Genomic DNA, 288,358 nt, shown 5'->3' on the forward strand with positions numbered 1-288,358 from the left:
GCGATTTAGTTTGTATTTCCAAATAGAAGATCAGGCTTCAAGATGCAGCAAAGAAATACTAGACATTATATCGCACAGGATATCAATGGCAGTGAAGTAGCCTTCAGTTTTCGTTCTGATGAACTGGATGGCTTTTCCAAAGAACATGTTGTAAGGCGACTGGGGAAAAGGTTATTGTTGATGGCTTGGCTTTCCACGATCGCAAAAGATTTATGGGGATGCCAACGTCTAATATATGTAAAATCACGTGACACTCAAACAACATTATAACTCTACATGCATAACAGGAAGCACATCAACAAAAGTAATATGGTATCCTAGGCAAGTTATCTGTTCAGCTTCACATCCACAGCTACGACAGTTACAGACGAGGAACCAAGCTTGTGAAACGACTTGTGTATGGTGATGAAGGAAGCAATCTGTTAGGTGAGGCCATCAGACAAACAATACCACATAAACAGCAAATAAAGTTCTCCTAGGAAATAATGCTGTAAATAGAATTTTGGTTGATAATGCTAAGGAAATATGGGCCAGAATTGATATAATTATTGGCCAGTATGGTGCCGCAGTTGTCACTGATAAAAAAATTCGTACAAAACTAAATTGGTTACGAGGTTAAATTTCAGCTAAGTTATGATTGCAGCTCCTCACACATTAAAGATAAAGAACAACAAGAAGACCATATCAGAGCATTAAAAACATTCATTGCATTATGGTTTGCAGGAGCTACAAGCGCGTCAATAGGATAACTCACTAAAATGCCTAGAGTCCTACCACTGCCTACAACACTGAGTGTGGCTCTCCCACATAACACCACATGTAGATGTACATGCAGAAGGCAATCGATACTTATGGCCCATGGGTTTCTACCTAAAGTTCACAAATTTGAGGTTGGGTATACGAACTGCTACTCTCTGAAATGCTTAGCTTCCTCTTTATGGTTCACCACCAGTAGCACTTCCCCTCCATTCCTGTCATTCAGTGCATTCAGTGGTCAGAAAGTTTCATTTTGCCTGTATGTGCTGAGGAGTCACACACGATTTATGCTCCAGTTGAGTGACCCAGTTATGCACCAGTCGTACTGTGCAGTAGTTGATTGTTGTCGCACTCGAAAATGATGGTGGCAGACAAAAGCAGTAACTCAATGCATAAAAATTTTCAACCTTCTGCAAAAAGTATGTTGTAGTGGTCTTCAGTCCTGAGAATGGTTTGATGCAGCTCTCCATGCTACTCTATCCTGTGCAGGCTTCTTCATCTCCCAGTACTTACAGCAACCTACATCCTTCTGAATCTGCTTAGTGTCTTCATCTCTTGGTCTCCCTCTACTATTTTTACCCTCCACGCTGTCCTCCAATACTAAATTGGTGATCCCTTGATGCCTCAAGACATGTCCTACCAACCGATCCCTTCTTCTAGTCAAGTTGTTCCACAAACTTCTCTTCTCCCCAATCCTATTCAATACTTCCTCATTAGTTATGTGATCTACCCATCTAATCTTGAGCATTCTTCTGTAGCACCACATTTCAAAAGCTTCTATTATCTTCTTGTCCAAACCGTTTGTAGCCATGTCAAAAAGAAACCTACATACTTTTTGCCATGGCTACAAAGAATAAACAAAGAGAAACAAGTAAAAACCGTGAATTTAAGTAGACTGACACTTTTGCGTTTATTGAAAACTAAATTGTCTTCTGAGCTGTCCTATTAGACATCAAACGTTGTATGATGAAAAGAGATCAAATTTGGAGAGAAACTTAATGACTAAACACATGTCGCTCTGTCAGTGATGCAAGGAAGAAAGCGGTTGTGAAACTTAGAAGAGTCCAGAAAAATTATTTTCTCTTCTTAATTACTGAATGTAGTACATAATGTTATTATTACAATGTTTTGTGGTCACTCCAGAGATTTAGAAGAGAAGAAAAACAGTCACAGTCAGGGAATACACAAAAAATGCATAGATTGATCTATTTGGAGATTTTAAGAGCAAAGCTTTTAAAAAATTAAGGACATACTATTGTCTTTTAAAGCACTGGCTGATGGAACAGTCAATATAACCATTATGTAAGTCGATGGTACTAGTCAACAGCAGTTGATGAGTCTTGAGACATAAATGAAGGCACAGCACAAACGTCATTTCTTAATGGTTTATTCCATCTCTTGTCCTGAAGAAGGGCCTTAAGTATTAGATTTGAAGAGGGTTTAACGAATGCTATGAGTGAGGACATCGAAAACAGTCATGTTCTACTCGATAAAATTGTTTCTTTCAATAGTCAGGGCGAAATCGATCACCTATGTATGAGACGGATTTGCTGCTATTTTGAAAGAAAATATTAGCACGAAATACTTACTTATTGCTGTGTAATTAGTGAAGAAGCACTTTATCCACTCCAATTTCCAGAAGAAATAAGCAGAAGTTAAGGATTTGATGACTAATGTTATTAGTTCTGTTATTGGCTACATTTGTTAATCATTGCCAGTAAAATATGTATTTTGCGGAGACAGGGAAAAAGTACACGGATCCTCTGATGCATAACAAGTTACATTAGTTATTAACAGCGATTGTCTTTAAACGTGTAGCCTCTTTATTACCAGAAACGAAAGCATTGCTCCTCGAGAAGAGTTCAGTATGCTGAACTATAGTATGATAAGTGGATATAAACATTTTGTTTCATCGTATCTTTATTCGAAAACAAATTATCTCTTTATGCTAAAAGTTTTGTAAGAGAAACATTCATTCACTGTGCAAGCCTGTCGAAGCACTGACAAGAAAATAAGTCTGATTTTCGTGTTATCTATCTTAAAACGAGAGTTTTAAATGTTGAAATGTGAGGAAAGATTTTCTCAATAAGTTTCAGATATTTAACAATGGCAAAACGATGTTAGTCTGTGTCAAAAAAAAAAAATAAAAAACTCTTGACGCCTCTGTAATAGAAATAAATTTTGCTACTTGTAATATTGACAATGACTACTTTGAAATGGAACTGATGGATTAAAGAAGAAAGTTAGGTCCAAGTTTGAACGTATTTGTGTTTAGAGATACTGTAGAAAAGCAAATTGGAATTAGTTAACAGCACATGTTTTGAGCTTTGAAAGACCTGGAGAAGAAAGATGTGCTGATTTTTAACACCTGGAATACTATTTCTGACTCATACAATCAACTGAAAAAACTAGCGATTGCTGTTGTTTCCTTTATGGATCTACACAACCATAGAAATCATTATTATCAAGAATGAACCTCATCAAGCATAAACTATGAAGTCATTTTGTTGATGTGAACGTGAAATAGCAATAAAATTTTTAAAAAAGGCGATAAAAACTTTACATAATCTTGTAATAAATATTGCGGACCAAAAAGAACATCTCATTGACTTTCATGGTGAAGTTATTGTGTAATGGTTACGTATGTACCACAGTAGATGTGTGGTAGACACCATGTGCAACCAGAAGTTCACCATTTTATAAAAGAAACACAGCATGTTGACACTAAGGAACCGTCAATTCCTAAATCTCTAGGCTTCAAACTGTTTTAGAGCAATTTCATCGCTCACCACAACTGTCCCAGTCGAAAGTGAAGAGCGAATCATTCATCAGGAATACTCCTTCCCAAACCTTTTCCATTAGTGGCTAAATACGGTTGAAAATGCCAGCACTCTGAATGTAGGTATCACATCAACATCAGTAACATGTATTTCAGAATCCAAATTGGACCTGAATGGTTTAGAAAATGCAGAGTGGTTTATGAAGAAATTGGCATCATCAGACGAGTACAAACTACTCAATGCGTGCATACCACTCAAGATAATGCTTGCATCCATTGATGACAAGATGTGAATTCTAGTTGATTTACAACAGGAACTTACTTTAATACTTATAGGAATGGATGATAATGCATATTTCCCTGAAGCTGCCAATCCTGAATAGAAGAAAAGATTGCTTTACAAATTAATAAGGAAATGCCCCCACCTCGGTAGCTGATAAGGGATTCTTGTAACGTTTGTAAATACTTGAGGCTGTAATTTAGTTACGTTAATAATATCAAATGATGGGAGCTCTTCGAATCTCATCTCCTTCTGAAAGCACCTCGAAGCACAAACTCAATTAGAAACACATCAATTTATGAGACTTTATGTTCAATCTGATAGAAAAGCGAACCTCAAACATGATTAAAGGCAATTCGACAATTGTAGTTTAACCAATGCTAAAGTTCACCTTAATTAAGAGTATTACTCTTTTAGAATACAGAGCAAAGTTGGACTGATATCAAATCCACCTGGCTTCTTCATATGCATGCTACGTTTCTTCCAGCATAGTATGAGGTTGGACACATTGACTGGTGTCTCCTCAATCCAAGAGAATTTAAGACATTAGCTTCCATAGTCATTACAGATTGCTCAAAACAGATTGAGAGTGTGAACCATGCGTTCTGAGCACTTATTAGCAAACACAGCAGCACAGATATTATTATCTCATGGTCATGTTATTAACTATACCTCACTTACCAGAATTGGGATGACACTTGAATAAATTACTAGGTACAGTATCAATCTAAGCCATTTCGTCACGATACCTCCGACTGTAAACATTACTGGTGTTGTCCAACAATTGCTTGATGATTATGGACAGTTCATGTTTTAAGATGTTGCATTTATTGTCTGCACTTACGACTGACAAGCTACCGGAACGATCTCTAAAATCGACGCTTTGGAAACCCTTTCAGAGATGTGGGATCCATCAAGTACAATATAGTTATGTCGAAATTATCATGGAGTCACTGGGACAAAAATGGAATAATTTTTGCAGGTGTGGGGTGAGATCAGTTCGAAGCTGTCATCATATTAAATCCTTTGCATAGATGAAAGATAGCGATAAATTATTCTGGGTGACCGATGTCTACAACAACAGTGCTGTTAATAGCTTGGAAACAAATGACCATCCTCTGCTTGACCTTAGGCTGGAGAAGAGGATTACTTTTGTCTGTGCACTGGATAATGTAAAACAGTTGTTACATAGGGTGGCAAATAAATAATTTTTGTCTTTAAATCTCTCATTTCCTGTTTTTGCTCACTCTGATCACTCAAGTCCACTCTCACACCCTTCCCCTCCCACTTTAGGAGCTGAATCTTACCCCCGCCATCATTCCCCTGCCCAGGACTACATTAAAGTACCAGTATTCTTATATACAGCATCAGTGTGTTCATAGCAGCTCCTACAGCTATGAAGCATCATGAAATTCTTTAGTAGCAGTGCTACCACTGGCAGCAAGTGCCCTCATCTTGGTGATATGGATCACAGCATGCCATCCCGCCTGAAAGGCAATGGCTATGTTGTAGTTTTATTGCCACAAATAAGCGTTTTTAAAGAAGTGGGATAGCGTGTAATAGCAAAGATGTTAGATGTAAGTCCAGGTGTGTGTGTGTGTGTGTGTGTGTGTGTGTGTGTGTGTGTATTTTTTCATTTCCTCTCAAATAATTTTAGATTTACAACTGCTGAATGATGATGGAGATAGTATACAAAGCTACTTATTGGCCTCTGTAGCATCAGGGAGCTAGCACCTTGACACAAGTTGTAGAACTGCCAGCACAGTGCCACTATGAGTGCCACACTTCTTCTGCATATCATGCACCAAGATACCTTACACTTGTGAGACCATATGGTACATGTCACATCACGATAATAAGTGGGTCACTTGTGCTGACGTGATAGGAACCTCATTGTATGCTATTTACTTAAGTGATGATGTACATATGTGTTGTACATTTAGCAAAAATGTGTGTATCTATGTGGAAAAGCGTGACCCACATCTGATTGCATTTGTATAGAAGTGCAGGTGTGTGTGTGTGTGTGTGTGTGTGTGTGTGTGTGTGTGTGTGAAGGATCATATTATTTTAGCAAGGTAATGGGCAAACTACTTGTGTTACTGCATACTGTGTGTGCACAATAGATTACAATTTGTCCACTCACATATGTGTGACCACGTCCTATGTTATCTGCCAATGTGTAATAACCACTCTCAGGCAGTGGGTGGCAGCACTAGCAGTGCTGAATATATAAAACATACCAGGGGCTGCAGAAAACAGTGAAGAAGTTGTCATAATGTGGAAATGGAATGACTTGTCTAATGTCAAAAAGGACACAGTCATTGGTTTTCAGGCCAAGGGTGGAAGTATTTGTAAACGTCAAGGTCTGTAAGCTATACATGTGTTGCCATGGATAAAGTGCGCAATGCATGACAAAATGGCACTATCCAAAACCGGCGCTGAAACAACTGTGTTGCAACATGGGCCATTGATGGCAGGGGGTGTGGGGGGTGGTGGCGGGGGGGGGGGGGGGGGGGGAGTGACGGCTGCAGAGATATGTGTGGGTGAACAGACGTGCAAGTGTTGAGTAAGTGACCGCTCACAATACCAGGATAAAGTTACTATACTCCCATTGCCACCAAACTTTCCGGATTTAACCCCGATCGAGAATCTGTATGGCCACCACGATCGGGCTGTTCGCGCCATGAATTGAACAGAGAAATGTAGCACCACTGTCCATGGCACTGTAATCGGTGTGGCTCCACACCTCTGTCAGTAACTTCCAGAACCTCAGTGACTCTCTTCCTTCATGTCTTACAGCAGGTAAGCATTGCAAGAGGTAATTATTCAGGCATTTGACAGACTGTCATATTTATGTGACTGAACAGAGTATACTATTTACACAATATATGTGTGAGTGACTAGATTTCACTGTTGCTCGCCATACGAAACAAGGTCATATCTGTTTTCTTGTGTATATCTCAACGGCGAACGGAAAGTATATAAATCATGTGTTATAACGTCAGTCGTTTGACAATGCTATATGTCGTTTAAGTGTATGTTAGGCTTTAAAAGGTCGTTGAAACCATTTAAGCGTGTCAATGTTAACCATTTGACTCGGTAAACTGTGCTATGATGCTGTTAAAAATATGGAGGCATTTCAATGCATATGAAATTGTTCCAACCTGCGAGGCATATTACATACTTATGGATTTCTTGTATACAGTTAATCTAGTTTTGTAAATATTGTACAAAGTTCATTACTTCGTTTACTATGAATAAATATTATTATCTGAAATGCCTGAGCTGTTCCAATTTGTGGGACACATTTATTCAGAAGCATACTCTCTGAAATATACAGTGTATGAACACTTCCAACTATTATAGCCAAACTAAAATGTGTTATCTACTTTGAAAAATATAGTGGAACTAGTAATTCCACTTTATTAAAATGGAGCTACGCATTTTCCTTTTCATATGTACCCTGTCAAACAATTGGTTGAAACATGAGATTGCTATACCACACAATGATTAGACAGATGTGCATAGCGCATGTCGTTGAAAGAACTGTTGTACCACAAACAATGGGCAGACACAACTCCAATGGACGCAGCTGCAATGGACGCAGCTTTTCTATAAGAACACGTGCATTTGCACTTCATTATAAGTGGTGTTTGCTTCAAGTATAAATGCCAAGCATTTCCTACACTTACGGCCAGAGAGTTCAGCAGAATTACTTATCCCCGACCCACCATCGTGAGGTGGCTGTTGGCTGGTTGCCATTACCTGCCCTGCGGTACCTTGTCTCGTTGGTGAATCCACATGGCATAGGTGTCTGGATTTGGTGCACACATGTTTCGATGTATGACCCCTGAGGCGGCAGTGCTAAAGAGAACTTCGCAACACGAGATTTCTTTACATAAATATGCAATTGTTCCCATCCAACCTTACAATAAATATTTGAATAGTATGCAGCTTTAAACTATGGGCAAATAAGCTTTCACTATTAGTATTTGCAAGGGCAAATATTATATAATCATGCTAGTTGCATAAGTGAACTGTGACATTGAGGGGATCGGGAAATCGTCTATAATTAGGAGAAATAGGCTACCACAATTTTAAATATAGCACAAGTGGCCTGTGATATCAGGGAATACTGAATAGCAATCTTGGATTTAGTACTTATAAAGGGCTATCCGGCGATCATACAGCCTATCCTCAGGCTACTGTATCGTGGATGCCTGACGTAGCAACCAAGCTCGTGTCGCTGACACATACAGTCTCAAAACTATGTCCACATCCTCAGGTAAGCCATCTTGGATTTCGACCTGCCTATCCAGGACCGCCATTTCAGGTTCTCACGCCATAGGGCTGTTCCTGAACTCCCTGTTCCACAATCTTGGATCGGTATGAGGGTTTATGACGTCATTCGGCAACACTCTTATTCCCAAGTCGGTCATCTTGGGGTTTGACGTTATATATGCTGTCCTCCACCTTGGATTTCTTACTTAGCGCAATGTAACTAGTTCAACCGTCTTAGATTTTTTTAACTTATGATTTTCTGCCATATTTGACTTTCCCACCATTATTTTATTTTTATGAGAAGAAAATTTTTTTAGCCAAGATCACAACCGCTGTTGGTGAATGACGCTTAGTCGGTAAATAGAACGCGTGCAAAAATTCTGTCGTCGTCCCGTAATTTCTCTTGTGCCCAGTGGAAGAATTGTACACGACGTTCAAAGTCGTCGCCATGCAATTCCTGGGGCATAGAAATATGGTACGGGTGCAATCTATGTGCATCTAGCATTCTCACTACCGACGTTTTTGAGATTCCCGATTCTCGCGCAATTTGTCTGCTACTGATGTGCGGATTAGCCGCACCAGCAGCTAAAACACCTACTTGGGCATCATCATTTGTTGCAGGTCGTGGTTGACGTTTCACATGTGGCTGAACAGTTCCTGTTTCCTTAAATAACGTAACTACCTGGCGAACGATCCGGAAACTTGGATGATGTCATCCAGGATACCGAGCAGCGTACATAGCACACGCCCGTTGGGCATTTTGATCACAATAGCCATGCATCAACGCGATATCGACCTTTTTCCGCAATTGGTAAACGGTCCATTTTAACACGGGTAATGTATCACAAAGCAAATACCGTTCGCACTCGCGGATTGTTACGTGATACCACGCACTTGTACGTCTGTGACTATTACAGCGAAATCTATCACAAAGCGAAAAAAGTGGTCCTACTAAATTATTCATATTTCTTTACGTACTACACGAATATGTAATAAAACTGGGGGTTCCTTTTTTAAAAAAACGCAGTTGATATCCGTTTGACCTATGGCAGCGCTATCTAGCGGGGCAACCATAGCGCCATCTGGTTTCCCCCTTCAAGCTAGACACGTTTCGTGCTTTATAGTTTTTTCTTTTGACGCTTATTTCGTAAGATATTTGGCCCGGTCACGATCAATGGACCACCTTGTATACGTCCTAAAATGATGGGACCAACTGCCACATCGATGAAATGGAACTGATTCGGTTCATGGCCTCTGAATTATTGGTTGGTGACCTGTATATTCCTGTCGCACAGATGGCACTGCAAGAGAAGCGGTCTCTCGTGCAGTTCGGCCTGAACCGCCGGCTGCTGCGCTGCGTGGGCCTGTGGCCCGAGGAACGGGGCAGCCCGTGGCGGCCGTCCCTGTGGCCGAACGCGCTGCTGCAGCAGGGCAGCCTCGCCGCCATGGTTACCAGCGAGCTGGCGGCGCTGCGCCAGTACTGGGGTGGCGAGCTCAGCCACACCACCATCAACGCCTGCATCATCCTGCTGGTGGCCGTCGCCCTCTGCAAGGCCTCCTCCTTGGTCTCCCTGCGTCGGCCCATCATACAGCTCATGCACACACTTCAGAACACTTCCGTGCCTCAGGTACAGCACCCACATAAAATATGAGGTTACATTTTCTCTCCCGTTGGTAGAGTGCTGCCTCTCAACATATTGCAACAGTAAGTTTTAAAAACAGTGTACGTATTCGTATAAGAGGTAGTATTAGTCAACACTAGGAGAAAGTTCCTGTAATTACGTGTCGGGAAAACATTGGCTATTCAGATAGTTTTACTTCTGTCGAGTAATGTGCATTCAACCCTTCCTGTTCCCAGAATTTTTTTTTTTGTTTCACTGAATACGACTGGGGTGATATAAATCCCAAGTAATTTTCTCGGTATATAATGCCAGTATTTTAATCAGCTAACATAAAAACATATTCGTTGAAAGTAATAGCCATCAGTCTATTTTAACAAATATTGTATATACAAGAAACAAAAAGAAATTTAGATTGGGATTACACTGACTCCAGTGGTACTCAGTGCAACAAGCCAGAAATATATGTTGATGTGTTGTACATACGAAACTGAACGAAACACTATTGGATAAATTGGAGTCAGAGAGATGAGGGCACACACAATATATATATATATATATATATATATATATATATATATATATATATATATATATATATATAGGGTGAGTCACCTAACATTACCGCTGGATATATTTCGTAAACCACATCAAATACTGACGAATCGATTCCACAGACCGAACGTGAGAAGAGGGGCTAGTGTAATTGGTTAATACAAACCATAAAAAAATGCACGGAAGTATGTTTCTTAACACAAACATACGTTTTTTTAAATGGAACCCCGTTAGTTTTGTTAGCACATCTGAACATATAAACAAATACGTAATCAGTGCCGTTTGTTGCATTGTAAAATGTTAATTACATCCGGAGATATTGTAACCTAAAGTTGACGTTTGACTACCACTCCTCCGCTGTTCGATCGTGTGTATCGGAGAGCACCGAATTACGTAGGGACCCAAAGGGAACGGTGATGGACCTTAGGTACAGAAGAGACTGAAACAGCACATTACGTCTACATGCTAACACCTTTTTATTGGTCCTCTTCACTGACGCACATGTACATTACCATGAGGGGTGAGGTACACGTACACACGTGGTTTCCGTTTTCAATTACGGAGTGGAATAGAGTGTGTCCCGACATGTCAGGCCAACAGATGTTCAATGTGGTGTCCATCATTTGCTGCACACAATTGCAATCTCTGGCGTAATGAATGTCGTACACGCCGCAGTACATCTGGTGTAATGTCGCCGCAGGCTGCCACAATACGTTGTTTCATATCTTCTGGGGTTGTAAGCACATCACGGTACACATTCTCCTTTAACGTACCCCACAGAAAGAAGTCCAGAGGTGTAAGATCAGGAGAACGGGCTGGCTAATTTATGCGTCCTCCACGTCCTATGAAACGCCCATCAAACATCCTGTCAAGGGTCAGCCTAGTGTTAATTGCGGAATGTGCAGGTGCACCATCAAGCTGATACCACATACGTCGACGTGTTTCCAGTGAGACATTTTCGAGCAACGTTGGCAAATCATTCTGTAGAAACGTGATGTATGTTTCAGCTGTTTGGGCCCCTGCAATGAAGTGAGGACCAATGAGGTGGTCGCCAATGATTCCGCACCATACATTAACAGTCCACGGTCGCTGTCGCTCTAGCTTTCTGAGCCAGTGAGGATTGTCCACGGACCAGTAATGCATGTTCCGTAGATTCACTGCCCCGTGGTTTGTGAAACCCGCTTCGTCGGTAACCAGGTAGAACTGCAACGCATTCTCTGTTAATGCCCATTGACAGAATTGCACTCGATGAGTAAGGTCATCACCATGTAATTGCTGAAGTAGCGACACATCAAATGGGTGAAAGCGGTGACGAAGCAGTATGCGCATGACACTTCTTTGACTCAGTCCACCGGCTCTCGCAATGTCCCGTGTACTCATGTGTGGGTTCATGGCAACAGCAGCTAACACCCCAACTGCACCCGCTTCTCCTGTGGCGGGCCTGTTACGGACCCGTTTGCGTACTACGACCATAGCTATTGCATACAGTTGGCGGTAGATGTTTTCCAATGTGCGGCACGTTCGATGCTCTCTGTCCGGGTACCGTTCTGCATACACCCTGCAGGCTTCAGCTGCATTTCGTCGACACTCGCCATATATGAGTATCATCTCCGCCTTTTTCCGAGTTCGAATACACCATGGTCATAGTTCCTACAACACTACAATATCACAGACGTCTGGTAACACGGTGTACTACAGTTGGTCTGCGTGCGAAGACGAATGCAGAGTAACAATAGCAGCAAGTGTTACATGCGGACACTGCGACAGCTCGACCAAACCACAACAGTGCACTACAGCCACACTCGTAAACACGGTCATCATCGTAAACATGTCCCTGCAGATGCTGCTCGCCGACCGTGGCCCGTGTTTGTTACAACACGCAACTGAACGTTGGAGGTTTCAAGCGTCGGCTTTAGGTTACAATATCTCCGGATGTAGTTAACATCTCACAATGCAACAAACGGCACTGATTACGTATTTGTTTATATGTTCAGATATGCTAACAAAACTAACGAGATTCCATTTATAAAAACGTAGGTTTGTTTTAAAAAACATACTTCCGTGCATTTTTGTACGGTTTGTATTAAACAATTACACTAGCCCCTCTCCTCACGCTCGGTCAGGTGGAATCGGTTCGTCAGTATTTGATGTGGTTTACGAAATATATCCAGCGGTAACGTTAGGTGACTCACCATATATATATATATATATATATATATATATATATGTATATATATATATATATATATATGGCTCCGAGCACTATGGGACTCAACATCTTAGGTCATAAGTCCCCTAGAACTTAGAACTACTTAAACCTAACTAACCTAAGGACATCACACACACCCATGCCTGAGGCAGGATTCGAAACTGCGACCGTAGCAGTCCCGCGGTTCCGGACTGCAGCGCCAGAACCGCTAGACCACCGCGTCCGGCATGTATATATATATATATATATATATATATATATATATATATATATATATATATATATAGCTTTGAAGAGAAAGGAAATACAATTTTCCAGTACGGTTATGGGATCATATTGTCTCCTTTGGTACTAGGAAGGGTAAAACAACAGCTGAGGCAAGAAACCCGAACAACAGATTCAAAAATAAGCGAGAAACAGTATTGTTCATTGTCGCTTTCTTTCGGGTAACATCTGTCCGACGTTGCACAAATGTTTCACCAGTGTGTCTAGGGAATTTCGCCCTGCAGTTTCATTTCGCGCAGCTCAATGTTTATGACGCCGTATTTCCTGATCTATTTGCTGCGCAGTGTTTTAAGTTTGTACGTCCATCCAGTGTCCCACTCACATGAAGGAAATCGGAGAGGGCACTCGGTAAGTTTCCTTTCATAGACGTTAAAACGTTTCCTCCATTAAGTCTTCGCACCAAGGCCGAAACGGTAAATAATTGGACAAGCAAACATAGAACAGAAACGCAACGAAAACACTCCCACAATGGAAAGGCAGCTGAATCGGAAGCGATAGCTGTGAGGATCCTCAGAGAATGCGCGAAACAACTCACTCCACATCCAGCAGTAGTTATCGTAGGTCGCTAGAGCAACGAAAAATCAAGTGATGGTAAAAGCATGGAATATCAAGCCCGTTTTCTGGCACAGTTGTTAGATACATGCACATATTTAGGAGCCTATATCGCTGATGACCAAATGTCGTAGAATTCCGGCCATCATTAACGCTCACGCATTTGGTCGTTTTTGGAGAACGAAAATTAATCTTTATAAAAGTCAGAGATCTGGCGAAAATCAGCTTGCATTTTCCGTCCATGAGTGCCGCAGACAAAGCCGCTCCTACCGTGTCCTTTGGGTATCAGACAACATGGGATGCAATTCCTCACTGTCCGCCCCTGGTAGCTTAGTGGTCAGCGCGACGGACTGTCATATCTAACGGCCCGCGTTCGATTCCCGGCTGAGTCAGCGATTTTCTCCGCTCAGGGACTGTGTGTTGTGTTGTCCTTATCATCATCATTTCATCCCCATCTGGAGGGACCCTAGGTGGAATGGTAAAACGAATAGCAGAAATTGCAGATGGTAGAGTGAGACTCATTGAGGGAGAGTTGTAGCTTATGCACGAAAAATGTGGTTTACGAAAGACAATTTGGCGACTGTCTTAATTATTGTTCACTGGTCTGTGTTCCTTACCAAGCAGGATTGATAGGCAGTAGAAGAACGGCGTTATTCCGTACGGGATCCTATACGTGCGGTAGCTTTAAGATTATGCTCAAAAAATTCCGGTGGAAGACGCTGCAAGTGAGACATTAAGGGTCATGTGGTTGTTAACTGCAGAAATTTCGAGGACGGACGGCCTAAGAAGAGTCAGGCTACGCGTTACTGCGTTACACATACTTCTAGCCAAATGAGCACTATCAGGATATGAAAGACGTTCTAGAATACGGAGCTTTACCGAGGTATTCTTCGTATGGGCAATTTGCTAATGAAACAGGGGAGAGCGGAAAGTCAGCTGTACCAGAATTACTGAACGCCACAAAAGTTCCAGAGTATAGACGCAAATGCAGACCTCCTGGTGGGGCTACGTCTTCCCAAAACAGCAAATATCCCATATCACGCTATTTAACAAGAGTACTTGTTTTAAAAAGGAGACTGTTCAGCAAGCTTGTCTGATAAAACAGTGTAGGCAACAGCAGAGGTGACATACTGTGCTGGAATTATCTCCTGTCCCGTTACATATTGCCGTTGTTTTATCTTTACCTATGTAGTTACAAACGGCCCTATACTGTATGAAAAATTGTCCGTGTCAACGCTGCTGGAAACGTTTGCATACAACTAAAGATATAACGAAGGAACGGGAAACCAAAGAGAGGATACTCTGAAATATAAATTCAAGTTTTCTTGAATAAATATCCAGTTTGTATCCGTTTGAAAGCTTGGTTTACCAATTATCTTTTACTGGGAGATATTAAATGAAAATATACACTGAATCTTCTGAAATAGGACTTCGTTGATTCAGTGTATTCTACCATCCGACGACAGGTAGAATACGTGTTCATTACAGCAAAATTGAAACTAGGTGTTCCACATGAAATAAAAGCCAGTGACGAGCGACTTATGTCGAATTTTCCAATATTATTTAGTTTTGCGGTGGGAGTACAGACGATGGCTATAGACGACCAACGTCAAATAATCGAAATTAGTCATGGAGCGAATAAAAGAAGCGTAATTTGCCACTTCGGCTGGTTTTTAGTTGTACTGAGAAACAATCAGTTGCGCAATGACGGCGATGGCAGCAGCGTATAACCTCGACGGAGAACCAAAACGTTTGTGGACTCTCTGGTAGGTTAGAACAGTGCTAACGTAAAATGCCGCAGCAGATGTTAAAGAGCTCATCTGAATAAGGGAACTCATTGTACGAATAAGTTGCATAGTTCTAAATAATAGTACGGAGCTCAAGTATTAGGATTAAGTATAGCCGTAAAATTCTTTGTATTCATGAGTAATGTGTGAAGCGGTTGGGGATTTCTTTGATTCGAAGTGGACTTTGTCGTATGTGTGATGGTCAGATGAGTAAGACTCTTTGTATGGGAAGAACCATTAGCGATAAGATCCATATATGTTAGAGACAAGCATTTTTCGTTTAATAATTAGTGTGTGTTTCGTCAATCCTTTCTGGAGAGAGACACTGTAGTTTTGCAAGTCTGCTCTTAATATGCATTTTGTTTTTTTATCTGTATGGGCGTTTAGCTGCACTGCTTCCATTATAAAAGTGACTTAGTGGTCACTGCCAGAAGTTAGTTAGTTATGTGAGACGTTCCCGGACGTTAGCAGTATTACTTTTATTAGTCTGCGGAGAGCATGTCTTTTCGTCATAAAGTAAGATTGACCAGCGCCGCAAATCTATCTTCCCAGTGAAAGCGTCTCGATGTTTCACGAGTAACTGCAAATGCGATATTAGACAGCAATCATACAAATTGTTTTAATTTTTTCGATAATGTGCAGTGTTAACTGTCGATCAGGCCTCTGGAAATGGAAACGAGCGTATGGCATTCTTGGTCGGGAGGCTCCGTCCGGGGAAGTTCGGCCGCCGAGTGCAAGTCTTATTTCAGTTGATGCCACATCGGGTTACTTGCGTGTAGTTGATGAGGATGAAGTTATAATGATGACAACGCAACACCCAGTCCACGAGCGGAGAAAATCCCCAACACGGCAAGGAATCTTACCAGGGCTGGCTGCATGGGAGGAAAGCACGTAACCACCCAACTACGCAGGCAGACGATCGGACCTCTTACTTGCATCTCTTACGAAAAATACGGGTTTGCATCCACAGTGCCTCGTGCTGTTAGCCACGGATTACGAGATGCCGTGTGGCTAGGGCCTCCCTTCGGGTAGACCGTTCGCCTGGTGCATGTCTTTCAAGTTGAAGCCACTTCGATGACTAGCGTGTCGATGGGGATGAAATGATTATGATACGGACAACACAACACCCAGTCGCTGAACTGAGAAAATCTCCGACCCAGCGGGGAATCGAACCCGGGCCGTTAGGTATGCCGCTACGGTCGCAGGTTCGACTCCTGCCTCGGGCATGGATGTTTGTGATGTCCTTAGGTTAGTTAGGTTTAGCTAGTTCTAAGTTCTAGGGGACTAATGACCTCAGCAATTGAGTCCCATAGTGCTCAGAGCCATTTTGAACCGTTAGGTACGGCATTCCGTCGCGCTGATCACTCAGCTACCAGGGGCGGACGGAATACGAGATGTATGAAACTGAGTTTCGAGGTTCTAGGCGCAATTCTTTCAATCATCCATTCACACATCCATTCACTCAGATACCTTGTTCTATAAACCCCGTCTTGAAGTACAGCTTCCAGGTATGTGGAAAGACTAAAGCTTAAATCAAGAGGCAGGACGCTGCAGGCTACTTCTGCGAAGTACTGTGCTTAACCAATGCACTTATTTAGTTTTACTTTCTAACACTTTCCATTTTAAGCACTGGACGTAGCTATTGCAATCGTAAAATTTTCTGTACAATAAGCAGTCTAGTGCGAAATTCAGGCGGATGCTTTCTTCTTCAAACAGATGTCAACTTCAGCGTGCTCCTATCCATCATATGAACACTAGTCACACTGTCATAGATATATTTGTAACAAATCCCCAAACAGAGTAATTCGTATCTCTCTAGTATCTGCACCCGGCCTTTGCGTCCATGAAATAATTTTCGTGACGTAATCTCTAGAATGACCCACAAATGAATCACAAAAGACTTCATACCAAGACAGCAAACATAGCAGTTTATCTGGTCTTGCAACTGAGACGGAAAAAATAGTTTGGAGAATATCTTCTATTCCAGTTTCGGACACAAACGAAACTGTACATAGATTTCCTAACAAACCTACTCAACCATATGTTGGACTGTTTCTTTAAGGAAACTGCGACTGTTTTAACAATAAAAATTCAAATAAAATAATTTATCTATGCCAGGCAGTGCCATCTTACTCAACGTCAAAGGAAACGTGCACCTCGACTAAATGAAGATCTAAAACAGCTCATGAATCTCAGACACTACACATTGGGCATACAAATTACTCCCCGCACGTGAAAATCATATAAGTACAAGGAGAAGCGGAACAGAATTGATAAATCTGTGTAAAATGTAAGACACAGGAAGGCCCAAACATTAACCGACAAGCAGTCCTACGGAAAACCTGCGTGGTCTTGGTATAGGTAAAGTAAAAGCTGCAGCAGGTCCCATTGTCCCAGCTGTACAACTGAAACGATACTTCAAATTCCCTACAATTACAGTTTAATCACATATGGGACAGATACTCTGATTACTTCATGGGGGTAAATATCTGTAGCCACAAAAATTTCCATCTTATGTGTATGACTTTTAACACCGTCAAAAAGCTGTCATGTATATCAGATCAGCATCCAAATGATGAAGCGTATTACTGACCCACCACTGACTTCTATAACAAACGTCTTCGTCTACTTCTTAACGAGAAGTGTTTTTCTGAGGCCTGGAAAAAAGAAATAGCTAAGCTACTACCTAATTAGGACGCAGCCACAGCGCCCTCCGATTACCGACCTATTGGCATTCTCCCTGCGCTGTCTAAGGCTTTGAACATATTCCATGACCAGCTAACAAACTGCCTGACTGCAAACAACCTACTGGACGAATATCAGTCATGCAGTCATGATTCCGTAAACATCAGAGCAAAACATCTGCCTTAATGAGGCTAACAGATAACTCAAAGTTTGCTATGGATGAACAAGAGGCAACTATCATGTCCTTCATAGACTACAGCAAAGCGTTCGACACTGCCGTCGACTTAGACACATGATTGCGAAACTTAGCTTCCTAAATTTCCCGCCAAGTGCAATACAATGGCTTCGCTCACATCTGACACATCGCCAGCACTCCGGCATAAAGTCTCAATGGACCCAGGAGGTATCAGGTGTCCCCCAGGGTTAGCTGCTAGGACCTATACTTTTTTCATTGTACATAAAAGATGTGTCACCCGTATCAACAGGTTTGCTGATGACCTCCAGTTGTACCTAAGTGCAAAACCAGTAAACCCGAGGACAGTAATGAAGAACATCAGTGCCGAGCTGTGTGCATTATCAAAATGGGCGCATGACAGAGGGCTCAAACTAAACGTATTCAAAAACTTTGAGTTAGTGGCTGGTGATTCTACGTTCAATAACCCCAAATATCTGGAATCTCTACCGTACTTAACTCTAAAATGGAAACACACACCCACTTCTCCCTTTCAGGAAAGAGCTGAGAGTCATAATAGATGAAATTATAAATTGGACTGAGCACGAAACTGCAATGTTCAAGAAGCCATTAGCATCCCTCCACGACCTACACAAGTATAAAAAGCTCTATCCTCTTGAAGTGAAAAGGAGACCAGTACAAACACTTAACCTTCCAGTTACTGATTACAGCAGTGATATCGTACAAGGCCTTTCGCAGGGAATCTGACGGAGGTTGGAACTGGTTATGAATGCCTGTGATCCTTCTGACTGTGATGTTCGATTATTTGATCATATTTCACCATCACAAGCACTGCAATCCTAGCTGTGTGCATACAAGCGCAGAGATTTCCATACCCTCTGCTTTCTCTACTTTCTTATCGATGAATACGCTCCATCATATCTGTTCTTGTCTTTGACGCTCTAGTCTGAATGAAATGGCAGAAACACCCTATCCCATCAGATCAAAATCCTTTCTGTCCCATTCCATCGTCCATCGTCTTTCTAGAAGTCATTCTCAGTTGAAGGAACGCGACTCAGGAACAATCTTCGATATTATATTAGAGAATTGAATATCACCTCCAGCTTCAGAAGATAGTTAATGACATATCTACGAAAGCAATAATAACGGTTACCATTGTACGAACTCATTACTCTTGTACATCCCTTTTTCCAACCCGATCATCCTCATTTCCTATCATTTTTAGCCCTTGCCGTTTTCTTAACCTTACTAGTTCATAGTCAGTATTATATACTGATACTGCCACTTCAGACATTCAAATCATTTAATAATATTTGTAATAGCAAAATTGTCATTTTTTTAGAGAACTACGATGAAAAATAGGTACTGTACATGTGAAACCCTGATCCGATGTAAGAGATGGCCTGACGGCCCTAATCATATAAGGTTACGTAAGTAAATAAATATAAATAATCAAATATTTTAGACTACAACCACTGATAACGGGAAGATAATCCACAGTAACGAGTTTCAGGGGTCAAGGTCACATCATTCGTCTGTCAAAGTCAATGCTACATGTACCGCACTTCAAAAACTCTCAAGGTCAAAATATGAAAATGGCAATATCAGGTACTGTGCTCCGCTTATCCATGTGTCCAGAAAATCGTTTCATCCGTAAGGCGGTAGACACCAGCCGCAGCAGCCCGGAGTGGCCGCGTGGTCTAGGGCGTCAAATCACGGAATGCGCGGCCCCTCCCGCCGGAGGTTCGGGTCCTCCCTCGGGCATGGGTGTGTGTGTGTTGTTCTTAGAATAAGTTAGTTTAGGTAGAGTATAAGTCTAGGGACCGATAACCTCAGTAGTTTGGTGCCTTAGAAATTCACATACATTTGAACATTTGAACACCAGGCGCATCAGCTGTCTCTCCATGCACCACTGTTTCGTAAACATGTGTGCAGAGCCGTACAGACAGCACTGAACCGTCAGCAGTTCCACAACATTCCAAATCTCCTACCATATCAATGGTGTTCCATGCCAAATCGTTCACTTCATCGTAGTGACAACCTTAAAAAAGATCTAAAAAGCCATTGAAGAAGGCAGTACAGTTTTCGTCGGTTTGCATACTAAATACATTATCAAACTTAGCCCGGTGGATGCTGTTTCAAGTTCCTCAAGCAGGTCGAGTTTCTTTCCTTTCTTATCTACGTATGCCGCCCCTAAGTCCTCTTCTATGCCTTCAGGGAGTGACTAGTACCGTACACAGGGTGGTAATAATTATCGTGCGACTACTGGCGGGTAACCAGTGTGTATGTAATTATTGTGTGGCAGCGAAATACCGTAGATATTCTTGTGCGTTAGTACGGAAACCATTTACGCAGGGACTGCTACGGTCGCGGGTTCGGATCCTGCCTCGGGCATGGATGTGTGTGATGTCCTTAGGTTAGTTAGGTTTAAGTAGTTCTAAGTTCTAGGGGACTGATGACCTAAGATGTAAGTCCCATAGTACTCAGAGCCATTTGAACCATTTGAACCATTTACGCTGAAAAAAAATTTGTTCCAATTTTGCCAACTAGGTGCTAAAATATCGCTTTGAATTGAAGAAAAATGTACGTAACTGTTTTCATATGACAAAAACAACTCTTTGTGTTGACAGAACGAATGGGAGGAGCGCATCTACTCCGGAGCTGCGAGGCACGCACGCCTGCTCACTCTGGTGCTCTGCGTCGACTACGCTATTGTGGCCTTCATCTGGGACTCTCTGCCGCTCCTCAACTTCATGCAGCAGTCGCCGGAACGACGGTACAATAATAGCGACGCCATATTCTCACAGGCAAGGAAACGAATATTTAATACATCAGAAAAATCTACTTTTACAGGTGCCTTCTCCGATGTACTTTTCCAATGGATTTTCGTCGGGCTCGGGAGGGTCATTTCCGAATTCCACCAAATGCGCATGTGAAGTATGCATGTAGGTTGATATCATGTCTCCACAGCTACGTAGCATTAGCCATATCACTTATTAATAGATGTATAAAGCCGGTGACAGCTCTCTACTGAATCATTGTAAATTGGCTGACTTTTAGAATGAGATTTTCACTATGCAGCGGAGTGTGCGCTAATATGAAACTTCCAGCAGATTAAAAGTGTGTGCCGGACCGAGAGTTGCTAGATCACTCGCCCGCGAAAGGCAAAACCCCCGAGTTCGAGTCTCGCTCCGGCACACAGTTTTAATATGCCAGGAAGCTCCAGGCTGACTTTTCTTTCTCCTTATTTAGAATGTACACAGGGATCTTTTTATTCTTTCTTACTCCTAGGATTGGTTGACAGCAGAACTTCTCTCTTCGCGTCTTTCTGCACAATGTTTCGTTTCCGTGTAGGAGCTGTAGCTTACATACAATGAAGAGCCAAAGAAACTGGTACAGCTGCCCAATATCGTGGACGGTCCCCGCGGGCAAGCAGAGGTACTGCAACACGACGTGGCATGGACTCGCATAATGTCTCAAGTAGTGCTGAGTGGAACTGTCACGATGAATCCTGCAGAGCTTTCCAAAAATCCGTAAGAGGAGGAGGAGATGTCTTCTAAACATCACGTTGCAAGGCATCGCAGAAATGATCAATAATGTTAATGTCTGGGGCCTCTGGTGAGCAGCGGAATGTTTAAACTCAGAATAGTGTTTATGGAACCACTGTGTAGCAGTTCAGGAGGTATGGGGCGTCGCATCGTCTTGCTGGAATTGCCCACGTCCGTCGGGACGCACGTTGGACATGAATGGATGCAGGTGATCAGACAGGATGCTAACGTACGTGTCACCTGTCAGAGTCGTATCTAGACATGTCAGGGGTTCCATATCACTCCAACTGTGACGCCCCACGCCATTACAGGGCCTCCACCAGCTTCAACAGTCACCAGCTGACACGCATGGTCCATGGACTCATGAGGTTGTCCCCAGACCCGTACACGTCCATCCACTCGATATAATTTGAAATGAGACTCGTCCGACTAGACAACATGTTTCCAGTCATCAACAGTCCAATGTCGGTGTCGACGGGGCCAGGCGAGGCCGAAAGCCTTGTGTCATCCTGCCATCAAGGGTACACGAGTGGGCCCTCGACTTCGACAGCACGTATCGATGGAAAAATGGACATGAGCGCTTGGCGTCATTGGCCGGAAGTCTCCTTACGGGCAGCTCCGGCCGCCTTGGTGCAAGTCTTATTACAATCGACACCACATTGGGCAACCTGCGCGCTGGATAGGGATGAAAAGATGATGAAGACAACATAGCACCCAGTCCCTGAGCAGAGAAGATCCCCGACCCACCCGGGAATCGAAATCGGGCCCGTAGGATGTCAATCCGTCACGATGACCACTCAGCTATCGGGCGGACAGTCCACATCAATGATGTTTCGTTAAATGGTTCGCACGCGAACACTTGTTGATGGCCAAGCACTGATATCTGCAGCAAGTTGCGGAAGGGTTGCTCTTCTGTCACGTTCAACTATTCTCTTCAGTCGTCGTTGGTCCCGTTCTTGTAGGATCTTTTTCCCGCCGCAGTAATTTCAGAGATTTTTGGTTTTACAGGATTCCTGATATTCACGGTACACTCGTGAAACGATCGTCCGGGAAAATCACCACTTCATCGATACCTCGTAGATGCTGTGTCCCATCGTTCGCGCGCCGACTATAACACAACGTTAAAACTCACTTAAATCTTAATAAACTGCAGTAACCGACCTAACGACAGCGCCAGACACTTGTTGTCTTATATAGGCATTACCGACAGCAGCAGCGCATTCTGCCTGTTTACATATCTCTGTATTGGAATACACATGCCTTTACAAGTTTCTTTGGCGCTTCAGTGTATGTTACAGTTTGATTTATGGTTTTCAGTAAAGGTGTTCCTGCACTTATATTCCCACTATCGAACTCCGTAATCCTTCAAAATTGCTAAATATGTACGTCCATATCTCCTTCTCTCTCCCTGTGTCCACTGTCCCTCTATGTCCACCTCATCCTGCTCCGTGTCTCTTTACATGTTTTCCTACCCACCCTCTCTGTCGATCTCCTCCTTCCATCCTCTCTCTTCATATCCGCCAGCCGATTCTCTATGTCCAGTTTCTCCCCCCCCCTTTCCAACTACTGCCCCTCTCTGACCTTGAGCCTTGTTTGCTCTTGTTGAAAATTCAGATTCTGTGGCAGTATTCTAATAATATACCAATAAGGCATAAATACAGCTTCCCTCTTTTCTCCGAAAAGCGTTTCGTGTAAACGATTAAAAGTATGTAATGAGAAAGAATATGTATGGAACAAACAATTTGTTTAGTGGTTTAAATGCTCTGCTATTTTAGTTCAAACTGGCTGCGAGAAATGAAACGAACCCGCACATTTTCATATCACAGTAACTTTCCGCAGTAGGTTTTAATAGAAAACTTGAATATTGTTGTTTTGAAAATATATTGCCTAAATCTTTATCAATTATAATAGAGCACCCTGCAAAAACTTGAAGTAAATCGCTCAAGACCTTTTGAAGATTGTGGCAGCAACGTTTCCCTATTATAAATTATTTGTACATTTATATTACATATTAAAAAATTATAGCCTATGTTTATTCAAATGTAGGTACATGGCAGTATCGTGTAATATAGGAGGTCAATCGGTCAAGTACTTTTCGTTATTTTTGATAACAACGTTAAACAACGAGTTGTCTTTATAATAGTATAGATGGTCATATGTCTCTCCTGAGAATTTTAGGAGCCCCTTATGTCTCAATACATGTCAAAACTACGAAACTCTTGCTTTTACAATGGTCTTTTGACGACTTAGTTATTTGCAATCTTATCAGTCAATTTCCTTTTCAGGAAATAAAAAGTGTGAAGTCATCCACTTGAGCACTAAAAGGAATCAGCTAAATTTCAGTTGCACGATAAATCATATAAATCTAAAGTCTCTAAATTCATTTGAGTACTTAGGGATTACAGTTACGAATAACTTAAATTGAAGCGATCACATAGATAGTGTTGTGGAAAAAGCAAAGCATAGACTGCGTTTTATTGGCATAACAGAAAATGTAACAAGTCTACTAAAGAGACTACTTACACTACGCTTGGTCTCCCTCTTCTGGAGTATTGCTGTGTGGTATAGGATCCGAAGCAGATGTGATAGGCAGATGTCATCGAAAAACTTCAACGAAAGACAGCTTCTTTTGCAGTTTCACGAAACAAGGGAGAGAGTGTAAAGGATATGATGCATGAATTGAGGCCGCAGTCATTTAAACAAACGCGTTTTCTGCTGCGGCAGGATATTCTCATGAAATTCAGATCACCAACTTTCTCCTCACAGCGTGAAAATATTTTGTTGGCACCCACCTACATAGGGAGATATGGTTATCATGATGAAATAAGAGAAATCGAAGCTCGCATGGAAAGATTTAAGTGTTGGTTTTCTCCCCTCGCGCAGTTCGTGAGCGGAACAGTAGAGAAGTAGCTTAAAATTGCTGCGTAGAACCGTCAGGCACTTAATTGTGAATTGTTATGAAGTAGACGTACATCTATATTCCACAACTGAATGTAGTGAGGAGCATGCTTTGAAGCACAGATTTAGGCAGAGCTTGTTCAGTACCAGCCCTACACAACATAGGGGAAACTGACCTCTTTCTCCCTCCCACGACAGAGTGATGTCAGAAGGTCACCAACCATGGCAACTGTGACATAAATGTGACATCCATTACACAATGACCACTAGTCGCTTTGTGACAGTAGAAACTGATGTTAAGAACCGAGACATGGGTGGTAGTAACACTTCATGCCCAACACAGCCATGAAATAGGGCTTTATGCTCAGATAAAACGAGGCTCCACTGCTAACGGGCTATGAATTACCTGCGCAGACATAAACGCACCCTCCTCGCCGTGGCATGCTATAACAACTGACGTAAGGGGACAAATTACAAATGCCATCATAAACGAATCAAACCTACGCAGTATTAAGCAAAGAGTCTCATCCTCCCTCATATTACTGAACGGAGTAGGCCACAGAAGGAGCACAACAGTGGTCAATTACAGTGAGTCGAGATCGATAGAAAATTGTACAATATTGGAAGGGCTTACTCAGGGTGCCTACAACACCATGCATACAGAGACTGCAGTTAACAGACAGAATAACAGACTGTATCTGATGATGACCGACTGGGCACGACTAAAGAGGCCGATAGAAGACGCCCCGTTTCAGACCACACAAGGAAGCACTGACTGAAATCAGCCAGACCATAGAGCTAATTCAAAAAGCACAGGCCGATGCGGTAGCGATGTCCCACATAACATCAACCATGAGCTAACAAAATTACGAAAAGTGACTAGAAGGATCGAAAGCAATACCAAAAGGCAAAGGTAGGATGGGACAGAGAGGCAATACTGAAACATACACTATGTGATCAAAAGTATCCGGACACCTGGCTGAAAATGATTTACAATTTCGTTGCGCCCTCCATCGGTAATGCTGGAATTCAATATGGTGTTGACCGTGATGACAGCTTCCGCTCCCGCAGGCAAACGTTCAGTCAGGTGCTGGAAGTTTTCTTGGGGAATGGCAGCCCATTCTTCACGGAGTGCTGCACTGAGGAGAGGTATCGATGTCGGTCGGTGAGGCCTGGCACGAAGTCGGCTTTCCAAAACATGTCCATGGGGTTCTATAGGATACAGGTCTGAACTTGCTGTTTGGTAAAATACCTGCGATGTGGAAAACTGATAACACGGAAACAGACAGGTAAGGACCCTTCACACCAAATGTCATATAGAAAATTATATATACTGAATGTACTAGCCAATGTCCAAGAGGCTCTCCTGTGCAGTTGTCTATAGGCACCCAAGAGACACAGGGACGTTGTTAAACATAAGTTTAGCTTTTAGTAAAACAAAAAAAAATTAAAATAATGAGGTCGGTAGATGATACAATCATGCGTTCTCTTCATTTAGTTCAAAACTGGGTACATAAATACTTTGTCGCAAACCAAATTAATATCGCATTTGAAGCTGACAATCAAAGCTAGCCTGCGGTTTCCGCACGCCCAACTGAATTCGAGGCAACTTCGGCGTTTCTATGTCTCCTTCACTATTGTAAAGAGAGAATGGCACAGCGTTATGTGGGGAATGGCAAAGTTGTAAAGAAAATTAAGGGATGCCCACAGAGCTTTATATGTGTGGTAATTTTTGGGGTTTTTGCTTTCAGACTTCTACTACAATTGATAGACTCGAACATAGCAATGGAATCGTTGCTTATACCGACTATTTACAGACGATAGCAGCGGGTGACTCGAGGGAACACCCAGAAAGTAAATGAAACAAAGTGATAAAACAGATGAACAGTTGGTGTAAAACCAATGAATTGGACATAGCTGCCAATAAAAGAGTCTACACAATGAAAAAAAGGAAAAAATTCCAAGGAGCCCCATGATTAACGCAGACACTATTTTCGTAACATACAATACAACAACACGATACCTTGGCGCATACACTGAGAAACGACTAATCTTACGTAACCATAAACAAATAGTTTCGAAAAACGCCTAACGACTATTAGACAAACAACCGTCGCAAATGATGAACACTTTACATTATCACACGTCACACTACGTCTGTATCACTGCTTTCCGGCCAGCGCATGTTCGCACTGCCTGAATTTTGCTACTAATAGAGCAGCAGTCAAGGCAAGGAAGAATGCCACTCAGGCTCTCGAGGAATTTTATGACCACACCTGTGAATAGTTTTGGGTATCTATCCGATAGACTGCACCATCAGATATGGCGTCGCAGAGTATTCGCTTAGGATGGGAATATTGAGCACCATAACTACAACAGGGGAAGATATGTTGAGACAAACGCCACTTACGGAGCTGGCGGTTGGCTAGCTAGCAATAGGAATGGGGTAGCAGCGATAAAGGCCAGAGAGTTTATACCTCACCGACCGAAGCAGAAGCATGGACCACTTTCTGTCTGGACACAATCCTGAACCAACGCAATTATACCACAAGATTGTACTTGTGGGGAGAGAAGTTCGACAGAGCACGTCGTAATTCACTGCACGCTTCTCACATTGGCCGGCCTACTAGAAGACACATTCGATGGCTTTACAACATGATAAGGGACGAAAGAGCGTGGAAAGAAATGGACCACAAAGGCACTGCACACAAATACATAAAAGAAAGCCAAAATATTCCTGACATGAGACGCAAGAAACATACAAACAAATATCACAACTGCCACATCAGAGCAAGAAGGTTAAAGTCACCGAAGCTACAATACAGGCGATTATGACAACTCCGTTGACCAAATCACCTAGTACATGAGCAATGAAGGTTATTGTACCTAATTAGATAAGTAGGCACATAGCTTAGTAATGACAAGAACCAACGGTGGGCGCACTGTTATATATCGTGCCACATGTGTGTGTGTGTGTGTGTGTGTGTGTGTGTATGTGTGTCTGTGTCTGTGTGTGTGTGTGTGTGTGTGTGTGAGAGAGAGAGAGAGAGAGAGAGAGAGAGAGAGAGTGTCTCCGGCCCTCAGTGGATGATACACAGGATCGAGCGGAGACACCTCTGTGTGAATTAAGGATAGTTGTTGGGGACCTGTGAAGGATCAACGCAAGTAAAATGTTACTAGAACTTAGTTATTTATTCACAACGTTCAGAACTCGTCCTTCTTCAGTAGCAGCCTGAGCTGTTCGTAATTCAGCTGTGTGTTGGATTCTAGCTGACGTCCGTAGAGGAAGCTCAGCATTTGCTCGTCCCGGAGATGACCCTAGCGGCGCGACGGCTATCGACGATTGGGGAAGCGGCTGTTGGGGCGCAGTGGTTCTCGCGCGGGCTGTGAGATATACTTGGTCTCTTGCCAGATTCTATGGTGACTCTTGATGACCAATCCGCCATATAACTGGTATCGGTAGTCGTGTGTCCGGTTGATCTCCTCCCTACCGCCTGCAGGTTTCAGCATCCGAAGGCGCCTGAGTGTTGAAGAGAAATGCGTATCCCACGAGGACCTGTTGCTGGCTGTATTCTGTGATGTGGTGGTGTCGGTAGACAGTAAGATTATCCATCAGTGGGCGGTAGCCAGTGTCCAACAATCGGTGAAGGCCAGCATGTGGAGTACATCGGTTTATTCAGAGGCTGTGGTGGAGCATCTAGCATATAGACTCACTACAGTATCCTAATCATGGAATCGAATGCTATTACTGTGAATGCCATCGATGTCAACTCAAGACAAAGATGGAGAGCTGGCGTATTTAAATGGAGCTAGCGTGAAGCCATGACGCAAAGGTCTGTTCGTGATGACCAAATGCGTCTACCTTATTCCACTGTTTTCCCTTAATAAGATGTTAACTGTTCTGTTGGTACCTCGCTAAGTCCTGTAATGAAACAGATACAGTTTCTCGCAATGTGTCTGACTAGGTAACGAATATGCTGGTTCGTTTCCTTTGGTTTTCCGTCCTTTACTGAATGTTTATTCCTTACTCAGCAGATATGGTTCAAATGGCTCTGAGCACTATGGGACTTAACAGCTATGGTCATCAGTCCCCTAGAACGTAGAACTACCTAAACCTAACTAACCTAAGGACATCACACAACACCCAGTCATCACGAGGCAGAGAAAATCCCTGACCCCGCCGGGAATCGAACCCGGGAACTCGGCCGTGGGAAGCGAGAACGCTACCGCACGACCACGAGCTGCGGACTTACTCAGCAGATAGTGTCGTCTACCTGATCCACTTGGCACGTAATGGCCTTCCTCTGTCTCAAGCATTATTACAATTTGTCTTACGCGATGTCAATGACTTAACAAATTTTTTTTCTAATTACCATCTCTTAATATTCTGTGCCGAAACACTAACGTTCTTACTTAACCTCCAGCATTTCCTCAACAAGTCTCTAAATATGTGGTTTATGCAGTGATTAAAAAATGCTTCGTCTGCCGCAGTACCCGATCATAGCACTGTACCCGTGGGAGGTGCAGTCTGGTCCCGCCTACGCGTTCACGTTCACCCTTCAAGTGCTGTGCGGTGCCATCTTCACCATGACGCACCTGGCGTGCGACACGTTCCTGATGTCGCTCGTCATCCACATCTGCAGCCAGATAGACGTGCTACGCGCCTCGCTGCAACAGCTGGGCCGGCGGGCCGAGCGCGTGGGGACGGCGGCGGCCGTCGCGGAGGCGCAGGCAGATGCGGAGCTGTGCGTGGGCCGCCTTGGAGGAGGCGGTGACCGGGACAAAGCCCTCTGTGGCCAGGGCTCCGAGCAGGAGCTGTACCATGAGCTCGTGGCCTGCATAAAGCACCACAAGAACATCATAGGGTAGGGCTTCTTTTGTTGTTTCCCTTCCCATACAATACCTGTTTCCAGTTCCTGTAAACACTGTGCTCTGGAACTGTGTATCCCGATTGTCAAAATAATTAAATTCCATATTTTAATGTCGGTAATTTATTATTTATTATTTAAGGTATCCCTGGCCTCCAGCCGCTTCAAGTGATTTAAAATCTGTTACAGCTGAGTGTGTCCCAATTCAGTCTGCAGTTTTCCCCCTCTCCCCCTCCCTCCCCGCTCCCCCTCCTTCTCCCCCTCCCTCTCCCTCCCCCCTCCCCTTCTCTCCCTCTCCCTGTCGCCCTCACACACACACACACACACACACACACACACACACAAACACACACGCACACACACACAATGGCCACAGTTTCAATTAGATCGTTCAAGACCACATATCATAATTTTTTGCGAGAGTCATTTATAGTTTATTTGGTTTTCGTAGAAGTTGTTAGTGATACGAGTTTGATTCCATTGCACTATTCGGCTAATCTGAATCCCCAGACATCCGTTACTTTAATTTAGATTTTTCATGAATTATTTAACTTAACTGCTGCTTCTGAATGTCTGCACTACCTTCATACCAGTTTTATTTGTCTACTTCAATATTATGTTTTATTTTGTTCTGTTTCGGTATTGTTCACTCTTAAATATTAATCTAACATTCTTGTATTCTTACAGAAACAATAATTTACCTTTATCCAATTTAATATACACTACCCACTTTCTTCCCACTGTAAGAAATAGAGTAATAGTTCAGGTACAATCAGAATGCTATATTAGCAGTTAAGCTCATGCAGTATTTTTACATATACGTGCTAACTTCTTACAATGCAAATTATTTTCTCTCAGCACGTTACCGTATGCAGTTCTACCATACTAAGTCGCTGATTTTCCTAATAAATCTGTTAAGTAACACAAGCTATAAGCAATCGATTCGAAAAACTCTCCCATGACAATTAAATGTGAACGACCTCCCTTCCTAGCTGAAACAGGTAGCTGAACTGACACTGTTTGCTGATGATACAAGCATCATTATTAATCCAGTAAAAAAAAATCCAACTCAAAATGATACAAATAACGTCTTTGGAAAAGTCATTACTAGGTTTTCCCGCAAATGGGCTTGCTCTAAACTTTGTAGAAACACAGTACATCCAGTTTTCTGCTGCACAATGTGCAGTTCCTTCTATAAACATGACACATAAACAGAAGTCAGAAGACTGGGTGGTGCATACTAAGTTTCTGGGTGTACATATAAATGAGAATCTTAATTTGAAAATTCTTATTTTGGATCTTCTAAAGCTACTAGGTTCATAACTTTTTCAATCAGAATAATTGCCAAATTTGAGGATATAGAAACTACTAAGCTAAAGTACTTTGCACACTTTCACTCTTTGATGTCATACGGTACAACATTTTGGGGTAACTCAACATATAGACAAAAATTATTCACTGTTCAAAAGAAAGTGGTTAGAATAATGTGAGGGGTTCATAGTCGCACATTTTGTAGGCATCTTTTTCAAAGATTAGGAATTCTTACAACAGCCTCACAGTTCATTTGCCCACTAATGAAATTTGTTCTCTACAACATGGACCACTTTAAAAACAACAGTAACATTCATGATCATAATACCAGAAAAAAGAAAGAGTTACACTATCCTTTACTCAACCCATCTTTGGCACAGAAAGGGGTAAAACATGCTGGTATAAAAATTTTCGACGAATTACCATATGAAATAATATGTCTGATAGACAGCAGTAATAGCTTCAAAAATAAATTGAAGTCATATCTCATTGACAACTCCTTCTATAACATAGATGAATTCTTGAATAGGAATAAATAAATCTATAAATATAGTATAAGCATTTTGTGCCATTTAAGTGAATGGGGTAAATAATACGAATATTAATCTTTAACTCTATATTATAAAAATCTTGTTTCACACGTGCATTTCTTGTGCACTTGACACGTTCCGCATCATAATGGCTACCGTACCGTGCGATAGATCAATGGAACATGCAACCAACTTTAAGTAACTAACTAACCGTCTAATATCTGGTTTATCACACTAGTGTGTTGCAAACGCTTACTTGTCATTGCACGTAAACAGAAAAGGACTTCGTAATAAAGAAACATTGTTACAGCATTTTACCAAATCTTCAAACACAGCTGCTGCAAGAGCAGCAAAACCAAATGACGAATAAAGAAATATTAGACGTAAATTCACCCTTAAGTAAGAAGACATTTAGTGCTAAGTAGTCATCACAAATTACGAAATAAATATTTTATGACTATGTGCCATTACTGGTGTATTCTACAGGTACGTCGACGTGTTGCAGCAGGTGTTGAGTCCCGTGGCGCTGGCACAGTTCATGTGCAGCATGGTCATCATCTGCCTATCAGGCTTTGGCATAGCGGTAAGTCTTCACCCTGTACACTCAACAATGGGAAAAATATCTTCAGTAGGTGTACGTTAACTCAACTAACTTGTACAGCCATAAAGTAGTATCCATTAACTAGTATTGTTAATTGCGTCTGCGACATATAATCAACTCTTCATCTTTCCTCCGCTAACGAGTTGAAACACAACCACCATCAGATCCAGAACTTTGAAGGATCGTGTTTTTTATCCATTCGTTGCCGTAGTGTGAGAAAGGATGCTAATGATCATAGATAAGAGCTCATTAGCAATTGGGATCGTTTTCCGCTGCTGTTCTGACCGATGGCTTTGACATTTGCCTTTGGCTCAGCTTTGAAGAAGCAGAAGAACGACCAAAGAACTGTTTTCATGAAACAGATTCGTGACATCATGACAATGGCGCGCTGTTCGTAATAATAAAGGTAGATACAGTTCAGTGAGGCGTGTATGTTAGAGTAGATTGCATGTACTGTGATGGTGTGGGTGTGTGTGTGAGTGAGGGTGAGTGAGAGAGAGAGAGAGAGAGAGAGAGAGACGTGACATATGACCAGTGGCATAAGGTAAACAAGTGTGAAGTGATGGTCTACGTCGGATTACTGACATGTGGTCACGACTCAATACATGTTGTTCGCACTCGGTTCAGGTGCGTATAATATACTCCTTGACAAATACTGAGGAACAACTGGCACTTGCTGAGGAACACCTGACAATTGCTACGAAACGACCGGCGATTCCCACAGAACAACCGATCAATTAGAGTTAAAGTAGCTGTAGTGAGCTGGACGTGTCACTGCAGTGAAGCCTGCGCACGAATGCTGTTTGTGGATTCGACAGTTTATGCAGTACTTGTTTGACGAAGGTTTGCATGAACCCGATTAATGCGAAATTTCATGTTACACGGCAAGTCATCATTAGAGCGCTTAGGATCGTAGACATGCTGTTGAAAGGCTCGAAGCCGGTCGAAGTGTCAGTACCGTGACCATATAAAAGGGTGTGTTCTAAAGTGTCTCCTCGGCGTTGAAGAAGGTCACTGGAGGTGGAAATGCTTTGCGAAAACACACCGGTGGTCTCAGACTGACCACCACACCGTAAGAGGATAAAAACGCAGTTAGCTCTAGTGGAGAGATGTAACCTCTACTGGACAGATCAATGCAGACCTTGCAATTGCTACCGGGACACGTTTCTCTGCCAGAAACATTTTACAGTGTTTAAATTAAGGTGGTTTGTTTGCTCGGAAGCCTTTTAAATTCGTCAACCATGCATCGTTGGTGTAGGGAGCATGAAGGTTGGGGTCAGCAACAGTGGTCCACAGTGATATTCTCTAACGAACTCCGTTCCACGGAGGCAAGTGATTCTGGCCACTCACTGCGCGGAGAGAAGGGGACAGAACGTTCCTGAATGTCACTGATATGGCCTAGGCGCAGTGGCCGAAGTATCGTCACAGCACACCGGTACTGTTGAGAGAGTATGCTGGATCATGTCCGTCCTTTCAGGGGAGCAATAGGTTCCGACTCTCCGTTTACGGACGACAATACCCGCTACCACATGACCACTGACGTTTCGGTCGCAATGGAAAGCAAATATATTCTACTTGTGGAATGGCCTGTCTTCTCCCCGGACCTAAGCCCAACAGAGCATACCTGGGATGCTTTTCGCAGACGTGCCTCTCAGTCAGCACCTCCTCTCCGAACCATGCAAGAACTGAGAACCACCTTCACAGTGGAGTCAGAAAATATCCCCCAAGGCCTCCGCAACAGTCTGGTAGTTGGCATGAATAACAGATGAAAAGTTCGCATTTGTGCACGAGGAGGGCATATTCCTTACGAAAAAGTTCGTTTCGACCTTTATGTCGCACGTCTGACCTGTGACAAACACACATTATTTGTTTGTTTGTTTTCCTCCATTCCCATGTGGTGCAATCTGTACAATGTTTCGCTACAAATATACCACTCCAACTCTGTTACGTATTTATTGTGTCCCATGTCGTCTGCCATTGCCTGTGATTATTCCCGTCCAGCAAAGCATCTGTTTCTTTTCAGCTGTCAAGGAGTGCATGTTACCCGTTTTCTCCAGTAATTTAAAAAATGGCTCTAAACACTAAGGGAATTAACATCTGAGGTCATCAGTTCTCTAAACTTAGAACTTCTTAAACCTAACTGCCCGAGGCGGGGTTCGAACCTGCGACCGCAGCAGCAGCGCGGTTCCGGACTCAAGCGCCTATAACCGGTCGGCCACAGCGGCCGGCTCCATTAATTTATATTCATATTTAATGAAGGTGTCGTGATATGTCTATAGCCTGTTTCATTGTGCTTTTGTCATCTTTTTCGTCTTCATGGTTTAGGCCTTTTGACCTGTTCCGCCTAAGAATTGTTCACACCATCTCCTCAGTGGTCATCCAACGTTTCTCTTGCCGCTTCTGTTACGTTGCATTACAGCTTTAGTTATCCCATCATAATACATACGTTGGAAATGGTCTTTTCAGTTCAGATGGTATTTTTCTATTATATTTGAAATACCTTTAAAATTTAGTTTTTGTCTCAAATTGGTATTTCTTTTATGGTCACACCATGAGTATCATGCGACAAAGTAGAGGGACTTCGCCACTGATGATTACATTCGTCGTAAATGATCAGATATTATGGTTGAACATTCCCTGCAATACAGCAGCAAAGGCAACGCTGTTACTTTGCAGAGATTAATTATTGTTTCTTTCTGTATGTTATGTTTTAATACACGTTATATAGGTCCGAAAAACTGCCTGAATCTGGCCAACTATAGCTCTGCATTATCTAATTTAATGAAACTACATCCTAAATATACAAACTCCCTTACTTGTACAGTAATTAATCCATCTATAAGAATTTTGGCTTCTGTAGGTTTGAGTCCTTGAAATGACATAGATTTTGTTTTACCTGCCCTCATTCTCATTCCATATTTAGCGACAGTTTTATTCTATTTATGTACTGAAATTTGAACCTATTCTCCTATTATAATCTGATAAACCGTGGACCTTGCCGCTGGTGGGGAGGCTTTCGTGCCTCAGCGATAGAGATAGCCGTACCGCAGGTGCAACCACAACGGAGGAGTATCTGTTTGGATGCCAGACAAACGTATGGTTCCTGAAGAGAGCAGCAGCCTTTTCAGTAGTTGCAGGGCAACAGTCTGGATGATTGACTGATCTGGCCTTGTAACACAAATGAAAACGGCCTTGCTGTGCTGGTACTGCGAATGTCTGAAAGCAAGGGGAAACTACAGCCGTAATTCATCCCAAGGGCATGGAGCCCTACTTATGGGTAAATGATGATGGCGTCCTCTTGGGTAAAATATTCCGGAGGTAAAATAGTCCCCCATTAGGATCTCCATGCCGGGACTACTCAGGAGGACGTTGTTATCAGGAGAAATAAAACTGATGTTCTACGGATCGGAGCGTGGAATGTCAGATCCCTTAATCCGGCAGGTAGGTTAGAAAATTTAAAAAGAGAAATAAATAGGTTAAAGTTAGATATAGTAGGACATAGTGAAGTTGGGTGGCAGGAGGAACAAGACTTCTGGTCAGGTGAATACAGGATTACAAATACAAAATCAAATTGGGGTAATGCAGGAGTAGGTTTAATAATGATTAGAAAAATAGGAATGCGGGTAAGCTACTACAAACAGCATAGTGAACGCATTATTGCGGCCAAGATAGATACGAAGCCCACGCCTACCACAGTAGTACAAGTTTATATGCCAACTAACTACGCAGATGAAGAGATTGATGAAGTGTATGATGAGATAAAAGAAATTATTCAGATAGTGAAGGGAGACGAAAATTTTATAGCCATGGGTGACTGGAATTCGATAGTAGGAAAAGGGAGAGAAGGAAACGTGGTAGGTGAATATGGATTGGGAGGAAGAAATGAAAGAGGTTGCTGCCTGGTTGAATTTTGCACAGAGAATAACTTAATCATAGCTAACACTTGGTTCACGAATGATGAAAGAAGGTTGTATACATGGACGAAGCCGGGAATTACTAGAGGATATCAGATAGATTATATATTGGTAAGACAGAGATTCAGGAACCAGGTTTTAAGTTGTAAGACATTTCAAGGTGCAGGTGTGGACTCTGACCACAATCTATTGGTTATGAAATGTAGATTAAAACTGAAGAAACTGCAAAAAGGTGGGAATTTGAGGAGATGGGACCGGGATGAACTGAAAGAACCAGAGGTTGTAGAGAGCTTAATTGAGAGCATTAGAGAACGATTGGCAAGAATGGGGGAAAGAAATACAGTAGAAGAAGAATAGGTAGCTTTGAGAGACGAAATAGTGAAGGTAGTAGATAATCAAGTAGGTAAATAGACGAGGAATAATAGAAATCCTTGGGGGAACAGAAGAGACATTGAATTTAAGTGATGAAAGGGAAAAATATAAAAATGCAGTAAATGAAGCAGGTAAAATGGAATACAAACGTCTCAAAAATGAGATCAACAGGAAGTGCAAAATGGCTAAGCAGGGACGGCTAGAGGACAAATGTAGGGATGTAGAGGCACATATCACTAGGGGTAAGATAGATACCGCCTACAGGAAAATTAATGAGACCTTTGGAGAAAAGAGAACCACTTGTATGAATATCAAGAGCTCAGATGGAAAAACCTGTTCTAAGCAAAGAAGGGAAAGCAGAAAGGTGGAAGGAGTATATAGAGGGTGTATCCAAGGGCGATGTTCTTGAGGACAATATTACTGAATTGGAAGAGAATGTAGATGAAGATGAAGTAGGAGATATGATACTACGTGTAAAGTTTGACAGAGCACTGAAAGACCTAAGTTGAATAAAGGCACCGTGAGTAGACAACATTCCATTAGAACTACTGACAGCCTTGGGAGAGCCAGGATTATCAAAACTCTACCATCTGGTGAGCAAGATGTTTGAGAAAGGCGAAATACCCTCAGACTTCAAGAAGAATATAATGATTCCAATCCTATACAAAGCAGTTGTTGACAGATGTGAAAATTACCGAACTATCAGTTTAAGAAGCCACTGCTCCAAAATACTAACACGAATTCTTTACAGACGAATGAAGAAACTGGTAGATGCCGACCTTGGGGAGGATCAGTTTGGATTCCGTAGAAATGTTGGAACACATGAGGCAATATTGCCCTTAAGACTTATTTTGGAAAATAGATTAAGGAAAGAAAAACCTACTTTTCTAGCATTTGTAGACTTAGAGATTGTCAAAAACTATGTTGACTGGAATCCTCTCTTTCAGATTCTGATGCTGGAAGGGGTAAAATACATGGAGTGAAACGCTGTTTACAATTTGCACAGAAATCAGATGCAGTTATAAGAGTTGAGGGGCATGAAAGGAGAGCAGTGGTCGGGAAGGGAGTGAGACAGGGAAGTAGCCTCTCCCCGATGTTATTCAATCTGTATATTGAGCAAGCAGTAAAGGAAACAAATGAAAAATTCGAAGTAGGAATTAAACTCCATGGAGAAGAGATGAGGTTTGCCCATGACATTGTAATTCTGTCAGACAGCAAAGGACCTGGACGAGCAGTTGAATGGAATGGACAGTGTCTTGAAAGGAGGATATAAGATTAACATCAACAAAAGCAAACTGAGGATAATGAAATGTTGTCAAATTAGATCGGATGATGCTGCGGGAATTAGATTAGGAAATGAGACGCTTAAAGTAGTAAAAGTGTTTTGCTATTTGGGGAGAAAAATAACTGATGATGGTCAAAGTAGAGAGGATATAAAATGTAGACTGGCAAGGGGAAGGAAAGCATTTCTGAAGAAGAGAAATTTGTTAACATCGAGTGTAGATTTAAATGTCAGGAAGTTGTTTCTGAAAGAATTTGTATGGAGTGTAGCCATGTATTTAAGTGAAACGTGGACGATAAATAGTTTGGAAAAGAACAGAATATAAGCTTTCGAAATGTGGTGCTACAGCAGAATGCGTAGATCACATAACTGAAGAGGAGGTATTGAATAGAATTGGAGACAAGAGAAATTTAGGGCACAACTTGATTAGAAGAAGGGATCGTTTCGTAGGGCATATTTTGAGGCAGCAAGGGATCACTAGTTTAATATTGGAGGGCAGCGTGGAGGGTAAAAATGGTAGAGGGTGACCAAGAGATGAATATACTAAACAGATTCAGAAAGATGTAGGTTGCAGTAGATACTTGGAGATGAAGTACCTTGCACAGGATAGAGTAGCATGGAGAGCTGCATGAAACCAGTATCTGGACTGAAGACCACAACAACACAATCTGATGATCAGTAAATGGCTTCGTAATTATTTTAAAATCATTAGTTTTTTATGTGTCTTTCAGCAAAATAAACCAAACACTTTGATATCGTCAATATAAACATTTTAAAAATGCGAGGTTCTTATAATAGTTACAACAACGAAACTCTGTCTCTAAATCTCGCAGAAAATGCGAAGATATTCTGGCCGTATGTAAAGTATGTTAGTAGCAAGACAGAATCAATGCTGTCTCTGTGTGACAGAAATGGACAGACTATCGATGACAGTCCCGTTAAAGCAGCGTTACTAAATCAAGCCTTCCGAAATCCCTTCACCGACGAAGACAATGTTTCAGAATTCGAATCAAGAACAACTGCCAAGATAAGTAACTTAGAAATAGACATTCTTGGAATGTTGAAACAAATTAAATCACTTAACAGAAGCAAGTATTCCGGTCCAGAATGCATACCATTTAAGAGTATGCTGATGCAGTAGCTCCATACTTAACTATATACAACAGCTCGCTCTAAGAAGCATCCATACCTAAGGACTGAAAAGTTCCACACCTCACACCAACACTGAAGAAAGTCAGTCAGTGTAGTCCACTAAAACAGAGGCCCACTTCACTAACGTCGATACGCAGCAAGAGTCTGGAACAAATATTGTGTTCGAACTGTATATTGACAAATACTCAACAAGGATTGAGAAAACATCGCTCTTGTGAAAAATAACTAGCTCTTTACTCGTGCAAAATGTTGAGTGTTATCGGCAAAAGCTTCCCAATTGGTTCCATGTTTCTAGATTTCCAGAAGGCATTTGACACCGTACTTCATAAGCGGCTTGTACTCAGATTACGTGTTTAAGGAGAATTGTGTCAGTTATGCGACTGGTTTCGCAATTTCCTGTCAGAGAGGTCACAATTCGCAGTAACTGACGGAAAGTCATCGAGTAAAAATAGAAATGATATCTGTCGTTCCCGAAGGTAATTTTATATACCCTCTGTTTCTCCTCGTTTATATAAACGATTTAGGGGACAGTCTGAGCAGCCACTTACGTTGTTTCCAGAGGATACTGTCGTTTATCGTCTACTAAAGACATCAAAAGATCTAAACCTTGGAAAAGAATTTAGGTAAGATATCTGTACGGTACGAAAATTGGGAACGGATCTAAGTAATGGAAAATATGAGTTCATCCACAAGAGTGAAAATAGAAATCCGTTAAATTTCGGTTACACGAAAAATCGGTTAAATCTAAAGACCGTAAATTCAACTAAATATCTTGGAATTACAATTACCAACAATTTAAATTGGAAAACTACATACAAAATGCTGTGGTGAAGGTGAACCAAAGATGGTAGTTTATTGGCAGATCACTTAGAAGATGCAACAGATCTACTACGCTTGGCCGTCCTGTTTTGGAGTGCCACTGCGCGATGTGGGATCATAAACAGATAGGGTTAATGGGGTACATTGAGAAAGTTCAAAGAAGAGCACCACCTTTCGTACAATCGAGAAATATTGGAGAGACTGTCACGGATATGATAAAGTATTTGGTGTGGATACCATAAAAATAATTTCTCCCTACGTCGGTATCTCCTCACGAAATTTCAGTCACCAACTTTCTCCTTCGAATGCAAAGATATTTTGTTGACGCCAACTTATATAGGGAAGAACGCCATCATAATATAATAAGAGAAATCTGAGCTCACATGGATAGATATAGGTGCTCCTTTCTTCTGCACGCTGTTAGAGAGTGGACTTACAGAATTATTGGTGGTTCGACGAATCCTCCGCCAGGTACCTAAAGGTGATTTGCAAAGCAGCCATGTAAATGTAGTTGTAGATGTAGAGGTAGGGTGGGGTACAATTGGCAACCTTGTCTCGACTCCTTGAGTAATATCAGCATATTCTGTCCCATTTCTTACAGTACGTATCCTTCTTTAACTATTTTTGTGTAGTGAAGTTATTGCCATAATCAGGTTTGGTGAAACTCACTTTCCTGCCTTTATGTTCGGGAAGACCAAATAATTAGTCATCTAACATTTCCTCAGTTGCGTTTCCCTTTCTTCTGTATATTAATCTTGCCAGAAATATAGATGCACGAGCTGCAAAGCTAATAGGGCAGTAGTTCCCCAATTCACCTGCCGTTGGTACCTTTCGGGTAGTGTGGGTTCCGTTGCTCCACAAGAGCTGGTGGCGGAGTCGGCCGACCCGGTGTCAGAGTCAGCCAGGCCAGAGTCTGAGCCGATTGGACAGGCATCGGAGGTAGCCAGGGTGGGGTAGCAGATGGAAACCAATATCGTTATAGTCAATTCAATTTGTATTTTAGCATACGTCGAATGTACTTGATTGCACGTAGTTACTGGCTCTTTCGCCGTATGTTACAGATTTCTAATGACTTTGGCGCCCTCTGTCGGTACTGTGTATACTTCACTGGAGCAGCCATTCAGCTCCTAATATTTTGCTGGTATGGAGAAGTACTGATCACAAAGGTAAGGTATAGTTCAGTATCATATATTCGAAGATATAACTAATCTCTAAAGCTTTGACAAATGCTATTTCGAACAGTTTTCGTTAAACCTGGAGCTTTTGTCCGTCGCTAACTGAGCTCCACAAGCTTTAAAATTGGAAGGTACATCTACGTCTACATTTACACTCCGCAAGCCACCCAACGGTGTGTGGCGGAGGGCACTTTACGTGCCACTGTCATTACTTCCCTTTCCTGTTCCAGTCGCGTGTGGTTCGCGGGAAGAACGACTGTCTGAAAGCCTCCGTGCGCGCTCTAATCTCTCTAATTTTACGTTCGTGATGTCCTCGGGAGTTATACGTAGGGAGAAGCAATATATTCGATACCTCATCCAGAACGCACCCTCTCGAAACCTGGCGAGCAAGCTACACCGCGATGCCGAGCGCCTCTCTTGCAGAGTCTGCCACTTGAGTTCGTTAAACATCTCCGTAACGCTATCACGCTTACCAAATAACCCTGTGACGAAACGCGCGGCTCTTCTTTGGATCTTCTCTATCTCCTCCGTCAACCCGATCTGGAATGGATCCCACACTGATGAGCAATACTCAAGTATAGGTCGAACGAGTGTTTTGTAAGCCACCTCCTTTGTTGATGGACTACATTTTCTAAGCACTCTCCCAATGAATCTCAACCTGGTACCCGCCTTACCAACAATTAATTTTATATGATCATTCCACTTCAAATCGTTCCACATGCAAACTCCTAGATATTTTACAGAAGTAACTGGTACCAGTGTTCGTTCCGCTATCATATAATCATACAATAAAGGATCCTTCTTTCTATGTATTCGCAATACATTACATCTGTCTATGTTAAGGGTCAGTTGCCACTCCCTGTTCATAATCAAATATTCGAAGGTACAACTAATTTTTAAAGTTACGACAAATGTTATTTAGAATAATTTTCGCGAAACCCATAGCTTTTGTCCTGTCCCTATCTGAGCTCCATAAAATTTATACTAAATAACTTCTACACAAAACTTGCAAAACTGCCTCGTTCCCTGAGATTTTTGGGAAAGTGTTAAAAAGGGAGAGGTGATATCAACTATTTTTGTTGCTTCATTTAGTACACGTGAGCATCAATTAATTTCTTGAGATGACTAATTTATCAGAAACTCAACGGAGTTTCTTCTGCAACTGAATTTAGCGAACCAGTCTAGTCTAAGATTATCATTCTGGTTTTAAGATGTGCTATGTAATTTCCAACTCTTCTCTCACTACTACAATGTTGTAGTTGTTATTTTTACAGAGGTCTATGTAGTGACGAACAATGTGTGTTTCTGCTGCGTACGTGGTCAGCAGTACTTTTGTAAAAATATTTATTTCCTTTTATGGCCTAACCATTAGCATAAAACAGCTATGCATAAAGACGTAAGTCAGTATTACAGCCATTCTTATCCATAGCTATTTTATGATATTGGTGAGGCAGTACACGGAACACTGCGATGGAATATCGATCTGTGCACTGATTGATGGAAAATCGATACATGTACATGCGACAAATGCTACAATAGAGTATTTGATGCCAACGAACCTTCTATTTACCAGGTTACTACTAAACCAGGAGATGAGCGCATGTCTGAAACCAGTGATTCTGAATAAATACAGATTACAGCACTTGCGCAATGTCGTTCTTCATATATTTCGAAGCTCTGTAGCATAGCTATTGGGAGAACAGCTGTTTGGTCACGAAAGATTAGTTTAATTATTTATTCCATAGACCCATAAAAGAGAGAATCCTCTTGAGTGAGGAACATGTCAGGTAAATGCATTACAAAAATATAATTAGAAAAACTTGAGATTCATTCATTTTAATGATCGTCTGTCAATAAACAGTAAAATTATGTACATGAATTAAATTTAAACTTCTGCTGTTTACAGGTTTAATACTTACATCTGCTTTCATTAAATCCATCATTTGCTGGTTTCTTGGCTATTACAACCAAGTATTGTCAAAAATTAAAGTAAATTATTCATTTCAGTGATCCTCAGTTAAGAACAGTCAGATTAAGTACAAGATTTAAAATCAAACTTCCACTGTTTACAGACTTAAGACTTATATCTGCTTTCCAACTTCTGGTATTTACAGGTTTAATACTTACATCTGCTTTCATTAAATCCATCATTTGCTGGTTTCTTGGCTATTACAACCAAGTATTGTCAAAAATTAAAGTAAATTATTCATTTCAGTGATCCTCAGTTAAGAACAGTCAGATTAAGTACAAGATTTAAAATCAAACTTCCACTGTTTACAGACTTAAGACTTATATCTGCTTTCCAACTTCTGGTATTTACAGGTTTAATACTTTCATCTGCTTTCATTAAATCCATCATTTGCTGGTTTCTTGGCTATTACAACCATGTATTGTCAAAAATTAAAGTAAATTATTCATTTCAGTGATCCTCAGTTAAGAACAGTCAGATTAAGTACAAGATTTAAAATCAAACTTCCACTACTTACAGACTTAAGTCTTATATCTTCTTTCCATATATCCATCATTCACATAGTAGGTAGTTACTTGGCTGTTACAGCCAAGTACTGTCAACAATTCAAGTATAATAAATTTCCATTAGAATGGTTTACTGCACTTGTTGAGAAACTCATGGGTGGAATAGAAGGAATTGGCCACCAAAAATTCTTTTAAATTATGTTTAAATTGTGGCTTGTCTGAAACTAAACTCTTAATGGTTGCTGGTAACTTATTGAAAATATGCGTTGCTGAATACTGGACTTCTTTCTGGATAAGAGTAAATGATTTTAAATCTTTATGTATATTGTTCTTATTCCTAGTATTGATACTGTGTACTAAGCAGTTAGTTGGAAAAAGAAATGTATTATTTACAACAAACTTCATTAACAAGTAAATATACTGAGAAGCTGTGGTTAATATGCCCAATTCTTTGAATAGGTATCGACATGATGTTGTTGGATTTACACTATTCATTACTCTTATTATACGCTTCTGTACTCTAAACATTTTTTCACTGTTTGTGGAGTTACCCCAAAAATATGATACCATATGACATAATGGAGTGAAAATAAGCAAAATATGCCAGTTCTTTTATATTTATATTTCCTATGTCTGACATCATTCGCATTGCGAACACAGACTTGTTCAGGCGCTTTAGCAGTTCGTTAGTATGTTGCTCCTAGCTGAATTTATTATCAAGGTGTAATCCCAAGAATTTTACACTCTCAAATTCTCCTATTTCCGTGTCATCGTATTTAATACAAATACCAGAAGGAAATCTCTTAGAAGTTCTGAACTACATATAGTGGGTCTTTTCAATGTTTAGTGACAGTGCGTTGGCTATGAACCACTTATCAATGTCAGTAAAAATTTGATTAGCTGCCCTTTCTAAATTTATGTTTGATTTACTATTTATTGCAATGTTTGTACCATCTGCAAATAAGACAAACTTGGCATCTGGTAATGTAACAGATGACAGGTCATTAATATACACAAGTAACAGTAGTGGACGTAGTATGGAACCTTGGGGAACACCACATATCACTTCTTCCCAGTCAGATGATGTCTGATTGCCTACTGCTGAAGTTTTATGTAATAACACCCTTTGTTTTCTATTAGTAAGATATGACTGAAACCACTTTGCAGCACTACCAGTGACACCATAATATTTTAATTTACTTAAAAGATTGCTGTGATTCAAACAGTCAAACGCCTTTGACAGGTCAGAGAATATGACAGTTGCCTCTAATTTGTTGTCCAATGAATTAAGGACATTTTCGCTATAAGTGTAAATAGCTTTCTCAATATCAGAACCCTTAAGAAACCCACATTGTGACTCTGACAGTATGTTATTTTCAGTAAGATGTTTAAGTAGACGCTTGAACATAACCTTTTCAAAGATTTTTGAAAAATCTGGCAAAAGTGAGATCGGTCTGCAATTTGATGGCATTTCTTTGTCCCCTTTCTTGAGGAGAGGTGTAACTTCAGCATATTTAAGCCAATCTGGGAATGTTCCTGTGTCAAGTGATTCATTTCAGAAATAACTTAAGATATGACTAAGCTCACATGAACACACTTTTAGTAACTTTGTTTGTATGTTATCATAACCACTAGAATGCTTTGATATCAAGGACTTTGTGATGGATTCTATTTCTTTGGGTGAAGTTAAGTGTCAATTCCATTTTACTGAGATTTCTTGTGTGCACTGATCTCAGATATTCCATTGCATTATTTTCTGAACCTGACAACCCCATACTATCAGTAACAGAGACAAAATACTTGTTTAAATGGTTTGCAACACAACATGCGTTTGTTAGCAGGGTTTCATCTATTTTTAGAGCTATTTGTTCCTCCTCATTTCTGGTCCTACCTCTCTCTGACTTAACTATATCCCATATTGTTTTTATTTTATTGCTGGATGTATTTATCTTTTTCTCATAATGCAGGTGTTTAGATATCTGGATAACCTTCTTCAATATTTTGCAGTGATCAGTATGAACTCCTTACGCTCGTCAGGTGGTCTTGTCCGAGACTTCGAGGCTCTCGCAATAGCCACTGGCTGCAGATTGCTGCAATTCGTGGTTTATGTTAAGCTGTTATCATGGCTTGCAAGGGACAAGGGATAAGCGGGCAGAGGAGGCGCGAATGCACAGCTTGGCATTTGTGACATCGTCTCCTAGCTCTCTCGTTTGGATATCCTTCGACTGTCCGAGGATTCCGGATGTATATTTAAAACTTTTTGTGTAGAGTGGAGGTCTGATTTAACACACAAAGTGTGTATTATTGTCAGGAAGCGGAATACATGAGTACATGCACGTAGGAGTATATAATGGGTTGATGCATAAGTTCGTAGCGTTTTCCCTCGAGTTTAATAAACGCAACAGATACACCTAACAGAGACATTAGTCATCAGTAATATACTCTCCGTCACTATTTACAAAAGAATGCCTGCGCTGGGGTAAGTTTTCGATTCACAGACAGTTGAAATCATGTGCTCTTGAGGCGAAAAACTCGTCGAGTCATATTCGGAGCGAATTTTTGTCTTGGAAAGGACTTCCTTCAACGTTGTTCGACAGAGAGTAGAGAAGGTTAAATCCTGAGGGCATAAGATAAGTGAATCGGGTGGGTGTGAAATGGTTTCCCAACCCAAGTCTTGTATAGCGTTTTTCGTTAGTTTAGCTGAATGTGGGAGGCGACGTTATTGTGGAGTAGCATCAATTCACGTAGTATTCATGGTCGTTGTTCTTGGATTGCGTTTGCAAGACGTTTCAGTTGTTGATAATAAATGTCAGCAGTGATGATTACACTTTGGAGAGGCAATTCGCAGTATTCTGTTCCACCAGATGTGTAGCATTAACTTTTGTGGATGCGCGTTGGTCTTCATACAGGGAGTCGCTGTTTTGTTTGGCCTCAACCACGTCTGTCTTTTCGTTGTGTTAGTTAACTAGTAGCGATACAGGATAGTAAAGATCAGTGTGATTTAAGATCCAGTTTATGCCGAGAGACCAGAGGTGCACATATGACCAAACATGACCATATATTTTTTGTGATTTTGGCTTAGAGCATGCGGTAACCTTACATCCGATTTTTGAGCCTTCTCCATTGTTTGCAAATACCGCACGATGGTGGAACGACCACAGTTAAGTACATCTGCTAGTTGATGAGTACAGTGGCGTGGGTCATTGTGGATTAATGGTTTAAACGGTATTTTAAAAATCTGAAATGTCTTCTTGGACGAGGAGTGTTACTAAAGGATCTTCCTTAAATCGAAAAAACCATTTTTTTGTCGTGCTTTCTCCAGCAGCATTATCCCTACTGACGGTGCAAACATTGCTGGCTGTCTCCGCTGCTGTCACCCCTCTACAGCACTCAAACAGAAGAAAACATCGGAAATATTCCGATTTTTCCATTTGGCACTCCATTTTATTGCATCCACTGCTCCACCCACTATCTCCGAATGACAAAGTGACCATATGAAAACGCAAACAGCAACAATGATCAACAAATTTAAAAAATAATTCAATAAATAAGTAAACCCATAGCAACCGGAATATCAATATGCGAAACATAAACGCTACAAACTTATGCACCAGCCTAGTACTTTAAAGGAGACTCTCAGTCTACCATATGAGTCAGGTACATGAAAGTTTTGGTAATCGAAGTTGCTATAGAGGAGATGCACTTCCGCCAGATAAGGATATAAACCCAATATTACTTCATTGTTGAAGTGCAGTAGGCTTCTAAAATTTATTTCTATCATTATCGATAACAACGAGCAAGTCATACTTGGTTCAGAAAGTTTACTTAAGACAGCAATAAATAGTTACGAAAAATTAAGTTCTGTAACACTTCGGCCACTAAATGTAACTGGGTTTTCTCTTTTGATGCTAGTCAATTGTCAGGATGAGAATCACTGCAATGACCATTTAATTCTAAAGCATAATGCCAGGGTGAAAATACTAAATAAATTAATTTTTCTCTCCTAACAACATGTGGGCAGGGTGGGTTCTTCCTTGGCTCAGGTATGAGGTAGAATGAAACAGCATTTTTACATAAGATAACTTTTATTGAAGATTTGTACAACTGTTTCCTTACTCGATGTCCTGGCTCTGAGAGCGGCAGCTGTGTCGTTTGCGAAGCCTTCTGCTGTGGCATCGGCGGCGTCTGATTACGCGTGGCAGTGTGTATCTCCTGTCGCCGTCTCGCCCAGCTGACTGGAGACGCGCAGGGCGAGGTGGCCCGTTTAATTATTGCGAGCGAAGTCGTGCATCGGATGGTGATACCTTGGATGTGGCATCCCAGTGTTTCTCTTCTCTAAGTGGCCGCATGTGTTGTGCGTCGGCCAGCGGAGCGGCGCAGCGGGGGAATGCCAGTGTCCCGGACTCGAACAACGGACTCCCGCTTGCCAGTCTTCGGCTGTCAGATCTTCATCCCGGCTCACAGGTGACTGCTGATGTGAGGCCGTCTCCTTCCCATCCACACGAGTCACTCGCGTATGTAATAATCAGACTTAAAATACCTTTTAACTTCTGTCTTCTGGCACCGAGGCTGCTGCTTGCTATTCCATTACAGTGGCTGACTTGGTGCGTCTGTGTATGATGTAGTCTCTTCTTGCATGACGGTCTGAAGACAACTGCTACTCTTCTCTTCTTCCTTCGTCTGTCAGGCTCACTGCGTCCGGCGTATTTATGCACTTCAGTTTACTGGAGGTGAACGACTTCACAGTCATTGCCTCTTCTGTCACGTTGAAATGCTTCTCGAAGAATCTTCTTAACGTCGGTCATTGGCTCTTGGAATGTAGGCGAGGGCCTTTGATCACATGTGACGACTCAGAAACACGTGAGCCGGTCATTGCCTCTTCTGTCACGTTGAAATGCTTCTCGAAGAATCTTCTTTAATGTCGGTCATTGGCTTGTGGAATGTAGGCGAGGGCAACTGAGAAACACGTGAGCCGGTCGGGCGATGCCCTCACGGCTGAATCGACAGCGTCCGCTTATGTGGAACTTGCTGACTTCATGGTCATTGTCTCTTCTGCTCTGCTGTTCTGCCCGCTGTTTGCCAGTGTGTAATTCTTCTAAACTAAACTAAGTTCTTCATTTATATTCTAATTTCTACTTCACTTTGATTTCACTAATTTATTTACTTAAGTACCACTCAACAGTTCTAAAGGGAGTGGGCAACAATGGATAGGCTCTCAGTTAAAGAAAATTGTTTAATGTCCAGGTAAGACAGAAATCAGTGACGTGTCCAGATGAGAAATGAATATATAAAACATTACTGAAGGAATTTTTTATAATGCCAAAGAGGTCGCAGATGATTTACATCAGCCATCCACCATTACCCAATAGACATTTCCTAAAAATAGCAACCTTATCAGATGAAAAAATATGCATCTGCCGAGGAAAGTATTTGATGTAACTGCAAAAATAGCTCCTTCTCCCCCCCCTCCCCCACTCATCTCTTCCTTCCTCTCTCTGCCTGTCTGCTTTTCACCACACATTTTGTCTGTTTCCTCCCCCACCCCCCCCCCCCCACCTCCCTTGTTGTCTGTCCTCTTATGCCTCACTCTGACCTTGAGCCTGCAAACGAAACTGATTCGAACCTGAAGACGCTTAAAATGAATGAGTACATCTGTTTGGAACACTGCTATACGGGGCATGAAAGACACCTATCCTAATGCTGAATCTGGTAGTAACTTCAATGACAGTATTTCACATAGTTTTATTTCGTGAAAGGGTAGGATTACAAAGCTTCGGACGCATCAACTTTCCGAAGCAGTTTTCTGATTTCTGTGAAACCGACGTCTAGGAACAAAACAGAACAGCACATAGCTGTGTACACTATTTTTGTTTGAAAACATGCAAAGTGATTGAAAATAGATGGGACAACCAATTTTTCTAATGCTTTACATGCAATCGTATCGCTGATGAAAGTGGCTGCGAAAAATACAGGGTGATTCAAACAGAATACCACAACTTTAAAACTGTGTATTTAATGAAAGAAACATAATATAACCTTCTGTTATACATCATTACATAGAGTATTTAAAAAGGTTTTTTTTCACTCAAAAACAAGTTCAGAGATGTTCAATATGGCTCCCTCCAGACACTCGAGTAATATCAACCCAATACTCCAACTCGTTCCACACTCTCTGTAGCATATCACGCGTAACAGTTTGGATAGCTGCTGTTATTTCTCGTTTGAAATCATCAATGGTGGCTGGGAGAGGTGGCCGAAACACCATATCCTTAACATACCCCCATAAGAAAATGTCGCAGGGGGTAAGATCAGGGCTTCTTGGAGGCCAGTGATGAAATGCTCTGTCTGGCGGCCGATGCATCGCCTCGGGTAGTTACGGACAGATAAGTGCCAATGTGGTGGCGCTCCATCCTGCTGAAATATGAATTGTTGTGATTCTTGTTCGAGCTCTCTGCTAGCTCTGCGAGTCGATTTTCCTGGGCTGCGAACAAATGCTTGCTGGATGCGTGCTACATTTTCATCACTCGTTCTCGGCTGTCCAGAACTTTTCCCTTTGCACAAACACCCATTCTCTGTAAACTGTTTATACCAACGTTTAATACACCACCTATCAGGAGGTTTAACACCATACTTCGTTCGAAATGCACACTGAACAACTGTCGTCGATTCACTTCTGCCGTACTCAATAACACAAAAAGCTTTCTGTTGAGCGGTCGCCATCTTAGCATCAACTGACGCTGACGCCTAGACAACAGCGCCTCAAGCGAACAAATGTACATCTAAATGAAACTTTATAGCTCCCTTAATTCGCCGACAGATAGTGCTTAGCTCTGCCTTTTGTCGTTGCAGAGTTTTAAATTCCTAAAGTTGTGGTATTCTTTTTGTATCACCCTGTGTATCAAAATTGCATACTTTCACAGCACAGCATTTTTCTGGCTCACAATCGTTAACAGAAAGCCTGTGCATTGTTTAAAAAAATCATAGCCTACGTTCGTCTAAATTTTGTTAGAGTATCGAGTCAAGCTATGACGCATTACATACGTCTATAAATGACATATATAAAAAAAATGTATAGCTATATCCATACGAAGGTTAATTACAGTATGTTGTAAAACTTTTCAGAAAGTCAGTTAAGACCTCTTCGAAATTTTTGCTAACAGATCTTCTCTTTTATATATTTGATATATTCTTATATACCAAGTTATTTTAAAATATGTAAAATATGTCTGTCAGAATGTTTATTAGAGTATCATGTGAGAATAGGAAGTGAAAAGGTTAAGTACTTATAATGCTATTTGCTAAGAACGCTAAACGACGTTCCTTTGTATAGTAGTATCAGTGAACAACTACAATAAGTGAACACTGAGACTGAAGGCCAAGGTCGAGGTACTAGGACTGAAAAACGTGCAGGACGGGAATGCTATCTTTCACCCCTACCGTTCAATCTAAAATCGAGGTAGCACCGACAGAGGTAAAAGAAAAGTTCGAGGGTGTAAATAAAATGCAGTGTGGAAGTATACCAGCGATAACATTCGCTCATGACATCGCTATGCTCAGTGAATGTCATGGATGTGGGATCCTGCCCACTAGTCTCTTATAGGGTTTCTGGGAAGCTGTTTTCTCAGATAACTGGAAAACACACAAGCAGTTAATATTGATTTAGTTTATTGCAGTAATCAAAATGACAGTATTTAACTTTCGTTTCTACATTATGGGTCGCAAGCTATTGGCGACATGCAAATAATCAACGTCCTTTGATAGATACAAATTCCATGCAAGCCAATCCCACAAGTTCATAAGCCACTCCTATCCATACTGTCTCTGCAGCTCTTCTAGTGCTCTCTTCTAGTCCAGATCTACTAGTGCGTCGAGGCTAGTTTATTTATTTATTTATTTATTTACTTTTCAATTCCCCATTAGGGAAGGGCTGGCAGCAGTATAGCGCCGGTTTTCAGGCGAGACAGCAAGCGCATAACAGGGAGGCATTTAAAACAACATAAAGGAGAAAATATGGCGAAACAGAGACATAAAAAAGGGGTAACATAATGGGAGGTAGCATACAAAAGGGGGTGACTGTAAAAATGAAGATACAAATCCAAAATAGTAGTGTACACAAAAAACCACACACGATCAAAAGAACACAAGGTGAAGTATGGCCGGAGCATAAAAGTCGCAAGGGGCAGAGTATCACAGAATTACCATGGACAGAAACACTATGTACAAGTCCTGCAGCCGATTAAAATGACAGCAGTTCACTTCACGGTAAAACAGCACCGAACACGAGGCTGACGTAGCACACATGACGAAGAACATACTGGATCTGCCAGGGATACGTATACGAGGGAGAAGGGAAGAGAGGGGGAGAATGGGTGGTGCTAGTGTAGGGGGAGGGATAGTGCGGGTACGCGTGGAAGGGGGCTGGGGAGGGAAGGACAGGAAAGGGAAACAGCCGAGTAGTGGGTCACAGACTCAGGAGGGGGTGGGGGGGGGGGGTAGGAGGGAAAGAGGAGAAACCGCTCTGGGGTATGGAGGCGAGAAGAAAAGATGTGTGGCACTTGGAGGAGGGGGTGCGCCGACGCTAGGCGGCGCGTCGCTTTTCGCTTTTATTCTTACCGTGTAGATGCCGCTCCTGTCGTGGTGACGTCGTGGTCAGTGTGCTACTGGCTGACGTCGTCTCTCAGCCCTCTCTGCTGTATCGTTCTTGATCTTCGTGGCGGCGCTTGTCGTTACGCTGAAACAATGGACGTTAATAGGATTTGTTGAATGGAATGAACAGTCTATTGAGCAAAGAATATGAATTGAGAATAAACCAAAGACGAAAATAACGAGAAGCAGCAGAAAGAAGAATATCGAGAACTTCTACATCCAAATTTTTGACAACAAAGTAGACACGGTAAAGGAATTCTGCTACTTTGGAAGTCAAATAAACTATGACAGACGAAGCAAAAAGGACCTAAAACGCAAACTATCACTGGAAATGAAGTTAGTTCTGGTCAAATGAAGTATGGTATATTCATTTCAAATATAGGCCTTAATTTGGGAACGAAATGTCTGGGAATTTTATGATGGTGACTCATGGACTGTGGAAAACAGCATTAGAAGACAATTGATACGTTTGAAATGTGGTGATTCGGAATGACGATGAAAATTGCGTCGATTTATAAGGCAAAGAAGGGGAGGTTCTCTACAGAAGCCCTGAAGAAAAATAACATACAGAATACACTAACAAGAAGTAACAGATTGATGGGACATGTTTTAAGAAACCACAGCATAACTTCCACGTTACTAGAGGAATCTGAGGTCCGACAAATAAGTGAGAGCATGGGGTGCAAGTGTTACTTTGAGGTGAAAAGTTCGGCACGGGAAAGGAATTAAAGGCGGACCGCATCAAACCAGTCAGAAGGCCACTAAAAAAGTTAGAAGGCGGTTTTAAGGTTAATACCACCTTTATCGACTTAGAAATAGCAGTATGCGCAGGTACATACACATAAAATAGACAACTGTTGCATGCGAAATATTCAAATCGATCTGTGGCATGACTAAAAATTTCTTGTCTTAACCGGAAGACAGACTTGAAGCCAAAGTAATCTTCAACGTATCTCGAGGTAAGTGTAGCAGGACCGCAACTCTTCAAGGTATTCATGAAAGAATAGTCTGGCAAATCACACACATTGCTTCCGAGAATGTGTGCAGACACCTCAGTTGTATAGAGGAAAGTGACTTCAGTGGAAATTTACTATGTAATCAGACATAAGTATTATCAACACCATGTGAATATATTAGCAGCTGAATGTAATCATAAATTCCTTTTAAACATATACTACACGTTCAGTCACTGGAATCAGTCCTTTCAGTGAAGTGTCTAGTAGTCAAAAATGGGTCAAATGGCTCTGAGCACTATGGGACATAACATCTGAGGTCATCAGTTCCCTAGAACTTAGAACTACTTAAACCCAGCTAACATAAGGACATCACACACATCCATGACCGAGGCAGGATTCGAACCTGCGACCGTAGCGGTCGCGCGGTTCCAGACTGAAGCGCTGTCTAGTAGTACCTGTCCGGAGTGATCTAGTGTGAAATAATTACACCTGAAATTATCTGTGAGAACGGTACAGGACAGAGCGTTTTTTATTGAAATAATTAGAAGAAAGCAACAAAAAGGTCTATTACAAGACAGTCGTTCGATGAATTTGTGATGTTCCACGATCGGGAACAGTAAGCCCATTGCATTAGCATCAAAAGTAGGGATAGTCACTGAAATTATAGTTGGGATTGTAAACCGTAGATACTGTGAATTGCGGAGACATATACTCTCCAAATTTCAATAGTCAACTTCCGAAACAAGTCAATAATAATCGAGATTGTTATGAGACACTCAACGCCATCAGGAAAACAATCGTCAAAAGGTACTGGACTGCGCTAACGCACCCAAATGAAAAGTTGCCTTCCAGATTTCCGTATGTGACAACTCAGTGAAACACTAAACCTAAAAAAGGTGCCTTGAGATTAGCAATAATAGGTCTCTTACTAGGTTTATAAGTCTTTAATTTGTGATGAAGAATGGAAATTGCTTTGGTTTGAACCTACAGTGTGATGACTTTAACGTTGTAGAGGTGACTAACTTAAATTTAGCCGTCACCAAAGGTAATTTTTGTAGATATAAATCCAGATGTCAATTTCTATCAATATATACCAGCAGCTGAGACACGTAATCGTTGGTCATTCGTTATTGCAAGTGTTGCGCTCAAGGGAATTAATTTGCTATAGAGAGTTTGGTAGTAGATTCCTAGACTTACGTATATTATTTATGGAATGAAAATCAGTAACAAGAAACAAAAATATCGGCAACAGGAGAAAACAAAAGGGTTAAAATAATGCTGAATGGAGATATATCAGAGCATGTAGAAACATTTAATCTGCACCAGAACAGGCCTTAAAAAGCGCAAAGGTTCATCCTCAGCCGACAGGCATCACTCGATTCAGATATGGAGGTGCATGTTGTCAGCACACCCCTCTCCTGCCCGTTGTCTGTTTTCGTGACTGCTGTTAGAACATGTGCAGGTGTTTAAACACCTCGTCAACAAGATAGAAACCAACTGGAGAGCAGCACAAAAAATAAAACGAGGATTGCTACAGCAAAAGAGACATTTTATAATACAAGGAGGATTCTCTTCATCAATATCGACAAAGATTTGACAGATAGATGGATGAAAAGTTTCTTATGGTGTGTGCCCATGTACGGTGCTGAAAAGTGGACTCTGAAGAAGACAGACAGAGCAAGGCTAGATGCTTCTCAGATGTGGATATGGCGAAGGATCGAGAGAATTAGTTGAATGGCTATAGCGAAAAATGAAGAGCCACTGAGAAGGGTGGGACAGCAAAGACAATTGCCGAATGCAATTGATAAAAATTGAATGAATCAGTATTGGACATATATTAAGAAAGAGGGAGGCGCTTACATAAAAGTTGTTAGAGGGCTATGTGAAAGGGGGAAGCAGGCGTGGAAGGAAGAGATTTCAGACTAAGGATGCTGTGATGAATGGCAGCACATTCATCAAAATTATAAAGAAAGCAATGGATCGCAGGAAATGGAGATGCATAACAACTGCTACGATAAAATTTTTGGATGTAAGGCCCGCCAGTTACGCAAAACACCGTTTTTCCAAGGTTCCCAAACATGTATCAGCACCTCTGTGCAATCATCAGTGGGTTTCTGTTTTATTTAATTTGTAATGTGAACATTTTTACTAAATGATTACAAAATTACAATAATATTTAGCTGAAACAACAATTCGTTCCTTTTTGTTAATACCTTCACACTCAGTTTGCATGATTTTTCAGGACCACTTATGTATTGTTTATTGCAGGTAGCTTGTCATCTGCAGCCAAACGACGTTAAGATAAAAGCTAACTGATGATAAAGATTGTAACAAGTAAATTACTATTCACGTAACATTGCCAAAGTCGGCTTCATATGAAGGGCACCACATGATAAAGCAGTAACTGGAAAATACAGTCCAAGTTTCCTGGATCAATTTGGTAAAGATATTGGTGAGAAGCGAGCTACTTTGGAAATAAAAAATTACTTTCGTTGGGACAACGCGTCTAGTTCTCAGATTTGTTTATCAATTGGACAATTAAGATATTTTAAATACGAATTGTTGATTCTTCAGCACTACTCACAGATCTGGCATCTTAAAACATCGACCCAATGCATCACGCAAGGAAATATTAAATAGGAGAAGAGAGTCCAACGCAGCAGTAGTGGTTAATGGATTTCCTTAATACTTATGCAGTATCATCTGAGGGATATAATGTATTCTCTGTGAATATGCTAAAACTCATTAAATAGCTTCCTACGTCAGAAACGATGGTTGTTTAGTAAAACAGGTGAACATTCATTTTAAAAATCAAGTTGTTTTCTCCGTATACTCACAATATGGATCTAAGGCTGACCGTCTACGGCTGCATCAGATAACAGTATATTTAAATCCCAACAAACGAATTCATTATAAAAATATAATAACTAATTACTAAAATCTCTGGTACTTGTTATGATTACTCCAATACGTGCCGCTTAGCTGTTCTGCAGATATAACAACCTCAACTTGCTCTGAAAATCGGCATCTGAAATACCTCAATGATGCAGAAGGAAGCTGTGAATGAGTGTGGCACCTATATATTGCCAAGGGTATTATTTGCTACTTTCACGTAATAATCGCCAATATATTTACCGGTGCTATCAGAGAATGTTATTCGGAAGCATTTATATCCCTGGATCATCAGTCATCTGACTGGTTGTGTATGACCGCTACTACTCCTTTGCTGTGTCAACATTTTCAGCTCAGTGTGCACTTACACACGGCGCCTTCAAGTATTATATTTCTTGGACGTTTTTCCAGTCTCTGCCTTCCTCAGTTTTCATCATCTGCCAGTCAGGCCAGTACCATGATAGTTATTCCCTGGCGTATTAACATACGTACTATTACCCTGTACTATCCTCTTGTCAGTGTTTTCCACATATTCCTATATTCGCTGATTGTGAAGAGAACGACCTCATTTCGTGTTTTACCGTCACTTGGTCTTCACCGTCATTATTTTCCCGCAGATGACGATTCTCTTCCATACAATTCTGCCCTCAAGGTATAAATTGTCAGAAGTTTATTCCTCAAATTTAGGTCAATTTTAGAAAATAGCAGACTTCTTTTGTCCAAGAATTCCATCGTTTCCGTGCTAGTCAAGTTTTTATGTCTTCGTTGCTCCGTCCATCATGCGTTATTTTGGTCCTACAGTAGCACAGTTCCTTCACGACTTGTATTTCGTGGTCCCCAATTCTGATATCAAGTTTATACTAATCTCTCTCCTGTTGTTTCTCATACTTTCATATTTCTCCGGTTTACTCTTAATCTGTGGTGCGTGCTCGGTAGACTGCTCATTTCATTCAGTATGGCGTGTAATTTTTCTTGCTTTGACTAGGGCTAACAATGTCAGTCAGTTTGAGCATGGGAAATATTGCACATTGAACTTTAATTCCACTTCTGATTTCTGCTTTACGTCATTGGTTCCCCTGTGTACAGATTGGACCCCAAGGGGGAAATGCTGTTTTTCGTCTTACACTATTTTTAATCCGAGAACCTTTTTTATAGACCTTCCGGTCTTATTGCTCCTTCTAGACTGTTGTAAATACTGTACATAAATCGCCTTACCCTAGAGCTATGCACCTGCTTTCTGAGAATTTCCAATATCTTGCACCATTTTACACTTTTTCTAGGTCGACAAGTCCATTGAAACTTTCTTGCTGTTTCTTAAGACCTGCTTCCAGTATCAAGCGAAACTTAAGAACTGCTTCTTTTTCTCCCCTCAGTTTTCTTTTCCTTTCTTCTGCATATTGTTTCTGTCAGCAACTGCGAATTGACAAGCTGACTGTACGATAACTAACTCCTACCTGCTCTTGGTATCCTGCTAACTGTAATGATGTTATTATTCCGAAAGTGTAATGGTAAGACTCCAGCATCATAGATTCTGCACACCTAGTTTCAAAAGTCTTCCTGTCGTCGTTTCTGTCACTTCACTCAATGCCTTTAGAAATCTGGGAATGAAGTTCTCTCTGCCTTCTGCGGAGTCATAACACTGCAGAAGTCTTATGAAGGGGACGTCGATGAAAATTTCCTGTTTTATCTCTGTGTGTCCACCTTTCCAGAGATGGTTGCGGGACTTGGCTGTTCGCTACAGCATGTCGAATCAAACCCCTTTCAGCCATGTAATTTCCAAACAGTTAATTTATTTGGCTACCACTTTCTGGGATTTGCCATGCCATCTTCACGCCCCTTACCGACGTGTAGGAAAATACCAACCTCGGTTCCGGTCAAAATAGCGCCAGCATTGAGATATTGGTATCCGTAGATTTGTGGTTGCTACAGCGCTGGAGCAACAAAAATCTGTAGATACCATTGTTTGAATGCTGGCCGCTATTTAGACCGAAACTGAGGTTGGAATTATCCTACACGTCGGTCAGGGGCGTGAAGATTGGCATATTAAATTGCCGAAAGTGGTGGCCAAATAAAGTAACTGTTTGTAAATTAGACGGACGAAAGGTGTTTGACATCCTTCTTTTATAGTCCGCTGCGGCACAGGGAAATATAATACAATCTTTTATGAAGTGTGAGATGTTTTTCGGCGCGTATTACATGTAAACTGTTCATCAGCTAGCAAATGAGAACACTTGACAAAATTATTTAAGGGAATATTACCTGAGAAGATTTATTGGCGGCAGCACGAAGTAACTAGAAATTACGTTCTGCCATTACGGAACTCAGTACGATATTTCATAACAGGAGCATAAATTAAACATGTTAGTCCACATCTGAGCAGATGTCTGAATTATGAAAATGAATGAGGACAGCGTGTCACAGCCGGTACGCATAATCCTGCTGAAACTACCCCCCCCCCCCCCCCCCCCCCTGTCGCTAACGTCCTCCTCTCTACGTCGAGGCGATGTCCATTTCCTGCCCCGCTGCACAGTGGATGCTGATGCGAGCCGACACTAGCAGCGGCGGAGAGAAAGAGGGAGAGAGAGAGAGAAAGGGAGGGTCGGGGAGAAATGTGGGAAGTATAAATGGAGGAAATGAAACCAAGACATCGAGACTTCAGTAGTGGACTCATATGAAACTGCAGCCACTCACGTACGACAAAATCCAGCACTAGCTTCGGTAACGACAAGCCAAGAAATGTAGCTGTACGTTAGTCGAGGAATCTATCACAGTACCATGCCGTAGCGATTCTGATGGCATTATTTTAAGAGCGTTTTCTAGAGTGATAACATACTATACGCTGCTCGTTTTATCTGCGAATGGTCTTTAGTAACGACATGTCTATTTGTGGATTTGTTGGTAATTCACTACGGACAATAACTTCGTTGGATGTTCGCGACCGCTATACAGCATCATCGATGCTCCCTTGTCATGATCAACTGAATTGTTAGTCAATTACTTTACGTTATCACTTACGTAACAATTCGATCCCCATTTTTATGCTAAAATAACGGCGATGAATAAAGACATTGAAAGAAATGGTTCAAATGGTTCTGAGCACTTTGGGACTTAACATCTGAGGTCATCAGTCCCCTAGAACTTAGAACTACTTAAACCTAACTAACCAAAGGACATCACACAATATCCATGCCCGAGTCAGGATTCGAACCTGCGACACTAGTGGTCACGCGGTTCCAGACGGAAGCGCCTAGAACCGCTCGGCCTCACCGGACGGCTTAAAACATCCCCTTTGAAAATTAAGAATGAATGTGCTGGTAAACTTCTAGGTTATTTGATTTTCAAACAGCTGAGCAAATCTCAATTTTCTCAAACAGTTGTCTCTTTTACTTATTCTGATCATTCCTAAACTGGCACAGAATATTATTTAGCGCAACGCAATCTGACCTTCAATAATCCCTACGAAAGAATGGCCCTGACTAACAATAACCGATACCTTTCATGAACCACTTACAAAAATCTTTGTTACTCGAACTACCGTAATACAGCGAGCGCCAATACTGCCAGCTAAATAAATGATTCTAACTACTAAAGCCACTAACTACTTATAGGCGTAGTTAGCAAATGAAAGATTTTGATAGCGAACAGACAATGTATTTACCTCAATAATGTTTAAAAATCATTGTATATATATGTATCAATTCATGACAACCATCTTTACAAATTTCGTTTCTCTGACGGACACATGTCCACATCGTCTGCTTGTAGTACCCTCTCTAAACTCTGGCATCTCTCTCTCCACCTCCACCACTGCTGGCGGCTCACCTACAACTGCCCAAAGCTACGCGCTGTTCACATCCAACAGCCCAACACTACACTGTACACAGCGCAGTCGGTGAATTTCATTCAGAGCGCTACGTGACATTACCAACATAAAAATCTAAACAGCTTACTTACAACATATGAGATTGCAAGGTGGTACTGAACAGAAATAATATATGGAGATACATACTGTAAGGGTGTGGTCAGGGGTAAGCAGTATAGATATCGTTGAAGGATGAGAGAATGTGTGTCAGGCTCGTCAGACTGTCGGTGTACTGAGTCTGGAAGGGGTGAAGCAGTGGTGAGACAGCTCCTTATTGTAAGCTGTGTTGGTTTTGTGGCCATCAGAGCTGGCTAGCGGCAATTACAATATCAAAACACACCGACACACAGTGCAACGTCATACTGGTTGCCATGGTGAATCAGAAACATTACAGTAACAAATACACACAGCTTCAGAAAAAACAGAAGACTCTGAACGCTAGAGGTTGTACGTTCATATTCACAAGCCATGTGCAATAGTATTTTATGCAGAAATTATTAGCATTTCAGTCACCTCTGTCAGCATCTGTCTACTTGCCTAGTAGGCACAGGATCCGTCATGGGCCCTGATAGCTTGTTCCATGTGTGATGCATCGACGCCAGTGGCGTCCTGTAGTATAGCCGTCTATGCTGCATTCAGCTGATTCCATAGTTCATCTGTGGTGAATGACTTTGGGTCACAGGGCTGCGCCTGTCGTTTCACCATATCCCACATATTTTTGTCTAACAATAATACTGGTGATCCGGCGAGCCAGGATAAAAGGCGGACATCGTATGACACGTGTTTGTGCAGAAACATGTGATCGAGCATTGTCTTGCTGAAAAATGGCGTCTGGTGTTGTGTAGAATGGGTATGGCTTCGGGTCACAGGATGTCATTAACGTAGGTCACTGATCAAAGTGCGCTAGACACCTACCAAAGGAACCGCGCGCGCGCGCGCTCGCGCGCGCGCGCTTGTGTGTGTGTGTGTGTGTGTGTGTGTGTGTGTGTGTGTGTGTGTGTGTGTGTGTGTGTGTGTGCGTGTGTGTGTGTGAATTTCTAAGGGATCAAACTGTTGAGGTCCTAGGTCCTTAGACTTACACACTACTTATAACTTACTTAAACTAGTCAAAAAGATTTCGGGTTTGCAGCCGGTCGTCGTAAACTTCACTGCACGATATTTCGGCTGGGCAACTGCCAGCCATCTTCAATTCCGCCAGCGACATTGGTTACCAATTGAATAACGCGTGGAATCCCGTCATCTCCGAAATTTGCCCAAGGCGAAGACGCTAGAGGACTTCGATACCTGTGGGCAGCGACAATACCGACGGCGGCTGATTACTGTAGTTCCACCAGCGAGGGCGCTGCCGCTGGTCGGTGTGGCCCTTCTGTGTCTGCAATTGCAACGCATGCGCAGCAGTACTATCAGCGCACTATATAAGCTAGAGCGGACAACGTCTTCATCAGTCCATGTTCGGCTCACCTGAAGATGGCTGGCAGTTGCCCAGCCGAAATATCGTGCAATGGAGTTTACGACGACCGGCTGCTGCAAACCCGAAATCTTTTTGACCACTTGATTCGCCGGAAAAATTTCAAATTTTACATCAAACGCCCTTATGGGGAGGAGATGGTCTCAAATGTAAGAAGGTTCGACAAGCTACGTGGTAAGAGAGCAAAGCTTTTAAGTTCTTTAAGTTTTTAATGAGATGTCGGGACCATGGCATAATACCTAAATTTGCCAGAGTGACACATTTTATTAAGACGACCACTGCACGGAAAATAATGGATAAGGCGAGTCACGCTATCGTGAAGGAGAGAATTTGTTATACGAGGCGAAGGTTGGATGCCATCTCAGAAGAATTGTTCCATCTACACTTGAAAATTGCAGCACTTCTTTCTCCTATGTCATGGGAGTGGGTGGATGGTCTGACGTCAGCCAAGTTCGACTGGGTACATAGTTCCCGGCAGATGTCGAAATTTGATTGCTTGGTGCCACAACAGCCGACGCCACAGGAAATTACTGGACGACGTTCCGTCGTTAATTTCACGGAGAAGATTTTAGACGATGCGACGCTGTCGGTTTTGGGCAAAGGTCTTAACTTTGCACCTACACCAAGTGCATTACCTCTTATAAGTTTCGTAAGTGGTGTTGAACAAGCTGTACGTCGCCTTCCTACGGACGCTGCTGAAGAAATAAGAAGGGAAACTGGTCGGGTCCTTCTGAAAGCTCCTCCTCAAAGCAGCAATATAACCGCTGATGAAAGGGCTGCACTAAGGAACCTTCGACAAGATCCGGGAATAGTGGTGCTTAAGGCTGATAAAGGTAACTCTACCGTTTTGCTACCTCATCGGTTGTATTTGGAGAAGATGTATAGTCTACTTAGTGATACTATGTATCGGAGAATTGATCAAGATCCGACAGCACGTGTGCAAAGGAAGACGTGTGCACTTTTGAACTCTTCCTCGCTAGCTCCAGAGAATATCAAGCGGTTAAGATCACATGGCAGCGTACCACCGAGAATGTATGGTCTTCCTAAAGTGCATAAAGAAGGTCTGCCTTTACGGCCTATAGTGAGTAATATTGACGCACCGACATATGAATTAGCCAAACATCTAGCTTCTTTGTTGAGACCATTTGTTGGCAAATGTTCACACCATATACGGAACTCTGCTGATTTTATTAACAGACTGGGGGCTCTCCACTTAAGTAGTTCAGATCTTCTAGTGAGTTTTGATGTAGTTTCCTTTTTCACAAAAGTACCTCTTGCGGATTCCTTGATTCTAATTGGCCCACAGTTTGAATCGGACATTACTGCTTTGTTCCGACATACTGTTTCCTCAACTTACTTTATGTTTAACCAGGAATATTTTGAACAGTCTGACGGTGTCGCCATGGGCAGCCTTCTGTCTCCTCTTGTGGCTAACCTCTTTATGGAGGATTTTGAGGAGAGAGCACTTGAATCTGCGGTCTGTAAACCAAGATTTTTGGAGATACGTCGATGACACTTTCATAGTGTGGCCTAACGGAGAAGAAAAGTTAATGGAGTTTTTTCATCATCTTAATTCCCTCCATGAGAATATTCGATTTACTATGGAACTAGAGAAAGATGGCTGCCTTCCATTCCTGGATGTTTTGGTTAAACGGAAGAATGACGGCACTGTGGGACATTCTGTCTATGGCAAGCCCACTCGCACTGATTTGTATTTACATTCTTCAAGTTGCCATCACCCACCCCAGACCATGAGTGTACTTAAAACCCTTGTACACAGGGCACACACAATGTCGGATGCAGAGAATTGGCCTATGGAACTGACACATTTGAGGACGGTGTTCAGAGACAATGGGTACTCGACCCGTCAAATTAACAGGACCTTCTCAACTAGAGCCAGGAACCGGCAAGTGGATAAGGAGGAGGACGCGACAGCCAAGTCCCTAGCTTTTCTTCCCTTTGTCGGAAATATCTCCTTCAAGATAGCAAGGATTCTTAATCGTTTTAATGTGAAAGTGGTTTTTCGTCCGCCTTCTAAGATTTCGGGTTTGCTGGGATTGGTGAAGGATGATTTATTACTGCGGACGGCGGGAATTTACAAAATTCCGTGTCAGTGTGGCATATACAGGACAGACGACGCGTACAGTGGAAGAGCGTTTTACGGAACAACATTTCACTCGCCTACTGCAACCCAGCAAGTCTGCACTTGCGGAATATTGTATTTATAACGGACATTCTATGGAGTACGACAAAACTTCGAATTTGGCCACTGCAAAAACTTCTTAGGACTCCATTATCAAAGAATCATTTGAAATGCGCATTGCGGTGGATGTAATGAACCGTGACAGTGGTTACCAATTGAATAACTCGTGGAATCCCGTTATCTCCGAAATTTGCTCGAGACGAAGACGCCGGAAGACTTCGATAGCTGCGGCCAGCGACAATACCGACGGCAGTTGATTGCTGCAGTTCCACCAGCGAGGGCGCTGCCGCTGGTCGGTGTGGCCCTTCAGTCTCCCCGATTGCAACGCATGCGCTGCAGTACTATCAGCGCACTATATAAGCTACAGCGGACAACGTCATCGTCTCCAAGCCAAGGCACGCTCCCGACTCAGTCTCCTTAAGCTCCTCTCTGGCCGTACGTGGGGTCTGGACCCCTCCACCATCCTCCACACCTATAAATCTCTCATCCGCCCTAGCCTTTGTTACGCCCATCTGGCTTGGATCTCCGTCCCCCCTACATTTTATAAATCCCTCCAAATCCTTGAACGCCATGCTCTCCGCCTCGCCTATCGCATCCGTCTCCCCTCCCCCACGTGGATCCTGTACGATCTAATCCCCTTCCCCACCTCCTCCTTTTCCTTGAAAGTATACGGATCCTGTACACCTCCCGCAAACTCGATCCTCCTCACCCGCTAGTCTCCCCCATCCTCTCCCACCCCCCCCCCACCCCCTGCCGCACCTGTATTCCCACGTCCCACCCGGTCTCCATCTCTCCACCCTCCTTACGCTCTCCCAAGGTGGCTTCCGCCAGCTCCCTCTCCCTGATGATGCCCTCCTCCCCTCCATCTAGCCCTCCTACCAACTTTGATCCTCCCACACTCCTCCTGTGTTTGATACTTTGGGCACCCTCCTTCCCTTCTCTCCCCTTCCCTCCCTCCTCCCTTTCTCCCCACTCCTCCCCTGGGCTTCCCCTCCCCTGTCCCTCTCCTCCTCCCCCCATCTCCTCAGCCATTGGCATCCTTGTTCTCCCCTCTCCCCCACCTCACCCTTATTCCCCTCTTGGCAGGTCCCCGGAATCGCACACGCTAAGTGGACATTCGCGCGCCGGAGATCATCGCCATCAGTGTCTCGTGTGTGCCGTCGTGTTTAGTGTTCAGTTCACCGTCACACGCCATTGTTCACCAGTGCCATCTTAATCTTCAGTGTTTGTGCTTTGTGTCAACAGTTTGTAGTGTGGATTGTCATCAAGTGTGAGCGGCTTCATGTTTTTTTATGTTCATGTGTCTACTGTTTTTTTCCCACCGTTTTTCCAAGTGATGTATCTTCTCTGTTTATATCATTGTACTATCTTCGGCTGAAGAGCGGCGTATTGTGCTGCTGCCAGCGTACCTGTTCTACAGGTTTTAAAATCACAATAAAGAAAAAAAAAGTCTTCGTCAGTCCTTGTTCGGCTCACCTGAAGATGGCTGGCAGTTGCCCAGCCGAAATATCTTGCAATGAAGTATACGACGACTGGCTGCAAACCCGAAACCTTTTTGACCAAAATCTTTTTAACCACTGGATTCGCCGGGAAAATTTCAAATTTTACTTAAAATAGGTTACGCTAAGAACAACACACACACCAATGCACGAGGGACGACTCGAACCTCCGGCGGGAGAGGCCACGTAATCCGTTACTTGGAGCCTCAAACCACGCGGTCACTCTGCGCGGCACCAAACGTGATTTGTGGATATCCAGTAGCATAAGGCCTTGAATTAACGCTGTATGTCTTGTGCGAGTGCAGTCACTGTAATGCTGCTCCCCCTATCAGCGGTGAACCAAAATGCGGCCATCATTTTCTGACAAATAGAACCTAAAACGCTATCTGATGCCATTCCTGTAAACAGTGACGTCCTTGCATACACCATTGCCGTCCTGCGTTTCTGCACATTCGTCGAATGGAGGCGGACAAGTGGATGACGAGCACGTAACCCACGCCATAATAAATGACGGCGGACTGTCGCCTCTGATTGTGTACCGTGTGTTCCACCGTTCCACTGTTGCGCCACAGCCGAGAAGGACGCGGATCTGTCCTGCAATGCCTTTTGGATGAGGTGTCGATCTTCTCGGGGTGTGGTCTGTGTGGTACGACCTGAGACATCTTGTTGTGTTCTACCGCCTTTTTTCAACCGTTCTCCACACACCTGTTGCACTGCCGAAACAGACACGAGCAGCAATTTCCCGGATCGATGCATCACATTCTCTAATGCCAGAAATGAGCTCTGTTCCAAACCTATTGATTTGACGGTACGGTTCGTGCGAACATCTGTAAGGCATCTTGCACGTTTGCTCAGGTCACACCGATCCGTTACCTTCGGTTTATAGCAACAACGAGAGCCCTGGGCACATTTAACCGGTAGGTTGCGTTGCGCCACCATATCGATGATGTCCGTGACCCGGCGGGCCGACATGGTTCAAATGCTAATCATTTCTGCAGAGCATACTAACGTACATGTTCTGTGAATATGAATGTCTTACCTCTAGTCGTTCAAGATTTTCTGTTTTCTTTTCTGAACATGAGTGCAAATTCATATTTATCACATACTTCTGAAGTAAGAAGGTGTGCAGAATCTATAAAACACTCCCTCTTATGCGACTGTTTTATTTTCGCATTAACTTCTGAAAAAGTATTTACATGGGAACTATGTCCAACGACTTTGTGTGTGAGATGTATACACTCTTGCCAATTAAACACATATCCACACCGACGTTCTTTTAGAGACCGACAGTTAATATGCCTTATAGTTCCTCTGCATGATGACTTACGAATAGCAAATGATATTTCTGTGTTCGTAGTTTTCTTCTAGACGTATGTGAAAAAAATATGTCAGGACAAAAATGGTTCAAATGCCTCTGAGCACTATGAGGCTCAACATCTGAGGTCATCATTCCCCTAGAACTTAGAACTACTTAAATCTAACTAACCTAAGGACATCACACACATCTAAGGCCGAGGCGGGATTAGAACTTGCGACCGTAGCGGTCGTGCAGTTCCAAACTGAAGCGCCTAGAACCGCTCGGCCATAAAATACGTCAGTTTGCATGAGTAATTTCTGTATAAAATAGGTCCAAGTTGTTTACTCTTCCATGATATATCACGCTGCTGTTGAGAAAGTAAATTTCATCTTTTCTGAGAGCAAAGAATCTTGACAGCTGATATACCTCACACTCCTTACGACAGACCATCACTGCCTCTTCAGACCTGGTATTCACGTGTGTTACTCTCAAGACAAGGCGCCGCTGCCCCCTCTGCAGTGCCGAAGGTATTTTGATGCCTATTGCCCTTCCACCAAAAATCAGAACTTTAAGTTCTGTAATTTGAGAGCACAAGAACCCATGATATTTCAAAATTACAACCAGAAATTGTCAAGCAAAATACAATTACTATTATTAATAGTTTTTATTATTATTATTATTAACAGGAACAGTGCATAACAGACTTCCTGATTTTCTAGGTCAATGATGCACCATTCCTCTGCGAGTAACTTAATAGTGAATAGCAGAGTAGACATGTGGATGTTGATGTCCTAGCTGCAAGTTCTGTGGCTTACCTACGGTACACGTCTGCAAGAGTGGTGGCTGTGTCGCGAGGAAGCAGTCTGGCGTACGCAGTGGATTTTATCTCCTTGTTACGTGCATTACTGCATTTCATTTTCTAAGCTTAGAAGAGAAATAATCTACCTAGTGACTCATTAATCAACTTTGAAATCGACATGTTCTGGGTTCATTGGAGAATCACCTTCACTCAGAAGTATCAAGTTCATTTTCATTCTCTCCCATACCAACATGTACGAATATGCCATCATTTCGCAATAATGTTCCATCAATTTTATTTAGTAAAGGCTTACGATATGTAAGAATTTGGTGGTCGGTAACAGAGATAGCTCTGTCTACGAGCATTGACTGCCCCTAGAATTATACCACAAATTTCAGATCTCATGTTGTGTAACACATGTACGGGAAGTAATTTGAAACAACACCGTATATAATCATCCTGTTCCTTGATATCTTACATTGCGTATTATTAAATCACCTCTTTAGACAGTTTAGTGGGAATTAGCAGTCATCCATACTCTTCCTGTCTTTTTGAATCTCATGCCGGATACAGTGTCAGACTTTTTGTCTGGTGGTTTACAAAAATAATGTTAGCCCGGTCTATGCTGTGTATTACTTTCATGACATTTACTCAACATCATCATCGTCTTTCTCCTCGTATTGTTGATATGTACTACTCTGCCTTTTGATTTCATAAATATTTTATTTGGTTTCAGTTTCATTCCCTTGGTCCGCCTCCTCCTATTCCTTTCATATTCGCTATCCCAAACCGTGCAGCGGCTCAGAGTCGAGCTCAAACTCATTTTCCAGTAAAAATCCAGCTTCAGATTGCCTTTTTCGTCAACAATTCCAGTTTCCTGCGTAATGTCTCGTACAGATTTCGACACCCAACTTTTAAGCCTAAGCATTCGTCCTATGGAACTGAGAGAACGGTTAAAACTACATTGTTCATTCAACATCTGATTAAGGAAACATCTCAGCCTATACCATTGCCCACGTGTATCAGATGAAGCTAAATGCAAGTAAAGCTAACACAGTTAGGCCAATAACACTTGTTATTTAAATCATCATCTTTGCTTATAGCCCCATACCTGTCTCCACAGTTCGAGGAACACATTAAGTCATACCTGGGTTGACATGAAACTTGAAAACACTCCTCAGGTTATGATCACCTTATCCAAAACGAGTAACTGCATTAAAACTACCTTCTGTTAACTTTTTCGGTGTAGCCTCCCCACAAAAATAAAATAAATATTATGGATAATGAATCTGGTTTAGTGTAACCTCAAAACAAAATTCTTTCACAGTGTAACCTCCACACAAAATTCGTTTACATTTAATCTACCCACAAAACTCTGATTTAATCTAAGCTCAAAATTCATTCACATTTAGCGTAACCTCACAACAGAAAAATTCCTAAACTTGTGAACAGTAAAAATTATAATTATGTCGTTCACATTCAGTGTAACGTCCCAATAAAAAAATAAATTCAGTAACCTGGTAATAAAACAATGTAACTAACCTCTCAATTAAATTGTCGCTCACTTATGATTTTTCAATAATTCACTGTGAATTTAACCTGGTAAATTTTGGACGACAGCAGTTCTGCGTCATGGCCCTGAAAGATCATTCTGAATAAAAAAAGGAAAAATTCTTACCTCAATGAGGTCGCCGGATATATCTGCTCTTAGAATAAATTTTTCCGGCACACCTCTGTGCAATGCTGGCCGACCTATCTGTCATTTATGAAAGGAAGCAACTGATTTTTCTTTTGCAACAATCGGGATGATCATGGATGGGAGAAATTAGTAAATTCTTTAAATTGAAATGAATGGTTGTTAAAAGTTACTTTTTATGAGGAAGATTATTATTACGGGAGTTTTAAAAGATTTACATGCGACTTGAGATAACATTAATACATATGCGGGAGGCTGCTTTTTACCTTACACAATAATACTCCGGCTCCGGCATCGCTGCACCGCGACCGGGCCAGCCAACACGATACACCAGGCCAGACCAGAGCAGACTCCAGACTAGCAACAACTTACTGCTACAGCTACACAGTTCCTACTGCAGTCAACACTGCTCTCTGGTCAGAGACCTTGCATATCGTAGGCAGCGCATGAGCAATACATCGAAATTACATCTGCTCGGACCTCTTACATCGGATTTTTTTTTCTTTTTGTATGAAGTACACTGACGGAAAAATATCGCAACACCAAAAAGTAATTAATGTGGAGTAATGAAATTTCCGGAATACATTTGTCTAGGTAACATACGTGAGTGATTAACATTCAAGATCACAGGTTATTTGTAAGCGCCAAATAAGCCATTGCAAATTAGTAATTCTGGTACATTAAAGACAGATAAAATCACAGAATGCTGAGTGAGATCACGTAGATGTCCATGCATTTTGGTATACAGGTGTCTGATGTTAGTTTGTGCGATGGAGTTGCATGCCTGTTCGGTTAATATAGGGATGGTTAAGGCTGATTATGAACGATGCTTTAGTTATCGTTGGATGTGCCCCGTATCAGCTCGATTGGAGACAGATCTGGTGATATAGCAGATCGACGCAACATGTCGACACAGTAGAACTGTTGGGTTACGACAGTTATATGTGTGCGAGCGTTACCCGGTTGGAGAACACCCCCTGGAATGCTCTCAGAACAGGTCGAATTACCAGCCTGACACAGAAATTTTCAGTCAGCTTGCGTAGAATCACCACTGCTCCCATTGTCATATGAAATCGTACGGCAGACCACTACACCAGTCCTAGTTCTACTGTGTCTGGCAATCAGACAGGTTAGTTGCAGGCCCTCAAGTGGACACCTCCTAACCAACAGACGGCCATCACTTGCACCGAGGCAGAATCAGCTTTCATCAGGAAACACAACATATCTACACCCTGTCCTCCAATAAGATCTCGCTTGACACCACTGAAGTCGCAAATGGAGTCAGTAGAATGCATGCTACAGGGCGTCTGGCTCAGAGCTGTGCCTGAAGTAACTGATTTGTAATAGTTCGTTGTGTGACTGTGGTACCAACCGCTGCTCAAATCGCTGCTAAAAATGCAGTAGATGCACCAGGTCGTGTGCCGAACACCATGGTCTTCCCTCTCGGTAGTGTCGCGTTGTCATCCGGAGCCACACCGAGCGAGGTGGCGCAGTGGTTAGACACTGGACTCGCATTCGGGAGGACGACGGTTCAGTCCTGCGTCCGGCCATCCTGATTTAGGTTTTCCGTGATTTCCCTAAATCACTCCAGGCAAATGCCGGGATGGTTCCTCTGAAAGGGTACGGCCGACTTCCTTCCCCATCCTTCCCTAATCCGATGAGACCGATGACCACGCTGTCTGGTCTCCTTCCCCAAACAACCAACCAAACAACCATCCGGAGCCCGATCTTCTTGCTACCGTATGTTCTCGTGGTCAACGCTGCCAGAATTCATGTCTAGTGGCTCCATTCCTGAAAACCTTTCTGCAGTATTGCAGAAAAAACAACCAGTTTCTTGTAACACTGCTGCACAATCACGTTCAGACTCAGTGAGATAAGGAATATTCTGTCTTGCAGCAACTAATATACAGGGTGATTTTTTGCACTGTGTACACATTTTATGCATTGATCTCTGAGAGGATACGGAACAATAAAGATGTAATGAACTTACGTCCAAAAATGCATGGTTTCCCTGGTAGAGACCATTTATTTAATCATACTCTTTTACAAAGACCGCTGTCAAATTCGCGATGTACTATGCAACCATAGTTACAGAATGTATGGTTTCCTCCTAGAGGGTAGTACTGTTCCTCTCCTGCCTTAGTCATTGGTAATGTTGTGTCCGATTCACATCTCTTGATAACTCACCTTGTAGTGGATGTGATGCAGCATTGTACACAATAGTTACGTATTCGAATCGTGAGATGGCTGACATGGTCTACGTTTACGGAAGGGCAAATGGCAACGGGCGGGGAGCAAGATATATCTGCAGACCTATCCCCGCCGACACCAACCACACCATTCAACGTTTCCAGCAGTGTTCCGCCATTTGTCTAAGGCAGGGTCGTTTCAGGAAGCAGGAAATCTTGAAGAACGTACCCGAAATGTTCGGACACCAGATTTGGAGGAAAATGTGATTAACACTGTGGAAGGCGACCGCTGCGTCAGTACCTGGCAGTTGCCCTGCCGTTGCACGATAAGACAGGCAACCATGTGGAACGTTCCCAATGACATTGTTACTACCTTTATGACTTACATCGTGTACAAGACTTGCTAACGTAAGACTTTCCACATCGGGAGTAGTTTTGTCACTGGATTCTTCAACAGCCAATCACGACTCCGCGATTAGTGTCATTAATTTTATTCACAGATAAGGCCACCTTTACGAGGTGTGGTATCTTCAGCTTTCATAACAGTCATCTGTGGAGTAGTATGCAGACAGGGAAAGTATGGTGAGAGCCAATCATCAACATCGGTGCAGCCGGAATATGTGGGCCGGGATAATTGGCTATCATACTTCGGCAACCAGTCTTCCTTTCACATCACTTAACAGGCCGGAACTCTCGTTATTTCTTTCTGGTGACTGTGTCTCTCCTACTGGCAAAAGTGCCACAGATGATTGGAAGGGTTATGTGGCTGCTACAGGATGGTGCTTCAGCCCACTTCGCTGTTAACGTCCATAAGCTTCTCCCCCTCTTCCCCTGTCGATGGATCGGACGAGGGGGTCCAGTTGCATGGCCAGCTCATTCGATTTCTGGACATGGAACCATCTCAAAAGTATCGTATATGCAGAACCCTCTCCAGATGTGGAGACACTGGAGCAGCGTATTCATGCTGCCTTGGACACTGTTCGAATGCAGCCTGGCCGATGTGAACGCGTGAATGTGTTGATGCACACGGAAACGATTTTCAACACATCCTGTAACTGTAGCTGCTTGGTACACTAAAGTTGCACGGCGAAAATAATCCCCGTCTGTAGCAGCATTTTCTTGATTCTAGTACGTCACGCGTCAGGTAAAATTCGAGCATGTACAAAGGAAAGAAGAAGAAGTTGGCTCTCTCCTTGATCGTGTTTTTAGCAACATGCCCATGGAACTTCATATATCTGGCTACTCATACTGTAGGCCAGGAAGAAAGTTGATGGAATAGTTAAATACATGATGTGCATTTGGAGCCAGTCCGTTAACTAGGAAACTTTCTCACTGGAAGAGGGTCATAATAAAAGAACATGTGACTCTGCTTAAGCAAAGGCACTCCACCGTTGCCCAGAAAATGACGATCATGGTTTTCAATGGACTTTATTTGCCTTGTAGGGAGTCACCAGTTCATCCCGAGTGCCAGAATGGTGGCTAGTGTGACGGCATTAAGTTCTGCGTCCCGTGTTCGAAACCCGATTATTATTTTTACTTTGGTTTTTCATTTCTCTATCTATGCCCACATACGATTAATACATAATTGGTTTCGAGAGTATGCTCAAATAACGTTGTCCTTAATCGTCTAATGATTGTATGTCTGGTGAACGATTTCAAAGAAAAAAGTAAAAAAAAATTATGAGAAAACTATTTGACATTGTTTTCGGCGAATCTCATGTACTCTACATTGATTTATAATCAATTACAAGTGCCCATTTTCAGTAAAGTGATACATTAAGCGTGGATTGCCACGAAATTATTGAGAACGTGTGAATTCTCAGCAATGTTAACGATATTTCTTTCTCAATTAGGATTGACACGAACAAATTTTACAGTGGCCAACCTGCCTTCGCACAATGATCGTGATACAGCAGTTACAACGCCGCTAATGTTTGAACGATCGGTATCACACAAGGTAATCCACAAGATCTTAAGAATAAACATAAGAATGAAATATTTAAGTTAATATAAGAATTGATATATGAATTTTAACATCACCACCTGTTAATTGAGATTGAATTACTTCACTTGCAATTAATATGAACGATAATTTCGGATTGTGAACTTCTTTTATACTGAAATGAAAAGCAATAGTGGCAGTGATGAATAAAACTGGATCCTCTTTCGTTAAATGACTGACTTAATTCTGAAAGTAGCAACGGTCCACAGTTTTGGTTAGGAGAGCAAATCTCTTGGTAAAATCTGTTACTGACCGTGAATTTAAACATGTTTCCTTTTGGAAATTAAAACTAAACTGACTGTCGGATTTCATAATACTGAAATGATTGCAAGTTCTGTCGTATTTTACAAACAAAAGACTGTTGTTGTTGTGGTCTTCAGTCCTGAGACTGGTTTGATGCAGCTGTCCATGCTACTCTATCCTGTGCAAGCGTCTTCATATCCCTGTACATACTGCAACCTACATCCTTCTGAATATGATTAGTATATTGATCTCTTGGTCTCCCTCTACGATTTTTACCCTCCACTCTGCCCTCCAATACTAAATTGGTGATCCCTTGATGCCTCAGAACATGTCCTACCAACCGATCCCTTCTTCTAGTCAAGTTGTGCCACGAACTCCTCTTCTCCCCAGTTCTATTCAATACCACCTCATTAGTTATGTGACCTATCCATCTAATCTTCAGCATTTTTCTGTAGCACCACATTTCGAAAGCTTCTATTCTCTTCTTGTCCAAACTATTTATCGTCCATGTTTCACTTCCGTACATGGCTACACTCCATACAAATACTTTATCCATACAGGAAAGCTGCAAGTCCTCGGGAAAAAATTACGGCCGTAGTTTCCCCTTCCTTTCAGCCGTTCGCAGTACCAGCACAGCAAGGCCGTTTTGATTAGTCTTACAAGTCCAGATCAGTCAATCATCCAGACTGTTGCCCCTGCAACTACTGAAAAGGCTGCTGCCCCTCTTCAGGAACCATACGTTTGTCTGGCCTCTCAACAGATACCCCTCCGTTGTGGCTGCACCTACGGTACGGCTTTCTGTGTCACTGAGGCACGCAAGCCTCCCCACCAACGGCAAGGTCTATGGTTCATGGGGGGGACAAAAGACTAGGGCTCATGAAATGTCGCACGCGAACGATAATGCCCAAAAGAAATGCTTCCGTACTTAAGGAAACACATGAAATCATAAATCTGCAAAGGAAGGACTGGTTTGTAGATGAAATATTGTTAAACCATAACAGTATATTTTAAAGAAATAAAAGCCAGCTTACACTATTCCGCACAGCTTAATATTTAAAACAAAATATCCCTATAAGAAACGTGCTATATTCAGATGCTATATTGTGATATTTAACAACAGTTCCATTTATAAATAATTAAGTAATAGTCGAAGAAATATCTCCTGTGGCCATTTTATTGAATCCGCAGAATTGCGTAACGTGAATCAGTCCAACAGAGAGAGACAAGCACAATGGCAAAAAGAAATGAGCAAAAGATCAAAGCAAAAAAGAAAAGAGAATGTGCCCTGGTTCCACCACCATTTTTACTAACTACACATTATGGTCGTTATATAATGATCGATATATTACCCAGAGGTCTCTGGTATTGTCATTACACTATTTCTGGTAAATTTCGTATAAAATTTGGGGCGTTATAGAATGATAAATGAATGTTACGAGAATTTTTACAAAACCTGTAAGCGCTAAAAATAATATACACTTACAATATCAAAAATGTAATCTACGAGTAGTAAAACCGAGCTGTAATTTTACAATTAATACAAGAACCTTTGCTCCCTAACTTAATAAGAAACTTTCTTGTAGTAACCTTCAATGGCCATGGGTAGATAAATGAAAAACAAAATGAAATGAAATAAAAATGTTAATCGAGTTTCGAACACGGGGAGCGCAGGTAATCAGCTGGGACGGTAGCCATTGTACCACCATTTCTACCTAACTTGTAGTGCGCTGAGAGGCCTCTACAATTTCGCCGAAAACATTGAACGTCGTTTCCACAGAACCGGTTCTGCGTCTACGGATAACCCGAGAAACATGTGCGCTTATATTTACTCACCTTCCACTGAGCGAAGTTTCTGGGAAATTGCGTTATGGCACAGGCTTTGTTCTCCTCGTAAGCAGAGTGGAAAATAAACTACCTCCGCAGTGTCTGGGGTTACAAGCTGAAGTTAAATAGGTTATTGGCATGAAGAAGATGAAGCAGAAGAAGAAAAATACAGAGAACGTAACGAACAGAATAATTAAATCAGTTGAAACTAGTCTACAGTGTTTGAAGCCAACCAATAATCTCACATTAGTCAAGAAAATAGCTCTTAAAATTGCTTCATAAGTTGCTTTGAAGGAAAATTGCCTCGAAAGAAGGTGAATACTATCTCTCCAAAACAGGTGTAATATTGCTTCTCATTGCAATATTTGCTCCAGTGCATGCAATCGGAGGATTCGTGGGAGTACACTTCTCATTAGAAAAGGAATCCTGTATAACTTTCAAGGAGATGATAGACAAGAGATACCACTTCAGCTGCTACAGCTTCATTATATAGCAACGGGAATGAAGTAAACTTAGTGTCGGTTTACATTGCTCATAGGGAGACCAAGACGAAAGAAACTGAGAAAGTGCGGTAAAGCATCCAAATACTTTACTGGGCGATCCTACCTCTTACCATCTTTCGTGGGGCTCAGACTAAGAGAACAGTGTCAGGAAGATGATAGCGGATACTGACGACTGTAGGGGAACTAGCAACTGGGGTTTTGGTGCTGGGTTGAGAGCCAAGTGCAAATTTCTAAAACCATTTACTTAGACTCGACAAATCGAACCAAATACTCCCAGAAGCCGTGTGATCCCAGTTACCGTTGACAACTATATTCATCATTTAAGAGATTAGAGTTCTAAACAACAAAAGTAAAATATCAACTGCAACTTCACTAGTTCAATCGGCAACAACAATAGCTCAAGAACAACAACTAATCGGTTCATTGAATATATTTTCAAGCAAATAAAATACTGTCTCTCAGCTTGAATAAGTAGCTAAAAATTATCGGATTAATGCTTCGAACGAGTTTAGTTACATATTATCAGTCTCTTAACGCTACTTAAAATGTTACTAAAATTCACCAGAACAGTCAGCATCATCAGCAACTACAGCATAAAATATCAGAAACACAATTCGGTTTCATACCGTGTTACTTATTAGCCACCAAGTGGGAAGGGTTCCAAAATGTGGAGTAACTAGAATTAAGGTTGAACGTGCTGCGCAGTTTAGAGGAATCTACCTGCTGGCCAACAGGGATGCAAATTTAGTTACATAGAGATCTGTATGTCCACAGCCGCGTGGTGAATTACGCAGTTTATCGCAAATTCCGGTTCGCTGATTAAAGCAGAAAAAATGACCTTCACATGTAATCAGCTACCTAACCAACATCGGGCGCTACAAGACACAAGAGCTCCCTAGTTATCCGAAGTTCTCCAGCGCACAGGAACTGGAGCAAATCGACACCGATCCAAAGCAACTTTTTCTTATCAAGTCTAGCGATTCAGAATGTGGCACGGACTTCCTGAGACCCTGTTTCAATCCAGGGAATGTCTACTGTCGAGTGACTGATCCGAGGAGGAAGACCGGTGAAGCGTCCCCAGTCTTTGGGACGCTCCATGAGGTTACATGGATTTTGTTCACAGCCCGTGCTCAAATCGGCAGCGGGAATTTAGAATGCTGTGGGGCTCGTGACGTGGTAGTTCCGTCTCAATCTGAAAGCCCCCATTCCGCTAGGCCCTCTGGTCCGGTGGGGGGGAAGCTGGAAGGATGGCCAGGATCCAGGATTGACAACTACAGATTACAATTATGCTAAGACTCAAACAAAGAGACACACAAAAAGGATATACCTGTACATTGAGGTGACAGAAGTCGCGGGATACCACTCCTAATATCCCGCCGTAGTGCAGTTGCTCGACTCAATAAGGCGTTGGAGGCACGTGCAGAAATTGAGCCAGGTTGCCTCTACAGCCGTCCATAATTGCGAAACCGTTATTGATGCATGATTTTGGGCACGGAGTGACCTATCGATTGTGTCCCATAAATGTTGATGGGATTCATGTCATGTGATGGATGGTCCGTATCATTCGTTCCAATTGTCCAGAATGTTCTTCGTATCCTACAAGAACATTTTTTGCTTGAAATCCGGCTAACGTTTTACGGTCAGATCTCAGTAGCCGGTGAAACCTTGTTTGAAATTTATTTTTATTTAGGTAATGCCTTACAAAATTATGGTTTAGAAAGACAAGCATTAAATCATTGCAGTGTAAAAATGAAAATTGCACCTGTGTGAAGTGATTGTATTTTCACTTTCAGCGTTGTTGGGCACCTCGTACCGAAGTGTATATTTCCACGATTCTTCCAGCTGGGTCGGATTTGGGTAGCTAAATTTCACCGCAATGTCCTAGCGGACTCTTTCGTCGTACGCCCCTTTGATTTCTGCTGTTGTTTCACGTAGTGTTGTTTCTCTGTTAGCTGTGATAACTCTCGGCACACTCTTGACACTGTGCATCTCGGAACATTGAATTCCCAAACGATTTACAAAATGGAATGGCTCATGCGTCTTGCACCAACAACTATTCCGCTTTCCAAGTCTGTTAATTCCCGTAGTCGGGCCATAATTCAGTCGGAAACCTTTTCATATGGATCACCTGAAATAACCTCATGTTTCGTGTGCAGCACCTCCCTCTAGGATTAGCAGGAAACAAATGCACACTAAATCTGCGCCTGGTGTGAGGACAGTTGAATAAGGCAACCGTCGTCACGAAGCAGAGCATCTACGACAATCACACAACTTTAGGGAGGAGTTTCCCCAAGACTTCATCCACCCCTACATTCACGGCACCTGACTCACACCCTGCCTCCAGGCTAACGCGAGGTCGGCCACCCGCCATCATCGTGCCTGCACTCCATCTTCTCATTGGTGAGCTTTAATTTTTTCGACTGCTCTTCCAACTCGTTAGCATTTGGAGAGCATCCACCTGTTGCGAAAGAAGATCGTTGAGTGACCACGAGTTTCACAGAGGCCTATTCCGATTGAAGCGAAATATCACAGCAGCGGAGGTCTGGTTGTGGGCCTCATGCACTCCTGTATTAAATGCACATCCTAATAAACGAAACAAAATATCCGAACGGGCATGGTCAGCATGACGATAAATCAGAGCGCCGCACAAACTGCGACTAACGAGCTAAGCAAAAGGGTGGATTAGGAAAGGATGGGCTATTATTGATTGGCAAGTCCCTGCCCCAGAACAGAATTTTCGGAAAGCAGACGAAGTAAAAATAGCAGCGCTGTATGTGGTTAGCATCCTTCAGGACCCGTAGGTACCGAATATCGTCTCAAACCCTTAAAAACACGTAAATGTGTGCACACATGAATATACGTCGGTTGCCCTCACTCGAACGTGGTAACGGACGCACATAATCCACGTACATCCTCTCCATCGGTTGGGTGACTACCTCCGATGCCAATAATACTTGCGGAACCCACAACACTGGCTTTCGTATACCACAAACCTTACAACCTGCCAGCATACTCCTAATCTCTTTTCCACGGCTTTCGAAACAAAATTCGCCCTGATCATTCTGGTCTTGATAACCCCCAGAAAACCTCAACATGCATCTCATGGCTGTGTTTCTGTCACTCTGTCGCTGAGTGACACAACCCTATTCCCACGGCCACCCCGAATGGAAAAGCACACAAAGTTCCGTTTAAAGATACACCGATTAACCATGCTTCCCCAGTCAGATAGCTGTTTCGGTTGACATAACTCTGTATCGTTGTCCAGTTTCACGTCTACGTCCTTAAATGCCTATTTTAACGTGAGACACATGATAATCAGGCGTACTTGATCCCTCATGCGGCCGTATCCCCTTACTCCTCAAACATTCTACTTAACCAATCGGCAACAACATTCTTTGTACCGCACATGTGATTAACTTTGAGCTGAAATGCTGAATGTCGCACCTCGAAATACGACCCGTTCTTCTGGCCTACCCAAGACAAACCTAAAGTGTCTAACTGTTCGTCTCCAACAGGAATAAATCGTGTCTGAAATTAACCCTAAACTTCTCGGTTGTAGGTATAAGGGCCAGGGCCTCGAGCTCGTAAACCGACTACTTAACTTCAGGAGCACAAAGCGCCCTTCTAGAGTACGTGATCGGCAGCCTCCCCCGTCCGTCCCTTTGCAGGGGAACAGGGGAGACTCCAGCCATCGAAGCGTCGGTTTGCATAATAAAATCTTCCTTAAAATCAGCCACTGCCCTGCTGGAGCGCTTGCCAAGACTGCATTCAGCCTATCAAATGCTGGTGGCTGTAACGGACCCCACTGTAACTTCTATCCCTTCTCTCTAAATTCATTCAGGGGAGCTGCAAGCTTCTCATGGTTTAGCACTAAGTTGCGAAAATTTTTGACATCCCAATAATGCAGGCCATTCCATTATTAATTTTCGGAGACACCAATATAAGGCCCATGTCCGCCTTGGTCAATCACAACCCCTAGTTTTGAAACCAAATGTCAAAAAAAAAAAAAAAAAAAAAACCTTCGACTGTGCAAACTTTGAATGAGATTTTGACTCTGCAGCGGAGTGTGCGCTGATATGAAACTTCCTGGCAGATTAAAACTGTGTGCCGGACCGAGACTCGAACTCGGGACCTTTGCCTTTCGCGGGCAAGTGTTCTGCCAACTGAGCTACCCAAGCTCCTCACAGCTTTACTTCCAAACTTTACAGAAGCTCTCCAGCGAACTTAGTTTTCGAAGGCTTCACTGTTACAACAACATCGTGGTCACGCCGCAGTTTATTTCATATTATTTAGGTGTTCATCGAAATGCTCGCTAAAACTTACTGAGTTATCGACGCAGTGATAAATGCACCAGTATCTCAGCCCAGAAAGAACCCTGTCCAAAATTCTCGACAAAACATCCACTCCAATTGAAAGTCGAAACGGAACTATTATACCGATAGAGATAACAGTCCGTGGTGAACGCCGTGACAGGCTTCAATGCTTCGGTCAGCGAAATCTGACACAATTCTTGGTTACGATCAAGTGTGATGAGCAGCTTCGCCTTTCGGAACCTACAGAAACACGAATGGAGATCCGACGAGGTTATCAACTGTAGCATCACCTCCTTGTTTAACATTATTATTTAGCGTATGGCTAATACAGACATATCATGAAATTACATATACATATGTACATATTGACACACAAGAAACTTAAGTTTGTCTTTACAACTGAATATCCAGTCCTTCAATCCAGCGCACTGCATCTGGAGTTGTTAGCAGGAAGTCCTCTTTGGCGCCGTGATAGGCTCGAATCCTGCATTCACTGACAATGTGGTGAACAGTCTGGTATGGAGCCCCGCAGTCACAAGCTGGATCAGGCAGCTTGTTCCACTTAAAGAGAGCATCCCTGCATCGCCCATGGCTGGTACGGATTCTGTTGAGAGTAGACCACGTCTTGCGTGGTAAGTCGAATCCACTTGGAAGTTTAGCACCTGAGAAGATGTTATGCAGGTGCACATCTGTCACTGCTTCCCACCGACCTTTCCATTCTTCAAGAGGTTTGAAATTCTTAGCAACCATGTCAGCAGCATCGCACAGAGTTGGATGACGTGATTTCAGTCTCTTGCGATTTAAAAGTGGCAGGTCACTATGCACGGGTAGGTTAGAATTCCTGGAGATCTTGTGGAATTCTCTCATAAGGGCAGTACATCTGCGTAGATCAGGAGGCATTATACCGGTTAACAGTGGAAGCCAATAAACGGGAGTAGGTCTGATTGTGCCAAATATTATGCGCATTGTCGTATTCAGCTGGGTATCAACAAGCCTTGTATGATGACTATTCATCCAAACAAGTGCACAATACTCAGCACTTGAGTATACCAAGCCCAGAGCTGAAGTTCGCAGGGTGGTTGCTGAAGATCCCCAGGTAGTTCCGCATAGCCTATGGAAGATGTTGTTTCGAGTCCTCAGCTTTTGAGCTAAGTTAAGAAGGTGTTGTTTGAAGCATAGTGTACGATCCAGGATGACACCAAGTTATTTTGGGTTCCAGTTGTGATGAAGAATTCTGCCTCTGAAACTTACCTCCAGTTTTACGTTCGCCAACTGGTTATTTAGATGGAAGCAACACACTTCTAAATAACCAGTTGGCGAACGTAAAACTGGAGGTAAGTTTCAGAGGCAGAATTCTTCATCACAACTGGAACCCAAAATATCTTGGTGTCATCCTGGATCGTACACTATGCTTCAAACAACACCTTCTTAACTTAGCTCAAAAGCTGAGGACTCGAAACAACATCCTCCATAGCAGAAACAGTTCTTTTCAGAGCTCATTAACAAGAAACATTGGACCAACTATCAGACTCCTTCAACTGAATATCGGAAGCATTAGCAGGGCAAAGTGTGACTACCTGTCAAAATTTTTGCTGGACAACAATATCGATGTCGTCGCCATTCAAGAAACTCGTGTTTCCAGCGAAGAAATATTCCGAAGCCGAGGTCGAATTCCTGGATATTCTGCACTTGGTGTAACTTGTTTAACAGCCTATAGTCAACGACTGGACGCACACCGTCTTGACCATTTCGCACAACAAAAATAGAAGACAGGACTTGGATGACTCCTTCTCCCAAAATCTCGTCGATAGCAGCCTTCACCTGTTGCGGGGTGGCAATCGGTATGGCGGCAGCCTAGCCTGGACGTCGTCAGTTCTGTTTTGTACTCTTCACCTCTCAGCTCCGCCAAAAGATGCGACAAAGGACCACCGAACTCACTACAGAACTCCCCAAGACGCCGACCCTGCTCTTGTATTTAATGATCTATATTATGCCGGTCTCCCCTTGCTCCACCTTGCATATCCATTCTCGTTCGATTATCAACCTTCCCACTAGAGGTCTGCAAAATGATTAGGTGTGACGCCCCTCATCAAAACCGGAATAAATTTTCCTTGCTTGCACTTGTGAACATTCCCGACGTGTCGAATGAAATCAACTCCTAATTCGCGGGAACTGACAAGTTCCAGACTACTCGAACCCTGATCTTCCAGGTGGCGTTGCGAATACGGACCTTGTGGGGGATTTCGCAAAACAACTGCATCTCCCAGGAATTTGCCACCCTAACGGCCCCCGACGTCACCACGAAAACTCAAGAAGTTTGCGTGCCTCAAGACTCGCCAAGTATCAATCTTCAGTAAATAAAATCAATGAACTTCCCGAACCCAAAAGAGCACACACCAGCTCTTCGTTAAAGCTCCTGCACACATATAGAACACCGAATTTGGATGTTACCAAATTGCTCCAATCAAGAACACCACGGGCAACGCTTTGCCCCTTATAGTAGATACTGATCTGATTTCTTGGCTGGGAACAACTGTCTGGCAACTGAACTTTCTCCTGACACCTGTAGCATGTGGTCTACCTGTCTCGCTCTTCACGTACGTCTGCAGTCCTAGTCATGTCTTTATGGTGAGCCGCCTCCACCCCTCTGAATAACTTTTCTAATAGTCAAAAACGCGCTGGGCGCTCACAAAAGCTAATTAGAGCACTATCACCTGGACGCATCGCCTCTAATTTACTGGCCATGATCACCTGCCCTTGAAAACCCAAGCTCACACTCTTCACCGCATTTTTACTCTGGTTTTGAAAAACTCACCGTTAACATTAAACTTGACGTCAATGATCGTTCTGAGTTGAATACTCCGATTTACATCAGCTCATCATCGGACGTGGTCACTGCTTGGATGGTTGACCGTCTAGGCAAGCCCAGTGCTGATGACCATTTTCCCTTCGCCTTTATGGCGGAAGGCACAGGAAGGGTGCTGGTGTAAATCTCTGATCACCGGTTTTTGTACCGTTGTCCTGGCTTAAGTACTAAATCTCTCTGCTGTATCTCAAGGTGCGTGGGCATGGAATACTGTTGATGGTGATCTGTCCACCGGATGGGGATATTAAGCTCGTCGATAGGTGCAAGCTATGTGCCAGCACTCTGTTTCACACACCCCCATCAACTCCAACACCGGCGTTACACTACACTGAACAGACTCACTCCTGCAAGCTAATGCACACTTCGCCAAGATAAGGTGCCCTCGGGAGCGGAGGAAGGAAAAACCTTTCCAACGAGGGGACTAAACTGCCCTTCGGGTTCCCCCAGCCACTCCCTCCGTACGAACCTACTTTATTAAGCCTCACATGGCAGGTAGAGGCAAAAATCCTCAGATTTTGTCATGTACTCACAATTCTCACACGTGATGCAGGGGCCAAATGTGGTACCTGGGGTAAGGAATGCAATAATGCATTGCTGCAACCAAGGACGAACAAACTTCACATATGGTGTAGTTCAGAAGAAAATTACACGTACATAAACGTCAAGAGACAGGAAGGAAAGTGAAGCGACTGCTCCAAAATGAGAAAAATGTGCATTTTTGAACTACTGTGTTAACCTTAATAAGACATAACCTTTTACGACCAAGTACAACCAATTAAACATACACTCGTACGTAGCGTTTGGAATAAGAACAGCACAAAAGCGTTTTGAACAAGTTTTTGGATAACTACTGATTCAGATGAGCAATTCATTAACGAATATGTCGAGGAAGGTAACCGTAAGTAGAACTGTTTCAGAACCCAGCAGAGACTTGTTATCTGGGACGAAGTAGTGCCCCAGCGATCGAAAATATACATTACCGCATGGGTCCTTCTTGAGCACAGAATATGAGGATCCATCTATGTGATCTTTTTAATAATATCTAGAAGAAGAGGGCTGATATTCCCGTCGACAGGAAGACACAGTAAACCACCAAAACCCCGTATAAGGCTATAACGCACCTGAGTTGCGCACAGAGAGTGGTGGAAACGATGTTGAAATACGGATCTGAATGGTAATAAGAGCACCACAAACCTATTTCCAAAAACAAATTTTGGATATAGGAGAAACTGAACTGAAGATATGCTGCGGCTCGCGTTGGTGCTGATTGTACGTTTCCGCCCTCTGTTGCAGGCCAGGCGGTATCGTTTAATTGGCATGGTTGCGGTTGTTTGTCTTCTTGTGTTGACTGGCACCACTCCGTTTCGCTAGCGTTGCCAGTCTGCTAGTTGGAGCAGCGGCGGTTATCGATATGTAGTAACTGTGGTCCTATCCTTGGGGCGACGTGGTTGTTTTTTCGGGTCGTGTGAGTGTGCCAGTCCGGTGGGGACTCAGGAGGTGCGGGGTACGCGCAGTGAAAGATCACGCTGGATCCGCTGGCGGTACGCATGGACTGCCGGATGGAAGGGCTGTGGTCACGCGGGTGCTCGACCTCGCCGTAGACCTGACCCAGCAAGTCTTAAGATGAGTGCATTTCAATCCAAGTAGAGAAACCGCCACTGTGATATTTCGCGATTCTCCAGTGACTTGGTTTCGTGTTGCTGCTTGTAGTGTCACAGAGGCGAAGAGCAGCGAGTGGAGTGCTTTCTACTGTGGTGGTAGTGGTTGTAGTGGTTCACTCCTCGTTCTGGGCGCTCTAAACACAGTATTCAGGGGACGTAGTGTAGACCGCCGGTTCCGGCTTTGGCGTGTTGTTCCATTCTTGCATTTGGTTTACTGGACGTCAGGTAGCTTCAGCAAGATTATCATTAGCCATCTGTCAGACTGCCACTAGTCTGAGTTACCATCTTGTGAAGTGAGTGCAGTTCTTGGCTGCCTATCTCATCCCTCGCGAAAGTGTTTGTTGCCGGACCTTCTCAGAGGTCGATTACTGGAGCACTGTCTGTGGCCACTTGTGTTACAAAGTTTACCGTCATCTTATTTCACCCGTTTGGTGATCAGCTGCTTGTTTTTTTTAATTAACCTTTGCTATTGTATTTGCTGTTTTAAAGCAGGTTTCTAAATCGTTTATATTACTGTAGTTCGTGGTGTGTAAGGCCTTCAGCTGTGATTGTAGTCACCTGCCTTAAAATTCTAATTTGCTATTTGTATTTACATAGTAAGCCTTTAAAATCTTATTTACTGCCATCCTGGCTTCTGATGCCTTCTGCTCTGTTTGTGGCCACTTGCCTTTAATATTTCAATACCTGTAATTTGTAAGTTGCAGCGAGTTTTAAACAATTCTTAATTTATGGCCATTCCTGGGGTGTAAGGCCGTCTGCCCAGATCACAGTGACTTGTTTTTAAAACATTATCTGTTATGCCTGTATTATAATGGTGATTTGCTAAAATATAGCTCACTGAAAACAATATTATTTGCACAGTTGTTTATTCCTTCATTAATAACGTGTGGTATTTTATTTATTGTTGAGTCTGGAATTACTGGTTTAATATAAATTCTGTGTGACTGTAAAAGACAACCAATAGTAACTGATTACGGCCCCGTCCAAAATCTTAACCGAATCCTGCCATTCCTTAACTACCAGGTCTCATGAACATAAATAAAATTACAGTTACCAGATAATTTTGTGCTGCAACAGTTATGTAACTGCTGTTTTTACAAACATAATTAACGCGGGTATTAAGGTCACCTTAACGACACTGGCAGCCCAAATACTGAGACAGAATATTCCGGGGAGCTTCGTGAGCAAATTTATCCACGTACTTACCCATCGACCACTAAGAACTAGAAGTAGTTATGACTGGCCGAGGATGATAAGTGCAGGTACATCCTAGGTATCACCATTGCTTTTCAAAATATTTACGATTCAGCTTTGATAGTTTGCCACAGAATATAATAGTTTCATAATATGCAGGTGACCTGCATGTTTACTCCTGGTGCCCTGCAGAAGAAGGATCAGCCGCTGTCTAGAATATACAAGCACATGGCAAAGAATATTACCTAGCATGTTCCGGTTCTACTCTTCCCCAGACACAGTGTCCTTCCCACGGAGCATAAGCCGTGCAAACAACTAGTTACGACGGTATTAAAACATCATGGACTTTATATCTACCACAAACGTCGGTGGAAGACACAATAGAAGCTATCGTAAGCTGCGAAAGCTGAGTTAATACTAGCATACTGCATCCCAGTCCTGATGTTAAGTATCTGATGTTCCCATATCTGCTGCTTCTCATGGCTTTCGTCTTCCTTCGATTTATTCTGAATGCGTAGTCTGTACTTCTAGACTTCTTTTCATTCAAAAGGTATCTTAATTCTTCTTCACTTTCACTGAAAATAGAAATCTCATCAGCAAATCTTGACACTGATATCTTTTCACGTTGAATTTCTGTCCCACCATTGAGCCTTTCTTTTATATCCGTCATTGGTTCTTCGTCTTAATTCGAGCATTTCGTTCTTGGTATGCCTTTTCTTATTGTTTCCTCCTGGTTCTTATATGAATTGTATATTACCCGTCTTTCCCTATAGCTTACCCCTATTTTTCTCAGAATATCCAACATCTTGCACCATTTTACACTGCCGAATGCTCTTTTGAAGTCAACAGCTCATACGAAGGTGTCTTGATCCTTTTTTCAGTTTAAATTCCATTATCGAGGGCAACATAAGAATTGCCTCTCTTGTGCCTGTATCTTTCCTACAGCCTAACTGATCGTCATCCAACGTATTACGCTAAAAAATTGCAAATACTGTTTTTAAGAGATACTTCAACCAAAGCACTTGAAAGACATTAAAGTACAATTATTAACCTGCAGAAAGAAATTCAACGTGGTTCGCACTGGATATCTTACAATGAGAAGGGCAATGTTCTACAGTAATTTGCCTGGTTTGGCTGTTTACCTCCTCCTCGGGAAATAGTGATGTATTTCAAAAGCTATAAGAAAATTCACCTTTTACACCCTTCATTCATCAAAAAGCAGAGATGTCGTACCTATCTTTAAAGTTTCTGAACTCTTGTTAAATTATCGAGTTCTTTAGTACATACAGTATCACAGTAGATACCATAGAACATGGTGTAACATTTACCCTATCAGGTAAAACTCTTTTATAACTGTTGTCCTTAACACCACATCAAATTTGACTGATCACGCGTACGCAATTGCCTTACCCAACGAATTACCAACAATTCTTCACTGAATATTATGTCGAGAAACAACAACTTTTACTTTTGAAATCAGATACGTTATGTGGGAAGTGTGGACAGAATTACTTTAACACGTGGAACTTTGAAAACCCATGACATTGTTCCCAATTTGGTGAGAGAGGTTGTCATCAATATCGAGAATGGCCGCGATGATAAGACGAAAAAAATCTATGTAAAACTACATATCCTATGGAATAAAACACTCAATCGATAAAAAACGAGAAGTACTTGCAAATGTTGATTTTTAGCGGAATAATAATAATAATACAGGATCAGTATTACGTTTTGAGAGACTTAAGAGAAAATATGTAAACGTTCACAACGTCAAAGCCCTATGCGTTGACTAAGACGAACAAGACTGTGAAAGTGAAAAATGTTTTGTCTCTCATAATCGACAAATACTGAAGTCCCTAGGATGCAGAATGCTACAAATACTAATATCATAAGAGGAAGGAGAAGATGATAATGATGGTGATGAATGAGTTACATACTGAATGCGAAAGAAGAAGTTCTCGTTGACGACTATTATTCGCTTCAAATGTCAAAAGTATAAAACATTTCGCAAATCACTTCTATCATAAAGCTTCCGCAACGATTTTGGTTCGAAATGAAAACACTTACTATAGTGTGAGAGTCGTTTGCAGTGGCGGGCAGCTATCACGTGCTAATGCGCTCCTGCACTCTGTAAATATCGAATGCAAACTGGAAATCACACTAAAATTACGTCATTTCTCTTCGAATGGGAGTCAAAAATTGGTGCTGAAATGACGCCATTTCTCTTCGAACGCATGCTGGTATGCAAATAAAACCGACAAAAACATGTTTTATATTGCTGTATCCTCGATAACTAGAAACCAGTGTCGAGTGCAGGAATTATGGTCAGCTGCACTGCGCACAGCTCGGAAAGGAATGGACTTGCCTGTTTTCTTCTGCACATGCTCTGCTGTGACGTCTTGCCTTCCGACACCACGAATGCTAAGTTTCTCACAACGTTAGATCAGTGTTTTCCTTTGAAGCTGCATACAGCGTAGTGTGCAAGCGGCAGTACGAGGACTCTTTAAAGTAGCTGTTGTTGTGACGGTACTGTGGGAGAATTACGGGCATTTAATTCGTAGTTCGCGTTTCGATTTCTACTAACATAATTTCTTTTCTATTTTATTTTATTTCTTGCTACTTTAAGCTATTAATTATCAAACTGAAAAATTATAGTTCAGTATATTTGCATAAAATTAATGTATTTGATTTAGTTACTGTGCAGATACTACTCTAGTACGTCAATCGTCTATCAGCTAGATGGTGTCAATGAGGAAATTTAGTATGAACGTATTTTCCGTATATGATCTGATAGAGGTCCCTTTGCAGTGGATCTCTGGAGAAATATGTGAGATTCAAAGTGTTATGTAGATGTAGGAGGGCTATTCAGAAGGAACGGTACGATCTATCGCGAAACGGAAACCGCAATGAAAACCCGATTAAGCATTGCATAGAGGTGTTGGGCAGTGTCCTTAGTATGCCCGTCGATCGCGTCACGTCGCTCTTTCTGGTTTTGAGCGCACAGTGAGCACGTAAAGATGACACTAAAATAGTTTCTCCCGACAGATGTGAGTGCTTGTGAGATCTTTCGCCCGATTTCATGCAGCCTACCCAACGTAACTTTCATGCATTTCTTTCTTCATGACCAACCTTGATCGCACACTGCAGCGGAAATGAGAACACACGTACAACGTTTTCGACGGGAAAAGTTCGATCACCAACTATACAGCTGCACCAGTTAGATGAATCTTTTGGATCTGGAAGGGAAACCAAGAAACAACTTCCCCATGAAGACGAACTATGAAAAAGCACTCCGAGTGGGAGACCTCCTACAAGTAGAGATGTGGATAGCTATTTGTGCCTCCTCACCAGCTATCCTATTTAGTGTTTAACATTGTTATGTGAACACGATTACTTCTATAAAATAATCTCGGCAACATGGTGTATTTATTGTTGATTTCTCAACGCATATCTGAATCTCATCCCAACTTCACGTGAGTGTAGATGATACTGTATCATTTAAATCAATATACACTACTGGCCATTAAAATTGCTACACCCAGAAGAAATGCAGATGATAAACAGGTATTCATTGGACGAATATATTATACTAGAACTGACATGTGATTACATTTTCACGCAATTTGGGTGCATAGATCCTGAGAAATCAGTACCCAGTACAACCACCTCTGGCCGTAATAGCGGCCTTGATACGCTTGGGCATTCAGTCAAACAAAGCTTGGATGGTGTGTACAGGTACAGCTGCCCGTGCAGCTTCAACACGATACCACAGTTCATCAAGAGTAGTGACTGGCGTGTTGTGACGAGCCAGTTGCTCGGCCACCATTGACCAGACGTTTTCAATTGGTGAGAGATCTGGAGAACGTGCTGGCCAGGGCAGCAGTCGAACAATTACTGTATCCAGAAAGGCCCTACAGGACCTGCAACATGCGGTCCTGCATTATCCTGCTGAAATGTAGGGTTTCGCAGGGATCGTAACACATCTGAAATGTATCGTCCACTGTTCAAAGTGCCGTCAATGTGAGCAAGAGGTGACCGAGACGTGTAACCAATGGCACCCCACACCATCACGCCGGGTGATACGCCATTATGGCGATGACGAATACACGCTTCCAATGTGCGTTCACCACGATGTCGCCGAACACGGATGCGACCATGATGATGCTGTAAACAGAACCTGGATTCATCCGAAAAAATGACGTTTTGCCATTCGTGCACCCAGGTTCGTCGTTGAGTACACCATCGCTGGCGCTCCTGTCTGTAATGCAAGCGTCAACGGTACCCGCAGCCGTGGTCTCCGAGCTGACAGTCCATGATGCTACAAACGTCGTCGAACTGTTCGTGCAGATGGTTGTTGTCTTGCAAACGTCCCCATCTGTTGACTCAGTGATCGAGTCGTGGCTGCACGATCCGTTACAGCCATGCGGTTAAGTTGCCTGTCATCACGACTGCTACTGATACGAGGCCGTTGGGATCCAGCACGGCGTTCCGTATTGCTCTCCCGGACCCACCGATTCCATATTCTCCTAACAGTCACTGGATCTCGACCAATGCGAGCAGCAATGTCGCGATACGATAAACCGCAATCGCAATAGTCTACAGTCCGACCTATATCAAAGTCGGAAACGTGATGGTACGCATTTCTCCTCCTTACACGAGGCATCACAAGAGCGTTTCACCAGGCAACGCCGATCAACTGCTGTTTGTGTATGAGAAATCGGTTGGAAACTTTTCTCATGTCAGCATGTTGTAGGTGTCGCGACCGGCGCCAACCTTGTGTGAATGCTCTGAAAAGCTACTCATTTGCATAACACAGCATCTTATTTCAGTCGATTAAATTTCACGTCTGTAGCACTTCATCTTCATGGTGCAGCAATTTTAATGGCCAGTAACGTATATCGTCATCAGTGGTGCAATGATTGACTTTTGTTTGTTTAATTGGCATAGTTTGATGCACGACCAATGGAAATGAGATAATCCGAAAGTAATGATGGGTTTAAAAACAAATATACGACGTTAACGAAGTGGTTTTATTGAAACAGTTGTTTTCTTCCAATTGTAAACAGACGTTTTGCTTAAGGCAATCAGGAAAAACAGTACAGTTTGCAAAAATGTTAGAAGAACCACTGCCCATCAAAACCTCGATAAGAGACCGGAAAAATCAAGACTTTCAAAATTCACAGGAATCATTTTAGAAGGGTACGTGTAAACATAATTCGTAGTTTTCCGAAAGAAAACGGGAGAAAAATTAATACACTACTTGTAGATGTTGTGCGTTTCTTGCTTTACGAAACGGAACTTACGAGACGGAACTGTCAGTTTTAGTGACAACGATTCCCTCCCAATGGCCAGTTTTCCAATTTTAAGGCGCCGCATTCCGTCAACGTTGCTCCTGGTTCGCCGTGTAACGCATTACGGCTCTGACGAGAGAACTGATATTCAGCTACTCTCATTCTTCGCTTCTCCGGGAACTGTGAAGTTACTGTTTTTGTTTCTCGAATATCAGAAATATCGTATCAAGTTTCTGTAGGTGCGCTCTCTTTAGCAACTTCGAAAGCTCCTCCAACGCAATGTAACAGAGGATCAAGGAAAAAATTTAATAAAACTCTGTAGCTTATTTCTAGATTTCTTCCAGTACGTTTCGGGGGAACCACTTCTCAGCTGCTTAGGAGCTGTATTTCATCTCCTCCACAATTTCATCTCAACCTCTGCAGCAGTCACTAGAATTTTAGAATTGATTTGCGCGCTGCAGGACGGACTTTTCTTATTCAGTAGATCAGCCTAGGTCCACCGACCAGATATGAGTAAAAGTTTCTCGGGAGTAGGAAAATCGCCGCAGCAGGTTTCTGCTGCTAGCAAGTGATGGCGGGCTCGATATTTTGAGATTCAGTATTGAAGTCTTACTGCTCGATACTAACTTCACGAAGTTTATTCACTGAATGGATGTGTTTGGCGTTAGCGCTTTTGTGGAATCTTTATATAGCTCGTTTGGTTGTACGCGAAAATTAATGAAGTCAACTGTTTTGGAAAGGAATTATGACCACATACAGGCACTTGTACTGAGTACGTTTGAGGCCAGTTCTCGTATTACTGTGCAGATAAAAGGTTCCAAACCACGCACTAAACAACATTACGGGTGTTCGATCTACGTGGCAATTAAAGCCAAAACAGACATGGGACACTCAAGGCGCGCTCCAGTTAGGCCTCACAGTGGGCGCAGTTCAGAAGGCAGATGTATAATTGAATAGTCGAGAATCTGCCCACGAACTTCCATTAATTTGTCACGGTGGCTAAATGCATGCTATGACGTTAATAACATGTTGCAACCTGTCGATCATTACACAGTGATTTGATGGACCTGTTCGCAGAGTGACTGTATTCCAGTGCGAACCTACGTGCGTGTGTGTGTGTGTGTGTGTTTGTCGTGTATGTGTGTGTGTGTGTGTGTGTGTGTGTGCGTCCGCGCGTGCGCCTGAGTGCGTTTGTGGCTTTAGAGACCTCTACAACGAGATTATCCACTCCCTCCCGTTGAACACTCCTGACAAAAAAAATGGTTCAAATGGCTCTGAGCACTATGGGACTAAACATCAGTGGTCATCAGTCCCCTAGAACTTAGAACTACTTAAACCTAACTAACCTAAGGACATCACACACATCCATGCCCGAGGCAGGATTCGAATCTGCGACCGTAGCAGTCGCGCAGCTCCGGACTGAGCGCCTAGAACCGCGAGACCACCGTGGCCGGCCACTCCTGACAATTCAGTGCAATCGTACGCAACGCAGGAAGAGTTATGTGTTTGAGCAGATATTGTTAACATGGGCGAATGAGACTCGCTGTTAGAAATTCAGTTAAATCCACTCTTGTCACCACGTAGTTCAGTCATGTACTGAGTAATCCTGTCTGAGTTTTTTTCAGGCAGTGTTGGTGGTACATTATGCCCAGCCGGTGCTTTAGTAGATGTTGTTTGGAATACAATCGTAGCTGTGGAGGTTGTAGCCGAATCGTCAATAAAACAGATCATGATGCAACACTTCATAGTGTGTCATGCTCATGGGTGACTTACTGCCTTGTTTCATTCTTATCTTTATTTCTATGTTTGTATAATTTATCCCAGTGATCGTGGTATCGTTGCAGCGTAACTGGGGTCCGAAATTTGGGGCAAAGATGCAGCAGCGTTTCCCCTTTGTTGCCCTTAATAACTACAACCCTTAGATCAAAATGTTTGATTTTCAGCCCGAACACACCATCCATGTAGCCACGTCTGCACTGTACGTATCGAAATGAACCACCTTCAGCAGACAGCTAAAACTATGTTACATTCGATTTATAACCGTGTACTGCGGCACAAGACCAAGACAAATGCATTATTGCAACACAGAACAGCTTTAGTCTATAGCTCTCCAGCAGATTATTTAGAAAACATTTGATGAATAACGATGCAACGGGTTTTCCAAAAGTGATCTGGTACCTTATATTTGAAGCACTGACGAGATAAGAGTATGTAATTAATTGGAAGTCAGAAAGACGGGAGTAACATCCCTTTAATTTACATTTTTTACGCATCCTTTATGGGAATAGTTTAGTTGATAGTGATTAGGCATGGGTAAGGAATGTTTAAGAGAGAACATGTTTTTCTGCAAAACTGACCGTGTTGCTTAAAACAAATATGTGGCTCTTGACTTTATTAATTTATAGTGCTACGTAAGCGAAATCGGCGAGCTTCGTCCCAAGCCTCTTTGTTGTTAGATTCAAGTTTGAAGTACGGCGGCTATTGGGAAAGTATGATCCGATCGGTCGCAAAATGGGAACCACAGTGAAAATCGAAAAAGTTTTATTTGTTACAATTAGATACGTCTTCTGGCTACCTCTCTACATAATCGCAGCTCCAACCGAAACGTGTACCGTAGCGTTGTACCAACATTCCAATACCCTCGACACAGAAGTCAGCCGCCTGTGCTTTTCGCCAAATCTCTACTTTTATCTACAGCTTGTTGTCTGCGCCAAAACGTTGTCCTCATAGCCAGCGGTTTCTGAGAGCGTATATGAACATCAGAGGGGCAGCGGTTCTTCTAACACTTTTGGAAACTGTACTGTTTTCCTTGATTACCTTAAGCACAGCGTCTGCTTAAAATTGAGGGAGAACAATTGTTTCAGTGAAACCACTTCGTTAACGTCGTAAATTAAATTTTAAGCCTATCATTTCCATTGGTCATACATCTAACTGTGCCAATTAAACAAATAAAAGTCAATTAATGCACGACTGGTAACGATTTAGATTGGTTTAACTGATACAGTATCATCTACACTCACTTGAAGTTGGGATGAGATTCAGGAATGGGTTGTGGAATCAACAATAAATACACCAGGTGGCCGAGATTTTATAGAAATAATCGTGTTCACATAACAATGTTAAACACTAAACAGGACAGCTGGTGAGCAGGCAAAAATTAGCTATCCACGTCTCTACCTGCGGGATGTCTCTCATTCGAAGTGCTATGTCATACTTCGTCTACATGGGGATGATTTTTCCTAATTTCCTTTCCAGATCCAAAAGATTCATCTAACTGGACCAGCAGAAAGTGTCTGGCGTGTTGAAACTGCCAGCTAGATCAGAACTCGAACCCGCAACCTTCCGTTTCACGGGCTACGCTGCTACCTACTGAGATGTCCATCAATCTGTGAAGACTCCCTATCAGAGTTTCACTTGTACCAGTGCCTGTCTTCTCCTTTCTGCTCTTCCACAGAAGATCTTGTGCAAATCTCACTTAATTATCACACGATGAAGGAAGTTATCAAAGTGGAACAGAGTACTAACAGAAATGAAGCTGTAAGGAATGTCGAGTGTCTTGACTGGATATTGCGACGTTACCTTGTGGTTATTTTGCTGAGTATTAGCTCCTGTAACCAGCATTCCATATGAGAAAATCAACTGCGACATAGCCGGCCGGAGTGGCCGTGCGAATCTAGGCGCTACAGGCGCAGCAGGTTCGAATCCTGCCTCGAGCATGGATGTGTGTGCCGTCCTTAGATTAGTTAGGTTTAAGAAGTTCTAAGTTCTAGGGGACTGATGACCTCAGAAGTTAAGTCGCATAGTACTCAGAGGCATTTGAACCATTTGAACTGCGACATAACATGATGGTACTCGCACCGTAGATAATTGGGCTATATACGTCTCTGTTTAAAATGAATTGGTTGCGAATATCGTAGGGCCAAACTACATACGTTTGCTTTCAAGCTCAGTAGCTACCTCACTGCAAATAATAATCTGTAGCGGTGATACAACAGACAAATTGTCTAAGCATTGGTTATAACTACAAATTAACACAATAAACAGAAATATTAAATAAAAGACAAATAAGAGATAATAAAAAGGGTCCTATTCTAACTTCAGTAATTGATGTAGACAAAATCAATTTTTTTAAATAATATTTGTTCATGAAAGTAAATCTCAAATAAATGGAAAGTTGTCCTACAGCACGAGTTATAATAGAAACGGGAAATGAAATTATTAAATACAGCAAAGTTGCATTGAGAGCGTTGTGTGGATGGTAGCAAAATCACAGGACTATACAGTCATCAAAGAAATGCAAAAAAACTGTCAGTATGTCATCACATTATATGAAATACTTGCCAGCCCAAAATAATTCAGACTTACTGTGTAACAATTCGCACGATAACACGCAGAGATAACAAGTAGTAACTATATCCCGTCTGTTCACAATTCTGTAGTCCAAGTGGATAGGTTAAGGTACAGCACTGGAGCACATCCAGACCTCATATAGAGTCCATTTGGAACTTAGAGTACTTTAGCAGCCTTACACCACTCAGAACCTATCACCAAAATGACTAAATAACACACACTGCCACAGGAAAGTTTGCCTCCCTTCCAAACAAACGTTGAAGTCCCTCAGCCGCTCCCATGAGGGCATCACTGGTCTCCACGTGACTCCAGAAGTGTTCGGCCCCACTGTCTGGTTCTCCACTGGCTGATGGCCACCCCCACGAAAAATACATTCTTCTTGCATTCAGCAGACATGAACTTGACCCAACGTGACCACTTTCTGCACTAAACTAGTCTATTACAACAATGTTTAAATAAAGCAATATTATTGGAATTCAGTCACACTCAGATCATTCACAATAAATATAATAACAATTTGTTCTTACATAAATAAACTTATATTCTAATGCACGTATGCTCATATTAAATTCAACAGATTGTCGTTAAATATTATTTAAACTATAAATGATGCCTCCTTGGTAGAGGTGTCTTTTGCCTCTCTCCACTTATGATGTCAGCTATCACATGCAAGCAACCACTTCTTAATTGCCATAGTTTTGTAGTAACGACCGTATTTATATCTAAATCAAGTTTCCCTGCATGTATTAGACGATATGAATTCATACTGCATTCATTTGCTGTGTTGTTATGAAGAACACGACGTTCTGGCAAAGATGTGCAGAGTAAAAAAGGATATTAAAAACAGGATTGACATTGTGGCTTTCAGGTTTGAATGCAGTTGTACAGTGCTATGATCTGAGATATCATTTGTTAAAATTGCATTAAGCGTATCAAAGCGGTTAGTTTTAACATTCATACCGAAAGTATTTGGTCATTGAAAAGTAGTAACTTCTTCAGTTTTTAAGATAATAAAAAAAATTATTGTTCAGACGGTTGTGGCTCAATTTTCTGAAATTTCGCTCTGGCTGGCCTCGCCACAACGTGATCTCAGCATGCCAGATCAGCAGACAATCCCACAAAAACAGTTTTCCTCACCTCCTGACAATTCATGGCGACTGAATGACTCTCCTGCATGCACGCAGTGTTACAATACCTCATGGTCTAGAGCTTTCTCTCGAAGAGTCACAGTTTACACCGGTTTGAGCCCAGAATTTTCATTCTCCGTGTTGTTTCCCCTTGGTCCACCTAGGAGTACATCAATTGTTAGCATACCTTTTCAGTTGCGCTTCTCTCATGGGCTTTCTCCCTATAGTCTTCTAGCATTTCTGTTCCATATTGCGACGGTACCTAATGGTTAGAGCTGAGTGTAGGTGCTCTTCCAAACAGCAGCCCGTACAGTCTTTACCTGTGATTACTCCTACTTTATGTATTGTGGCCACGCACGGATCTTTTTAAAAAGAGTAGGTCGAAGTCTGCTGTTATGCCCTGCAGCTAACTCTACATCTACATCTACATTGATACTCCGCAAGCCACCCAACGGTGTGTGGCGGAGGGCACTTTACGTGCCACTGTCATTACCTCCCTTTCCTGTTCCAGTCGCGTATGGTTCGCGGGAAGAACGACTGTCTGAAAGCCGCCGTGCGCGCTCTAATCTCTCTAATTTTACATTCGTGATCTCCTCGGGAGGTACAAGTAGGGGGAAGCAATGTATTCGATACCTCATCCAGAAACGCACCCTCTCGAAACCTGGCGAGCAAGCTACACCGCGATGCAGAGCGCCTCTCTTGCAGAGTCTGCCACTTGAGTTTATTAAACATCTCCGTATCGCTATCACGGTTACCAAATAACCCTGTGACGACACGCGCCGCTCTTCTTTGAATCTTCTCTATCTCCTCCGTCAGACCGATCTGGTACGGATCCCACACTGATGAGCAATACTCAAGTATAGGTCGAACGAGTGTTTTGTAAGCCACCTCCTTTGTTGATGGACTACATTTTCTAAGCACTCTCCCAATGAATCTCAACCTGGTACCCGCCTTACCAACAATTAATTTTATATGATCATTCCACTTCAAATCGTTCCGCACGCATACTCCCAGATATTTTACAGAATTAACTGCTACCAGTGTATGTTCCGCTATCATATAATCATACAATAAAGGATCCTTCTTTCTATGTATTCGCAATACATTACATTTGTCTATGTTAAGGATCAGTTGCCACTCCCTGCACCAAGTGCCTATCCGCTGCAGATCGTCCTGCATTTCGCTACAATTTTCTAATGCTGCAACTTCTCTGTTTACTACAGCATCATCCGCGAAAAGCCGCATGGAACTTCCGACACTATCTACTAAGTCATTTATATATATTGTGAAAAGCAATGGTCCCATAACACTCCCCTGTGGCACGCCAGAGGTTACTTTAACGTCTGTAGACGTCTCTCCATTGATAACAACATGCTGTGTTCTGTTTGCTAAAAATTCTTCAATCCAGCCACACAGCTGGTCTGATATTCCGTAGGCTCTTACTTTGTTTATCAGGCGACAGTGCGGAACTGTATCGAACGCCTTCCGGAAGTCAAGAAAAATAGCATCTACCTGGGAGCCTGTATCTAATATTTTCTGGGTCTCATGAACAAATAAAGCGAGTTGGGTCTCACACGATCGCTGTTTCCGGAATCCATGTTGATTCCTACATAGTAGATTCTGGGTTTCCAGAAATGACATGATACGCGAGCAAAAAACATGTTCTAAAATTCTACAAGAGATCGGCGTAAGAGATATAGGTCTATAGTTTTGCGCATCTGCTCGACGACCCTTCTTGAAGACTGGGACTATCTGTGCTCTTTTCCAATCATTTGGAACCCTCCGTTCCTCTAGAGACTTGCGGTACACGGCTGTTAGAAAGGGGGCAAGTTCTTTCGCGTACTCTGTGTAGAATCGAATTGGTATCCCGTCAGGTCCAGTGGACCTTCCTCTATTGAGTGATTCCTGTTGCTTTTCTATTCCTTGGACACTTATTTCGATGTCAGCCATTTTTTCGTTTGTGCGAGGATTTAGAGAAGGAACTGCAGTGCGGTCTTCCTCTGTGAAACAGCTTTGGAAAAAGGTGTTTAGTATTTCAGCTTTACGCGTGTCATCCTCTGTTTCAATGCCATCATCATCCCGTAGTGTCTGGATATGCTGTTTCGAGCCACTTACTGATTTAACGTAAGACCAGAACTTCCTAGGATTTTCTGTCAAGTCGGTGATCCTGTATAAAATATTCTATGCCTTGGCTAGAATTGCGAGTTAATAAGATACACAAGAATACAGAATAAAGTTTAAATGAATAATTTAATAACAAGGGTTCAATTCTAACACCTGTATTTGATGTAGATTACAGATAATTATGATGAATAACCTTTATTAAAAAAAGAACCTCTTAAATAAATGATAAGTGGTCATACGATATTCAATTAAAATGATCAAAACAAAAAAAAAAAAACCTTATGAAATACAGTGAAGTTGCGGTCAGAGCATTACAACAAAGGCAGCAAAATCTCAGAGATATTCGAAAACTCAGTCCATTTCGTAATCATAATACACGAACATTCAACAGTCAAAACATTTCAGAGTTCAATATGATGCTCCACAAAGTAACCCATGTGATACAAAGAATAGTAACTCAAGCCCTGTCCAACCTCAGTTCCAAAACAAAAGTGGAAAAAAAATTATAGTCCTATTCTGGAGTGTATTAAAGGTAACGTGCCATTAGCTTCCCTCTGTACATAGTTCCACCTGTCACCATTTATTATAAAATTTATTATAAAATTTATTATAAAATTTATTTTGATATCCAGGTAATATAGTATTAACCTTCTCCTCATTTCTTTTTCCATTTCTTTTTTTCATAGCAAATAGAATGGACATTCAAATCTCATTTGCTGTAGTAGGCACATTACCAAGTGTTGCATAGGGGCTTAATTATTATTAATGAAAAATACTTTTTAAATTTTTAGTAGCTTTATGTCCGATTACGCTGTGTCTCGTAAACGGTTGGCCCTGACTAGTATTATTACGCAATCTGACTGCATAGAACAACCACAAAGAATGAAATGAAACTTTCCTGTTAACACAATTAATTAATTAAGTCCCCAGTAACTATAAACCTACGAAACCAAAGCACAAATGTAATTGTTCTGTGTGTGGGAGTGTGACTCAACGTACACGTCTGGCTCGGTTCTTCTTCAACAAGCCAAGAAATTTCAAATACCATTTATACTGACGTGATAAAAAAAATTAGAAATACTATAATTGCGCAAGAAACCCAGAATTACACTCTAATACAAGAACACACGCCAGATGCTTTGTTGACTGAACCTGTAATGACGCATTATTCAGGACACTGAAATAATGAGAGAGAAAAGAAAAAACAATTTTTTTACCTTCATTTACATTGATGAAAAGCACTCTAAACATTACAATCTCTCCACACCGACTTGCTACTACCACATCTCAACAAGAACTTTTCAGTACCACATCTCAGCAAGCACTCCCTGCTACGAGTTCTCAACAAGCACACTACTAGCACATCTCAACAAGCACTGGCTACTACGAGTTCTCCCCCAGCACTCACTACTACAAGTTCTGCCCAAGCACTTTTCACTAGCACTGCCAGTGGAGGCGGCTGAATAATACTCTTTGGCGCAATCTCTGGCGCTGTGGCTCAGTGTAGCCACCTTTCATATGCCCCTCCTCCACGGGCCAGAATTTGATGGTATTTTTGCCAGCATTGGTGGTGAAAATACCACCAAATTCGTCCACAAAAATACAGACAAAAATAAAAGATAATATTAATACCTAAATATCACATAATTAGATAAAAAATTTTTTTGGCTTTGCACTGACCTTTCAATAACCTACTGTATAAAATACAGTAAGCAATACAAATTCTTTTCATACATGTGACTCTACATAATAGTTCACACAATACACAAAAAATCAGTTTATACAAATGTTCACATAAAATGCTTTCAATGATTAGTTCCAGTAGTAGCACCCAGCGATGGTCAACAGGTGCAAACACCAACAAGTGACATCATTTTAGTAAAAGCAGTTTCATCAGAGGCACCCAGCAATGTTGAACACGTGCAGACAGCAACAAGTGACTTCATTGCAGTAGAAGCAGTTCCATCTGTGGCACCCAGCAATGTTGAACAGGTACACACAGCAACAAGTCACATTATTTCAGTAAAAAACAGTCCATCAGTGGCACCCAGTAATGTTGAACAGGTACACATAGCAACAAGTGACATTAGTTCAGTAGAAGCAATCCATCAGTGGCACCCAGCAATGTTGAGTAGGTGCAGACAGCAAGAAGTAACATCATTTCAGTAGAAACAGTTCTAACAGTGGCACCCAGTAATGTTGAACAGGTGCAAACACCAACAAGTGACATTATGTCAGTAGAAGCAGTTCCAATAGTGACACCCAGCATTGTTGAACAGGTGCAGACACCAACAAGTGACATCATTTCAATAGAAGCAGTTCCATCAGTGGCACCCAGCAATGTTGAACAGGTTCAGACAGCAACAAGTGACATTATTTCAGTAGAAGCAGTCCATCAGTGGCACCCATCAATGTTGAACAGGTGCACACAGCATCAAGTGACATTATTTCAGTAGAAGCAGTTCATCAGTGGCACCCAGTAAAGTTGAGCAGGTACACACAGCAACAAGTCACATTATTTCAGTAAAAAACAGTTTATCAGTGGCACCCAGTAATGTTGAGCAGGTACACACAGACACAAGTGACATCATTTCAGTAGAAGCAGTCCATCAGTGGCACCCAGCAATGTTGAGCAGGTCCAGAGAGCAGTCCATAATATTCACTATCACTGATCACACTGTTCATCAGAGTTTATAAGCAGAAATTAAACATGTCCTAGTGGCACCAATCATGTAGAAAAAGTACAAGTAACAGTCCATAATATTCACTATCCTAATCACACAGTTCATCAGCAGAAATTAATCATTTCTAAGTGGCACCCATTATGTTGAAAAAGTGCAGGTAACAGCTCATAATATTCACCATCACTAATCAAACAGTTCAGGCGTGAACAATAGTTTGAATACACATACAAATGCTTTTACACACTAAACATATAAATTCTAATAAACACACAAATGATATCAGATAATTGTCATATTAACTATTACAAATACTCAAATATCAGTAAACCTATAATATTTATGGGTGTCAGCGCAAGCCACTACAAACAAATAAAATAATATTTAGGAGATAGGTGGGTAGGATTAGGAAAGGAAAACACACAAAACACACTCACTCATCTTTCATCCACATTAAGTACTACTGTGTAATTGAATAGAGTTAACTGTGTAAATGCAATTCTGTCAAAATTTGATGTTCATCTTGTGTATCAAGTAGTAGTAGTAGTGGCAGCAATGTATAACAGTCAATAATAGTTAAGTCAACGTCATAGTCATCATGTCAAGACCAATGTTTTCCAAGCCAGATCAAAATGTACTGTTGCTGTACAACTGCCAGTGTGCAAATACTTCCTCTCTCCAAAAAAAAGTATGTACTGCTTATTGATTTAACAAAGTGTGTGTAGACAATCTTCCTTCCACTTTAGTGTTCTAGTCTGCTATCTTCGTCCTCCTTGTTCCATATAGGCCAACAAAAAAAAATATGCACCTCACTTACTTTACCTCTTATACACCAAAACTCCAATAATCATCAGCATCACATAATCTCAATACTTCAATAATACCTCTTACGTCGATACATATATATCTTATCATCAATATCATTTGCCTTACCTCTTGTCCACAAAAACTCCAATAATCATCAACTTCATATAATCTCAATACCTCAATAATACCTCTTCAATACGTCGACACATATAAACCTTATCGCCAATATCATTTCACTTCCATAACAACTCTTTCCTCTAGTCAGTCTCCTCGAACAAGTACAGATAAAATCCTAATGCAAACCTCATCATCCCATACAATCCGAAGACACATTGTCAACACACAACCTCTGTGTAATCCATCTGACCAAAATCTTCTACTCATTATGAATTATAAACAAAAGAAATGCATACATGACCTCTAACAGACTTAGTTCGAATAACTCTCAGTAATTAAGTACGATTACGGAGTGTGAATGATCATAATATTTCACAGTGTGTACACCACTTCAAGAATTATGGCAAACAGAAGCAAACATGTGGAGTATTTCTTGTGTCAAGTGTCACTTCCTATTTAAATTGCTCACTAAAAATGCAGTGTAATAACTGTTAATGGTCTAAACCTAGTTTTGGTATGTCATGTCGTTAGCTTCCTTCCTATTAGCATACTTTTATACAGCTTTCATAAAACCTCCAGCTCATGTGACTTCTATGAAGTTTCTTGTACTAATGTCGTTCGTCGAATTATACCAGTTCATTTTCTTATCTTAAAAATATAAGGCACTGAGCGTAAGCAAAACATGCAATAGCGAGTAAATATACCAGTAGAGAACAGAACGTCAACAAGTGGAGGCAGCACAATTCTTACAACAAGGCTCTGCCAAGCGAACAATCTATAATTAATACCATAGTGTGACCTAAACTCTATGTTTGTACACAGTATATCAGCATTTCTATATACCAAATTAAAGAGTAGTTGTGACAACAAACAGAAATGTATAAATATGCAATCCATACGCATAGCAGCAAACATATATCTTACGTATAAACAGGTCATTAGCATCATATCAGTATAAGCAAATAAATGTTCATATGTCATCTTAATAAGTAAACATGAAGGCGCAAGCAGATAAATCACAAAGTGTAACCTACATACATAACCACAGTCAGCACAATTAATCAGGTGACAATTACAATTTAAATAAATAAGCACAGCAGGCACATAATAAAAAAAAATATGACATCAGTGAAAAAGCAGTGCAGCCAAGCGACGCATAATATATACAAGTTACAACCCAGTTCATTAATAATCATTGTCAAAATCAGTTATTGTACGCAAGCACGTCGTTCAGAAGTAATTTCATAGAACAAGAAATTTAGCACAAAGTATGAATCATGTAATTGCGAGCAGCAAATTATGTCTAAAGTACGTACCTAGGTGGAAATATGTTACCTGAAAAATGAACTCAATTAATAGTTACCTTTTTTAGTTTATTAGTTTCTTCTTGGAAATTACATTCTTTCTGAAATTTTCTCGATAGCAAGTCCTCTTAACGTCGGAGACACACAGAATTTACCTGAAGTTCTTAAATATCTTATACAACCGTATCCTGAAAAATACTGAACGTTAATAACATAATTCATCAACTCATTATACCTTTATACTGAATTTAGTCGGAGAAATTAGACTGTATTTGTTTACGGCTGTCAGTGCATTCGCACTGACCGCTCGATCAGCTGTAGGCGCGTGACGTAGGAAGTAATTGTTTGCGGTCAACGACTGCCTTGTGCGGCGTGCATACTTGACTGTTGCTTTGAGTATGTGCCGCCGCCAAAACACCAAAACACAGCGCGGTATCCTTGTACTCTCTGCGTGTTTACATGTAGCTGTTAGTTTCTCACAAGTATGTCTTTCCACAAAACTTTTTCAAATGTATATCATTCCACAAAAATTTTAACGTTAGATATATGATGTATTCCCTTAGAGCGTCGTGATTTAAGAGTTTCTACTTCGACAGTGTTATCATGAATAATTTTGCGAATTCTATATGGACCGTTATAAAGCAGAAAAAATTTGCGAAACAAGCCCTTTCCTTTATGAGACAAACGATGAGACTTAATTAACACCTTTTGGCCAACTGACAAAATTTTTAAACGACCAGGACGCTTAGCTGATTTCTCTCTTCTAGCAGCCGAAGATGCAATATTTTGCAGAGCCAGGTTGACAACTTCAGAATGCCGCAGTTTCCGTGAAGGCGGAAAAGGAACGATTTCAGAAATGCGATTTGTCGGTGCTTTGTTTTTTAATATCAGTATATGCGGTAAAGAAGTTGAGTCATTAGGAAGTTCATTCAGAATGTTTTGAAAAATATGAAGATACTGATCCCACGTTCTGTGATTCTTATGACAATAAAGACGACACAATTTATTGATTTCCTTCATCCATCTCTCTGAAGCGTTGGATTGAGGGTGAAAAAGTGAAATGAAAATTGGTTTCATTTTACGACGCCGTAGAGTACGAAGCCAAATTTTAGAAAGAAACTGTGATCCATTATCTGATATAACCTTATCAACATGACCAACTTCTTTAAGAAAATGTTTGGTGAAAGCATTAGATACTGAACGAGCTGTTGCTTTGCGTAACGGTGTAAAACACACATATTTTGATGTCAGTTCCACTGCTACGAAAATGTACGCAAAACCATTAGTAGAACGAACCACTGGACCGAACAAATCAACTGCAGCCATGTCCTTTAATTTCGCTGGAATGATAGGAAACAACGGTGCTCTGTGAGAAATTGTTGGCGGCTTAGCCTACTGATATAATTTGCATTTGGCAGAACAGATCGAATACGTTTTTCCATTTTACTGAAGTATCAATTTTCTCGTAATTTATGAAAGCATTTTCTGGGACCAAAGTGTGCATAACTGAAATGCGTATACCAAATCAGCTTATTAACCCACTCATCAGGAATACAAACTAACCAAACAGAGTTGTCGACCGATTTTCATTTAAACAGAATTTTTTAGACAGTTCGCAAAAACGAGGTGTGGCCAAATCGTCCAATCTAACAAAGCGTCTAAGAAAATTACAGACACCAAGGAAACTATGAACATCACGTTTTGTGGAAGGAACAGCATAATTACGAATACCGTCTAATTTTTCTGGATCAGGAAGAATACCTTCTGTAGAAATGATGTGACCGAGAAATTTCACCTGAGAACGACCAAATTCAGATTTTTCCAAGTTCACTGTAATGCCAACTCTTGCAAAAATACCTAATAATGAATCCAAAATTTTGTTGTGCTCACTCCAAGAATGTTTAGCAATAAGAATATCGTCAACATATGAAGTAATATTGTCACGAAGATAAACAGGTAAAATTTCGTTTAAGCTACGAATGAATGCTGCTGAAGGTACAGTAAGTCCAAACGGTAATTTCCGAAGTCACTTTTGGGTAAATTAGTCATATCAGGTTATTGTTTACTTACTCTCTAGATAGATTGATAGTCGAGGAGTTGGTTTGACAGATGCAAAGAATAGTAAAAGAGTAGGCAGCGGTGCAGAAAACTAAAAGAGAAATAGCACCACTACAGCTCGGGGCCCTATGCACGCTACGGCACATATTCACTTAGAGTAGTGAATCCCCTGAGGACACTAATAGCCGCACATAATTTCTAGTTTGTGACTTAGTGGCAAATTTGGCGGAAGTGCGTACGTAAATTGATCTAACCATGAACATGGATGTATCTCATTCTTAGAATTACGAAAGATCTTAAATTTCCGAACAGTCAAAATGTGTTTATAATCAAAGTTTTCACTTCGTGGCGAGAAAGACCTACCGCGACTATTGCTGTCCCAATGTCGATTATTGTCAAGTTCACGCGCCTGGCGCTCTCCTGTTGCATCCCGTAAATGAAATAAATTACTTTCTTCAAACCCCTCTGCTATCTGTGATTCTAAGTTTCTTCTACTGTCTTTTCCTACTATTTCGCCTTCAATTTGTTTGACTTGCTTTCGTACTGCCTCAAATTCCTTTTCACGCTTTCATTAAATTTTCCCTGATTTTCAACATGTTTATTTATGTTCTGATACTCTTTGGTTTCTGCAAATGGTAATGGAGCTGTATCATCCGATTCTCTGTCCCCATGTAAACTAAGATTTGTCAATTTATCTGAAATCTCCTCCACTCTTTCCGATAAATCACCTATTTGTTCTTTCTGTTTATTTACGTCTTCCGTAAGTGTCGCGACTCGGGTTTCAGTATTAACACATTTGGTAGTTAACTGTTCATATTGTTGTGTTAGGTTATTTATTCTGTGATTTGGTACGGATTCCTCGATCCTCTCAAACATTTCTTCCTTATCGTGTGCACGTCGTAAATTTAACTCTGAAAATTTTTGTACTATCACGCGATCTCTTTCCTCCTGTTCTCTATCCTGTTCCCTTTGTCTAATCTCTACTGCAATTAATCTATTATTGTGAGAATTCAAAATCGGCTGTACGTCTTCTCTGATTTCTTTCTTTACTTCATCTTTCATATTTTTGAAACATGTCCCTATTCGTGAATCTAACCGTGTTTCCAAAGTTCCCATCTCTGTTTTTAATTCAGATCCAAACCGTGTTTCCATTGTTCCCATATCAGTTTTTTATTCAGATCGTAAAGTTCCCATCTCTGTTTTAATTGTTCCTATCTCTGTTTTAAATTCAGATCGAAACTGCTCCATTGTTCCCCTATCTGTTTTTAATTCAGATCTCAAAGTTCCCATCTCAGTTTTAATTGTTCCTATTTGTGATCCCAAATTTAATATTGCACTCATTAACTGCTCCATTTCTTCTGTCGTTAACCTCGTATTCTGTGAATTTTCTGATTGAGAAAAATTTTTAAATGGTTCCGGACTATTTTCCCGACTTATTAAATTGTTTTCCACTTCATTATTCAACACACTGTTCTCCTGTGTTGGCGAGTTCGCCATGTTAACAATTTCGTCATTCTCACTATTCATCATTTTTGCCCTTTTCATTGATCGCGTAATCGTTTACAAAATATACAAAGCTTGTCACTATATGAAAATTGCACACAATGACGCTTTATCTCCAACAATACCATTCACACGAAATGTTTCCTTCAAACATGATTAACGAACAATTGAAATAATTGCACTAAATTGTCAAACGCGTATACAAGACAACAAATCAAATTATGAGAAAATATACCATTAGAAGAATGACAATTACCAAATCTACACATGCAAAATAGACTACAATTACTAAACTACAAATTACTAGAACAATACTAGTGTCTACTATTCTTACAATCAGAAGAATTCCAAGGGACGATCCGAAGCAGCGGTCGCCACGTGCATGGGTGCTTAATTATTATTAATGAAAAATACTTTTTAAATTTTTAGTAGCTTTATGTCCGATTACGCTGTGTCTCGTAAACGGTTGGCCCTGACTAGTATTATTACGCAATCTGACTGCATAGAACAACAACGAAGAATGAAATGAAAATTTCCTGTTAACACAATTAATTAATTAAGTCCCCAGCAACTATAAACCTACGAAACCAAAGCACAAATGTAATTGTTCTGTGTGTGGGAGTGTGACTCAACGTACACATCTGACTCGGTTCTTCTTCAACAAGACAAGAAATTTCAAATACCATTTATACTGACGCGATAAAAAAAAAATTAGAAATACTATAATTGAGCAAGAAACCCAGAATTACACTCTAATACAAGAACACACGCCAGATGCTTTGTTGACTGAACCTGTAATGACGCATTATTCAGGACACTGAAATAATGAGAGAGAAAAGAAAAAAAATTTTTTTTACCTTCATTTATATTGATGAAAAGCACTCTAAACATTACAATCTCTCCACACCGACTTGCTACTACCACATCTCAACAAGAACTTTTCAGTACCACATCTCAGCAAGCACTCCCTGCTACGAGTTCTCAACAAGCACACTACTAGCACATCTCAACAAGCACTGGCTACTACGAGTTCTCCCCCAGCACTCACTACTACAAGTTCTGCCCAAGCACTTTTCACTAGCACTGCCAGTGGAGGCGGCTGAGTAATACTCTTTGGCGCAATCTCTGGCGCTGTGGCTCAGTGTAGCCACCTTTCAGTGTTTGTAGACTTATATCGGAAAATCCTGGTCTTTCAAGACTTGTTATAATACCATGAACTTGCATAATCATAAACGTGGGTACAAAATCAGTTTATTTTTAAAATTCGAAAGGTAAAGTTTTTTACAAAACGGCTGTGCGATAGTTACAGAGAAACGAGCACGTAAAACCTTGATACAGTGATACAGCCACAGATATTGGCAAATAGTCAATTATTGCTATAGGTTAATGTTTTGTATAGTCGTAGAGGTCAGTAGAACCTCATACGTTATTTCTATATCTTCTGAACAAATTGAGGTAAACACTAAGTCACAGACCATAAAAACATATGGAAAATATGAATCAATTACAAACAACACAGACTAAAGGGCTTGGCTTGGATGCTTGACAATAGAGGCCCGAATGTGGGCATCAGATACATTATGCTGTGCCATGAAGAAGTACGAGAATTATCGCACAATGAAGTTAACAGTTTATCCATCCCAGTTGCTGACGAACGGAACAGCAAATTTTAAATGTTGGATGACGATCAGTTTGGCTTTAGGAAAGGTGCAAGATTCTCGAAATTCTGATAAAAATAAAAGTAAGCTACATGAAATGATGGGTAATTTACAATATATACAGGAACCAAGACGGAATAGTAAGACTGGGAAACCAAGAAAGAAGTGCTCGGATTAAAAAGGAGGAAAGGCACAGATGCAATCCTTCCCTACTACTGATCATTCTACAAATCGAAGAAGCAGTGACAGAAATAAAAGATAGGTTCAAGAGTGCGATACCTATCCTCAGTGAAAGTGAAGAAGAATTACGGGATCTACTGAAAGAATGAATGAAATGGTACAGAATGTGGATGGAATGTACATCGAATCAGGTTTAAAGTAATGATAAGTAGCAGAAATTAGAATACTGAGAAACTTATCAAGAATGTTGATACGAAGTAAATGAAATTAAGGAATTCTGATGCCTAGGTAGCAAAATAACCCATAACGGACGTAGCAAGGAGAACATACAATGTAGACTAAAACTGTCGAAAAGGGCATTCCTAACCAAGACGAGCCTGCTAATACCAAACCTAGGCCTTGATATGAGCAGGAAATATCTTAATGTACGTTTAGAGAATAGCATTTTATCGTAGTGAAACACAGGGTATGGAGAATGCAGGAAAGAAGAAAATCGAGGCATTTGGGATGGTGTTACAGAAGAATGTTGAAAATTGGTTGACTGGTAAGGTAAGATATGAGAAAGTTTTCCACAGAATCTTCAAGGAAAAAGGAAACAGTGACAAAAAAGGGACAGGGCGACAGGACATCTGTGAAGAAATCGCGGAATTACTCACAAGGTACTTGAGCAAGCTGCAAAGGGTAAAAACTGCAGAGGAAGACAGAAATTGGAATATATCCAGCAAACAGTTAAGGACCTGACACCGAAGTCCTAATGTGACTTGAAAAGTTTGGCTCAGGAGCGGAATTTTTGGATGGTCGCACAAAAAAAAGTCTAACTAAAGCATGGTAGCATTTACGCTTGCACCTCTTCGTCCGAAGCACATAGACGCCACGAATGTATTTCTTCTGTGCTCCCAAAATATAAGATATACGGACATCGCATGAAGAGAGCTTGCGACCGTATGTAAGATGAAAAAGGTCTTCCTAGCGGGCCCAAATGAAGCAAAGCTGGTTTCGACTACGGAGCAGAAGTTTCGTAGGGTGTCGTTACACATCTTCCATATATTCTCGATCTCTCCCGAAGGGATTTTCATGTTTCCAGAGGCTTGAAGAAAGACATTCGCATGCATACCGTTCTTATTATTAACTGGAATCCTATTTTTATTAGTTTGCCTTGAGCCCCCAACAGACCGGTTGGAGTACGGGCACCACAACTTGCCTGCTAGGCCCAAGTACTGACGGTACTGTCGGTACCATTAGGCGCAGTTAGTGTGGAGTGTTCTCTGTTCCAGATTGCTGCCCCGGCTACACCCAAAGTTGTGACACTGTAATTGCCTCAGTATTTTTTACGTTGTCTGCTGTCCTCTCTGTATGAGCAGAGGATTAATTTATTAATAATAGTAACTGCACTTACATTTCTATGGATTACGCAATGTGAGATATGATCACAAATGTTTACTCACTCTTGCGAATTCCACTTCTATTCGTTGTGTTGTATTACACTAGCGTTAATTTAATTTTATGTTGCTTGCTACGAATATGTAACACATTTGGAGAAGACCATCTCTAATGAGCATCCATGAATCCATGTTACTTCTGTTCCAAAAATTTATGGCATAGCATAGCCGTGAGTTGTCAGCACTTTACGAGAACAATAAAACATTTCGCCTACATTCTCTAACCCCGCATTGGCCGCACTACTTACGCTCTGCCCCTTAGGTAAGCCGCCAACATTATTTAGCTCAGCGCCGAATTAATAAACTACAGTTAAAATGACACACATGGTGACACACACAGTGTTTACGGTTACTACAAGTCACATCACAAGTTGGGAAACGGGGCCAAATTTCTAGTAGTTTACTGTGGAGTTGAGATTTTCACACACAAATGTTTTATTCATATCTTACAGAAACTAGCAGTAAGGCAATAAACAGCCTTTTAAACACGCCGCTAACGGCAATCAAATCATTTATAGCAATAGAACAATATGAAAAAAAAATTTTTTTCTTTTTTTTTAAAATAGAGTAACAGTACGGCAATCATCCTTTCAAAACACGCCGCTAACGGCACTCAATTTATAGCAATACTACAATTTAAAAAAAATTCTTTTAAGAAAACAACACAGAATCTAGCAGTACGGCAATAAACAACCTTTCATAACACGCCGCTAACGGCAATCAAGTAATTTATAGCAATACAACAGTTTAAAAAATTTAAAGAACATTAGTAAACAGGCAACTAAAGTAAATACAGAACTTTAGCAATAAAGTAAGGTGAGGTAGTGAAGCTACCAACGCCGCCGTTTAAAAAAATCAAAGGTGTCAGCAAACACACGATTAATGGCAATAAAGGAATGGAGGAGTTAAAAAAATTTTTAAACAAAAGTGTCCTGGAATATCATTAGAACATAACAGATATGACAGACCCGTGTAAGGCGGCCACAAATCACCCACTCAGGGATGCTCAGACTAGGCAGAATACTGACCAATTTAAATACGCCCGTAAACACAATTGCCACTCTCAGGCTGGTCACTGCACCGACTTTTAGCCAGCGAAAACTTGTAATAAGATGGCTTAACTTGTTGACAGAATTGGAGCTAACCTCGTGCAAGGAAACATTACACCCTACAGTCCTGAATGAGCGACCACGTCAACCAACAAGAAGCATGAATTTACACATAACACAGGACAGAATACCAAAACAATTAAACTGTCAAAATTACACCTCCCCTCGGGCAGTAACGAGAGGAGGAGGAAACATCACTGTGTTACACCAGCGCCGGGACAGGAAACCCGATTGCCGGAGGCCACAAGGCAGAAGAGACACTGGTTATGCAAACTTATTACTTAATGATTAAACCTTCCCCTAACCACCTTGCAATTGTACTCCAACAGGCCAGTACACGACCTCCGATGGCAAGGATCCACACATCCGACCGCGCATGCGTCGCCAGTGTACCCAAAACCCCACGGTCACGTGACAACACGCTCTGTTACCGGAGTTCACGTCTTCTCTGCAACGTTGACGGGTAGTGACCGCTCCTTCATGTTAGGTGTCTCCTTTTTAAACTCCAGTGTTGAAACGGAGGACTTAAAGAAGCTTGTTAACGTCCCACCAAGGTGAAATGAATAGCAACTACTCGTGGGGCGATTCTGTATACAACCAACACGCGGGGAGCTCTTCTGTCAATTGGACCCGTTCGTTACACACAACCGACATACAACACGTGGTGACTCGGTACAACTGACCACGCCTGCTTCGCGCTGGAGAGCCACACTGCCCTCCCGTGTCCACCACACACTCTCTGCGCGCAACACCCCTACTTCCGCGCCACCACACGAGGTTACAACCGGTCAAAGATCTCACTTCCTCTATAGCAGTTTCCCGGAAGCAAAAACTCAGATATCGATAGCAGAGGGAAAAGACAACCAAGCAGCCACTTAATGACAGACAACATATGAAACAAACATGTCAGGGTAAGAAAAGGAAACCAAAGCAATTTAAACACAAGGTGTAGCACGAGTCGATACACGGCTCACCTGGCAAAATATTTCTGTGTCTGTAGGAATTTTTATGTCTTACTGAGCGCGGGAACTGTGTTCTTAAGGAGCTCTTAACGTCAGCTGGCGTTTACGGATTCGACTGTTAGTTGCCAGGTTCATAGGAGAGGCGTTCAGTAAGTAATGCAACAAATTTATTTCTCAGAGCAGGATGGTTTTATTCTGGAATCCAGCACACAATTTTATTTTCCAGTTTGTCGGTTACAAAACCCTATTTTTCCACATGACCTCCGCTCAATGTGGCAGCCTTATGCCATCTTACAAGGAAGGCCCGTATACCCACATGGTATCACTATTCTAGTCAACGTCGGAGCCAACGTCTTTCTGCATCAAAAACTTCCATACTATTCAGGTGCTGCTTCCCTCGGAATGGAGCCTTCATTGAGACAAAAAGACAGAAGTCGGAATGTGTGAGATCAGGCTGTGTGGTGAATGAGGAAGAACTGCTCGTCTTGGGTGCGGACATTTGTGTGTGACTTTAGGTTGTCGTAGAGGAGGACAAGTTTGCTTCCATTTCTGTAGTGAATAAGACGCAGAAGTCGTTTCTTCAAATACCTGAGGGCAGCATAGTACACTTCGGAATTGATCGTTGCGCCACGATGGGACATAAATCAGCATAAACCTTTCAATGTCGCCATGACATTCCTGGCCGAGTGTGTGGCTTCGAACTCTCTCTCCGGAGGAGAGATGGTGTGGTGCCACTCGATGGGCTACCGTTTTGTTTCCGTTCGAAATGATGAACCCATGTTTCATTGCTTGTAATGATTTTCGACAAATAATTGAAACGATCAGCCTCGCAACGCGCTATCAATGCCGCACAGATGGTCTTTCTTTGCCCTATATGGTCTCTTGTTAGTCGTCGAGGAACGCAGCGGACACACACCTTAGAGTGCCCCACCAGAGGATCAAAATCCTCCAGCTAAAGATTCAAAGATGACTATAAACAGCAATTAGCTGATCCTAAGATCCCAAACCTGAAAAACTATGAAAATATTCCTGATATCCTTATCCTTTCCGAAAATACTATTAATCAAAGTTACTCTACTTATATATGTAAAATACAGCATGAGGCGTAATACAAATAAACCGCAAGATATTTCTCAAATGTTAACGCTAAATTTCCTAGGCATTTATCTAGATGAACCATCTTCCGTTTTCTAAAATCTTTATCTGTTATCAAGAAACACCTCAAAATGTTGTTTTATGGGTACTAAAAATCAGCCGCGAGTTACAGGACAGCTATGCATAGCTAATGGCTGCATATTTTTACCAAGATCCTGATCTCGGGCAACCATGGAAGTTTTCTTCATATCTGTGTGTTCCCACAGTAAAGAGGTTCTAATATATCTTAATTGTACACCTAAATACACGCGTTAAATCCTGTATGAGGCGGAAACGTAGTTTATAAAGTGATGTAGCAAGGAGAAATATACTGCAAAGCGTCTCCGTTATCTTCTGAGTACATCGTGTTGTAGTACTAAAGCATTTAATTTTTTTGTTCAAAATGCGGTCACAGATGTAAAACTAGTTTTCAGCTATTTCCACATATAAAAAGTATGTAAATTTTAGTGACCAATATTTTTTTCGTATGAGTTACGAGCCCTGCTCTAGCAAGGAAAAGAAGGGGGCTAATGGAAAACTATTCACATCGGAGCACAAAAATGCGGATATTTTCCTGTTTATTTAAAAGCCTCTAATTGAAATGTGGAAAACTAGCTACTTATTCTACATCTACATCTTCGTACATACACTGCAAGCCGCCGGAGGTTACCCTGTACCATCATATGGTTCCAGTTGCCGCCAGAGCGAAGGGAAAACGCCTAGCTACGTGTCTCCGTATGAGCCTATATTCTCGTACCTTACCTTCGTGGTCGTTACTGGAAACATTAATTTGTCGCCGGCCGAAGTGGCCGAGCGGTTAGAGGCGCTACAGTCTGGAACCACACGACCGCTACGGTCGCAGTTTAGAATCCTGCCTCGGGCATGGATGAGTGTGATGTCCTTAGGTTAGTTAGGTTTAAGTAGTTCTAAGTTCTAGGGGACTTATGACCACAGCAGTTGAGTCCCATAGTGCTCAGAGCCATTTGAACCATTAGCCATAAATTTGTGGCAGTAGGATCGTACTGCAGTCAGCTTCAAATTTCGTTTCTCTAAATTCTCCCTTACTGCATCACTTTAAAAATTCTCCCAAAAATTTTCTCATACGACCATATTCGCGCATTTTTATGCTGAGAGAGAAGAGGACAGTAACAGTGGCCAAGAGGCGGAAACGTAATAAATACTGGAAGATGTAGTTATGTTATAAAAAGAGCGAAGGAGGTAATGGCCGTGGGAGGGAAAGAGAGCAACACAGTGGCAGTGGAACATGGTCGACAGTGAAAGGAAACGAGTGGAAGAGTGAAGGAGATAGAGCCGGGCCGGGGGGAGTGGAAATGGGTGAGAGCCAGTGATAATGAGAGACAGAATGTATGACAATGACAACGAAGAAGATAGACATAATGACAGTGAGAAGAGACAGCAGCAAAAAAGTAGTGAAACATAAGCAGTAATTGAGAGCAAGAGGAAGATCGTGACAATGAGAGGAAACTGTACTAGTAAGACACAACGAAGGGGTCGGTGGTTCTCACACAGCAGACAATGACAGATACACACAAAGAGGTAATGACAGTTAGTTGGGCTGAGTGAGTGGGCGAGAAATGGTAACTACGAGTAAACTTCAGCATTCTTCTATAGCACCACATTTCGAAAGCTTCTATTCTCTTCTTGTCCAAACTACTTATCGTCCATGTTTCACTTACATACATGGCTACACTCCATAGAAATACTTTCAGAAGGGACTTCCTGACACTTAAATCTATACTCGATGTTAATTTCTCTTTTTCAGAAACGCTTTCCTTGCCATTGCCAGGCTACATTTTCTATCTTCTCTATTTCGACCATCATCAGTTATGATGCTCCCCAAATAGCAAAACTCCTTTACTACTATACGTGTCTCATTTCCTAATTTAATTCCCTCAGCATCACCCGACTTAATTCGACTACATTCCATTATCCTCGTTTTGCTTTTGTTGATGTTCATCTTATATCCGCCTTTCAGGACACTGTCCATTCCGTTCAACTGCTCTTCCAGTACTTTGCTGTATCTGACAGATTTACAATGTCATCGGCGAACCTCAAAATTTTTATATCTACTCCATGGATTTTAATATCTACTCCGAATTTTTCTTTTGTTTCCTTTACTGCTTGCTCAATATACAGATTGAATAACATCGGGGAGAGGCTACAACCCTGTCTCACTCCCTTCCCAACCACTGCTCCCCTTTCATGCCCCTCGATTATTATAACTGCCACCTGGTTTCTGTACAAATTGTAAATAGCCTTTCGCTCCCTGTATCTTATCCCTGCCACCTTTAGAATTTGAAAGAGAGTATTCCAGTCAAAATTGCCAAAAGCTTTCTCTAAGTCTGAGAGTGTGAGGTGAATTAATATACTTACTCTGGCAGTACCTCATAAAGTCAGCCGCATTTAAATTGTTGACTAAACTGTATTCCCTAAATGTTTTTAGTGCAGTGCATATTATTCCGATCTAAAGAAAGCTACAATGAACACCCAACTCGCCGCCGCATATGGGTACCAGGTCTAATAAAGGGGAGACGTTGAAGCAGTTCGGTTTTGTTACTGGTATGTTCGAACAATATGCAAGTGCTACGGACATGTTTGGGGAAGAGAAATGGGAATCCCCAGAGGGAAGACGACATTCCTTATCAGCAACACTATTGAGAAAATTTTGAAAACCGGCTCTTGAAGCTGAGTGCAGAACGATTATACTGCCTCCAACATACAATGCACGTAAGGACAACAAACATAATATAGGAGAAATTAGGATTCATACGGAGGCAAAAAAATGGACAGTCATTTTTTCGTACTATTCGTACGAGGTACCCCCCACCATGCACCATGCAGTGGATTGCAGAATATCGATGTAGATGTAGCTCGCATTGTTTCCTGCACCGGTCTACATCTACATCTACATCTACATTTATACTCCGCAAGCCACCCAACGATGTGTGGCGGAGGGCTCTTTACGTGCCACTGTCATTACCTCCCTTTCCTGTTCCAGTCGCGTGTGGTTCGCGGGAAGAACGACAGCCGGAAAGCCTCCCTGCGCGCTCGAATCTCTCTAATTTTACATTCGTGATCTCCTCGGGAGGTATAAGGCAGGGGAAGCAATATATTCGATACCTCATCCAGAAACGCACCCTCTCGAAACCTGGACAGCAAGCTACAACGCGATGCAGAGCGCCTCTCTTGCAGTGTCTGCCTCTTGAGTTTGCTAAATATCTCCGTAACGCTATCAGGCCTACCAAATAACACTGTGACGAAACGCGCCGCTCTCTTCTGGATCTTCTCTATCTCCTCTGTCAACCCAACCTGGTACGGATCCCACACTGATGAGCAATACTTAAGTATAGGTCGAACTAGTGTTTCGTAAGCCACCTCCTTTGTTGATGAACTACATTTTCTAAGGACTCTCCCAGTGAATTTCAACCTGGCACCCACCTTACCAACAATTTTATATGATCATTCCACTTCAAATCGTTCCGTACGCATACTACTAGATATTTTACAGAAGTTACTGCTACCAGTGTTTTGTTCTGCTGTCATATAATCATATAATAAAGGATCCTTCTTTCTATGTATTCAGCGCTGTCTGAGATAAATCCAAAGAGCTGTGAGTTTCCTCTACTCATTGTAATTCTTACCTACTTACTGCATTTACTTACTGCAGTTAGAAGTGCAAAAATGCCAAGACCACATTATTATTTCTACCTCCTACTGTATGTAACATACCACACCTTCGCTGGCTACATCTTTTCGTGTAGTATTCTGGTTTTCTGTAGATTTTCGTCTTTATTTTCGTCGTCAAGAGTTCTCACTCGTTTTCAGTTATCTCGGAGTCAATAAAATGAATGAGCGGAAGATTTTTATAGTATTCCTGGGAGTTATGAAGCGGACTAGACGCAAAGAGGGGCTCGTTCACTCTTTTGCAAGACAGTTCATAAAATAAATGGTGAATCTCAAAAAACGTTCGCAATGACTACATTATTCGTAAACTGTCTATCTGTTTTCTATTTATGTTCAAGCAAGACAAAAAACAGACCAAATCGAACAAACAGGAAAGGGATTTCTTCCGCCAGTCCCGATCGCAGAGAATCTGCAACAAAAATTGCATGTGATAGAGAACTGTTTTTGTGTGATCTGGCCTAGAAAATATAAAGGATTTTTATGAACTCGCACCCTGTCTGTAGTCTCCCACGAAGTCAGAATGTAACGCCCATTCGTAAATCTGTAAATCCTCTGTGGCACCACATTAATCTGAAAATACGAGCCCGTTGTCGTGCACAGATTTAAGCTGACAGTAGACTTTACTGCCGTGGAAACTTTACTGCAGAACTGTGAAACAATGTCCTTACAACCGTGGAGTTAATACGGATTGTAGCTGACAGGGTGTGCCGTTCTAGGAAATGCTATTTGCAGTAGCACAGTGGCGCTTTCTGCATTTCCTGTACACAGCCATCGACCGACGTCATGCGCAGCGACTGTCGGGGTCGAGCGTGTAAAGTTCAGCGCAGCCGGCGTATTACATCGTGTGGAGCGTTTCCGCCGAGCAGCCGCACAGTGGGGACGTATCAGCCCTTTCGGCGCCTGCACCTTTCTGCCAATGTAAATGTTACCATCAGACAGAATGAACAGTAAGACTGAGAGGGTTCACACCTCAACATTATGGATTGGTGTGAGACTCAAAGTATTCTAAACAGTTAAATATCTACATTAAATCTGTCGTCTACAACGGTCTCTTAGCAAATGTAGTGGACACCAAAATGAGAAACGAGACAAGTAGTTTCTGAGTATTGCCTCAGGCCACAAGGTACTTTCAGTGTTACAGTGACGACGTCAGCCAAGACGCTGCGACTATTTTGGTACTTTTTTCACATATTTCTGTTTTGTAGGGAATAAAGGCACTGCCCCCGCGGTTTAGGAGACATTCCCGCTTCGCACACCGGGCGAGAAAGTTCCGCCTGTTCCCGCCTCTATCGTTGCCCTCCGAGAGCTCCCTTATTTGACAGACAGCCTATTGGCTTCTGGCCGGCCAGAGTGGCCGAGCGGTTATAGGCGCTACAGTCTGGAACCGCGAGACCGCTACGGTCGCCGGTTCGAATCCTGCCTCGGGCATGGACGTGTGTGATGTCCTTAAGTTAGTTAGGTTTAAGTAGTTCTAAGTTCTAGGGGACTGATTACCTCAGATGTTAATTGCCATAGTGCTCAGAGCCATTATTGGCTTCTGTCTCGCGTTCTTCGGCCGACGTTCGTCTGATAATTTTACAGACGTTTAGCCAGCACGAGTGGCTGGAATTGTCAAAGCTTCCTCCTCCATTGCCGGTGGTGAACTGGAGCCGAGCTCGCTGCTGCAGATTATATGTACCTGGAGCGCCAACGTCCGTGGGCTTACCCGCGGTCATTTCCGGTGCGGTTCTGCTCTTGCTACCTGCGACGGACCTTCGCTGCAGTACGGGAAGCCAGGATCCATATACCTTAAGGCCATCCTCTTTCTTGTTAAAGCAATTGGCGTGTTTTAGTATTTCTACCGCTTCTTTAAACAAGCGCGTGTGATAGTGCTCCTCTACAGCCATAACTTCCGTGTCGGCGAATTTTATTACGTGGTCTGCCTCACTCAGTGCGTGCTCTGTCACAGCCGATTTCTTCACCTGACTCAACCTGCAATGTCGCTTATGTTCTTTGATCCTGGTGTTGATTGATCGCCCAGTCACTCCGCCATAAATTTTTCTGCATGTGCGTGGTATGCGGTATATTCCCGACTTTCCAAGTGTGTCCCTTTTCTCCTTTGCCGATCTAAGACACACATTGATCTCCCTTGTCGGTTTGAAAATCGTCTTTATGCCGTGTTTGCACAATACACGGCCGATTCTGTCCGTCACTCTGGGAATGTATGGCAGAAAGGCCGTACCCGACGTTTCTTTTTCTGATTTCTTGCTTCGCCGTGTGTTTGGCTATGTTACACTTCTTATATAGTTTGTGGAGTACTCATTTTCATTTCCCGTCTGATGTGTTACGGCTCACATATTCGTCCCGCTCGCGTTACGAGCATATTAATCATGCCTCTTTTCTGGCTCGGGTGGTGGTTTGATGTTTGTTCAGGTATCGGTCGGTGCGTGTCGGTTTTCGATACAAGTGGTGTCCCACGTTTTCGCCGTCCCTTGTGACAAGCACATCTAGAAATGGCAGTTCTTTGTCCTTTTTCACTTCCATGGTTGACAATGCCAGCCACTCGTGCTGGCGAAACGTTAGTAAAATCGTGAGACTAACGTCGGCCGAAGAACTCGAGACCAAAACCAGTAGGCAGTTTGTCAACAAGTGGCCACGAAAGCTTTAATAATTTAGCTCCCTTATTTGTCCTCGGTGTCGTGTGAGTCGTTGTGAGCGTCACATCGTCGTTTAGCTCTCGACGTCTCATGTTTATGATTCCATTTTGACGCGGCGTTGTCTTGCGTAGTGGTCAGTTTTAGTATTGACAAGTCGAAGCGTCATGTGCAGCTGAATTCGTTAGAAATTCGTGATTGGCTTGTAGATGCGATCACGGTCACCTCAGAACACAGTCACACGTGTTACTTCGGTTCTGAATCGTATGTGTTTTATGTGAAGTTTATTGACCCGCTGGTTCAGAGGCTCCTCTTTCATTCATCGCCATAGCTGTAATAGTATGGTTATTCTGGCGAACGGGGAGGTAAAATATACGAACGTCAAGTTGCTTAACCTTCCACCCGAGGCTGATGATAGTTTCTTCAAGACTATACGGATTATACAGCGGAAACGCTGGTCCGCTCAACATCGTTTACACGTTTATAGCGGAGTTCGATCCGTGGACATGGTGCTGAACGGAATAGTCCCTCCCTTCTGCAAATGTGTGGATACAGCGTACATATAATTCACACAGGACAAGAAGGGACCGGTTTTGTATGTAATGAGTGTTGACACCTCCGTACGAATTTTCACCGTTTTGTCACAGTCTTAAAGTCCACTTCTGAACAACATAAAAGTATAACTTTAGCAGATCTGGTTCCCCGAGTGACAGCTGTTGCGCCTAACCAAGTATCTGATTGCCAATGCGAGCCAATGCGCGATGGCCCTAGCGCATTTCAGCCGCTAGCCTGGCGCAGTGACTTCGCCACTGTAGCATTGTCGCTGGCACCACATCCACTTCAGAACAAGCGTAGACGGACGGAAGATGGCGAGGAGTTAAAGGATTCCTCTTCGCTGCGGCGCTTTGCTGGAAAGATTCAGATCGAGGAGGACTCTCCCTCCGTGAGTTTCAATCTGATGATAACATGTCAGTTGCTGTTCAAGATTCCAAAGCGTCCAGCACTCCCTCAGACCTGACTAACGAGACGGAGAACGCTCCTTTGGAATCACATGAGGATAGACTTCTACCGGAGCAGCGCACTGGTTCCACGGACTTGCCAGACATCCCAGAGGCTGTAATGTATTGCCACCCTTGTCCTGCGGCCCCGGATGGTGAACGCATGCCACAAGCCGCTGCTGATGAGAACTAGATCGGCCCAAGTGTGCCAACGACACGTGTGGTGACGGTAAGAGACGTAGTGTCGCTTTTCGTTTCCGTTGATTCTCAGGAGCCGCGCTGCCCACCTGTGGAAGAGCGGGTTGTATCCTCTGTACCTGATACCGAATTTCTGCAGCCCTCCCCCCCCCCCTTCCTTCCGGCACGTTGCACCATACGGCAGTCGCCTTCCCGCGCAGCCGCAACAAACAGAGTTTCCAACCTCAGCACGCGGCATCGCGAAAAAAGAAGAAACAGAAAGAGGGTGAAGACAGAGATCCACCACTTTATATTCAGGTTCATCCATTGACTCTGCCATAGACTGTTAACGGTCAGTTGCAAGTAATCAACTTCTTAATTTTGTTAATACATAAATGCAGCCCTGTACCTTTCTTACCTTGGATGTGAACGGAATTAGTTCCGAGCTTAAACTTGCGTTGCTGCGACAGGTCTTTGCGGTTCAGGTGCAGATGTAAAGTTTTTGTAAGAAGTGTTATTTGAAAATCTTTCTATCCAGGCTTTTCTACTTTAATGTGGCTCTTAAACTATCTACTGGTACTGTGTCATTTTACAGGACGGGAATACTGCTATGATGACGACGAACGAATCGTCACCAATGTGAATGACTGGTGGCCAATGCTAAATAGAAACATACAAATCTCTTCTTTGCATGTACAGTAGGTTTGACAGTGAAGTCGATAAGGAGCTGGCTGCATGGTCTGGGTCTACAACGACTAAAATAATTCAAAGTCGTTGGTAAAAAATAATATATTGTACTTAACTGGTGGTAAAGTTGTCTTCATAGTCAGGAGGAATATGATTGAAAACATAGAGCTATAGATACATCACTTAGGCTATACTTAAACTAAGCACCTTGTTAGAGGTTCCTTCGATTAGCTGAAGGCAATACTACTTTCCTACTTGACGTCCCGAGCAAGAGTGGCCGAGCGCACGCTAGAGACTTGTTGCAAGCCTCGGAGCGGCGCTAGTCTTTACTCACCGGTCCGGCGATACTAGTACGGACCGCGGTCGATAACTGCAACCCCTAACAAGTGTGGTATCGAACTTTTATACCACAAATGCCACTGACTCATTTAGAAGTTGTTGACAACGGACGAAGAATGGGCTCCACTTCTTGTGCCCTTACTTTATTTCTTCTTTACGCACTTTCTGGATTTGGTCCTTCCATGGATCGTACGCCTTTTTGTAAAGAGGATATAGTTTATTTATTTCGTAAAACACCGCAGTACATTCTGTTTAGTGGAGATTTTAATTATGTTTAGCGTTCTGTGGATCAGACCCCCAATTGTAATTTCAGTATGTAACTAGACGATTTGATGTGTTCTTTGAAAATACGAGCTGCGTGGATCTATCAGTATCCGACTCTCGTCAAGTATATGCATTTTATAGCTACTTTCAGCAACCGATTCGATCGCTCTTATCTTTTTGACCTTTAGGCGGAAAGCCGCTGGCGATAGATGCGATACCCGCTTGTTTCACTGATCGCTGTGTCGTATCTGTAATTTTAATTCATGTGCCGCAACCAGTAAAACTGAATCGCCTCCCCTGGATGTTGGACACCTTCCTCTTAAAGGATCCTTCCCTCGAGATTATAGTTGGAGAGGTTTGGGTAACTTGCGTTCGTAGGACTCTTATCCTTCTCTCATGTTATGGTGGTCAGAGTGTGCCAAACCTTTGCTCAGGAAGGCGTTAGTGCGTTACGGTGCTGAGAGGGCGAGGGATCTCCGTTGGATACAGGAATTTTATTGTTCGTTCCTGCGTCTACTTTATGACAGTACCCGACAAGCCCCCTTTGTGGATTATGGATGTCTGCCATGTTAAGGCGAAGCTTCTTCAATTAACGAGCCAACAACTGGAAAGGCTCCGGGTGCGATCAAAATCCCACTCCTTCCCACAGGACGAAGTGTCCTCATATCGTCTTACGCGGGACAACCGAGCACGTATCAAGGCCTTACTCACACCGCTGGTCACATACTGACATCCCAACGTGACATTTCCAGAGCGATATAAAATTTCTTTACTAACTTTTTGATGACCTTGCTAAGTCCCTGATGGCATTACTCCTCAAATGAGTCGTTACTCTCGCATTCAATAATGACTTCCTAACTGTTTTTACTTGTGAAGTTATATGTAGCCTTATTGCTGATTCACCACGGCAAAAATCGCTGGGATTCGACGGTATTTCTAAGAAATTTTAGGTACATTTTTGACCTCTTATACGTGATACCATTACCTCGCTGGTGAATGAGGTGATTCGGGTCTTTGATTCCTGACCTTTCAAGGTTGATCAATTAGAACGATTAGAACGATTTATGGTTCGAATTCCGAAGACAACCGGACGTCCAGACATGGATCAAGTCCGCCCGAACGCACTACTTAATTGCGATCACAAAATTGCCGCCCTGGCGATTAATAGTAGTTTGTCGATATTGCCAGAGAAAATTCTTGCTGCCCGCCATAGCTGCGTGCAGGGGCGCACGATTCTGCCTTCCGTAGTCGGATGACGCGACGTTGCCTCGGTCTTGATTTTTGTTGATTTTAATAAGGCATTTGACAGGATCAGTAACGGTTTCTTGATGCAGGTGCTCAAGGTAACCGATTTCAGTCATATTGCGTGTGTCATACAATATTTTTTAGTGGTCTTCACGCGTCTGTCGTACTGAATAGCCAACTTACTACCCAGATCACTATCCGAAGGGACTTACCTCAAGGGAATTGGAACCTCTGCGTCCCTGTATCACTGATCAATTATGTTGCTGGAAGATATTAGGAGAATCCTTCTCGGTACGAGCATACGCTGATGATGTTATAGTACTGCTATGTCACACCGATGTTACAGTGAAGCTAGAAAGTAACTGTTAAATGCATGCGTATTCAAATAAAGAGACATGTACACATACAGAATACAGCGCTGCGGTCGGCGACGCCTATAAAAGCCAAAAAGTGTCTGGCGCAATTGTTAGATCGGTTACTTCTGTTACAACGGCAGGTTATCAAGATTTAAGTGTGTTTGAACGTTGTGTTATTGTCGGCCCACGAGCAATGGGACACGGCATGCCCTAGGTAGCGATGAAGTGGGGATTTTCACGTACGACCATTTCACGAGTGTACCGGGAATATCAGGAATCCGGTAAAACATATTTCTGACATCGAGGCGGCCGGAGAAAGATCTGTAACAATGGGGCCAACGACGAGTGAAGAGAATCGTTCGACACGACAGAAGCGCCACCTTTCTGAAAATTGCGGCAGATTTCAATACTGAACCATCAATAAGTGTCAGCGTGCGAATCATTCAACGAAACATTATCGCTATGAGCCTTCGGAGCCGAAGGCCTACTAGCATACCCTTCATGACTGCACGAAACAAAGCTTTACACCTCGCCTGGGCCCGTCAACACCGACATTGGACAGTTGACGACTGGAAACATGTTGCCTGGTCAAACGAGTCTCGTTTCAAATCCTATGGAGCGGATGGATGTGTACGGGTACGGAGACAACCTCATGAATCTATGGAGCCTGCATGTCAGCATGGGCTGTTCAAGCTGGTGGAGACTTTGTAATGGTGTGGGGAGTGTGAAATTGGAGTGATATGGGACCCCTGATAAGTCTGGATACGACTCTGACAGGTGGCACGTACGTTAATATCCTGTCTGATCACCTTCATCTATTCATGACTACTGTGCGTTCCGACAGACTTGGGCAATTCCAACAGAACAATACGACACCTCACACGTCCAGAATTTCTACACAGTGGCTACAGGAACACTCTTCAGAGTGTAAACGCTTCCGCTGACCACCAAACTCCCCAGACATGAATATTATTGAGCGTATCTGGGATAGCTTGCAACACACTGTTCGGAAGAGATACACTCCTCCCCCTCTTACTGATTTATTGACAGCCCTGCAGGATTCAAGGTGTCAACTCCCTGCAGCACTACTTCAGACATTAGCCGAGTTCATGCCACGTCGTGTTGCGGCACTTCCGCGTGCTCGCGGGGGCTCTACACGATATTAGGCAGGTGTGCCAGTTTCTTTGGCTCTTCACTGTATATCCTTGCACAAGAACACATTGGAGTCCTATGGGTCACTCTCTAGTGCCCGCATTAATGAACGGAAATACACTCCTGGAAATTGAAATAAGAATACCGTGAATTCATTGTCCCAGGAAGGGGAAACTTTATTGACACATTCCTGGGGTCAGATACATCACACGATCACACTGACAGAACCACAGGCACATAGACACAGGCAACAGAGCATGCACAATGTCGGCACTAGTACAGTGTATATCCACCTTTCGCAGCAATGCAGGCTGCTATTCTCCCATGGAGACGATCGTAGAGATGCTGGATGTAGTCCTGTGGAACGGCTTGCCATGCCATTTCCACCTGGCGCCTCAGTTGGACCAGCGTTCGTGCTGGACGTGCAGACCGCGTGAGACGACGCTTCATCCAGTCCCAAACATGCTCAATGGGGGACAGATCCGGAGATCTTGCTGGCCAGGGTAGTTGACTTACACCTTCTAGAGCACGTTGGGTGGCACGGGATACATGCGGACGTGCATTGTCCTGTTGGAACAGCAAGTTCCCTTGCCGGTCTAGGAATGGTAGAACGATGGGTTCGATGACGGTTTGGATGTACCGTGCACTATTCAGTGTCCCCTCGACGATCACCAGTGTTGTACGGCCAGTGTAGGAGATCGCTCCCCACACCATGATGCCGGGTGTTGGCCCTGTGTGCCTCGGTCGTATGCAGTCCTGATTGTGGCGCTCACCTGCACGGCGCCAAACACGCATACAAACCATCATTGGCACCAAGGCAGAAGCGACTCTCATCGCTGAAGACGACACGTCTCCATTCGTCCCTCCATTCACGCCTGTCGCGACACCACTGGAGGCGGGCTGCACGATGTTGGGGCGTGAGCGGAAGACGGCCTAACGGTGTGCGGGACCGTAGTCCAGCTTCATGGAGACGGTTACGAATGGTCCTCGCCGATACCCCAGGAGCAACAGTGTCCCTAATTTGCTGGGAAGTGGCGGTGCGGTCCCCTACGGCACTGCGTAGGATCCTACGGTCTTGGCGTGCATCCGTGCGTCGCTGCGGTCCGGTCCCAGGTCGACGGGCACGTGCACCTTCCGCCCACCACTGGCGACAACATCGATGTACTGTGGAGACCTCACGCCCCACGTGTTGAGCAATTCGGCGGTACGTCCACCCGGCCTCCCGCATGCCCACTATACGCCCTCGCTCAAAGTCCGTCAACTGCACATACGGTTCACGTCCACGCTGTCGCGGCATGCTACCAGTGTTAAAGACTGCGATGGAGCTCCGTATGCCACGGCAAACTGGCTGACACTGACGGCGGCGGTGCACAAATGCTGCGCAGCTAGCGCCATTCGACGGCCAACACCGCGGTTCCTGGTGTGTCCGCTGTGCCGTGCGTGTGATCATTGCTTGTACAGCCCTCTCGCAGTGTCCGGAGCAAGTATGGTGGGTCTGACACACCGGTGTCAATGTGTTCTTTTTTCCATTTCCAGGAGTGTATACCATATTGCCGCTGCAGGTTTTTCAGAACGATATCACTCCATGGGCAACGGTGATCGCTCGCTTCAAATCGTTGCGAATTAGCATGGATCGCTGTTGGATGAAAATGGCTAGCACGATTGGCGGGAGGTGACCAGTCGAATTCAGCCGTCAATTCGTGAAAAAGTGTGGATCTTAGATTCCTACATTTTCCGCGGAGTGTTCTATGCTGCACAAATATTCCCGTTCACCGCCATGATGGCACGAAAATTGATCAGAATGTCCTGTCGTTCCTTTTGGAAAAGTCATATATTGCGGCTTCGGTATCTAGTGATTCAAAGGCCCCGTCCTCTTGGTGGATTGTAACTTCCCGATATCAAAGTGAAGGCTTCAGTACTGTTTATACGGCGTACCGTTCTAACATGTACTCGAACAACTCATTCTATTACAACTCGCTTGTTTACGTGTCTTCGACCGACCAATCTGACTCCACCTGCCCTTGGCAGGGCCATATCTAAATTGAGGCAATTACATGAATTTTATATTTTATTATAATACGTTCTCTGGGAACTGGCATTTTATCAGTGACAAGCCTCACGACCAAGTACTTGCTCTCTCGTTGGGTTGTACAATCATATCGGTCCACAGTTGAAATGGCCGCGCCTGTAAAACATTGTGGCTTCACGGTAGTCTTCCTACCCTCCCGGTGGAAGTCTCCTCATCGTCGTATAGGATTATTCACTAATCGATGCCGACCAACTAACGCCTCCATCGCATTTGTCTTAGTCCCACTATTCTCTTCCACACATGTCATCAACCTCAAACAGTACCACACTGGTTTGTCTCTTTCTGGACGAGAACACTGGCAGTGGACTCGCCGACAACAGGCTTTCCGTACACGATCAGCTGAACGTGCTTTCTCGGTTGAACTTCTTCTGTGTCCAGAGTTTTCAGTTTTCCCTCGGACCAAGACTAATTCCATCGTATGGCTTCTCGGACACTACGAGCACTCTGCAGTCGGGTGAAACAACGAACCCCACCCCCTTGTTTTCCTCCAACGTATGGTGAATATTCATTGTAAGTGGAAGAGGTTTCCACTTTATCGTGATTTATTTCCTTACGTTGCAGCTTGTATCTAACACTCAAGGAATTGTGTAGCCTTTTTGTCCTGTTTCTGGAATTTCTCTCATTGTCTTCTTCCTAGAGAAAAAATTTGTTTCCCTTTGAGTCCTGGAAATGTGGTATTTATGTCTAACAAGTTTTCTAAACAAAATAAATAGCATGAAGTTAAAAAAAAACACCCTAGTACCATATCCATGTGAGGGAGCAGCACAGTGTCAGGCGGGGGCAGTCATCACGACCAGGCCTCGCGTTTCGACCCCTGTCCACCTTGTCTCCACTTTGCCTGAAGCTGATTGAATCCGTTTATGCCCGAAAAAAAAGGACAGCGTCTTTGGAAAAGTGGGGGTAGTGTCTTTCTTTAGTAATCAAAACGTCTTCGATCTTGGATTCGAACAATGCCACAGCGTAAATTTTGAACGAAAATCATCAGCAGTTGCAGCCGAAGACTTCCGGCATGAGAACTCACGCTTCATCTAGCCAACAGCCTTGTCATGACGATCTCTCCACTTGCTAAGGATTTCGGACTAGTCCACCATTCGGGTCTCCTGAAAGGTGCCGTCAGGCGGGAGGTGACCATGACAAGAAGATTTAATAATCATCGAAAGGATAAAGTTTAGTTAAGATAGCTTTTGAAATAAACAACATAAGTGAAAAATATGCAACAGAAAGAGAGATTTTGAGGAGGAAAGTGTTAGAAATGGAAGGATTCAAGGCAATAGGGAGAAGATGACAGGGTCAAAATGGTCGGCGGAGAGAAAAAAGAGACACTGAATGGATGGAAGAATACTGGAGGTAAAATAAACAACAAGAAAGAAGCATTCAAACTGGTACGCGCTCCTTAGATGACCCAAACGAAGTAATAAAGAGGAAGAAGAAGAACGTTTTAAGAGGTGGGGCGTGAAATGGCAGACGTTTGAACGTAGGAGGAGGCAAGAAAATCCGTAAAAGGAAATTCTAACGCTGTATCTAGATATAGTGAAATGGAAAGATGACAATTATTTCTAGTGAAGTGGGTACAGGGTAATATCAATCATCATCAAAAACATCATCATCATCATCATCATTATGCCTTTCAGCGTTCAGTCTGGAGCATATCCCCCTTATAAAATTCCTTCATGATCCCCTATTCAGTGCTAACATTGATGCCTCTTCTGATGTTAAGCCTATCACTTCAAAATCATTCTTAACCGAATCCAGGTACCTTCTCCTTGGTCTACCCCATCTCCTCCTACCCTCTACTGCTGAACCCATGAGCCTCTTGGGTAACCTTGCTTCTCTCATGTGTGTAACATGACCCCACCATCTAAGGCTGTTCGCCCTGCTTGCTACATCTATAGAGTTCATTCCTAGTTTTTCTGTGATTTCCTCATTGTGGACACCCGCCTGGCATTGCTCCCATTTACTAGTACCTGCAATCATCCTAGCTGCTTTCATATCCGTAACCTCAACCTTATTGATAAGGTAACCTGAATCCACCCAGCTTTCGCTCCCATACAACAAAGTTGGTCGAAAGATTGAACGGTGCACAGATAACTTAGTCTTGGTACTGACTTCCTTCTTGCTCACTGCATTAGCTTTGCTACACCACGCTTCGAGTTCTTCACTACGTTGCCATCCTGTGAGAATATGCATCCTAAGTACTTGAAACGGTCCACCTGTTCTTTGTTCCTCATACTTGGCACTCAATCCGTTTATATCTCTTTCCCACTGACATTACTTTCGTTTTGGAGATGCTAATCTTCATACCATAGACCTTACATTTCTGATCTAGCGGTCATATGCCTTTTCTATATCTATAAAGCATAGATACAGTTCCCTGTTCCACTCGTACCACTTCTCCATTATTTGTCGTTTGCTAAAGATTTGGTCCTGACAACCTCTAAGAGGCCAAAACCCACACTGATTTTCATCCAATTGGTCCTCAACTAATACTCGCACTTTCCTTTCAACAATACCTGAAGATTTTACCCACAACCCTGATTAAAGAGATACCTCTGTAGTTGTTACAATCTTTTCTGTTTCCATGTTTAAGGATTGGTGTGATTACTGCTTTTGTCCAGTCTGATGGAACCTGTCCCGACTCCCAGGCCATTTCAATTATCCTGTGTAGCCATTTAAGACCTGACATTCCACTGTATTTGATGAGATCCGACTTAATTTCATCCACCCCAGCTGCTTTATTGCACTGCAGTCTATTGACCATTTTCTCCACTTCCTCAAATGTGATCCTATTTCCATCATCATTCCTATCCCATTATACATCTACATCTGAATATATATCAATAGAAGCAGAAAATGGTATAACGGAAATAGGATTCGTTATGAATAGGAAGGTAGGGCAGAGACTGTGAACAGATCATTAGTGGAGTTATTCTCATCAGAATCGATAGTAAACCAACACCGACTGTTTTTATTCAAGTATTCATGCCAACGTCGCAAACTGAAGATGAAGAGATTGAGAAAGTACTTGAGATATTGAACTGGTGAGTCAATACGTAAAAGGAGATGAAAATCTCCTAGTCATCGGGGACTGAAATGCGGTTGTAGTGGAATGAGTAGGAGAAAGGGTTATAGGAGAACATGCGCTTGCTGCTAGGAATGATAGACGAGAAATCCTAACTGATGAAACTTCCCCTTTGAACAATTATACATGACTGTGCTTAACCTGACACACAATATTTTTAGCGCAACGCAATCTGTCTTTCAAAATTCCCTACAAAAGAATGGCCCTGACTAACATTAAACTATACCTTTCACAAATCACTTACCTCACAAAAATCTTCGCTGCTCAAGCTACTGCAATACAGCGAGCGCCACTACTGCCAGTTAAATAAAAGATTCAAACTATGGAAGGCACTAACTACTGATAGGGATAGTTAGCAAATGAAAGATATTAATAGAGAACAAACAATGTATTTACCTTGATATCATCATGTATAAATATAGCAGTTCATGACAAATTACAAATCTCCGCCATCTCTCTCCCCACATCCACCACTGCTGGCGGCTCACCTCCAACTGCGCAACGCTACGCGCTGTTCACAGCCAGCTGCCTAACACTACAATGGCGAGTATTACAACAATGCAAAGCAGACACAGACTGCCCACAGCACAGCCAGTGATTGTCATACAGAGGTGGCGTTACCAATAAAAAACCTAAACAGCCTACTTACATAGAGAAAACATAAACAGCCTACTTACATAGATAGCCCCCATGCTCCCCACAAAAATTTTTACAAATGGTGTTGGGCACTGGCCAATACAGATTTGACAAAAATTTTTCACAATTACAGTAACAAAGATATAAAATGCACACACTTATTAATATTATGTTGGTCAAAAGATCAAAATTTCTCACAGTCCATAAAGACAGTCCACATTGTTCATCACAGTAAAAATGCAGAGTTTTTCTCAAAGTCCAAGCAGTAAAAGAAAATGCACATAGAAGTAGTGGATTTCCATGCAGTCTTGAAGAAGTAGTGTTGTCCTTCCAATGGAAAGACAGTGCTGACTCGACATGCAGACAGGTAATGGGCCACAATGGAGCAAACCCACAGCAGAGTCATTCGAAGTTTTGAAGAGTATTGGTAGGTAGGTCATCACAGAGCAGACCCACTGGAGTCCTGGTAGAGATTGTGGTATTGGTGGGCCACCAGAGGTGCAGACCCACTGGAGTCCTTGTAGAGACGGCCAGCAGCCATCTGTTGCGACTGTGCAGGTGCACAATCACCCTCGAAGAGTCTTGCGGAGAATATAGCAAGTCCATAAACCACCACTTGTGCACTCACAAAGTTTTTGGAATTGTCCTTAGAACCAGCAATGCTGTTATCCAGTCCCTTGCTGAATTAGTAACACACGTGCAAACACTAACAGTCCCAACTTCTCACATATTGTCCATATAATATGACCAACAGAAACGTGTGCAGTGAAATGTAACTAACAAGTTAATAATATCATGAACTGGTGACAATTACAATTTTATAACATAAGAATACAATTACAAAGGTACAAAATACATCATTAAAAAGATAGCAATATAGATAACAATTGCAGTAACACAGGCTTTACAAAAGAATAGAAATAGACATATACGTCAGTGTTACAGGAATTATGACATGAGTACATACATAAAAGATCAGAATAACTTGCGAAACATCAACTTCACACATGAGCATTTAAACAGAATGAATAATGTCTAACATCTTTACAAAGTAAATAACATATTATTAATGCCAATTATATTCGAGGATAACAGTATTCCTCATCATAGTGAATGTAGCTTAATATTAAAAGAAGAAAAAATTCTATGAAACTACACAGAGACAGGAAGAAAACAAATACACAAGGGTACACACACACATAGTGGGATAACACCAATAGGAAAGGACAGGGTTCGTTTTCAGTGTAACATTTGGTACTGCAGTCCATCCCAAAACTTCATTCTATAGATCTTTCGTCTTATTTCAACCTTTGCTTCCACCAAAAAAATCTTATCCAAGCATGCTTTCTGTATTCTGTTCATATTTCTTTCAAAATAATTATTTCTGATTGTACAATACTCATTTGGGCCCAAATCCTTTTTATATAACTTCGCAATGCATTCTTTACCTATTCTCCATAGTCAGTTTCTCATATAGTCTACCCCCTCTTAAGCTAACTTAAATCTACTGAGCTCAGATGCTAAACTAAGGGACGAGGCAATGCAGCAGCACGTAAAACAATTATTATAAACAGCAATAAAAAAAATGGAAAATTGCAAAGCAAGCTACAGTATAAATTAGCAAAAGTCAAATTCAATAACACTATGCCTGGCAAACAGCAGCAACTTATACCTAAACATGACATAGCGCAAGCAGAAAAAATATTACACTAAAAACAACAATGCAGATAAGGGAAATGTATAATCACATCTTAATGTCTAAGTAATTAAAGTGGTGCACCACAAGAAGTTATTCTACCAAAAAGTTACCTATTACTTGAAAAGAAAATTATGAATGCAGTTACTAGTTCCTTCTTATTGTTCTCTCCATTCCAAGTGCTCCTTTTTTAAAGAATGTGGATCATAAAATAATTATTTAATAGATCTGTTGACAGAAAGTGTTCACATTAGCAAATGCATTTCATTTTATAAAAGCAATGCTGCAACACAGCTGGAAACCAGATATCAAATGAAATAAGCAACTATGAAAAGCAAAGCATAAAAATATCATTCAGTAGTCATGTGACATTTCATAAGTTAGTAGAAATTCTCTCAACTCTCATAGAAAGACGCTTGTCATAATCAGGTGTGCAGATGTACGAATATTTCCCAACAATTCATAAGCATTTCAGTAATTAGCACAAAGTGCGAGTAATCATATGTTTTCAAGTAACGAGGGTGTCGCATTAGCGATGAAAGGCACACCCTAATGGCTTGTTCTCCAGGTGTTTGACACGTCCCACGTCCCCTTTTTTTTTTTACCTGTGCCGCTGAAAAGGGCTCGCAATAATGGCTTTTTCTCCAGGCGTCTGACACAGCTGGGTGCCCGCGACGCATTACGTGCAGGTGGTCACTTAACTTTCGTACGGAAATATTTACGACAGGAGATTCTGCTACCGTTGCAGTCTCATTTAAAAATATTTCACAGGTCAAGAATTAGCGTTGCAAATCTGTAGAAACAAAATCCTATAAATATAAGTGTCCAAAAAAAAAATATTCGTCAGCATTGTGATACAGTCACACATTTCATAACTCTTAAAGTACGTTTCTTGGTTTCCAACATCCTTTTCATAAATCAGAGTCCCTAAACACTACTCATTATTCCTTACCTCATTATACATATACATATTCGTCGACACTTCTTCAATATTCCATCGTGAGAAATACGTAGCATAATAAACATTCCTCAACAACATAATACACATCGTCGTCGTAATAATAACATCATAACACCTCAGTCAAATCTCAAAATCGTCGTAACTTCCTCCAATAATTTCTGAGCCTAAAAAAATTCTCTGCTCATTTCAATAGTGTCATCTACCTCAAACGTACTTTAAAATCATGCTCCCTTACGAAATACGTCATTCAAAGCTCTCATAGTATCACAATGATTCCGAAAAATATGAGCGTTTCTCAAAGTACAGACAAAATACAGTTTCATAAGTATGAAGTTACCCAATTGTGTATTGCGTAAACATGTGTCACTGATGTAGTAAAAGAATGTTTATCTCTCAGCTAAATGATCAGATAGCTGTGTAATTTATGTTTTAGAGAAATATGGTACCGATGTGTAAAGTTGTGTAAGCAAATACCATATTAGCTAGGGTTCCTTGTGGTTGCCACACACATGGTACACAAAGTAAACGTGTACCCCCCTGAGGATTAATGTAATTATACCCTCAGGTGTTACAGATTACAGCAATGGAATGAAATGTATCACGCAAAACTTTCTTTGTAATTCAAAAAATATTTAAAAATAAGTGTTTTAAGCACAAAATTAATCACTCAAATACGTGTCCTGTAGCGCTAAATATGCGTCTTGCTGTAAGATAATCTCTGTGGAAGTGTCGTAGTTATCGTCCTCCGAAAGCTAAGTTCTGCAGAAGTCAGTGTACTTACCTCATGATAAACAAAAGTGAAATGCTTTGTGTATAGATATCGTAGTTATTACGCTTATTGCCGTGATGAGGAAAGTAGTGTGCTGTAACGTATTGTTGTGCTACAGAAAAGGCAGTCTCATTGTAGCTATACCACAAAAGTTACTACTAAAACATGTTTTTCTTCCTAGAAGAATTCAGAAAACTGTGCAGATATAAAACAGATACACTGCAAAAGCAACATTGTGAATTGTCACTCATCAGTAGCGTCGTGATAAAATCGTGTAGCTGTCACATAAACTAACCACTGTGTCACCTGGTATCTCTCAGAAAGCACCTTGAATCCATAATGAATTTGCAAGTAAACCAAAATGTTGCATTAAAATCTCATTAGCAGTACCAGTATGTGTCCTAAGTATGTAAGCCTGATAGTCGTTACGTAGTCGTGCAACTATCAAGCAAGAATGTACAAATACAACACTGTGTCGTCTGTTCACTATAACAATGCATTCGTAATTTCTGTTTAAAAATGTTCCCTAGGTTCTTGATTGGATATTTAACTTCAAACATTGTTGTATGTTAACAGATTCTAAGTCTGACAACGCTTACTAGCAATGTAAAGTGAAAAGTTATATGGCAAAGACAAAGTTAAAAAGCAGATTATCTTTCAATAAACGGTTTTACATGTGAAATGTGGTGTAAACCTTTACTCTTCCTAGTGCACAGAGTTTCAACTTCAAAGCAATTGTCATATGGTATACGTCGGTAAAGAATACTGAAATTTTTCTCAAGGTTAGCGTCTGTGTTATTTTTCTCTGAGCCAGCCGGCGCAGGTGGCTGCCTGCGGTGCGGGTCATTGTCTGTTCCTTTGTTGGCGCGCGTCGTTATTGGGATTAGGAGACCTAACTTCTACAAATTCGCCTTGCCGAGAGGGCCCAGCTCTGTTAGAATCCCGCCGGTTCTGATGAAATTCACGTCTGTCGTTTTGTCGGTAGTTTACATAGATTCTTGTTTGTCGGTCATGTGGTGGAGAATTTCTCCCTGAATCGTAACTCTGCGCCGAACTGTTGCGTCTGAAGTTATTCTGCCTCCCTTGATAATAATTGTTTTGGTTCCCATATTGTCTGTTTCTCTGATTGTCTCTGTGATAGTCATTACCACGGAGAGGTGATCTTTCCCTGTAGTTATTACTACTCTGCCAACGGTTGTCATACGGGTGGTGTCTGTTTTGGTCACGATTTGTGTTGTGAGAATAGCCTTGTCGTGTCAAGTTATTACTTCTTTCATCGCGGAATTGCGACGGATGTGACCTGTAATTGTTGTGTTCCTGGTTTCGCGTTCCGCGATTGTCAGTGTCAATTTCTAATTCTTGTAACAGTCCCTGAAATGCTTCAATGTCGTCTTTGCAACGTCCTGCCAAAATAATATGTCGTAAATGTTCAGGCAGTTTGATTAAGCAAATGCGGATGAGTTCTGAGGGGCTGTATGGGTTTGACAGGTACTGATTCTTATGCAACATGTCTTCAAAATATTTGACAAGACTGGAAAATTCAGATTGTTCAAAACGTTTCATCATTATGATGCTATGTTTTACACGGTCTTGTGTGGCTTGAGACCAATATGCTGAGAGGAAGGCATGGTAAAACTCTCCTTCACTGTGGCAATCGTGAATTACCGATCGCATTCTTACAGCTGGTTCATTCTCCAAGTAGCCACACATAAATTCTAATCTGTGTTCTAATGACCAGTTGGGAGGAAAACAATGAGAGAATTGATGGAGCCATGCTTGTGGATGAATGTCGTTGCCAGAATTCTTAAATGTTTTGAATTTACGTGTAGTAATGAACAGCTTATAGTCAAAATCATCATGTCGGCGAGTCGCATATCGGTCATTGTTAGGTCGTGTCGGCCGTTCCATATCAAAATTCGGTGCACATTGCCAATTTCTTTCATAACTTCCGAAATGCCCTGTGTTATTATTTTGTGGTTGTTCCGTATTTCTAAGTCCCTCTTCCCGTATTGGGGCGCGAGTATCCTCTGAAATACGTAATTCTTGTATTACCTGTGTCAGCTGATCTTGTACTTCCCGGATTTCTCTTTGGTGTTGTGTATTAATCTGATTCTGATTTTGTTTGAATTTCCTAATTTGTTCGCACTCTTCAGTGTCAGTGAAGGCTACAGGTCTTGTGTCATTCAGATCATCATCTACCTTTGTAGATAAGTTAGTGACCTGATCCGAAAGTTCGGCTACTTTCTCCGATAGTGAACACATTTCCTCAGTGTGTTTTTCTGAACCAAGTTTCAGAGTGTCCATTTGTGTTGAAATAGTATCTACTGTGTCTTTTAAGTTTTCTTGACTTTTTGCAAGTTGCGTAACCGAATCGGTAGATGCAACTGAGTCAATTTTAGCTTGCAAGGTGTCGTGATTTTCATGAACAATGGTTTGCAGTTCTTTTATGGCTGCTTCGTGATTCTGTAATACATTTTCATGCCGCGAAAAAATAGGTTGAAAATGCTCACAAATTTGTGTTTTTACGTCATTACAGACCTTTCGACATTTCGATTCGATGTTATGTAACTCAGTGGTTAAATCTTCACGTGTTTGTTCAAGTGTAGTGTCTAACTTTTGAAGATTTTGTTCCATTGTGTCTAACTTTTTGAGATTTTGTTCCACTGTGTCTAACTTTTTGAGATTTTGTTCCACTGTGTCTAACTTTTTAAGATTTTGTCCCATTTGTCTCTGATTTTGTTCAAGTGTTGTGTCTAACTTTTGTAGTTTTTGTCCCATTTGTTGCATTAACTGTAATAACAATGCACTGGTGTCTGAAACATGTTCCTCAGTGCTATTCGGCAGTGAAGTTGCACCGGCAACATTCACATTTTGACAAGCGGAAAATGTGTCTTGACTCATTTGGGAAAACGGTGAGGACGCAAAACCTGAGTCTACAGTATTTGCAAAATTGTGTCCTGTCATTTCGGATTCCTGAGGCGAGCTGTTGCCGACCGATCGATCGATAATGCTTCCCTGTTCACTACCTGTTTCACTGTCTACACCATTGTTGCAGCCCGCTCCATTTCCCTATGCACAATTACCAAATTACTACTTTGAACATCAGTTAATTCATTACTCGGTGGCGCTAACACACTGCTTTCATTTTCACTGTCATTTCTCAGTTTACTTTGGAGCCTAGTATTACGTTTTTCACACGCCATTATTGTCACAATATTTCACACGACAACACAGAAAAGCACAATTTGAAGAGCAAAAATAAGAGAACACATTAACATAACACTGAAAATAATATCTAGTTAATCAGGACTGTGCTTAACCTGACACACAATATTTTTAGCGCAACGCAATCTGTCTTTCAAAATTCCCTACAAAAGAATGGCCCTGACTAACATTAAACTATACCTTTCACAAATCACTTACCTCACAAAAATCTTCGCTGCCCAAGCTACTGCAATACAGCGAGCGCCACTACTGCCAGTTAAATAAAAGATTCAAACTATGGAAGGCACTAACTACTGATAGGGATAGTTAGCAAATGAAAGATATTAATAGAGAACAAACAATGTATTTACCTTGATATCATCATGTATAAATATAGCAGTTCATGACAAATTACAAATCTCCGCCATCTCTCTCCCCACATCCACCACTGCTGGCGGCTCACCTCCAACTGCGCAACGCTACGCGCTGTTCACAGCCAGCTGCCTAACACTACAATGGCGAGTATTACAACAATGCAAAGCAGACACAGACTGCCCACAGCACAGCCAGTGATTGTCATACAGAGGTGGCGTTACCAATAAAAAACCTAAACAGCCTACTTACATAGAGAAAACATAAACAGCCTACTTACACTGAGTTCTGCACTAAATTTCACTTAATAAAAGCGACCTGTCTCTTCAAATATCACAACCAGGAAAAGTATACTTGGAAAAGGCCTGGAGGAACTGGAAGATTTCAGATTATATCATGGTGTGGCAGCGACACCGAAATCAGATACAACATTGTAAGGCATATTTAGGAGCAGATATAGACTTAGTTCACAATTTAGCGCTGATGAAGGGTAGCTTAAATTGTAAGAGACTGTTTAGGAAGAGTCAAGGGGCATAGAGGTGGGATACAGAAGTTCTAAGGAATGAAGAGGTACGCTTTAAGTTCTCGGAGGCTGTAGATACTCCAATAAGTAATAGCTTAGTAGGTAGTTCAGCTGAACACGAATGGACATATCTGAAAAGGAAAATCACAGAATTTGGAAAGAGAACGGTAGGTCGCTCGAAGTAGTGACTCAGTGTCAATATAGAGAGCTGTCCACCAACCCTGGCTCGGTTACGTAGATTAAGTGCAGAAAACGCCACTCCGGTGGTAGACAATAGGCGGGGTCCGACGGTATGGGGTAGGTCGCTAATAGCTGCTCTGCACAACCCAGTGGAAATGGCGTCCACAACTGACGATTACACCCCGATGTCCCAGAGTCAAGAACTGGCGGCCATAGACAAAATAATCTCTAAATTAGGAGCAGTTTGTCGACGAGTAAACTCACGACTTTAAGACATAAACGTTCCCGCTTGCTTTCCAGCTGACAACAGCTGAAGCAAAGGTTGAATCACAACAGGAGAAGAAAAGTCGACTTTGGCCTGACCACCAAAACCCATCAGACCTTGAAAAAGAGATGTAAATAGAATATCTGAAAGAACAATTAGGAATATTAGAGATTGAAAATAATTCACTGAGCACACGCAATAAGGAGTTGCAACAACAAATTACGGAACTCACCACAAAGGTGACTGAGCAAGCACACAATCAACCCGACACTTTGGTATACAGCAGCCCAAAAGAAAATGAGGCAAAGCGTATCGAAGTGGCTAAAGCTAAATAAACCACTACATTGTCCATCAAATCAACAGGCAATCAAGACGCAAAATCAGTCAGGCAAACACTGACGCAAAAGATAAACCCCAGAAAAAAGAACATGCATGTCAAATCAGTTGGAACAACACAAAGTTGCTACGGAAGATAACTACAGAAACGTTATGGAAAAAACGAAGCGACTGGGCAGCATCGTATGCGAAGGTCCCAGAACGCAAAAGCCTCTAATTATAGTCCACAGGGTCCCTGAGACAACCACTGACAACGAATTTCTCGAGACTCTCCATGAGCAGAACCTAAACAACGGAAGGTCGAGAAAAGAATTCGAGCAAGATGTGAAAATTCACTTCAAAACAGGTCCCAAATGGCGTGGCTACAACCATCATGTTCTTGTGGGAACACCAAAACTTTATTGGTACCTCACCAAAAGCAATAGGTCCACATTGACTTCGAGTCAATTAGTGTCAAAGACGTCACCGTTGTGAGTCAATGTTACAAGTGCTGCGACTATAATCACTCGACAAAAACATGTACAAACAAAGAGGCTATATGAGCCAAACGTGGCCAAGCCGGCCATAAAACGTCCGAATGCAGTGTCAGGGAAACCGTAGCATGGATCCCACGTAGAAACACGAGAAGACGATGTAATAAGCGAAAAGGAGGGGACTGCCAGACATGCAGACAGTTATTAGACATTCTCATGAGCAATACTGATTACGGTAACTAATGAATACACAGCGAACAATAATAATATACACGACACTGCCACAAGTAAAGACAAATCTGCCTCTACCAGAAGCAGAAATTTCCGGCGTGCCGTCTCATGGCGCCGACAGCTGGACCTACTACCGCATAGCGCCAGGAATTAGTCATATACTCGCTCTATTAGATACAACAACACTAGCGGAGAGTTACACTAATACGTGGCCTTAAACGGATCGAACATAACGAGGTAGGAAATCTAATAAAGAAACAGACGTTCTACTTCATTAACTTTCAAACCTCGTAAATCCAAAGAACAGAGGAATTAGAGGACAAGTTAAAAAATTATCGAGAACACTCAGATACCGGCGAAAACTACACAGCCTTGAGAATAGACACTCCAAACACTAGAACCAACGGAATGGAATATACAAAACGCACAACTATCGAAAACCTAACAAAACTAGGAACATCAATAAGAAGGGAAGTGAATACGATACAACCAATTGTCAGCACTAATTAGAGCCTGTGGCTTTCGTATCAGATAGACAACTGAATCCGGGCACAATACCACCAAGTACTGTGACGAAACCACATATTATAGAATGCGACAACAACGAAAGTTTCAACAACGAATGTTTCGTTGAATGATTCGCACGCTGACACTTATTAACGGTTCAGTATTGAAATCTGCAGCAATTTCCAGAGAGGTGGCGCTTCTGTCATGTCGAACGATTCTCTTCACTTGTCGTTGGCCCCATGGTTAGAGGATCTTTATCCGGCCGCCTCGATGTCAGAAATTTGATGTTTTACCTGATTCTTGATATTTACGGTACACTCGTGAAATGGTCGTACGTACAAAGGTAGTGACGATGACAACGAATATGATTACAACAACGAAAGTGGCGAGAAAGAGACAGAGAAGGAGGAGACATAGACATAGAAACATCCACGCATGGTACACTACTGACTCCAAAATCACAACCAGAGACTACGAGTACACAAAATATAATCCACAATTAAAACAAAGGTAGTGACGATGACAACGAATATGATGATGAATACAGGTGATGAGTGTAACACACGTAATCAAATCACAGCAACAGATGGAACCACCATAACAACAACCGATACTACGCCGGTAGGACAATCAGCCACTGCACAATCCAACAGTGCCACCAAATAGCGAAGCAATAAACCTTCACAAACAATCAATTCTCGTTCTTGCAACAACAAACCGAATCAGAAGAAGCCGCCTACTTCCAGCGTAACAGATGGTATCGTAACACTAGTAAAACCTATAAAAAGTCTTCTACAGACGCACGAAGTATTCTTAGAACTTTGCGTGTGATAAAAGAGAAGATTAATGCGTGTTACGTAGTGTAGGTAGTGTGACAGCAAGATACGCAGCACACGCCACAAAACGCCGACCTCAGCACACCTCCTGACGCCACACCTACGTCCCAGGACGCCGTCACGAGGTCCAACGCACCGACTACCAACGGCGCCGTGCAAAATAACCACCTCTGTTCCAAAGATACTCTCACCCGGAAACAGCCCGATGGCGTTCAGTACCACAAAAGCAGCGCCCATGGCAGCCAATAATATCTTTAATCGTAGTGAATGAACTTAACATTAAGCTAAGGAGGTTAGAAAGAAAGGAAATTTTACAGACAGCTAAAAGAATGCTACTTAGGCATCTGCAACCAAGGGGTGAATCTGTCTGTTCCCCAATACGAAGCAAACAGAATCACCCTTAAGATGGATGACATACCAACTGACCCCGACCAGTTGTTAGACATAATGACACAAGCGTGTATACGAAGAGAAGAACATGGATAAGAGTTATGTCGACCATGTCAAGACTCACGGGCAGACGTACTTAGACTGGTAGCAAATGCTACATACACGTTAAACACCACAGCATCACCAATGCCCATTCTTCAGCTGAATTCAATGAGGAGCAAGTCAGTTACTGTTGAACTCCCCAAAATAGTTAAAGACCTAAACATAGACACACTCTGTCTACAAGAGCCATACACCAACCAAGGCCACTTGACAGGGTTCCCGACAAATGTGGTAACCGTAACCGGTAGTCAGGACAGCAAGGCAGCAGTTTCCATATTCAATAAATATATAAATGCTGTCAAAACAATCGAATTATGTGATGAGCAATTTGAAACAATTGAACTTTCGTGCCAAGGAGATATATGGACAATTGCTTCACTATATGGGCAAAGCAATCACTCCATAGCGCCCTATGCAAATTACATAAAGCTAATAGCTGAAAACGCACAAGATAAGAAGCTGCTCATATCCTCGGACATAGACACTAGGTCCACTCTGTGGAATTCCAACACAGCAGACGACATATAATAAACAACCTCGTACAGGAAACGCGACTACACGCAGTTAATGTAGAAGGGAATATACCGACACACAGTGGTCATGAGGGATCGGAAAGTAATTAGACAACACACTCTTAAATAACGCTGCCAGAGAACTCATAACGGACTGAAAACGACCACATTACTGTCACTTTCAGACTTACAGTACAGAACAACACAACCAACACAGTGCACACCCGATACTTACTATTCCATAAAGCTGACCGGGGGAGAATAAGAGGAATCGTACAAAGCGGAGACCTAGAAACCATCGACAGAAGGATTGACTTCTAGGCGCACATGCTTACGATCTCATCATAAAGGCACAAACTAGATCAGTACCAAAAACACAGAACACAAAACGCACACAAATACCATGGATAATAAACTGACTAGACTAAAACAAGAAATCTGAAAGCGAGGCGACTATACCAGCGGTCAATAGTAGACAGAGATAGACAAAGAAGCATACAGTCTCGTAGGAGACTAGTCCAAAAACGATTTCTTCAAAACACGTCAACAACACTCGTACAGACAGGTGGCACCGCAATACAGACAAATATACGATGGGAACCATACAAAATAACTACTGAAATAATATATAGCACACTAGTTCTGGGAACGCTAAGACAAGATGACGGTGTGGATGACAAAGGGATGGAGACGAACAGCACAATTCCTGCTGCACAAGGTCGTCGTCAACACTGGCGCACACCAACAAGGAACCCTGCGAGAATAACTGGACGCAACATGCAACACTGCCACAATCACGTGTCCCTTTGCAATAATGATCTCAGAGTTCAAAACCAAGAAAGCACGTGGACCAGACAGAATTCATTCAGAAGTATTAAAATAGATGTTACCTACCATAGGTCACCCCATTCCTTACAACTGTGCTAAATGACGCTCTACGGCTGGATCGTGTGCCTACGGTTTGGAAGGGCTCCAAGGCACTCGTAATAAAGAAGACAGCTGATAGGGATCCATCAGACCCCAAGTCATGTAGGCCTATGAGACTTATAAATGCACTTGCCAAGGTCCGGGAAAAGTTACTTTCTATGCGTTTTAACCTACACGTAGCTCTCCATGGCCTAAGCGAAAACCAATTCTTTTTCAGAGAGGGAAAGTCGATGGATGATATCATCAAACAACCCTTAAAATTTGCCATCAAGACGAGGACTAAGCATACAATTGCAATTATCAGTGACATTGTGGGGGCCTTTGATAACCTCTGGTGGCCCGCTATGTTCAAGAGACTCAGACAGCTGGAGGTACCCGAAACACTATACAACAGTCTGCAACACTACTGTAAGAGCAGAGTGGGCGAACGGCAGTTGGACGGTGGAAAAGTAATAAAACGAATTACAAAAGGCTGCTCCCCATCGTCTGGCATATCACTATTGAACCCGTCCTGCTACTACTGGAGGGAACAATAACGACATATAGAGTTGTCGCATTAGCGGACAATCTTTCGGTCGTAGTGTCTGCTACTAATAGGTCCCAGCTGAAAGAAAGAGCAAATGGAACACTCAAAACAATAACACTGTGGAGTCACAACAACAGAGAAACCCTAGCGTTAAAACAGGGACACAAATATTAAAGGAGCAGTCACCACAAGCAGTCTTGCCTTACATGTAGGTGAAAAGTAAAATTTCCATTAACACTTGCACATTGTCACAAACAAAGCAGAATAAATACTACACAAATTGGCAAGACTAAATTCAGACCAATTTAAAGTCTCCTTGTCAGCTACGGACTCACTACTGTGCTCTTTTCGAATCGGTACTTAGCTTCGCCGGCATCACATTGGTTCACACGTTAAGCCTATCAACAAACCGGACATTCGTCGGGCGAGGACAAAGAAGCGGTTTACTTAGACTATCGGGAGCTCACGGCACCACCTATAGAGGGACTATATACTGGATTAAGGTGGGAAGGCACGACTAGGTTCGCAAGACCCCTGGACCACCAGTTGACAGCAATAGCCAATTAAACAATTGTAGTGGATATCTGGCTAGGTGAGTGGGACATAAGTGATAAGAGCCACAGGCTACACTGGTTGTTTCTCGATGTAAGGGAGTGTTTAAAACTCAAACATATCGATCCCAGGCGCGGTATGGTCCAGTTCTTAACCGGACACTACCGCTATCTTACGCAGTTAAACAGCGAGCGTCTGAGGGAACCATATACCAAATGCTCAGAGATGAAGATCAATCGACCATGTTAAACGCACTCGCTGACGATATATCCAAATCGACCTATAGGGACTATGTCCGAGCCAGACAACGAGCCTATATGCAAAGATAGGAAGGAATCCATTGGGTGAAAACCAGCACTGATTCCGCCATGATATCAGGTGATAACACTGATTACAACACGACCATAAATAAAAATGAACAAATATCCTAAATAAACAACACAACAGCCTTTTGTTTTTTTTCAAAATAAATGCAAGACATTAATCACATCTCTGTATCCAAAAAGAAAAAGGACATATTGACAACATATTGTAAACACAATTATTAGAGATTAAAGTTGAGTTATTTGGAAATTTATAGTAGATGTTAGATTTAGGTGAAGAGCTATTATTGGCGGTCGTTCGCTTGATGGACAATTTCAAAACACTCACCGTCATGCACAATTGGTGAAGGGACATTCTTTTACTGTCATCGTTCCTATCTTCCGTTTTTATTCTTCCAGAAAATATGGTTTATTATTATTTTTCCATACATCTTAAATGCAAAAATCTCGCTTATTTAAAAAAAAATCCGAATTTATAATGTCTTAAAGTTATAATATCACACCGTCTTCTATTCATGCATAAATTTCTATTTTCAACTGATAAATTATTATTCTTAAGATTATCGTTTCTTCATTACTTAAAAGCCCATAAGTATTTAAGGCTGAAATATTGTTAATTCCAATTAAAAATAAGAAATAACAAATAGGTTTCACATTCTGTACATGTACAATATCATATTGTGAAAGCACGACCTCTCTTGGTAGCAATGTGGCAGTTCTTTTGTAAATGGCCACAGATAAATAATAAATAAATAAATAAGTTAGTTCCGAAGATGTCAAGGGACGAGATGCGCGAGTATAAAAGCTTCTCGGTTTGACCGCCGAGTGAATGTGTTGTTCACTTCGCCTGTAGACGGCAAGTAAGAAATTTGCTGAAATGTTGCTGGAGAACAACACATTGACTCGGCTGTCAACCGGAGAAGATTTTATCATCGAGATTCGCCGAGAAAGCCTGCATTCTCATATGAGATGCGCGGGAATTACCTTCCACTCAGCTTAACAGCTCACGCATCTAAGTTGCTGGTAGAAGAATGGAAAAGAAATTCGAGGATGTGATACATGACGATCAGTCTGGCTTTAGGAAAGGTAAGGTAACTAGAGAGGTATTTCTGACGTTGCGGTTGATATTGGAAAAAAAAACAATCTAAAGGGAAAGACAGGCAATATACAATATGAAGGGTGCAAAACTGGGACTTAGTCTTCTCCCCTGCTCCCCCCCCCCCCCCCCCCTCCCAACACTGTTGACTTCAAACATCGAAGAAGCTATGGCAGAAAAATGTAGCATGCACTAAAGACAGTGCATACTGCATTTTACTCTTGATATTGGCGACACTGGTTTACTATGTACTCTAGCTAAAGTGAACTCTGCTGGCAGTAGGTTCTTGTATAAATACCTGACGCAATCTGAGTATTAACAGCACATACCATGTATTCTCATGTTTAACTTGACGATGATTTTTTATCAGTGTAATTTAACGCTATGTATGGCTGCTACACATGGCTATAAATATTTTATATTTTTATATTTCATGGATCATTAATACTGAATAAATTTAGTCTTAACTAATTGAACCTGGTCGCTTATAAAATTTTTATTTTTACAATAGATCTGAAGATGGCAAGAAACCGAAACCGGTAATAAAGTGTAAGGAAATCTGTGTGATCAAGACGGACTTGTGAAAATAAAAGTGCCAAAAATAAAATGATTGTGGACTCATTCACATACTTCATGTCTTCAACTGATACAACAGATAAGCATAAGAGAGAAAATAATGACGCAGATGAAAATATCTAACATTAACTAAAACAGCCAGGCAACGCTCAGGTACTTTAGTGATACCACGTCAATAACTGTTTTGTTACATGATGGTCGAATAGCATATTTTGCCAGGAAAGGAATTTGTTGGTGCTTGTTCGACAGAGACAGTAAAAGGTGAACACTATATTGCTTATTATCAGGGGAATAACTGCGATGAAGAGTGATTTCCCACGGCCCTCTCACAGCTTGTTTCTTTAATTCTACAGAATAGTATAGGCCATCTCCAGACAATAGCAACATTTGCTGCAGTCCTCTTATTCGTTTTGTATAGATCTAAAAAGCCATCTCGCTTTATGGCAACAAATGCCAGCTGTCACGTACAAAACCTGGGAAGTAGTTTGTAGTACACAACACCTGTGTGCCTCAAGATACTTAACATTATATTCTGAGTACTTACATAAACTTCATATTTCTGTTAGAGTTCAACACTCAGATTGACTTAAAGTCACCACGTCTCATAGTAGTGACGGAGCTACAAAATGTCCGCTCGATGAGGCAGCTGACAACGTTCATGCAAAAATTCATACACGCTGTTTGTTTGGGTGCATTGTTATTCAAATCCCTGTTTATCCATCCTGATTCTATTTTTGTGATTTCTCTGTAGAGTTTTAGGCCAATACTGTCTGGTCGTGTTCAAAAAATGGCTCTGAGCACTATGGGACTACATTTCTGAGGTCATCAGTCCCCTAGAACTTAGAACTACTTAAACCTAACTAACCTAAGGACGTCACACACACCCATGCCCGAGGCAGGATTCGAACCTGCAACCGTAGCGGTGGCGCGGTTCCAGACTGCAGCGCCTAGAACAGTTCGGCCATCCCGGCAGGCTCTGGTCTTGTGGATGCGTTCCAGTTCACTATGCTACAGTTCTCACATTCTACTCTAACCTCAGGTAAAGATTTTTAACGGAACGTTGTGGTCTGATTTATCATGTGGTTCAATCGTATGTGTTACAGTTATGCCCCAATATGCCACTGTATAATACTCAATTATTATATGAACAAAATACGGATTTTTCTTCAATCATAAATCGATTGTCGACATGTTGTCGCCGGCCTTGATGAATGGCGATGTCATACAATTATTAGGCTAAAGCTTGCCACTACCACTTTAGAAATTAGAAAACTCATTTCCCTTTGGCTTGTGCACACTGGACTCACTAATAATAAAACTTATAACCACTGCACCTTGCAAGTTTTATTTTTGCTTTGGTACAACTAGCTTATATTTGTCTCCCATTTAGAATACTACTTGAGTTGCTACGTCAATTGCGAGTGTTCTATCTAGTAGAAACAACAGTCAGGACGAAATCCTCACTTTAGAAGCACCTACCAGTGACCTGACACTCGTAACTTTTGTCATTATCCTAGCGCCAGACAAAATTGGCGTCTCGTCCAAAAATTGTGGGGTTGCATGACCTCTAGTGAGTTAAAACAGGCAGGGGCCCTCTAATGCTAACGGATTATTGATTCTGGAACCGGACTACTATGCGTGCTGGTGCATCACGATTCAGTCAACTGACTCTTATGTGGTGACTGGGAATGATAAAATGAGCAGGCCGGGGTGACCGTGTGGTTCTAGGCGCTACAGTCTGGAACCGCGCGGCCGCTACGGTCGCAGGTTCGAATCCTGCCTCGGGCATAGATGTGTGTGATGTCCTTAGGTTAGTTCGCTTTAAGTAGTTCTAAGTTCTAGGGAACTGATGACCTCAGAAGTTATTAGACACCAAATTAACCTTCTCAGAATGGACACCTGAAATAACAGTTGTTAAACGGTTCATGGAATTTCAGCACACGATACCCCAGGTGACAGCACTGCACTTTAGCAATAGTCTCTGAATGCTACGTATCTGTAGCAATGTTTTCACCTGATTTATTAGATTCTTTGCATGTTTTCATTAAGCAAATATTTGTAAGAACATCACGTTCCCAAGAATTGCACAGCGAATGAATGCAACATGAATTCCTCACTTATCCTCATACTTTTGTAGTCATATAATGAATAGCTAACTATTTTGCTAATGAATTTATTTAAATGTTTATTGCAAGTGCTATTAGAAAACTGTGCTTATTTAAAGTTGGTCAGTCTGTAATGTAAAAATATAAAAAATAGTGATACGTAAAAATGTACCGCAGTCTGCCAATGTAATTGTACTCTTAATGAGTCAATAGTAGCGGTTGAAAACACTTTTCTAAAAATGACTCACAAGAATGTTCTTCATAGTGCAATATCTTTTAAGTTAGCCCGACACAGATCAGTAATTAATAAACTAGCTCAGTTCTCAGGGTAGTTACGTAATCGTCGATAGTTATTTGTCCTTTCCTTCTTTATCCAACGCCACAGATATTTTTCCAGGCACGTGAGAGGTCGTGTGCTTATTGCACCAGAGAATATTTCACACGTCTGTTCGATGTAAACTGCTGCAATACTTAGCTTAAGATCGTGGTTTCGTCTCGAGTCCCCAAAACCAGATCACAAGAGTAGCATCTGTAAATCAAAACCTATAGTGGAACAGGAATCCTGTGGCCAGACCTTTTCTGCCTGGGATGTTATCTCGTTATGTAAAGAAAAGCTGTAAGTAAAAATTGTTAAATTATTATCAGAGTCCGCCGGGCTCGTGGGATCTGCAAGAAAGTTAATTGTCCTAACCGACGGCACGTCTCGTAGATGATCTAAAAGAAAAATGTTAAAGATTTCCTAAGATGGCGCTTAACAATGAAAATTCTTTGTTGAGGCCCATATCTACTTAGGACAATCCAGGAATCAGACTGCAAATAGATTGACCGCATACACAGATTCTTTTTATAAAATAACCATTATATTTTTCTGGTTTTAAGTACAACTTACGTTATTAGTTGGTACAGCAAGATGAGCTTTACACAAGGACGTCCTCTTAGGTCCGAATCCAAGCAGATAAGCGAATGACAAAGGAAAGATAATTCATGCATAGAAGCGCAAGATTCCATGGAATAACATGTCCATTGTACTTCTATCTCTTCTTCCTTAGCGTAACTTATCGGTTCTTTATAGAATTCATCGTAATATTTTGTTTACATTTTTTTAAACCCAAGGAGAAACAGTACAAGTGTCATGTGTTAACTGACAGCAAAGTTGAAAAGAGACAAAACGCACTTCTGTCAAGAAGGCATAAGTAACAGTTTAAACAAAATTTAACGAAAATGTGTTGTCATTTAACATCAGTACATTTGCGGAAAAAACTGGTTTATTGATTTACGAACCAACTACTACTTATATTTAAAGTAAATGATGTGAGTGTTCATGACATTTCTTTATTTAAATCTGTTTATAACGTATTAGTTTAGTCCACGAAATGTTCATATTGAGTGGAATGATGCCAGCGGAACCTAGGAAAGACGTATTTTTGAGGGGGTAGCCTTCAGGTAATGGAAAAACAGACAGTATCAGAACAGCACAGAAGTGGAGACCGGGACTGTTCGAGTGAAAAGGGGGCGACTCTGGGCATTTTTTCGTTTATTTTGGAAGAAGTGATACCTCCCTGTGGTAATGTGCATGATTGGTTGGTTGGTTGATCTGGGGCAGGAGACTGAACAGCGAGATCATCGGTCCCATTGGATTAGGAATGAGGAATCAAGTCGACTATCCCCTTTCAAAGGAATCACCCTCGCGTTTGTCTGAAGCGATTTTGGGGAAATCACGGAAAACCGGACGCGGGATTGAACTATCGTCCTCCTGATTGCGAGTCCAGTGTGCTGACCACAGCGCCACGTCGCTCGCTAACATGCATGATTCAGACGTTTAGGTGACCCATTCTGGGTGGTGAACAGCCGCTATGGGACTTCAACTTTGGTTAGGTGTTGAAGGGGACACTTGGTTGTTTGTTCTGAAAGCGGCAGACCTACCTATGATGTTGTGTGATATTTGTTCCTGTTCGAGATACTCTGGGTGGTTAACGGTCGCTACAATTCTGATGTGACTTCATGTTTTAAGACATCCGAATGTGCTCAGGAGCAGGATTAACTTTTTCCTCTTGTATTACGAAACAGATAAAGAGCAATTTTTTGTATCACATATGTTGTAGTTGTTGTGGTCCTCAGTCCTGAGACTGGTTTGATGCAGCTCTCCATGCTACTCTATCCTGTGCAAGCTTCTTCTTCTCCCAGTACCTACTACAACCTACATCCTACAGAATCTGTATTCATCTTTTGGTCTCCCTCTACGATTTTTACTCTCCACGCTGCCCTCCAAAACTAAATTGGTGATCCCTTGATGCCTCAGAACATGTCCTACCAACCGATGCCTTCTTCTAATCAAGTTGTGACACAAACGTCTCTTCTCCCCAATCCTATTCAATACCTCCTCATTAGTTATATGATCTACCCATCTAATCTTCAGCATTCTTCTGTAGCACCACATTTCGAAAGCTTCTATTCTCTTCTTGTCCGAACTAGTTATCGTTCATGTTTCACTTCCATACATGGCTACGCTCCATACAAATACTTTCAGAAACGACTTCCTGACACTTAAATCTATACTCGATGTTAACAAATTTCTCATCTTCAGAAACGCTTTCCTTGCCATTGCCAGTATACATTTCATATCCTCTCTACATCGACCATCATCAGTTATTTTGTTCCCCAAATAGCAAAACTCCTTTACAACTTTGTCTCATTTCTTAGTCTAATTCCCTCAGCATCTCCCGACTTAATTCGACTACATTCCGCTATCGTCGTTTTGCTTTTGTTGATGTTCATCTTATACCCTCCTTTCATGACCCTGTCCATTCCGTTCAACTGCTCTTCCAAGTCCCTTGCTGTCTCTGACAGAATTAGAATGATATCGGCGAACCTCAACGTTTTTATTTCTTCTCCATAGATTTTAATACCTACTCCCAATTTTTCTTTTGTTTCCTTCACTGCATGCTCAATATACAGATTGAATAACATCGGGGATAGGCTACAATCCTGCCTCACTCCCTTCCCAACCACTGCTTCCCTTTCACGTCTCTCGACTCTTATAACTGCCATCTGTTTTCTGTACAAACTGTAAATAGCGTTTCGCTCCCTGTATTTTACCCCTGCCACCTTCAGAATTTGAAAGAGAATATTCCAGTCAACATTGTCAAAAGCTTTCTCTAAGTCTACAAATGCTAGAAACGTAGGCTTGCCTGTATCACATATGTTAATATGTAATCATCATGCTGAACTCTGAACTGTTTTGGGCTGGTAAATATATTGTGGATTGTGATTAAGGAACTGACATAGTTATCGCATATCTTTGATGATTCTTTAGTACAGGTTTCCGCAACGCTATCAGCGCAGCTTTACTGTATGTGGTAAGGGTAGTTTTCGTCTGTATTTTAACTGAATATCATGGGCTCACTTTCCGTTTGTTTAAGATGTTCTTTCTTTAATAACCATTATTCAGAGTAGTTCTCTATCGCTTACATCAAGTACACGGTAAAATAGAACCCTTGTTGTTAAATTATTCTTTTAACTTTTATTTTGTATTTCGGGTCATTTTATTAACTCGCAGTTGTAGCCAATGCACAGAATTCTTGACTGCAAGATCATTGTTACAGGTTATTATTTGCAGCGAATGATCTACGGCTCATGAAATCAGACGTGGGCGGATCAACCCTATGACTAAATCAAGGTATTCCTTTTCAACAGAGCCCTGTGTAGCCCTAATACCTGAAGTACTATTAACCACAGGTAAAGATTCAACTGGTTTGCTTGTGTGCGAAGCTGTCTAGAAGAATAACTCGGCAGAGGTAATCGTTAGATACCATCCAACAGACTCGGGCAGATCTCACGTCATTTGATTTTCTTTTTTTTTTTTTCACATGATATCTAGCGAACCATGGATGAAGCGTATCAGACAGATGCCATATTCCTTGACTTCCGGAAAGCGTTTGACTCGGTGCCCCACTGCAGACTCCTAACTAAGGTACGAGCATGTGGGATTGGTTCCCAAGTATGTGAGTGGCTCGAAGACTTCTTAAGTAATGGAACCCAGTACGTTGTCCTCGATGTTGAGTGTTCATAGGAGGTGAGGGTATCATCTGGAGTGCCCTAGGGAAGTGTGGTAGGTCCGCTGTTATTTTCTATCTACATAAATGATCTTTTGGATAGGGTGGATTGCAATGTGCGGCTGTTTGCTGATGATGCTGTGGTGTACGGAAAGGTGTCGTCGTTGAGTGACTGTAGGAGGATACAAGATGACTTGGACAGGATTTGTGACTGCTGTAAAGAGTGGCAGCTAACTCTAAATATAGATAAATGTAAATTAATGCAGATGAATAGGAAAAAGAATCCTGTAATGTTTGAATACTCCATTAGTAGTGTAGCGCTTGACACAGTCACGTCGATTAATTATTTGGGCGTAACATTACACAGCGATTTGGTGTGTGACAAGCATGTGGGAAAGGCGGATAATCGTCTTCGGTTCATTGCTAGAATTTTGCGAAGATGTATTTTACCCCTGTCACCTTTAGAATTTGAAAGAGAGTATTCCAGTCAACATTGTCAAATACATTCTCTAAGTCTACAAATGCTAGAAATGTAGGTTTGCCTTTCCTTAATCTATTTTCTAAGATAAGTCGTGGGGTCAGTATTGCCTCACGTATTCCAACATTTCTGCGGAATCCAAATTGATCTTCGCCGAGGTCGGCTTCTACCAGTTTTTCCTTTCGTCTGTAAAGAATTCGCGTTAGTATTTTGCAGCTGTGACTTATGAAACTGATAGTTCGGTAATTTTTAACATCTATCAATACCTGCTTTCTTTGGGATTGGAATTATTATATTCCCTTGGAAGTCTGAGGGTATTTCGCCGGTCGCGTACATCTTGCTCACCAGATGGTAGAGTTTTGTCAGGAATGGCTCTGTTAAGGCCGTCAGTAGTTCCAATGGAATGTTGTCTACTCCCGGAGCCTTCTTTCGACTCAGGTCTTTCAGTGCTCTGTCAAACTCTTCACGCAGTATCGTATCTCCCATTTCATCCTCATCTACATCCTCTTCCATTTCCATAATACTGTCTTCAAGTACATCGCCCTTGTATAGACCCACTATATACTCCTTCCACCCTTCTGCTTTCCCTTCTTTGCTTAGAACTGGGTTTCCATCAACGCTCTTGATATTCATGCAATTGGTTCTCCTTTCTGCAAAGGTCTCTTTAATTTTCCTGTAGGCAGTATCTATCTTACCCCTAGTGAGATAAGCCTCTACATCCTTACATTTGTCTTCTAGCCATCCCTGATTAGCCGTTTTGCACTTCCTGTCGATCTCATATTTGAGACGTTTGTATTCCCTTTTGCGTGCTTCATTTATTGCGTTTTTATATTTTCTTCTTTCATCAATTAAATTCAATATTTCTTCTGTTACCCAAGGATTTCTACTAGCCCTCGTCTTTTTACCTACTTGATCCTCTTCTGCCTTCACTACTTCATCCCTTAGAGCTACCCATTCTTCTTCTACTGTATTCATTTCCCCCATTCCTGTCAATTGCTCCCTTATGCTCTCCCTGAATCTCTGTACAACCTCTGGTTCTTTTAGTTTATCCAGGTCCCATCTCCTTATATTCCCACCTTTTTGCAGTTTCTTCAGTTTTAATCTACAGTTCATAACCAATAGATTGTGGTCAGAGTCCACATCTGCCCCTGGAAATGTCTTACAATTTAAAACCTGATTCCTAATCTCTGTCTTACCATTATATAATCTATCTGAAACCTTCTAGAATCTCCAGGATTCTTCCATGTATACAACCTTCATTTATGACTCTTGAACCAAGTGTTAGCTGTGATTAAGTTATGCTCTGTGCAAAATTCTACCAGACAGTTTCCTCTTCATTTCTCTTCCCCAATCCATATTCACCAACTAAGTTTCCTTCTCTCCCATTTCCCACTCACGAATTCCAGTCACCCATGACTATTAAATTTTCGTCTCCCTTCACTATCTGAATAATTTCTTATATCTCATCATACATTTCATCAATTTCTTCATCATCTGCAGAGCTAGTTGGCATATAAACTTGTACTACTGTTGTAGGCATGGGCTTCGCGTCTATCTTGGCCACAATAATGCGTTCACTATGCTGTTGGCAGTAGCTTACCTTCACTCCTATTTTTTTATTCATTATTAAACCTACTCGTGCATTACCCCTATTTGATTTTGTATTTATAGCCCTGTATTCACCTGACCAAAAGCCTTGTTCCTCCTGCCACCGAACTTCACTACTTCCCACTATATCTAACTTCACCCTATCCATTTCCCTTTTTAAATTTTCTAACCTACCTGCTCGATTAAGGGATCTGACATTCCACGCTCCCATACGTAGAACGTCAGTTTTCTTTCTCCTGATAACGACGTCCTCTTGAGTAGTCCCCGCCCGGAGATCCGAATGGGGGAGTATTTTACCTCCGTAATATTTTACCCAATAGGACGCCATCATCATTTAACCATACAGTAAAGCTGCATGCCCTCGTGAAAAATTACGGCTGTAGTTTCCCCTTACTTTCAGCCGTTCGCAGTACCAGCACAGCAAGGCCGTTTTGTTTAGTGTTGCAAGGCCAGATCAGTCAATCATCCAGACTGTTGCCCCTGCAAGTACTGAACAGGCTGCTGCCCCTCTTCAGGAACCACACGTTTGTCTGGCCTCTCAACAGATACCCCTCCGTTGTGGTTGCACCTACGATACGGCCATCTGTATCGCTGAGGCACGTAAGCCTCCCCACCAACGGCAAGGTTCATGGTTCATGGGTGTAGGAAATTTCAACTACTCCCAGAAATTTCCTTCCTCTCGGGTGGATTCAGCAGGTCTACACAAAGTAAACACTGAGGCTACAAATGACATGGTATATCGACATGTGCATTGACAGGTGGAGGTACAATCGCGTACACGAGGAGTAGGTGGACACGGCATCGGCAGAGCTGTCACTTGTACTCAGGCGATTCATGTGAAAAGGTTTCCGACGGGAATCTGGCCGCACAGCGGGAATTAATAGTCTTTGAACGTGGAATGGTAGTTGGAGCTAGACGCATTGGACATTCCATTTCGTAAATCGTTAGGAGATCGATATTCTGAGATCCACAGTTTCAAGAGTGTGGCGAAAATACCAAGGTAATGTCTCGGAGTGTGGACTCATCAGTGGCTGACAGCCTAACGATCTACACTCCTGGAAATTGAAATAAGAAGACCGTGAATTCATTGTCCCAGGAAGGGGAAACTTTATTGACACCTTCCTGGGGTCAGATACATCACATGGTCACACTGACAGAACCACAGGCACATAGACACAGGCAACAGAGCATGCACAATGTCGGCACTAGTACAGTGAATATCCACCTTTCGCAGCAATGCAAGCTGCTATTCTCCCATGGAGACGATCGTAGAGATGCTGGATGTAGTCCTGTGGAACGGCTTGCCATGCCATTTCCACCTGGCGCCTCAGTTGGATCAGCGTTCGTGCTGGACGTGCAGACCGCGTGAGACGACGCTTCATCCAGTCCCAAACATGCTCAATGGGGGACAGATCCGGAGATCTTGCTGGCCAGGGTAGTTGACTTACACCTTCTAGAGCACGTTGGGTGGCACGGGATACATGCGGACGTGCATTGTCCTGTTGGAACAGCAAGTTCCCTTGCCGGTCTAGGAATGGTAGAACGATGGGTTCGATGACGGTTTGGATGTACCGTGCACTATTCAGTGTCCCCTCGACGATCACCAGTGGTGTACGGCCAGTGTAGGAGATCGCTCCCCACACCGTGATGCCGGGTGTTGGCCCTGTGTGCCTCGGTCGTATGCAGTCCTGATTGTGGCGCTCACCTGCACGGCGCCAAACACGCATACGACCATCATTGGCACCAAGGCAGAAGCGACTCTCATCGCTGAAGACGACACGTCTCCATTCGTCCCTCCATTCACGCCTGTCGCGACACCTCTGGAGGCGGGCTGCACGATGTTGGGGCGTGAGCGGAAGACGGCCTAACGGTGTGCGGGACCGTAGCCCAGCTTCATGGAGACGGTTGCGAATGGTCCTCGCCAATACCCCAGGAGCAACAGTGTCCGTAATTTGCTGGGAAGTGGCGGCGCGGTCCCCTACGGCACTGCGTAGGATCCTACGGTCTTGGCGTGCATCCGTGCGTCGCTGCGGTCCGGTCCCAGGTCGACGGGCACGTGCACCTTCCGCCGACCACTGGCGACAACATCGATGGACTGTGGAGACCTCACGCCCCACGTGTTGAGCAATTCGGCGTAACGTCCATCCAGCCTCCTGCATGCCCACTATGCGCCCTCGCTCAAAGTCCGTCAACTGCACATACGGTTCACGTCCACGCTGTCGCGGCATGCTACCAGTGTTAAAGACTGCGATGGAGCTCCGTATGCCACGGCAAACTGGCTGACACTGACGGCGGCGGTGCACAAATGCTGCGCAGCTAGCGCCATTCGACGGCCAACACCGCGGTTCCTGGTGTGTCCGCTGTGCCGTGCGTGTGATCATTGCTTGTACAGCCCTCTCGCAGTGTCCGGAGCAAGTATGATGGGTCTGACACACCGGTGTCAATGTGTTCTTTTTTCCATTTCCGGGAGTGTAGAACAGCGGTGCTTGCGTAGAGTTGTCAGCGCTGTCAGATAAGCCACACTACGTGAAATAACCACAGAAATCAATGTGAGACGTACAACGAACGTATCTGTTAGGCCAGTGCGGCGATATCCGGCGTTAATGGCTTATGACAGCTGACGATCGACGTGACTGCCTTTGCTAAAAGCAGGACATCGCCTGCAGCACCTCACCCGGGCTCTTAACCGTACCGGTTTGACCCTAGACGACTGGAAATCGGTGGCCTGCTCAGACAAGTCCAGATTTCAATTTGTAAGAGCAGATGGTAGGTTTCGAGTTTGTCACATAACCCACGAAGCCATGGAACCAGATAGTCAACAAGGCGCTCTGCAAGCCGTTGCTGGCTCCATAATGACGTGGGCTGTGTTTGCATGGAGTGGAATGGGTCCTCTGGTCCAACTGAACTGATTACTGGCTGGATATAGCTATGTTCGTCTACTTGGAGACCATTTGCAGCCATTCATAGACTTCATGTTCACAAACGAGGATAACAATGCGCCAGGTCACCAGGTCACAGTTTGCGAGTGGTTTGAAGAAAATTCTCGACAATTCGAAGGAATATTTGGCCACCAAGATCACCCGACGTGAATCCCATGGGACATTTATGGGGCATGGTCGAGAGGTCCGTTCGTGCACAAAACACTGCACCAGCAACACTTTCGCGATTATGGACGGCTGTAGGGGCAGCATGCCTGAATACTTGTGCAGGGGACTCCCAAAGACGTTTTGAGATCGTGTCACATCGAGTTGATGCACTATGCCGGGCAAGAGGACTCCGACACGACATTAGGAGGTATCATATCTCCTCGGCGTAGAGATGCCAATTGAGGAGCATCTTGAATGAGAAGTACCGGCTACAAGACCTGGAAAGGCGAAAACAACTCTCTATTTAGAACGCGCACGAAGGCGTGGGGCAGGGGATGACTTGGCGGTCTGTCGGCATCATCCATGCGTCTCGACATGACCAGGGAATTTAGTTTAATTTGCAAGAAATTCCTGGTAATTAATAACACTATGATACTCTTGCCGAAAAAGTAGCAGTAACACCATCGTTTCCGATAGTGTGGGAGTAGCGTTTCAGGCTTCGTAAGCATCCTCATCAACACAATCGATGGGACCATGTGGTGGTGTTTCAGAGCGAGCGAGTCAGCGAGGCAGCCATGGGCTGTGGCTGGACGGAGGTCAGGGGCCGCCACTTCAAGAGCTCTGCCCTAATCCTCATGATCCGAGCTCAGCGGCCACTCGCTCTCACGGGCAGCAAGTTCTACGTCATCTCGCTCAAGACGTTCGTGCAGGTAATATTTGTTTGTAGCGATGCTTATACGGCCAACTGATGAATCTTAGTCCCCATCTGGTGGCGCCATGTTACTATTTTCTAACACTTATACTAGCCTAGATTATGGGATCAATCAGGCGAGAAACAGTCCACTTTTCTTTCATATTTGCCATATCGTGTTGCAGACAGTTGTTGACGATTACATCCCGTAGTGCGGGGATCTTTTCGCATTTCACTCGTCGTTCCAATAGTCGCACACATTTTCTAGGGATTGATATTGCGTGATATATAGGGCCAGCTAAGGTGTGATACGTACCTTGGTGTTCATTAAATTAGGATCACGTCAGTGCCTAACTGTGGACATGATTGTCATCGAAACTTCCTGGCAGATTAAAACTGTGTGCCGCACCGATTCTCGGACGCGGGACCTCTGTCTCTCTCGGGCAAGTGCTCTACCAACTGAGCTACACAAGCACAACTCACGAACCCTCCTCACAATTTTACTTTCGCCAGTACCTCTTCTCCTACCTTCCAAACCTCACAGGACCAGCACTACTGGAAGAAAGGATTCTGGATGACGGTCATCGTCTTGGGTGTTTCCACAGTACACATCAGACTAACTGCTGGTTAAACATCCCGTTCGGCCATCGGTGCGCACGCTGTTCCATATCATTTGAAGAGTGGCAAAATTACGAATTACCGGACTACGCTACCCTCACCCAGTCACCTCCCGATCACTTTCTTCGTTGTTCGACAAATAGAAAGTGTGCGACTGTATGTGCCGACGTGAGTGATGGCCGTTTGCGAGGAACCCATGACAAATGTCCATTACGCCCAATGTAAGTCCCTAATCGTTCACTAGCACCAACAACCATCAATGGGAAGGTGTAGAATTTGTCTCTGGTCCCTGTTGGTTAGAATGTTTTAGCGGACACTGTTCTTGCGACATATTACTTGGCTAAGAATAGTACACCATTCTTTGTAGACACCTTGGACACTCCATGTTAATACGGCAACAAATTCCACAACTTCTTTGACGATATCTACAACTTATGACACAATTCTTGTATTTAATGATGGAAGGTACCGACGATCAAGGTATTAGAGAGGATAGAAAATTCTACTCGAGACATTTTTAGAAAAACAGCTACCGCACCTCTCTGCACCAGAAATGTTAGTTGATGACCTGGCAAAGAAGGAAGGCAGGAAACTAGGAATCAAAAGATTAATTTTGAAGGTATATGTGGGCCTTCATAAGGAGAATCGTGAGATTGAACTTTCAACTGTATTTTCTGAAGATTCTGTTTTTTTTAAGATTATGTACATCTCCTCAGAATCTATGAGGCTTGAATTATGAAATTTTGTACACTTATTTCCATACACCCCGTCAATGTAGTCTCAAGAGTAAAATCTGCAATTTTGAGTGTAACTTGAGATATGGGGCACAGGATTTGGAATTTTGTATGACTCTTAGATTACATTTACAGAATTGTGCTGTACTCGGAGGCTCGGTGAGTACGTGTTGCTAACTGTCAGGGATAAATTCATTTTCTTTATTAATACTGGCAGAACAACTACTATGAAGCCCAAAGACGCTGGTCCTAACGTGATTGACCCTGAGCCGGTAGCTAACTAAATCCACACCACACAAATGTAAGAATTTGAAAAAAAAAGGAGGGAGTTTGGTTCTACTCAAATAGTTGAGAAAATCAGTAATTAATGTGGAACAAGCTAACCTGTTCTCTATTTAATAACACATTCTTCATAGTTAGCAGTTGTTATCACGCCACATTAATAGTGCAAATGCAGTTGATTTAGCTTCGTGAAATGGCTGAATCCTATCCGTAAAATTACATATATCTACTGCTATCCCAGCTAAAATCATAGTGTTTCATCATCGCTTTCTTTTTCGTTAGTAAGTAGTTGAACGATTGCATGGTGGCAGAAGCAGAGATAACGACATGCGCAGTGTGCTCTCTACATGAAGGTTAAAGTAAGAATTTTAATATTTTTTATTAAAATTCTCTTATTCTATATATTCAAGAAATCTCGTAAGAGGAGCTTACTGAATGCAAAGAGATTAAATATAGAAAATTTCTATATTTATATATATAGTTTCAGGGAAAAAGGTACATAGATTATCTTTTGAAAATGAAAAAATATTAAATGCACGTAATCCAAGGTACTCAACAGCAAATGTGTTAATTTCATGCAAAACACGGAAAAAATGTAATTTTTTTATCTTAAAAACTGCGGATTTCAAAAAAATTGTAAATTCTGTGCAGCTTTTAAATTGTGCTTGCTTTTCATGAATGCCCCCTTTAAGGCGCATACTAATATTTCGTCCAGAAAGATTACTTTGGGACTGATTTATTTATAAATAAGGAAAAGGTCAAAATTCATTGCGGTATGTAGTTAGTTATTGTCATCATCCAGTGCAGAAATTGAAGCCACGAATCCAGAACAGCACAATTCCACCAAAGTTACTCTTGAAAAGATAAATTATTTCTGAATATCTTTCAAATTACTCAGTTTATTGTACTCATATGTTGTCTATAACTAATGTAACTAAGTGTCATTACCATCATCAGTTTTCTGTTGTATTAGCAGGTCCTTTGCCTCTCCATTTTCTGCGATCCACTGCTTCCTTCTTATGGTTGCTGTATGTTGTAGCGTCCATCACGTCATCCAGTATCTGATATATCTTCCTTCCTCGCTTCCTTTTACCTTCTACATAACCTTCTTAAACTGCTTTTATCAGTCCGCCATTCTTTCTTAATATATGCCCAAATCAATCTCTTTTTCTTCTTTTTATTACATCTAGTAATTGTCTTTTCTCTCCCACTCTTCTCAGCACCTCTTCATTTTTTACTCTGTCCATCTGACTTATTCTTTCCATCCTCCGCCTTGTCGAAATCTCGAAAGCTTCCAGCCCATCTGTGTCTTTCTCCCTCCAAGTCCATGTTTCAGCACCATACAGGAGAATGTATACATAGCTTTTTTCCACTACTCAATAGAGAATGTAAATACTTCACCACAATGTCATTGTGGTTTGAAACTGTATAGGAATCTGTGAAAACGTATAGCTGTTTTATAGTTCCAACGACTTGGCTGTCTAGAAAGTGGCGCAAAAATGATAGTTTCCGTTGGCATTTTTGTGCCGGTAAATTCAGTATAGGTACACGTATATGTATAGTCGTCTGACGTGGCATGAAATCCTAAAACGTACAGCCACAGTTGCTTGGAATAAAACACTTCCGTTAGTGGCGTATTGCAAATGCTATAGGGAATGGAAGGCTTACTGACAGCTGTTCCTGATGATTCCATACACAAATATTACTCGAGTTAGTACTTCTGTAAACACATCTACCACACAATTTTCACATGTAGGTCAGACTCAATATATCTCGTCCTCCTCTGCATTTACGACAATGAGCCAATCTCAGTGGATATGACATGTTGCACTTGTAAACAGTCTCCTTTGCAACAGATTTCTCTCCTACCACCACGTTAGTCAGCGGGAGAAAATACTCACTCAGTAAGCAGAAATACCCTGCGCGGACGAAAAAACCGGCTTTTATTTGCAAGTCTCCTATCTTTAACTCTTCTATATGAATGGTCGTTTACACAAGAACAACTTGAATGCCTTACCCAATAGTAATCTGAACATCAATGAGTTTTCCGTATAAAGTGGCATCTAGCAAAATACCAAAAGCATAAGCGAGACAATCTTACGTAACGAAATTTGCAATGCTCAGAACTTTAAATACCATCAAACGTTCTCAGAATACTTTTTATTTCAAAGTTGAAATTTTCATTTATTATTAATTTGAATGTGAAACCAGGTTTTACTGTACTCGGAGGCTCGGTGAGTACGTGTTGCTAACTGTCAGGGATGAATTCATTTTCTTTATTAATACTGACAGAACAGCTACTACGAAGTCCAAAGGCGCTGTTCCTAACGTGATTGACCCTGAGCCGGTAGCTAACTAAATCCACACCACACAAATGTAAGAATTTGAAAAGAAAGGATGGAGTTTGGTTTTACTCAAATAGTTGAGGAAATCAGTAATTACGTGGAACAAGCTAACCTGTTCTCTATTTAATAACACATTCTTCATAATTAGCAGTTGTTATCACGCCACATTAATAGTGCAAACGCAGTTGATTTAGCTTCGTGAAATGGCTGATTCCTATCCGTAAAATTACATATATCTACTGCTATCCCAGCTAGAATCATAGTGTTTCATAATCGCTTTCTTTTTCGTTAGTAAGTAGTTGAACGATTGCATGGTGGCAGAAGCAGAGATAACGACATGCGCAGTGTGCTCTCCACATGTAGGTTAAAGTAAGTGGAGTTGGCGGTATAGAATTACGCTGTACGTTGTTTTGAAGCCAGCGTCGCCATGTTAGATGTCCCAAATCATTAGCATACTGTTGTTTACAAGGAGATCGTTTACAATAGCTTTTTGTTCGTGATTTCTGTAGTGTGCAAGCAAAAGTTGTTTAAAGTGGTAGATATTACAGTCCTTACGCTAAAAATGTATTGTCAGCAAGGCACTTTCAAAGGTTTTTCTGGTCTTGAATTTTATCTTTGTTCTTGTTTACACACTTAAAATAACAAAGAAGATAAGTACATGATGCGAGAAGAATTCTTTCGCAATCCATTTCAATCTTCTTCTGCTGTGGTTTTGTCGATAGCAGTAGATGCTCCGACTCCGAAAAAGCGCTTGTTTGCTTACTGGTATTGTTCCTTACTCGTCACGTTTTCAACTTTCAAATCATTTGTACAGCTTGTTTATTCAAGTTTGCAAAAGCTTACCTACGTTATCTTTGTTAGCCCATAATCGTATGCAAAAAGGGAAGAAGTAAGCGAGGCATGCTATTATGACTTATAGATGTCCACAAAGCGAAAAATTCGTGAAACGTCGAAGAAACAGAACTCTATGGAGGTGTACCTCCCATCAGAACTGAGTTATTGTTTTGTTAGACTGTCACTGCGTCATTGCCATTGTTGTTTATAAATCTCGTCACTTTGAAATCAGACCCAGTGTCGTTCACTGTGTGGCAAATAGTAGGTGAAAACGGTAAATTCAATTTTAAATTCCTGTTCCAGCAATTTGCAATTCAATAGATGTCAGGAACAGGCAGTTCTGATGGTATGAATGAGCATTCTATACCAGTTAGTGCAAAAGACAGCATTCTGAATAAAAGACTGGTGTCAATAGCCTAGACCCTGTAAAATAGATATTTTGCTTGAATAAGTTTTTAGGACTGGTAGCCTAATTATCTTACTCAGGTAGTTTCACACATAATGTAATAAAAGATTTAATTAACAGTTTGTCGTTTAAAATCAAACAATTATAACTGTTTAACAGTAAACTATATGTTTCATTACCTAGAATATTGGTTGCCAGGACTTTCTCTGTCAGTCTTCAGAAATAACCACCTTGATTTTATTTTTGAATTTGATTGTGAGGTCTTGAATGTGCATAAGCCTAGACCATACTTTGTGGTAAGACTATAATAATACTGGGGAACCACACTGCCATACAACTATTACTTGTATTTACTCAGTTACCCATCATACAGGAGATCAAATTTGGTACAACATACATCTTAGATAAAGTAATAAACATTAGTGTGCCTCATACGGAATATTACCTATAAGGGAAGAATAATGGGAATAACGATCAAGGTGAACCAAAAGTTAAAATTCAATATGTAATGCAATCTTTTGGAGGAATAGAGCTTTACTTTGGCAAGATTTGCTTTTTGTAAAAACGACTAAGGTGCTCCAAAATCTGTGCTAAGGTTTGTTTATTTGAGATAAACGATCAAGGCTAATTGCATGCTGATGCAAACGATCAAGATACATTTTCCACTAAGAGCTTTCTATTTTTCCTTTCATGCCTCGCTTTATCATCCTGTAGCTTGATGTTCACTGGCGTTCCAACAATACTTGCGGGTTACTCACACAAAGTTTGGACTTTTACACGGCTTAGCAAAAGTCGATATAAAATTACGCCACTTTGTGCGTTAAAAGTAGGCGGGGAAAGGAATTTTTCTCGGTAAGTTGAGCAGAAACAGTCATCACAGTTACCGAGAAAAAACCCAAAGCTTTTACTTAAGTGAAATGAAGAAATCAGAAATGTCGGAGATTGGAGATGGACATTGCTACCCTACGCAGAGTACAAGGGAAATAAAAGGAGTAGCGGCGTATTGTTGATTCTTGATAGAGATTGCAGGCCACGGGTCACTGTAAGGATGACGAAAGTGCATGTGACTGAAATATTTTCACAATCCATTTATAGAAAGGTATAGATTAATGAAGGAATTCAACCACATGACTTGCTGCGATACAAAAAACTTACCTGTCAGGACTTATGAGTGTAAATCCTTTGACACAAAGAAGACCAAGCAAAAGTCCTGACGAAGCTGCATGTCGTGATTTCTCCTGTGCCTGCGAGGTATATATTGATAGAGACGAACGAATCAGGATGTTCAGGTGTGTCAGCCAGCGTTCTTGGCAGTGCATGACATCACCAACAGACGTCTTATTACCATTAAAAAGGCATTGGCTACTAAAAGGAAAGTACATGTGGAGACCAGAGGAAAACACAAATAAACATAAAGGAGAGATCTTATCTAATTTGCATCAGAATACACAGTCACCAAGAGGCTGCAGATCCCATTGTAGCAGTCACGACACCAAACGTTTACATTTACCAGAAGAACTTAATATTCGAATGTTACCGCTGTTGTACTGTATTGTTAAAACTGGGGACCTAGAAAGGACGGAGAGGCTTCGTCCCTGCCGTAGCCTTCTGTGGTTCACAACCCCACAACAGGCTACAGCATTCCACTCACCCCACCACCGCCCCACACCGAACCCAGGGTTGTTGTGCTGTTCGGTCCCCAGTGCACCTTCCTCCCTCCCCCCCCCCCCCCCCACGCCCCACCCCGTCTCACACCATACTAGTGTAACCCCAAATGTTTGCGTGGTAGAATAACTATGGTGTAGTGCGTACTTGGAGATAGTGTTTGCGCAGCAGCCGCCGACATAGTGTAAGTGAGGCGGAATAAGGAGAACTAGCTCGCATTCGCCGATGCAGATGGAAAACCGCCTTAAAAATCATCCACAGACTGACCGGCACACCGGACTTCGACACTAACCCTCCGGACGGATTCGTAACGGGGACAGACGCCTTCCCGCCCGGAAAGAAGTGAAGAAGTGCGTTAGACCCCACGGCTAACCGGGCGGGCTTACAGCTGATACATTCAGAGAAAAATTCTCCAGACCTCGTGTTATACGAACAGCACTAACTGATTTTTGTGACTAACTACTACATAAAATTTGGGTACCCGAGAACCGAACGTGTTCAATGTATGACAAATTTAGAGCCCACCATTCTAAACTTGATCTACTGATAAACAGTTATAGTGTTCAACTCAGGTATAAACCTAGAAAGAGCTGAAACAACATCAACAAAATTAAAGTGAACTACGTGCGATGAAAGCAGTTAAGTTTTACGAGATTAAAAGTTGCGGACGTTAGAAGTCTAGAAGATCCGTGATTAAAAAAGCAATCTGAATGGTTTACCAGAGGAAACTTCCCCTTCCTAATATTTCAAGCAATGAAGCACATCACCGCACACAGCTGTCATTTTATTGATATAATATTCATTTGCTTTCATGTAGGAAATCTGTATTTTATACATATATTTTCCGTTTACCTGGTGAAGCGTGCTCAATGTTGGGTCATGCCATTTCTGATCGGAAATTTTACCTGAATCTCTGCGTGACCTCAGTGTATTATGAGTTTCCTGTTCTGGCTGTTCTGGACCGAATAATGAGACCTAAAGGTAAAGTTTTGGGGCATCTAAAATGACGGAAGTCCGCTTCAAGTTTTTGACGCCATGACAACTCCCTTAGATATTTCTTCGAAGGCTCTTTACCACAACCACTAACGCAACAGCTACCCTGACCTACGCAATTCGTTAAATTTCTTTTATAGGGTATTATACGTGATTCTTTCAACCGCTGCCTCTTTCTTCCTGGCATAGAAACTACTATGAAACCTAAGAGATACGTATCTCGTGCGTTCTTGGAACTCTCACTTATTTTTACTTTTAAGGACTCTTCCACGCCTCAGCTGTTGCCCTGTTTACCCATTCGCCAGCTTTTACGATCATGGCAGTCGTCCTGTTCTGATCTGTCTTCCTCATACTTCCAATTATTCCAGATATCACTGTTAATCTCAGCCGTCCACGCTTCCTCCTTTATCCTAGGATTGTTTTTCGCATTCATCCTTCCTCCATTCTCCTTACATGTCCATACCATTGAAGTGCTCTATTCTCAATTCTTTGCACGGCAGGTTGTTCTGTATTCATTATCTCCCTAATTTCCTTATTTCCCCTCTGCTCTGATCCGGACATCCTCACTGCCTTTCTTGTTCCGTCCATCTCCAGTGCCTGCATTGGCCTTCTCTGCCGTTCCCTCAGGGTCCATTCTTTGGCAGCGTATGTTTGTATATTTCAAGCAACTGTTTAAAGAACCGTCTTCTTTGTTTCTTTAGATATTGCTCGGCTCCACAGAACTCTATTTCGCATTTTCATTGCTTCTCTGGTCTGCTGGATCCTGCGTTCCACATCTGCTTCACAGCTTTCCGACGAATGGTTAATCGCTCATATTTACTCTGCTTTACAGCTTAAATAGTTCCTTGCGGCAGTACTAAACCCCTTCCATCTCCTCCCACTATTAGATATTCGGTTTTACCCATAATTTTTCTAAACCTTCCTCGTTCAAGTGCTTCCACTGACTTCTTTGTCATAAATTTGATATCATTTCTACTTTTTGCTATCAGAGCCTGATCATTGGCAAATAACAATACGTAGATGAGTACCATTCTGGAAAGGAGATCCCATACCTTCGCATGACTGATTCCACCGTTCCAATACACACTGCATATATACTTTAAGCGGGGTCAGCGACATGCTGCAGCCCTTTGTAAGTCCTTTTCGATGTTTGGAACGTCTCACTAAACCTTCTCCGCCGGCCGAAGTGGCCGTGCGGTTAAAGGCGCTGCAGTCTGGAACCGCAAGACCGCTACGGTCGCAGGTTCGAATCCTGCCTCGGGCATGGATGTTTGTGATGTCCTTAGGTTAGTTAGGTTTAACTAGTTCTAAGTTCTAGCGGACTAATGACCGCAGCAGTTGAGTCCCATAGTGCTCAGAGCCAAACCTTCTCCCTAGTTTAACTGCTGCATTTTATTGGTGACATATTTCTTGAGTTAGGGATATCCCTAGTGCTTATAGACCTATGTACTTCATTGTTTCTGTAGTCCGTTGATGGGTACGGAATCATACGCTTTTTCTAAAGCCACTAGTTTTAGGTGTACTTCCTGACCGTCAGAACATAGCTTCTCACTTATTTGTCTAAGGCTAAAAATATGACAAATCGTTTAACTGTAAAACCTGCCTGTATCTCTAGCATCTTTCCCTCGGTCTTGTTCTCCAACTCGTTTTTCAGTAGAGAGCTAAGAAGTTTGCTGAAAGAAACCATAACACTAATTCCACTATAATTATTTCGGTGCTTCTTGTTTCCTTTTCTGTATATAGCAGATATGTATGATACGCCGTATTTCCTACCCCTCCACAATCTGACTGAACAATTTACAGAGAAGTCTCACCATTTGAGGTTTCCCATACTTCCACTATTCCATCACAACTTCACCCAGTCCACTTGCCTTTCCAGTTACTGCCCTTTTCAGTATCTCTTTATCTCCTCCTCTAATATAGATTATATATTACCGAATGCACTGCTTTTGTTGTAGACTCCTATCACGTGACCTCGTCTTTTTTCGATTAGAAGTTCTTCAGAGCGCATTTTCTACTGTCTAGTACATAGGCTGTATTGTGGTTGTGGAGTTTCTAGCCATTTCTTCTTTCTTATCATCCTCAATGTCTCTGCCCTTCTCCTTTAATCAGGCGAATGCTATTTCCCCACATACTATTTTCCGTTCTTGTTCCTTAGACTCTGTATTTAATTTCATAGGCCTCTTTTTTATATAACTTGTACCTGTTCTAGTAACTTTACGATGAATCTCTTTCTTGCATAGAAAAATAACAGTATGGGAATTGTGAGTCCGCCTTTGTACGTAACGCTCTTTTATTTGTTTACTTAACTACTCCCCAAACTAGTTTCGGTGATAAAATATCGACATCATCAGTGACTTCTTTAAATCTAAAACATGCAGAAAATAGCATATTTATACTACCACTGTAACACATTATTTAATTTTTACATTTGGCTTTTGAATTATAGTTTTCTGTTGGTACTTTCATATTACCATTTTTATTGTTTTTATGACACGTTTTTTAAGAATTGTTGTCGCTGTTAGTGACATGTTTTATGTGCTTATTCTGTTGCAGATTTTTCTCTGCGTACATCATGCCATCCGCAGCTGTGTGAGCGGCTGTTTCTAAATAAATACTAAAAGGTGGACTTATGCATGTCAGCTTTATACGCTTGGGGTTTCGCATTTTGTTTATGATCCAGAACATTACGCCACGTTTTTGTTCGCGTGTGTCGCGAGAGATATATCGCGTGTTGCGAGAAGGCTATGAAAACTGTAGCGGGAATTCTGACGACTTCTGTTCCTTATTTATGTCTCTGTGTGTGATAGGGACGTGGTTCTTTTACGTGTGTGTGCTTTCTGTTCTGTGTCCTGGATCAGTTCTCTGAGAGCTGTAAATAATGTGTTGTTACAAAGTGTTGTGTTTCCCTTTATTACATTTTTCCCTTCCACTATAGCCTTTCGTATGAAGTAATTTTCTTCTAGACTATTTCCGTATTTCAGAATGTGTAGATCGCTATTCTAGTCCTATTCACTCCCCGAGCTTAACCATATACAATATAGCACCTTTTTTTTCTCAACCACCCCCCAGCAACTCCGTGGTTATCTATTCAGTTCTCACTCTCCGCTGCTTTGTTAACTGACTCCTTCAGGGAAATGTATAGCTTGTTAACACTCCAGTCCTCCACCACTGCATCCAATCTCAGATTTAATTTTTACTGATTCAGACTTTTCACACTTTTTCTTGTAGCAGATATATCCTGTATTTTTGGTCCTCTGTAGTTATACTTACAACATACTCTTTTTTCTCCTCCACTTTCGTCCTGGTCTTAATCGGGAAAGTAAGTTTTAAAGTAACTACAGAATTATCGGAACCACACTGATCCAAGCCGCACTCTGTTCATGTTTTTACTCTTACATCTTCCTACGTAGTAAGTAATTGATATTAGGTTCCTTGACTGGCTGACCCAGGTGTACTTACGTGTTCCTCTATTCTGGAATTGGTCATTGATGACAGTACTGAACTGAACCATACAGAAATTAATCAACGTCCTTTCGTCACTGTTTTCTGCATCCTCTCCCCACTGTCCTACTAAATCATCATTTAACCTTTTTGCAGTCGGTCCATTGTTCACAATTAAGGTCCATCTGGATATTCGTCAATAACTTAAGTAAGTAACTGAAGAAATCCCACTTCTGCTCGTCAGGCACATACCTAAAGTAATTCTAGTTTAATTCCATGAATATTTTTTTTGTTACACTGATTATCCTTTCATCAACTCTTTTTCAATTAACTATATTCCTTGTTTCCATTTACTCCTGATTTTGTTCTTTCAGTTTTTTCCTGACCAAAACAGATTAGAGTCTCCAATGACCTGTCGCAGTGATGCTTCCTTCTTCGTTTCTGTCTTTACCAGGCTATCCATTTTCAGTGCTTCCATTTCCTTAATTATATTCTCATTTTTTCCTCCTAACCTCTGTACGTTTCGGGCTCCACAAATCACAGTCCTTTTTCTTAACCACAGTCGATGCCTTTTAATCCGTCATGATTTTTCTATTGGTTTTGGGAAACTTAGCAAAACATGCTTTCACTGGGGTGGAATGACAACCTCCCGCCGTACCCCCAATCTCGAGGACAGAGATATTTCCCCTGGATCTACTCCTTCACTATGACTACGTGTCCCCCATACGCTGCGTCACCATGTCCAAAGAGGAAAACACAGGATTGGACAAAGGAAAAGATGGGAGGTTGTGAGACACTCCTTGTCGGGATCCTCTGCACGAGGCCTGTCCGACATGGGAGACGCTGCCAGTAGCTTCCAGCCGCCGGCGTAGGCCTCTGCGTCACTGAAACACGCAAACCCTCTCGCCCTCACGGACGATGCCACTTTATCGCAGTGGAATTCATGACGTTAAATTGGGCTACCAGAAACTTATTCGAAGCTGAAGGTATATTCGCCATGCCTTGCACTTGCATCTGAAACGAAAGGTCACAGGTACTGTCACTGATGACTATCGGATCTGAAGCTGTGTCTTGGGAAATAATTAACCTAATTAGAGTTTGGCCTGATAATAGATCGTGACACGACACAAAACAACAGCTCTACTGAACTCAAAATCTACATGCAGTCTTTGCCAACAATTCGTTGTGACTTAGGATTCCCCCATGAATTTGCATAAGGCCAGCCTGAAATGCACTTTTGCTTAACGAGGTTCCTCTTGCAGGACTTCGGATTTGGTTTTCGCTTTCGAATAGATTAGTCTTCTGCACTACTGTTACAGGCATTCACACTAATACTGCCTGAAAAAGAATCACTACTTTTGTTTGAAGAACACCAGTTGAATGTCAGCAATACACATGCTGTTATAGTTACAGCCTGTTTTCCGTCAGCGAGCAACGGCCTGCGAACGGATTAGGCCGAATATGTGCCGTTTCTAATGCTAAGTGCATGAAACGCAGCACCTGTACTGATAATCAGATGGGCACAATTTCATGGATCTGTGCTATCATGAAAATCATTGGCTACATAAAATGTATGTAATTTGAGAATTTTGTGCAGTTCTGATTAATCATGATTTTCACTGCATTGGATGAATACACATATCCCAGCAGCTCGTGTAGTGCTGCAAAGTCGCCTTGTCCTGTTTTGGAATTAATGGCTCCAATCGATAATTCTGAAGTTATATATCTGCCGTGGTGAAACAGGCATTTTTGTGTATTATACTGCTTATGAATATGGTGAGAGAATTTGGATTGTGGCCTTTCATTCTGAGAAATCGGTAGCTTTTGAGATGTCTTCAGTAATCACGTACTGAAAGTGCTGTTCACTATTAAACAACGCCTGAAATTATACCTAGTGCTACACAGTTTTTAATTTCCGATATTAATCATTAGAAACATTGATTGTACACTAGTTGACCATAATATTAGGGACAGTAGACAGATTTTTGTATGTTCTACTTTAACTGGATTCCTCTAACAAATGATTGGTTGCAGATCTCTTACGTGTTTTTTATTTGTATCTATATTGTATTTGGATCATAAAAAAACAAAAAATGTAGGCAAAAATATTTTTCAGTTTCCGCAGAAGTAATATTGCAACTGAAAAAAATCAATCTTACAAAACCAATTTCAATATTTAGTGATGCCACCCTTTGCTGCAGTAAGAGTTTCTATGCGTTACAGCATGCTCTCTATACACGTCTTTACATTTTCTTTCCTTATACCAGCCTTTTTCCAGTCGGAATTTTTGTGAATAAGAATTTAATTGTATTTATCGGTTATAATATTCAATTATTTCAAAATTTAGATCTAACAGTTAAAAAACCAAAGACGAAATGATTTTTTTATGTTTGTGCAGTGACGTGAAAAAAGTATTTTTACTACCAGATATGCAATTTTTTTGCACGGTTATCGTCAGAGAAACATTTAAAACATAACCTAAATAACTACTGCACTATCGACAAAATAAAGCAGATGAAAATTTAAATGAAAGACGCGTTTATAATACAAACGAAATTCAAGCGAAATGATAAATATATAAAATTAACGTAATAATTTGAACGAGAAAACAGAGTGCTAAAACAAAACAAATTAAATCTAAATTAAAACATAAAATTAATTACAAATACATGAACAAAAACTTCAGGTGGAGGCAGACTGATAGAAAGAAAAAGAAGTGGATATTATGGTAAAAACTGTGTAACAAAGGAATGGAATTACAAGATTACATTTAAACAAATTAAGTGAATAAAAATAATGACCAGTCATTTTGATAAAGATTTGAAAACAGGAAAGGTTATTATAGCTGACAGGATTCGAACGCACAACCTCCTGCCTGGGAAACTGATATCCTACTCATTATACCATGCAAGCAGAGTATATACAATAACTTTTTCAACGCTATCGAGTATCACACTAAATTCCGAATTGGTTTTCGTCAATTACTCTCAAACAAGGGTCCACCTGAGTTAACGGTTGCAGTGTGTGATACCTGGTATCTTAACTTACGTCACCGTACAGATAGGTTCGAAAATTCGATAGCAGCGCTGGGGATCTCTCCTTGTTAATAAAAGTACTGTAATGAGAAGCATTAATTTCTCTTTGATTACTTTAGATACGAGAACTAGTGAAATACAAATAGGCAGTATTAAAAACAACGATACAGTAAAACGCACTTTTTAAAGATCAATAAGCGAACGAGAAGAAGCATCACCTAACTGACAAATGTCGCATGCTCCTAGTGTTGATGCCTCCCACAAGCAATAATCATCATACCAGCAGCAATCTCAAAATAAAATGACCCTTTGAAAATCACTTAGTTTGATCACAGTGTTGTCTTAAACTACAAATTACACGAATATCAGCTGTATCCCTAATAAAGTGGCCACCTACTATAACTCTCCGATGGCACTAATGGACGTTGTGATACGTGAATGGAGCTAAATTCTGCGCTGTCGAGTTTCGGTTTTTTGGACGTTTTATGAGTGGGTGGAGGGCGAATGCTTTTGCTGGCAAAACGGAAGGATTAAAATTCCGTGAGTGAAATGCAGTAAGTGCTTCAAGGGTCAAAGCTGTCGAGTGAAGCGTTTAGATGCTACAACGCTACCTGGCCTCATTCCACCGGAATTCTCAGTTAATTGTAGATTTGACTACGAGTATTGGCGCCACTGCCGCTCATGCTTTTCCCGCTGTCATTCCATCAGCAGCACTCGAATATAAATTGAAACTGGCGCATTTCTGTGAATACCGTCTCTTTCATAGAAATTACTGTAATTCGGACATGTTGGTGTCCATTAAATGAAGGGATCTGAAGTGACATGCCATAGAACACTGTGATCAATACTCTACAAGCTCACGTTCAATACGTTCAGTGTACACGATTCCCAGAAACGTTAACATCAAACGCATTTGACGATGTTGCAGCTGCTGAATGCATCCTACTCGTTTTTCGCTGTACTCCGGCAACTGAACGAATCTGGACACCGTGAAGAAGAGGGCGCTGTGGCATCTGTTTGAGAAGTACCTCCGTGGCTTTTTCCGCCGCACCGCTGCAGCTACAGAAGGGGAGGTGCTTTACTGCTTCACTGATCACGGACCTGCTCTAATTTCTGGCATTTATGTAGGAGACAACCAACGTTCAGTATACTTATTGTCGTATGATTTTCTATCTGTGTGCTTTCTCCTTTATTTCTCTTTCCTCCTTCCACATTCTTTTCCTCCCACCCAGTGTATTTTTTTCCCAAATCAGTGCTATTTTTGTTTTCAGTATTGGAGAGTTCTGCACAATGCTGTTCATACTGAATAACCGTTAATACAGTAGATAATATGTGTATAAATTGAAAATAAATAAAGTAAATTAACTCCTTATCTTTTACTTCTTTACTGACCTAAGGTTCATTACGAAAGCAGCTGCCGTTTTTCATTTTATTTATGTATTTTGTTAACCCGTCTGGAAGTTCAAAAGACACCCACTACCACTGTATATTTTTCACTCGTATCCTCTAAATCAGGATTATGTTCTGTGAGTTTTCAAACGATAGAATTTTTTGTTCGTTTATTCACCAATCGGTGACAAACAGACCCGAACTATTTGAAAAAGTTAACGCAGGACAGGGAATCAGCGATCATAACGCGGTTACGGCATCGATGATTTCAGCAGTAAATAGAAGTATTAAAAAGGGTAGGAAGATTTTTCTGTTTAGAAAAAGTGACAAAAAGCAGATTTCAGAGTACCTCTTGGCTCAACACAAAAGTTTTGTCTCAAGTACAGATAGTGTTGAGGATCGGTGGACAAAGTTCAAAACCATCGTACATTATGCGTTAGATGAGTATGTGCAAAGCAAGATCGTAAGAGATGGAAAAGAGCCACCGTGGTACAACAACCGAGTTAGAAAACTGCTGCGGAAGTAAAGGAAACTTCACAGCAAACATAAACATAGCCAAAGCCTTGCAGACAAACAAAAATTACGCGAAGCGAAATGTAGTGTGAGGAGGGCTATGCGAGAGGCGTTCAATGAATTCGAAAGTAAAGTTCTATGTACTGACTTGTCAGAAAATCCTAAGAAATTTTGGTCTTATGTCAAAGCGGTAGGTGGATCAAAACAAAATGTCCAGACACTCTGTGACCAAAATGGTACTGAAACAGAGGATGACAGACTGAAGGCCGAAATACTAAATGTCTTTTTCCAAAGCTGTTTCACAGAGGAAGACTGCACTGTAGTTCCTTCTCTAGATTGTGGCACAGATGACAAAATGGTAGATATCGAAATAGACGACAGAGGGATAGAGAAACAATTAAAATCGCTCAAAAGAGGAAAGGCCTCTGGACGTGATGGGATACCATTTCGATTTTACACAGAGTACGCGAAGGAACTTGCCCCCCTTCTTGCAGCGGTGTACCGTAGGTCTCTAGAAGAGCGTAGCGTTCCAAAGGATTGGAAAAGGGCACAGGTCATCCCCGTTTTCAAGAAGGGACGTCGAACAGATGTGCAGAACTATAGACCTATATCTCTAACGTCGATCAGTTGTAGAATTTTGGAACACGTATTGTGTTCGAGTATAATGACTTTTCTGGAGACTAGAAATCTACTCTGTAGGAATCAGCATGGGTTTCGAAAAAGACGGTCATGTGAAACCTAGCTCGCGCTATTCGTCCACGAGACTCAGAGGGCCATAGACACGGGTTCACAGGTAGATGCCGTGTTTCTTGACTTCCGCAAGGCGTTCGATACAGTTCCCCACAGTCGTTTAATCAACAAAGTAAGAGCATATGGACTATCAGACCAATTGTGTGATTGGATTGAGGAGTTCCTAGATAACAGGACGCAGCATGTCATTCTCAATGGAGAGATGTCTTCCGAAGTAAGAGTGATTTCAGGTGTGCCGCAGGGGAGTATTATAGGACCGTTGCTATTCACAATATACATAAATGACCTGGTGGATGACATCGGAAGTTCATTGAGGCTTTTTGCAGATGATGCTGTGGTATATCGAGAGGTTGTAGCAATGGAAAATTGTACTGAAATGCAGGAGGATCTGCAGCGAATTGACGCATGGTGCAGGGAATGGCAATTGAATCTCAATGTAGACAAGTGTAATGTGCTGCGAATACACAGAAAGATGGATCCTTTATCATTTAGCTACAAAATAGCAGGTCAGCAACTGGAAGCAGTTAATACCATAAATTATCTGGGACTACGCATTAGGAGTGATTTAAAATGGAATGATCATATAATTTTGATCGTCGGTAAAGCAGATGCCAGACTGAGATTCATTGGAAGAATCATAAGGAAATGCAATCCGAAAACAAAGGAAGTAGGTTACCGTACGCTTGTTCGCCCACTGCTTGAATACTGCTCAGCAGTGTGGGATCCGTACCAGATAGGGTTGATAGAAGATATAGAGAAGATCCAACGGAGAGCAGCACGCTTCGTTACAGGATCATTTAGTAATCGCGAATGCGTTACGGAGATGATAGATAAACTCCAATGGAAGACTCTGCAGGAGAGACGCTCAATAGCTCGGTACGGGCTTTTGTCAAAGTTTCGAGAACATACCTTCACCGAAGAGTCATGCAGTATATTGCTCCCTTCTACGTATATCTTGCGAAGAGACTATGAGGATAAAATCAGAGAGATTAGAGCCCACACAGAGGCATACCGACTTCCTTCTATCCACGAACAATACGAGACTGGAATAGAAAGGAGAACCGATAGAGGTACTCAAGGTACCCTCCACCACACACCGTCAGGTGGCTTGCGGAGTATGGATATAGATGTAGATGTAGATCGATGCAGATCGTCTCATTTTAAGAACTAAAACATAACACTATATCCTAAAACAGTTGGACAATGGCATAATTATGCCTGAAAGCGTTTTTGAAAACTGTGTTTGCTATTAATAATCCAAGTTGTAGGCACATTATTCCTAGAATGGAGTTAAAGTATGAAACGTAATAAGTATTCATATTTACATTTTAGAATCGTTACACCCTTTATTTAACTCTTGACTGGCTGCATGTAGTAGTAGCCATAAAAAAGGAATATAGCTTAAATTTTCAAAACCTGTCATCTTTCATTTCTTCTGCGTAATAAATGCTTTTAAATAATCAATACTTCAGAATATCAAAGCAATTCTAAATTATCTTTTATCACAAAGTTTACGGTTGCAGTCATTTCCGCTAACACCAATTTAACTCTTATGTGCCTATCAACGTACAGGTAGTACAACGTCTGTTTGGAAACTACCCTTCTTTTGGCTATACATGAAATTCAGGAGGAGTTAAGACGAATATTTTACACTCATCTTAAACCTTTAAATTTGTATTATTTCTCATCACAATCACCATTAAAGTTAAATCATTTCTCTTAACGAGTATACAATTTCCCTCGTCATAAATTATGCTGTCTAAGACTGCGGCTAACCCATGAGAAATTCTTTGGCTGAGTAGGAGCATTAAGAGCAAGTGGCTGCTTCACGCGGATGAAGAAAGAGCAACCACTAGCAGCCGTGCCTGGACTGTTGAGGGGATGATCAAAAATTCTCTTTAGAACTGACGCCACAGTTCTTGAGCTTTCAGGGCAGAATGCTGCCGAAAGATATCGTACAAAAACATGAAACCCGTTGTCAAGAGTAGCTGTTTTTGAATGTGTGTTCAGTTATCATAATGTCTCACAACAGGCTTCAGAACTGATTGCTCTTACATGTCTCATCAAATCGACAATCAAAGTTTCTTTACCGTCCGAAAAGCATTAATCATAACCATTCTGGCTGACACCGCTTGGATTTTAGTTATTTATTTTTCGTTTTGCTAAGCGTTATGAATTCATTCTATTAACTGCTGTATGGTCTCTGTTTTAGCACAATAAACCCACATATTTCCACCAGTCACAATTTTGTACAACAGACCATCTCATTCCTAATCGCAACGAAAAGCGGGATGCAGTGGAGTTGCCATCCGACGAGGTCTGGACCACTCAGAAAGAAATTTTGGAACCCAAAGATCACACAGTACTTGCTATATTAACTGATTAATAACGGTCTTATGCAAAACACTCTGAGAAATCTGAGGTAAAGTGCCAGATGATTTACATATAGTGACACAACAATTTTCGCGAAAATTTGTACTTTGCTTTTTATTGTAAAATTAATTTTTTATAACGTTTATCATCTGTGAGGCAACAGTAATTATCGACTTAGAGGATGGCAGTTTTCGTTTTCGCAGACAAATAATTAGTACTACCGACAATCAGTCAATACTGAACGGGATGCAAAACTCAATGAACAAATGTGGTGTCGGCGCAGTAATAATTTGCTAATAAATGTCGACCAAATTCTTAAACAATAAGAACAGTTTAAGGTTTTTGTAACTGTCAGCTCCTTTAGTCTATGTAATACACTACATGCGTATAAAAATGACTGAATTATCAAACGGGAAATCACTTGTGTAACACCTGTTAGAGGTGAGAACTTATTACTGGCATGGCTTTTCAAATTTGCGGATATTTTACTAGGAATTTTAGCAGTAATGTAATTCATGATACCTTCACGTGTACTACATAATATGATGGATATGACGTTTACTTCAGTGTATGTGTAATTTCAGGACAGTTATTGGTGATAGAAATCCTGAAGTGGGGAGCGAATACTTAATCCATTCAACAACCGAAAGACATAGTGTGCTTGAACTCATGCGACAGTGGCACGAGGCTCATTACCTGGGACACATCGAATGAGATGTTCATCAGAAGCACAATTTTGTACACACAGAAACTTTGTTTACTCATATGGTACAACAGGCGATCATACAGGTCACTTTGCAACTGGTATCAAAACAAGGATCAGGGGGTTGGACGGCATGGGATGTGGAGAGCTGAAATGACCGCTTCCATGTACAAACCTTACTACATGTACAGCTGAAAGCTGAAATCAGAAAGTATCCGAAGTATGTAGTGGGCAACCACTTCGATATACTCAAAGACACAACAAAGAAAGACGAATTGCCATCACCTTTGTAACCTCCCCCTGACTTATCGACCTTAATGACAGTGAAAAATTAAACCGCGTGTACCTAATGGAAATTTGAGAAAAGCAATCGTCACCGAAGTTAATCTGTCGGTAAAGAGGGAGGAAAGGGTTACATCTATATGAAAGGAAAAATGCAAATGAAACTGGTGGAAATTAATTTTGAAAAGGGGTAAAGTTAATGAAGAAAGTAAATGGGCGGCCGTTACGTTAACAATTAGCTAGCGGTAATTAGATATTTGAGATTTGGGGGAAATCACGGTCGCCAGTCCTAAGGACAATTACTATAGTAACTGAAAAAGAAAGGTTATTACACATATAATTAGCACCAGAAGCGTGGCAACTGACGGTTGACACGTGTAGTGTGAAAACTGAAAGTTTGTCAGAAGTAATAAATTACGCTACATTCTGACTTAATTTAGCAAAAGAATTAACATAACCGGAAAATCGAAAGTTAATTTAGTGACTGAAGTTAATAGTGAGCGTTCTTTCTGAAGCACATCGAAATTCAGTAAAATACGGCTAGTCTTGGACTACCTCAACAATCATTTCAAAAGCAACTTGAATCTACGCAATTTAGAAATAAGAGATTTTACTTTGAACTTGAATTAAATGATTCTGAACAATTAACAATAGTAAAATTTAGTACGTACCAAGCTGAGCTGCAGTCACAGGTAAGCTAAAATACGGTAACAAAACTCGCACTCTTAATTTGTGCTTGTGTAATCTAAATATTGTAGCCAGCTATGAACACTTAAAGTGAACTTTGAAATTAAAGCAGTGAAATGGAATTATGCTGGCGTTTGAATTTCAACGACACTCGGGTTCATTTCGGAAAAGGAATGAACCCTGCTTGGCAATGCAATTGGGACAATGAGCAACAAAGGTTCAAGCTACGTTGCAGTAATTTTGTGATTTGAACAGTTTGAAAAGCTGAGGTCTGCCATACAGTTCTAAAACTTTACGTGCTTCCAGTCTTCCTTGTTGATTGAATGAAGGTTTGAAGCCGTCGATCGAGGATGTGGCGACAGTCACTCATTGTCGGCCGTCGCTGTTGCAGAAGCTGGATGTTGGCGCGCCTTCTTCTCGACACGGTCACCAGACGAAACGGGCTCTTGACGTGCGCCAGCTAATGCTTCCCGTCCGCGACACCATGTCAGAAACTATCATCGCAAGTCGAGCGCAATTACATGCTGCCAAACCCCGAAAGCGCGGCAACTCGCGGGAGCGTCACACAACACACCTGCTCCACTGCACTACTCCAGCCAGACTCCCTCTCTGCCCGCGCTCCACGTGGCAGAGTTCACACTCCCAAAGATCCTACACACTTTGATTCTTCACACGACCTATCGATGTAATCGTTCGATAGCAGTTTTCCCTAGGCAAGACCCAGCGTAAAAATACAAATAATATTTACGAAACAAACCAATTGTACATCGACATAAATGCATAAATATATATATATATATATATATATATATATATATATATATATATATATATATATATATAGTAAAACAATTACAATATATAAAGGCACAGAAATGTCATATATTCAGGTAACAAAATAAGGAAAAACTTACAGTACAATAGATGGAAATAGGAGGATATGCATTTCCGGCGTTACACCTTCACTACATTAAATAATCAGATGATGAGGCTGAAGAAGAAAAAACGCCCCGGAGAAGATGAATCTCGGCGGACGTCACTCTAGCTGTAAGGCAGAGTCTCCAGAGGAGAAATCATTATCTAATGAATAGGATCTGGTTTTCTGAGGCGATCCCAGATGATTGGAAGACAACGGTAATCTACCCTAGTAAGGTGGCAAAATGGACTGCTTCAACTGCAGTGTGATCGCCTGCCTGAACGCGTTCTATACGGTTGTGTCCATCTCTACACTGGATGGAAAACAACCGTTAGCAGAGGAAGTGACGTGAATATCAGTACGGTTTCAGGATGGTAATTCGAATTTGTACACCATCTATGTACTACAACAACTCGCCGAGAAGCTGTGGTGATAACGCGTAAGATTTTGTGTGCTCTTCTGAAGTTTACGAAGTCACACGACTGAATTCACGAGGAGAAAGTAGTGACTTGCGTAACCGAATCTGGAATACCAAAGAAAATCGTTAGCCTAATCATAGTTCACATCACTAATACAAAAGTCAAGAAGAATTTCCAGAGCTAGGTCACTTAGTATTCTAACATAATCACAGGGCTGAAACCAGGAGATGATGTGTCACGGATATTATTCAACCAAGATCTCGAGCTGATAATGACGGAAGCTTTCCATAAGAACTGAATATGGTGAGAAAACCGGGTATCTCGAATTTGCCGACGACGTGGTCCTGTTGAGCAGATCTAAGGAAGAAGTAAAGCAGATGAGCGGCAGCGTGGAGGCGCCAGCGAGCAAGATCGGTCTCCTTGTGAATGAGCCGAAGATCAAGCATAACTCATGAATGTTCAAGGGGCCCACTACAGCTGCTGATAGTCGGAACCACATCCTATAGAAGGCAACACAATTTTAAACATCTGGCGGAGATATTTACAGAGGACCCTTCGCATCAGACAGAGTTCAGAGGGAGGAACCAAACTGCAAACCCATCATACTTCAGTCTCATTCTGCTTTTTAAACATTGCAGTTTCTCAAAGAATTTCAGACTACAGTTGTACAAAGCACTGATCGAACTTGTCCAGAAAAAATGCTTCAATAATCTTCTTTTACTTCTAGTGGAGATTCTACGGAAGATATATGATCCGCAACAAGACGAGATTACTAAGAATTGGTGATCCAAAATAAATGTTAGGTGTATGAGATCTACGACAATCCAATTACTGTAGGCGTGATGAGAAGTAAACGACTTGTATGGGCTGACAATATCGCTCTCATGAACGAGAAACATGGCCTTTGATATTCATGGATTTACACTCTCCGCAGCGGAACCGCATTAGTGGACCGCATTAGTGGACCGCATTAGCAGCACGCAGTACCGGTAAATGTGTTTCAGATCAGTTTGACTGGATAAACACTTCCATAGAACCTTTATCACTGTGGGACACAGTAGATGTTCTATTCTCAGTATATGGCTTCACATGCATCAGTCATAGAATGATTACGTAATTGACTGGGAATGAGGTGAAAGCATGAAACTTCAGCACCACTCAAAATGTATGGGGAGAATTTGCAAAAATCTGCAACACACCGACAGGACTGCTCAACTACGTATCGTACTCACAAGGAACCCATTGAGTGCAAGGTCCCAAAGCCAATAATGTTTGAGGCATTCGACGCCCCTCACATTGTCTACCACAATACCATAATATTGGCTGCTAAAGGCAATAGGGAGCGAGACTGGAGGTATCCGATGGTGAGAGCAGCCTGAGGCTACGGAGCGTATTTGAACTGCTTAGTCGACGAGTTACAAGAGTGCTACAGTGCTTGTGGTGTGATACGAAGTGGAGCAACGGCAACGATAACCAAAGCAAACATTCCATTGTGTTTACAACAACAGTTGCGAAAGCTGACATTCGGGCAGAAAGGAACTCAAGGAATGTGGAAGAGTGAGAAAGAACTGCCAGACGAAATATTAGCGTTTCTGCAAGACGAGTCATTGCAATGTGTGGTGTCATAAACGCTCAACTGTGCAGTGATGACGACACGTGCTTAACAAGTCTGTGTGGTACTGAAACAGGTATCGAGCTATGTAGCTCATTATCATCCATGTAGGGAGCCACGAATCCAGTCTACAGCGAAACGTAGTAAAGGATAATCCTTGGCCAATGAGTGGGTACTGAACATAATTATGCACATTGAAGATCATCCGTAACATTGTAAAATAAATTATGGACAAATATCGAATAAATTCTGAGCAATTTGACCGTGTAGTGCATAAGAAGAGCTACGGATATTTAACTGAGGGCAAGGCGCACTTGTTACAAAAACTGGTGTTTGCAAGTTTCAAGGATGCTCGATACAATTTACAGGATGTCCATAATAGTGACGTAACACATTATGCACAGCAGACTGCGTGCGATGTAGAATACAGTGATTTCAATTGAAGCAATGGATGCCTGGATAATTGCAAACAATGTTACAGGAAAAGAAGATGTAAGATAACGAATTTCAAAGTGTGAACCTGACGGTGTACAGAAGTCTGTGGAATCGCACCTAAAGTTTGTAGGCGAGATAAATAACCTTACCCCATCGTTCATTCAGGAATTTGTTTTCAACTCCGACCAACGGAGATTTGAAAGGGAAATCCATATGATAGGAACCCCGGAAATAAGAAGTAGCAAGAGAGTTGTATCAAGATCAATTAACATCAACGCCTTAAAGCATTCGTATACAATTATGCCGACTGTTAATCGGGATAGCAAATTGGTTGGGAAGTTTCTTATTGTGCTGTGAGAAGTTGGAGGTGTTCTACACCCGACGATTCTTTCTTGTGTGCATTATCTTGCAATGGCAAAGAATTGAAAAAAGGGCGTCAGAGACCTACAACTATGTAATGGTAAAAATAATGTACTTATACTTGATTCTGTTATGTGTATAGAAGTCGTTCTTCCTTACAGCGAACTGGCCCTCCTGAGAAGTACACTATTGGCCATTAAATTTGCTACACCAAGAAGAAATGCTGATAATAAATGGGTATTCATTGGACAAATATATTATATTAGAACTGACATGTGATCACATTTTCACGCAATTTGGGTACATAGACCCTGAAAAATCAGTACCCGGAAAAACCACCTCTGGCCGCAATAACGGCCTTGATACGCCTGGGCATTGAGTCAAACAGAGCTTGGATGGCCTGTACAGGTACAGCTGCCCATGCAGCCTCAAAACGATACCACAGTTTATCAAGAGTAGTGACTGGAGTATTGTGACGAGCCAGTTGCTTAGCCACCATTGATCAGACGTTTTCAATTGGTGAGAGATCTGGAGAATGTGCTGGCCAGGGCAGCAGTCGAACTTTTTCTGTATGCAGAAAGGCCCGTACAGGACCTGCAACATTCGATCGTGCATTATCGTGTTGAATTGTAGGGTTTCGCAGGGATCGAATGAAGGGTAGAGCCACGGGTCCTAACACATCTTAAATGTAACGTCCACTGTTCAAAGTGCCGTCAATGCGAACAAGAGATGACCGAGACGTGTAACCAATGACACCCCATACCATCACGCCAGGTGATACGCCAGTATGGCCATGACGAATACACGCTTCCAATGTGCATTCACTGCGATGTCACCAAACACGGATGCCACCATCATGATGCTGTAAACAGAACCTATTTTCATTAGAAAAAATGACGTTTTGCCATGCGTGCACCAAGGTTCGTCGTTGAGTACACCATCGCAGGGGCTTCTGTCTGTGATGCAGCGTCAAGGGTAACCGCAGCCATGGTCTCCGAGCTGATAGTCCATACTGCTGCAAACGTCGTCGAACTGTTTGTACAGATGGTTGTTGTCTTACAAACGTCCCCATCTGTTGACTCAGGGATCGAGACGTGGCTGCACGATCCGTTACAGCCATGCGGATAACATGCCTGTCATCTCGACTGCTAGTGATACGACGCCGTTAGGATCCAGCACGGCGTTCCGTATTACCCTCCTGAAGCCACCGATTCCATATTCTCCTAACAGTCATTGGATCTCGACCAACGCGAGCAGCAATGTCGCGATACGATAAACCGCAATGGCGATAGGCTACAATTCGAGCTTTATCAAAGTCGGAAACGTGATGGTACTCAATTCTCCTCGTTACACGATGCATCACAACAACGTTTCACCAGGCAACGACGGTAAACTGCTTTTTGTGTATGAGAAACGGATTGGAACCTTTCCTCATGTCAGCAAATTGTTGGTGTCTCCACTGGCGCCAACCTTGTATGAATGCTCTGAATAGCTAGTCATTTGCATATCACAGTATCTTCTTACTGTCGGTTAAATTTCGCGTCTGTAGCACGGCATCTTCATGGCGTAGCAATTTTAATGGCCAGTAGTGTATGTGACATTGCAATTCATACCACCGGGAACCCGTGGAGGAATTCATCCTCTGCATGGTTTTTTTTCCGTGCATATAAATCATATTACCACACTATCAGCAGCTACGCCTTAAAGGGTAGCCAGTTTCACGTAAAGCTTGAAGACAGGTGTTCGGCATTCGGTTACATGCCGTCAGACACCATTAGTTATAACCAAGCCGTTACAACAGTATGATTTTGTATGCATTCGTTAAGAGTGGATGTCTAGCTGAACGTTCTGCACGGTTTGTAACTGCCAATGAGTTCGCCTTAGATCTTGATGGTTCGAATCTTTGTGATCACTGTAGCGAGCCATTTTTCATTCGGTGTTCATGGTGCAAGTTAATGCTTGGTTTTGAACATTTCTTGAATGTTAACGATGTCCATTTTGTGAAGTGTATCTCTACACCTGACGGACACACAATTTCTTTCGCATCCCTGATTCACATGGTGAGTCATCTGGAGCTATTAATTTTCCTGCCGTAATTGTTAATACAACATTTGATATTTACTTTACTAAAGACTGATCGGGTGACTTCCCACTCTTGGGGTTCCTTCTGAGTACGTTAGGGCTGCCTATTCAGTCCTAGGCTATTATGTGTTACATTTGCTACCAACTTTAGTCTGTCCTCAAGATGTTTATTACCATCACCTAGAGGAATACGGGGTCTGGTATGTACATTATACCAATTACTAAGAAGTTGTGGCTATCGTAATTTTTTGTTGAACTTAAATCAACTTATAAGTTGAAAGATAAAAATAGTGTAATAAGTAATGATCAGATATGAATGTTTTTTAGTAAAGAATGGGATACACAGTATAAGACAGGAAACGTTTTACAAATTTTTGACGGTAGATCCCTCGTCCTCAAGAAGTATCAAAGGCTTTAATCACAGACATATATAATTACATCAACAAAGGACGGCTTTTAGCCAATTTTTATCCTATTAGCGGATATTTTCCTCTTGGAACTCTTCTGTTATCATTCCATAAATGTCTATGACATAATATTAGAAAGCAATCAGAGCTCTAGGCTTGTTATTAGTCTATGAGACAAGAGAAAACGCTTGCGCCTTCCTCTTTCAATCTAGGTGTTTTTGAAAAATCTTGACCACGTTAACACACCATGAGCAAGTGCACTTGTTCACGCAGTGTACAGGCCACTGCTGTTCCTGGTACCACATACCAGAGTTATTACCCCCACCACTCATAAAACTGGCCTCTCCAGCGGATTGCACCCCAAAATGTTGCGTGTCTACCCCTGCTTTGCAAGAAAGACCGGAAAAGACCCACCGTGTCACAGTGCCGACTGTATGTGTTACGTGAAAGAGGTGTCCACCGTCTGAGGATCAAACAGGATGATCTCCCAGAAGACACGGCGCTCGAATGGGAACCCTGTCACGTAAATATTACACCACACGGAAAATATTATTATGTTAACAAAATATAACTTGCTTATACGCTGCCAAGTTAGGTGGAGCGTCTGAGCATACATGAATGGTACTTAATTGTACTACCTGCTAGACTGACTACAATTACTCTCCTGTAACTGATATCTGATTACGCTTACACTGAAATAAGTGGTAGGAATTAATGTCAAATCATGTCTCATCACAGGAAACAGATGTCTTATTCAAAGTTTAATAGTGCTACACATGTCAGCATCTTCTTACATACACTTATTAATTTCTCTCATTATTATCCATTGTCGGACGGGCTTTTCATATTAACTGACTTAGGAAGGTTGATTCCAAAAGTCATCTAAAAATGATTCAAATGGCTCTAAGTACTATGGGACTTAACATCTGAGGTCATCAGTCCCCTAGAACGTAAAACTACTTGAACCTAACTAACCGAAGGACATCACAAACATCCATGCCCGAGGTAGAGTTCGAACCTGCGACCGTAGCGGTCTCGCGGTTCCGGACTGAAGCGCCTAGAACCGCTCGGTCACAAAGGTCGGCAAAAGTCATCTATAAGAAATACTTCCAGTTTATTACACAGTGCCCTCCAGTTGAAACATACGTTACATTTCGGTTACGGCTCTAACTGCAGACACAGCCGTCAGTTTTCGACAGCCATACTCCAAATGCTTATAATTGTGTTCATGTAATCAAAAATTGGCATAAATAAGCCTTCAATACACACAGTGACTTAATTTTACGCTATGTTGTTATACTGGCCCTTAAATGGCATAACGTAATCACAAGAAAATACATAGACCACTAGGGCGTTACAATAAAATTTTTTTTAAGGAAAACGGAGTACCCCGAATAATCCAAGACAATACAAATTTTACTAATAAAATCACATCCCAAAATAAAATCGACCGGCAGCTCCTTAACAAAGGCGAAAGACAAGGACCACTAGAAATCTCAAACCGAGGTACTCCCTCGGACCCAACCATGCAGAGGCAACACCTGTGCGTTAGTAACCCGACATCTCTGCACCGAAGAAGCGTCCAGCGTAACTCTCGCAAGATGACCAAATTCAAGAAACCATTTCAGGCTCAACAATGAAATGGAGCTACCAGAATCCAAAAGGGCAGAAATAGGTTCGCCACCAACTCGAGAACTAATACACTCCTGGAAATTGAAATAAGAACACTGTGAATTCATTGTCCCAGGAAGGGGAAACTTTATTGACACATTCCTGGGGTCAGACACATCACATGATCACACTGACAGAACCACAGGCACATAGACACAGGCAACGGAGCATGCACAATGTCGGCACTAGTACAGTGTATATCCACCTTTCGCAGCAATGCAGGCTGCTATTCTCCCATGGAGACGATCGTAGAGATGCTGGATGTAGTCCTGTGGAACGGCTTGCCATGCCATTTCCACCTGGCGCCTTAGTTGGACCAGCGTTCGTACTGGACGTGCAGACCGCGTGAGACGACGCTTCATCCAGTCCGAAACATGCTCAATGGGGGACAGATGCGGAGATCTTGCTGGCCAGGGTAGTTGACTTACACCTTCTAGAGCACGTTGGGTGGCACGGGATACATGCGGACGTGCATTGTCCTGTTGGAACAGCAAGTTCCCTTGCCGGTCTAGGAATGGTAGAACGATGGGTTCGATGACGGTTTGGATGTACCGTGCACTATTCAGTGTCCCCTCCACGATCACCAGTGGTGTACGGCCAGTGTAGGAGATCGCTCCCCACACCATGATGCCGGGTGTTGGCCCTGTGTGCCTCGGTCGTATGCAGTCCTGATTGTGGCGCTCACCTGCACGGCGCCAAACACGCATACGACCATCATTGGCACCAAGGCAGAAGCGACTCTCATCGCTGAAGACGACACGTCTCCATTCGTCCCTCCATTCACGCCTGTCGCGACACCACTGGAGGCGGGCTGTACGATGTTGGGGCGTGAGCGGAAGACGGCCTAACGGTGTGCGGGACCGTAGCCCAGCTTCATGGAGACGGTTGCGAATGGTCCTCGCCGATACCCCAGGAGCAACAGTGTCCCTAATTTGCTGGGAAGTGGCGGTGCGGTCCCCTACGGCACTGCGTAGGATCCTACGGTCTTGGCGTGCATCCGTGCGTCGCTGCGGTCCGGTCCCAGGTCGACGGGCACGTGCACTTTCCGCCGACCACTGGCGACAACATCGATGGACTGTGGAGACCTCACGCCCCACGTGTTGAGCAATTCGGCGGTACGTCCACCCGGCCTCCCGCATGCCCACTATACGCCCTCGCTCAAAGTCCGTCAACTGCACATACGGTTCACGTCCACGCTGTCGCGGCATGCTACCAGTGTTAAAGACTGCGATGGAGCTCCGTATGCCACGGCAAACTGGCTGACACTGACGGCGGCGGTGCACAGCTAGCGCCATTCGACGGCCAACACCGCGGTTCCTGGTGTGTCCGCTGTGCCGTGCGTGTGATCATTGCTTGTACAGCCCTCTCGCAGTGTCCGGAGCAAGTATGGTGGGTCTGACACACCGGTGTCAATGTGTTCTTTTTTCCATTTCCAGGAGTGTATAAGGCAGAGGGGGTGATGATTGAGCAGCTACACGGGCAGACCAGGGTTTAAAGGCTCGATCCCTGGTTCACTGCCCAGCCGAGCGTCATTTATTGACTCTGGGTGTCCTCGGCTGAACTCAAGTGCGAACTAAATTCCCTGTTCGACCGCCCTCGGTGACGCCCACGGCGGAACTTCACGGTGTCTATCGTCCGAGAGCGGCAACGCGGATATCCCTATAATGGCGGCACGAAATTTTTCCCAAGTGGATGGACGACCACGACCACGACCACGAAAAACAAAATATGATTTATCCGCCTTTCGCATTCCCTTTAGGACAATTGAAACTAATTCCCGTTCTGGCAAGTATACTAACAAGACCAACCAGGCCGTCTTAACCTTTTCGACGAAATGATGCAACTCCTTCCTATCTTTCTGCATCTGGCAAATATAGCGACCCTCGAGCTATTTTACGAACTCCCGTGGTCAATCTTTCGCTGATTACAAGCTCCCTTAGCTACTGAAATGAAAACCCTTCTGCCATGGCCCTGGATACCAGGGTCCTCAATTCACCTTTAGTTAAAGGATACAATAGAGACAAAATTACCTGATGCGAAACACCAAACGCTTCAGCGTGCTGCTCAAGGCGAACCAACAACCATAGCAACCTTTCAATTTGCTCGAGTCGGTCTATAGCAAATTCTGTGGTGTCTCTAAACAGATGCACCACGGGATTAGGCAATTTAGCACAGACCCCATCTAACCCCTCGGAGGACATAAGGGCCTCATTCCCGGGCTCGCTAACGCACTGCCCGGAAGATAACAAGTCCCGCTCCCCCGTCTTCTTCCCATGAAGATCTAAACATGTGACCTTAAACTGCAATTTATTAACCAAGGACCTAAATTCAGCGGTTGATTCCTTATCATGATCCTCTACCTTTAATGCCCTTAAATCAGATATCCGGTTGGTTAAATGTATCAGCTGTGCCTGCACCCTGTCTAACTTACGTCAGTAGGTTGAGTCCCCTCTAAAAAGCCGATGTTGTCCTCAAGACTCCTAACAGCATCAAACAAAAACTCATTGGCTGCTTTTGTCTCACCCACGACATCCGGCGTGACGTCAACCGGATGAAGAACGTTAACACGCAAGCGGGCTGCTAAGTCCGGCACACTACACTCAATAGCCTGGCGTCTTATCGCCAGCTCATAAGTGAGGTGGTCCTTCCGCAACAGGCTGTTCCCGGGGCACTGCCTGACCGCCAATACAGAGCTGATCACCCAAAACAGAACAGAATATCGAAGACAGAAATCGTACACCACTAACAGAGTTTAACAAATCAAATCAACAGTAACTGAAATGGCGGTATTACAATCGTAACCACATTCTGCTACCAGTTGAAACCTGGTAGTCAAGGGAAGGCAGGATTCGGTTACGATTGTGGACGGGGCCGTAGTCAGTCACTATTCGTTGCATTTTCAGTCACACACAATTTATTTTAAACCAGTAATTCCAGGTTCAACAATAAATAAAAATACCACACGTTATTAATGAAGCAATAAACAACTGTGTGAATAATAGTGTTTTCAGTGAGTTACAATTTAGCAAATCACCATTAAATATACACTCCTGGAAATGGAAAAAAGAACACATTGACACCGGTGTGTCAGACACACCATACTTGTTCCGGACACTGCGAGAGGGCTGTACAAGCAATGATCACGCACGGCACAGCGGACACACCAGGAACCGCGGTGTTGGCCGTCGAATGGCGCTAGCTGCGCAGCATTTGTGCACCGCCGCCGTCAGTGTCAGCCAGTTTGCCGTGGCATACGGAGCTGCATCGCAGTCTTTAACACTGGTAGCATGCCGCGACAGCGTGGACGTGAACCGTATGTGCAGTTGACGGACTTTGAGCGAGGGCGTATAGTGGGCATGCGGAAGGCCGGGTGGACGTACCGCCGAATTGCTCAACACGTGGGGCGTGAGGTCTCCACAGTACATCGATGTTGTCGCCAGTGGTCGGCGGAAGGTGCACGTGCCCGTCGACCTGGGACCGGACCGCAGCGACGCACGGATGCACGCCAAGACCGTAGGGTCCTACGCAGTGCCGTAGGGGACCGCAGCGCCACTTCCCAGCAAATTAGGGACACTGTTGCTCCTGGGGTATCGGCGAGGACCATTCGCAACCGTCTCCATGAAGCTGGGCTACGGTCCCGCACACCGTTAGGCCGTCTTCCGCTCACGCCCCAACATCATGCAGCCCGCCCCCAGTGGTGTCGCGACAGGCGTGAATGGAGGGACGAATGGAGACGTGTCGTCTTCAGCGATGAGAGTCGCTTCTGCCTTGGTGCCAATGATGGTCGTATGCGTGTTTGGCGCCGTGCAGGTGAGTGCCACAATTAGGACTGCATACGACCGAGGCACACAGGGCCAACACCCGGCATAATGGTGTGGGGAGCGATCTCCTACACTGGCCGTACACCACTGGTGATCGTCGAGGGGACACTGAATAGTGCACGGTACATCCAAACCGTCATCGAACCCATCGTCCTACCATTCCTAGACCGGCAAGGGAACTTGCTGTTCCAACAGGACAATGCACGTCCACATGTATCCCGTGCCACCCAACGTGCTCTAGAAGGTGTAAGTCAACTACCCTGGCCAGCAAGATCTCCGGATCTGTCCCCCATTGATCATGTTTGGGACTGGATGAAGCGTCGTCTCACGCGGTCTGCACGTCCAGCACGAACGCTGGTCCAACTGAGGCGCCAGGTGGAAATGGCATAGCAAGCCGTTCCACAGGACTACATCCAGCATCTCTACGATCGTCTCCATGGGAGAATAGCAGCCTGCATTGCTGCGAAAGGTGGATATACACAGTACTAGTGCCGACATTGTGCATGCTCTGTTGCCTGTGTCTATGTGCCTGTGGTTCTGTCAGTGTGATCGTGTGATGTATCTGACCCCAGGAATGTGTCAATAAAGTTTCCCCTTCCTGGGACAATGAATTCACGGTGTTCTTATTTCAATTTCCAGGAGTGTAGATACAGCAGGTAATTTTTTAAAAGCTCAAATGGCTCAAATGGCTCTGAGCACTATGGGACTCAACTGCTGAGGTCATTAGTCCCCTAGAACTTAGAACTAGTTAAACCTAACTAACCTAAGGACATCACAAACATCCCTGCCCGAGGCAGGATTCGAACCTGCGACCGTAGCGGTCTTGCGGTTCCAGACTGCAGCGCCTTTAACCGCACGGCCACTTCGTTTTTAAAAGCAAGCCACTGTGATCTGGGCAGAAGGCCTTACACGTCAAGAATTGTTTAAAACTCGCAGCAACTTACAAATTACATATACCGAAATATTAAGGGCAAGTCGCCACAAGCACAGCAGAAGGCATCAGACGCCAGGATTGGCAGTAAATAAGGTTTTAAGGGCTTAGGTGCGTAAATACCAAATTAGAATTTGAAGGCAAATGACCACAATCACGGCTGAAGGCCTTACACGAAAGGAACGGTAATGATATAAAAAATTTAGAAACCTGCTGTCAAACAGCAAATACAATAACAAAGTTTAATTAAAAAACAAGCAACTGATCACAAAACGGGTGGAATAAGGTGATGGTAAACTTTGTAGTACAGCCCTAAACATCCACTGAACACTAAACTGCTAGATGTATTCCAGAAGGCGACCAGAACTGTTAACTAGACTATATAACCTTTAATGTAGGTATTTCTAATACATAATACAATAATAAAACACAAGAACCAGTACATAAGTTACTTAAAGTGTACTGAGGAAGATTATATCCGCAGAAGATGTGGGCTGAAGTAGCGTTACACTGAACTACTGGCCATCAGACCTCCTTTTTAGAACACACATGTTTTACGAGAACTAAGGGGCCACAGGCGGTGCTCAAGGAATCGACCTCTCAGAAGGTCGTGCAACAAACACTTTTGCTAGCGATGAGATAGGCAGCCAAGAATTACATTCACTTTACGAGATGGTAACTCAGAGTAGTGGCAGTCTAACTAATGATAATGGTGCTGAAGCTACATGACGTCCGATAAACCAAATGCAACGATGGAACAATACGCCAAAGCCGGAACCAGCGGTCTGTACTACGTCCCAAGAATACTGTGTTTAGAGCGCCCGGAACGAGAAAGAAATCACTACCACCAGAGTAGGAGAATCACCAGCCGGCCTACAATCAAGAGAGGTGTCAAAACTACACGCCTTATCGGACAGCAGCGGAAAAGTGAGGAAACATACAGTGCCGTTATATACACTAACCCCCAGTGCAGGTAACTGGGCCGTTAGCGGACACCAGGCAAGACATATTACCGCTGGTTCAACTCAACAAACTGTAACAAGTTAAACGCAGTAAATAGTAATAATAAGTCGAGGAAATCAAATAAGATCCCCAAGCACTCCACTCGCTGCTCTTCGTCTCGGCGACACTACGAGCAGCAACACAAACCAAAGTCACAGCAGATATTACAGTGGTGGACGTTTCTCTACGGGGACTGAAATGCACTCATCTTACAGCTTGCTGGATCCGGGTTAGGACAATGTCGTGCACCCTCGAGACCACAGCCCTTCCATCCGGCATTCCATGCATGCTGCCAGCGGTCCCGGCGTGTTCTGGCACAGCGCAGACCTGGCTCCTCCTGAGTCCCCAACCGAACTGTCCCACTCACACGACCCGGAAAAACAACGACGTCGTCACAAAGATAGGGTAACAGTTACCACATACCGATAACCGCCGCTGCTGCCACTAGCGGACAGGCAACGCTTGCCAAACCGAGTGGCGCTAGGCAGTGCGAGAAGACAAACAACCGCAACCATGCCAACTAAACGATACCGCCTGGCCTTCAACAGAGGGCGGAAACCTACAAACAGCACCAACGCGAGCCGCAGCACGGCTCATAATGTTTCGGAAATGTATGTCTGAACTGTTTGATAAACACCCCAGCACTGATAACGTGTTCAGCTCATATTCATGGAAACAACTTGCGGCCACTCCATTGCCTATAATTAATGTGGAAACTTTAACAATGTTACGATATATTACATGTAGCACTGGATCAGTTTCTTCAGGTACTAAATTTTATTTACTTCGTTCAATCCGTTTCCATATTCCAATACATTTAAGTACATTTTGCCACCTTGGCAGCTCAGTTCAGTCCATCCTGTCCAAACACCGCCAATTAACTGAATAATCGTCCTTTTGTTTACGTCGCAAACACTTTCTGTACACGTAATTTTGGTATAAGAGACAGGAATTTTTATCATGAGGCACGTCAATCAAACTTTTCTTCTGTTTTGTTCGGGAACCTGTGACTTAATATCTTGAATTCTGGGTCTGAGTGTATCGTGATTAGACTGAAATTCATTATGGAGCTCACCACGCTTTCGAATAAATGTAGTGGCTTCGTTTGCAGACCAGTGACTGCGTCCTGTAATTTACTATAACCATCTTGTAGCCGAGCGGCGTGCCCGCGGTCTGAGGCGTCTTCTCACGGTGCGCACGGCTGCCCCCGTCGGAGGTTCGAGCCCGCCCTCGGGCATGAGTGTGTGTGCTGTCCATAACGTAAGTTGGTTTAAGTTAAACTGAGTAATGTGGAACTTCGGGACCGATGGCCTCACCAGTTTGGTCCCCTAAGACCTTACTACAAATTTCCAACAATTCTTCCATCACGTACTTCTCTTTTGAGTTCGTGACGAATGTCTAATGTCTTTACATTGCATCGGATAGATGCAGCACAGAAATTAAAACACATACAGTGGGCAATTTGTACTTATAAAGCGAAACTTCATTATGTATATAGTCCATGGATTAAGTTTAGTGTGAGCACTCAAATTTCAGTTTCATCTTATTCAGCACTCATTAACCCCCCACCCGTTTGCTTATTAGGTTTCGCATTGCAAAACTCTTTAATACTTCGAAACTTATAACATTTTCAGTCATCTGTGTTTATTCACATATTGTTCAGATATCCTACAAAAACGGGTAACTTTTTAGGGCATAAATAACATGGCCATAGACATTTATTAACTCCCACGTTAAGGGAGAAGGCAGGCCCCCAATCTTGTGGCGGATTACTGGGAAGCGAAGACGCTACACACGTTGAAATGTAGACACGTAAACTTTCCCTGACGTATCAAATGTTCAAATGTGTGTCAATTCCTAAGCGACCAAACTGCTTAGGTTATCGGTCCCTAAACATACACACTACTTGGTTCAAATGGCTCGGAGCACTATGGGACTTAACATCTGTGGTCATCAGTCCCCTAGAACTTAGAACTACTTAAACCTAACTAACCTAATGACATCACACACATCCATGCACGAGGCAGGATTCGAACCGGCGACCGTAGCAGTCGCGCGGTTCCGGACTGCGCGCCTAGAACCGCTAGACCACCGCGGCCGGCTAAAAAGTGACAGCTGGTGGGCAAGTAGTTCAAGACGGCACTCGCAGGTGCTTCAAGGGTAGGGAGTGAGTGTGACATAGATGGAAAGAAGAATAGTTTCAGCAGTGACAGAAGGAGGAGAAGATGAGAAGAGATCGGGGACAGTGTATGAGACGGAGAACGCTGTAATTTACGAGGAGAGACGAGTTGCGACGTAACGCGCTCTTTCGCACATCGACGGCGGTTCTGCAACATAAACTGTCTACCTACCTCGATACTGCTGCAGATCTGCATACCTAACTCCTGACTGCAGCTGCTTAAGAGATCTCAGAAAAGCAGTATTGAAGAAACAGAGATTTCGTAACTACACGTCGGAGGCTGCTATAAGTACAAAAAGCTGAAAATAGTATTGTGAACTCTAAAGAATAAATCTGAAATGGGTTAGTGTTCAAATTTCTAAGTTGAAAGGTCCTTTTAAACTTGCATTAGGATTTTTTTTATTGCTATTAAACAAGATCATCATCCCACATGTGTTCACATCATTCAAGTTTCTGTTCACAGTCCTTGTCACACTCTAACAGCCAGAACCTTTCCTATCCAATTCCGAAATCATTTACGAAAGTAACATGGTCAATAAACTACTATTTACTTTTGCAGTCGGCATTCAGTGGTTGTCTTTATATAAAGTTTTTGCTCGCCATAAATACTCACTAATAAATTTACTTAGTACCCCGACGCTTTTAGTTCAAAGTTTACACACGCGATTTTCTCCAGAGCAAAATATCTCGCGACTCTTAAAATTTCACAAATAGTTAATGGTAAACAGTAGCTACCTTTATCACTGTACGGAAACACGGAATTCACAGTATCACTTCATTTTACACATAATGCATTCGGACACTTTCAGCATGACCGGCTTCTTCGAAAGCTAGTCCACCACCTCCTCCTTCTCCCTGCCTCTACAAGCCCCTCTATCTCATGCGTTAGGTGGCAAACCGTCTCACTTCTTATTGGCTGTACAGAATTACGGCCAATCAGAAATGACTTTCAGGGCGCGGCTCGCGCCAGAATCTAACATGACCAACCACTGCTCTCAGCTCATTGACGTCATTAAAATAAGCAACTCAAAACTCTCTTGTTAAACAAATAAAATGAAATAAACTTTAAGGGGTACCTTACATCTGGAATTTAACTATATAGTGGCGAACGTTCTGGCTGTCTCTTACATATTCAAACATGCTTGGACATCCGTCATCCACTAGTAGGGGAACCACTGGTGGATTCGTTCCCACGATCCAAAGCTGGAACACTTGTAAGTTCCTATAGAGAATTACAAACTGAAAATTTAATATTGGCAACTGTCCCACATATACTCACACAAGTGCTTTCACACTCACCCTAAACCAAAACATAAATATGTACTTGAAATTCCTAAAGTTATTACTACAGCAAAATTACGAAAGGTCTTCTAAAATGAGAACTTTCCAAATTTGCATCTAAACACTGAAGATGTTATCATATCTGTTGAAATAGTCACAGTTGGTAAACTATGTATATATATATATATATATATATATATATATATATATATATATATATATATATTGATTTACTTTGTTAAGTGTCGGATAATTACGTTTTTTATTGACTTTCCTTTTTTTTGTAACTTCCAAAATACAACGGTTGTTGGCATCGGATTTTGGCAGGTTGTTCCTTTACACAACAGAAGGTTATGTACATAATATGAAGTTTCTCAGGCTATTTCTAGATCAGTTATTAATTTTTATAATTCCAGATAATGTAACTACTCTGTAAGCGCCTTTCCGCTAGTTTCACGCGCTGCAGTCACGCCATATGGTCATGAAGCACGTCTGCAGGACACAACTCGCCCGCTGCAGGTCGTATAAGACTCTGACTGTTTACAGCGGAGCCCACATACATTCATGCAAGAAAGCTTTAATAGACAAATTGACGATCGCGGCCTAGCTGCGACGCCTCAGAGTGGAACTCAGAATCGTCCCCAGAACGACTGCTCCACTATTCAGGTAATATCCTGCATTTTTCATGTGAAGAATACTTATACCGAATCTCTACACAGAATAGTACAGTACTAGTGCAGAAATCCAAAGAAGAAGCAATAATTTGCAAGAAGATTCGTCACCGAAGTCATCGGAAGGACCATAAAGCAGTTTAAGATAATGCAGATACGCCGTGATCCCTTCCAGCAACAAGCCGAACTGTTTTTGTCCATGCTACATTAGACAAAGGAAGGAATATGATTTTTACTGTTTTATGGACTGATGATCAATGTAGATTGACCGATACTGTTCTCTGCTCTGAGCTGTGAAATGCCTTCAAAGTTAGGACAAAAGAGTGAGAGGGCCTGATCTGTCAGTTGTTTAAAGTGAAATTAATGTATATGAACAATGTGTCCTTTGAATTCGTAGTTACGCAGCCATTATTATTGAAAACGAAAGTGTGTATATACGCATTATGAACTGCCAAAATCCAGTTCAGCACCGCGTTCCAAAACAGCTGAAAGTTCCACAGCATGCGTTCCACGTCTGAGTTACGCTTCGGAGCAGCGGCGGAGATTTTATCTGAATTCTGGTAACTATTTTTGCAGTTGACAAGGTAGCAACCGCCATATAGGTTTGGTGCAGAAGTCTTCAAGAAACAGCAACATCACGACAGCACAAAGGAGCTTCCTCCACTGTAGGGCATCACAAGGTGAGCCATATCTACGCTATACAGTTGGTGTTCCACCCTCCATCTTTGTAGTTACAACGTTTCTAATCAGAATTATGACAAACTATTAAATTAAAGGGAATAAAGTCAGTTATCATTTTCTTAATAAAATAATAAACAGTATTCCACAGCATGCAAATTACATTAGCAGTAGTAGAACTCTCTCTCTCAAGCACACACACTAATAGGATTTACCATCGTACAGAACAGTAGGATCTGCGTAAGTGTACCAAATGTTTGAATAAAATGAAGTAAGTATCGTGAAAGTGGCGCTCTCCTGTTTTTTGACGTCCTGGTGAAACGGAAACCCGATGGCAAGGTGGGGCACAGTGCGTACAGAGAATCTATACACTTGGACCTGTATCCACATGCCTCCAGTAGTCACAGCAGCTCACTGTGTGAAGGTATTTTACGCACAGTTGTTCACAGGACGAGATCCATCTGCGATTCAAGGTGGCACTGAAACTGAGCTAAAGATCCTAAGACCCATTCCGAGGAATTGATACAGCACGAGTAGATAAGACGTGCGTATAGGCAGACTGTACCAACAGAACAACAAAAAGGAAATGAAGAGCACAAATCACTAGCGTGCATCCTATTTGTCGACAATTCCTCCATAAAAGTGAGCAGAATCTTGGAGTGACATAATGTTAGATGTGTATTTCGTTCATCCCCTATAATCTTATTACTACTAGCTTCAGCAGGGGTTGACCTATGCCTTCGAAACCCAGGGATCTGTCAGACCCACTGTCAATGAGACGAAGCACGGACTTGAGAAACTGTACGCACTGCCAAACCAGCCGTAACTGGCCACAGTATAATAACAAGCAATACTATAGATTCCGGCAAAATATAAATATTTGGGCAGTCTTCCTCCTACTGAAGCTGCGTCATTAAACAGGCCATTGAAACTAGGGCTCAAGATGATCTAATAGACAGATGAGTCAGGTCTGAAACCTTCAATGAGTCTAGAAGAAGAAAACCGTTCCCGCACAATACGTCCGCTCTCGAAAGCGGTAGCGTGAGCACCAGTGTTTGGAGCCGGGAGTCACTACCCCAACTACTGCTACCATCTGCCGCGGATGGAGTGGTGGATGGGATAACGGCCAGCGTGTACAGAATGCCGACAAGAGCGGAGCAGCCGTCATCAGGGTCCACCTGCGGATGGCAAAGAGTCTGATGGCGAAAAGATAGATAAGATCCAGAGTAGGACTGTTGATATTTTCAAAAATAACGGGAATCTAATTCGGTACGTAAAAAATGTCAATATTGGCTCGATATATCGAGGAAAGGTATCAATATATCGGTGTAGAGACTGAAATAAAATCTCCATACCGGCACATAAAAATTATAAATCCACTGCTGGTCTTAGAGCTGTATATTTAAGTATCGTACCTCAAGGCAATTTAAGTCCCCTGATCTCATCTCGCATGGCTGTCCTTAACTGTCTTTTTGGCGGGAATTGCGGTATTCGCAAGATGATTTTCAACTGTTTATACGAGCGAAATGCACATACACATCATCTTAGCTTATATATTTCGATACTTGAGGGGAACAGTTCTACGAAAACGTCCTTTATTGGACCCAAATGGCTTGCATCTTGCAGTGATAGCTTGTATATTAGAGAAGGAAGACACAAGTGCAAAAAAACACAAAAAAGGATATGGTTCTAAGAATTATTATTACGTGGTACAGATGGGGAATTTCACACACTACACAAGGAGCTCGAAGAAGAAGAATCTTCATTTTTATTTTAGAAGGTCGAAGCATCAGTTTTTATATTTGTTATATCAAATTACATCCAGAATTAATTACTAAAAGAGACGCAGTGATACGAGCTGCTATCACGTCCCGTGAAAAACTGGTTTGCTTAAGATTGAGTTTCGTTGTTAGTCCGGCGCATATTTTCGTGCAATGGTCATTTGTCTCTCAACACCTTTCCCTTCAAGATTTATAGATTTTCTTTAAGTCTTGTGTTTGGCTTCTCATAGTTCAAGTGCCTTGTCTATACTGGGGTTAACTAGTGAAACCACATAAATATTGGCAACTGATGCTTGAAAAACTGTTTCACAAACAATCCAGAGAGCTACTTAAGAATAAATGAGCCCTCCACAAACACATATATAAACAAATAACGTGCAGTCCCTGCAGGTTTCAGGCCATTTCTTCGTGAAACGCCACGAACACCTGACAATATATAAATAAACTCCGCCTACTAACCAGTCAGATTATATCCACACTACTATTCGCACGTCGAGTTGCAGCCATATTGCATCCATTTCATTGTAAAATATTAAATACCGTATTGGTATGAATAAAAATACACTTTATAAGTGTAGCAGAGGGCAAGTAATTTAGTACGCCCATACAATAAAATTCAGTCTGCTGCCTCACTGATTCAGTTAATGTTTCGTCTTTTGCTACAAAATTTGACAAAAATAAATAACAAAAAATTGGTTCAAATGGCTCTGAGCACTATGGGACTTAACATCTGAGGTCATCAGTCCCCTAGAACTTACAACTACTTAAACCTAACTAACCTAAGGGTATCACACACATCCATGCCCGAGGCATGATTCGAACCTGCGACCGTTGCAGTCGTGCGGTTCTGGACTGAAGCGCCCAGAACCGCTCGGCCACCACGGCCGGCAAGAGATAACAAAACGGAACACTTTATAATAAATAACGAACAAAAAACTGATAGTAACCACTAAAAACATAGATAAACGAAATATCGATATCGGGGCATGGCCGTATGTAGGGAGGAAATGAGTTTGGGGGTAACGTGATCTACAACGGTTGAATGAGGTCAGCCGTCAAAACTTTCTTGCCGAGAAACCTTGACGATGCCGTGACGTGACGAGATGGGACGCGATAGCCTGTGTGGATGCCGCCATTTGAAATGCATTGCAGAATGTTTTGACGGAATGCGATCTGACGTGGCGTGATGTGATGTGACAGCCAGTGTGAATTGGCCTTTATTATTATATATACCTGTCTGTACGCAGCAGCCTGCCTACCTCCCTCAGACCAGGAACTGAATGGAAATCGATGAACGTTGAAGCTTCGTGGTAACCACCTCGCTAATAATGCTAACTGGATGTAAGAGGCACAATAAAGGCGTCCGGTAGGTCCATCGCTCGTTTACGTCAGATATCGGATTTGTCCGGAACACATCATGTCGACTTCCCCGTCTTTTTTTTTTCTTTTCATTTATGCTAACGCCAGCGAAATAGAAGTTGTAGTGTCAAACCTGTGTGATGACGCTAAACATCGCAGTTTCTGTTGGTAGCGCCAAGCGCCGATTACGTTAGTATTTCCCCTCATTTGTCTCTGACTTTCGCAGAGACCAATCTTGTCATTTGGGTTTCTGTTCATGAGTTCCTGAAAACTGTTTTTGAAGAATGCCGATTGAACAAATAGCACAACAGCTCCAGTAAAAATTGCGTTTTTAACGTAAAAGATGTGTTATTTCTTCACATCGGAACCCTTGTCATTCCATTCATATCGCCACCCTCCCAGTGCAATAGGCCTCTTTTGTACCACGTATACTTGCTTCACACAGACAAAGAAAAACATTGGACGTGTTCAAAGATCAAAAAATAGAAAGACTCGTTCACACAGTGAAAGTGAAATTACGTTTTAGTACACTTTCATAAAAATAGCTTCCAATATGTACAGAAAATTATGAAAAAAGTATAAAATAAAATAATCGGCACTCGATATTGCCGTTTTGATATCGATGTATGAAGTGAGAAAATACGGCTGATATATATCGATACCTATACTAAAAATGTCGTTATATCGATATTTTATTAACAGCCCTAATCCTTAGGGTCACCCGAGAATTCTGCAAGTTGCAAATGCTCTGGAATAACATCAAATGATCAATAGTAATCACTACTGAAACAATTTTCTAAAACATTTTCCAGTGAATTGTAAAGGTGATTGAAGACGATAGTTTTTCTTTACTTAACAAAGGGAGATTATCGAGTGTGAAAGATAACAAACGACCACATTGAACTGACTGCAACACTGATTTTATATTTCATTCAAACGTGCTATTATCTTTCATTGCACTAATTGTCTACTTGTACCTTGGTAACTTAACCCTGTGGTGCATAACTTCCACTACACTGATCGCTTCTTCTGCGTTTTCTGCCAGTGCTGAGGTTGAAAAAGCTATGGGGAGTCCCTATTGGTGTTGTGCCCTGCGTGGTTCTCCAGCCTCACGATTAGAAACGTCAGAGAGATTAACATTAAAATTTGTCCACTGCAGTGTAAATCATGCACCGCATCGTTAACTCAAAAAATGTGTGTGAAATCTTTGGGACTTAACTGCTAAGGTCATCAGTCCCTAAGCTTACACACTACTTAACCTAAATTATCCTAAGGACAAACACACATACCCATGCCCGAGGAAGGACTCGATCCTCCGCCGGGACCAGCCGCACATGCCATGACTGTAGCAGCGTTAACTCTGGTAAGGCACTGCACATCCATGCGTCAGTGATATTCACAATAGTTAACATTAGCTGTTAAACTGGATCTGAATACCTTACACAACACCGAAGAATTCAAACATATCTGTGAGGAATTTCTGTTCGCTTGAAAGGATTGCACCAAACATAACTCAGACACTTGTCCACCTACCAATCCATGTACAATTGGCAAACAGTTAACTTTAACGTAATTAGCAGTACAATAGACGTTCTGGTATATATATACTTGTATCTTTGTATGTACCGGGTGATCAAAAAGTCAGTATAAATTTGAAAACTGAATAAATCACGTAATAACGTAGATAGAGAGGTACAAATTGACACACATGCTTGGAATGACATGGGGTTTTATTAGAACCAAAAAAATACAAAAGTAAAAAAATGCCCGACAGATGGCGCATCATCTGATCAGAATGCCAGTAGTTCGCATAACAAAGTAAGACAAAGCAAAGATGATGTTGTTTACAGGAAAGACACAATATGTCCCCCATCATTGCTCAACAATAGCTGTAGTCGAGGAATAATGTTGTGAACAGCACTGTAAAGCATGTTCGGAGTTATGGTGAGGCATTGGCGTCGGATGTTGTCTTTCAGCATCCCAAGAGATGTCGGTCAATCACGAAACTCTTGCGACTTCAGGTAAGCCCAAAAGCCAATAATCACACGGACTGAGGCCTGGTAACCCAGGAGGCCAAACGATACGAATGTGGCGGCTGAGCACGCGATCATCACCAAACGACGCGCGCAAGAGATCTTTCACACGTCTAGCAATATGGGGTGGTTCTAATAAAACCCCATGTTATTCCAAGCATGTGTGTCACTTTTTACCTCTCTATCTGCAATATTCCGTGGTTTATTAAGTTTTCAAATTTATACTGACTTCTGGATCACCCGGTATATACAGTGTATTTGTATCCATCCTTTTTTAAGAGCGACAGCAGTTTCATGAGCGTCTTATCTCGCTCATCTGTCAGGTCTACGTGGAACGCTAGCCAGAAGACGATTTCAGGGATTTAGTTAGGTGAGCGTTGTACGCTAAACGGATTATTTCAAGGGTTAAATTTTCTGAGGACGGACTAAGTGCCTAGAACCGCTCGGTCACAGCGGCCAGCCTCGAACAGTATCGTGAATTTTTTTGTCATAGTATTATAGATAATGTGGAGTGAAAATATTACGTTTGCTCATACTTACCTGTTACAGAAGAAGCATTTTGGCTTACGTCGACGAATTCATTTTTCATTAATATTTTCGGAAAGTGTCTTAACTAATCCAGTAGTCGTACTGGCACTGCTAGTTCAGGTTAGTCGCAAGAGTCAGAGAAGTAACGTAGCCGCACTTACTGGCCCCAAATATATAGCAATATTAACTAAAAGCAATAACTGTTCACAAACACTTGCACTTTATATTAGAATCATTTACAAATCAACAACAAAAATATTATCTAAGGGCCAATTTTACTGGGCATAGCGTGAGTCAGTAATTGGGCAAACAGGAGGGAGGGGGAGTTTAACCACTTCATCTCAAAAACCGACAGCGCTGGTCTCACGTGTCACCGTGGGTGGCTTGTGTGATGTTCATGCCACGCGTCGATCGCTTTTGGTAATCTGTGGTTTCTCATTAAGAGATTACTCTCACTTTTCTGTATTCCAGGTTTGAGGCTTTATTCTCTGCATCTTAGCTACTTACTTGTCCTGCTCTTCCAGTCTAATCCCATAGCTGGTAGGTTCCACTGAGAAAGTGATGTGGTGGTATCTCCCGCACACATGGCATGTATTGTTAGCTGTCGTCCAGGACAGTGCCCTCATCCTCTGAAGGACAAAAAAAGTAAACTCTCAGGAGAAATGGTTGGTAATCAATGCAATGTCGCAAAGATACACGCCGTTGAAGGATATATAAATGGTTCCAGAATGAGATTTTTACTCTGCAGCGGAGTGTGCTCTGGTCGAACTTCCTGGCAGATTAAAACTGTGTTCCGGACCGAGTTCATGTAAATGATTAGAACCGCGGTTCTATGTGACAGGTAGAACAACCACTGGAGTACAAGAGCGTCATTGCTGTTTACTGTTGTTATCAGGCCTGTAGCAGCATATAAGTGATGTTAACAGCGTCAGATGTTGAGTTTTCACTGTGAAGGGCAAGGATGTGCCGCATACGCATGTGAGACAGCGTTATCAGCACATAAAAAATTTTGAATCTTCTCTCATTTTGGGTCTCCATTTAGCTGGCTGATCGAATCCTTGCTGTTCAGATGTGTGGGGCATTCAGATGTGAAAATGCCCTGATGCTGGACTACACGTATACGTGAGGGAAAGTATACTCTCCGTCAGGCGTCTAGTCGAACACGTCTGATCATCAAAAGGTAGGAACACAATATTGCGCATTAAGTACTGCGTAACCCTTTCACTTCTCTGCCTGCCATCCGAGAACACAACACTGTGTGTGATCCCGTATCACTGGCTGGAGACGCAGTAGCCGGACGAGGGAATTACCATTCCGTGCCTAAATTGTCTTCAACACCACAACACAAAGAATTGAGGAAACTCGACACAACGGGACATCACAGACGTCCTCTGCCCTCGTATGTTACTTCCCTTGCGACAGCACTGTAGTGGCACCTATCTACAGGACAACATGACGTGCGCCTCTGCCAGCTGTCTGCGGGGATTTTGAACAATCCCATGACCAGCAGGATTCCCAGAGCTGTCTCCGATAGAACAACGCGGACGTCAACTCGATATCGGTGCTGGCATCCACGATATAAGGACCGGCTACAACAACTGCTAGCCAGATTGGCTCTGGAGAGAATACAACGGCACATGTCACAACCGAACCAGAACATCCTTTCAGGTCAGAGGGCACACAGTCGTCCTGACAGACGTGCTCATACCGCCATGTTCTTTGTAAATTTGACTCGATTTTGTTGTCTCTGAGATACGTTTCCCTATCATTTCAGTCTGTGAATTTTCATTTGGTCTCCTCCTCCCCTTCTAGGTGTTTCGCTTCCTTTTGTCAGGCTGGGTACTATTCAGAAGTTGAGGTCAGACGAGGGACACACAATCTGCTGCTGAAAGATTCAAACATCGGAATTTAAGCAAGATCATAACCCGACATGATAAGGAAAATGAGGTCGTCATTGACTGACAATAGGCATAGCAGCGAATCCAGTTCCGAGCGTTAAAACTGCGTCGACAGCAATTTAACATGCATGCCGCCAGATGTAGAAGTCAGAATCTTTTGTGTGAAACAGCATGCAAATCACTAAATATGACGCCTCATTAGTCCAACAGACGAAGTGCTGCCACTAGTTAATTTTATTTTTCTCTGCTCTTCAACTGGTAGCTTACTCCTCACTGCTTTTCAACTCGTCAGTCATTGAACATTCACCTGTAACCCACTGACTGATCAAGTGACTGAAGACTCTAACACTGAGTCCATATTGTGTCCTGCTCTTTGCAATTATTGGATTGTTCGCAATTTCACGCAACGAGTAATCGATACTTGGTAACCATACCTACCTGTTTCGGTGCTGGGTCTCAAAATATAGAATCCAGTGAGCGGGAAAATTCCTGGGTAGCGGATGGTGTTTAGTTTGGAAACTGCCATATTATTGTGAGGCTGTTTCTTGTTGTTGCTCTTAGCATGTGGGCAGCAGGTTGTCTAACGGCTGGCATGCCAGATTTTATCGTGAAAACAACTGGGGACTCCTTCAAAAGCGTCTTACAGTTACGGAGTTGTCTAGAAGACTGCAGTCCAAAAACAAGCTTAGTTGCTTGCACCGGGAAAGCCTCTCAATCTTCGATAAGGTATCTCGTGTGATCATGCTTTCGTGGCGTCTCCCTGCTGTCAGCCAGTCCTTAAATGAGACAACCCTTTCAGAGCAAGACCATCATTTCAGTTCCATCTTCAGGTAAACCTCTAGGTACGGCGTAAATGGAGCCTGTTTGTCCTGAGCGTCTGGCGGCGGAGTATGACATTGCTCCATGGCCTATGCTTAGTAAACCTGCCGCACGCAAATCCTGTCCATAAAAAATGTCATCACTTCCCAATAACAAAAAAAAAAAAAAAAAAATGCTGCAAGACTCACAAGCTCAGTGTGATTTTTGGGAATGCAACATTCTTTCTAGTTGCACCCAAAACTTTTGAAGCCATTCAAGAATCAACACAACTGACCGAGCGAGGTGGTGGAGTCGTTAGCCCACTGGACTCGCATTCGGGAGGACGACGGTTAATTCCCACGTCCGGCCATCCTGATTTAGGTTTTCCGTGATTTCCCTAAATCGCTCCAGGCAAATTCCGGGATGGTTCCTCTGAAAGGTCGACTTCCTTCCCCATCCTTCCATAATCAGATGAGACCGATGACCTCGCTGTTTGGTTTCTTCCCCCAAACAACCCAACCCAACACAACAGATCGTTACCAACAAAAATACCGAGGACATAAAGAAACACACACGGATCAACACAGAACATAGATTACATTCCGCGAGGGCTTCTTGTCACAAAGGAAAGCGATGCTAATGTGTACAAGACACATAGTGTTAAGACTTGAGGAACCCTTACATAAAAATAAACAGCAACGAAATTCACGAAATAAATATACGGAAACGTAGTGTGGTTGCCAGCTCAAATAAGTAATCATGTAGCTCAGCAAAAAAGTATGACAAGCATCGCTACAGTAACAGTGATCCGGTCGGGTCCGACGGGACGGATAACAGCAAATATAACAGACAATAATGAACATCGTTCCTCATCAGTACTTGTGATACCCGCAATAAATAACCTCACTGAAGGAAACATTAGTTACCCCTATAGGATTCGTTGAAAGCATTGTATAAGACCATTCAGTTCCACCCCTGGACTTGATAACTGCCTGTATTCGGTTAGGACGTGAGTCCATAACAACGTGCAAGTGTGGAGAGCCCAGATTGAGCCACTCGCTGAGGATTTCATCGCGCCGTTCTACCAAACTGCGGGTATCTGATGTCGACCATTGTATCAGTTTTACCAACGCGTAGCACAGATTTTCTAGGGGGTCAAGTCAGGAGATTTACCAGACCAATAGAGATTTAATAGGGTAAGGGATCCAGTCACATATCCTTCCACGACGATAAACTTAGTTGTTGTCTTTTTGTGCTTATGTGAGCAATGGACTGCTGCGAGACGAATGACTCTAAAGGTTCACTGCATGCTTCTCCCGTTGCAATGTACCAACTTATGTCGGGTTTGGAAGCGATTTTTATTCACAACCCGTGAAATGCGTCTTCGATTCCTCTCAGTAAAAATATTCTTCCGTGTTTCGTAGCCAATTGAGTTGCACCACTGCTTATAGACACGTTGAACAATCTGCCTCGGAACACCAACAAATTCGACAACTTCACACACAGTATGGTCATGTGCAGGGACAAATACGATTTCCTCTTTTAACCATTCCGTAACATCATTACATTTGCCCATGTTTCCGTGCAGTTGCTGCTTGCAACACGTAGAGACAATGCGCGCATGGCTGAATTAGAGGCTCTATCAATGTGCCCACTGCCAAGACTTAATGATTAATGTTTACGTGCGTGGTGGCCTGAAATATTTTTTGTCGTATGATCTTACAAGGACGGTCGGTGCTTTCCGTTGCGCGTTGCGTCGCACCACCTGTAATCACGAAACGTAACATACTCGTTACCAGTCTTTGGAAATCTCTTGTGTCTTCACGGTAACTGTGCCAGCTACGAGAACCATGCGAATGAACTCATATGTAAGCAACAAGAACAACGTGTCAGTACATACAGGGTGGCAATTACTGAACTATATGAAATAAAATCGTCATAGCTTCTGAACGGTTTGCGTTCAAACTATACGGTTTTCTGAGGGCAGTTTGGTCTAGAGACTACTTCCACGTTCAGTTGGATTTGCTCGTCAATAAGCAAAATTGGTGCCTTTGGTGAACTGGGAATGCGCATTTCGCGTTCAAGAAGTCTCTTAACCCTCAACGGGTGACTGTGTAGTGTGAAATGTCCAGTCACGGAATAATCAACGCGATATTACCTCATGACACGATGATACTGAAAGGTACCTGAAGGTTTTGGAAGTTGATTGCATCCCCATTACCCATAGTGGCCCTGATGTCCTTCATGCAAGACGGAACTCGACCCCGTCGGAGCAGGAGAGGGTTTGATGTCCTGGAGAAGCACTTTGGCTACTGCATTCTGGCCCTGGGGTACCCAGAGGCCACTGGCATGGGCCTCGATTAACCACCTTATTCTCCCGATCTGAACACATGCGACTGATTTTTGTGGGAGTATATTAAATACAAGACAGCAAAAACCCCAAAACCATTGCTGAGCTAAAAACACATACTGAGGTCATCGACAGCATAGACGTTCCGACACTTTAGCGGGTCGTGCAGAATTTCGCTAATCGTCTGCGTTTACATGTTAAATGTAGAGAGTGCACGCCGCAGTTTGTAACTAATTTACATTTTTTTCCTATAGTTTAATAATTGTCAGTCCGTACCTCTACATACTTGAACTATTTTCCCTCAGAACTTGAGACACGTAAACCAGTCTCATCAGGCATAAATCCACTTTTCAGGCAGTACTTTATTCTCCTCCCGTATCCTCCTTAACTGGAATTCTATAAGTTTACGCGTGGCTGGTTCTCCCCATCCATGCTACGATTTTCAAATGGTACACGTTGTATGACGATAGACATCAGAACATGGACAAATTATATTAGAGTGAAGCATAAAATAAAACACTAGTGTAGGCTGCGATGTCATCCAAGAGAACGGGAAGTCTAGTAGACTAATTACTCCAAACGGCTTCCCTGAGCATGGCATGCACTCATACTCACACTAAGCGTTTCATATGTCTCCTTCTATTCTAGGATATTACCACCATCATGCACACGAATTACTTTATAATCATAGAAAATAGATATTGTAATGAATCCCGATTCAAAAAAGGAAAGTATGAGATGAAATACTTGTTCTTCATTATTCCGAAAGGTAACTTCAGTTTCCATTAAGTTTAAACCTCCTACATGGCCAAAGCAGCTCTATTAGCTGATGACATAACTGTTTGCTTTGTAGTCGGGTCGAGTCTTTGTTGAGGAGCAGTACAGCTTGGTGGCGAGGGAAAATGATAACATCATGCATAATGTAACAGAATAATGTGCAGGTTCGATTTATGAAAAATGCAAATTCGTACTCAGTGGCAGGTGGATAGCGCGCAATCAACACGTCATCAATTCAATCACTTCCAGACGTTAATAAAAACTGAAACCAGAGCGTAGGCTTCACAAATTATTGGTAATGGATAGTGGTGCATTTCTGTATAGGTAAAAACATAGATTATGTTTAATTACTTTTATAGTTACCTGCTAAAATTACAGAGATCAAGAAAATGGCCTGCAGGACGTGAGACTAGAGAGTAACACGAAGGGGGCTGTACTCCTCACTTTGTATTAAAACAAAGAAAAATCGACAATGAATCACAGATACATTCAGTACAACGATATGATTTTGGTAGGCCTTTATAATGTTCAGATCACTGACTTTTGAATACATTACATCGTTACAGTGTCCCTTGAATGGCTACGATAGCTTTGTTAATAACGCTGCAAGAGCTATTTAACTACACTACTCAGAGGTTCTCTTGACATGATACAGTACATAGTAGTAATTACGCAGTTACCTTCTAACAGCAGTGATATTACTTTATATTGGTATATTTTATGAGCAGTATTAGACAAATAACCCTGACATTTGTTTAAACAGATAATCATTACATTCTGTTTATCACTCTATTAGTGAAACATGAGGTGTAATTACTTAGTATGGACAGCTGGAATTTTAATTTACCTCAGGACTACTTAAATAAGGATTCGTCTCTTAATTACGTTTACTTTACAGTAATAGAAATTACTTTACTTTCTATGAAAGATGTAATGTGGTATATTTTACAGAGAGATAGCACGAGAAGTACAGTTTTTTTCTTTAAAAAATCAATATATTCGGATTGTGTGGCTATTTTGCGATTCTATTTTATATTACAAATGATTCATGTGATTTCCCATCTATTAATATAATTATCTGTTTAACTATTTCTACAGACAACATACACTGAAGCGCCAAAGAAACGTGTACAGGCAGGCGTATTCAAATACAAGTTTATGTAAACAGGCAGAATACGGTGCTGCGGTCGGGAACACCTATATAATGCAAGAAGTGTCTGGATCTGTCGTTAGATCTGCTACTGCTGCTACAATGGCAGGTTATCTAGTCTAAGTGAGATTGAACTTGGTGCTATAGTCGGGGCACGAACGATGGGGCAAAGCATCTCCTAGGTAGCGATGAAGTTAACATAAAGGATCCGACAAAACACCAAATCTCCGACATGGCTGCAGCTGAAGAAGAATCCTGCAAGAATGGAAGAACGGGACCAGCGAGGACTGAAGAGAATCGTTCAAGTGACAGAAATGCAGACCTTCCGCAAATTGCTACAGATTTCGTTGCTGGGCCGTCAACAAGTGTCAGCGTGCGAACCATTCCACGAAAGATCATTGATATGGGCTTTCGGAACCAGAGGTCCACTGGCGTTCCGTTGATGACTGCACGGCTCGAAATTTTGCGCCACGCCTGTGTCAGTCATCAGCGACATTGGACTGTTCATGACTGGAACATGTTGCCTATTCGGACGGATCTCGTTTCAAATTGTATCGAGGGGATGGAAGTGTTCGGGTAGTGAGACAGTCTCATCAATCCATGGACCCTGCACATCAGCAAGGGGATGTGCAAGATGGTGGATGATCTGTAATGGTGTGGGATGTGTGCAATTGTAGTGATATGGGACCCCTGATGCGCTAGATAAGACTCTAACAGGTGACTCGTACGTAAGGATCCTGTGTGACAACCTGTATCAATTCATGTCTATGGTGCATTCCGACTGACTGGCAATTCCAGCAGGTCCATATGACAACCCACACGTCCAGAATTGCCACAGAATGTCTCCAGGAACACTCTACTAAACGCTTCTGCTGGCCACCAAACTTCCCAGATACAAACATCATTGAGCATATCTGGGATGCCTTGCAACGTGCTGTTCAAAAGAGATCTCCACCCCGTCGTACTCTTGCGGATTTGTGGACAGCCCTGCAGCACTTATGGTGTCAATTCCTTCCAGCACTACCTCAGACATTAATCAAGTAATCGAGTCCATGCCACGTCATTATGCGGCACCTCTGCGTGCTCTCGGAAGCCCTATACGATATTAGGCAAGTTTACCAGGTTCTTTGGCTCTTCAGTGTATTTTCACTGTGGTATTTATATACAAAACCATCAAAATAAAACTATAAGTTTTCTTTAGGTTTTTCGAACTATATACGGTGCAGTTTCTGAGAGGTTGTGTTAAACTACTCGTTAAATGTTGCGGTAGACGGTGACCAAGTGCGACGGACCCAAAGACTTGGCTCAGGTAACGTCGTCGGTTGTGGTAGGACTAAACATATCTTTAACGTATATCGTGGCTCCATGTTAAGCATGGGCGGACATTTCCACTTTTCATTTATAACGTGTCATTCATTGTCCAATACATACTGTCTAAACTACTACGGTTTGCGATGAATGACCCAACTGAGTGAAAATTACTTTTGTAATTAGTGTCCACAATATGCATATTTTAGTGTATCCGCTGGTGAAGGCTTATTATCTTCATAAATTTTGTTCAATTCAATAATGACAGTGCGCCGACGCCGTAAAGACTGTGGCGACACGCCAATGGTTGCCGACTCTTGCGCGTGGAAACTGTTTAGCCTTTGGTGTTAGTGTTTGTGAAGTGTGCGATCGTTCTTGTTAAGTGTGCGATTGTGCGCCGGATCTTACACTTCGATGACATTACCAAAACTGGACTCTGCACCAGAGGCCTTTTCCTAGTTAATCGTAGGTAAGCGCAAACTACGTCGTAAAGCGTCCTCTAACACAGTGCTAGGTTGTCTGTGCCATAGCCGTTCTCGATATGTCTCCATCATTCTACCGTATTCTCGTCACAGACTCGCTAACACAGTAACCCTGACATTAGAAACCGTGTTCTCAATATCGTAGCTCTTCAGGTATTGCTCACGCGTTTTCCGTCCTTCTAGTGGATCTTAGGAGTTCGTAACGAAACATACTTAGCTAACATGTTTATAGAACGAATTGGTGTATCTTTGAGCAAGAACCATAAACATGTACTATGACAAAAGTGGGCTTACGATCGTTAAATATCTTTCATATACCACTCTGTGCGGGTTTTATGCACTCATCCACTGTTTAGGAATTACATATTTGCTGGTCAGGACAGCATTGTCTACTATAGGACAAAACTCAACCTTTGCATAGGGTTCTAGATCAAGTCAATAAATGGAATATGGAAAAGCGAAGTGAAACCAAAGAAAAACTTCGATCCAAAACTGAGGAATACATATACTTGCTACCTACGAAGCACAAATAGAATTGTACTCATTGAAAACTGGTTTGGTTTACGAAGCTAATATTTACATTTGAAGAACGAAGTCATCCTCCTGAAGCTACCTGATAATAATATGACAGATTAGTATTTACAAAAGGGTTACAATTATTTTCTTGTGAAAAGTATTTCTTTTACTAGTTCCAGAAATTCTGGAAGAGTACGTTTAGTTATAAGCCATGGAGCTTTATTACTGAAAAGAACTGCAGCAGAGATAGCAGTACACTGTTCGTTGTGAACAGCTAATTCATACAAATATGTTACTTATGAAATCTTCTCATGTTATCAGCCGAGTGGCACCATCGTCTTGTGGCAACATTTCAATATATTCCGTATCCGTCATCTTCAGGCGAAGATAATGGATTCGCCCGAAGATGATGGATACGGAATGCATTGAAACGTTGCGGCAAGACGACGACACCACTAGTCTGATAACACTTGAAAATTTCATGGCTAAAATAGGCCATGAAAGCAGGCAGTCACAAAAATGTTAGAGTCTTCATTTTCTCATCTAAGCACGAACATGCCAATTCTCCAGGGGAACTAAATCATAGATGACTTTAGCGCATAGGTTGTCTGGTTTGGTGTACTGTCCAAGCAGTGTACAAACTAATACCATAGTGCCTTTGCCTTTACTCTTCTTATAATTACTATCTAAACACGTACATACTTCAATAATTATCTGAATTACTTTGGCAGCACAAGCGCTAGAAAATAATTTGTTCAATACATATAATTAGTAGTTAGCGATTTTCGGCGGTTAAATATTACTATCTTCAACTTTCTTCTTCAAAATGTGTCTAATTACTAGCTATATTAACTTCCAAGTTTCTCCTTCAGTCCACACAGGTAGCTTCCTCACATGTGGCGCTAAGGTTATTGGTTATACCGGTCACAGATTACAAATAATAATAATTACATTTACATGTAAAACACTGCATTTAATGTAAGTAGGATCACTCATCGATGTAAGTATGTTTTGAGCTCCTTGTGGGCTTAGAATCCCTCAGTTTTATTGGTGGATAAGCCAGGTCATAAGTTCCTTCCTGTGGAATCCTTCCTGTCTTATAAGGACCTATGTACAAATGTTAAGATTTACAGTTTCTTTTGGGAAGAGGTGAAGCTCTTGTCTGTGTCTTTAACAGAATATGTTCTCCTTCATGATACAACAGCAGATCTTTTTTTCAGTTGTGCCTGTTCAGTGAATGACACTAAAACTGTTCTTACCTTCTCTTCCTAGGAATACACTTTTCTGCACAGAAGTAGAAAAAGATTTACATAATTATTGTTTCCTTACGTCTTACGAGTTGTTCTGGGTGAACTGTGTGGTGTACAGCGGCAAATTGTTCACTTCTTGTTCAAAGAGCTCAATAGATTCTACCCATTTGGTTTCTTTACTGTGTATATACGTCCTAATGATTCGGTTAAGCGCTCAAAAGATATGAACAACGTTATTTCCTTCAGGATGAAAGCGTGCTATTAGTATCTGTTTAATGCCATCTTCATGTAAGAATGTTTCACATGTTTCTAAAGTGAAGTTTGGTGCGTTATCTGACAGCAAGGCGGCAGACTTGCCAATTATTGGTATATAACTGTTTACTATTTGTAATTGGATCCAATAAAGTAGAGGGTGTATCATGCTATTGAGCACACTCTGTGTGCCTTATCTGATGAGTGAGCACCATGTGTCTCTTAGTTCATATGATAGTGTATATGTGATGACTATAGATTTTATCATTTTTAAATTCACTCCAGTCTTGTGGCTATCGAAGTGTAAAAAACATTTACTTGAAGAGAATTCATTTACTGCATCCTTCCTTCATAGGAAATAATTGACAAGAATGCATTCCGCTACCATCGATTTGTAATCAGGCATCGTATCGACCCACTTCCTATTTTAACCTCCACCTGAGTTTGCATCTTGACATCACATGATTAAACACAAATAGCTTCAATTATTTTATGGTTTTGCGCAGAATATTTGAGTTCTTTTGTCACCTGACGAATCTTATTGAACAAAGTGTATGATATAACACTCACCATAGCACCCATTTCTAAAACAACCACAACTGGTGTCTTCCTCACTACTGCATGTATTGTGGCTTGTACTATCTCTTCATTCAGAAAACAGCATTTAAAATGGTCTGTAGTTTAGCCCTCCCTATTAATGGGTCAAATGGCTCTGAGCACTATGGGACTCAACTGCAAGCACATATAACGCGAAAGTTCATACAGGAACGGGGCTCTCTCCGTATGAGGTAATTTCAAAAAATGGTTCAAATGGCTCTGAGCACTGTGGGACTCAACTGCTGTGGTCATAAGTCCCCTAGAACTTAGAACTACTTAAACCTAACTAACCTAAGGACAGCACACAACACCCAGCCATCACGAGGCAGAGAAAATCCCTGACCCCGCCGGGAATCGAACCCGGGAACCCGGGCGTGGGAAGCGAGAACGCTACCGCACGACCACGAGATGCGGGCTCCTCCCTATTAATGATCTCATCATTGTAAAATAATATAATAACTAACCTAAGGACAGCACACAACACCCACCCATCACGAGGCAGAGAAAATCCCTGACCCCGCCGGGAATCGAACCCGGGAACCCGGGCGTGGGAACCGAGAACGCTACCGCACGACCACGAGATGCGGGCTCCTCCCTATTAATGATCTCATCATTGTAAAATAATATAATAACTATATTCCTTTGTGGCCTGCAATCCACCTATCAGGACACATTGGAGGGCGTAATGTGGCAGGAATATAGTCCAATTAAATTTACTGCTACAAAGTTATCACATCCACCGCCGGGTACCGCTCTGTTACAGCCGATATACGGTCACTGTGGATAATTCCTTCACAAATGCTGTTAATGTACAATGTAGAGAAATGTAGGAAGCGGCCACTGAGAGGTATGGCGAAATGGGAGATCTCCTGCCGAAAATTGATTATAAGTGACCAACGAATAAACTGCGACAGATGACGGGTTTTGTAGCCCTGAATTCAAAATCATGTCCTAACCTAACCATTACCAATGGTACGAGATGTATCTGAGAAAACGGCGATCAACATGCTGAGGCACAACTCAAATTACGGTCGCTTTGTTCATGGCGTTTAAGGCTAAAAGCCACGAACAAACTCAAGACAGAATAGTTTCGTAATATATTTGCTAGATAGACATCTTCCACAGCGAGGTTCATTTCAACGGTATGAGTTAAGTAGAACCTCAAAATAATCGGATCGCCGACTTTACCATATACCCTTATACATTACATTTACTAATCATTATGACAAGCAACATACACATAATGAAAGGTGCTTGCAAATATTACAATTAATCGCTGTGTGTGTGAGTACGTAACAACAGTCTGTCCTATCGCTTTGACGCGTAGAAAAATTTCCTGTCCAGTGACAATTTTGTAAATTTTGCAACTCTTCCTTCGTGGACACACCAACATTGAATCTAAATGCGGGTGGATGGAGGTAGCCTATACTTACGTGCCACGTGTCAGTGTTTCTTTGCTGCACTGCGATCTCTGTCGCCGTCTTTAATTAATATGTGCATCTCATATACTATGGGAGCCTTACAGACTTCATTGCGGGTTTATTAATGATTTCATGGGTTCATGGTTCGATTGCAGACTAACGTCAAGTATTAACTTGTTGGTCTCTGTAGTGTCGCGGAATAGTAAAGAGTTGGAAACATGGAATATTGTCAAAGTTTCATTGCCTATGCCGGGAGCCAGAGGTAGAGGGTTAGCCGAGAGGTAAGGGGATTGCACATGTATTGAACAAGTGTTGAAACAAGTGCACGACCATGTATTGTCGGGTCATGGTGGTAAAAGAACGACTGACAGACGGGTAGCTGATACGTTTTGGTGGAAGACACTTCCCAACGATGTAGAGCAGTATGTGCAAAGTCCGCAGCTCGTGGTCGTGCGGTAGCGTTCTCGCTTCCCACGCCCGGGTTCCCGGGTTCGATTCCCGGCGGGGTCAGGGATTTTCTCTGCCTCGTGATGACTGGGTGTTGTGTGATGTCCTTAGGTTAGCTATGTTTAAGTAGTTCTAAGTTCTAGGGGACTGATGACCATAGATGTTAAGTGCCATAGTGCTCAGAGCCATTTGAACCAGTATGTGCAAAATTGTATACCGTGTGCGCAGAGAGCAGATGTAAGTCATCAGAAAATTCAGTTACAGAGGCTACTGAAGCGGATCGTCCGTTCGCAGTCATCGGATTAGACGTAATCGGGGCATTTAACAAGACCCAAGCGGGTAATCGATACGTATTAACAATATTGGATCATTTTTCCCGATACCTGGTAGTGGTAGCTATTCCAGATCAGAAGGCAAGCACTGTTGCGCAAGCCTTAGTAAATAACTTTTTTCTGAAGTATGGTGTGCCTGATACTATAAATACAGATCAGGGTCGTAACTTTATGTCGGAGCTGATGAAGCAGTTATGCCGTTTATTGAAAGTTAAGAAATTGTGGACAAGCCCATTTCATCCTCAGTCGAATGGACGAACAGAACGGGTTCATAGGACGTCAGTTAAGTTGATTAGTCATTACGTAAATTCAGAACACACGGATTGGGACGTGTATTTAAATCTGTTGGCAAGCACATATAACGCGAAAGTTCATACAGGAACGGGGCTCTCTCCGTATGAGGTAATTTCAAGAAATGGTTCAAATGGCTCTGAGCACTGTGGGACTCAACTGCTGTGGTCATAAGTCCCCTAGAACTTAGAACTACTTAAACCTAACTAACCTAAGGACATACACACATCCATGCCCGAGGCAGGATTCGAACCTGCGACCGTAGCGGTCGTGCGGTTCCAGACTGTAGCGCCGTTAACCGCTCAGCCACTGCGGCCGGCTGAGGTAATTTATGGTCGGAAAATGCCATCACCATTTGATGTGCTCAAACCTCAGGTAGGTTCACAGGATGAGGCAGTGAAGAATTTCACCAAGATATTGATACAGATTTGGCAAAGGGTACGGCGTGCTAATACTAAAGCTTTGGAGAAACAAGAGAGTATTGGGCAAAGAACAGGTTAACTGTCGCAATACAGAACTGGTCAGTGGGTATTGTTGTCCAATCCTTTTGTTCCGAACGGTAAAGCGAAGAAGTTTGTGACGAAATATTCTGGACCGTATCAGGTAAATGAAATAGTGTCTCCAGTGAAAGTAAAGTTGCAGTTACCAACCAAATCGTCGGTAGTTCATGTGAGTAGGATTAAGCAGTTTAAGGGTGCAGTGGATGCGTTACCGCAGATTCCTCCAGCAGTAACAAAGGGAGTGAGGGTACCGAAGCTGGAAAAACAGCAGAGGAACGTTCCTTACGCACTTAGGTATAGGGATAAGTAGATTAACTGTCCTCAGGGAGGAACATGTATTTATTGTTATTAGGTAATAGGGTATGTGTAGATTTTACTTGTCATTTGCGTGTTTCAGACGTGGTAGGGAAGGGAGCGACTGACATGGCTTCCTTTCAGGATATGGCCCGGGAAACTTTTCATCAGTCTGGTACTGCTACACTGTTGCAGATGAGAGGGGGTGCAAGTGCAAACTCTGGGAGTGTTGTTAGTGTCAAGACGGAGAAGTGCTCATGTGGTAATGTCTACGAAAGATTTGACAGACTGTTTCAGGGGAAGTGTCTTTATTTGTCCAGCAAAGGAGGTGGCAACCCACAATCATTCGTGTGAGATGCAGTTGTTCTTGAGGATTATGGGAACCTTAGAATGCGAAAAGAAGGTGTTACTTCCGGGACCGAAATTTCAGAAAGTTGGGGAACATTGGATTTACTCTGTGTTCGAACTAGAGACCGTAGTTGCCACTTGTTACAGAAATGGTAGATTGACAGATATATCAAAGATTGAATTGCAGGGCAGTGGTTTATTGATTAATGGCACTAGATGTGACATAGTGGGGAAGCATTTTCACGTACCAGCTACTTTAACGGGTACAACAATGATTAACGTGACATAGCCTATCTTGTATTATCCAGAGGAACCGCCACACATATTGCCTCTCCAGAACCTAACGTTTATTTACGATTCCTTGGATCCCACATTGCTACAATCTTTAGATAGCGTGATTATCTCCGAAAAAGAGCAGATCTCAGTTAATCAACTACTGCAGCACGCGCAGCACATATCGGGAGAAACGTAAACAAAACACAATTATATTTGGTGTGTCAACGACTGACATAATCTTAGTTCTAATGTTTATTTGTGCCATTACTTTTGTATACGGAAAAAGATGTCTCATTCTTAAATAACAACCGCACATCAAATACCTATGGGATGGATCGGCAATAGTGGAACGTAATATAAATAGATAACCAATGATAAGATTGGAATGAGTATTCAGTGTAAATAGATTATTAGCGGATAAGAAAAGTTTGACAGTGTTGAAGGAGTAGTTGTAAGATACCTGTAGAGTATGAGGAAGTATGGTGTGCCCAGCCAGTAAGTCCAGAATTGTAAAATTCGGGGCGAATTTTCTTAATGGAGGGGGATGTGTAGTGTCGTAGAATAGTAAAGAGTTGGAAACGTGGAATATTGTCAAAGTTTCGTTGCCTATGCCGAGAGCCAGAGGCAGTGGGTTAACCAAGAGGTAAGGGGATTGCACATGTATGGAATGTGTCGTCACGCAGGGGCAATGGCCTGGTTACACACAGCAGGCGAGAGAAATTGCTTAGCACGCGGGTTTGTGTTGGACGGAGACTTTCATAGAGTGCAAGAAAGGGTTTAGCGTCAGCTGTACTGCATTTCTCAACTTCGCGTAAGTCTGCCGTAACAACACATAGCTCTGTCGCAAAAACACCTAAGGGACAGATGACAGATGACAGATGAATCAGCAGTATAAGTGGAGCGAATGCGGTCATTACAAACGAGCATGACGTCAGGACGTCGCTCGTGCTTCCTTTAAATGCGCCAGCTTTGATAGCCATAAGCTACTCGCACTCGCAGTTAGTCTTGCAGTTAGATGTATACTGGGTCGCTGCGTAGCGCTCAGCTCGGTGATCGACATGTTAATCTTTATTAAGGAGATGTTGCAGTAAGGGCGCTCCATCCAGCAGCAGACGTGAGGGGACAGTACCAGCTCTGGTCCTCTCTGCTGCCGCTGTCAATCGTCGACCCAGGATTAGCAGACATCGGATTCGCTCGCCGCCAATTCTGACCACATCAGTGAGCCGTCGTCGAGATCGTGCGGGGCCTAGGTCCTGTGTATCCGCCGTCACAACCGGGTGACCCGACGACACTGGGGGACTGCAGCCCGTTCCGCCCGTCCACTGCGGGCGAGCCACCAGGAGGAGCAGCGAGGAAGACGGGGTGGGATAGAGTGCACTCCGCACTACGAGAATGCTTCTCGTGCCGACAGCGCCGGGACTTCAACCCAAAGCCTCTACGCGCAACGGCCTGCTGTCCGCCGCCGCGCCGGCCGGGCAGCCAGACGCCGCCAGCCACGCGCGGCCGAAGTAAGGGCATTCCTCCGCTACGTCACAGCACGCGGCGCTGCGCTAGCAAGACTGCGCGACCCGGATCTGGTGTCATCGCTACGAGTCAGCGAGGACTCGGGGAAGGTCGTTGATATCACCAAGCCACATTGTGCTCGGCAGGAATAAAGATGTTATGAGGCGTTTCTGACGCTTCTACAACCATTTCCTAGCATCCTGACAACTGGAGAGGTCACCGCTCGGCCATCCAGTCCGCCGTAGGCGACCGGGACCACTGGGGCACCTACATCTCTTTGTACTACACATCTGTATAAGTATGTATGATAGGGTATCACATGTCCGTACTGAACCACTGACTCTTTAAAGTGTATCAGGCTCTCTAACCTAAGATAGCTGCAACATGTCAGTCAGGTCCTCTTCGTCAGCTAGGTGTATAGATTTACCAGAGTGACATTTGGACGGCTAAGAAATCTGGTTTGGAAGCCATCTCCATTTCGCCAATAAAATACAGTTCTTGCGATACTGTCCGTGTCTGTTGCTCTGTCTGAGAGTATACTGTTTCCAATTACAATATCAAGCGACAATCGCCGGCCGGAGTGGCCGTGCGGTTCTAGGCGCTATAGTCTGGAACCGAGCGACCGCTACGGTCGCAGGTTCGACTCCTGCCTCAGGCATGGATGTGTGTGTTGTCTTTAGGTTAGTTAGGTTTAATTAGTTCTAACTTTTAGGCGACTGATGACCTCAGAAGTTAAGTTGCATAGTGCTCAGAACCAGCCTAGCAACAATCCACAGACAGAAATAACATTCATCTAAAAGTTACTTCTTCGGTCACTCAGCGACATCTAAATTTGTTTTTGTACTCGCTTTGCTTCTTTCTCGCCTCAAACGCGGAAGCGATATCCATTTAACTTCTATGAGAGGTAATTTTCTGCAATAAACCCACCAGTGATAATTAAAAAGACGTCAAATGTGTAGTCACATCCGAAATAGAATTAAGCCACTGCCAGGTATTGTTATTTTAATGAGTAGCCGTAGACTGACACTCTTCTCTAGCACCTCTGGTCATCATATTACTCATCAATGCCCTCTAGTACTTGCGATCGCCATTACTGCAAACTATACAAGTGATGCCCGTTTTATAATGAGTGGTCTTCTACGAAACCTCATAATCTTTGTTCGTGATCTTTGCCTTAGGTGAAGAGGTGAAACCAGTGGCAATGGGACACGAAAATCACCATTGCAACTCCTCTAATTAGATGATCCCATATCGCAACTGGGCCATGACTCGATGATTTGTTGTGACAGTGCTTTCACTATTAATTTTTTGATGCTTAATTTCAACGTTAGCAACCTTGTATTGCAATGTAGCAAAAACAACCAAAGCAGACCGCAAGTGTGATTTGTTTTCATGGTGCAGTAACAGGTTTCTGCCATAAACAGACCAGCCTCAGACCACCAGTGTTTCATCTGGTGACACATGGAGTCTGTCTGTGGATCCATTGTAGTTCCAAGGCGCACCTGTCGTCAGTTGCCAATTAATTTGAAAAATACATTAACTGACACTGAAATATAATAGAAACCCCAAGATTCCTAGGTAATGGTCCAAAGGAAATAACTACTATTATCTCTAGCATATTGCATGGAATCTCTATACTTCTGAATGATTACTTTAGTTTCTTGACGTACGTCACAATGCATATACATTAATGTATAGTCCTTTACATATTGTCAAAGCTTTTCTAAACAAATTTTTGTTTCACAGTGCTCATAACTTGATTAAATACCATCGCTTAAGGTAACTGTATACCCATCTGGCCAACAAATCCTCAAAAACTTTAATATATCGTCCTTGTTTTTAAACAATAATCCATCATAATATGGATATCATATTATAATTTTGTACTGACATTTTGAAATTAACCTTTTATCCAAGCCTGTACTCAAACCAGCCTCAAAAATTTGTCATTGCTTCATTCCCTTATTTAATTTATGTAGTTTTGTCTAATTCTGTCCATCCTTTTAACTCTTTTTATGGAGTAAGCCTACATTCTCTTTAATTCTTCTACTCCCAACTTATCTTCCCTTGTCATAATTCCTACTGTTCATATTACCAATGAACCCTTGGTATTGAGATGCCATCTTTCCATACTCATCAAAATATCCTACGTACTGGGTTCACGCTTAACCATTGCTTAAATTCTAAATAAAGATCTTCAGCGACGGCGGCTGAAGACTTCCAGCTTAAGTAGCCGTCCTCATTCAGCCAATGTCCTTGTCAAAGCGGGTGGGGGAGTAGACAAATGTTTAGGCCACTCTCTTGATCTTGTGGTGGGAAACTATCCTAAAAGATGGAAGAATCAGCAGTGAACAATGGCATGAGGATGCAGAAAGCAATGGGAAGCCTTGCATTACAGATACACAAAATGTATTCAAAGGACACATGTCCTGAAGTTGGAAAAGGAAGTATCATGATGTTCTCACCATAGGCAAAATATTCTGTATGAGCCGCAGTTAGAGCTTCCAGAAGGGGACTACCCAGGGAGAAGTGGCAATGAGAAAAGGAAAGAGTTACCACCGAAAGAATAACATTCTACGAGTCTGGACATGGAATGTCAGAAGTATGAACGTGGCAGTGAACTCTCAGAACTGAATAGGGATATGCTACGGTTTAATCTAAATACATTCGATACATTCGGAGTCAATGAATTGCTATAACATTAGTAGGATTCATTATGAATAGGAAGGTGAGTTACAATGAAAAGTTCCGTGAGCGGATTGTTCTTATCAAAATCAACAGCAAAAAACACTGTTAACAATGACATAGATATACACGCAAAATTTGCAAGCAGAAGCTGGAAGAGAAAGTATATAAGGATACTGAATACTTACTCAGTACGTTAATGAAGATGAAAATCTAACGGTCATGGGGGACAGGACTGTGGTTCTAGGGAAGAATCGGAAGAAAGGGCTAAGGTCGAATGTAAGCTTGGTGATAGAAAGCAGAAAGAATAACTGAGTTATTCTAAAAAACGCACCAAGTAACAGCAACTACTTTGTTCGAAATCACAAGAGGAGAAGATATAAAATGGTTCAAATGGCTCTGAGCACAATGGGACTTAACTTCTGAGGTCATCAGTCCCCTAGAACTTAGAACTACTTAAACCTAACTAACCTAAGAACATCACACACATCCATGCCCGAGGTAGGATTCGAACCTGCGACCGTAGCGGTCACGTGGTTCCAGACTGTAGCGCCTAGAACCGCAGGGCCACTCCGGCCGTCCGAGAAGATAGAGTTCGAAAAGTTAAGGAGATATGGAAAAGTATCACTTAGATAACTTCATTGTCAGGCAGATATTCTGAAATCACATACCAGATTGTATGGTATACCAAAGAGCAGATATAGATTCAGATCACACTTTAGTAATGGTGAAGAGTGGGCTGAGCTTTAAGAGATTAGTCATCAAGAACCAATTCACAAAGAAGTAGCATCAAAAACTGCTAAGGAATGGAGTTCCCTGGGGCTATAGATCCTGTTGTAAGGAGTTGCTTAGTAGGCTGTTCAGTTCAAGACGAATCAAAAAAACGGCAGTGAGAGGAGTTGGAAAGGAAAACACAAGCACAACGAAGGTACCTGTGACGGAAACCATGGATAAGAGAATAAAGAAGTTCAGTTGTTCGATGAAAGAGGGAAGTACAAAAATGTTCAGTGAATTTTAGGAATCCAGAAGCACAAGTCACTCAGGAATGAAATATAGGAAGTGCATGTAAGATAAGGTGAAATGGCTGCATGGAGAAAGTGAAGAAATTCAAAAGAAGTGATTGTTGTGTGGACTGACAGATCATACAGAAAAAGAAAATGTTGTAACATCAAGAGTGCGATAGGAATCCCACTGGATGATGCAAAGAAATCAGAGGATAGGTGAAGGGAGTACTTTGGAGGATTCTTTGGGAGAGAGGGCTTGTCTGATGATGTGATAGAAAAGGAAACAGGAGTTGACAGGAAAGAAATATGGGATTCAGTATTAGAATCCGGATTTAAAAGTGCTTTGGATAGCTTAACATCAAATAAGGCAGAAGGAACAGCAAACATACCATCGGAATTCCTAAAATCATTGGGAGGGATTGGAGACGAAACAGCACGTTGGTGTGTCGATGTATGACAATGACTCTGTACCATACTCATTTACACAGAAATATCGTCCACACAATTCAAAAAATACAAGAGCCGACATGTGCGAAAATTATCGCACGATGAGCTTAACTGCTCATGCAGTCAAGCTACTTCAAATGGCTCTGAGCACTATGGGAGTTAACTTCTCAGGTCATCAGTCGCCTAGAACTTAGAACTACTTAAACCTAACTAACCTAAGGACATCACACACATCCATGCCTGAGGCAGGATTCGAACCTGCGACCGTAGCGGCCGCGCGGTACCAGACTGTAGCGCCTAGAACCGCTCGGCCACCCCGGCCGATAGTGAATAGTGTAACGAGGGGGGACTACGGACTGAGAGTAAAGAGAAGACAGGGAAAGCTAATGTAGTAGAATATAGGATATTGAGAAACATAATACCGGAACTACTGATTATGAAGTAGATGAAGATAAGGAATTCTGCTAGCTAGGCAGCAACAAACCCTTGACGGACAGAGCTAGGAGTACATAAAGAGCAGAAGAGCATTAGTAGGAAGCGCTCTCCTGGACAAGTCAAGTCTGCTAGTATCAAACATGGACCTTAATTTGAAGAAGAAATTTCAGAGATTGTACATCTGAAGCACAGCATTGTATGCTATTGAAACATGGACTGTGGTAAATCCGGAAGTGAAGAGGATCGAAGTTTTCAGATATGATGTCACAAAAGAAAGCTGAACGTTAGGGTGAAATAATAAGTAAGGAATGAGGAGGTTGTCCACGGAATCGGGGGGTAAAGGTACAGACAGAAAACACTGACAAGAAGAAGGGACAGGACAATAGGGCATCTGTTAAGGCATAAGGGAATAACTTCCATAGTACTCGAGAGAGATGTAGAGGGTAAAAACTGGAGAGGAAGGCAGCTGGGCTACATCGGGAAAATAATTGATTATACATGTTGCAAGTGGTACCCTGAGATTAAAAGGTTGGCACAGGAGAGGAATCGCGGTGGACGGTGCCAAACCAGTTAGAAGACTGGTCAATGAGAAGAATAAAATAAAATAAAAAATAATACCTGCAAGTACAATGGATATCGAGCTGTCAGACGAACATTCAACCTTCAAGAAAGCTAATAGCTCACTGCGTGGTCACCATTGCATGCCCAACGGCCAACTGTTTGGCACCAGCCATGGGAAATATGTTGCACTAATTTACAGTAAACTGTGATTTAACTATGCCGACAAACACACAGACGATCAATGTTACAGACTAATCAATGGTTTAGAATGCTTAGCCTTGACCTATACTCTCAGGACTGTCGCCTATCACAAGTTACACGGTCGAGTATGAGTCGACGTGAAATGTTATAACGAGAAGTGTGACCTTCTTTCACAAGCAAAGAGTGCATAAAACTCAGACGAGCTTTGGCAGAGAGAGAATTCTTGAGCAAGAGAAATCACCTAGTATCAAACGCAGGCCTTCATTTGAACATGAAATCTCAGAAACTGTGCGTTTGAAGTGCAGCATTGTAAGGTAGAGAAACGTGGTCTGCGGGAAATCTGGGGGAGAAGAGAATCGAAGCTTTCGGGATATGCTCCTACAAAAGAATGTTGAAAATTAGAATGACTGATAAGGTGAGGAATGACGAATTTCTCAGCAGAATCAGTAGAGTGAGTAATTTATGGAAAAAACTAACAAGAAGAAGGGACGGGATGATAGGACCTCTGTTAAGATATCGGAGATAGCTTTCATGATACTAGAGCAGTCCTGGTCATGATTCGAGCTCCTGGAGCGCGGTCGCACTTCATGAGCACGGTAGTATCTGCTGAGTGCTTCCGTCACCATGGCTCTGTTATGAGCACGTGTGCGAGTGAGATGGTGATATGCTGAAAGCTGCGTGTGTGTGGAACTTAAAATGAAGCGTTTGCAACACAATGCAAGTACTTGTAAGAGGCAAACATTGCACCACGCTTCTATATGCTGTATTTTATCACGTGTATTAATTTTCATCTTTTTATTTCTCTGCGAAAGCAATAACTTTTATTACTTTATTGAATAAATACATTAGGTAGTGGTAATACAACGTGTAGAACTGCAAAATGCTTTGCATACAGGCATTCAACACAAAGTTGTGATGATTTATACACTTCGCATTTAGAATACGCAGCATACTCGTATCTGGAACTATGACTTGTGATACATTGAAACACGCGTATTTACGCAAGCGAAAATCTGTTAAACGGAAACGTTGGTGTAACTTTGTTCATTCCGTAACAAAAGGAAAATTTGCAAACATGTGTTGAACCAAACATTGATTACGAGTAACTTTTGTGGCTTGTCCGTGGAGTCGAGAATAATATTCTTGAGGTAACATTTCATGAACGTCTTGTAATTTCCCAGATCGCATATAAAACCTGTCTCTCATATCGGAGGTATCCCGCACATCTGTCAGATACAGCTGGAGATAATGTGGTACATTAGCAACCAAAGGGCAGAGCAGTCTGACAAATACACCGAAATATGCCTTCTGTCACACACTGTCTTCGAATGTCTTCGATAACTGCTAATGACACGTGTCAGTTACTGGCAGGAACTCAGTCATGTCTGATCGACAAATGACTGCCTTGAGTAACTGGAGTTGTTCTGTATCATGGTGGTGAAACTGATTTCTCCTTCGCATTACTTTTTGTAAATAGCATCAGTCTTGTCCTCTGTATCTGTTACCAAATGATTTTTCCCTTGCATTAAAACCTTAATGAATTCAAATAATTGGCGATGTCATCCGCACAAGATTCTGTCACTACTATGCTAACTGTTAACTTAGTTTTTTAAACTAACAGCCCCTTTCAGAGCAGCAAAAATTCGCTGTTATTCGCTACAAGACAAATGCATCAAATTGTCTTTGTGGATGGTGTTGTAATGACGTTCCAACAAGTGTTTTCCCTTTTCGCAACAGTGTGACTTCATATTAAAATTTTGTATAGCCTTTACACGATATGAAAACTAAGACAATGCCCATTCACACTGAGTAACGTGGCTTCTCTACTTTTCCTTTTTTGGACAACTATGTGGATGCCATAGTTTTGATAATGTACAACATAAACATGATTTATCCCAAGTAGTATTGTTAGCAACCTGTTTGGTGTCTGACAGATCGACTGCTTTGCCCTAGTGGCATCCAGCTGCAGCTTTCCTGTTCTCTTTCCTGTTCCTTCTCATCCCTCAGCCTCATTTGCCTGTCTCCTTGGAGTGCTAGGTAGGAGCATGGCTGGAGCACTCGCATTCACTAAGCACTGCTTGGCCAGGCCTGTACTGGAGGGAGCTATAGAGGGTAAAAACAGTAGAGGAAGATAGAGATAGGAATACATTCAACAAATAATTGTAGATATAGGTTGCAAGAGCTACCCGACATAAAAAGGTTGTCACAGGACGGGAATTCGTTGAAGACTTCAACAAATCAATTGAAAGAATGATGACAAAAAATTTGACAAAGCATCTGAGGCAAAATTCTTTTAATTTTTCTTTCGTGTACTATACCTCAAAATAAATCTGATGTAGATATACACTCCTGGAAATTGAAATAAGAACACCGTGAATTCATTGTCCCAGGAAGGGGAAACTTTATTGACACATTCCTGGGGTCAGATACATCACATGATCACACTGACAGAACCACAGGCACATAGACACAGGCAACAGAGCATGCACAATGTCGGCACTAGTACAGTGTATATCCACCTTTCCCAGCAATGCAGGCTGCTATTCTCCCATGGAAACGATCGTAGAGATGCTGGATGTAGTCCTGTGGAACGGCTTGCCATGCCATTTCCACCTGGGGCCTCAGTTGGACCAGCGTTCGTGCTGGACGTGCAGACCGCGTTAGACGACGCTTCATCCAGTCCCAAACATGCTCAATGGGGGACAGATCCGGAGATCTTGCTGGCCAGGGTAGTTGACTTACACCTTCTAGAGCACATTGGGTGGCACGGGATACATGCGGACGTGCATTGTCCTGTTGGAACAGCAAATTCCCTTGCCGGTCTAGGAATGGTAGAACGATGGGTTCGACGACGGTTTGGATGTACCGTGCACTATTCAGTGTCCCCTCGACGACCACCAGTGGTGTACGGCCAGTGTAGGAGATCGCTCCCCACACCATGATGCCGGGTGTTGGCCCTGTGTGCCTCGGTCGTATGCAGTCCTGATTGTGGCGCTCACCTGCACGGCCCCAAACACGCATACGACCATCATTGGCACCAAGGCAGAAGCGACTCTCATCGCTGAAGACGACACGTCTCCATTCGTCCCTCCATTCACGCCTGTCGCGACACCACTGGAGGCGGGCTGCACGATGTTGGGGCGTGAGCGGAAGACGGCCTAACGGTGTGCGGGACCGTAGCCCAGCTTCATGGAGACGGTTGCGAATGGTCCTCGCCGATACCCCAGGAGCAACAGTGTCCCTAATTTGCTGGGAAGTGGCGGTGCGGTCCCCTACGGCACTGCGTAGGATCCTACGGTCTTGGCGTGCATCCGTGCGTCGCTGCGGTCCGGTCCCAGGTCGACGGGCACGTGCACCTTCCGCCGACCACTGGCGACAACATCGATGTACTGTGGAGACCTCACGCCCCACGTGTTGAGCAATTCGGCGGTACGTCCACCCGGCCTCCCGCATGCCCACTATACGCCCTCGCTCAAAGTCCGTCAACTGCACATACGGTTCACGTTCACGCTGTCGCGGCATGCTACCAGTGTTAAAGACTGCGATGGAGCTCCGTATACCACGGCAAACTGGCTGACACTGACGGCGGCGGTGCACAAATGCTGCGCAGCTAGCGCCATTCGACGGCCAACACCGCGGTTCCTGGTGTCCGCTGTGCCGTGCGTGTGATCATTGCTTGTACAGCCCTCTCGCAGTGTCCGGAGCAAGTATGGTGGGTCTGACACACCGGTGTCAATGTGTTCTTTTTTCCATTTCCAGGAGTGTAGAATCCACCAGGTAAGTCCACTGTCTACTGTGCATAAACTAGCATTTTGTAAGAAAGTCAAAGCCTTAGGTTCTCTATAAATTGCTACTTTCTTTCTCCGTAAAAACTTACAGGCTCTCTTGAAGAAAATTATAGAACTTCTTGACTGCTAAAACAATGGTTAAAGCTTCCACCACTTGCGTGGGGCACTTTCATTTGCATTGTTTCAAGACCCCACTTGCAAGATCTATGACTTCTTTTTCCTGCTGTTTACCTATGTTAGTTGTTTGAAATGTATCTGCTCCTACACCATATGCACAACTGACTGTTTCAAAGCAAAAGAATTATTCTACAGGTGAGTGACTTAAAATACTTGATAAGCAGGGAGAACGGAACTGGGACTAGAACTGTCAAGCAACCGAATAAAAAAAATTCAAATATATTTCCACATTGAAAATTTTTATTTAGTTAGCCCAGGACTGCATTCATATAATTAAACAAGCAAATAACATGAATCGATGCCAGAACTGTATAATAAAATAAGAATGCTGAAAGAGCCAGCTCATCGTTTACAGTAAGCTGATAATTCACCCAGCAACATGTTGCTGCCAGGCACGAGTAATGGAGGTGCTGCCCCATGCAAATTCTGTCTAAGCTTATAGACGAACTGGCTGTACTAAAAGTACCAGAAATGTACTCATTAGAGTACACATAACAGTTTGATGTGAGCATCAGGGTAATCTCTTTGGTGTTCTTGAGCACCAGTAATCAACAAAATAGAAAACACGTGATAATTACACTAATAAAAAGAAACAATTGAGTTTTAAACAGGTTATTTAAAAGAATGAAACATTAATCTGCGGTTTGAATGGGCAACTAAATTCTTGTGATGGTCGAGAAGTTTTTGAAAGACTTCAAGAACTTCACGTTAAACTCAGAATAATTTCGTCATATTTGATATCTTGTGAATGATTCTGCCTCACAACCATGATGTAATCCAGGACAAAAAGAAGGCGGGCGTTGGTGATAAAATCATTTGTTTTTTTGTCAAACTTGAGATCTAGCTTACACCTGATAGGGCAGTTATCATCAGTGCGTCATAAGACTGAAAGTAATTACAACAAAACATCGGGATGTAGCTCAGGCAAGTTCAAGATGTTGAAAAATGCTTGTCTAGCTATGTATAGTACAGAGACCAATTGGAACTTCATCAGTCTATAGGGCCTGAAGCGGGAATATTTCGCTATGCCCCACAACAAGTTCAGCAGTCTTTTCAGCTGAAACTGGCCATGGAAGGATGTGTTGCATTACTTATTAAATGCCTGTCGTACATGTACACTCCCGACAAATCTTTTTTAGTCCACATATTTTCAGTAATCATCAAAGAGTATTTCTATTATTGCTGAAGGAGGTAATACCTCACCATCATTCACAACATTTCCCGCAAAATTTAGTTTCCCGTACATTTGAATTTAAAAGTCATTAAGCCCAGATTACAGGTTATAATTGCATCATTCTCATTCATTGATGCAGATTTGAAAACAATATTCACACTCAAATTTTAGTATAGCCACAAATGCACTTTCTAAGCTATATCCATGAGTATTAAAAAACAAAACCACTTGCTTTCCACTACGCTAACTCAATTTACCTATGACGTTTATGATCTTTAATCCAAGTGCAACCAATTCTTCACGTACATTTTTACATTTTAAATGTTCTCAACAGGCCTTTGGAATAACTGTCGCCTCACTTACAGTGTCTTTTGAAGCATATTTATTTAGACCATATAATCCTGTTCTAAATAATGTTTATCCAAGCCAAACTGAGGTGTCATTGTCCTTTTATATCCTATTAAGGTATAGTCTGCAGAGCTTGTTCTTTAGTAAAAGTCAGGAAACTCAAGGTAACAACTGTTGCTCGATATTCCTGAAACCCAGTTGTACGCCCTTGAAAGTGTACAGACTTTTCACAGTTTTTGCTGCATTAGCATCAAACAGTCACCTTATAGAGACTGCTGTTGACGACTCAGCTGTTAAGGTGCTCCTAGCTGCATACTGGTAATCACTGTCCTGGACCACCGCGCAGACCATTTATACCCGAAGGTCTTCCTATAGATTCTTCTAGACCATTCCAGAAAGTTTTGAACATCCTGTCAGTCTGCCTACGTCTGGTAGTCTCCCCGTGTTCGAAGGTTTATCCCATGCCTAGCCATTACAGCACCTCCACATCGCCAATAGGTTATCAACAAATCGGACTTCATATAGAGTGCTGGCCCACTTTATGATGTCTGTGTGATAGCATGCCTTGTGTCTTGTCTCTCCATTCCTTTCAGACATGTAACTTCTCACATCAATACAATTCGATACACAATACAGCCCTCGTCCCTAAGTAGTGTCCTATAGCTTCTGTAATCTAACCTCCCATTCCTTGGACCCACATGTTACATATCTCTGCCTTTTTTCCTCTGTTCCTTTAAGTGGCCCTCTTGAAGAGTATCCTTGTTTCCGTCTGCTGCTTCATATTTATGAAGAGCATTGCTTTGTTTGTACGCTCACCTATTGTTTCTATACCCATCCTTATGCACCAAAATTACTTCTACTTCACCGTCTACATCTGATAGTTTCATTTCCTCATTAGGTTTTAAAATGTGGAAATCCATCAACATTTCCTGTTCTCTGTGCAGCCCTCTCTCCCTGTCGCTTTATGGCTCTCTTTATGTGTATCTTGCTCACTTGTTCTTATTTCTCTTTTGCCCCTTTGTATGTGACTATGTTGCTCCCTATCAGTTACTAATGCCCTTCTAATGGGGAAATAACACCTAACGTCTTTCTACTTTCAGGAGTTTCAATGTGTTCAGTAATTCTGGAAGTTACGGACCTTAATTAATCCACATGCTTGACTTTAATTCCCATAATCTATGACTGACAGAGTTTCTTAAGTTTAATTTTTTCAATGAATTTCAGCTTTCACGGCCAGTACAATACTGCCATCGTTTGTCGTGTACTGTATCTTCCTCTGAACATTGTCTCAGTTTCGGTTTGAACCTGATCGATCTCATCCTTTAATACAGACACCGACTGAATGTTTTTCGAACATCACTAGTTTCAGCAACTATTTTTTCACCACGATTTTAATTTCCTGAAGTGCCTTTCCGTTTCTATATTGACAGTGTGTTTTTTGATACCTTTAAACAGACATAATTTTACTGTTCACTTGTTTCACTTTACCCCATCTTTCGTGAATATTTTCATGCAGTCATCTAATGCCCTTTCCCAATTTTTATTCGATTTATTTGCCCAATGATTTGTTCAATGAACGTTTTACTAAATCGACATTTTCACTTTTCAATCTATTCAGTGAGTTGTTCTGTGAATCATTCTGTAGGATGACCTTGCTGTCAATGACTGTCTGATGGTCATCAACAGCCTTAAATCATTATTTGTATTCACTTATTTTCTCATTTTGACCTCAATTTTGTCTGTCAAATAAGTGATGGTTTTTTCTGAATCCTCTTCATCGAAATATGTCACCTACTGCTTTACTGTTACCCAACTCTTTGTACATAGTGGCATACCTTCACCACTCCTAATGTTTCCATTCGACCAACCATGTCCATGTTTCCCATGTCATCTAGTAGCAACCGTCCCCCCCTCTTCATTTACTCTCCACCCTTCAATTGCAGATAAAACTCTTTGAAGAAAAATTACCTGGATTCGGGAAACTAATCCCTGTTTAGTGCTATATGTCACAAGATAGCCATGTGTGATCCTACCTCTTCGTTTCTCCTAAGTTGCCGCATCGTTTCGTCTATTTTATCCGTTCTAATTAAGAAAAACCGTTACCTGACCGTGAGGTATCGGACAGAAATAACGAATGTATCGAGTGATATGAGAATGCGTTTAAGCTACTACACATGAAAATATGATACCACAAACGGGACACATTAATTTTAATGACAGTGCTTTATACTTTATACTCTCTGCTACAGCGTCAAAACACACAGTACATAATATGAAACATCAGTTTTGTAAAAATACACATAGTGTAGTAACATATGAATAAACTGTGCTCCACAGAAGGTACAATGCACACAGTTGTTGCTGGCAAACTGTGCTATTGTCTTAGTACCATTCAGAACAGGTCACAGGATGTTTGAGTTTAATACATCTGAATAGTTCTTGTAACAGGCGTAAGCTAATTGAAATGTTTCACTGTGACTCTTAACAATGAATGGTGTAACTGGAACACAGGTGACGTAATAAACTGTTTCCACTGTAATTGATTTTACCTCAGTGCATCCCGTGGTAGTCAAAGCTGTTGTATCATTCACGGAAATAGTGCAACACTGACAGAAAGCTGGTTTTGTAAATATTTAATCAACTGCTTTTGTTAAATAGTGAATGTAGTATTTCACGTTGTGCCAACGTCAAGGTATATGACTGTGACACATGACGCAGCTTTAGAGCTCTGAACAGTTGAGTGATATTTATTCACTGCTTAGAAATTAAACACGTAGAAACAGAAGCACTTTCCATATATGTATTTATTCAGATTATTTCACACATTTAAGAGAGAACCTAGCTTTAAAAAAACTAAAGCAACTTCGTATGACATTGTCCTGTGAAGTGCTGCACTAACTGACACAACACTTGCCATAAAAATTCTTTTACTGAAAAGTTTCACCCCTTCATTGGTGATGTTACATAGTTCCGTATACTCATTTAGCTCTGCCTAATAGGTAAGGTGCCCTGTAAAATGCTGCTTCCTTTGAACAAGGCGACAACCAGACCCAGTCACTTTTCGATATCCGTTTCAGCATTAAAAAAACTGGCTATAGAATCACTATAGAATGTTTGTCCAGCAGTACGCATAATAACGATGTACTTTTGCAACTTATCTAGCGGCTCCACTGTAGCGTTTCATATAACTGTCAGTTACAGGCTTTCTTTGTATACTGTGTCCATAACTACTTCCTCCACACTCTCATAAAGAACTATATGGAAACGGCTACATAGCAACCACTTCTTCTCATTAAGTATCTCCCCTACCTGACACACATGTCTGGTTTCATTAAGAGCACTGCTCTCTCTCTCTCTCTCTCTCTCTCTCTCTCTCTCTCTCTCTCTCTCTCTCTACAAATGTTTTACTCGTTTTGACGTTAATATTTGATTATCTGTCCCGAAAACATTGCTGCTTGGTTGCTGCTTACTTACTGAGTAATTTACAGTTAATAAGTATTAGTGTAAAGGTTGGATGAAACGATATTCATTAAAAAAGTGAACTGATATCGACGCAGATAGCAGCAGACAAAACAATGAAGAAATAAAGGAAGACGCTAACGGAGCAACAAACTATACACTTTGACGTAAATACAAACCTACATCCCAAGATAAACAGCATGGATTTGCGACCGACAATAAGTACACTAGCTACTTCTCTATATGTTATTTACTGTCCCTTATAGCACCCCACCCCCCCCGCCCCCCCATGAACCATGGACCTTGCCGTTGGTGGGGAGGCTTGCGTGCCTCAACGATACAGATAGCCGCACCGTAGGTGCAACCACAACTGAGGGGTATCTGTTGAGAGGCCAGACAAACGTGTGGTTCCTGAAGAGAGGCAGCAGCCATTTCAGTAGTTGCAGGGGCAACAGTCTGGATGATTGACTGATGTGGCCTTGTAACATTAACCAAAATGGCCTTGCTGTTCTGGTAATGCGAACGGCTGAAAGCAAGGGGAAACTACAGCCGTAATTTTTCCCGAGGGCATGCAGCTTTACTGTATGATTAAATGATGATGGCATCCTCTTGGGTAAAATATTCCGGAGGTAAAATAGTCCCCCATTCGGATCTCCGAGAGGGAACTACTCAAGAGGACGTTGTTATCAGGAGAAAGAAAACTGGCGTTCTACGGATCGGAGCGTGGAAAGTCAAATCCCTTAATCGGGCAGGTAGGCTAGAAAATTTAAAAAGGGAAATGGATAGGTTAAAGCTAGATATAGTGTGAATTAGTGAAGTTCGGTGGCAGGAGGAACAAGACTTCTGGTCAGGTGAATACAGGGTTATAAATACAAAATCAAATAGGAGTAATGCAGGAGTGGGTTTAATAATGAATAAAAAAATAGGTGTACGGGTAAGCTACTACAAACAGCTTAGTGAACGCATTATTGTGGCCAAGATACACACGAAACCCACACCTACTACAGTAGTACAAGTTTATATGCCAACTAGCTCTGCAGATGACGAAGAAATTGATGAAATGTATGATGAGATAAAAGAAATTATTCAGGTAGTGAAGGGAGACGAAATTTAATAATCATGGGTGACTGGAATTCGACAGTAGGAAAAGAGAGAGAAGGAAACTTAGTTGGTGAATATGGATTGGGGCTAAGAAATGAAAGAGGAAGCCGCCTGGTAGATTTTTGCGCAGAGCATAACTTAATCATAGCTAATACTTGGTTTAAGAATAATAAAAGAAGGCTGCATACATGGAAGAACCCTGGAGATACTAAAAGATATCAGATAGATTATATAATGGTAAGACAGATATTTAGGAACCAGGTTTTAAATTGTAAGACATTTCCAGGGGCAGATGTGGACTCTGACCACTATCTATTGGTTATGAATTGTAGATTAAAACTGAATAAACTGCAAAAAGGTGGGAATTTAAGGAGATGGGACCTGCATAAACTGAAAGAACCAGAGATTGCACAGAGTTTCAGGGAGAGCATAAGGGAACAATTGACAAGAATGGGGGAAAGAAATACAGTAGAAGAACAATGGGTAGCTTTGAGGGATGAAATAGTGAAGGCAGCTGGGGATCAAATAGGTAAAAAGACGAGGGCTAGTAGAAACCCTTTGGTAACAGAATAAATATTGAATTTAATTGATGAAAGGAGAAAATATAAAAATGCAGTAAATGAAGCAGGCAAAAAGGAATACAAACGTCTCAAAAATGATATCGACAGGAAGTGCAAAATGGCTAAGCAGGGATGGCTAGAGGACAAATGTAAGGATGTAGAGGCTTATCTCACAAGGGGTAAGATAGATACTGCCTACAGGAAAATTAAAGAGACCTTTGGAGAAAAGAGAACCACTTGCATGAATATCAAGAGCTCAGATGGAAATCCAGTTCTAAGCAAAGAAGGGAAAGCTGAAAGGTGGAAAGAGTATATAGAGGCCCTATATAAGGGCGATGTACTTGAGGACAATATTATGGAAATGGAAGAGGATGTAGATGAAGATGAAATGGGAGATATGATATTGCGTGAAGATTTTGACAGAGCCCTGAAAGGCCTGAGTCGAAACAAGGCCCCCGGTGAAGACAACATTCCATTAGAACTACTGACAACCTTGGGAGAGCCACTTTTGACAAAACTCTACCATCTGGTGAGCAAGATGTATGAGACAGGCGAAATACCCTCAGACTTCAAGAAAAATGTAATAATCCCAATCCCAAATAAAGCAGGTGTTGACAGATGTGAAAATCACCGAACTATCAGTTTAATAAGTCACAGCTGCAAAATACTAACGGGAATTCCTTACAGACGAATGGAAAAACTGATAGAAGCCGACCTCGGGGAAGATCAGTTTGGATTCCGTAGAAATGTTGGAACACGTGAGGCAATACTGACCCTACGACTTATCTTAGAAGAAAGATTAAGAAAAGGCAAACCTACGTTTCTAGCATTTGTAGACTTAGAGAAAGCTTTTCAAATTCTGAAGGTGGCAGGGGTACAATACAGAGAACGAAAGGCTATTAACAATTTGTACAGAAAACAGATTGCAGTTATAAGAGTCGAGGGACATGAAAGGGAAGCAGTGGTTGGGAAGGGAGTGACACAGGGTTGTAGCCTATCCCCGATGTTATTCAATCTGTATATTGAGCAAGCAATAAAGGAAACAAAAGAAAAGTTCGGAGTAGGTATTAAACTCCATGGAGAAGAAATAAAAACTTTGAGGATCGCCCATGACATTGTAATTCTCTCAGAGACAGCAAAGGACTTGGAAGGGCAGTTGAACGGAATGGACAGTGTCTTGAAAAGGGGGTACATAATGAACATCAACAAAAGCAAAACGAGGATAATGGAATGTAGTCTAATTAAGTTGGGTGATGCTGAGGGAATTAGATTAGGAAATGGCACACTTAAAGTACTAAAGGAGTTTTGCTATTTGGGGAGCTAAATAACTGATGACGGTCGAAGTAGAGAGGATATAAAATGTAGACTGGCAACGGCAAGGAAAGCGTTTATGAAGAAGAGATATTTGTTAACATAGAGTATTGGTTTTTAGTGTCAGGAAGACGTTTCTGAAAGTATTTGTTTGGAGTGTAGCCATGTATGGAAGTGAAACATGGACGATAAATAGCTTAGACATGAAGGGAATAGAAGCTTTCGAAATGTGGGGCTACGGAAGAATGCTGAAGATTAGATGGGCTGATCACATAACTAATGAGGAGGTATTGAATAGAATTGGGGAGAAGAGGAGCTTGTGGCACAACTTGACTAGAAGAAGGGATCCGTTGGTAGGACATGTTCTGAGACATCGAGGGATCACAAATTTAGTATTGGAGGGCAGCGTGAAGGGTAAAAATCGTAGAGGGAGACCAAGAGATGAATACACGAAACAGATTCAGAAGGATGTAGGTTGCAGTAGGTATTGGGAGATGAAGAAGCTTGCACAGGATAGAGTAGCATGGAGAGCTCCATCAAACCAGTCACAGGACTGAAGACCACAACAACAACATAGCACACTCGGTGCTCTCACAGACTCCATCCATACACCTGACGTTAAATACAATGAGTTGATTCAGTACAGCTATAGGAGTCCACTGATCCCCATCTAAGATTTTCAGAATTTTCACACTCACCATGATTGAATGGTATGGTCAGGCCATGTCTCACTATGGCCGCAAAAAAAAAAAAAAAAAAAAAAAAAAAAAAAAAAAAAAAAAAAAAAAAAAAAACTTTAGGAAATCAAAATTCAGCTGGCTCCAAGCTAGATGTCCTAAAGATATAGCAAGAGAAATTGAGGAAGTAATAGGCAAATGAGTTCAACCCACAGATAGTGCCAGAAATGAAGTAAAATAATGATAGGCTAATGTCACCACACTGGGCTCCCAAAACCTGTAAAGTTATTTTAATTAAGATAAGTACACGGAAAATATTTCTCTTTTTATTATTGTCATACACAAATAAGCCATACAAATATAGCGTCAGAGATAATTTGACTGGGCGCCGGCACAACTCTGTAATTGGAGAAATGTGGTGAGGGGAATTAAACACTTCTTATCGTCATTTGATGGAGTCAGTGTCACCTGCACGCAGAGGTGATTAATACGATGTTGATGTCTCTTTTGGTTTTGAATGGTTGACTGCCGGCGCCTGAAATCATCATTTATTCTATCTTTGAAGTGACGCTCCTGGCATGATAATTCCTTACTTCTTCTGTGCTCTCAGCTTAATCCCTTTCCAGATGGAAACCACCCAGCGGCTGACAAGCTATTATTGTCAGTGCACACTGTTACCTACTGACTACAGTGATAGTTTGCAGAGACATCCTGGACGCAATATTTTGAAGCTGAAATCAAATAAGGGGTACACAGCAGGCTGTTCAGCTCAGTGTTAGAAATGTGCACCCTGTAGCAGCACTACGAACGTGTGGTGAACGTACAATTTTCCTGCCTTATTTACTTTTAATATAAAATTTCTATTACTATATTATTTTATTTATTTGCTCATTTTTTTATATTTTATTTTAGCTTTATGCCATTTTACAAGGAACATATTACTACTTAATTAATAAATTCAACTAAATTTATGAGTTACTGAATCTAAATTTTTAATTAATTCATTCTTCGCAAATTCCGTGGATTCAGTTGGTGGGTGCATCAGGGATGAAGCAGAGACAAACGAAAGTCGCATGAGCAAAGTGAAATATGCACCGACAGCGTACTTGGCGTTCTTAAAAATGGCTCTCAGCACTATGGGACTTAACATCTGAGGTCATCAATCCCTTGAACTTAGAACTACTTACACCTAACTAATCACACACACACCGATGCCCGAGGCAGGATTCGAACCTGCGTCCGTAGCGGTCGTGCGGTTCCAGACTGAAGCGCCTAGAACCGCTCGGCCACACTGGATGGCTTGGCGTCCTTAGTTGGTATTTCTGTCCTTCTTACGGCCACGTTCTCACACCTTGTTTTCATCTTCACCTTTTTCGCCGAAGGAGCAGTCATTCCTTGATTTCTGCAATTTGGTGCAAAGTCCTAGAGGCGCTGCTGCAATGGTTTGGGAAGGCACCTGGATGCTTCATGGCACTTACAAAGTTGATCTTGAAGATAGGCGAAAGCAAGGATTTCCAGGAATTGTGCTCATGTCATGGCTGTCCGGGTGTGTTACAGAAGACGATCACTTGTGCGTTGATTCTAGCCACGTTGAGCAGCTCAGAAGGATCGCGATTGTCTACCTTATGGAGTTTCGGCTGACGTCGAAGGTTCTGCGCCACTGATCGACGGTGTCGGCACTGCCCTTTGTCTTATTGTAGTAGGTAATCATCGTGGTGAGACCTAAAACAAAAGAATCACAGCCTTCACCTTGTTTGGAACGGTGGATGCCAAGGTGATCCAGCTACTGAACCTGAACGTGTTCCTGCAGATGTAGTGGCCAGTGGTTTCTGTGAAGTCCTTGCTGAGACAACTATGGTCACCTTGTGAATGTGTAGGAATGTAGTGATAAGTGGGACGCCGGTGTTCCTGTTGTGTCTAGTTAGCTTTATTCCCGGTCAGAAAATCTTGGCTGTGAGCTGTTCAACAACATTAGCAGGGGAATAGCTCGTCTGGAAAGCATGGTTAGGTTCTTCGCTACGTATACCTACATGATGGTGTAGTGTAACATATATCCTTTAGCAGTCACATTATTTTTCACTTGAGAAATGACTGCTTCATTTGATGGGTTCTGATGGGGTGTATTGAATGAAATAGCACTGGTCGTCGAAACTCTTATAACTTTGGTCAGTTATGCCGATGTTATGGAGGCTGTTATGTTCCTGGCAATTCTTGTTGAACAAGTCGAAGATTTCGAGAATTGGAGCGAGATTTTCTGAGCACACCGAAGCAGTTGAGTACTGAGATTGCCAAACCTGAGGCAACACAGGTGGAATTTGAATCGAATGATGCCCTCCGTCAGGTACAATGCCTCAACGCCAATCCTCCCAGTAGCCCAGAAGCTTTTCAGGTTCATTGTTCCCATTTTGAGCCTTCCTAAGAGATATAAAAGCCCGAGGTTTGACATGACTTCTAGTTTGTCCATCTTCCCACACAGGATTTCCGTCTTGGTCTTGCACTTTCAAGTACACTCCTCGATCTTCGTGTTGGTGCAGTTGACAATGATCTGGCCAATCTCGGGACTAATGAAAAGACAGAGGGTCTTTCCTGGAGACTTCGCATATTTTGAGTCGCTCGCTGGTCCAGGAGCCTCTTTCATGATGTTCCACGATCTGGTGTGGACCTTCTGCGGCCGTGAAGGTTTCCTCATCCACTTGGTGACTCTATCCTTTCCGACACGTAAGATTCCATATTTGATTTGGCTGTCGTTTTCATCGTGCCTGGTATCCTTATTTAGTCAAATTCCAGGGAGAAAACAAGACGTTGAACTAGCGGTCCCCTCACTCGCATAATCATGAGGTGGCGGTTCTATTTCTTCGTCTTGGTCCAAATTCTCGGCAGCCTCCTTCTCTTCCTTCACTCCTTGCAGTAACGGCATCAGCCCAGAGGTTATTTTTTCGTCCGACCGCATGCAAAGTATAATACTGGGTGGTAAAAGAAAAGAAATAATTTCAGTTTTTTATTTCAGACAACTGTGAAAGATAGAAACATATTGCACGTGTCACTGGATAGAGGAGGATTCAAAGTCTTACGTTCGCACAGACACTTAACCATACACTCATAACGAGAACCATGCGCTTCTCGAGAAACATCGAAATAGTAGTCTATTTGATTCCACACATGAATCACCAGGTCCCCGTCTATTGAATCTACAGCTTCAACAATTGGATTTATAAGATCTTGGAGAGTAACTCCTGTAGGTGCAACAAAGTTTTTGTCTTTTATGTACCCCAGAGGAATAAACTGCAATATGTTGGGTCCGGTGACATGGAAGGCCAAAGTGATGAGGAACACCTTGTTGTTCAGCTCTCCAAGTCCAACGTTGTGGGATGGTGTTGAATACGATAACGCCGCACCTCATGGCGAACTCAGGCGGATTGTAGTCATACACAAAAATAAAATGCTTGGAGGGCTCCTGAAGATAGGAAACAACCACTTTCGATGCATGTCCTGGTACGACATCTCTGTCACAGTTTCGTCCGCAAAAAGAAAAGTTCACAAGCACTGTGAACAGGAACAGTACAAAAGAAATTACGTTTCGGTGAGTCTCTTTCAAGTTAGGTGCGGACGCCAGGATTTTGTGACCTCCAGATTCCTGCATTACGGCGGTTTACTCCACCCAATAGATGATACATCGATTCGTCCGAAAAGACGAACCGTACATAATAGGGGTGTGTGCCGTACTCTTGAGAACTGAAATGTAAAATTAATAGCTTCTGTTACGGTCACCGGGACGCAATTGATGCAGTAATTGCAATTTGTAAGGCCTCATATGGGAGCATCGTTTCAGAACACGCCGAACCGTACGTTTGAGCATGTAGAAATTCCAGGCCTGCGTATGATCACTTCTCGGGTACGCTCGACATTTTCATCAGAGGTGCGTGGCCATCAGGTGCTCTTCCCTTTGGATATACACCCAATTTCGTAGAGTTTCTTTATGTCAGTCATTAATTTGCTTTTTCAGAGGCAGCTTTCTGCTGAATCTACGGCGGAATGCACCTTGCAACTGACTTCTCGCAAAATTCCAACATGCGAAACGATTTCTCTTCTTGTGTAGTCTCAAGCTGTTACACAGATACAACAGCGCTGCTGTGTCAAAACTTTGAACCTCCCTCTCTCCAGTGAAATGTGCAATGTGTATCTACCTTTTACAGTTTGTCTGTAATAAACAATTGAAATCTATTCTTTCGTCCTCATATAAAATAAGAACTGTAATTTACATCTTAAATTATAATAATATTGTAATGATATGTTACGATGTAATAGTACAGGTATAAAAACATCTGTCACTTACGACTAGTACAGCAGTGGTAAAAGACAAGGAAACACGTTTAGAAAGCTGGGTGGGGTGAGGTTCACTCCACTCCTATAACAAACACTGAAACGTGGGGTGCAGTAAACCCCAACGGTGAGAACGGATCGCGCCTGGGTAATTGCCATTGATAATTCAGAACTTCCGCAGTACCTACGGCTAAGTATAGTAAACGGAAGCAAACCCATGGGGTGCGTTGCACTCCACCTTTGTAACTGAGGATTAAAGACCATAAGAAAGAATATCTGATGTGAAAAGGGATGAGAGTCTTACAAAGTGTTCGTGGGCATCGGAATAATTGTAGTGATCCGATTCAAAGTATGTAAACTGAGTCAAAGCTGACATGCCTCGATGCTCTCCAACCAGTCACTAATTTTTCCCCTGTTACCCACTGATCCTCCTACTAACAGATCTGCCTCTCAATGAATCCTTCCCACAGTGACGAGCAGAGTCTGTAGCGGCTTGCAGTACGACTTCTCTGGCAATGACTGTTAAGAATTCCTTCTGCATTACAGAGTTGCGAAGAAGGCTATATCCTAAAACAAGCCTTTGCTCAAGTTTCTCCCGCTCTCGGGGCTGAGGTAGCGCCCAATGCCGTCAGTTAGCTTTAGTCGGGTCAGCCGTTTCAAAGGATATCCGATACCCCAGTTACCCGTAACTGAACGTCTTGTGCGGCTTTTGGGAAAGTCTCATTATACGCAGGTGCAGTTTAAGTGCAGCCCTTTTGTCCTAAGCTTCTTGCGGTGCAGCTCACTCTATGCTAGGGAGAAACGAATTATCCTGTCGATTACGAATTCCGGTTTTTGGATTTTATTTTCTCTGTATTGGCCTCAAAGTTTTATTAAAAGGAGGCATTTAGAACGTCTCCTCATTTACCTTTTTTTCTTGTTTTCGTGGGAAGGACAAGCTTAAATATTCTGTAAAATTAACTTCAGAAACTTTCTGTTGCTGGTTTCAAAATTTATTTAATGATTTTCTACTACTGAGGAATATTAGCCAATGGCACTTTACGCCTGGTTATAATTATTATATTTTTTCACGGGTATAACAGTCACTTTGATTTCTTTCAGCTACAGATGTTACATTTTCTGTTTTAGCTTAACATTTTTGGTGTAATTGTTAGTAAACACCCATTAGTGGATATTTTAAATCTGTATTTCGGAAATTGTTGATCTTTTTGTTACTTTTACTTACGAATGTGAAAATTTATTTGGAGAATACAGGTTCTAGTCATTACATTCAATATATGGCATCGCTTACTCATGGTCGTATCACTCTGTAACCATGTTAACATTCATTCACCTTAATGGTAATTATTAATTACGTAAATTTATAATAAAATTGCATACTTAAAATTAAAATGATTAAAGCTTTCATTTTTGTTTTCATGGTAATCTACCTATAACAAAAGGGGATATCTAAATCTACCCCACCCTCACACACCCAACCCTCAACCAAACAGATAAATTTCTATGTACGCTCTTGGCTGAGGTTCAAACCCCCCCTGTATGTACTTACTGCTTACTTGCGATCTTCCCTTTATTTTGTTAGAGTAGCCCTTCTGTTTGCGTCCTCGGTAAGATGCATCGGTTTTCACACATTACTATCAATCTAGGAGGTATCTCTTCATGAGGAGGGGATCAGATACAGCTTTCGCGTATCCCCGATCGACGTGTTAACAACAGCTTTCCAAACCCTAATATCATGTCGTATTACTATTCGCATCTAAGTGTTTACCTTTCATTTGTGTGTGTATTCTTTTACTCTTGTGTTTTTGCATGATTCCCTAAATTTCGCTGCATTTATCTTCAATTTACGACGTAAAATTGGCGTGAGAGGCTGTTTTTCTGCGAACAAAGTCAGATGCTGGTGATCTCAAAAGTAATATCGTGACCCATCATAGGGACGGAGGGCCGACCTGAGCCGTGTGTCTTGCCGATACTTCTTTTAAGAAATATCTCTGGAAGAATTAGCTTAGTTGGCATTGATTCTTGTGATACCGTTGATATCCATTGGAACGCCACTATTGTTCGAAGAACAGGAACAAAACCAAGGAATCGCTGATAGAATGTTGTAAGGTGTTTGAGCTTATTTCGAGCTACTACGTGTTATGCACATGGATGACAAAAACATAAAAATAGTAAGAGAAAGCATTTCATACAGAAGGCAGTTTTTCATTTTCTTATCACTTTTTCAAAGATGCATATCACCCCACTTCTCAAATAATGATTCAGTATCTATTTAAGTCCACACTAAATGGATCGAAACGTCCTGGTTCCTTTTTTCTGAGTATATCTAAAACTTTTTACCGCATTTGTGCCGTCTACTCTTTTCCTGTAGACACACATATTTCATTGTCACATAAATCTTTGTTCTCAATTGACATGTTTCCCAACAGGCAAACTAAATTCTGCTCATATCACTGTACGATTATCAAGGAAATTATTGCATCACGACCTACAAAATTTTTCTCATGGGTTCCAATACAGGCTCAGTCGAGATGGATTGACGATAGGATCGTCGGGAAATTATTTCAGTTTTTCTCCTCTCATCAGCTAAACCAACTTACAATCTGTTTAAGTAAGTGTCCCATTCCACAGTCATCGAATTTGTTTTCGGTAGTAAAAAAGCAATTTGATTGGTAGCAGAAGAATTATAACAAATTATCTCACCTCCTTTCTAAGAGGGTTTTGAGTAATTGTGGCCTTTTCTGACAGATTTAATTTATAAAACTACACGAAATGTGTCCTCTGTGGCCTAACGCACGTGTAGTTAATGAATGTATAATCGCTATAATATTATAAGCGTAGCTGATAACAAAAATTACATTTCTTTCACATATTACATAAACACATATAACTACTATGAACATTGTGGAAAAATCCTTTTTTGTCAGCAATTTTTTAAAATATAGGAAGTGTTATGAATGTTTCTGATATGCCATTTAGTTGTTTTATACAAATTTGAAACTATATTTTAATATATTATGCTAAAATATCAGTTAGAATCATTCAACGGAGCGTTTAATATTTACTTGTATACTCACTTCCTTGTTATCTCTTCAAGCTGGCAGCGCTAGTCTCTTCGTAGCGATTCGGTAGTGGTAGAGAAGATGCGCGCTGCGAATTATGTAGAAATTGTGAGAATATTCGCAAGCCTTAGAAGGGAATTTTCCCTCCCGCTGGCCTAGATATGTGTGAAATATCATAAACATAGCGCAGTATTGTTAAATAATGGGTATGCACGTGAAGTAATGAAAACCCGAATGACGGAAGTGACAGACTGGTTAATGATAATAGCGTGCGAAGTGTTTAATGCTAGTCAGACATTTTTACACCAGGAACGAAAGGAGCAACTTCTTTACTACCGCTGTAGAACAGGTCACGCGCGAAAACAGCAGAGGAGAAGGCGCTAACCAAAAACGGGTACCAGATTACTGCGCGGCATTTTCGCGCTTATGGTGCAGTATAGTTTGTCGAAATAGCCTGTCGTGGTCTTGTACATCAAATACATCATGTCAAATAGCTATAACCGGTAACGAATCAATGTTCTTCGAGTAAAGGTCGTTCGAGCAATGCTGCCATCGCGTTAGTGACTCAGAGGAATTGAATGAAGATCAGTTCGTAGGACATCAGGAACTTTACTCTGAAACCCAGTCCTACGTTGACTGGTCACAACGTGTTAACGGCAAGCACTGGAAAGTTTCTGCGAAGACCAAATCAAATAATGTAAAAGAGGGCAGACATGTTTTTCGTAAGAATACTCAAGCTACACGGATATAGTAAGAATTGGCCGGATGAACAATAGGCACTGGGAAGCTTTTTGCGAAGACCCAGACAAACTTTATAAAGACTTCAGATAGGTCTTTTGTAGAACCCATAAGCCTCACGGCTGAGATCGACGGTACAGATCCGAAACTCTGGGTAATACACACAGGTGAACGACAAACAACGGATGACGTTCCGTGCTATACAACACAGTACAATAGAGTGCCAGTTATCCGTACGACTCTGCACCAGCCCCGATACGGATAGTCAAACACTTGGTAATTCGATAAATCATGAAAACAAGTCACATCCTTGTCATTAAAAAAATTGCGAATGGCACAAAGAGGAGAGATTACGCATATTTATAAAACATTGTCTAACCTTCTAAGACTGCAGACTTAAAAGAATAAAATGTTGCCGAATGTTTGTCACATATTTTCCGACTCTGAGAAAAAAGATTGCTTCTGCAATTACATCAGGGAAAATGGGATTTTAAAGTATCGAAACAGACCCAGACAAACTTTATAAAGACTTCAGATAGGTCTTTTGTAGAACCCATAAGCCTCACGGCTGAGATCGACGGTACAGATCCGAAACTCTGGGTAATACACACAGGTGAACGACAAACAACGGATGACGTTCCGTGCTATACAACACAGTACAATAGAGTGCCAGTTATCCGTACGACTCTGCACCAGCCCCGATACGGATAGTCAAACACTTGGTAATTCGATAAATCATGAAAACAAGTCACATCCTTGTCATTAAAAAAATTGCGAATGGCACAAAGAGGAGAGATTACGCATATTTATAAAACATTGTCTAACCTTCTAAGACTGCAGACTTAAAAGAATAAAATGTTGCCGAATGTTTGTCACATATTTTCCGACTCTGAGAAAAAAGATTGCTTCTGCAATTACATCAGGGAAAATGGGATTTTAAAGTATCGAAACAGACTATAGTTAGCCAATTCTTCTCCTATGGTGGGTAAGGTGATTCACCATCTGTGGGAGAGACGCCTCATGATTCTACTTTTGAAACGGTTCCATTAACTACAAAAACAAATCTAATCTATGGCTTTACATCTGGCTTGAGAAGCTGTTACTACAGTTTCACGATAATGAAAATAAGGAAGGAGTCAGAATAAAACTTGACAATCATTTTGTGTAACGGTAATTGTTACTGCTTTGTTATTTCATTTCATCACAATCGGCGCACATATATCAACTGAATAATCTTAATTCAGTGACCGTTTCCACATTAAACGTTGTAACCAGTAAGCTTTAGATCTGGTTTCAGAGTAAATTTCCAGACATTAGACACATTCACTTACATTCAATTCCTCTGAGACATTACAGCATTGGCAGCATTTCTCAAACCATCTTCACTCCAAGAAGTTTTATTCGTTAACCGATTGTAAGTATTCTTCATGATGTATTTAACTGACAAGCATAACACAGGAGACATAGACAGACTACACTGCACCATAAGCGCGAAATGCCGCACAATAAACTGATACGCGGTTTCGGTTTTCATCTTCAACTGATTTCACGCGTCAACTGTTCCAAACCGATAGCGAAGAAGATGCACCTTACCTTTCCGGTATAAAAATCTCTGACTAGCATTAAACACACCACACGACATCATCATTAACCTACCTATCGCTTTAATCATTTGCTTTTCGTTAGTTCAATTGCATCCGCATTACATAACCATAACCGTGGTCTAGGGGTATCATAATCATACAGTCTTCGGTCCCGGGTTCGATCCCCGCCGCTGCCTAAATTTTGATAAATAATCAGCATTGGCGGCCGAAGACTTCCGGCATAAGAAGTCAGCCTCATTCTGTCAACGGCCTTGTCAAAGAGGAGCGGATAGAGGTTCAGGGCACTCTCTTGTCCTAGGGGTGGGAAATTGCCCCTAAAGGCGGAAGAATCAGCAATGATCAACGACATGAGGATACAGAAGGCAATGGAAACCACTGCATTAAAGACACGTAACGTGTATCCACAGGACATGTGGCCTGTAATTGAAGAGGTGTCATGATGATCTCTCCATTGGCAAAAGATTCCGGAATAGTCCCCCATTCGGATCTCCGGGAGGGGACTGCCAAGAGGGAGGTTAGCATGAGAAAAAGATTGAATAATCAACGAAAGGATAACGTTCTACGAGTCGGGGCGTGGAATGTCAGAAGCTTGAACGTGGTAGGGAAACTAGAAAATCTGAAAAGGGAAATGCAAAGGCTCAATCAAGATATAGTAGGTGTCAGTGAAGTGAAGTGGATGGAAGACAAGGATTTCTGGTCAGATGAGTATCGGGTAATATCAACAGCAGCAGAAAATGGTAATAACAAGAGTAGGATTCGTTATGAATAGGAAGGTAGGGCAGAGGGTGTATTACTGTGAACAGTTCAGTGACTGGGTTGTTCTAATCAGAATCGACAGCAGACCAACACCGACAACGATAGTTCAGGTATACAAGCCGAAGTCGCAAGCTGAGGATGAACAGATAGTGAAAGTATGAGGATATTGAAAGGGTAATGCAGTATGTAAAGGGGGACAAAACTCTTATAGTCATGGGCGACTTGAATGCAGTTGTAGGGGAAGGAGTAGAAGAAAAGGTTACAGGAGAATATGGGCTTGGGACAAGGAATGATAGAGGAGAAAGACTAATTGAGTTCTGTAACAAGTTTCAGCTAGAAATAGCGAATACACTGTTCAAGAATCACAAGAGGAGGAGGTATACTTGGAAAAGGCCGGGAGATACGGGAAGATTTCAATTAGATTACATCATGGTCAGACAGAGATTCCAAAATCAGATACTGGATTGTAAGGCGTACCCATGAGCAAATATAGACTCAGATCACAATATAGTAGTGATGAAGAGTAGGCTGAAGTTCAAGACATTAGTCAGGAAAAATCAATACGCAAAGAAGTGGGATACGGAAGTACTAAGGAATGACGAGATACGTTTGAAGTTCTCTAACGCTATAGATACAGCAATAAGGAATAGCGCAGTAGGCAGTACAGTTGAAGAGGAATGGACATTTCTAAAAACGGCGATCACAGAAGTTGGGAAGGAAAACATAGGTAGCTGCGAAGAAACCATGGGTAACAGAAGAAATACTAAGTTGATTGATGAAAGGAGGATGTACAAACATGTTCCGGGAAAATCAGGAATACAGAAATACAAGTCGCTGAGGAATGAAATAAATAGGAAGTGCAGGGAAGCTAAGACGAAATGGCTGCAGGAAAAATGTGAAGACATCGAAAAAGATATCATTGTCGGAAGGACAGACTCAGCATACAGGAAAGTCAAAACAACCTTTGGTGACATTAAAAGCAACGGTGGTAGCATTAAGAGTGCAACGGGAATTCCACTGTTAAATGCAGAGGAGAGAGCAGATAGGTGGAAAGAATACATTGAAAGCCTCTATGAGGGTGAAGATTTGTCTGATGTGATAGAAGAAGAAACAGGAGTCGATTTATAAGAGATAGGGGATCCAGTATTAGAATCGGAATTTAAAAGATCTTTGGAGGACATACGGTGAAATATGGCAGAAGGGATAGATAACATTCCATCAGAATTTCTAAAATCATTGGGGGAAGTGGCAACAAAAAGACTATTCACGTTGGTGTGTAGAATATATGAGTCTGGCGATATACCATCTGACTTTCGGAAAAGCAACATCCACACAATTCCGAAGACGGCAAGATCTGACAAGTGCGAGAATTATCGCACAATCAGCTTAACAGCTCATGCATCGAAACTGCTCACAAGAATAATATACAGAAGAATGGAAAAGAAAATTGAGAATGCGCTAGGTGACGATCAGTTTGGCTTTAGAAAAAGTAAAGGGACGAGAGAGGCAATTCTGATGTTACGGATAATAATGGAAGCAAGGCAAAAGAAAAATCAATACACTTTCATAGGATTTGTCGACCTGGAAAAAGCGTTAGACAATATAATATGGTGCAAGCTGTTCGAGATTCTGAAAAAAGTAGGGGTAAGCTTGTAAGTAGGCTGTTTAGGTTTTTTTATTGGTAACGCCACCTTTGTATAAAAATCACTGGCTGTGCTGTGTGCACTCTGTGGCTAGTTTGCATTGTTGTCTGCCATTGCAGTGTTGGGCAGCGGCAGCTGGATGTGAACAGCGCGTAGCGTTGCGTTGTTGGAGGTGAGCCGCCAGCAGTGGTGAATGTGGGGAGAGAGATAGCGGAGTTTTGTAATTTGTCATGAACTGCTATATATATTATGACTATAAAGGTAAATACATTGTTTGTTATCTATTAAAATCTTTCATTTGCTAACTGTGCCTATCAGTAGTTAGTGCCTTCAGTAGTTTGAATCTTTTATATATTCACTATGAGGAGGAATACTGTTATCCTCAAATATAAGTTGCATTAATAATATGTTATTTTCTTTGTAAAGTTGTTTACAATTCTGTTCTGTTTCAATGTTCATGTGTGAAATTAATGTTTCGAAAACTATTCTCATTATTTTATATATTTACTTATGTCACAATTCCTGTAACACTGATGTATATGTTTATTTCTATTTTTTTGTAAAGCCTGTGTTACTGCAAACGTTATCTGTATTGTTATGTTCTTTAATGATGTATTTTGTACCTTTGTAATTTTATTTTCATGTTGTAAATTTATAATTGTATAGACACCAGTTCTTCAAATTAAGTTACATTTCACTGCACACGTTTCTGTTGGTCATAGTATATGGACAATATGTGAGAAGTAGGGACTGATAGTGTTTGCACGGGTGTTAATGATTCAGCAAGGGACTGGATAACAGCATTGCTGGTTCTAAGGAGAATTCCAAAAACTTTGTGAGTGCACAAGTGGTGGTTTATGGACTTGCTACATTATCCACAAGACTCTTCAATGGTGATTGTGTACCTGCACAGTTGCAACAGATGGCTGCTGGCCATCTCTTCAAGGACTACAGTGGGTCTACATCTTTGATGATCCATCAATACCATTATTTCTACAAGGATGCAGTGGGTCTGCACCTTTGATGACCCACCAATACCGTAATCTCTACCAGGACTACAGTGGGTCTGCATCTCTGGTGGCCCACCAATACCATACTCTCTACCAGGACTACAGTGGGTCTACTCTGTGATGACCTACCTACCAATATTCTTCAAAACGTCGAATGACTCTGCTGTGGGTTTGCTCTGTTGTGGCCCATTATCTGTCAGCATGTCAAGAGTCAGCACTGTCTTTCCGTTAAAAGAACAACGCTACTTCTTCAAGACTGCATGGAAATCCACTACTTCCGTGTGCATTTTCTTCTACTGCTCAGACTTTGAGAAAACCACTACTATTTTACCGTGATGAACGATCAGGACTGTCTTTCTGGACTGTGAGAAAATTTGAGCTTTTGACCAACATTGTATCAATAAGTGTGTGCATTTGATTTCTTTGTTATTGTAATTATGAAAATTTTTTTCAAATCTGTATTGGCCACTGCCCAAACCAATTTGTAAAATTTTTTTGTGGGGAGCATGGGGGCTATGTAAGTAGGCTGTTTATGTTTTCTTATTGGTAACGCCACCTCTGTATGAAAATCACTGGCTGTGCTGTGTGCAGTCTGTGGCTGCTTTGCATTGTTGTAATACTCGCCATTGTAGTGTTAGGCAGCTGGCTGTGAACAGCGCGTAGCGTTGCGCAGTTGGAGGTGAGCCGCCAGCAGTGGTGGATGTGGGGAGAGAGATGGCGGAGTTTTGTAATTTGTCATGAACTGCTATATATATTATGACTATTAAGGTAAATACATTGTTTGTTCTCTATTAATATCTTTCATTTGCTAACTATCCCTATCAGTAGTTAGTGCCTTCTGTAGTTTGAATCTTTTATTTAGCTGGCAGTAGTGGCGCTCGCTGTACTGCAGTAGTTCGAGTAATGAAGGTTTTTGTGAGGTAAGTGATTTCTGAAAGTTATAGGTTAATGTTAGTCAGGGCCATTCTTTTGTAGGGATTAATGAAGGTCAGATTGCGTTGCGCTAAAAAATATTGTATGTCAGTTTAAGGACAGTCATGTATAAATTTTTCTAAAGGGACGTTTCATATGGCAGATGGCTGCTGGCCATCTCTACAAGGACTACAGTGGGTCTACACCTTTGGTGATCCACCAATACCATTATTTCTACAAGGACTACAGTGGGTCTACACCTTTGATGATTCATCAGTACCATTATTTCTACAAGTACTGTAGTGGATCTGCACCTTTGGTGGCCCACCTATACCATACTCTCTACCAAGACTATAGTGGGTCTGCTCTGTGATGACCTACCTAGCAATATTCTTCAAAACTTCGAATGACTCTGCTGTGGGTTTGCTCTGTTGTGATCCATTACTTGTCTGCATGTCGAGAGTCAGCACTGTCTTTCCGTTGGAAGGACAACACTACTTCTTCAAGATTGCATGGAAATCCACTACTTCTGTGTGCATTTTCTTTTACTGCTCAGACTTTGAGAAAAACTCTGCATTTTTACTGTGATGAACAATCTGGACTGTCTTTATGGACTGTGAGAAATTTTTAGCTTTTGACCAACATTGTATCAATAAGTGTGTGCATTTGATTTCTTTGTTATTGTAATTATGAAAAATTTTATCAAATCATTATTGGCCACTGCCCAAAACAATTTGTAAAATTTTTTGTGGGGAGCATGGGGGCTATGTAAGTAGGCTGTTTAGGTTTTTTTATTGGTAACGCCACCTTTGTATAAAAATCACTGGCTGTGCTGTGTGCACTCTGTGGCTAGTTTGCATTGTTGTCTGCCATTGCAGTGTTGGGCAGCGGCAGCTGGATGTGAACAGCGCGTAGCGTTGCGTTGTTGGAGGTGAGCCGCCAGCAGTGGTGAATGTGGGGAGAGAGATAGCGGAGTTTTGTAATTTGTCATGAACTGCTATATATATTATGACTATAAAGGTAAATACATTGTTTGTTATCTATTAAAATCTTTCATTTGCTAACTGTGCCTATCAGTAGTTAGTGCCTTCAGTAGTTTGAATCTTTTATATATTCACTATGAGGAGGAATACTGTTATCCTCAAATATAAGTTGCATTAATAATATGTTATTTTCTTTGTAAAGTTGTTTACAATTCTGTTCTGTTTCAATGTTCATGTGTGAAATTAATGTTTCGAAAACTATTCTCATTATTTTATATATTTACTTATGTCACAATTCCTGTAACACTGATGTATATGTTTATTTCTATTTTTTTGTAAAGCCTGTGTTACTGCAAACGTTATCTGTATTGTTATGTTCTTTAATGATGTATTTTGTACCTTTGTAATTTTATTTTCATGTTGTAAATTTATAATTGTATAGACACCAGTTCTTCAAATTAAGTTACATTTCACTGCACACGTTTCTGTTGGTCATAGTATATGGACAATATGTGAGAAGTAGGGACTGATAGTGTTTGCACGGGTGTTAATGATTCAGCAAGGGACTGGATAACAGCATTGCTGGTTCTAAGGAGAATTCCAAAAACTTTGTGAGTGCACAAGTGGTGGTTTATGGACTTGCTACATTATCCACAAGACTCTTCAATGGTGATTGTGTACCTGCACAGTTGCAACAGATGGCTGCTGGCCATCTCTTCAAGGACTACAGTGGGTCTACATCTTTGATGATCCATCAATACCATTATTTCTACAAGGATGCAGTGGGTCTGCACCTTTGATGACCCACCAATACCGTAATCTCTACCAGGACTACAGTGGGTCTGCATCTCTGGTGGCCCACCAATACCATACTCTCTACCAGGACTACAGTGGGTCTACTCTGTGATGACCTACCTACCAATATTCTTCAAAACGTCGAATGACTCTGCTGTGGGTTTGCTCTGTTGTGGCCCATTATCTGTCAGCATGTCAAGAGTCAGCACTGTCTTTCCGTTAAAAGAACAACGCTACTTCTTCAAGACTGCATGGAAATCCACTACTTCCGTGTGCATTTTCTTCTACTGCTCAGACTTTGAGAAAACCACTACTATTTTACCGTGATGAACGATCAGGACTGTCTTTCTGGACTGTGAGAAAATTTGAGCTTTTGACCAACATTGTATCAATAAGTGTGTGCATTTGATTTCTTTGTTATTGTAATTATGAAAAATTTTTTCAAATCTGTATTGGCCACTGCCCAAACCAATTTGTAAAATTTTTTTGTGGGGAGCATGGGGGCTATGTAAGTAGGCTGTTTATGTTTTCTTATTGGTAACGCCACCTCTGTATGAAAATCACTGGCTGTGCTGTGTGCAGTCTGTGGCTGCTTTGCATTGTTGTAATACTCGCCATTGTAGTGTTAGGCAGCTGGCTGTGAACAGCGCGTAGCGTTGCGCAGTTGGAGGTGAGCCGCCAGCAGTGGTGGATGTGGGGAGAGAGATGGCGGAGTTTTGTAATTTGTCATGAACTGCTATATATATTATGACTATTAAGGTAAATACATTGTTTGTTCTCTATTAATATCTTTCATTTGCTAACTATCCCTATCAGTAGTTAGTGCCTTCTGTAGTTTGAATCTTTTATTTAGCTGGCAGTAGTGGCGCTCGCTGTACTGCAGTAGTTCGAGTAATGAAGGTTTTTGTGAGGTAAGTGATTTCTGAAAGTTATAGGTTAATGTTAGTCAGGGCCATTCTTTTGTAGGGATTAATGAAAGTCAGATTGCGTTGCGCTAAAAAATATTGTATGTCAGTTTAAGGACAGTCATGTATAAATTTTTCTAAAGGGACGTTTCATATGGCAGATGGCTGCTGGCCATCTCTACAAGGACTACAGTGGGTCTACACCTTTGGTGATCCACCAATACCATTATTTCTACAAGGACTACAGTGGGTCTACACCTTTGATGATTCATCAGTACCATTATTTCTACAAGTACTGTAGTGGATCTGCACCTTTGGTGGCCCACCTATACCATACTCTCTACCAAGACTATAGTGGGTCTGCTCTGTGATGACCTACCTAGCAATATTCTTCAAAACTTCGAATGACTCTGCTGTGGGTTTGCTCTGTTGTGATCCATTACTTGTCTGCATGTCGAGAGTCAGCACTGTCTTTCCGTTGGAAGGACAACACTACTTCTTCAAGATTGCATGGAAATCCACTACTTCTGTGTGCATTTTCTTTTACTGCTCAGACTTTGAGAAAAACTCTGCATTTTTACTGTGATGAACAATCTGGACTGTCTTTATGGACTGTGAGAAATTTTTAGCTTTTGACCAACATTGTATCAATAAGTGTGTGCATTTGATTTCTTTGTTATTGTAATTATGAAAAATTTTATCAAATCATTATTGGCCACTGCCCAAAACAATTTGTAAAATTTTTTGTGGGGAGCATGGGGGCTATGTAAGTAGGCTGTTTAGGTTTTTTTATTGGTAACGGCACCTTTGTATAAAAATCACTGGCTGTGCTGTGTGCACTCTGTGGCTAGTTTGCATTGTTGTCTGCCATTGCAGTGTTGGGCAGCGGCAGCTGGATGTGAACAGCGCGTAGCGTTGCGTTGTTGGAGGTGAGCCGCCAGCAGTGGTGAATGTGGGGAGAGAGATAGCGGAGTTTTGTAATTTGTCATGAACTGCTATATATATTATGACTATAAAGGTAAATACATTGTTTGTTATCTATTAAAATCTTTCATTTGCTAACTGTGCCTATCAGTAGTTAGTGCCTTCAGTAGTTTGAATCTTTTATATATTCACTATGAGGAGGAATACTGTTATCCTCAAATATAAGTTGCATTAATAATATGTTATTTTCTTTGTAAAGTTGTTTACAATTCTGTTCTGTTTCAATGTTCATGTGTGAAATTAATGTTTCGAAAACTATTCTCATTATTTTATATATTTACTTATGTCACAATTCCTGTAACACTGATGTATATGTTTATTTCTATTTTTTTGTAAAGCCTGTGTTACTGCAAACGTTATCTGTATTGTTATGTTCTTTAATGATGTATTTTGTACCTTTGTAATTTTATTTTCATGTTGTAAATTTATAATTGTATAGACACCAGTTCTTCAAATTAAGTTACATTTCACTGCACACGTTTCTGTTGGTCATAGTATATGGACAATATGTGAGAAGTAGGGACTGATAGTGTTTGCACGGGTGTTAATGATTCAGCAAGGGACTGGATAACAGCATTGCTGGTTCTAAGGAGAATTCCAAAAACTTTGTGAGTGCACAAGTGGTGGTTTATGGACTTGCTACATTATCCACAAGACTCTTCAATGGTGATTGTGTACCTGCACAGTTGCAACAGATGGCTGCTGGCCATCTCTTCAAGGACTACAGTGGGTCTACATCTTTGATGATCCATCAATACCATTATTTCTACAAGGATGCAGTGGGTCTGCACCTTTGATGACCCACCAATACCGTAATCTCTACCAGGACTACAGTGGGTCTGCATCTCTGGTGGCCCACCAATACCATACTCTCTACCAGGACTACAGTGGGTCTACTCTGTGATGACCTACCTACCAATATTCTTCAAAACGTCGAATGACTCTGCTGTGGGTTTGCTCTGTTGTGGCCCATTATCTGTCAGCATGTCAAGAGTCAGCACTGTCTTTCCGTTAAAAGAACAACGCTACTTCTTCAAGACTGCATGGAAATCCACTACTTCCGTGTGCATTTTCTTCTACTGCTCAGACTTTGAGAAAACCACTACTATTTTACCGTGATGAACGATCAGGACTGTCTTTCTGGACTGTGAGAAAATTTGAGCTTTTGACCAACATTGTATCAATAAGTGTGTGCATTTGATTTCTTTGTTATTGTAATTATGAAAAATTTTTTCAAATCTGTATTGGCCACTGCCCAAACCAATTTGTAAAATTTTTTTGTGGGGAGCATGGGGGCTATGTAAGTAGGCTGTTTATGTTTTCTTATTGGTAACGCCACCTCTGTATGAAAATCACTGGCTGTGCTGTGTGCAGTCTGTGGCTGCTTTGCATTGTTGTAATACTCGCCATTGTAGTGTTAGGCAGCTGGCTGTGAACAGCGCGTAGCGTTGCGCAGTTGGAGGTGAGCCGCCAGCAGTGGTGGATGTGGGGAGAGAGATGGCGGAGTTTTGTAATTTGTCATGAACTGCTATATATATTATGACTATTAAGGTAAATACATTGTTTGTTCTCTATTAATATCTTTCATTTGCTAACTATCCCTATCAGTAGTTAGTGCCTTCTGTAGTTTGAATCTTTTATTTAGCTGGCAGTAGTGGTGCTCGCTGTACTGCAGTAGTTCGAGTAATGAAGGTTTTTGTGAGGTAAGTGATTTCTGAAAGTTATAGGTTAATGTTAGTCAGGGCCATTCTTTTGTAGGGATTAATGAAAGTCAGATTGCGTTGCGCTAAAAAATATTGTATGTCAGTTTAAGGACAGTCATGTATAAATTTTTCTAAAGGGACGTTTCATATGACAGATGGCTGCTGGCCATCTCTACAAGGACTACAGTGGGTCTACACCTTTGGTGATCCACCAATACCATTATTTCTACAAGGACTACAGTGGGTCTACACCTTTGATGATTCATCAGTACCATTATTTCTACAAGTACTGTAGTGGATCTGCACCTTTGGTGGCCCACCTATACCATACTCTCTACCAAGACTATAGTGGGTCTGCTCTGTGATGACCTACCTAGCAATATTCTTCAAAACTTCGAATGACTCTGCTGTGGGTTTGCTCTGTTGTGATCCATTACTTGTCTGCATGTCGAGAGTCAGCACTGTCTTTCCGTTGGAAGGACAACACTACTTCTTCAAGATTGCATGGAAATCCACTACTTCTGTGTGCATTTTCTTTTACTGCTCAGACTTTGAGAAAAACTCTGCATTTTTACTGTGATGAACAATCTGGACTGTCTTTATGGACTGTGAGAAATTTTTAGCTTTTGACCAACATTGTATCAATAAGTGTGTGCATTTGATTTCTTTGTTATTGTAATTATGAAAAATTTTATCAAATCATTATTGACCACTGCCCAAACCAATTTGTAAAATTTTTTTGTGGGGAGCATGAGGGCTATGTAAGTAGGCTGTTTAGGTTTTTTTATTGCTAACGCCACCTTTGTATAAAAATCACTGGCTGTGCTGTGTGCACTCTGTGGCTAGTTTGCATTGTTGTCTGCCATTGTAGTGTTGGGCAGCGGCAGCTGGATGTGAACAGTGCGTAGCGTTGCGTTGTTGGAGGTGAGCCGCCAGCAGTGGTGAATGTGGGGAGAGAGATAGCGGAGTTTTGTAATTTGTCATGAACTGCTATATATATTATGACTATTAAGGTAAATACATTGTTTGTTCTCTATTAAAATCTTTCATTTGCTAACTATGCCTATCAGTAGTTAGTGCCTTCAGTAGTTTGAATCTTTTATTTAACTGGCAGTAGTGGCGCTCGCTGTATTGCAGTAGCTTGAGTAGCGAAGATTTTTGTGAGGTACGTGATTTGTGAAAGGTATAGGTTAATGTTAGTCAGGGCCATTCTTTTGTAGGGATTTTTGAAAGTCAGATTACGTTGCGCTAAAAATATTGTGTGTCAGTTTAAGCATAGTCCTGTATAATTTTTCTAAGGGGACGTTTCAAGCTATAGGGAGAGACGGGTCATATACAATATGTACAACAACCAACAGGGAATAATAAGAGTGGACTATCAAGAACGAAGTGCTCGTATTAAGAAGGGTGTAAGACAAGGCTGTAGCCTTTCGCCCCTGCTCTTCAATCTGTACATCGAGGAAGCAATGACAGAAATAAAAAAAGGTTCAGGAGCGGAATTAAAATACAAGGTGAAAGGATATCAATGATACGATTCGCTGATGACGTTGCTATCCTGAGTGAAAGTGAAGAAGAATTAAATGATCTGCTGAACGGAATGAACAGTCTAATGAGTACACAGTATGGTTTGAGAGTAAATCGGAGAAAGACGAAGGTAATGAGAAGTAGTAAAAATGAGAACAGCGAGAAACTTTACATCAGGATTGATGGTCATGAAGTCAATGAAGTTAAGGAATTCTGCTACCTAGGCAGTAAAATAACCAATGACGGACGGAGCATGGAGGACATCAAAAGCAGACTCGCTATGGCAAAAAATGCGCTTCTGGCCAAGAGAAGTCGATTAATATCAAATACCGGCCTTAATTTGAGGAAGAAATTTCTGAGGATGTACGTCTGGAGTACAGCATTGTGTGGTAGTGAAACATGGACTGTGGGAAAACCGGAACAGAAGAGAATCGAAGCATTTGAGATGTGGTGCTATAGACGAATGTTGAAAATTAGGTGGACTGATAAGGTAAGGAATGAGGAGGTTCTACGCAGAATCGGAGAGGAAAGGAATATGTCGAAAACACTGATAAGGAGAAGGGACAGGATGATAGGACATCTGCTAAGACACGAGGGAATGACTTCCATGGTACTAGAGGGAGCTGTAGAGGGCAAAAACTGTAGAGGAAGACAGAGATTGGAATACGTCAAGCAAATAATTGAGGACGTAGGTTGCAAGTGCTACTCTGAAATAAAGAGGTTAGCACAGGAAAGGAATTCGTGGCGGGCCGCATCAAACCAGTCAGTAGTCTGATGAACCGAAAAAAAAAAAAAAAAAAAAAAAAACTGCTCTAAGGTCGTGATAATTCGCACTTAGCTCGGACAGTCGGTGAGAAAATTCTCTCCTAAAACCTATTAATATGTTCGCTGTCCATATATAATTCTAAGCACTCCTGTCCTTTACCACTCATAACTCGCTACTAACGGACGGGTACTTCCAGATACCGACAAGTACGAAAGCTTAAAGTGTATCTTCGTTCCTACCCGTACCACTTCAACTAGCTTTGGCCTGTAAATGCTACTAAAACATTAATTCAGTGGCTACAAAACAGTGTTGTTCAGATACTGTACAGTAGTGTACTTGCGTACAGAGTCAGTTCTTGAACATATCGGTCAGAGTCAGTTGTTTTGCTGCCTTCAGGGGTTTTCGTGTAGCTACTATCTCGCATGTGTTTGACAATGACCAGCTGTATATTAGCACACTCAGCTGCAGGTGCATCCATATCAGTTCAGTGCAATGCAGGTAACTCCCACGGAACTTAACATTGAAATTAGTATCTTTCTGATCAACAGTTTCTTCGCTCACACTCTGAATGATTGCAGAATGTCCACGAATTTCAATTGGTTCATTCTTGTGTCCTGAAATGATATTTCGTCGTCTGTCGCTTCTGTCCCTTTTCATGAATCTTATTTTCATCTTCGTCTTTGTGTACTATGTTTGAGGTACCTTTCAGTTTATTCCAGGTTCTTTCTAACGTGGTTGCCTTCAACAAATTTCATGCCTCCGCTATCATGTGAGAGCAGTCTTTTAAATTCAGATTTGGCGTAGAGCCACAGTGCCTTGTGAATTTCCATACGCTATCAAAATCTTTTCAGCCGTTGTCTTCATTAATGTCACTTCATAGATTCGATAACTGCAGCGAACTAGTTTCGTTTGTCGGCAGGATGAGTGTTTTGAACTGTCCGTATTCTGTACCAACAAAGCTTTCTGTGACATGAGTGGGTGCATTGTCCAAATTAACATTACTTTACTGCCTCCTTTCCCTATGGCCTTTTGGTACTTTCGTTACTTCTGGTACGAAAACTGACTCATTATATTCCCGAAAAACTGCAGCAGTCATCCAGGCCTTTAGCCAAAGGCTGATTCTTGTAAAAAATTTAAGGTTTTATAACATTTTCAAAAGCTCTGGGTTTTTTAAATTTTCCTATCAGCAGAAGGGGTATTTTGTTGTTTCCTGTAGAGTTAGCACAGTTGAACACCGTAACGGGGTCCTTACTAACCAAATGGCCTGGAGCATTATTTTCCTTCTAGAAGCTATTTTTTTTTTCAGGCAAAAATTCCCAAGTAAGACCTGATTCATTTGCTTTATACAAGTATTCAGGATCATAATATACTGCTATATTGTTGAACTTTTCAGTGAAATTTTGTGATGTTTTTGGGTCTCCTGATAGTTTTTCAACACTTAAATCGAACTCATGAACACATTGGCTAGCCCTGAAATTCCGTAGCTAAAGACTGTTCACATTAGTTGGAGATCAACTAGCGATTTTCTGGGCTAAGAGTTTAGCTTTTTTGCAAACAATCTGTCCTGAAAAAGGGATTCGCTGTGCCCACTGTTGTAAAATTTTCTTGAATACGGCGCACTCAAACCCTTTGCTTTCTGTTGTTTTCATAGCTTTTTACACGGACTTCCGTCTTAATTCTGAAGGACACACACAAAGCTCAAAATTGAGGACGTTTTTTTTAATGCCTGAGACTGTTGATGTTCCCAAGATAAACATCTCAGCTATATTCTTACCACTCACTCCTTTATCTACTTGTTCTGTCCCTCAAAACATTCGCCGTGGATTGATTTTATATTAAAGCGCTAAGAAACTAGTATAGGCATGCGTATTCAATTACAGATATTTGTAAAGGGGCAGAATAAGGAGCTGCGGTTGGAAACCCTTATATAAGGCAAAAAGTGTCTGTCGCAGTTATTAGATGGGTTACTGCTAGTTATCAAGGTTTAAGCGAGTTTGAACGTGGTTTTACAGTCGATGCACTAGCGATGGGACACAGCATATCCAAGGCAGCGATGTGGGGATTTTACCGTGCGACCATTTCACGAGTGTACCGTGAATATCAGGAATTCGATAAAACATCAAATCTCCGATATCGCTGCAGAGGGAAAAAGATCTGCAAGAACGGGATCAACGATGACTGAAGTGAAAAATCAAACATGACGGAAGTGCAACCCATCCACAGATTGCTGCAGATTTTAGTGATGGGCCATCAACAAGTATCAGCGTGCGAACCATTCAACGAAACATCATCAGCCGGCCGCGGTGGCCGAGCGGTTCTAAGCGCTTCAATGCGGAACCGCGCGACTGCTAAGGTCGCAGGTACGAATCCTGCCTCGGGTATGGATGTGTGTGATCTCCGTAGGTTAGTTAGGTTTAAGTAGTTCTAAGTTCTAGGGGACTGATGATCTCAGATGTTAAGTCCCATAGCGCTCAGAGCCATTTGAACCATTATTGAAACATCATTGATAAGGGCTTTCGGAGCCGAAGCCTAGTCGTGTACCGTTGATGACTGCACGACACAAAGCTTTACGCGCCGTCTTGGCCCTCACCACCGACATTGGACTGTTGATGACAGGAAACATGTTGCCTCATCGGACAAATTGATTCGAACGGATGGACGTGTACGGGTATGGAGAGAAACTCATGAATCAATGGACCCAGCGTGTCAGAAGGGGACTGTTCAAGCTGGCGTAGGCTATGTAACGGTGTTGGGCGTGTGCCTTTGGAGTGATATGGGACCCCTGATACGTCTAGATACGACTCTGACAGGTGACACGTAAGTAAGCATCCTGTCTCATCACCAGTATTCATTCATGTCCATTGTGCACTCTGATGCACTTGGGCAATTCCAGCAGGACAATGTCACACCCAACACGTCCAGAATGGCTACAGAGTGGCTCCAACAAAAACTCTTCTGAGTTTAAACACTTCCGCTGGCCACCAAACTCCCCAGCTATGAAAATTGTTGAGCATATCTCAGAATAGCTGTTCCACATGTGCTTCCCGTTGCTTTGATTGCCAATTACTTATACCGACATCCGACCGGGTGCTACCCAAATACACTCCTGGAAATTGAAATAAGAACACCGTGAATTCATCGTCCCAGGAAGGGGAAACTTTATTGACACATTCCTGGGGTCAGATACATCACATGATCACACTGACAGAACCACAGGCACATAGACACAGGCAACAGAGCATGCACAATGTCGGCACTAGTACAGTGTATATCCACCTTTCGCAGCAATGCAGGCTGCTATTCTCCCATGGAGACGATCGTAGAAATGCTGGATGTAGTCCTGTGGAACGGCTTGCCATGCCATTTCCACCTGGCGCCTCAGCTGGACCAGCGTTCGTGCTGGACGTGCAGACCGCGTGAGACGACGCTTCATCCAGTCCCAAACGTGCTCAATGGGGGACAGATCCGGAGATCTTGCTGGCCAGGGTAGTTGACTTACACCTTCTAGAGCACGTTGGGTGGCACGGGATACATGCGGACGTGCATTGTCCTGTTGGAACAGCAAGTTCCCTTGCCGGTCTAGGAATGGTAGAACGATGGGTTCGATGACGGTTTGGATGTACCGTGCACTATTCAGTGTCCCCTTGACGATCACCAGTGGTGTACGGCCAGTGTAGGAGATCGCTCCCCACACCATGATGCCGGGTGTGGCCCTGTGTGCCTCGGTCGTATGCAATCCTGATTGTGGCGCTCACCTGCACGGCGCCAAACACGCATACGACCATCATTGGCACCAAGGCAGAAGCGACTCTCATCGCTGAAGACGACACGTCTCCATTCGTCCCTCCATTCACGCCTGTCGCGACACCACTGGAGGCGGGCTGCACGAAGTTGGGGCGTGAGCGGAAGACGGCCTAACGGTGTGCGGGACCGTAGCCCAGCTTCATGGAGACGGTTGAGAATGGTCCTCGCCGATACCCCAGGAGCAACAGTGTCCCTAATTTTCTGGGAAGTGGCGGTGCGGTCCCCTACGGCACTGCGTAGGATCCTACGGTCTTGGCGTGCATCCGTGCGTCGCTGCGGTCCGGTCCCAGGTCGACGGGCACGTGCACCTTCCGCCGACCACTGGCGACAACATCGATGTACTGTGGAGACCTCACGCCCCACGTGTTGAGCAATTCGGCGGTACGTCGACCCGGCCTCCCGCATGCCCACTATACGCCCTCGCTCAAAGTCCGTCAACTGCACATACGGTTCACGTCCACGCTGTCGCGGCATGCTACCAGTGTTAAAGACTGCGATGGAGCTCCGTATGCCACGGCAAACTGGCTGACACTGACGGCGGCGGTGCACAAATGCTGCGCAGCTAGCGCCATTCGACGGCCAACACCGCGGTTCCTGGTGTGTCCGCTGTGCCGTGCGTGTGATCATTGCTTGTACAACCCTCTCGCAGTGTCCGGAGCAAGTATGGTGGGTCTGACACACCGGTGTCAATGTGTTCTTTTTTCCATTTCCAGGAGTGTATTTAAATTTCTTACACGCTTTAAAATGATACCACTATACTTACAACATTTTCTCCATTGTATAGGTATTCAGTCCTTTGAAAGTTTATTTCCGATCCTCACTTACCACATTCTTCTAATAGTTTTCTTAACATGGAGCAGATATCATCCTTTTCACTAGCCATCAGTACCTGTACAGTCATTTCTTCATATTTTCCAATACACAACTAAAGGGCTCTTTAAATGTATATTGCAAGCAATATGATAGACGAGCAACACCCCTTTTTGAATCCCTTCTAAGGGCTTATTAAAGGTTTTGGTCACACATTCTGCAAAAATGCACTTTTTGCATAAACTTCTAACATACGTCTGTTCAAGCTCACCCCTTCTCAAGAAGTCAAACCGTTTGCTCAGAGACACTGTGGCATAAGCCTTCTCGATATCTATAACATTAAATAGCTAATTATATTCCTTTTCAGAGTTTTTGTAATTGCTTGTTTTCAATTAAAAATGTTGTCATCACAGGATCCCCCTTCCGGAGTCTACTTGGTTCTTTAATGTCCATCAGTATTCCATCCATCCCATCACTTAGAGTACGATAATACAACCTACCAACACACTCAGTAACCGTGAATCACGATAAATTCCACACATCTACTTACAACCTTTCTCACAAATTGGACATATATTCTAAATTCTGTTCCTTGGGTACTTCATTTCCCTCTAACCTGCATACATTGAATAACTTACTGGAACTATCAAGGAACGCTCTCCGTCCGTTCTTCACTAATTCCAAGCGAATGTTTACAGGTCTAGTAGATTTGTCGTTTTTCATTTCTTTCAAGGATCTTCGTATGCCTGCTGTAGTTACAGAATCTTCGTTTCTCACAGTTAATACACACTTAAAATCAAATTCTGTGTTCTTATACCTGATTCTCCTTCTGTAAACAGTGTATTGATACGATTTTTCCACTCTCTTATATGGACAACTGTTATGCTTGTCGCTCACTTTGGAATCCCTTTTGAAATTATTAACTTCGGTTTTGTCTTTTTTCCTCTGTTTGTTGACCCTCTTTTAGTTTGCTGATATTTTTTGTAGCACTTCAACCTTCATAAAAATTTACAGCTTGCTGCACTGTCTCAGTTTATAAATAAATCTGACGCTTTCATCTCTGCGACTATTTACGGTATGTGTGACTGTAAAAGAAGTTCCATCTTTCTGAGGGTACCCCCTTTACACATGTTAGCAACAAAATCTTTGCTGCAGGCGGAAAGAGGTCGGAGCCACATTGTGAGCTTCCTGTACACCCTTACGTTCTTCACGGTATGTTTATAACTTTTAACTGAAGGTTGTGATGAGCGATTGTTTTAAAATCTCTTGAAATACTCTGCCACAAGTATTTAGGTATCCACTTATGGGGAAAGAAACCATTTGAAAGATTCAAATCCATTTCAGTGTAGGTATGTACTCGTCTTTCGCCAGTTTCATTTACGGTATTCTCTTCGTATCTACCTTCTGTTTTATTATCCACCTCTGGACCTACATTAAAGTCTTCCAAAAGAACGATTCACCTCTGACCGTTTATCTTTTCCAAGTATGTCAGTTCCTCACAAATCTTATCTTTGATTTTTCCACCAACGTCATTGTTTTGGGCATACACTACAGCTAAAGAGCACTCATGTCAATACTTGGGAGTTCCCACCGTTATAAGTCTTACATTTATTTATCTCCAACCACTGATGCTCTGCTTATGACTTTTGTGGATAACTGTTGACGCATCTGTCTTGGTCCATTCCTCCTTCACGGCACCACTGCAGGAATGAACATAATTTCCCATTATTTCATATCGTTCGTTTTAATTTTTGCTTCTATGCTTCCAAATCAATCTTAAACCTTTCCAACTCCTCGAAAGCTTTCTTTCTTGGTATTCAAAACCTGTACATTTCATGCTGCCATAAACAAAGTTCTTTTTTCTGTAGCGATGTTCGTCTTCGTAATATTTCACTCTTCACCAAAGGCTTTTGACAGCTCGAGCCGGTGGTCTGCGTTTTACTAATGCTTAGAATCTGGATCTGTGAGTCAGCCCCCACAACGGAGGACCGGGCAATATTTCAGTTTGCCAGGGTCTAGAGAGCTGCCTTCTGGCATTGAGGTTTGCCCGCGATGTTAGACTGGGGCAAAACAGGACGGGATAAAGGGAAGATGGGACGTTGTCAGAGACATTACCTCTGGTTCCTCCGCAGGGGTATAACCGGCCTGGGAAAACCTGTCAGTAGCTGCGCTACCGCCAGCATTGCACTCAGCTTCATGAGAACAAACGAACACTACCGCCTGCACGGACAGTGCTTCGATAAGGTGGCGCCTCCAGAGAGAGTAGGAGGAAAATTTGTTGCTTAAATTTGTATGTGACTTCCAGGTACAGAGTGTGCGTAATTAATGAGAAAGAGATACCAGCCGTGGTAGCAAAGTGGCTCTAATATGGCTTAGCGTCGAATGGAATTGAGTAGGAATGATACATTCCATGCTGCTTCATATCATTGCTACAGATAACAGAAAGTGGGTGATGAGAGGTGAGATGTCTCCAGCCTGTGTGGCCGTGCGGTTCTAGGCGCTTCAGTCTGGAACCGCGTGACTGCTACGGTCGCAGGTTCGAATCCTGCCTCGGCCATGGATATGTGTGATGTCCTCAGGTTAGTTAGGTTTAAGTAGTTGTAAGTTCTAGGGGACTGGTGACCTCAGATGTTAAGTCCCATATTGCTCAGAGCCATTTGAACCATTTTTGAGAGGTGAGATGTCCATCTCTCGGCATCCCGTCACCAACTGTTTTTAAAGGGTGAGAGATCTGTAAGACATACTACCCAGGGAAAAAGTCGAGCACCCTCTGTAGCGAGGTGACAACATGTAAAGCTGTATTATCCTGATTACCTTGCAGAAATATAGTGTTACAGGATCGGCAAAAATAAGGCAAAATCACCGACAGTATGAGGATGACTGATAGGACTGGAAGGACGTCTACGGTACAGTGTGGAACCCCACAGTTCTCAAGTCATATCACCTTAAACTCGTCCACGGGATGTGGATTGGACAAGATATCATATGTTGGACCTCTCTCCACGACGCTTGTATGAAAAAGCACGGTCACCGCTATAATTTTGAGAGTGTCTGGCACTGTGGAAGTAAGCGCCCTTAAGTATTAGATGCACAGCGTCAGCTGTTTACTATACCTAAACCGCGAGTGTAGCATATTACAAATAAAGGGTGTTGGTCTACAAAACCTCTGGGGCGTGGGGACGAAACTCGAATGCAGCAGTTCATCAAAGCCAGTCACTTCTACTTTGATTCAAGGTGGATACCGACTATTCTGACGTGACGTGGAACATGTGGACCCACGTCATAATGCGCGTGATATAAAAATGCAATACAGAGTTTTGTGCGCATATGTTTATATTAAGCTGACGTGATCTGGGAATGCGTTGGATAATGCAGTCCGACGCAATACGCTTTATGACGCATGGGAAGAATATCAAAAGCTCTAGATTTGTCGTGAGTAGTGGTAAGGTGTCAGAAGAGTCTAGTGGTTTCTCCTGTACCGTTTACAGTTATTACTTGAAGATGAAGGACATGTTGATTAAGTACGTTCGGTCAAATGCGGTGCTGTATGAAACTAAAAACCGGACATACCGTAACCAGCATTCAAGGAAAGAGGCTTGGGACGAAGTAGGAGAAAAACTCGGCATTTCAGGATAGTGAAGGCAGTTATTTTTTCCATATATTTTATTATTTTGTTCTTTTTTTACAATTTATAGTAGTTCAATAGACGTGATATTTGGCATTGATAGGAAAAAGTATCAATCAATATCAAATAAAACCAGATATTAATATAAGAAAAATGTATTATATAAACTAGGTTATATGAATTTGTAACTAAAAATAAGACGTAAAATTGAAACCGAAACTAGGTCATGTTGAACTTAAAACCGTCGGTTATAACGAATGCGCCTACGAAATAAATAACACTGGACGTGTCACCGAGCAGCTCTACCCTTTAGAATGGAGTGCCGTTGCCAAGGCCAACTTGCTGAACGATAATCAGAAATGAAGTACTTTTTGGAATTTATCTCTGCTGAAGGCCGCTTCTCTCACGAAATATCTACGAATGGGTTCGACGTTGGCTACACCACGAATGTGTCCACTTTTCATTCGGATTTGTTCCTCGAAAAGAGAAATATTGGTTGATGTACTCCGAAGCATATTGTGTAGACACATGGAAGCTGAAACTTTTTCAGTTTCAATAAGCTCTAGAAATATTTTACAACGCACGGCTAGAGTTCCGTACGCATTTTCTATAGTTCGTCAAACTCTTGAATGTCGGTGGTTGTATACCTTCGCTTCGTCACTTTTAATGGCTGCTTTGCTGTATGGGCGCATCAAATAGGTTTTAAGGGGGAAGGCTTCATCTGCAACAATTACATAACGAAACTTCTCCATTGCTGGTAATAGCTCTAGTCTTGTGGGACGGCGTATTAGTTGCTTTCAAATCTTTACCCCATCTCAGATCGCTCAAAAGTTCCTCCATCGCTATTTTCGCCGCAAGTTCCAACGTCAACAAGCGTGAGTTTGTAATTTTTATCTACCAAAGCCAATAAAACAATGGAATATGTACCTTTGTAGTTATAGTACAATGAGCCAGCAGAAGCTGGACATCGGATTTGAACCTGTTTGCCGTCCAAAGTTCCTAAGCAGTGTAGATAATTCCACTTCTCATTATAATCCTTGGCAATCTGTTTCCATCGCCTTTGTTTGGTTCTGGCATGTAAGTCGGTTGCAGAGGTTTCCACGTTACCTAGCAACACTCTTTAACTATTTCTCCAATAGTTTAAAATCCAATCCTAAAAGAAAACCTAATGCTATGTAAGAATTTCCAGTAGCAAAGTACCTGTGAACAGTGAAAAAAAGCCCAATTATTGAAGTATTACTCTTTACGTTGTCCTTTGGCAACTAGGCGCCCTTTTATTGTCTTCGGGTGCCAAAGGAGAAGAAATGAATAACTTACAGATAACTGAAGACTAAAATAGAATTCTAAACTAATTTATCTGTTCTAGGTAATGAATGTAAAGACAGCTGGAATAAACTACGGAATGCATACATCCTGGCTAAACACCGTATAGCCACAAAATCTGATCAGGCATAAAAGAGTTTGAGCAAACGGAAATTTGAAAATGAATTGGCTTTTTTGAATCCAACTCTTGTATCTAGAGAAACTCGAGGAAATGCGGAAGACAGCTCCAATAATGAAGATTATGTTGGAACATGGTGAGAGATAGGCTTATGTCCTATTGACGAAACAGACTCACAAGTGAATTCATCAGAAAGTTCCCAGTCCAACCCTCTGAGAAACGACCTATTGAACAGCGCAATCCCTCCAATGGTGGAGGCCATCGACAATCCCACGGCCAGTGTGTCAGTTTCTTCAACAACTTTTACACAACTTTCAGCGAAGCCCGTAAGGCCTTATGTTTGAAAAAAAGTTTGTTTTCATCAGTAAAAGAAATTGTTACAATTATGAAAGGCAACCAGCGCTTGCACTCCCAAGTACTTCAAAGTGCAGCCACTGCATCAAGTAACAACGTGGACGATGAATGCAAACTTGTTTTCCTCAGCATGGCAAAAAATGTGAAAAAATTACGTCCTGGTGAGAAAATCAGAGTGAAGATGCAAGCGAGCAACATTGTTTTGTGGGAAGGATTGCAAGCTGGACGTGGTAGCTAATTTCAGGTGAACCCTGGTTACCATAGTACTGTTAATAGAAATCCATCATCATTCCATCAGTCCTCCTCAACACCATCTTCTCAGCAATTTGAACACAGCTTGGACCGCTCAACCTACTCAATGTTCTCCTACACTTGGCAAAAGAAACAGCAAGAAAACTTTACTAATTTGTAACTACTTTGTTGATGTGTGACAAAACGCAATTTATGGAAAGAAAATAAATAAAAATTCCAAAATTTCACTGCTATAATTTTCTTTTCTCCTAGATGTATAATAAAATAATGCGTTGGCAATTACGTCAAGCAAACTGAAAGTCGTATCTCAGCCTGAATGCTCTCCCTGAGTTGGCCGGAGCGTTTCTGTGTTATCGGACCAACCAAGCTCAGGAGGTGGTAGAATTCAGTTTTTGTCTTTTTGTCTGCTCTTCATCTTCTGTTAGTTGAGGCATTAAATTTTGGAACTCCTCGAATTCATCTCGCACCATATTGAGGGGATGCACTGTTTCTCTAGACGAGCAAATGGATACAATACACAGAGCAGCCAGTTCTTCCTCTTTTCCTTCTCCTTCTTCTTCTTCTTCCAGAGTGACAAAAACACAGAGTACATTCATGGTTGCGGGTTCAAAACAGACTATCGGGAAATGCAATGCACACGAAGTAGTTGTTTCATGTGGTTATACGTGGGAGCACGAAACGTCGGAGTAGACTGTACTAACCATGAGAGTTTTACCACATGCGACGCCGAGTCCTTACAAGACCCGAATTTAAAGCACACTAAAATTATGTAAACCGTTCTAAATTTACGAATACAAGCGTAAATTATGAAATTGTCTCATCTTGATCACATAGCTACCCAACACGATGATCCGGAAATGATATTTCAAACCTTCGAGGATGATTCTGAAAGTGCCTCATCTTGTTTATTTATTTACCCAATAGGATGGTTCCGGGATGATATTACAGAACTTCAGGGATGAGGGAGAAGGATGGATGTATAAACCTGAGGTGGAGGATCGTGGTTAGGAAACGATCGATACCAAAGTTATTCGAGAAAATATTTCCGATACGTCTGACAATTTATAGGTACATGTACTGTTGTTAGTAAGACTGTAGGGTAGGCAATCCCGACGAGCACTTACGTGCAAAGGTAGGAATTATGACTCAACGAATGCATTGCAGATGGCATACTGTGTACTGTCGTGACCAGTCTCCGTGTAGAAAATAAGTACTTCATTTGTCTACAACTTTACTTCTACATTTTTACCATAGATGGCATTAGCGCTAAGTGGTGTGCTTTAACATGAAGAAATCTGCGTTTGAAGCTCATAAAATGGAGAATAAAACCTATGGTAAGGTACAGCATAGTTAAAGAACGTGCAGAGGATGTTTCAAACGTTTCAAGGTGGGCGATTTTAACGTCGAAGACCTGCGTGGCGGTGGAAGAGTGTTTTACGTAGCTACTTAATCACAGGGGCCGGCAGTCTTGGACGGGCGGTTCTAGGCGCTACAGTCTGGAACTGCGAGTCCCCTACGGTCGCAGGTTCGAATCCTGCCTCGGGCATGGATAAGTGTCATGTCCTTAGGTTAGTTAGGTTTAAGTAGTTCTAAGTTTTAAGGGACTGTTGACCTCAGAAGTTAAGTTCTATAGTGCTCAGAGCCAACAATCATAGGAGATCGATATCGAAAGCGGATCAGGCGTTTGAGCCAATCACTGTAAGACAAACGCACAACAGTACAGTCATACACCCGAATAGTTGATTTCGCAGTGTGGTAATGCTCTACTCCGTGTCGCAAAACCTGTCGAAAACTTCTTGGAAGCGTTGGAGTGGGAGTTATTCGTCAATCTCCGAATTGTCCACTAGTTTCTCCCTCTCACTGCCACCTTTTTGGAACAATGGCACATAGCCTGATTGACCAGCATTTTCGGTAATATGAACAAGTGCGACATTGGATCGATTCCTGGATCTCCACGAAAGGCACCCAGTTCTAACACTGTGGGATTCGTATGCTGAACGAAAGATCGAAGAAAGTAATGGCCAGCGATGGCTAAGGCTTGAATCGTAATTTTTTTTAAAGCTTTTCACAATGCAACACAGTCTTCCAGAAAAAACGGCAGAAGCAAAGTTGAAGATCTAATAATAGGTTGCATTTTGTGCTTATACGCTAAACTATAATGTCGATGAATCCTAAATAAACGAATTTCACCCGGTGGCGTAACTTGCACAGATGATTTTTGTTTTGTAAGCAAATGAAATCTGCGAAGTGTACAGGACTAATTATCCGTCTAGAGGGCATTCGACCCACTCCTTCTTTCCACGTTCTTTCCAACGACTAAATGAATGTTTGGTAACATACTTTAACGACCGAGGAGGACGACGAACTGCGGGGACTCTTGACATAGATGATGCAGTACTTGCAATAATGGAAGAGGGGTCACCAGTCAACTCTCGATCAAATGCGAAGAATGAATGTTTCGCGTTACGGGAAATGCACCTGTGGCCCTACCACACGCAGAAAACGCATGCTTTGGCTCGTGCTAACTTTGGACCTTGTGTTGCGTTCAGCCAATGGTTCTTACAGTCCCTTGCAGTTGACCCTCGCTTTTCCACGTCTCTACTTTCCACCGATGAAGCCAGTTTCACCAGAGACAGGAAGCTAAATAGTCGCAATAGTCACGTTGGCCCGATGAGCATTGCTGCACTACAGTTGTCAAGCGTCAACACGTACTATCAATCAACGTGTGAGGAGACTTAGTCCATGACTGCATACTAGCCTCATTTCTTCTTCTTCCCCGATTAAATGCAGCAGTGTACACAGCGATTATCAGAGACATACAACCCAAGTTCGTGGATCATGTGCCACTAGTTATCTTTCAACGGATATGGTTCCATCATGATGGAGCCCCATCTAACTTTTGACTGAGGGTATGTTAACAAAAATGGTTCAAATGGCTCTGTAGTCATCACTCCCCTAGAACTTAGAACTACATAAACCTAACTAACCTAAGGACATCACACACATCCATGCCCGAGGCAGGATTCGAACCTGCGACCGTAGCAGCCGCGCGGTTCCGGACTGCGCGCCTAGAACCGCTAGACCACCGCGGCCGGCGGTATGTTAACAGCTGGGACAAAAATTACCTAAAAATCGGATGTCATGTTTCGTAGCCAACACGTTTACCTGAACCCACTCCACTTGATTTCTTCTCGAAACTGAAGATGATCTCCTGACAAGAATTATCGCAGCTTGCGATACTGGATTACATCAGAACTCTATATGGCGATGCAATGCCTGCATTGATGCTGGTGGGTGCCATCTTCTACACCTGTTATAAATGCAACAGCTTGTGAAACTTTGTGGCTAAATGGAGTCAGTCTTATTTTATCGCAGACTTTGTACTTTCGATCTTCCTGACATCAAGTGACGTACGACGTAACTAGTCCATCAAGAGGGAAATTACCTGAGGCGATTGGGGAGTATTCAACTGAATTTCAGTACGTCATCATCAGGGTTCGGAATCTGGGGTCATTAGCGATGCTTGAGAAGACTTTCGCTTAAGACTTCCGACTCGATCGATTCCGGCCTATTGTTCCATACATCAAATTAATACAAATACTCATCTCCATCATGTCTGAGACTTTGGAACGTTGTAACGAAATCACCTACTGACTTAGTACTGACCGTTGTATTGGGAAACCATTATAGGCGTTAATGTGCCATATTTTCCGTGGCAGTTACGCGAATATTCATGTAAGATTCACACTGTTATGTTGTCAGTTCAATCTCGAAGCGACTGAATATTCATTTTGTTTTTGTTTCTCTGAGTATCTTACAAATACATTTCAGTATTCGTGCTGTTGTTAGATAGGCAGTACATTATGAGTTCGCTTGTGTGTAATTATCAGTCACTTTCCGATAACAAGATCTTAATTTCGTCCAAATGTCTAAAGTAAGTCACGTGTTTTATACACTGAGGCGCCAATGAAACGTAAGGGCATACGTATTCAAATAGAAAGATATCTAAACTGGCAGAGTACGGTGCAGCGATCGGCAACGCCTATAGAAGACACCAAGTGCGTGGCGCAGTTGTTAGGTAGGTTACTGCTGCTACAATGGCAGTTTATCAAGACTGAGGTGAGTTTGAACGTGGTTTTATGGTCCACACACGAGCGATTGGACACAGTATCTCCGAGGTAGCGAGGTTGTGGGGATTTTCCTGTACGACGTTTCAACGAGTGTACCGTGAATATCAGGAATCCGGTAAAACATCAAATCCCCGACATCACTGAGACCGGAAAAAGATCCTGCAAGAGTGGGGCAAACGACGAATGAAGAGAATGGTTCAACGTACAATCCTTCCTCAATTTGCTGCAGATTTCAATGCTGGCTCATCAACAAGGTTCAGCGTGCAAGCCATTCTACGAAATATTATCGACATGGACTTGATGCCTGCACGACGCATAGTTTTACGCCACGAGTGGGCCCTTACAACACAGACGTTTGACTGCTGATGACTAGAAACGTGTTGCCTGGTATCGTTCCTAGCTGTATCGACGGGACAGACGTGTACGTTTATGGCAACGACATAATGAGTCCATGTACCCAGCATGTCAGCAGTGGAATGTTCAAGCAGGTGGAGGCTCAGTAAAGATGTCGGGCATGTGCAGTTGGAGTGATACTGGACCCCTGATACGGCTAGATACGACTCTGATAGGTGATACGTACGTAAGCTTACTGCCTGATCGAGTGCATCCATTCATGTTCACTGTGCATTCCGAAGGACTTGGGCAATTTCAGCATGACAATGCGACAGCACACACGTCCATAATTGCTACATAGTGGCTCCAGGAACACTCTTCTGAGTTTATACACTTCCACTGGCCACCGAAGTCTCCAGAGATGAACACTATTGAGCATATCTGGGGCCCCTTACAACGTGCTGTTCAGAAGTGATCCCCAACCACTCGTATTGTTACGGATTTGTGGACGGCCCTGCACTATTCGCGATGACAGTTCCCTCCAGCACTGGTTCAGACATTAGTCGAGCCCATGCCTCGTCGTGTTTCTGCATTTCTGCGTGCTCGCGTAGGGTCGTACGCGATATTAAGCAGGTGTACCAGTTTCTTTGGTTCTTCATTGTATAACGCTCCTACCTCTCCGGCTAATTAGGCTTTTCCATATGGCCGTGTACCTACAGTCCCTAATCTGTTAGGAATAGGCATCTACTCTGATGAATAATGTAAGACCGTGAAAAGTAGATGAAGTTGCAACCGAATCGCCACCGCTCAGTACTTTAGCAATGATGATTAGAAACAACGTTCGGATATCTTTATATATTTTTATAACGTAAGCTATTTTTTAGCTAAGACTATAATTAGTAGGAAATTAGAAAAAAGGTTTTCAGCCCATGTCATTAACGAAAGTAACCAGCGGTCACCAGTTCCTTATCGGAACAAGAATAATTAAATTGAAACTGAAATTTATATCCGTAAACAATCCTACGTAATAATAGTTATTGGCATCATGAAGTAGGAACAGTACCTAACGCACACTTTGAAGACTTCACACCACACATGTCACTGTAGTCATATAATAATCAACTAGCAAGCATATAAAACAAATTTTATCAATTTTTAAAGATCAATTAAAGTGAGATTGTTTACTGGCTGTGGACAGAAACTTCTTGTTACGTTACTAACCTTAATACTGACTGTCGTAATTGTATAAATCAGAAAGATTGTTTGAATTTACTAATTGGTAACGACTGTCATTTAGTGAAGAGTTACTATGATATTTCTCCGTAATAAAAATTATATATATATATAATTTATTTTTTTCTACTCAGAATTTAGTCAACGACAAAGCTAAAATACTTCAGCAGCGCCAATCTACGCTGAATAGCATTAGCAAAATATTAGAAACTGTGCTTTGACAGTGAAATTCAGTGTCCAGGTTACGTAAAGTTTTGCTATCAATTTTTTATTATGAAAGTTACACTAATTTTAGCAAATGAATTAATACCGACTTTTGCATCCGTCTCTTTCTGTCATTATTCATACTACATCCAAAGATTTCATTATTACGTAATTGTCCATAAGCTATGAAAACTATGTTTTGATGATCTATCAGTTAATGTTCACTTCATTTTCTGATCATTTCCTGATTATCTCGGCTCGTACCAAGGGATAGGCTGGATAGTACTTGGATAAAGACTTAGAAAAATCGTTCACGTGACAATATGCTAGAAAACACTATTATTTAAGCAACAAAATTCCAACTGCGCTGGTCAGCCTATTACACTTCTAATTATAAATGTCTAGATCTTACTTCACTTTATGATGACGCTGGTTTGTGGAGCGGCTTCATTTAGCGGTAAAATAGGGCACAGGTTAATCTTCTTGCTATACCACAGCCAATAACAAGGGCCCACAGTACTTTTGATGTTATGTGAATTACTCCCTCTGCATTTGTACTGTGCCCAATAAATGCCACAGACATAGCTTCCCTATATTAAACAACCTCTTAAACAACCATTTCAGATTTCACTGCTCCGCACTTCGGAAACAGCATTTTTGCACAGCCACACCGGCGAATTCACACAACCAGAGACAACAACCGTCTCCTCGCGACTCCGAACTGGTACCTTTTTGGCGCGCTCGTTCACCCAGCAATAATGCATTTACAATTTATTATACTCTTTGACAATAGCTTTTCCGTGACTAGACCAGCGTATCTACTTACAAAATGTTAACATTCCATTCGTATTCTCTTTCTTAAATAACAAATAGTACTCGTAAGTTGGCAACATTTTTACAAGAATAACATTCAGCACAACTAAGAAAACGAACTTCGTAAAACACGTAGAAAATGTATGACCATATACAGAGTAGTGGCGTCATAAGTGTACTGTTACTACCTTTACATAATAGATTACTCGTAGTAGCAACACTGTGGTGTCGAATACCATGGCCGTCTATTCAGATGAACTTAGTCACCGACTCATTTCTACTCAGAATTTAGTCAATGACAAAGCTAAAATACTTTAGCAGCGCCAATCTACACTGAACAGCTGGGATATTCAAAAAGAAGGCGGCGTTGGAAGTACAGTACGTTTACAGGCGACTCACCATCATATTAGTCAGCATGACTGGCGAGTGGGGGGAAGCCCTGGTTGCAATGTTTCTGACTAATTTATGGCAAGCTCCCATTACCCTGCTGAGTTAAGGAATGTGAACTCGAGGAGGAGCAATACCTTACCACCTGCATTATCTATAATACTGCCGTTGAAATACTCAGTGTAGAAACTGGGATCACTTATCCTACGGCACTGCTATGAATCTGCTTTACATCCAGTCCGAGAGACTGACTGCCACACTGTTGCGTCTGAATCACCCTTCAATCTTAAACCCAGGCGTAGAAGTCCGAATCATTCTACACTGCCCGAAATCCCTAACATGCCGCTATTGCCAGATATGACGCTGGCGAGGCAAGCCAGCACTTACTTGCACATTTCCTGTCCTTATGAAGCCTTTTCTGTAACTAAGCAAGGTGTAAGGCGAAAGATTATTCCAATGAAAGGCAATTTCCTTACAAGTATATATTATTTTATTTTGATTTGTTTTCTATCCCATGTATGCACAACCGACCTCTAGACAAAATTGTCTCAACGTTAATTATTTGTTAGCCGAGCTCCATGAACCGAATACGTTAAGTACTGTAACGGTCGCTCTATCAAGGGCGGCGCCTAACATGCACCTGAAGATGATATAATATACGTGAGATAGGCATCACAATAAAATTAGCTGCACTTTTCTTCCTAAGCATGGGGTTTTCAAAACGTTTCTCCCCACTGATATTGAATACACAATTCAATTCGTCTAATCATGTTTCGAAACACAAGCTGTAACATTTCTTCTGTAACAGAAGCAGTGAAAGTGGATATCGCGGTTTTCATTTCATCGACGGATTTTGGACGGTTTTTATAGACAGTTGCTTTCGCTGCACCCCAGGAGAAAAAATCAGATGGTGCCAGGTCAGGCGATCGTGGAAGCCAAAGTCCCTCTGAAATTACGCGGTCACCAAAACATCGGCAGGCAGTGACATTGAAACGCGAGCTGTATGCGCGGTTGCACCATCTTGTCGAAAGTAACCGTTCAGTATTTCACTTAACAAAAGTTCTCCTATGATTGGGTAAAGGATATCAATGCAGTAACGTTGTTCGTTTATTGTTTCGTTGAAAATCCTACGTCTAGAAATTGCAATCCAAACTCCTATTTTCACAGAATGAAGTGGTCCCTCATGAAAACACAATGGATTTGTAGTACTCCACATACGAGAATTTTGCGAATTCATGTACCGGGATAAATGAAACCATTAGTGAAAAACGTTTTATTAGGAATATCCCTTTCATTTTGTTGAACGAAATTTTTAACCATCGACAATAATGCAGTCTCTTACAATGTTCAGTTCTTTCAGTTCTTGCCCGACTGTCACATTTTATGGGAAAAGTTCTAATTTTTTCCTCACAGCTGTGTGGGCCGTTCCGACGCTAACATCGATTTCCTGGGTGAGTTTTCTTACTGAGTTGTTCGAACTGATGGACATTTAATCGGATATATCGATTAGTTTATCATCAGACAAAACGCTAGGACGACCACTTCTCAGTACATCTGTCACTGAACTCGTACTTCGAAATTTGTTAATCAAATATCGCACAGTATCGCGGTGTGAGAGCGTTGCGTCCGGGAAAACTGAATGAAATGTTTGACTAACTGCAACTGTGTATTTACCGCCAGCTTTGAAAACTTGTTCGACTAAATACACACGTTCTTCAATGGTTAGCATTTTAACAGTGACAAAAACGAAACAAAGGAGCTAGACTTAAATGTTCACGTCAACACGTAACAAAACACACCAACGATAATACTGACGCTGGCTGAGATAATTGAAATAGTGGAATGTTGGGAGAATCCACTTGAAGGGACGTCACCGAGACAGGCAAACAATCATACGGAACGCGCGGCTAGCTATCATACGGCACTGCGGAGGGACTTTTTGAACACACCGTGCAATATACTTGAGATAAGCATCAAAATAAAATTGCAAATGCAGATGTAAGGAAATTAGCTCTCACTCAAGTGGATAAAAAACAGCTGAAAGTTCTCCATATACTTGGTTCGTGACCGATGACACAAAAATAGCATATGACGTTTCCATACATGCACGAGAGCTATCTTCTGAATGTACGCATGCGGCGTATCTGTGCAACCTCAGTCACTCGATAAGGTACACTGCTGTACGCATGCTACAGGTTTGGATCTGTTGGCGCCATTATACCAGGACAAAAGCGCCCTTGCATATATTACGAGGTGTGATGTACCAGTAAAGACAGTTTTCTGTTTTCATGTGTTTTGTCAGATTCGGTTGATATTTTCTTTGTCCGTAAACGTGTCTGCAAAGTGTCTGTACAGCGTCAGCCATATCGATTACTTAGTCTTCTGTCACCTGCGTGAATGGTTACACCTGTTTTTGGTTGTGTCAATGATGATTTACTTTTTATAAAAAAAGGATCCTAGAAACTTTGCTAGAAGAGCAGTATACTTTCCAGCTCCGTTTCCGAAATGTCAAATTTTGGTTCTGGTAAGTTCGCTATGAGTAAAACCAGGGCTTACCAATAGCACAAGAGGTGTTCGACGGATGCCATGAAGACGTTGAACGAGATGAGCATCCTGGAGGCCCTCAGATATCATCGTCCGATAAAACACCTGGACAAAGTGATGGAATAGTATTAGACAATTGACGAATCTCAATCAGAGAAGACGCTGATGGGAATGGAATACTACAGCCACCTAAGGTACGTGTAGTGTGGAGTAACGGCCAGCGCCACCTGCTGGGGTGGTGTATTTCGCGAATTCAAACATGACCGCAAGTAGTTATATGTTACGTAGTATTTATCACTTTTGGAAAGAGCTCGAAATTTCTTATGTTTTTCATGTTTTTGTGTTATGGAATATTTGATGTTTCGTAAACGGCAGCACACTCCCTCCGGTTGTTAAGTTCTGTCCTCTTCTGGCAGTAAGGTGATATTCGTAATAAACGTGCTTCATGATCAAGACTTCCTTGTAGCTACCGTGTGACATTGTTTAGTGCAGGCGTCGGGTGTATCAAACACCTACACTGACAGAAAAAATTAGCTACACCAAGAAGGATTTGTGCGACATAAAAGAAAGGTGTTAAGCTTGTTTCTACATCTGAAAGATGATGTGTATTCACATTTCGCGTCAGCAGCATAGGATTTGGCAGCAGCGTAACTATGAGGATGAAAATCAAGTTTATTTTAAATACAGGCTGCAACGGTGGTGAGCGTTAATTACCTTTGAGAATGGATGTTGTGAATTGACGTTAGTCAAGAAAGCTTTTAAGACGACAAAGACGCCATTATCAACACCACACTGAATTTGAACGAGGTGATGTAATAAGGCTGCAAGAAGCTGGAAGTTCCTTCTGCGATATTGCAGAACGACTTGGCCAGAATGTAGCCACTGTACATGACTGCTGGCAGCAGTGGTCACGCGAATGTCCGGTCACAAGTAGACTGGGCTCCAGATGGCCAGCCGGCCGCTGTGGCCGAGCGGTTCTACGCGCTTCAGTCTGGAGCGCTGCTGCTGCTACGTCCGCAGGTTCGAATCCTGCCTCGGGGCATGGGTGTGTGTGATGACCTTAGGTTAGTTAGGCTTAGGTAGTTTCAAGTTCTAGGGGACTGATGACCTCAAACCTTAAGTCCGATAGTGCTCAGAGCCATTTGAAACATTTTCTCCAGCAGGATAACGCTGGTCCATATACCGCTGTTTTAACCAACATGCTCTGCAGTGTGTCTACTTGTACCTTGGCCAGCTCGGTCACTAGATCTGTCTCCAATCGACTACATATCATCGAACGACAACACAATCGTCATCCACAAAACGGCATTAACCGACCCTGTACTGGCCAGCCAAGTGCAACACACATGGAACTCCACACCACAAACTGACAACCAGTACCTGTACATCACAATGAATGTATGTCTGAATGCTGAAGGATACACCGTTTATTAGTATACCAACAATTCACATTTGCTATCTGGTGTTTACAGTAACTTGCGACCTAGTAGTATTAATCTCATAAATATGCTACCTAAAAAAGCGTATTCATGTAATTTTGTTACTCTACGTTAATCATTTTTTGGTGTTGCGATACTTTTTTTCCGTATTTTTACACTGAAAATCCAAAGAAATTGGTACACCTGCTTAATATCGTGTAGGGCCTCCACGAGCACGCAGAAGCGTCACAACACGACGTGGCATGCACTCGAATAATGTCTGATGTAGTGCTGAAAGGAGCTGACACCATGAATCCTGCAAGGCTGTCCATAAATCAGTAAGAGTACGAGGAGGTGGAGATCTCTTCTGAACAGCACGTTGCAAAGCATCCCAGGTATGCTCAATAATGTTCATGTCTGGTGAGTTTGCTGGCCAGCAGAAGTGTTTAAACTCAGAAAAGTCTTCCTGGAGCCACTCTGTAGCAATTTGGACGTGTAGTGTGTCACTTTGTCCTGCTGAAATTACCCCATTGATATGAATGGATGTATGTGATCAGACACGATCCTTACGTACATGTCACCTGTTAGAGTCGTATCTCGACGTATCGGGGGCCCAATATCACTCCAATTGCACACACCTCACACCACTGTGTACAGAGTGGCTTCAAGGACTCTTTTTTTGAGTTTAAACACTTCGGCCGGCCAGCAGACTCCCCAGACATGAACGTTATTGAGCATATCTGGTGTGCCTTGCAACGTGCTGTTCAGAAGAGATCTCCACCCCCTCGTACTCTTATAGATTTATGGACACCCTCCACGGCTTGAACAGTCCCCTGCTGACATGCGGGGTCCATGGGTTTATGAGACTGTCTCCATACCCGTACAAAAATTTGAAACGATACTCGTCCGACCAGGCAACATGATTCCAGTCATCATCAGTCCAATGTCGGTGTTGACCGGCCCAGGCGACGCGTTAAGCATTGTGACGTGCAGTCATCTAGAGCACACGAGTGGGCCTTCAGCTCCGAAAGACCATATCGACGGTGTTTCGTTGAATGGTTCGCACGCTAACGCTTCCTGAAGACCCAACAATAAAATCTGCAGCAGTCTGCGCAAGGGTTGCACTTCTGTCACATTGAACGATTCTCTTCAGTCGTCGTTGGTCCGGTTCTTGAAGTATCTTTTTCCAGCCGCAGCGATGTCGGATATTTTTTGTTTTACTGGATTCTTGATAGTCACGATACACTCGTGAAATTGTCGTACGGGAAAATTCCCACTTCATCTCTACCTCGAAGATGTTGTGTTCTATCGCTCGTGCGCCGACTATAACACCACGTTAAAACTCACTTAAAACTTGATAACCTGTCATTGCAGCAGCAGGAACCGATCTGACAACTGCGCCAGACACTTGTTGTCTTATGTAGGCGTTGCTGACTGCATCACCGTATTCTGCTTATTTACATATCTCATTATTTGAATACGCATGTCAATACCAGTTGCTTTGGCCCTTCTGTGTATATCACTATGCCTCCCAGTAGAAAACATAGAAGCCGCGGTCTACATGTACATGAATCGACATACAGTTGTCACGTCTTTCCCAAGATCCGCATGTTCAGAAGATTAATAGATTAAAAAACAACAGTAAATGAGCGAACATGAAGCATCCATTTTTTTTTTTTTTTTTTGGAGAAGCTGTACAGATCCCAGCGAAATGTCACCGAGACGTCGTCCATGTCTTCCTTATTAAACCATACTACAACCCTGACCATGGATCGACGGTGGGAAATTCTCGTTCAAGAAAACTTAAGATACGTTAGACAACCCCGAACCTTCGGCGAGAGGGCTATGCCCGATGCTTATCACAATAAAAAGAATGATACGACTACAAAGCGTGGATCCGCCAGATTTGCAATGCAGAGGACCACTGACAAAACTCTGATCCAGGGCAGTAGATTAAGCTCTAGAGAAAACTTCTGAAACAGAGTGTTCTTGACAGGGAGATATCTCGCTGGGTGGCATGCCGGAGGTCGTCTGGTCAATCCTGGCCTCCAGCGTTAGATGAATTTCGGCGACTGAAAAACGTCCACCATTACGAGTATATATAATCAAAGAGGGGCTGTTGTGTTGGGAATAAACTTTGATGTATAAGAATTAACTCTTAAGAAAACAGTTTTTATTTTTCTCCGAAACACAAATTATGGCTTAGAAATGATGAAATTATTAAGACTGGTAACCCCATCGTACCCAGTCATTTGTGGCACTATTTCGTGTTGGTATTCGGAGCACTGAGAATCTAACAACCGAATAGCCATCGAAGTACTTAATGACTCCAGACTACATTAGATATTAGGCGAGTTATACTTTCTTGCCAGACCTAGAAACAAATCCTCAGGAAAATTTGCTTAGTTGCTCAGGAGTAATGAATATAACGCTATATGATGTGCTCAAAGGAGAAAAAAATATTTAAGCAAAGACTGTCACCTATAACACAGGGTGTACGAGTAAAAAAGCTATTGGTGGAACGAATAAAGTCATATGCATGTAATCTAAATACAGTTGCCAGAGACAGAATTACAAAATGTGCGTACAGGAACTTTTAATGTTGATAAGGCACTGTTCAGAACTATGAATTTTCCTAGTTGCTTGTGTAGTCCTTTCAACCCTTTGTTATTTATTCCTTCCTAGAGCGCTATGTGGGTTAGTCTACCCATTTCATTTGTTATGCAACTTCCCCCAGTTTTTCCACAACAATAAGACAGGAAAGCTTAACTTGAAAATTTATTGTGTCAATTTCTTCTCACTTATGTGACTGTCATTATAAAATAGACAACAATACGTATCTTCTACCCCGATTATGTTTCTGTACTATCTATATTTTACATTCATTATCTCTTATAGATATTATTGCCAAATAATTTGCGCCATGGAAGAGCTTCATTTCTACTGTTGTCAAAATACCAAACATTGATTCGTGTAGTTTAAATAAAGAAAAATGTGAATTTGTGTACCGAAAATCAGGCTTCCGAAGCCCTGAGTCATTAGTAATAGACATGTATTTCGACAGTCGGAATACTTGACATCAGCGAACTCAAACTTTGAAGATGAATGCTTCAAGGTTGCTACAAGCTCACTAAGGTGTTACATACGAACAGAGAGTACGCGAAGCAACACCCATGTCAGGAATGGGTGATCTGAACATAAGAGGGCGAATTAAAAATAGGGACAATAAGGTGATAATATAGTGCTCATAGGTAAAAAGGAACAAAATCTTAAAACATATAATAATATTCAGTAAACATTAAGAATAACATGAGATGGACATCAATACAGGAAAGACAAAGGTCATGTGAACATCTCGCTAAAATATACTTTAAATGAAACAATGAGATCAGCCCATCAGGATAGGTTCAAACAGCAGAATTACTTAGCAGGTTTCGTAGCATGTAACGATTATTGTAGCAATGAAATTTTCGATCGCGTTACCGTGTTCGAAGAGGCATTCACAAAATACTCTGGTGGTCTATGATACTAATAATGGTTTGTAGGGGGTGGGTGGAGTTATATCTTTGATGTGGTACTACGTAAATCCGTAACGAGGCCCAAAGATTATACGACAGAAAAAATTTGATATGAAGGAGATGTGGTGATGGAGACCGATATAAAAAATATGGACAGGCCTACTAACAAACTAAGAGGTACAGAAATGTTTTGGCGATGGGAAACTTACTTTAACAAATACTTTTCGCAGGAATGTTAAGTGCTTACGAAAAATGTTGTGATTATGGTGGAATAAAAAGATGGAAAGCTCCAGAATGAAATTTTCACTCTGCAGCGGAGTGTGCGCTGATATGAAACTTCCTGGAAGATTAAAACTGTGTGCCGGACAGAGACTCGAAATCGGGACCTTTGCCTTTCGCGGACAAGTGCTCTACCCTAGTCCCGAGTTCGAGTCTCGGTCCGGCACACAGTTTTAATCTGCCAGGAAGTTTCAGATACCAAGCTGTCTATGAGATAAAGATCAAGAGGAAATATTGACAGTTACGGGGGGGAACTGGATTTGGAGATGAATGGAAAAACATGAAATATACATGGTCCTGATTTATAATGAATGAATCCTCCTCATCATTTATAGACGTATCAGCTGGCAGAACATTATTAAGGACGAATGTATCTGAAGCGTATATCGGTGAAAGCAACAGACAGAAATTTATGAAAATTTAATTTAGCTACGACACTGAAAGCTCACTCGCAGTGTTGTCGTGGAGGAAACACTGCTGCTGCCAGAGCACAACTAAAAGGCACATAAAGATCCCGCGGGACAGAGCGAGATGCGACTCTCGACGCAAAGTGGAAGGAATGTGTTATGGGACAGGGCGCTTTTTATGTGGCTCTGTTAACGCACGCTGTAGTGCTTGGGGAAATATTTTCATCATGGGGTTTATGAATGTGTGGCAGAGCACAGTAACAAAAATGAGGGAGATGTGTACGAATAACATCAACGCCAGTGATACATAACAGTGGTGGAGTTTCATAAAAACTCAAAAGTATGGAAACCCAGCCGCACGTTCTTCGCTTTGTTACATGTTTATGTTAAAGTAAATTGTAAAATACAAACGTCGTTTATTAATCGAATTTAAGATAACTTTCGAAAACAAAGACTTCGTAGTTCCATCTCTGTGTCACATCATTGATAAGGGTATGTTCTTCATCAATATTTGTCATTGGTACATTAACAGTTTGTGTCCAGTTATAAGAAAGACACTAACAATATTACTGTATAGCTTGCGTTAATAAGAAAATGAAACTTTGTTTACTGTTAACAGCGAAACCAATATTGATCCTAATAGTTCTTCCAGTTTTTGTGTGTAATTACTGGAAACGGTAGTGGTCACCAAAGGAATACGTTCTGTTGATAAATGATGGAAACACTTCAGTGAAGCAGAAGCTTGGTACAGCAATTTCTCAAAGATTGTTGCGATTATAATATGTAATTCACATTTCATTGTGTGCTGTACACAAATTGTGACAAATTATTAAGATAAACTCATAAACAACCAGTGGCTGGGAATACAGGAAATGATTATGTTGCATGTACGAAACTTGTGAATGTTGCTTATCACGTGGTAAAGAATCTAAAACTTTTCTTCTTTATTTACTGTTGGACCAGCAACCATCAGTGGCAGTACCGCCAGGAGATGCTGTGTCCTAGTCAGCCTCTCACAGCTACTCATTCTGTAGGCAGCTAACACTGCAGATGGTCGTTCAGACGGTGTAGAGCCACACCAACGCTTACTTCGTTCCTTCGTTTGTAGCCCACATTTACGTATGGGAAGTATATGCTGAAACATATTTTTGTTTGCTCTTCTAGTTAATGGAGCCCATATGACAGATTCTTTGGTGGGGGGTGGGAGGGGGGGGGGGACGGGGGACGGTGTTGGTCGTATGGAGTATTTTCAGTATTTTAGTAGACGAATGGCGACTTGTAAGGAGCATAAAAAAGATCTGGTTCCGCCCTCTTAAAGATCTGCTTATTGCCGAGTTTTAAACCATTTCCTTGAAAGAAAAACTTCTGACTACACTATGTTTTTCCCTTTGCCTCAGGGCTATGAGGCAGGAAGGGGATTACGAAAATTTCTCTTTGTTCCAAATAAATACAATATCTGTTATTATTCATGGGAGTCACTTACTCTCAGACATGAAACACAAACGCATGTATTGTTTCTTTCTCTTGTTTTCTTTTTAGATTTTTCTTCATAGCTCTCATCATTTCTCCGTGTGACTCTTTTAAAGGAGACTGCTATTGTTATGTCTGGCTACTGTGCTGCTCTCTGTTGGTTAATGTTGTATCTATGTACTATATTAATTTGATGTTGTAGTCACAGAGTATGCCTTCTTCTGACTGCAATATTTTGCCAGCCACAGTTCATGACGTAATTTTTAAAACAAAACAAGAAGCTTTAGAATCTAGGTTTTTTCTGTTCCTGCATGCATTCGTCATTCATTACCTGATAAAAACGGAGAAGATGAAAAATTACTGACGTCAGGGCACTGTGTGGCCTGACAATGGCTTCCACCAGAAATGAGTTGTCTGTATAGAACATAGGAATTAGATCTCTTTTATACACATCTGTACTTCAAATTTATTTCATTTACTTTCAGGCTAAGTGCCTATGCATCTAGCGGTATTTTCTTCTCTCATAGCATTGCCTTGTGTATTACAAAGTCTTCTAAGGTTAATAAACGACTTTGGATTCAGAATCTTTGAATCTGTTTATTCTACATTAAATTGCAAAATATTTCTCTCCATTATTTCGCATTACAACATCAAATTTTGTCGAGATTCATGCCACCCATTGAAATATCTGAAGACAATGTGTAAATGGCAAGATGAGTCCTCGTAACAGTCATTCAAATAACTATGCAGTTTTGATAGAAGACTGGGTCTATTATCTCAATAAATACTTTCTGTATTATTTCTTCTCACAAACGCACAACCACACTTTCCCTCTGACCTAGTTAAAAGATGGCTCCCAAGAGACTAAAGGCATCTATATATTCATCTCCATTTCTTATAAAATTTTAATACTTTTACCTGCTTAACAAAGTATCTTCGTTTATACATAACTGTTTACAATTCTCTCCTTACTCTATGTATAGCTATATGTAAATATTTATACTTATTTAAATCTCTCGTCTTCTCCAGTTTTTTCTTAAATATAAAAGCTGTGCCTAGTCTGAAACAGATCTTCTCTCATTACTTACACATCTTTCCTTAAATTATTTTACACTTACTTTATTCGAAATATTCTCTTCCTGGACTGTTCTCTTCTTAGAGTGAGCATTGTTATCTGTTCTTTACAGTCGGCATTGTTATCTATCCGATAATTTAATACATGTTCCTTCCAACGATTAATGTCTTATTCTATTTCTTCTACAAAAGATAATATATCACAACTATGGCCACGTTAAAATTGTTGTCCTTTCAGATTTGAACACTGCTGTTGAGTTTTGTCAAGAATTATCTCCTCGCTCATTTTTCCAATTTTGCCAGTCTGGTCAATCATGCCTATCATCTCGAAATTTATAGTTAAAGTGTGAATGTAGATTATGTGTTGTCTGATAATTTTCCGCGTCAAGTGTATCGCTAACTCTACCATAGAATCTTTCTATTTCCCTTTATTTGTATAATTTGTATCCCATTTACTCTCATATATCTCTGAAGACTAAGTTTTCTCGTTAGTCTGTACTGCTGTATGACGAAGGAGCATCATTACAATTTACTTTTCTAGCTCCCTGTCTCGTCGCATCATGGCAAAATTCACTCCTCTGGACAGTGAAATAGTCCATAGACAAATCATATTCTATCACTTTTCTAATTACCGAAATCTGAATTTCAACACTATGTCGATCTACTTTGTAATCTATGGACCCTTATCACTTCTCTTAAATTTTTGCTTTCGTTTGCTAATATTTTGATCTCTTCTCAATCGTCCTCTCTCCAGGGAATCAGCTGTGCTACGGAGGAATTCATTGTCACCACTTTTTTATCTGTTGCCATTAATTGAAGATCACAAGTATCGTCATTTATTTTCTACTTTCATCACATGTTTCCCTCACCTCTTTTCCTGAAGCTCCTACCTCTCCACTTGTCTTTCCTTTCATCACAGCTGCTTTTGCTCTTCGAATCTACAACTACATCCATACTCCGCAAGCCACCTAATGGTGTGTGGTGGAGTGTACCTTGAGTA

At 42.0% G+C, this 288,358-nt stretch overlaps 1 protein-coding gene across 1 annotated transcript; it reads left to right on the forward strand.

Moving 5' to 3' along the window:
- Positions 1–9,391: 9,391 nt before the first annotated feature.
- Positions 9,392–208,819, forward strand: LOC124616230 (putative odorant receptor 92a). Its single transcript, XM_047144532.1, has 8 exons — positions 9,392–9,724; positions 20,612–20,788; positions 28,919–29,125; positions 29,159–29,292; positions 31,623–31,719; positions 40,338–40,442; positions 157,481–157,639; positions 208,739–208,819. The coding sequence occupies exons 1-8, from the start codon at positions 9,392–9,394 to the stop codon at positions 208,817–208,819; spliced, it is 1,293 nt and encodes a 430-aa protein (XP_047000488.1).
- Positions 208,820–288,358: the final 79,539 nt, after the last annotated feature.

This window comes from Schistocerca americana, chromosome 5, assembly GCF_021461395.2.
Source record: "Schistocerca americana isolate TAMUIC-IGC-003095 chromosome 5, iqSchAmer2.1, whole genome shotgun sequence".
NCBI lineage: Eukaryota > Metazoa > Arthropoda > Insecta > Orthoptera > Acrididae > Schistocerca > Schistocerca americana.

Excerpts from the sequence above, each read along its gene's own strand:
- LOC124616230 (XM_047144532.1), top strand. The coding sequence starts at position 9,392 with ATGGCACTGCAAGAGAAGCGGTCTCTCGTGCAGTTCGGCCTGAACCGC. Across the intron at positions 9,725-20,611 it reads AGAACACTTCCGTGCCTCAG|AACGAATGGGAGGAGCGCAT; the intron begins GTACAGCACCCA and ends TTGTGTTGACAG. Across the intron at positions 40,443-157,480 it reads GAGAAGTACTGATCACAAAG|AGCGAGCGAGTCAGCGAGGC; the intron begins GTAAGGTATAGT and ends GTGGTGTTTCAG.